At 44.5% G+C, this 243,793-nt stretch overlaps 2 protein-coding genes across 4 annotated transcripts; one reads left to right on the top strand and one right to left on the bottom strand.

The window, feature by feature from the left end:
• Nucleotides 1-285: 285 nt before the first annotated feature.
• Nucleotides 286-204,794, bottom strand: NUBPL (nucleotide binding protein like). Of its 3 annotated transcripts, XM_038756820.1 has the most exons (13): nucleotides 204,716-204,794; nucleotides 201,467-201,617; nucleotides 193,389-193,423; nucleotides 176,099-176,189; nucleotides 156,454-156,493; nucleotides 156,274-156,364; nucleotides 119,703-119,796; nucleotides 105,814-105,899; nucleotides 85,574-85,694; nucleotides 82,142-82,224; nucleotides 78,527-78,655; nucleotides 73,160-75,265; nucleotides 286-338 (listed from the first exon to the last, which is right to left on the bottom strand). In XM_038756820.1, the coding sequence occupies exons 2-11, from the start codon at nucleotides 201,564-201,566 to the stop codon at nucleotides 78,596-78,598; spliced, it is 801 nt and encodes a 266-aa protein (XP_038612748.1). In that variant the 5' UTR covers nucleotides 201,567-201,617; nucleotides 204,716-204,794; the 3' UTR covers nucleotides 286-338; nucleotides 73,160-75,265; nucleotides 78,527-78,595. The 3 variants fall into 3 exon arrangements, with proteins under 3 accessions (XP_038612748.1, XP_038612747.1, XP_038612749.1); XM_038756819.1 differs by lacking the exon at nucleotides 286-338 and having other exon boundaries at nucleotides 72,378-75,265; XM_038756821.1 differs by lacking the exons at nucleotides 286-338; nucleotides 73,160-75,265; nucleotides 156,274-156,364; ... (3 more) ...; nucleotides 201,467-201,617; nucleotides 204,716-204,794 and adding an exon at nucleotides 151,509-151,650 and having other exon boundaries at nucleotides 78,421-78,655.
• Nucleotides 204,795-225,375: 20,581 nt separating this feature from the next.
• Nucleotides 225,376-235,570, top strand: DTD2 (D-aminoacyl-tRNA deacylase 2). The gene is made up of 3 exons (XM_038756681.1): nucleotides 225,376-225,433; nucleotides 227,454-227,523; nucleotides 235,224-235,570. The coding sequence occupies exons 2-3, from the start codon at nucleotides 227,508-227,510 to the stop codon at nucleotides 235,547-235,549; spliced, it is 342 nt and encodes a 113-aa protein (XP_038612609.1). The 5' UTR covers nucleotides 225,376-225,433; nucleotides 227,454-227,507; the 3' UTR covers nucleotides 235,550-235,570.
• The last annotated feature ends 8,223 nt before the right edge of the window (nucleotides 235,571-243,793 follow it).

The raw sequence follows: 243,793 nt of genomic DNA, 5'->3' as shown, positions 1-243,793 counted from the left end.
CGAGTCTCAGCCCAGGGTCCTGGCTAAAACCATTTGGCCTTCTGGGCTCATCGTGCTCTTTCTGAGTAGATTCCCTCTAGACTGTAAGCTTGTTGCGGGCCGGGAACGTGTCTACCAACTCTGCTATACATACTCTTCCAATTGCTTAGTACAGAGCTCTGCACACAGTAAGCATTCGAGAAATCTCAATGATTGATTGATTGACGCAGGATGAGCACAGCAGTACTGCAGGCTCCGGAAGCCTGTAGTGTTCTGCACCCTATTTTCAGATAGGCTTTACCAAATTCCTTTTCCATATGCCCCTTGATGCTGGTGACTCCACACTCTCCTTCAGCAGCCTGGAAAGAGGCAGAGAAGTTCCCATTAGGTACAAATTCCCCCAGATGACATCCTTTGTATTCTCTTCCCCTTTACATCCACACCTTCCTCCTTTCTAGCTGACTCTCAAGATCTCCCTTCTGTACCTCAGACCTACCCCACGCCACTCACCACAGGGATAGCCTTGCTTCCACTCTTTTCCCCTTTCACGTATTCCAACCTCTCCTACTTTGGCTTCTTTTCGCTGGTCTTTAACTTGCTTGTCTCACTCTTTTTGAAAAAAAAAAACTTTTTTCGACCTCACCTCCTCTTCCATTCTCCTTCATGTTTAAGTGTGCTACATGCATCTGTTGTCTCTATTTTCTCTCATCTCCCTCCTTGACACACCTGGATTTTCTCTCTTCATTCTGTTGCAACTGCTTTTTTCTTGGGCCTCCTATGATCCATCTTCTCCTGAAATCCTTGGCTGACTCCTCCTCTTCTCATTGTTAAATTGTGTGTATTCCCCAAAGCCTAGTCCTCCTGCCTCCTCACTCTTTCATTGGTTTTGATTCCCATCTTCGATTTATATTCAACTGAATATTGCTGAGTCTAACTGCCACTTTTGAATCTACTAAAAATCAGATCCTGGAGCTACTTTATGAAATTGCTTTGAAAAGGAACACAGGGTGATGAAATGGTTTTGTTGAATCTGCAAGTCACCAAAATGTAGAGGGTCATATGCTTCCTCCTCTACACCAGCATCATGACGGGACATTGATTTGTTGACCAACATGGAACGCAATCTTTATTAGGTGCCAGGGATTTACTCTGAACCACAGATTCGGTCCCTACACCCAAGGAGTTTAGAGTCTAATAGGGGATCTTAGTCAAAGTTTTTTTCTTAAGTAAAAGCATTGAGGATCAACCAATCCATAGCATTTGTTGAGCACTTACTCTGTGCGGGGCCGTGTTCTAAGAGCTTGGGAGAGAGCAATAGAATTAATAGACACGATTAATAGAGAGTTGGATGAAAACATACTGCTTATGCATCATTCTGCGCTCACATCTGTCATCTGTCCAGCCAGGGTGAACAATTTATTACCACCCACTTGCCCTACACACTTTTTATATCTTCATTAACTAACTGAACGAGCTCAGTAGGGAAATGGGCCCAAATCACAAGCGTCATATTGATGGAGGATCTTCCAGCTTCATCTCATCCCCATAGTGAATCTTGACCGAACAGAGTCAGTCTGAGCCTCTCTTCTACCAATCATGCCCAGAGATAGGAGAGGATATTACCCTCTTAGTGAACAGCAAAGAATTCTGTCTATTCCTGTTATTTTCTCTTCATCATCTACATTTTGCCTTTTTGAACTAACCCAGGGGAGGAGAGGATTTTAAAAAGCCCAACTTCTGTTGGAGGTGCCCAATAAGAGCTGGCAGTTAATCCTAATCGAACCAATCCACCAAATGGAGGTTAAATTACTTATGCAACAACGGTATTTCCCGCTATGCGCTGACTCAAGTTTGAAAAGCTGAAGGACTCTGGAATTATGTGGTGGCTCATTCCTCTCTCTCCTTCTTACTTCTTCAGCCTTAAAGTTACCAGATATTGTTGCAGCTTGAACCCAATTAAATTAGAAGAATGCTACTAGGCAACACCAATAATGCTGAGCCAAAGGAAGTCTGGATTTATCTAACATTTGACAATTATCACCTGAATGTCGGTGAGCATGGCAAAAAAGCAAATAACCCCAAATCAGCGTTCTTGGCCAAGAGCAGTTTTTCAAAGACTTCCCTTCCCCTGTGCTGCTCCTTTGCTATGCAGTGTGTCAGAAAGTTGAGCTGGACTGTCCAAGGAAAGGGGATAAAGGAACGTTTTTCGGGACGAGAAGGACACCAAACCCTTATTTCCCAAATAATGCAAAAGTCCGAATCTACATCAACTCAGCAGTTCGGCAGACCCGTGAACACTCCAGGCTGAGACTTTGCCAAATTCTGAAGTAATAGACACGACTCCTCAGATGGATGTAAGCCAAGTCCAGATTTTTCTGAACATTATACATTCATTGTTTTAACGCAATGCCTTGGCCTCCCTTATAAACACAAGAATTCATTTTGCCTTTCGAAAACAAGCACACCAAATGCCAAAAGAATTTAAGGGGAAGGGTTTTGTTCAGGAGAGGACATTTTAAGGAAGAACTTGATTATATCTGATGTAGCAGATTACTTCTGTGACATCTTGTTTCCTGGGATATGTGGCAAATGGCAGTTCTGCACAAACGGGGTCAGCCTCCTTTGATGTGCAAGTATAACTAATTCATTAAAGTTAATGGGAAAGAGGCATATACATCAGGAAGAGAACAGACCCCAAAGAATACATTAGTAGGCAGGACACTAAAGAAATTCTGACTGGAAATGTTCACTTAGTTCTTTAAAAGGTAACGAAGGTATGTTTAATCTGGGGATCCCTCTGTGCATTTTCCCAAACTCTAACTTTTTACTGACCAATGGCTGAATATTTTATAAGCGTGATTTTCCCTTTTTCTATTACCTGCACATTCACCCACTGAAAGCAGGAAGGCAGGGACGCTTAACTCCATAAAGATTAAATCCCCCCCGTCCCAGCCCAAAAGCACTTCTGTACGTATCTTGTAACTTTACTCACTTGTATTGATGTCTGTCTCCCTCACGCTAGACTGTGAGCTTGCCGTGGGCAAGGAATGTCACTGTTTACTATTGTATTGTACTTTCCCAAGCACTTAGTGCAGTGCTCTGCACACAGTAAGTACTAAATAAATACAATTTAATGAATGAATGAATGAATGAATGAATATTTATCCTGCAGAAGGGATCTCTGGATAAGCTTCTCCTAAGAGCTGAAGGCTATTAGATGAAAGATATTTCCTCCTGTAGGCTGTAAGGCTCTTCTTGCAGACCGTAAGCTCTCTGTGGGCAGGGGTCATGTCTACCAACTCTATTACAGTGTGCTTTCCCAAGCGCTTAGTATATTGCTCTGCACACTGTAAGTGCTCAATAAATACCAATGACTGATCGATTGAAGATGCATTTATATAGCTGTACTAGGTGTTTGAAGAGGACCTTAGAAGACCTTACTGATGTCGAGGTCCTAACCACATACGTGGGTGTGGCTGATAAGGTTGACATTTCCTTTTTCCCTGTATGCTCATAAAGTTAAATCCTCACTGCACTAAGATATTTGACTCACGCAGGGATTGTCTCCTTTTTCAAGTCGGCCTCGTAATAGCCCGATCTTTGCAAAGTCTTGTCTCGAGGAGAACAACCCTTCCTCTGATTGTTGCTTTCCAGGATATTCTGCTTGCTGCAGTGGCCTCCCTTTTTTTTTAAAAAAAAAAATGGCATTTGTTAACTACCTTTTTTTTTAATGGCATTTGTTAAGTGCTTACTATGCGTCAGGCCCTGTATTAAGCGCTGGGGTGGTTTCAAGCTAATCAAGTTGCACACAGTCCCTGTCCAACAAGGGGCTCACAGTCTTGATCCCCATTTTTCAGATGAGGTAATTGAGGCACAGAGAAGTGAAATGACTTGTCCAAGGTCACAAGCAGACAAGTGGAGGAGTTAGGATCAGAACCCAGGTCCTTCTGACTGTCAGGCCCTTGCCACGCTGCTTCCCCTAAGGTCCCCTGCTCTGTCACTGTTTGAGAATGTTTCGCTATGTCTTTAGAGCATTTATTCGGGATTAATATGCCCCCTTTCAGTTCAGCAGATGGAGAATGGGGATCAGGTCTTCTCTATTTCCCCCGGGTTTGAATGAGAAGAAATGGATTTTAATTACAGTAAGATAAATTTAGGCTAGACGCAAGAAATACAGAGGGTTGATAAACACTGGGTGGGTCTCAGAGGGGATCTGTGGAATCACTGTCGCCAGAAATGCTCAGAATAGATTCTCACTGAAAAGATTCTCAGCTGTTTCTGGCTAGGCCAGTTCCAAAGGACAGGAGCCTTTCCAGCTCTGTGATATTTCTGTTTCCATAAACCCTACCAAATGAAACTACCTGTCTTTCTTCACTATTGCATTTTCAGAAACTTGTTTAATGTAACACTGGACGAGCTGGGAACAGAGCCCAAGATGAGCTTTGCAGACCAACCAGCCGACCAACCACTGCTTTATTAGTACTAGGGCACAGCTTTAGTAGCACCTGACTGGGCTGTCAATCTTGGATTCCCTGGCGGATCAAGTTTCGAATGAAAATCTGAGTGGGCTGGCTTATAGTGTTAGGCCATTCTGCATTTTCGTCCATGAGGGGAGAATGTCTAAATGACTACAGTTTAAAGGACTTTCTGTGTGTGTAGTTACATGGGGTTTAGCCTGGTAATATTTCAGAGTTTTTAATGTTTGTTCCCTTTGTGTATTTTTTTTTCTCTCCGAGGAGACTGTGAGCCCACTGTTGGGTAGGGACTGTCTCTATATGTTGCCAACTTGTATTTCCCAAGCGCTTAGTACAGTGCTCTGCACACAGTGAGCGCTCAATAAATACGATTGATTGATTGATTGATTATCTTCAGAGTGAGGGGGTGTTGAGGATGGGAGATGATGTCAGACTGACGGAGCTCGAGGTCCAGCCCATTAGGAAATACAAACCAAAGAGAATTAGAAAACATTGAGCTCTGCCACTCCTCTCTGTCAGCACCCTCCACTTTGAGCCCAGCCCTTTCCAACTCAATTAAGCCCTCCTCCGGCTCCCTCCTTTTCTCAATTCCCCAACACCCTCGGTCTTGTTAGACTCCGTCCCGCCTGGCCACCCATGTCAAACCCAGCCTGCCCGAATTCACAGCAAACTTCCCCGGATCTGCCCTCTGACCCACAGAGGTGGACCCACCCTCTGATCCTCACATCGTCAGCATCTCTACGACTATCTTCCCCGACACCAGAGGTTCTGGAGCTGTCGATAGCCTCCTGCCCTAGAGAGTGCTGGACATGTGGGCTGGAAATCTTTCCCAACCAGTACAGCAACCCACATTGACTCGCTTCATTCGACGTTGCCCAGGGGTCTGTTGTAATCATGGAGGGAATGGGGCGAGACAGGGAGAACCATGGTGGCATCCTTGAGATCTCCAAGAAGGCCTTCCTCATTCTCCTAGCAGGAAGCAGAAAGGCCCCTATACGGAGAAGAGAGATTTGAATCCCTTCCCACCGCCCCGCTCTCCGCAACACACATATATACGTTGGCTGAGGAGTCCAATCAGTTGTGTTTGGTCAGTTGAGAATTTCAATCATAGTTATCTGGCATGGAGGTAGGCTAGACCCTGTCCCCATCCCGGCTTCCCTGTGGGCCACAAATGCCCCTCCAGCCAAGGATTTGACCCCTGGTCATTGATGGGGGTGGTTTGTGTGTGTGTGAAGACTCCCCCAAATTTAATCCTTCATAGGGATGACTAAATCAATGAAATATTTAATCACTGTAGATTACTTTCTTCTCCAGAATTACAACTTTCCTAATTAATGATGAATATTAAGTCAATTGCATTCCAGATTATACTATGTGGAGGTAAGATGAGGGGGATGGAGGGGGATAGCAGAGTTGGTAGAAGCAGCTTGGCCTAGTGGCAAGAGCCAGGGCTTGGGAGTCATAGGTCATGGGTTCTGATCCTGACTCTGCAACCCCCTCGTCCCCCTCTCCATCGCCCCATCTTACCTCCTTCCCTTCCCCACAGCACCTGTATATATGTATATATGTTTGTACATATTTATTACTCTATTTATTTATTTATTTATTTTGCTTGTACATATCTATTCTATTTATTTTATTTTGTTAGTATGTTTGGTTTTGTTCTCTGTCTCCCCCTTTTAGACTGTGAACCCACTGTTGGGTAGGGACTGTCTCTATATGTTGCCAACTTGTACTTCCCAAGCGCTTAGTACAGTGCTCTGCACACAGTGAGAGCTCAATAAGTACGATTGATGATTGATTGATTGAAATAATCACAATATCCCAATATTTCAGGGGTTTTTTTTGCAATTCTGCCATAATTCCAGATATTTTTAATTATACTGCATTGTCCTTTAAATGGCTGTTTTCAGGAGTTCAAGAGTATATAAATCACAAAAGTCCCAAAACATCACCGTTGTAGAGCATTTCAAAAATACCATTATCCAATTTTTCCACTAAAAAGCTTTCATATTTCAAATTTAATGGTTAGAACCTCAATTTGGTCCCTTTTCAGTGCTTTCTTTTTCAAATCTCAGGATTTTTGTTCTTAGAATGCTTTTTCTATACTTATTTGTAGTTTCCTTATTTGCAAGCTACTTTATTATGACTCGTGAAATTTGTCATCATCATATAGCCTGATTATTTCTTTTTCGGGCTGGACTTTTATAATCTTCAAAAAGATATATTCTAGTGGCAGAAAATTAGCTACAAATCAAAATTGTGCCATTAGTTGGTTCAGAGGCAATGTTTTATTAAAGTACAATAGGGCTTCAAGTCATACAGGAAGAAGAGTCACATTATTTTAAATAAACCAATAAATGCTGAATGAGCTTTTATTGGAGCCCAATTTTCCCCAGCTAACCAAAGGCAGGCAATACTGACAAGGGGTAGCCATAAAAGAGTGAGTACCTATGAAGGATTGAATCTTGCATAGTACCCAAGATCAAAAGTCAGTGATTTAACCGGACAGTGGGCTCACAAACTCACAATCACATGAGTTCAACGTCAACCTGGCACAATAATAATAATAATAATAATAATAATGGTATTTGTTAAGCGCTTACTATGCACCAAGCACTGTTCTAAGCACTGGGGTAAATACACGGTAATCAGATTGTCCCATGTGGGGCTCGCAAACTTAATCCCCATTTTACAAATGAGGGAACTGAGGCACAGAGAAGTGAGATGACTTGCCCAAAGTCGCACAACTGATAAGTGACAGAGCCGGGATTACAACCCACAACCTCTGACTCCGAAGCCCGGGCTTTTTCCACTAGCCAGAGAAACCACAGGTGAGTAATTATGGGTCACATCTGTGACCTGCACCTTGGGAATGGATGATGGGTTCTCCCCGAGGCCTGCTTCTCTTCTCCTTTCTCCTCTGGCTCACTACCAGAATGAAATTGTCTGAGGAGACTGTGTTGTAGGGGGCCAGGGTGGAATAATAACAACAATGACAACAACAACAGCCACAACAACAACAATAATAATAACAATAATGACATTTTTGAATGCTTACTATGCTCAATACACTATATTGAGCTCCGAGGCAGATTCAAGATACAGTGAGTGAGCAGATGAGGAAGGGAAGCCATATTAAAAACACATCTCCTCCAAGAGGCCTTCCTTGACTAAGCCCTCATTTCATTTTCTCCCATTCCTTTCTGTGTTGCCCTTGCACTAGGGTTTGCACCCTTTATTCACCCCTCCCTCGGCCCCATAGCACTTATATACATAGCCGTAATTGAATATATTTATTTACGTTAATATCTGTCTCCCCCTCTAGCTGTAAGCTCAATGGGGGAAGGAAACGGCCTACTAACTCAGATTGTACTCTCCCAAGCACTAAGTACAGTGCTCTGAACTGTTCTAAGCGCTGGGGAGGTTACAAGGGGATCAGGTTGTCCCACGGGGGGCTCACAGTCTTCATCCCCATATTACAGATGAGGTAACTGAGGCACAGAGAAGTTAAGTGACTTGCCCAAAGTCACACAGCTGACAGTTGGCGGAGCTGGGATTTTTTTTTTAAATGGTATTTATTAAGCGCTTACTATGTGCAAAGCACTGTTCTAAGCGCTGGGGGGGGGATACAAGGTGATCAGGTTGTCCCACGGGGGGCTCACAGTCTTCATCCCCATTTTACAGTTGAGGTAACTGAGGCACAGAGAAGTTAAGTGACCTCCCCAAATCACACAGCTGACAGTTAGCGGAGCCGGGATTTGAACTCCTGACCTCTGACTCCAAAGCCCGGGCTCTTTCCACTGACCCACGCTGCTTCTACCAAATACACTCTGTGATATGCCTATTATACATAGGGTATATTAATATGATTACAGTACCTAACTGCTTACTCTGTGTCACGCACTGCGCTGGGGTGGATTCTAGATAATCAGGCCGGACACTGCCCCTGTCCCACCTAGGGCTCCCACTCTAAGTAGGAGGGAGAACGGGTATTTCATCTCCATTTTACAGTTGAGGAACCTGAAGCACAGAGAAGTTGAGTGACTTGCCCAAGGTCACCTAGCCAGCATAACAACAATAATAATAATAATAATAATAATAATGATGATGATGATGATATTTGTTAACCGCTTACTATGTGCAAAGCACTGTTCTAAGTGCTGGAATGTGGTGGAGCCGGTATTAGAATGCCAGGCCCACGTTCTTCCTACTAATTATATACCTCCCTTCTCTGCTTGGCTCATTTCCAGTCAGTCCTTGACTCCATCTTCTCTTTCCATGTGAAACAACGTAGACCTCAAACATCCTTTTACAAGGCCTCTTCGAATGAAGTTTCTCAAGAAACTCACCCTGACAACTTATTTGACATCCCTCCACGCATCCGCCAAGCTAACTCTCTTCCTCCCTTCAAAGCCCTGCTGAGAGCTCACCTCCTCCAAGAGACCTTCCCAGATTGAGCCCCCTTTTTCCTCTCCTCCTCCCCATCTCCCCGCCCTACCTCCTTCCCCTCCCCACAGCACCTGTATATATTTATTACTCTATTTTACTTGTACATATTTACTATTCTATTTATTTTGTTAATGATGTGCATTTAGCTTTGTTCTGATGACTTGACACCTGTCCACATGTTTTGTTTTGTCGTCTGTCTCCCCCTTCTAGACTGTGAGCCCATTGTCGGGTAGGGACCGTCTCTATATGTCGCCAGCATGTCCTTCCCAAGCGCTTAGTACAGTGCTCTGCACACAGTAAACGCTCAATATGATTGAATGAATGAAAGTAAGCTCTCAATAAATATGATTGACTGACTGACAGAATGAGTCTGTCTCCTTGAGCCTTCAGCCAGGCTGGGTTATCAAGTGATACAAACAGGATTTTTTGAAGTCTGTGTTCTAGACAACTGAGGAAGAGTTGTGCTGATTCAGAGTCATCCCACCATCTATTCTCCAAGCACGTCTGCATAGAGAGGAGCTCCATCCAGCACTTAGAACAGTGCTTGGCACATAGTAAGCGCTTAACAAAAGCCATCATCATTATCATTATTATTATTATTGGTATCTACTGTGCAGGAGACTGTGAGCCCACTGTTCGGTAGGGACTGTATCTATATGTTGCCAACTTGTACTTCCCAAGTGCTTAGTACAGTGCTCTGCACACAGTAAGCGCTCAATAAATACGATTGATTGATTGATTGAGTGGGGGTGGTAGTTCTAAAACAAATATGAGAGGGTGTATGAGACACCTGGAGAGCAATGGCAACTTCTTATTCAATAGGCTGGACTGAAATGAACATTGAAAATGGGTGGGCGGGGGGTAAGCAACGCACTTTCCTCCTCACAAAGCCTGACTTCCACCGGCTGGCCTGCTGCACACATCCAAAACACCAGGCTAGAGGAGCCGTGCTGCATTCTACAGGATCCAAAATTGAGTTCCGAAATTAATTTCTGCTTCACATAATCACGGTAAGCAATTATGTATAACAAGGCATCCTGTTAACTCAGAAATTAATTTCTATGCTAATCTGGAACCCTAACATTTTACTAATCTGCCTCAATTTTAATCCCTTTTCAAAGAGCACATACCCAAGCACCCCCACCCCCCCCCCCACCATACATACGCATTTATTCCGAATGTCATTTTAACAGATTGGCCCCGTATCATTTGCCTTGACACAGTTCCTCCTAAAAACCAAAACAGCCAGTAACACATTTCACAACTCAAGGAATCCCAAATTCTGGAATGCTTTTGGGGAATCCAAAGTCTTGGAGAGCCCTAAGTATTAAAAAATCACTGGATTTGGCCAGATTTTCTAAGACCACCCCGTAGTTCAAGGGGTCCCCGTTAGTTTCAGATTCTTCAGAATCTCCAGAGCAGACCTCAACTCCGCTAATGTCTGGCGAGACCCTTTCAGACCAGCTGCACCCTCAGAACCAACAAGACATTTCTACCGGGAGACCCGCCAGAAAAGCGAACCAAGGAAGCAGGGGTCTGCAAGGGACCTCAACAGGGCTGAACTGTCCCTAAAGCATCACAGCCTGATGTTTGCTTTTCTCACAATTCTTAAAGGTCTCTGGAGTCGGGGATTTCGTGATCTCCACGATTGCATTATCATGTTTATTCACAGTTCCTCTTTACCTCAACATTTCAAACCACAAAATGCTCAGCTACCACCCAAGACCAAGGAGATAATAGAAGCAATTGGCTTACTTGCTGGAGAAGGGCCAGTGACCTCAACAGCACTTTGGTGAGTTAATCTGACAAGCCCAGGGCATATTCTATGGGTTAAGATAGAACTGGATTTTCATTTTGCTTTTTACTGCAAAGTGCCCCATCAGCATTTCCCTGCAGTAGTATTTGGAAGATACTGAGGAAAATTCCAGGATTTTGGCCTTCCAGTCCTTTTGAATCAGCAGCTTCTTTTCCTTCACACTGACTTAGTGGAGGTTCTAGAGTTACATCCCCACACAAAGTATGTTAGAAGTATCACAATTAAAACATTATTCAAAACCACAAAAGACCCAAAAATCTCTCAGAAATAGATTACACATCGCTGGTGTGAATCAACAAATCATATACAGGATATGGCCTATTGAGAAAATAGCCTACAGCACGGTAATTTACGAGCAGCACAATGCTGGCTACTTGGTGCTAGTCCATTTTGGTAACAGCTTAGTGCCCCTCTAATCATCTCAAAATCAGGTGGTTAGGGTATTTCCAAACACTGAATTGTGTGGTTCAGGAGGAAACTGCATCTGGTTAATATGCAATGCAACAGTCTGCACTGCGGGTTGCATTGTGTTTAAGTATGTGTCATTCATGTCAGTGAGACAGCGAGCAGCGTGTGTTTGCTAACTTTGGGGTCGTGGGGAGGTGGTCAAAAAATGGGCAGCCTGCAAAGTCCTCTGAATGCCAACAATATGTCCAGAACCTCAGGGCTACACCCCCAACCCCGCTTCCCTAATATAAATGATACATTCCACTAAAAACATAACCCATCTTGATCCGTGACGAGTCATTTCCAATTACCTACATTTGCTTGTTATAATGATGGCATTTATTAAGCGCTTACTACGTGCAAAGCACTGTTCTAAGTCACACAGTGGAGTAGAATAGAAGGATAACACCTCAGTTTTCCTCACTTCAGAATTAGGGGATGGTGTTGATGCCAGGTCTAGATACCTAATTATCTCTTTGGAGGGCCCTTTTTTCAGAGGATCTAAGAGCTTCACATATATTTGCTAAACTACATGGTACAGAGGCAATTAATATTTTGGGTTTCTGCAGTTCCTCTTGTCAGAAGATCTCAAAGCACCTAACCGATGGGCAATTAGCAGTCCCATGAAAATGGTCAATTAGACACTGTCCGTTTAATTGGCTTGTCTAATTGGGTCAAAGTCAGGTCCTGAAATAGAATCTATGAAAGCCGCATCTCTCTGCCAGGGACAGAACTCCAGGCCGCTCTTCTGCCAAAACCTTTCCGGGAGCTCAAAATGCTGCCTGCAGCATTCCTTTTGCATCTATTATTCGTATTGATTGTCAAGGATCAGAAAAATACCAATACCAATTAAAAGTTTAATTGGAATTGCCAAGAAGTCCCAGGCGGGCAGCTGATTTCACCATGTCTTTCATACTAAATTGTACTGAACAGTGAGGGAGATTTTCTATTCAATGTCTTTTGTGGCCGCCATGAGTCTTTTTTCTCATCAGTTCCTATTTATCCAGCTTTTCTGAGCTCTCCACCAGCTCCCAGCTAACCCTAGTAAAAGTTGCTTCAGACCACCTTTGGCGGTATTATGATCTTTGCTTTACAGATGGGAAAACTGAGAGAGAGGGGCTTCCCTTAGCTAAAGTAGTTATATGATATGGGTTTAATAATGTTCCTGAATTCCTAGCTGTCAGTGCTCCCGATAGGTCTGTCTCCAGTTCTCCCCACCTCCAACCAAAGCTATATTCATAGATTGTGAGCCCTCAAGGGACATATGTCTAATTCTCACCTGTATACTCTTTCCAAGCTCTTAGTACACAGCTCTGCACACGGCGAGTGCTCAATAAATACTACTACTACTGGAATGGGAATGCCTGTTGGGGCTATGCCATCTGTGGAGAAGGTTTCTATGACAACCTGTGTGGTGGACAGACTCAACAGGAATCCTGAAAACAGCTGCCTGAGGTGGACAGTGAAGCCCGTGGTGGCTATCAAGGCAGCTATCATGATTGCCAACTGTTTGTCTTTGAGATTATGGCACAGCATCAGCGTCATTAGTCTGCCCCTCACCCCCCTTTCCCTTCAAAGCCTTACTGGAGGCACATCTCCAAGAGGCCTTCTCTGTCTAATCCCCCCTTTCCTTTTCTCCCACTCCCTTCTGTGTTGCCCTGTCTTGCTCCCTTTGTTCATCCCCTCTCCCAGCCCCAGGGCACTTATGTACATATCTGCCATTTATGTATTCATATTAATGTCTGTCTCCCCCTCTAGACTGGAAGCTCGTGGTGGGCAAGGATGTGTCTGTTTATTGTTATATTGTACTCTTCCAAGTGCTTAGTACAGTGCTCTGGACACAGTAAGCACTCAATAAATACAACTGAATGAATGAACAAATTATGCTACAGTTATTTTGGCCATAAATGGGTTTTTCACATAGAATCATTCCATGCGCTTCTCAGCACCCCACGAACCAACTTGATCCAGCTGGGGCATGGAGTGCAATGAGCAAGTTGGTTAAAGGAAGAACATGGAAGAACACAGTGTTGATATGTGAATCTACGACACTATAATGAATTCCTTCCTCCAGGTTCCGTTTCTCCTAACCTCTGTGACTGAACAGAGGTTCGTACACCATTTGTGATAGGGGACTTCATCACAGTAATGAAGGCCAGAGTTAACACAGATCATTAGACTTGTCAAACAACCCCAAACCTTCACTTATCTAGTAGACGCAACCGCATCTTTTGCAAGCCTTTGGTAAGAGTTTCCAAGAAGGAAAATGATCTGGCTTGAGTTTCAGATGCTTTGACTCCCCTTGTCTAGTTTAGAGGATGACCAAGGAGCTGGGAAACAGACAGGGGAAGGAGAAAGGAGGGGCTGGATAAAAGCAAACTGGCTTTGACACTCTGGAGCTAGGGAGTTAGCTTTTTCCATTTTACAGAAGAAAATTTAGGGGGTAGAGGGAGATCGCTACTCTGGATGTTTCCTAAGATCTTACACAGCACCTCCAAGATACCATTAGGGGTGGCAATTATTTATTCCATCACTCTCCATCCCCTGGAGGCAGATGGATTAGCTGAAAACCACGATCTGCCAGAAAACAATACCGTGTCTCTGCTCATGCTGCCCTTTCCCTTTCCTGTTTAGTTGTGCCCTTTTCCCCTCCTAGAAATTCAACTCTACTTCTACTTTGTAGAAACGTGCCAAAATACTTGACTTGAGCGTTTTTTAAAGATAAGGATCTGATACAGTCTTGGGAATTTCAGAAGTGAAACTTAATGAGTCGAGTCTGCATTCTTGCTAGCTGCAGGAATGTCAACACTGACACTAAACTTTGGGGGAGAAAGAAAAAACAACCATTTCTGGGGCTAGGTCTCCAGAGATCCTGAGGCTAGATCTCCATGGATCCTAAGGCTGGATCCCCATGGATCCTGGGGCTTGATGGCTGCCAAACCTGAGGCTAAATCTTCACTGCCTGATCCTGGGGCTAGATTTCCAAACAGGGGAGGATTAAGAGCCTCCAATTTCAGGTCATTTCAATATGCAGCATTGAAATTATGGAAATGACACTGTTTCTTCACCTCCTGAGATCTGGGTAATCTCCAGTGGCATCAATAGGAATTACACACTTTTATCAGATAAAGGTTTCTGGATGGTAATTTGAGAAGAAACAAAAGGCAAAGAATTAGACACAGAGCACTGCAACAAGTTAAAAATTATCCCTGAAAAGAGATCCCAATAGGGTAGACATTCAAGGTTACCTTACAATGTTAACTTGAACGAATTACTGTGATTTAGAAAAAAACACTGAAATTGTAAAGTGGACATCCTGATTCTCTGGGAAATTGCATTCTGGTTTCCTGTACTTATAACTCCTAGTACCATCAGCCCTAAAGACACTTATTTGTTTTTCCAAACACCCAACGGTAGGTAAATTGGCTCTAAGGAGAGATGCTAAAAACAAGAAATATTTTAAGGAAAATGTAAAATCCAAGAACCCAAATAAAGATTTATTCAATTATGTATCGAGGTTAACTGGATGATTTGCATTAAAGTTCAGAGACTTTCATTTTATATTTCAGCCAGTTTACAGAGAACCTTCAAATAGCTCTTCAGGTGTGGGGAATTTTTCAAACCATAGTGATGCCAAAAGCATCCATTAAGTCTGAGAAACAAAAAAGTAGGTAGACCTGATGCACTCACAAGCATCCAAAACAGATATACTGTACTGCAGTTATCCGGAGAAGAGCCCAGAGATTAGCTTGCATGTTCCAGAAGCCTGGATATTCCTCTGCTATTTGGCCGCTAGCTATTCCTGTAGCTCCATCTTGGCAAGAACATAAATTGATTTTGACTTCCCCAGTTCATGATTTTGCAGCATCCAAGAAAGATACAAAGTTTAATGTTGCTACAGAGTATAGTCACTTGTATTGTAAACTAAGTGGTATTTACTGGGAAACACCACATTTTTAGAAGACAAGCATTTTTGCTAAAACTTTTTGTGGACATTACAAATTTTTCTTCAACAACTTGAGAGGTTATATCAAACTGATCCCACACCGTGGGGTACTGGTATTTCTGGTTTACGCTTACGGGATAGGTGCTTTTTCACAACTCGCCCTGAGCTCCAAGAAAACAAGAATTATGTTCACGCAAACTAATCAATCCACAGAGACGGAAGATGTCCTCTTGAGGTTTTAAGAGGAAAGGTAAAGGTTTTTACTCCATCCCCAACCCAGGCCCCTCCTCGACACAATATTAATCCCTTCTCCACTCAAAAGACCTGTTCAGTACTGGAGCTGAGATGCATTAGACTAAACACTCCTCAGGAGCAGAGACTGAATTACTTCTTCCAAGCATCTAGTACAAGGTTCTATACCTACAGGGGAGCTTAGTACATTGTTCTGGACAGAGCAGGTGTTCAATTAGTATTTCTGATGGTGATTCTGGGAGATCCTGCTTAGCAATAACCTCAACTTCTCCTCAGAAATAGTTTATCATAATTCTCTTTCCCATTGTAAATCAACTGAAAAAGGTGCAGCTTGCAGCCATCCTGGACTGTCAAGGAATTTGACCACTTTCCCAAATTGTTTACAAAAATGATTGGACCTGCCAGAATACTACATGGATGGTATAAATGGCTTTTGCCCTCATCCACATTGTACTCTGCCCAATCATTGGTATTTATTGAGTGCTTACCGTGCTCAGAGCACTTTACCAAGCCCAGTGATGCCTCTCAGGCTGTACCTTTGGGCTTATTGCCCTGACTGAATAAAACTTGAGTCAAACCGGGAGAGGACAGTGGGTGTAATATATCTCTGGGCTGACCGACTTGGTGCTCTAAGGCTCTGTCCAATCACCTCGAGTCATTTTTTATGGTATTTGTTAAGCGCTTCCTAAGTGCCAGGCACTGTTGAGCGCTGGGGCAGATACAAGATAGTCAGGTTGGACAGAGTCCATGTCCTACATGGGGCTTATAGTCTTAACTCTACTTTGTAGATGAGGTAACTGAACGACAGAGAAGTTAAGTGACTTACCCAAGGTCACACTGCAGAGCAGGATTAGAACCCAGATCCTCTGGCTCTCAAGCCTGTGCTATCTCCACTAGGCCACACCGCTTCACCTCTTCAAAATATAACCTCCCTTCCCCCCACCATTGTGATCCTCAAGCCCTACTTCTCCACAGTCAACCAATCACTTGTTTTGGTTGAGCATCTACTGTACATAGAGCACTGTACCAAGCACCCGGGTGAGTAAACTAAAAGTAGAAAATATGATCCCTGCCCTCAGGACCTTATGATCTAAAGGGGGAAGATAAGCAGGCACAAATAATTTGTGAAAAGTAGAAGCAGGCATAAGCTCTAATGCCGGCTCTTCTACTTGCCTATTATGTGACCTCGGGCAAGTCAGTTAACTTCTCTCTACCTCAGATTCCTCATTTGTGAAATGGGGATTCAATACGTATTCTTCCTCCCTCTTAGGCTGTGAGTACCACGGAGGACCGGGACTGAATCCAACCTGCTTTTCCTGTATCTATCCCAGCACTTATTACATTATTGGCACTGTAACATAACAGGCGTAAACTCTATTCCCAGCTTCGCCACTTGTCTGCTGTGTGACCTTGGGCAAGTCACTTTATTTCTCCGTGCCTCCGTTTCCTCACCTTTAAAATGGGGCTTAAAAATGTTGGTATTTGTTAAGCGTTTACTATGTGCCAAACACTTTTCTAAGCACTGGGGGGGATACAAGGTAATCAAGGTTGTCCCACGTGGGGCTCACCGTCTTAATCCCCATTTTACAGATGAGGAAATGGAGGCACAGAGAAGTGAAGTGACTTGCCCAAAGTTACACAGCTAAGTGGCAGAGCCGGGATTAGAACCCATGACCTCTGACTCGCAAGCCCGAGCTCCTTCCACCGAGCCACGCTGCTGTGAGACCCAGTGGGACAGGTATTGTGTCCAACCTGATTTACTGTGTCTACCCCAGCATTCAGTACAGTGCCTGGCAAATAGTGTTTAACAAATACTATCATTTATTAAATACCACTGGTGGAGTACACACTTAACAAACTACAATTACTATTATCAAGCAGGTGAGAGAACACTATTACAACTGGTGATAGCTGGGGAATGGAAGGACCAATCAAAAAACAAGGTTAAATTAATTTACAGAGGATTAGTGTTTAAACATAATTGTGAACGGTGGTTTGGAAGTTGATAAGGAGAAGAAGAATAATAGGGGAGTGGAGAGTAGTTAAGTGACAGCTGTGGCCCTCACAGACTATAGAACGCTAGAAGAATGGACAATTTCCCAGTCTGTGGAGAAGGACTAGGGAGAGGGTTCCTTCAGCTGCGCTGAGGGCTCTCGCCATAATTGCCTTGTTTAATATGGAGGCTGAATTATTGAAATGAGGTGCCAATATGGTTGATTAGCTCATTGTGACTACACTTATTTCCCCTCCGATTGAGAGTCTTTATGGACAGGGTTTGTTTCTATGGTTAGGCTGAATTTTCACAGACGCTAGATCAAATTCTGAGCAGCGTGGATACTCAGAAAAAAATGATTTCACCAATGACGATGCTGATTGCAAATGTCAGAACTGAGAAGATGCCCCAGCACAGGTCACTGGGACAGAGGATGACTCCAGTAGGAATTTGTGTTACATTTAGCCGAAGGCAGATTTATACAATCATGAACATTGTATTGCATCCCTTCTGAAATAGGTCACGGGCCCCAAAATGTCTCACGGTTTTGGTGAGATCGCATCGGCTGGTCCACTCCTGGCTGGATAAAACTGGCCCGATAGCCACCTTGGCCACTCAGGATGGTGGACATACCACCACCCTCGCCTTCCAGGTATCGGGGAGAGGAATGATCTCTCCCACAGCCCCTTCTCACAGATCAGAGGACAGGCGGTCTCTCCAGTCGGTGGCAATGCAGGCTGATAAGAATGATTAGGAGCTTACTATATGCCGAGCACATTAAGCACTGGGGTAGATACAAGATGATCAGATTAGATACAGTCCCCTGATGCTCCCAGACGTGCCTTGTAGTACCACCAATGCTGCATGCAGGGCTGAGCTTCAAGCGTGAAAACTGAAGAGGAAAATGACAAACCTGCTCCCGATCTCCAAGAATGCTTCGGTTGCCTCGTTCTTCTTTGTTTGCCTAAGGATGGTGGCGGCTCATCAAAAGGCAGTGTTCAGTTTTGTGATCAGAGTCTTATTTATCGGCCCGCAAGTTCTGAAAGAATCATTCTATCGTTTTCTTAAAAATCTGGCACCGGTTACACTCGGACCTCTGGTAGGATTAGAAAGTTTGGCAGCTGGCACTTTATATTTCAGTGGATTTATATGCCAATAAGAGAATTGTTTGCTCTGACTAAGGAGGGTATTGACTGTAAAGTCGTGGAGCTCTAGGATGTTTCCTGTGGGATTGTTTTCCATACCCGTCCAATTAGTCAGTCAATGGGATGTTCCTCTAAACATGATCACTTATTTTTCTCTGGAGGGTTGCCTTCCAGCCCGCTCAAGGAAGATCATCTTGGAAAATGAAGAAAGGTTTTTAATGCATCTACTCCCCAAACACAATACTGACGATTAATGTGAATTCCGGGGCTCTGGATGATAAGGGAATGGGGATTGAGACATTATTCTTCTTGTGTAAAAAGGAATGAAACTTGTGCTGTAGCATGCACCCCAGTCAATTTCCACCATTGTAACATTAATTAGCAAATACTGCCAATTATCAGCTATCAGACCTCAAATGACTGTACTCTTAATTGGGACCAGTGGCCTTGGGGCAGATTTTGATTTTAAATTTCTTAAGTGTGGCATTTTGTCCAATTCTAAATGTAAAGACCCAAGGTTTTGTTAAGCCCACCTCTCATTTGCAGAGGTGAAAGGACTTTATGCTTGGGGCTCGGCATCCCAACTCCAAATTAACTTTAACTAGAATCTAAAAATTAATCAAAGATGCAGGATTCCTTCAACCTCACAGATGATAGTTTCCCTCAGTGAATATTTACAGTAATTCACAAGACGTATTAAGCACTTATTATGTGTCAAAGCACTGGAGTATGTACAAGAGGGTCAGGACACCAGTCCTGTTCCATACGGGGCCTACAACATAAGAGGCAGGGAGAGCAGCCATTTTACAGATGAGGGAAATAAGGCCCAGAAAGGCTGAGCCACTTGCCCCAAATCACACAGCAGGCCAGTGGTAGATCTGGGGCAAGAACCTGGGTCTCCTGTCTCCGCTCCCCAAGCTCTCTCCAATAGACAACGCTGTCTCCCTGGGAATATTTGGAGGTTTCCAACTGGGCCTCAGGAATTTAGCAGCTCAGGAACCTGGAAGCGACTCTTGTTGTGACAAACTTCTTTAAGCTTAGGAGCCTCATTAAGGAGACACCCTGATGGGTCAACCCAACCTATTGTCAAGCCAAACAGACACACTGAGTTGCCTTCCTTTTTGTCACGTTACTCATCTAATTCCCACAGTCCAAAGATCTTAGCGCTAGCGAATGAAAGAGCTGCCCTTCCCCACCAGGCCCCAGATTAACCCTTCACTTTGCTGAGAAGAAGGATAGAGGCCTTCTCCCGCAGAGTGAGGGAGAGCCTCTCCTTCATAAGCAGCCCAGAGAGAGCAATACTTCATTGTTTACTTTTCTTTCTCGCCAGGAGAAAGCTTGGTAATGACTTCTTTTCCTTCTTTTATCCCTGCTTGTTTGCTTGGCTCTTGAAGACAGTATCAGTAGCCACACAGCAACACCTCTGCTCCCGCCGAGAGTGTTTTAAAGCTGAAACGCTTGGCAGCCGGCCCATGCAGAGAGAGTATGAAACACCAGACGGGAAGTGTAGGCTCATCCTGTCTCCTAGAAGGCTTGAGGGACATGTTTACTCCACTCATGCTGGGCCTGTGGACAGAGGCCCCCAAAATCCTTTTCTCAGTCTCCTCTAGAGTCTCTCTTTAGAACTAGGTCACCTCGCTTCATTTCCATTCCCTTGGTCCAGCTATAAAATTGGACAGTAAGACTGTGGCCCAGAGAAGCAGCGTGGCTCAGTGCAAAGAGCCCGGGCTTGGGAGTCATGGGTTCTAATCCCAGCTCCGCCACTTAGGCAAAGTGGCAAAGTCACTGGGCCTCAGTTTCCTCATCTGTAAAATGGGGATTAGGATTGTGAGCCCCGCGTGGGATAACCTGATCACCTTGTATCCCCCCAGCACTTAAAACAGTGCTTTGCACATAGTAAGCGCTTAATACCATCATCATCATATCCATTACCTGACACTTTCCCCTTTCAAGAAAGCTTTCTATGTTTTGAGGGCTGTTAGGAAGTGGTGTGGCCTAGTGAAAAGGGCACGGGCTTGGGAATCAGAAGGACCTAGGTTCTAATCCCAGCTCTGCTATTTGTCTGCTGGGACCTTGGGCAAGTCACTTCACTGGCCTTCGATTACCTCATCTCTAAAATGGGGATTAAGACCGTGAGCCCCATGTGGGACAGAGACTGTCTCCAACCTAACTTGTATCTACCCCAGCAATTAGAACAGTGCTTAGCACATAGGAAATGTTTAACAAGGGCCATAATGATTAATTATTCACTCTTATTAAGCACTTAACATGTATCAAGCACTGTGCTAAATGCTGGGCTAGAAACCAAGATAATCAGGTCATATTGCCCTGCATGGGGCTCACAATCTAACATGAGAGCAGGTATCTTATCCCTGTTTTACAGACGAAGGAAGAGGCCAGAGAAGTTAAGGGATATGGCCACGTTCACAGAGCAGGCCAGTGGTAAAGCTGGTGAGCCCACTGTTGGGTAGGGACTGTCTCTATATGTTGCCAATTTGTACTTCCCAAGCGCTTAGTACAGTGCTCTGCACACAGTAAGCGCTCAATAAATACGATTGATGATCTCCTGCTAGGACTTCTTCCAGGTTCTGAGCAAGCCAGCTGTGAGGCAGAGAGACGGATCCCTGTGGCCGACAGAGACTTGGCTAAAGTGAGCAGAATATCTGTCTCAGTTTAGAAAATGTTTCCACTGAGCATGAAGAAGATTCCTTTAGCCAGCATGGAAAATAGATGCATCTGGGGCCTTTTCTATCTGAACCATTAGTCTCCCCTCTTCCCCTGAAAGTCACATGCCTCTCCTGAGGGTGTAATGAGTGTAAGCCCTTAACTGAGGTTGGTGAGAGTTGTTATTTAAATACTCAAACTTGGTCTGTTCAAATTGAAAGCAAGTAGCAAAGCCTTTTCGAAGATTTTGGGGGCCGCTCAGGGAAGTGTTAGCTGAGGGTTGTTAGGGGTGGGTGGGGAAACATTGGAAGCCGTAATAGGGAAAATGACAGATTACAGAGGGTGTTGGTGGCGATGCTGCGTACTTTCATTCATTCATTCAATCATATTTATTGAGCACTTACTGTGTGCCGACCACTGTACTAAGCACTTGGGAAGTACAAGTTGGCAACATATAGAGACGGTCCCTATCCAACAATGGGCTCACAGTCTAGCAGGGGGAGACAGACAACAAAACAAAACACATGGACAGGTGTCAAGTCGTCAGAACAAATAGAAGTAAAGCTAGATGCACATCATTAACAAAATGAATAGAATAGTAAAATATGTACAAGTACTTGCAGTGTATGTATTTGTGGTGGCCATCTTGTATGTCCTAAGTGGCAGCATATTCGGGGGGTCCTACATATTCCTACAGCATGCTACCCAGCGGGGACCTTCTAAAGTCAGGCCTGGTTGAGGGAAGATATATGTCAACCACCAAAATGGATCAGAAGTTCTGGGGTTTCCCAGAGATGAATGTTCACTCCATAAAGAAAATTCCCAATTGTCAGGCCTGAGAAATTCAACAAGGCAGCCTATTGGAGTGAATCCCTGCACACCTCTTAAGCTATAATTATGGAATAAAGCTGCAGTCAGGCCTTTGCTGGATCCCAGCGACTTTCCTGGCCGACTGCAGCTTTACCCCAGTGCAGAAATGTGTTTGACTGTTGGTCTTTCTGCTGACATTTTGATAAACTAGCACTCATTCATTCATTCAACCATATTTATTGAGCCCTTACTGTGTGCAGAGCACTGCACTAAGCGCTTGGGAAGTACAAGTTGGCAACATCTAGAGACAGTCCCTACCCAAAAGCGGGCTCACACCAGCTCCAATAAGGAACAGCACGATAATAATCTCTGGCAAACCCTCACAAATTATGAGAAGGAGCGGAGACAGCAAGATAATGTATAGCTGGCCCAAATCAGAAAAAAACACTTGGTTAGACTTTTTGGCGACAGCTTCTGTCCACATTGAGACTTTCCCTTCTTCCCCACTGGGAGAGGGGATGGATTTTGGTTTGACTGGAAAATGAGCTCTACCCTCTCACTAGAGAGATTTTGGAATTGGGTTGGGAATTGAGAACATTAATCCATTTGATTGTCCAAAACAGGATTGAGACCAAGCTAGGTGAGGGTGGTGGAAACTGGGCAATGGATAATCCAGTCTTCTTTCTCATAAATTTTCATACATGATCACATTTCCAATCTGCTCTTGGTCACCTCTTCTCTGTATATCCTTCCAAGTTTGGTTTCACCCTTTTTTTTCAGTGGTATTTGTTAAACTCTTACAGTATACCAGAAACTATACTAAATACTGAGGTAGATCAAGCTAATCCATGTCGCACATTGGCGGGGGTGGGGCGGTGTCACAGTCTTAATCCCCATTTTACAGATGAGGTAACTGAGGCAAAGAGAAGTGAATTGACTTGCCCAAAGTCACAAAGCAGATGAGTGGTGGAGGCAGGATTAGAACCCAGGTCCTTTTGACTTGCAGGCCTATGCTCTATCCACTATGCCACACTGCTTCTCTAGAGAGAAGCCTGTATGGGTCTATCCAGCATTTCCTGGCCTGAAGAGACCGACCAAGTTTCAGCCTTTGGGATGATTCCATCAGTGAGACTGCCAGGCTGTCTCATCTTGCCATTTCATTCACTAATAATAATAATAACAATGATATTTGTTAAGTGCTTACTATGTGCCAGGCACTCTACCAAGTTCTGGGGTAGATACAAGGTAATTGAATTGGACACAGTCCCTGTCCCACTTGGGGCTCACAGCCTTAATCCCCATTTCATAGGTGAGGTAACTGAGGCACAGAGAAGTGAAGTGATTTGCCCGGCTAGGTGGGGTAGCCGGAGTCTGAATCTAGGTCCTTCAGACTTTCACGATTCCTCTTGGGCCTGTCCACCTCGTGAAATACTCTAGAAGATTCTTTGGCCAGAAAACCTGACCACTGATGACACAGTCCCAGAAGAGCAGAGCCGGAACTGAGATCCAGGTCTCCTGATTTCCTGGGCATTGCTCCTTCCAGCAGTAGAAATATAGAACCCCAAATGCTCACAGAAACACCGATAGGGCCTCTTGTAACCAGAAAGAGCATATTCTCAATTTGGAGAGCAAAAGAGGCACACTGTCCTGAAGCCTTATGACTTTAAAAAGTGATGTACTTAAAGTCATCATCATCATCATCAATCGTATTTATTGAGCGCTTACTATGTGCAGAGCACTGTACTAAGCGCTTGGGAAGTACAAATTGGCAACATATAGAGACAGTCCCTACCCAACAGTGGGCTCACAGTCTAAGAGGGGGAGACATAGAACAAAACCAAACCAAACATACCAAACAAACCAAACCAAACATACTAACAAAGAACATACTAACAGAGAACAAAACCAAACATACTAACAAAATAAAATAAATAGAATAGATATGTACAAGTAAAATAAATAAATAGAGTAATAAATATGTACAAACATATATACATATATACAGGTATATATATACAGGTATATATATACAAACATATATACATATATACAGGTAAAGTGAGAAGAAGAAAAGGCAGAGGCTTGCAGGAAAATTGACAGGCCCCCAGAGTGGAGGGATTATAATAAAATAATAATAATTGTGGTATTTGTAAAGTGCTTATTATGTGCCAGGCACTGAACTAAGCGCTGGGGTAGATACAAGATAATTGGGTTGGACACAGTTCCTGTCCCACATAGGGCTCACAGTTTTAATCCCCATTTTGCACGAGGGAGCCGAGGCACAGAGTAGTGAAATGACTTGCTAAATTCAAATCAGTCAATTATGCTATTTAGCAGGTTTGGCAAAAAGCTGAATAGGGGGGCGGTTTAAAACTTAACAGCTCACAGGCTGTTTTAGGATTATCCATGGGTTTCAATTACCCGTGCTCTTCCCCTGCCCTCCCATCCACTAACTGAGCTTGCTGTACTGCTAAAGCAGGGCAGGGAGGTTCTAGAGTCGCCACGCCAGGAAAAAGAGAAGATGCCTGTTTAATGATGATTTAATTTGATATTGTATCCAGGAGAGAAACTCTTCGCCAACAAGTGCCATATTGGAGGCCCTTAAACATTAGGAAAAATAGAAATTATTTACTACTGGCATAGAATATTGGCAAACAAGTCACCCTATTAAGGCAAAATTTGCATATGTTCCATAAAGAGATGTGCAAAATGGATGTGTGAGCATAATTATGTATAATTAATAGTTAACTATTCCTGAATGTCTCCCAGCCACCTCTAGGAACATTGTGGTCTCATTCTTGCTGGCAAAATCTCTCCTTCATCCCAGGAGATGTATCCCCCTTCCCTTTTCCAGTACATGACTTTTGTCATCAGCTGGACTGTCCTTAGAAGGGTGTGGGCAGGGAACCTGTCTACCAACTCAGTTATACCATACTTTCTCAAGCATTCAGTACAGTGCTCTGATCACAGGAAGCGCTCAATAAATTATGATTGAGTGAGTGATTGAATTATCCCCTGGATCAGCTTTGTGCCAAGGACTCTGTACCTCCAACCCTTTTCCCCTCTTGCCTCCTCTGCTCCTCCAGAACAACTGCCACCACGCACGTGGGATGGCAGGGTGGGAGGGTCATGGCTTATTCAGCATGGCTCAGTGGAAAGAGCCCGGGCTTTGGAGTCAGGGGTCATGGGTTCAGATCCTGGCTCCACCACTTGTCAGCTGTGTGACTGTGGGCAAGTCACTTAACTTCTCTGTGCCTCAGTTACCTCATCTGTAAAATGGGGATTAAGACTGTGAGCCCCCCGTGGGGCACCCTGATCACCTTGTAACCTCCCCAGCGCTTAGAACAGTGCTTGGCACATAGTAAGCACTTAATAAATGCCATCATTATTATTATGATTACTCCTGCATGCCCTGGAGCAAATATCCACCCTCCCAAACTGCCACAACAAGGGGGTGCCAGTGACTCAGGTGCATAACGCTCACTCCCTCTTCCTGGCATCATCATCATCATCATCACCATCATACTTATTAAGCACCTACAATATGCCGAGAACTGTACTGAATGCCTGCTTTGGGCAGAACACTGTATTGAGCACCTGCTGTTTGTCGAGCATGTAATAATAATAATGATGATGACGCAATGCGCAAAGCACTGTTCTAAGCGCTGGGGAGGATACAAGGTGATCAGGTTGTCCCACGGGGGCCTCACAGTCATAATCCCCATTTTACAGATGAGGTTACTGAGGCACAGAGAAGTTGAGTGCCTTGCCCAAGGTCACACAGCTGACAGCTGGCGGAGCCGGGATTTGAACTCCAAAGCCCGTGCTCTTTCCACTGAGCCACGCTGCTTCTCACTGTACCAGGCTCCTACTGTGGTAGAGTGCTTTATTTGGCTGCTACTGCGTGCAGGGCACTGTACTAAATCCCTCTCCCACTGGCCTGGGTGTGCAGGGCAGGATGGAGACTAAGTTAGATTGCGCCTGGGTTTCCACGGTTCCACTGCCTCCGTGACCACCTGGCCCTTCACTAAGGGACTATTTATTTTACTTGTACACATCTCTTCTATTTATTTTATTTTGTTAGTATGTTTGGTTTTGTTCTCTGTCTCCCCCTTTTAGACTGTGAGCCCACTGTTGTGGGTAGGGACTGTCTTTATATGTTGCCAACTTGGACTTCCCAAGCGCGTAGTGCAGTGCTCTGCACACAGTAAGCGCTCAATAAATACGACTGATGATGATGATGATGACAAGAGGGATAGACTCTGGGCTGCTTCCCTCACTCCTCTCCTGAACCCTTCAATTCCTTGTTATTGAGGGGTAGTAATCTCCATTCTGGGGCAGCAAGTCCAATGTCTGTTTACCAGGTGCCGAATCTCCCCGCAGCCTGCAGCTAAGTGCCAGCGGGTGATGAAAAAAGGCAGGGGAGGGTTATTTATACTTTGCTCAGAAGTTGTGGGCCCTGATGGATGAGGTGCTAGATAAACAAAAACTGTGGCTTTCTCCAGTGTTTCGCGTCTGGGAAGGAATGAGGATCATGTGTTTCCAAATGAACCTCCTGGTTGTAAGGCCTTCTCATTCCGCAGATGTGCACCATAGGATGGGTAAGGGATGTTGGGCCTTGAGGGGGAAATGGCCCCACGGTGGGAGAAGGGTTAAATTGCCGTGGTAGGGGTCAGGCCTGAACCCGGGGAACCCCCATTCTAACAGTTGATCAAAGAGGGAGGTCAGAGAGAAGGAGAGAGATTCTCCGCAGGCTGATGGGAATTATGGTCCCAACGTTCATTCCTTTCCCCCAGAGGCGTTGTTTCTAACAGGAATCCCTGTGGCAGGGGGATTTAGGTGGTATTATGGAAAATAAAGTTTACAGATGGTTATCATCATCATCATCCCAAAGTGACTATGGGCAAGTCACTTAACTTCTCTGTGCCTCAGCTACCTCATCTGTAAAATGGGGATTAAGACTGTGAGCCCCCTGTGGGGCAACCCGATCACCTTGTAACCTCCCCAGCGCTTAGAACAGTGATTTGCACATAGTAAGCACTTAATAAATGCCATCATTATTATTATTATCATCCATCTAGACTGTAAGCTTGTTGTAGGTGGGGAATGTGTCTGTTTATTGCTGCATTGTACTCTCCCAAGTGCTCAGTACAGTGCTCTGCACCCCGTAAGCGCTCAACAAATATGATCGATTGAACTGGGCCCCAGCTATGTGCAGAGCCTTGCATTGGGTCTTTGCTATGTGCAGAGCACCAGCACTTGGTATCTATTGTTTGCAGACATCCATACTGAGCACCTATTGTATGCAGAGCATTGAACTGAGCTCTTAATGTATGCAGAGCATTATAGTAAGCCACACAGCTATCTAAGGTGTTTAGAGCACTGTACTGGGAGCTTGGATAATAGGAGAAGGATGAAAGAGATGGTCAATCAATCAATCAATCAATCGTATTTATTGAGTGCTTACTGCGTGCAGAGCACTGTACTAAGCGCTTGGGAAGTACAAGTTGGCAACATATAGAGACGGTCCCTACCCAACAGCAGGCTCTCAATCTAGAAGGGGGAGACAGAGAACAAAACCAAACATAGTAACAAAATAAATAGAATAGATATGTGCAAGTAAAATAAATTAACAGAGTAATAAATATGTACAAACATATATACATATATTTCGGCGGCCACTCGGAGCCGTTGTCGGGCAGCGTAGGTTAAAGGCAGGACTCGGGACCTGCCCTCAAGGACTTTACAATCTAATGGCATCCTCAAGATGCCAACTTCATAAAATATTAAAATTCCTGCTCAAACAGGAAGTCACAGGATAGGTTACCTTCTCCGAGGGAAGGTGGTTTGATTTTATCTATCCTCAAATAAAGGCCTCTGGACGTGTCATCTTGAGAATGAAGCTACAGGATTTACATAAACCTCGCCCAAAGAGCAATGTTCAGCATGGGCTTGAGTGATAAGGAAAAGGGTTATCATCATCAATCATCAATCGTATTTATTGAGCGCTTACTGTGTGCAGAGCACTGTACTAAGCGCTTGGGAAGTACAGGTTGGCAACATATAGAGACAGTCCCTACCCAACAGGGGGTTATATCCAGCAGTTCCAACTGAGGAGTCAGTCTGGTTGTGTAAATCATGAGTCTCCACTTGGGCTGCTTTTCTTCATTTCCCCGATTCTAGAGTCCACCCGCTGCTTCCCCCGCCTGGCACGCACTCCGACTCCAACGGCTGCATGTTGCGTGTGGCATCATGAACTGAGGACAAGGTTGATTATTGATTATTGATCATCCCCCGGGCCTGGAATGCCCTCCCTCTGCCCATCCGCCAAGCTAGCTCTCTTCCTCCCTTCAAGGCCCTGCTGAGAGCTCACCTCCTCCAGGAGGCCTTCCCAGACTGAGCCCCTTCCTTCCTCTCCCCCTCGTCTCCCTCTCCATCCCCCCATCTTACCTCCTTCCCTTCCCCACAGCACCTATATATATGCATATATGTTTGTACATATTTTTTACTCTATTTATTTATTTTATTTGTACATATCTATTCTATTTATTTTATTTTGTTAGTATGTCTGGTTTTGTTCTCTGTCTCCCCCTTTCAGACTGTGAGCCCACTGTTGGGTAGGGACTGTATGTGTTGCCAATTTGTACTTCCCAAGCGCTTAGTACAGTGCTCTGCACATAGTAAGCGCTCAATAAATACGATTGATGATGATGATGATTAGCCCTCATGCTGCTGCTGTCGATATCTGGGAGCGAGCTGAACAGCAAGGCAGCAAACAGGAGATAAGGCAGCAGTTGGGTCTGTTTTTCTCACCTCCCCCTTTATTAAAATGGGGTGGATGATTCAGTAAAACGCCCAACTAGCCTTTCCTCTTCCCAGATACACAATCCTGCCACTCTATCGGGCTGACAAAGTTATTCCAGGGGAAATGCTTCCCTGCTGTCCCACCCCCGTTCCAACCTTGGAGGTAAAGGTCCTGAATTTATTCATAGTGGCCAGACAGAAAGGCTGTGGTACACTCTGAGGGGATTCCCTCTAGTCATCATCATCATCAATCGTATTTATTGAGCGCTTACTGTGTGCAGAGCACTGTACTAAGCGCTTGGGAAGTACAAGTTGGCAACGTATAGAGACAGTCCCTACCCAACAGTGGGCTCACAGTCTAAAAGGGGGAGACGGAGAACAAAACCAAACATACTAACAAAATAAAATAAATAGAATAGATATGTACAAGTAAAATAAATAAATAAATAAATAAATAAATAAATAAATAAATAGAGTAACAAATATGTACAAACATATATACATATACACAGGTGCTGTGGGGAAGGGAAGGAGGTAAGATGGGGGGATGGAGAGGGGGACAAGGGGGAATGGAAGGAAGGGGCTCAGTCTGGGAAGGCCTCCTGCAGGAGGTGAGCTCTCAGTAGAGCTCAGTAGAGCTCTAGTGACAGGATGCAGGAGGAGAATAATGATAATAATAATGATGGCATTCATTAAGCGCTTACTATGTGCAAAGCACTGTCCCTCCCCTCAGTATCAGTAGCAAAAGCACTGCCTGGGTGCTTGCTGCCGGCAAAGTACTGTACCGGAGCCCCTATTGGGTGAGAAAACTGTTTAAAGTGTGTAGTGAGTGCCCAGGACTGTACTGGGTCCCTACTGTGGAAGAACAATGCACTTGGTGCACCTGTGTGGGGTTGTTGAGTATCTCATGTCATTAGACATGAGAAGCAGTGTGGCTCAGTGGAAAACAGCACGAGCTTTGGAGCCAGAGGTCACGGGTTCAAATCCCAGCTCTGCCAATTGTCAGCTGTGTGACTTTGGGCAAGTCACTTAACTTCCCCGTGCCTCAGTTACCTCACCTGTAAAATGGGGATTAAGACTGTGAGCCCCCCGTGGGACAACCTGATCACCTTGTAACCTCCCCAGTGCTTAGAACAGTGCTTTGCACATAGTAAGTGCTTAATAAATGCCATCATCATTATTATTATTAGAGCTTGAGCTGGCTCCTGAGAATCAATCAATCAATCAATCAATCGTATTTATTGAGCGCTTACTGTGTGCAGAGCACTGTACTAAGCGCTTGGGAAGTACAAGTTGGCAACATATAGAGACGGTCCCTACCCAACAGTGGGCTCACAGTCTAGAGCTCACAGTGGGCTCTTGCCACTATTCATTCATTCAGAATGAACAATTTTCAGAGCCGGAGTGAACCCTTTCTTCACGGCCTACGGCCCCACATGCGTGTCTCACTGGCCTGGGTTGGTCTTCCTTCCTCTACGTCTGGCTTGGAGAGAAGGGACACGGGGCTCACCATCTGGGCTGCCCTGTTTTAGCTGAGCATCTGCTCTCTTACCCCAGGGTCCAGGGGGCCAGCCCTCCGTCCATTCCAATACACGTCATTTGCCATCTTTTCCTGGCATTACAGGTCGGGAGCAGACATTTGGAGGGCTGACACAGATCGAACGGCAATAGCTGCTCTGTTGGCCAGGATTCCTGTTAACCGTGACCGATCTGGGGAGCTGCCCCTCTGAACAAGAGTGGAATGGCTCAGGGCAGGATCTACGGTCCCTGATGGTTCCAGGAGTTCAGTCTGGGAGGAGAGATTTAAAGGAAGGATCACTATATTGGCAAGCCTGCTCCTTTATCACTGCCCCTCACTTCCCCCTTCTACCAACAAAGATTTGCCCTAGTCCCCTCCTCCACACCTTTCTTTAGATGTTTGGTTTTGTTCTCTGTCTCCCCCTTTTAGACTGTGAGCCCACTGTTGGGTAGGGACTGTCTCTATATGTTGCCAATTTGTACTTCCCAAGCGCTTAGTACAGTGCTCTGCACATAGTAAGCGCTCAATAAATACGATTGATGATGATGATGGATGCCGCTGCCTCACCCAGAGAGACAGTCACTCACGCTAAGCATTCTACAGCTCAGAAACCACGGCTCAAAACCTGTCCTCGGCAGACTTTTATGACTTGGGGAGGCCCCTAGTGCTATTGACACTTTCATTCACACAGGTACTCACCTACACATCTACAAAAACCAGACAAGCTAAATTCCCAAAGCACTTCAGTACGTGCTCCTTTCCAAATATATAGATTCAATTTAATTATCTGTCACTATAAAGACAGCACTACATTTTGTGCAGAAGCAGGAGAAATGAACATCAGTGCCTTATCCAATGCCCGTGAACACACAACTACACCTCCATAACCTGGTTTGGCTCTTTGCTATATTCTTAATACCAAGTTGGGTAAATGTATCCCACTTTAATACTGAAACTTGCTGTGCCCGAGGCTGGGTTGCTACACTTCCCACAAGAGGCGGTTGAATGCAGTAGTAACGCTGCTGCTGAATTTTATACACTTATTTGATTAATGGCATCACTAAAATTTCACAAAATATCACTGTATCTGATCCATGTCTTCCCCACCCTGCCACCAAATAAGCAGCCATTTCTGCCTTTCCCAAGGGTCTGGTCACTTTCACAAAGGCTGCAAGACTGAAGAAATCATTGGTTCCGGACCCTCATTGACCAGGTTTCCTTCTCCATTGCTAATATCATCTCAGGGACCCCTTGAATAGGATTCCATCCTATCAGTACAGTCGGATGAGAGTCTACCCTGATTTGAAACCTTTCCCAAGGTAACCAAAGTCACCCACTGTTGGGTAGGGACTGTCTCTATATGTTGCCAGCTTGTACTTCCCAAGTGTTTAGTACATTGCTCTGCACACAGTAAGCACTCAATAAATACGATTGATTGATTGATTGATTGATTAACCTAAATCCCTCATATTGCAGACTAATCCTAAGTCCTCTTGTTCTGTCCTTGGGGGACACTGAGAACCAGCCTTTTTGGCTGGTCACCTGCCTCTGAATTTTAGCCTTTCCTGAGCGTTGTCAGCTTTCTCTTCTGCAGGCAGAATAGCCCCGTGTTGGCATTTATGCTTGTTGTGGGCAGAGAATGTGTCTACCAACTACGTTCTGTTATACTCTCCCAAGTGCTTAGTCAGTGCTCCACACACAGTAACTGCTCAATAATAAAACTGATTGACACGCATTTGTGTCTCTCTTTTCCACCCCCACAATCCTCACCATGAACCCTGGATCACTAAGCATTGCTCCAGGGTGGGTATAGCTCCGAGCAGGGGAGCATAGTATCCCCCCTATTACCCTACCATCGGTGGTGGTAGGAACTCTGGGGCCTGAGCCCACTGTTGGGTAGGGACTGTCTCTATATGTTGCCAACTTGCACTTCCCAAGCGCTTAGTACAGTGCTCTGCACACAGTAAGCGCTCAATAAATACGATTGATTGATTGATTGGAGAGGGGGGAAGAATGTAGGTTGGCCAGGATGGGAAGAAAAGCCCCAAGTTGAAACGAATCTGGGAACTGAGTGAATCCCCGGCAGCTCAGTGGGTTGTATTTGAACAACGTAAGAATTCTTTCCCTTCAGAGAACGAACTCCCAGCTGCACTATCCCACCTCTGCTCTGCGGACTCTTATTCCCGCCTTAATGAAGTGGAGTTGGTTTGAAGTAAAGCCCGTCAGCTTTCGTGGGAAGAATTAGATTTTTGTCTTGAGCTGCCTATTCAACTCGAGAAAGGGACTCGGCCTCATTAGTCAGCAAGTGGGAGTTGTTCTTTCTGAAAAATGAACTGAGCTGATCCATTTTCACCTGATCTGCTGATGGGCTCATTATCGAGAGGAGCAGACCAGGAGGAAGGGATTGATTAGGGCGCTCTGGAAACAGGTCTGCTGGAATGAGGCTGTGAGGGCCTTGCTGTCCGTGGGGCTAAGGGGCCGTGCTTAGAGGAAGGAAACTAATTAAACCATACAGACTCCAGGCCTCCCCAAGGGGAAATAACTTGTGCACAGAGACTTGTGCAGCGGGTTCGTGACGGCTTTGGCTTCAATTACTGGCGAGCTAGCCCGGTGGTGAACATTGCATTGCAGAGCCGAACGACCCGAAGAGGTCATCCCATCCAACCCCCCGTCTTTAAGTGGAGCTACCATCAGACCATCTTGCTCAGGCAAAGATCTGACCTACATTTAAAGACACCCAACATGTAGTATCTCATGGACTGGCTGTCACAAAAATATTAACCAGTCGATCAGTCACTGGAACTGCTATTTTGATCTTCCCTGCCCTCTGGCAATTTTAGGCAAGGCTTTTATGTGTGCTGTCTCTTAGGGCTTCTGCTCAGTTTAATTTTACCTTCCATAGCTTCTGATGCTTTTAGAGGAAAAAGGGGTGATTTGAAATGAGAGAGAGAGGGGTTCGGAGAGAAAGGAGAGAGAGAGAGAAAGAGAGAGAATGCGAGAGGGCTGTCGCCTAGAAAAGCAGTTAGTGGATTAATAGCTGCTTTAAATAGCTCTGAGTGAGCAGAAAACAAGTGACGTGGCTTGGTGTTCTCAAGAACCGGGGAGCAGGAATGGCTCAGGAGAAAGGGTGCAGGCCCCAGGTGGGTTCTCAGACCATGGAGACATAAGACTCAGTTGTGTACACTACAGGACTGTCCCCCTTCCCTCTACTTCCCCATCCCTCGTCCCTAATGAACTGCTACCTACTTTATTGAGACCAGGCGTGATCTCCCTAAAACCTCCCCTGTTCCTCTCCAGTCCCTCCCTCCTCCTGCTCCTTCTTCAACTTTCCCATCCTCCTCAGCAACATCTCAAGTGGAGAGCTCCTGCCTTCTCTCAAAATCCACCCCCTCCACCTGAGCATCTGACCTCATCCCTTGGCTCCTTAACAAAACACCTGTCCCCTCTCTTCTTCACTCCCTGACTGTCATCTTCAACTCTTCACTCTCCAATGGCTTCTCCTCTGCTTTCAAACATGCTCATGTCTCCCCATTCTATAAAAATCCTCTCTTGACCTTCCAGCCAGTTATCACTCCACCTGCCTCCTACCACTCCTCTCCAAACTCCTTGAGTGAGTTGTCTACATGCACTTTCCAGTTCTCTCCTTGACCCCCTCCAGTCTGACTTCCATCCCCTTCACTCCACAGAAACCACCCTTTCAAAGGTCACAAATGATCTCCTTCTTGCCAAATCCAGTGGTCTCAACTCCATCTTAATCCACCTTGTCCCCTCAGCTGCCTTCAATATGGACGATCACCCCCTTCTCTTGGAAACATTATCCAACTTCGGCTTTGTGACACTGTCTTCTCCTGGTTCTCCTCCTATCTCTCTGGCTGTTTTTTCTAGGTCTTTTTTGTGGGCTTCTCCTCTGCCTCCCAATCCCTAACTGTGGGCATCCCTCAAGGTTCATTACTGGGTCCTCTTCTTTTCTCCATCAACATCCAGTCCCTTGGAAAACTCATTCATTCATTCATTCAAGCCACTCTCATGGCTGCAACTACCCTCTATGTGGATGATTCCCAAATCTACATCTCCAGCCCTGATCGCTTTCCCTCTCTTGCAGCTTCACATTTCCTCCTACCTTCAAGTCATCTCTATTTGGATGTCCCACCATCACCTCAAACTTAACAAGTCCAAAAGAGAACTCCTTATCTTCCCACCCAAACCCTGTCCTCTCCCAATTTTTCCATCACCACCACACGATAAGCAGTTTGGCTCAGTGGAAAGAGCACGGGCTTTGGAGTCAGACGTCAGGGGTTCAAATCCAGCCTTCACCAATTGTCAGCTGTGTGACTTTGGGCAAGTCACTTAACTTCTCTGTGCTTCAGTTACCTCATCTGTAAAATGGGGATTTAGACTGTGAGCCCCCCATGGGACAACCTGATCACCTTGTAACCTCCCCAGTGATTAGAACAGTGCTCTGCACATAGTAAGCGCTTAATAAATGCCATTATTATTATTATTATGCTGTCTCACAAGCCTGTAACCTAGGTGTTATCCTTGACTCCTCTCTCTCTCACTCAACCGGTATATTCAATCTATCACTAAATCCTGTCAATTCAACCTCCATAAAATCCATTCTCTCCTCTCCATCCAAACCTAAACGTTAATCCAATCACTTATTCTAACTGGTCTTGATTACTGTTTCAGCCTCCTTGCTGACCTCCCTGCCTCCTGTCTCTTCCCACTCTGGACCATACCTCATCCTGCTGCCCGGATAATTTTTCCACAGAAACGTTCAGGCCATGTTTCCCCATTCCTCGAGAACCTCCAGTGGTTATCCAGCCACCTCTGCATCACACAGAAACTTCTTACCATCAGTTTTAGAGCACTCAATCATCGTGCCCCCAACTACATCACCTCGCTGTTCTACTACTACAATGCAGCCCACAAACTTTGCTCCTCTAATGCCAACCTACTCATTGAACCTCCATCTCCTCTATCTCACCCACATCCTGCCTGGAATGCCCTCCCTTTTTATATCTGACAGACAATTATTCTCCTCACCTTCAAAGCCAAGAGGCTGTCCCTGAATAAGCCCTCATTTCCTCTTTTCCCACTCCCTTTTGCATCGCCCAGGCCCACAGCATTTATGTACATATCTGTAATTCACCTATTTATAATTAATGTCTGTCTCCCCCTCTAGACCTTAAGCTCACTGTGGGCAGGTACTGTGTCTGTTATATTGTTGTGCTGTATTTTCCCAAGCACTTAGTAGAGTGCCCAGCATGAAGTAAGCACTCAAGAAATATTACTGATTGATTGATTGGGACTCCTTGGAGCTGTCAGAGACTACCAGAGTGGAAAAACCTGATCATTAGGTGACTCCATACAGGTGGAAGAGCCCTGAATGACCCAGCTGATCAAGGCTATCGAATTCCAAAAGAGACCACAGTCCCTCACCTCAGAGAAATTTGGGCCCTGTTGATATTCTTTTGTGTGCAGGGGAGGGGCTTCTATACTTGCCCAAGGCAATAAAGATTGGGGTGCTGTTTTCCTTGCCCTTAACCAACCAATCAGTAGTATTTATTGAACATTTACCATGTGCAGAGCACTGTACTAAATGCTGGGGAGAGTACAACCCAAGATTTGCACTTTCCTTTGAGAGCCCACTCCATTGTTTCATCATTCTAGAAATCAGTTGATAGTAGATATGGAGTGCCGACTCTATGCAGAGCACAGTATTAGGGTTTGGGAGAGTCCAGCTGAATAGACATGATCTCATCCCTCGGAGACCTTACAATCTGGCAGAGAAACACTCTTTGGCAGGTCTAGCCTAAATCCCTCACACTGCACTACAGACTCAATTCCTTTGTTGCAAAGCGATGGAAATTGCTGCCTCTGTCCTTCCTAGAATAGTTCCTACCAGGAGTGCCAACATCCAGGTTCAGCTTCCCTTCCACCCCCAACCCTGGCGGGGTGGGGAGGGGGATTGAGATGCGGTTGGGATGGCCAGAGTGGGGTGCCTAGTTGGAGCCCAGCTCTATGAGTTAACGTTGGAGCCAAGAACTAACCCCATTCCCACAAAATCCCTCCCCGCCACTCTTCACCATCTGGGATAAATTCTGCGAAACAAAGATGCTTTTGGCTTTTCGGTAGGATTTTGAAAAAGGGAAGGGACACGATTTGGCAAAACTGAGTGAGGATTCATTCATTCATTCATTCATACATATTTATTACTCTATTTATTTATTTATTTATTTATTTATTTATTTTACTTGTACATATCTATTCTATTTATTTTATTTTGTTGGTATGTTTGGTTTTGTTCTCTGTCTCCCCCTTTTAGACTGTGAGCCCACTGTTGGGTAGGGACTGTCTCTATGTGTTGCCAATTTGTACTTCCCAAGCGCTTAGTACAGTGCTCTGCACATAGTAAGCGCTCAATAAATACGATTGATGATGATGATGATTCATTCAATCGTATTTATTGAGCGCTTACTGTGTGCAGAGCACTGAACTAAGCACTTGGAAAGTACAATTCGGCAATAAGGAGAGGCAATCCCTGCCCACACCGGGCTTAAACTCCAGGCAGAAAAACGGCAGGGGAAAAAGATGTGGCCAATGGTGTTTAAAGGCATAAGAGTCAAGAGTGAAGGATAGAAAGAGGGAAATGTGAGATTGTGGAACAGGTGAAAGGTAGAGATTGGAGGTGCAGTCAATGAAACCATGGGAACTGGTTAGAGAAAGACTACCTCCTACCTCTCCCATCCCCCAACTGACCTACCCCAGAATCTTTTCTCCTTGCAGGAAATACTCCATTCAACGGAGCTGTTTCCAGCGCTGTATTTCTCAAATGTTTCCACGAGGCATCAGCTGCCCTTTACATTCAAGCGAAGAGAAAGGTCATTTTCTTTCTCCCTGCTTAAAACTGGAGCATGACTCAAAAGAATAAACCAGAACAGAGTTGGCACTAAATCCCACATCCTGTTTTAATACCTGATTTGCTATTGAAGGTCTAATTAGCTAGATCCAGGATCAAAGCAAATTCCTTTACCTATGCTCCAAGACCCCGCCAGGGAATCTGAAGATGGGAACATCCCTCTATTCTTTCAGGCAGGACACTACAGTAAGGTGTGGCCTCCTCTGAGTCCAGCCTGCTTGCTGACCTCCCTGCTTCCTCCTTCTCCCCATTCCAGTCCTTATTTCACTCTGCTGCCTGAATCATTTTTCTATATAACCATTCAGTTCATGTGTCCTTACTCCTCAAAAACCTCCAGGGGTTGCCCATTCGCCTCCACTTAAAACAGAAGCTCTTTACCGTAGGCTCTACGGCATTCAATCACCTTGCCCCTCCTACTTTACCTTGCTGATTTCCTACAACTCAGACTGCACACTTTGCTCCTCTTTCATTCATTCAGTCCTATTTATTGAGCGCTTACTGTGTGGAGAGCACCATACTAAGCGCTTGGGAAGTACAAGTTGGCAACATACAGAGACGGTCCCTACCCAACAACGGGCTGACGGTCTAGAAGGGGGAGACAGACAACATGTCAACCTGCTCACTGTAACTCAATTTCATCTATCTCGCCACTGACCCTCGCCCATGTCTTGCCTGTGGCCTGGAACTCTCTCCCTCTTCATATCCAACAGACGTTCACTCTCACTATCTCCAGAGCCTTATTAAAACCACATCTCCACCAAGTCAGTTAGTCTTTATTGAGCACTTGCTGTGTGCAGAGCACTGAACTAAGTGCTTGGAGGAGTACAATATAAAAATAGAACAGACACATCCCCTGCCCACACGAGCTTAAAGTCTAGAGGGGGAGACAGACATTAATGTAAATAAAGGAAATTACAGATATGTACATAAGTGCCGTGGGGCTGGTAGGGGGATGAATAAACACCATCGTTATTATAAAGGGAGCATGTCAGGGCGACACAGAAGGGAGTGGAAGAAAAGTAAAAGAGGCCTTAATCAGGGAAGGCCTCTGGGAGTAGATGTGCCTGCAATAAGGGTTTGAATAGGCCTCAAGTGGCCTTTCCTGACTAAGCCCTCATTTCCTCTTCCACTCTCTTCTGCATCACCCTTGCCCTTGGATTTGCACCCTTTATTGACTCCTCCCTCAGCCCCGTAGCACTTAAGCATTTATGTATAATTTAATCTATTTACGTATATTAATATCTGTCTTCCCCTCTAGACTGTAAGGCTGTTAAGAGCAGGGATCGTGCCTACCAACTCTGTTATACTGGATTTGGCCAGATGTTTCGTTCAAAGCTCTGCATACGGTAAGCGCTGAATAAATATAATTGATTGATAGGCATAGAATAAGCTCTTAAATATTGTTATTATTGTTGCTATTGTCATCTCCCTGGGTGCAGTGAGGCAGACACGGGGCCTGTTCCCTTGCATCCTCCTACCTTGGTCTCTCCCCATGTTCCTCATTGCTCCTCCTCCAAGCTCCCAAGTCTGGCTTACTCTTCCCAAGCCTTCCGCTGATCCAGGGAACAGTAGAGAAGGGGAGGAAGCAGCAGCCTCTCAGAAATTCTTGCCCCCTGTGAGGAACCAACAACATTTTTTTCTGCCTTAGTATACAAATACTGAATCTGTACAGCACTTTTCATTTTTCCAAAGCACTGTCACATTCCTTATCTCATTTTATCCTCATGACATCACTGTGAGGTTGGAAGAAGCAGGTATTATTATCCCCTGAAATTCATTCATTCATTCATTCAGTTGTATTTATTGAGGGCTTACTGTGTGCACAGCACTGTACTAAGCGCTTGGAAAGTCCAATTGGGCAACAAATAGAGACAATCCCTACCCAACAACGGGATCACAGCCTAGAAGGGGGGAGACAGACAACAAAACAAAACAAACAAACAGGCATCAACAGCATCAGGATAAATAAATAGAATTATAGATATAGTCACAGATGAGGAAACTGAGACCCAGAGAAGTTAAGGACTTGTCTGGGATCACATGGAGAATAGCATTTATTAAACGCCCACTGGATGCAATGCGCTGTACTAAGCCTTTGGGAGGTCAGATACAAAGTAGTGGCATATTATATTCTAATAGGGGAGAGGGAAAGCCAGAGAACAGAAGCAGTGCTGGGACTAGAATCCAGCTCCTCTCACTCCCAGACCAATGTCCTCTCCACCGGATCACCGGACCTTTTAGACTGTGAGCCCACTTTTAGACTGTGAGCCCACTGTTGGGTAGGGACTGTCTCTATATGTTGCCAATTTGTACTTCCCAAGCACTTAGTACAGTGCTCTGCACATAGTAAGCGCTCAATAAATACGATTGATGATGATGATCATGCCACCCGAATCCGGTTTTTCCATGTGCTGAGCTAGTTGTAGAAAATATAAATGCCAGTAACAACGGTGAAATCTGAATATTTTTCTCCGCTCTCCCTGCAAGTACCTGCATGGAGCTGAGGGGGCTGAGCTTTGGGCTCCCACTTTCCTAAACTGAGAGGGGAAACTGGCCATCCTCAGAGGTAAATGGGAGGAAGAGTCAGCCTAAACACCACCACCAGTCAGGGACTCAGATGGGAAAAGGCTATAGTTGGGAGTTGACGGGGTGACACGGAGGCTTTGGTAAAACCTAGCTCAGCTTCAATTCCTAGGAATCGCGGTCCTGTGTTTACATTTCTTCATGCCGATGTGCAAAAACAAACATGTGCTTTCAAAGTGTTTCACAGTCAGTTGGATTAATTGGAAATCTGAAGGAGAACTGTAATCAAAGGAAAGTCAGGAACATTATTCCTGTCTTCAGAGGATGACAAATGACATTCAGGCCTGTGAGACATGCTGAATGCCTTGTCCACTGAGGAAGCAGGATTGCAGCATGAAAACCTTCCTGTGATCCAGAACGTTTCCGTCTTTAACTGCTCTGGGTGCTGCTGGTCAGAGAACAGCGGGACGGACAAAATGGCCAAATAACATTCTTCTCCTTGGGCGGCAAAAGGGAGGGCATACCTCCGAAGGACACTCATCCCAGCATTGTTCTTGGCTGCACAATGACGCTTTTACTGTCTGACATCCTCTAAAAATAAACGTCTCTGAGTGAAGGAATTGGGTCACCTTGTGACATTTCTGCTCGTAGCGGGATATTCCAAAAGAAAAAGCATTAGTGCCTGCTGGGGGAATGTATGGAAACCTGGCTTGTGCGGTGTATGGATGGAGTTTGTCAGTAGTGGGTTGCTGCTCTCTGTAACAGGAGGTTGCATGGAAGCAGGGAGGTGGACAGATCAATGGTATTTATTGAGCGCTTACTGTGTGCAGAGCACTGTACTAAGTGCTTATAGTTTGGATGCAGTCCCTGTTCTCGATGGGGCTCACAGTCTTAATCCCCATTTTACAGATGAGCTGAAATGATCAGTCAATCAATGGTATTTATTGAGCACTCCCGTGTGCTGAGTACTGTACTAAGACTTTGGGAAAGTACAATATAATAAAATAGAGTTGGTGGATGCGGTGCCAGTCCTCAAGCAGCCTATTGTCTAGAGAGCTAAATTTGTAAGCTACAGTCTACCTTTAGAAATCCCATTCAGACCAAAGAATTCTGGATTTATGAAGAGGGTAAGGGGCCATAGACTCAGCATCCCATGAGGGACAGGGACTGTGTCGGATCTGATTAGATTTTATCTCTCCCAGTGCTTAGCATGTAGTAAATGCTTAACAAATGCCATTATTGTTATTATTATTATTATTGTTCAGCCCATAGAGGGTTCGCTTCTACGTGGTTCACCGGCCTGCTTCTGCACCAAGTTATCCTGCCTGACCATCGCCCCAGCAACCGTAGCCTGGGCCACAATTCCCAAGTTCTCCTGCCTCTCTGCTTCCCTGCCCAGACTTCCTTGCCTGTTCTGCTTTGGCCCGGACAAAAGGATCCCAGAAGGAGTGATGCCCCGTGAACCCAGAACCATCTTCCTCCCACTTGCCCCATGACCCCTCCAATGGGTACAGTCTGATGTCAACTCCATAATCTCCAGTGTTATTCCATCTGTGCCCTGGGACAGCAGGGAGCTGGGGAAGGATGGCTGTTTAATCCCTCCACGTGGCAAAAAGCCCCCGTCTGCCTTGCCAGCACCAGAGTCAGGCCAGCAAGGACCTCTTTTCCTTGGCGTCCGTTCATCGTAAGTCCCGGATCGATCTGAAGCAACGAGCGGCAAGTGAAGCCAGCTGAGTGCCAGCAAGGATGCCCGGGCTTGTGCCAGTCTTGTCTGTGTGGCTGTGGATCCCTGACTTAGCAGATCCAAATGGAACCCGCAAACAAGAGTTTGAAGCAAAGTGCGTTCTTCCCAGCTAGAAACAGCCACCCAGACAGGGCCGTGGTAAGGTCATCACCATCAATCGTATTTATTGAGTGCTTACTATGTGCAGAGCACTGTACTAAGCGCTTGGGAAGTACAAGTTGGTAACATATAGAGACAGTCCCTACCCAACAGTGGGTTCACAGTCTAAAAGGGGGAGACAGAGAACAAAACCAAACGTACTAACAAAATAAAATAAATAGAATAGATATGTACAAGTAAAATAAATAGAGTAATAAATATGTACAAACATATATACATATATACAGGTGCTGTGGGGAAGGGAAGGAGGTAAGATGGGGGGATGGAGAGGGGGACGAGGGGGAGAGGAAGGAAGGGGCTCAGTCTGGGAAGGCCTCCTGGAGGAGGTGAGCTCTCAGCAGGGCCTTGAAGGGAGGAAGAGAGCTAGCTTGGCGGAGGGGCAGAGGGAGGGCATTCCAGGCCCGGGGGATGACGTGGGCCGGGGGTCGATGGCGGGACAGGCGAGAACGAGGTACGGTGAGGAGATTAGCGGCGGAGGAGCGGAGGGTGCGGGCTGGGCTGGAGAAGGACAGAAGGGTGGTGAGGTAGGAGGGGGCGAGGGGATGGACAGTGCTAGAAAAAGGGATTGGCACATCATCATCATAATAATAATAACAATAATGATGGCATTTATTAAGCGCTTACTCTGTGCAAAGCACTGTTCTAAGCGCTGGAGAGGTTACGAGGTGATGAGGTTGTCCCACGGGGGGGCTCACAGGCTTAATCCCCATTTTACAGATGAGGGAACTGAGGCACAGAGAAGTGAAGTGACTTGCCCAAAGTCACACAGCTGACAATTGGTGGAGCCGGGATTTGAACCCCTGACCTGTGACTCCAAAGCCCGGGCTCTTTCCACCGAGCCACGCTGCTTCTCCATGTTGTGGCCATGTGCTCGGGAACCCAGGTGGGCAGTGGGAATCTTGCCCCCAAGAGAAGTGATCAAATGGCCTTTAGGTCAACACAATGAATACCTCTAGCACTTAATAACAACAATACTAACACTACTAATAATAATAGTTGTGGTATTTGTAAAGCATTTACTATGTGCCAAGCACTGTTCTAAGCACTGGGGTAGATACAAGGCAATCAGGTTGGACACAGTCCACACAGTCTTAATTCCTATTTTACATATTAGGTAACTGAGGCACAGAGAAGTGAAGTGACTTACCCAAGGTCACACAGCAGACACGTGGCAAAGCCGGGATTAGAACCCACATCCTTTGACTCTCACGCCCGTGTTCTTTCCACTAGGCCATGCTGTTTCATACCCATCCACCGTACTTATGTATAGAAGTATATTCGAAGGCGTATTCAATTATTAGTTCAGTTTTCCCACTTTTTAAATATCTTTATGTCTTCCTCCCCCATCAGCAGGAAAGCCCCTTGTAGGTGGTGAATGTGTATTATGCTTCTTTCCCAAGTGCCTAGTATAGAACACTGCACTTGGAAACTTACAACTACTACTACTGTATTAATTCATTCAATCGTATTTATTGAGCGCTTACTGTGTGCAGAGCACTGTACTAAGCGCTTGGGAAGTACAAGTTGGCGACATATAGAGACGGTCCCTACCCAACAGCAGGCTCCCAATCTAGAAATAGTACTGTACTACTAGTAGAGTGGCCTACTGGAAGTTGCACTGACCTGTGTGTCAGAGGACCTGGGTTCTTATCCCGCCTCTGCCACTTGTCTGCTGTGTGACCTTGGGCAAGTCACTTAACTTCCCTGTGCCTCAGTTATCTCATCTGTAAAATGGGGATTATGGCTATGAGCCCCATGTGGGACGGGAACTGTGTCCAACCTGATTAGCTTGTATTTACCCCAGTGCTTAGTACAGTGCCTGGCGCGTAGTAAGCACTTAACAAATGGCATTAAAAAAAAAGTTGCTTTCTTGTCTAGGTTCTCCCAGAGAGCATAATGAGATGTTCCCATTCTATATGGCAATGGGGTTCAGCACAGGTAAAGGAAATCCACAGATAGTATGGTAATACGATAATATTCATATTAATATCAGTCTCCCCCTCTAGATTATAAGCTCATTATGAGCAGAGAATGTCTGCTAATTTTATTGCATTGTACTCTCCCAAGCACTTAGTACAGTGCTCTGCACAAAGTAAGTGCTCAAAAAATACCACTGATTGATTGACTGGTTGATAATCCCCCAAGCCTCATTTTAACCAATCAGCTCAACCTTGTTTCCCATCAGATGTTTTCTTGCGGTGCTAAATAATTAGGAAATCAATGGTTTTGAGGTTTATCTCCTTTGCCCATCCTTGGGTGACGTCAGAAGCAGTATAGTAGCAGCAGTAAAAGTAGTGGTGGTAATAAAAGTGTTTAGGGCTTACTAAATTGTACTAATTGCTGGGAAAGAAATACGTAGATGAGCTATAGACCTGGTCTCTGGCCTCAGTGGGCTCGCAATCTATGAAGGGGAGATTGTCATATATTGTTCTTTGGTCTTGGTTGATTTGGTCTTGGAAAAAAGTGCAAGTATTTCCAGCCCCCTTTTCCCCAATTCCCTTTTTACCAGTCCCACCTCCTTCCCGGACTTTTCTCACACCAGCTAGTGTAAGCAGACAGACACGTAGCGGAGTCAGGATTAGAACCCAGGTCTCTCCGACTCCCAAGCTCATGCTCTATCCACCAGATCACGCCGCTTCTCACTCCCAAGAGGCAGGAGCCATTTTGGGCTCTAGGCAGGTGGCCCTAGCTCATCCTGGGAATTGACAGGCATAAATCTAGCTGTCCTAGTTACTAACCCAGGAAACTGTCCCAACTCAACAATCAATCAATCGTATTTATTGAGCACTTACTGTGTGCAGAGCACTGTACTAAGCACTTGGGAAGTACAAGTTGGCAACATACAGAGACAGTCCCTACCCAACAGTGGGCTCACAGTCTAGAAGGGGGAGACAGAGAACAAAACCAAACGTAGTAACAAAATAAAATAAATAGAATAGATACGTACAAGTAAAATCAATCTATCAATCATATTTATTGAGCGCTTACTGTGTGCAGAGCACTGTACTAAGCGCTTGGGAAGTACAAGTTGGCAACATATAGAGACGGTCCCTACCCAACAGTGGGCTCACAGTCTAGAAGGGGGAGACAGAGAACAAAACCAAACATAGTAATAAAATAAAATAAATAGAATAGATATGTACAAGTAAAATAAATAGAGTAATAAATATGTACAAACATATATACATATATTACGGCGGCCGCTCAGAGCCATTGTCATCATCATCATCACCATCAATCGTATTTATTGAGTGCTTACTATGTGCAGAGCACTGTACTAAGCGCTTGGGAAGTACAAGTTGGCAACATATAGAGACAGTCCCTACCCAACAGTGGGCTCACAGTCTAAAAGGGGGAGACAGAGAACAAAACCAAACATACTAACAAAATAAAATAGAATAGATATGTACAAGTAAAATAAATAAACAGAGTAATAAATATGTACAAATTGTTGGCAGCGTAGGTTAAAGGCAGGACTCGGGACTTTCTCCAGCCTCCAAGCACCCTCCCAACAATGATGGCTCACGGTGACAGCATGTATCAGGGACAAAGTCCGAAACAGAAAGCAGAGAGGCCAGATTAGGGCTCTCCCCTGGCCACACCCCTGCAGCCAAGGCTTGATGGTGCCTGATAGCTCTCTTCCTCCCTTCAAGGCCCTGCTGAGAGCTCACCTCCTCCAGGAGGCCTTCCCAGACTGAGCCCCTTCCTTCCTCTCCCCCTCGCCCCCTCTCCATCCCCCCATCTTACCTCCTTCCCTTCCCCACAGCACCTGTATATATGGATATATGTTTGTACATATTTATTACTCTATTTATTTATTTATTTTACTTGTACATATCTATTCTATTTATTTTATTTTGTTAGTACGTTTGGTTTTGTCCTCTGTCTCCCCCTTCTAGACTGTGAGCCCAATGTTGGGTAGGGACTGTCTCTATAATGTTGCCAATTTGTACTTCCCAAGCGCTTAGTACAGTGCTCTGCACATAGTAAGCGCTCAATAAATATGATTGATTGATTGATTGAGAGATTGCTGTGGTCAGGGCTGTAACAGAGGACAAGCGTGCGTGAATCAGAAAAAAAGGATCAATCCTGCGTGGTACAAATACTGCAGTTTGGGTTTCACGGGGACGAGATTGACAAGGTGCGAAATCCAGGCAGTCGAGTCTCAGCCTGTTCTTCCAGAGCCCTGGGATACACCCAATCGCCACAGCACCAGGAAACTGAGTATTAAGAGGGGAAGCTCCAAACTACAGTCGATGTGAGGGGTTGAGGTCTCTCCCTGTGCGCTCTGGGGCTGTTTTCACACTTACCGCAAGTATTACTTCTCAAATTTAGGGGAGCAAACCAAAGGGAATGCCCCAGTGGCTAGGATAAGACAGCCTGGGGATGGCGGGGGAGGCGGGCTCTCAGGATTCCCTCTATCGAATCTCAGAGTTAATTAAAGATTTGGTCTTGGAAAAAAGTACAAGTATTTCCAGCCCCTTTCGCCCCCGCCCAATTCCCTTTTAGCGGTCCCACCTCCTTCCCGGACTTTTCTCACCCCAACTAGTGTAAAGGAAAATTAAATCAGTACTCTTTCCTGCTGTGTGACCTTGGGTAAGTCACTTGATTTTTCTGTGCCTCAGGTTCCTCATTTGCAAAATCAGGATAAAAAACCTCTTCTCCCTCCCCCTCCGACTGCGAGCCTCTTATTGGTCAGGGACTATGTCTGTTCTGATCATTTTCTTCCCAGTGTTTAGCACAGTGTTTGGCAAATAGTCAGTGCTTAACAAATACCAGAATTATTATTAATTCCCCGTGACCGTCCTGGAGTGCTGCCGGCCCTCATTTGCAAAATCAGGATAAAAACCTCTTCTCCCTCCCCTTCCAACTGTGAACCTCTTATTGGTCAGGGACTATGTCTGTTCTGATCATTTTCTTCCCAGTGTTTAGCACAGTGTTTGGCAAATAGTCAGTGCTTAACAAATACCAGAATTATTATTAATTCCCCGTGACCGTCCTGGAGTGCTGCCGGCCCTGCAGGTGGGCAAACGTCAGAGTCCAAGGCTGCTATCGGGTGACAGGAAAGTGGTGTGAACAAGGAAGTTGGGGTTTGGGTTTCAAAGCCCACGTTGGTGAGTGGTTGGGGAGCGGCATCCGACCAACTTTCCGTCGGGCTTCCAAATAGGCCGGATGGAGTTTCTCTGGCAGCCCAGGGAGGATAAAAGAATTTGTTCCCGGAGTTATGCAGATCTGGTCCGGGGTGCTTGGACGAAAACAGAAACGGGAACAATGAGGCCTTGTGCATTTTTAGCCTAGTCATGCCAGCAGCTAAACTAGGCCACCTAGAGCTGAGGGAGAAAGCCCTGCTTGAAGCAGAAATGTGGCTCGTCCAGCTTTGGAGAGAAAGTCCAAGCGGCTGCGGGTGGAGGTGGCACAGTTGGGACATGACACTGTCCCTTTCTACGCCATAAACGTTTCCCAACAAAATACCCACCTATATGAGAGTACTGAGGCGACATGGCCTAGTGGAGAGAGCACTGAACTGGGATCAGGAGGCTTGGAATCTAATCTGCCCTCTGCCTATTGTGTGATCTTGGAAAGTCACTTTGATTCAATCAATCAATCAATCGTATTTATTGAGCGCTTACTGTGTGCAGAGCACTGTACTAAGCGCTTGGGAAGTACAAGTTGGCAACATATAGAGACAGTCCCTACCCAACAGTGGGCTCACAGTCTAAAAGATTCTTGGGTCTCAGTTTCCTCAACTGAGATAATTGCTCTCCATCGCTCTTAGATTGTGACAGGGACTGTAACTGGCCTGATAGTACTATCTCTACCCCATAATTTAGCACCAGGTTTGATATATACCAGAATTATTATTACTACGACTAATAACCGATGGTCTAAACTTCCATCCCAGGCCTGTCTAGGTGATTCAGTCTCTTTCGGGGGACAAGAAGAAAATCGGACCAGGCTGTGTCGACATAAAACAATACATTTTATTGCAATTGGTGGGAGAATTGGCCCTCTGACTTGCTGCTTTTATCTGTCTGCGGTATACTATTGCCAAAGGACCCTCCCAGGGGTCTCTGCCGCTGTGCTCCAAAAGAAACTGAGTCCTATCAGCCCTGGTGGAGCAACGTCCTGTTCCCACTGGCACCGTCATGCGGACGACTCTTCCAGCCTGACGTGTCCACAGCTTCTGCCTCCTTCCTTCCCTCAACCCCACTCCCCCGCACCTGGGATCTCTTCTGAATGGAGTCATTGCTCATGCTGACATGGGCACTGCCATCCCAGTCAAAAGGGAAAATACAAGTACAGATGACAGCCCTGTCTAAGCTGTGCTGGGAGATGGCCGGGGGGCGGGGGGGAGGCAGCCCTGGCCTCTGAAAGGAATCAAGAAGCCACTCCAAGTGTGAGATCCACAGTGCCAAGAAGTGAGACCCCAAAGTGATCATCAGCTGGATGGCAGTCAAAAACTCTACAGCTACAGATCCTCCCTCCCTCCCTCGTAATTAGTGAGAAAGACAGAGACTTGGTACTCTCTTTAGATTCCAAATCACTTAACTGCCATTATCACCGCAACAGTTGTCATTCAGCTTGAGAATAAATTCCTGTTTTACAATAATGGAATGCTGCACGGCCCTTTTCATCTAGAGGACACAAATAGCTCCTAAGGAGAGCTCATTAATCCCCTCCAAAGTTCTGGAGATGCCAAGGCTTTAGCATAGCCCCCTGGCATGCCCCTTCCTGGAGAGGGGTCCAGAGGGATGTCATCTAGCTGCCCAACAGCCCAACTGGCAGGAGAGTCCAAAGATCCAGTAGCTGAGGGCCACTGGAGCTGTACAATAATAATAATAATAACAATTTTAGTACTTGTTAAGCACTTACTAAGCGCTGGGGTAGATACACGTTAGTCAGGTTGGACACAATCCCTGTCTCACGTGGGACTCAGAGTCTCAATCCCCATTTTTCAGATGAAGTAGCTGAGGCCCAGAGAAGTGAAGTGACTTGCCCAAGGTCACACAGTCGACATGTGGCGGAGCCGGGATTAGAACCCATGACCTCTGACTCTCAGGCCCGGGCTCCGTCCACTAAGCCACACTGCTTCTCCAAGTGTTCACAAGTGTTTCAAACCTGCAAATGGAAGGGGAGGGATGGACAGGCCGGCTGGCAAATGGAGTTTTACACTCAAAAAAAAAATCAACCAATTAGGTTCAGAACGACGAAATGGCACCGCAATAACTTCAGGCACCGCTAACTTTCCCTTCGATCTATGCAATCTCTACCACCCCACACTGACCCTTTTCACAACCTTCGTATCTCCTCCAGAATAATTCAGTGGTCCTGCTTTCTTATAAAACAATGCTTTCTTATGAACTCTGAGGGACAAGCTCGCACTGATGATCATAACTCTTGGTTTTTAACAGCGCCACACAATCTTCCCCTAATTATTAAGGAATCCAGTGTGTCTCAGTGGAAAGAGCACAGGCTTTGGAGTCAGAGGTCATGGGTTCAAATTCCGGCTCCGCCAATTGTCAGCTGTGTGACTTTGGGCAAAGAGCCCTGGCTTTGGAGTCAGAGGTCATGGGTTCGAATCCCGGCTCTGCCACATGTCTGCTGTGTGACCTCGGGCAAGTCACTTAACTTCACTGAGCCTCAGTTACCTCATCTGTAAAATGGGGATTAAGACTGTGTGTCCCACATGGGACAACCTCATCACCTTGTATCCCCCCCAGCACTTAGAACAGTGCTTTGCACATAGTAAGTGCTTAACAAATACCATCATTATTATTCTCTGAGCCTCAATTCCCTCATCTGTAAAATGGGGATTAAGACTGTGAGACCCACGTGGGACAACCTGATCACCTTGTATCCCCCCAGCGCTTAGAACAGTGCTTTGCACATAGTAAGCGCTTAACAAGTACTATTATTATTATTATTATTATTATTATTATTATCCATCTTGGCGTTAAGCAGCTCCTTGGCCCCAGAGCACCCAAAAGTCTTTGACCACTCAGCCAACTGAGAACTCGGGTTCCTGCATTCTTACTTCCTCACAGCCTTTTCTTGGGCGGGACAGGCAACAAACCAAGTCATCATCATCATCATCATCAATCGTATTTATTGAGCGCTTACTGTGTGCAGAGCACAAGTCTTTTCAGTTCTGCCCCAGGCTTCCTCAGATTTGTACCCCAGCCACGCAAGAATCCAGTGGTGGTCCCAGGGTTTCTGTGACTCCAGTGAAGGTGATTCATTCATTCATACATTCATTCAATCATATTTATTGAGCGCTTACTATGTGCATGTGTGGTGCTGAGTGCAGAAAATTCACCCTAGCAAAGGAGAAGGAGAGCAGAAGGGTCAGAGACTCACCATCTCCCATGTCTCTGTAGCCCAGCAAACAAAAATCTCTCTTGCCTGAGGAACTCCTAGCCCACAATTCAGGCAAGGGCCACGTTTTTAGAGCCTGGCTTATACTGAGAACGCTTTGCAGCCTGCCATGCTGTTCGGGGATACTGGTCAGGACTGGCTTCAAGCAAGTAAGCCAATGAAGCAACCACTTCAGGGGGCAACTGGCCCGGGGCTGTGGTAGCTCAAAGTTTAAAAAGCTCCCACTCAAGTCAGGAGCAGAGTGGCACCGGCAGAGTGGAGGGAGGGTGGGAACCCAGAGGTGAAGGTGGGGAACAGTTCTTGACGCTGATGAAGGGTCTGCCCTTCCTTGTACCTCTGGATCCATTCATTCATTCATTCAATTGTATTTATTGAGCGCTTACTGTGTGCAGAGCACTGTACTAAGCGCTTGGGAAGTACAAGTCGGCAACATATAGAGACGGTCCCTACCCAACAACGGGCTCACAGTCTAGAATGTCGTCCTCTGAGGCAAGGGTGGGCTCTGCCGGCAGTGGGGCTCATTCATTCAATCGTATTTATTGAGCGCTGACTGTGTGCACAGCACTGCACTAAGCTCTTGGGAAGTACAAGTTGGCAACATATAGAGATGGTCCCTACCCGACAACAGGCTCACAGTCTTGAAGGGGGACACAGGCAACAAAACGAAATAGGTAGACGGGTGTCAGTACCGTCAGAATAAATAGAATTATAGCTATATACACATCACTAATAAAATAGAGTAGTAACTATGTACAAATAAAATAGAGTAATAAATAATGTACAAATATATACAAGTGTTGTGGGGAGGGGAAGGTGGTAGAGTGGGGGGGACTGATGGGAAGGGGAGGAGGAGAGGAAAAAAGGGGGGTTCAGTCTGGGGCTCGTCTTCAGAGGGATTTAGGGAAGCAGCGTTGCTCAGTGGAAAGAGCCCAGGCTTTGGAGTCAGAGGTCATGGGTTCAAATCCCAGCCCCGCCAATTGTCAGCTGTGTGAGTTTGGGCAAGTCACTTAACTTCTCTGTGCCTCAGTTACCTCATCTGTAAAATGGGGATTAAGACTGTGAGCCCCCCCCCGTGGGACAACCTGATCACCTTGTAACCTCCCCAGCGCTTAGAACAGTGCTTTGCACATAGTAAGCGCTTAATAAATGCTATTATTATTATTATTGTTAATAAACAAAACTGGTGAAATATAAATCCACAAAACCAATTTGGACCTTAAACAAGCATCTCTTTCATTAATATGCAGATAAAAAGGAAGTTCCAGCCTGCCAAGTCATATACACCCATCAGCTATCTCTAGAACTTTAGAACTTTACACCTCTCCTCAGCACTTCTGCATATGCACTTATTTCACTGCCCAATCCACTGTACCAAGCAGAGCCACATCCTGTCATCACCTGCATGGAAGGTCTAAGGTCTGTCAGAGTCCCCAGACAGGGTTGCTCTATCTAATTGCTACCCAAAACCCTCCCTCCACTATGTTGGTGCCTCTCTCCTGCCCTGGGTAGAGTCACAGACCTGAGGACAAAGCTTTGCTGTGCCTTGCTTTGCTTGAAAACCAATCCTCCTTGTGTGCTTGTGTCATGCACTCCACAAGTGCTACATAATGGAGCTAAAACATCATCATCATCATCATCATCAATCGTATTTATTGAGCGCTTACTACGTGCAGAGCACTGTACTAAGCGCTTGGGAAGTACAAATTGGCAACACATAGAGATAGTCCCTACCCAACAGTGGGCTCACAGTCTAAAAGGGGGAGACAGAGAACAAAACCAAACATACCAAGAAAATAAAATAAATAGGATAGATATGTACAAGTAAAATAAATAAATAAATAAATAGAGTAATAAATATGTGCAACCATATATACATATATACAGTAAGTATATATACATATCTATATACATCTATATACATCTATATACACATGTATATATATATATACATATATACATGTGTATATGTGTACATGTGTATATATACATATATACAGTACATATATAAACAGTAAGCAGTAGAAAGAACCTAATAACACTGGCTTGCCGTATCAAGTACAGGGGAGAGATACTTTCCCACATCTGGTTGTCTGCTCTGTGTGCTTAGCGGGAGGGAGGGGGGCGGCAGAAAGGGGTGACGAATCTTGCTTTACATAACACATACACACCCGCAGCACTCACACACAGTCCACAACTTTTTTCACCCCAGCGCCAGGGGTTATTTGAACAAAGGAAATGTGGTTCTATTCAAAGGCAAACAAGCTTGAAGCACTCTCCCGCATTAGCCTGTCTGTCTTGTACTCCTGTGAATATCATCAGGCAGATCTGGAGGCAAAAGAGATTTGGGGATTCAAGCTCTGCCTTTGCTAGTTTCTAGCTATACTAGCTTACTTCTATTTCCCTGAAGCTGTATGTCTAAACGGCAACCATGTATTAGCATGAATAAGCTCTCTTCCTCCCTTCAAGGCCCTACTGAGAGCTCACCTCCTCCAGGAGGCCTTCCCAGACTGAGCCCCCTCCTTCCTCTCCATCCCCCCCAGTCTTACCTCCTTCCCTTCCCCACAGCACCTGTATATATGTATATATGTTTGTACATATTTATTACTCTATTTATTTATCTATTTATCTATTTATCTATCTATCTATTTATTTATTTATTTTACCTGTACATATCTATTCTATTTATTTTATTTTGTTAGTATGCTTGGTTTTGTTCTCTGTCTCCCCCTTTTAGACTGTGAGCCCACTGTTGGGTAGGGACTGTCTCTATATGTTGCCAACTTGTACTTCCCAAGCGCTTAGTACAGTGCTCTGCACACAGTAAGCGCTCAATAAATACGATTGATTGATTGATGTCCGAATCACAAAACTGTTGGGAATTAAAGCAGTCTTGATTATTGAGGGGAGGAGACAAAAATGGTTTATGTTCTCATTTTTTTTCTGCTTTATTGTATAAGGCCTTTGAGGGCAGGCACCGTGTTTCTTTCGCAGCTGTACTAACAGTGCTCTGCAGAAAGCACGTACTCAGATTAGCTCATCTCAGACGGTTCATTGGGGTGGGAGCAGGGCACTGTCAAAGAGTGGGTCTACGAGAAGGATCCCCTGCAATCAGGGCCTCAGTTGGGTGTGCTCTCTTTGAACTCACACCCAGGAAGGGTAGAGGTAACTAGCCAATTCACAGCCAGCCAAAGGACCTGGCCAGAACCCAGCAGCCTCCATTTCTTTCTACTCTCCATTTTTCGGTTGTTCTGGAGACCACATTTCATGAGCTCGCAGTCTCTGGTGACTTCGCATTCTGTTGCCATAGAAACTTTGGAGGAGAAACTGGTTCTTAACCCTTGGACTGGGCTTGCCACCTGGTTTTATAGCTCTAAACCTCGCAGTCAGGCCACTGTGGTGCATTCCCTTAGGGCTGGCTGCTGTTTCCTCCTCCGCCTGGCAGTTCTCAGGGCTCACAACCGAGGGGTTATGGATCTCTTGTCCAGCTGTGGGGGGAAAATGTCAAGGAGGAGCCCAAATGCTCTCTTCCCCCTTCCCCCACTCCTTGCTAGTTTTGGCAGGGATGAATGGTTTGGGGTTGGGGGTGGGGGAGGATTTCTGGGGTTCTCTTTCTGCTCTGGGAGTTTTGCTTTGAAGACAAGGGCCTCTCGCTGAGCATTCAGTGCCCAGACAGCAAACTGGGCTTTGTCCACCTCGCAGACGGCTGGAGGTCGGGAAACCCTCGGCCCCATCTCTATTGAGGGGCTTGGAAACAGGAAGACCCTTGCCGTGACATTCATCCCCGCTCAATGACCAGCATTCTTGGGAGGGCCGACAACGTGAGCTCATTGTTTCTCGCCGGCACTCCGCACGCGGTATGGTGGAGAGAAGGCCGAGAGGGGTTGGGACCGGCTGTACGGAAACTGTTTCCCCATCATCACAGGTCCGGACGGCCTGTATCCTCCTCGGCTTCGGGGGAGAGCTGAGCAAGCATCAGCCCTCCAGCAGAGGAATTTCAAAAGTTCCGTGGGAAAACCGGTAGGAAAAAACAGCAGGAATACAAGGTGCTCACATGGTACTGGAGAAAGGAAGAAAGGAGTCTTTGGAGTTTAGAAATAAAAAGTTGAGAGAAGCAGCTTGAAAGAGACTCAAGACTCAAACCGAACATCCCAATGGTGCTGAAAGACTAAAATAGAGAGAGGGCGATAGACGAAATAAAAAAAATCAGCCCCGACCTCCACTCACGGAAAGCTTCATTCAGCCAAGCACAAATTCAGAACCCAACCCAGAAATAATTCAGAAAGTTGGATCTGCAGTGACAAAGGCAAAGATACCCATGACAATAACCCGGGTCGGATCTGCAAAACTGGAGTGTTTCTTTTCACGGCCAGCACAGCTGTTCAATGATTTCCCCGTGATTGACTGAAAAAGGCCAAAGACAATGTTGAAGGAGATGGAAGAAGAAGCTGATTGTCTTTGAAGCCCTCATTCATTAGTTCATTCTTCACAAGTACACAAAGGGCCTTATCAGGCATGATCTCCGATGGCATGTCAGCAGAGAACAAGCCAGGTTTCAGGCAGGAATAAAAGGCCTGAGGTAGGTCAGACCAGTGGCCTGTCCTGACAGGGATTCTATCTCTGGGATGTTGTAGGTGGTTGCCCTCCAGGGCATCTTTCTTTATGGCAAAAGATGGACCATCCAACACTGTCTTCCCCTCCAGTAACCCATTACGGACCCATCTTCTGTGAAGCCGCTTAAATCCTTCTGGAACTTCTTGATATTTTTGGCTGCACAACAAATTCCTTACGCTTATCACTGGCTGGATGATGAAACACTTCCTTTTGTTTGCCTTGAGCTTAATACCCCAGCTAATACTTGATTACACCCATCTCTCTGCCAGCTAACAGAAAATGCCAAGAACACCAAAACCAAGTTGGCTTTGCATTTGTCGACTACAAGAAGGCATTCAAGTAGGCGGAATTCAATGCTGGTTTCAATGCCCTCAATGAAACCCGAATCAACCTGATGGGTGCTCCCCCCGGCCCCGGAAAAGCTGAGCAGAAATTGCAAAATGGAAATCACAATCTTTCAAATCCCTTTCTGTACAACACTAACATAGAGGAGTCACACAGTGAGACAAAGTCTCACAGAGCTGTTTCCTGGAGTCGCAATTCAACACACTCAACTAAGTGGGAACCAGCTTTGTTGACAGGCAACCACCGCACCTCCTCTGCTTTGACGATGCTCGCAATACATAAGCCAACTGTGCTGCAGGATGGGGAAGGAAAATATAAGAACTTCACAGACAAATACACAACGCTGGTCCGGGGGTGCATCTGTTCAAGACCAAATGGCACACACTAGACTTTGCCCAGAGGGGTTAGTCCACACTGAGAGGGAAGCAACGGGAGAAATGGATAGCCCCATTTACTCTGCAGAGGAATAAACTCGGCCAACGCTTCCAACTGAAAATGAGCAGGAGGAGGGTGGCCTGGTGGATCGGTTTCTAGGAAACCCAAGAGTTCCCATGGGTGAAGAAAAGACAGGGATTTTACAAGCCATCGGTGCTGCTGTCAGTGACCAGCAGATTGGAATGGTTCTGGCTGAAGGAAAGAACAGGCTGAAATCCAAAGAGTAACAGGCGGCAAGGAGGTAAAGCCCTTTGAGATCACGTGCCGTATCAAGAAATCAGGCGGTGCTTCGGGGTCGAAGACGTGCTGTGAGTTATTAAAGAAAGCCGAGTAAAAATGGACAGGTCACATAGCTGAAGGTGGTACAACAGACGGAACTACCTTCCCGCCTAAGAGGCTGGGCCCCATGAAACAGGAAATGTCCACACTGTTGTCAGTTACCACACTGGGCAAATCCAATGACCCAGGATTTGGGAATAAAAATAGGACACAGGGAATATTAGGCAGGTCAGTATGATGGTGGGCTGGTGCCGTATCTGTGGCAGAATGGGTGCAAGGTGGTGAGAAAGGGGTGCCTAACCTCTGAGCTGTGGCCTGGAAAAGGTGAAAGGTCACCGAGCCAGGACCCAAGTGCTGCCAGACTGTGACTGAGGAGACATCTGGAGATATCTTCGCCACAATGCCATCACTTCTTTTTTTTAATGGCATTTATTAAGCGCTTACTATGTGCAAAGCACTGTTCTAAGCGCTGGGGAGTTTACAAGGTGATCAGTTTGTCCCACGTGGGGCTCACAGTCCCCATTTCACAGATGAGGTAACTAAGGCACAGAGAAGTTAAGTGACTTGCCCAAGGTCACACAGCCGATTAGTGGCGGAGCCGGGATTAGAACCCACAACCTCTGACTCTTAAACCCGGGCTCTTTCCACGGAGCCACGCTGCTTCTCTATTTAAAAGCACCGTGCTAGCTGCTTGGATAACATGAAGAAATGAAGGACACTCTTCCCCCTTCAAGAAACTTGGCGCTTAAACGCATGACACCATGTGCTGCATCCTGCCCTCCTTCTTGCTTACGGCACTACGTGCCTCAGCAGGAACATAAATGGCATGAATGAGAAAGGGTGAGTACTGCTGCTGCTGCTACACCAGAAGCAGCGTGGCTCAGTGGAAAGAGCCCGGGCTTTGGAGTCAGAGGTCGTGGGTTCGAATCCCGGCTCCGCTACCTGTCTGCTGTGTGACCTTGGACAAGTCACTTAACTTCTCTGAGCCTCAGTTACCTCACCTGTAAAATGGGGATTAAGACTGTGAGCCCCCCGTGGGACAACCTGATCACCTTGCAACCTCCCCAGCGCCTAGAAGCAATCAATCAATCGTATTTACTGAGCGCTTACTGCGTGCAGAGCACTGTACTAAGCGCTTGGGAAGTACAAGTTGGCAACATATAGAGACGGTCCCTACCCAACAGTGGGCTCACAGTCTAAAAGGGGGAGACAGAGAACGAAACCAAAACTTACTAACAAAATCAAATAAATAGAACAGATACGTACAAGTAAAATAAATAAATAAATAAATAGAATAATAAATATGTACAAACACATATACATCATCATCAATCGCATTTATTGAGCGCTTACTGTGTGCGGAGCACTGTACTAAGCGCTTGGGAGGTACAAGTTGGCAACATATAGAGACAGTCCCTACCCAACAGTGGGATCACAGTCTAAAAGGGGGAGACAGAGAACAAAACCAAAATTTACTAACAAAATAAAATAAATAGAACAGATATGTACAAGTAAAATAAATAAGTAAATAAATAGAATAATAAATATGTACAAACATATATACATATATATACAGGTGCTGTGGGGAAGGGAAGGAGGTAAGATGGGGGAAGGAGAGGGGGACGAGAGGACACATAGAACACATAGTAAGTGCTTAACAAATGCCATCATTATTATTTTATTAATAATAATAATATAATAATAATAATTCCATCATTATTATTATATTACTGCTGCACAAGTCAATAACACCATAATCAATTCCTTTGTGCAGGTTCTTACTCTCAGGGCTGAAGCTCATTTTCATTCCTGACGGAAGACTCCATCCCCGATGGAGATGGGGATAAGAAATGATGGGGTCTCCCATCGGGAAGAACGGATGAGCCTCGGTCCTCAGGAGACCTGAGTTCTAGTCCTACCACTGCCTGAGGCTCTGATGAAGAAACACATGCGAACCTATCAATCAAAAGCCTAAATAAATGAGCGATGAGGTGACTGATGGGTTGGCTCAGCTGGGAAGGGGTTTGTGTTGGGGGGTGGGAGGGGAACTAGGGAATTTAATCAGGGAAGACTTCTTGGAGGGGGGCTCTGAAGGAGGAGAGGGACAGGTTTAGTGGAGGTGAGTGTTCCGGGAAGAAAAAAAGACATGAGCGGTGGAGCGACGGTAGCAGACCCGGAAAGAACACAGACCCGGGAGTCAGAAGATTTGGGTTCTAATTCCCGCTTTTTTTTAGTGAGTGGCATTTGTTAAGTGTTTGCTGAGTGTCAGGCCCTGTACTAAGTGGTGGGATAGATACAAGCTAATCAGGCAGGACACAGTCAATGTACCACATGGGGCTCCCAGTCTTAATCCCCATTTTACAGATGAGGTAATTGAGGCATTCATTCAATCGTATTTATTGAGCGCTTACTGTGTGCAGAACACTGTACCAAGCGCTTGGGAAGTCCAAGTTGGCAACATATAGAGACGGTCCCTACCCAACCGTGGGCTCACAGTCTAGAAGGGGGAGACAGACAACAAAACATATTAACAAAATAAAATAAGTAAATGAATATGTACAAGTAAAATAAATAAATAGGGTAATAAATCCGTACAAACATATATACATATATACAGGTGCTGTGGGGAAGGGAAGGAGGTAAGGTGGGGGGATGGAGAGGGGGAGGAGGGGGAGAGGGAGGAGGGGGCACAGAGAAGCACAGAAGCACAGAGAAGCACGGAGAAGTTAACTGACTTGCCCAAGACCACACAGCAGACAAGTGGAGGAGGCAGGATTAGAACTCAGAACCTCCTGCCTCTGAGGCCTGTGCTCTATCCATTAGGCCATGCTGTTCCCTGCCTGCTGTGTGACATTGGGCAAGTCACAACTTCTCTGTGCCTCACTTTCCTCATCTGTACAATAGGGAGGTCGTGGGTTCGAATCCCAGCCCCGCCACTTGTCAGCTGTGTGACTTTGGACAAGTCACTTAACTTCTCTGTGCCTCAGTTACCTCTGCAAAATAGGGACTGAGGCTGTGAGCCCCACGAGGTACAACCTGATAACCTTGTATCTACTTAGAACAGTGCTTGGCACTTAGTAAGTGCTTAACAAATACCATCATTATTATTGTTATTATTATTACTTAGATTTTGAGCCTTGTTTAGGACAGGGACTGTGTCTGAGCTGATTACCTTGTATCTACCCCAGAATCTGGTACAGTATTTAGCACAGAATAAGTCCTTAACAAATACCACACTCTTATTATCATTATTATCGCGAGTGAAGAATTGGCCTATATGGGATCTCATAAGCCCGCTGTTGGGTAGGGACCGTCTCTATATGTTGCCAACTTGGACTTCCCAAGCGCTTAGCACAGTGCTCTCCACACAGTAAGCACTCAATAAATACGATTGAATGAATGAATGAATGAAGTACATCTGGATTAATGTGGCAGGACTTTCACTGCTCTAGGAGGGGCTAGCCCCTCGCAAAGCCTTTTCAATTCTGCTAGTTTGTGCTTTGAATTTTCATCCCAGCCCCTGGCAGGTCCCAGGCTGAGCAAATATCCAGCAGGAAAAATCCACGACAAAGAATGGCCATAAAATAATCCTTTGAATTTGTGGAGCGCTTTCATTTTCCCAAAGCACTTTCAAACCATCAATGCCCGCTCACTGTGCGCAAAGCGCTGTACTAAGCACTTGGGAGAGTACAACATAACAGAGTTGGTGGACATGGTTTTGAGACCTTTGCCCCACATTATCCCTGAGAGGTAGGGAGAATCAATCAATCAATCAATCGTATTTATTGAGCGCTTACTGTGTGCAGAGCACTGTACTAAGCGCTTGGGAAGTATAAGTTGGCAACATATAGAGACAGTCCCTACCCAACAGTGGGCTCACAGTCTAAAAGGGGGAGACGGAGAACAAAACCAAACATACTAACAAAATAAAATAAATAGAGAAGCAGGGAGTATTCTCCCCATTTGACAGAGCAGGAAACTGAGGCCTAGAGGAGTTAAGGGACTTGCTCATGGTCATCCAGAAGATGAAACAGAGCTAAAACTGGAACTCAAGTCTCCTAGGTCTCCTGCTACCTCCAACCTGCTGGTACATGCCACCCGGGATCGTTCCCTTTTCCCAAACAGTCCTCATTCCAGGAGCAAAGCCCAAAAGATTCCCTGAACCCAAAGACCAGAGTCGAACCCTGGCCTGGAGCTGCAAAGAAGAGTGGTTAGAGGCCTGGGTTGGAAACAGCTTCCTGCTCAATTGGTACCTCTTTGCACAGGGATCTGAGTGGCTCTGATAATATTTATTTATTACATATTTATTACATAGTACATATTTATTACTCTATTTATTTATTTATTTATTTATTTATTTATTTTACTTGTACATTTCTATCCTATTTATCTTATTTTGTTGGTATGTTTGGTTCTGTTCTCTGTCTCCCCCTTTTAGACTGTGAGCCCACTGTTGGGTAGGGACTGTCTCTATGTGTTGCCAATTTGTACTTCCCAAGCGCTTAGTACAGTGCTCTGCACATAGTAAGCGCTCAATAAATACGATTGATTGATTGATTGATTGATAATAATGGCATTTGTTAAATGCTTACCACGTGCCAGGCACTGTTGTAAGTGCTGGGGTAGATACAAAGTAATCAGGTTGGACACAGTCCCTGTCCCGCATGGGGCTCACAGTCTTTATCCCCATTTTACAGATGAGGGAACTCAGGCCCAGACAAGCTAAGTGACTTGTCCAAAGTCACACAGCAGACAAGCAGCGGAGCTGGAATTAGAACCCAGGTCCTTCTGACGTCACAGAGCAGACAAGTGGCAGAGCTGGGATTAATAATAATAATAATAATGGCATTTATTAAGCGCTTACTATGTGCAAAGCACGGTTCTAAGCGCTGGGGAGGTTACTATAATAATGATAGCATTTATTAATCGCTTATTATGTGCAAAGCACTGTTCTAAGCGCTGAGGAGGTTCCAAGGTGATGAGGTTGTCCCACGGGGGGCTCACAGTCTTATTTCCCACTTTACAGATGAGGGAACTGAGGCCCAGAGAAGTGAAGTGACTTACCCAAAGTCACACAGCCGACAGGTGGTGGAGCCGGGATTTGAACCCATGCCCTCTGACTCCAAAGCCCAGGCTCTTTCCACTGAGCCACGCTGCTTCTCTAGCCACGCTGCTTCTCTGGATTAGAACAGAGGTCCTTCTCCCCGCCCGGGCACTATCCACTAGACCACACTGCTTTCTCCGTGGAGTCTCGAGAGAAGTGAAGACGCACGGCAGACCCTTGTTTACTTAAATCGTTCCCTTGTGTTGCACAAACCCAGAGACTGTGAACACTTATCGGTGCAGTTCTGGAACTAAAAGATGAAGGGAGAAAAGGTCCGCCCTACCCTGGCTCACTGGGATGCTAACGGGAAGCCCCTCCTGGGATTCAGGGATCAGAATGGGGTGAGCCAAGCCAGACACAGGGTTCATCCAGCCCGGGCCTCTGTCTCTGACAGCAGCACCTAGAATCAATCAATCAATCGTACTTATTGAGCGCTTACTGTGTGCAGAGCACTGTACTAAGAAGGTTAGTGGAACTTGGTGATGGTTGCCCTTCTGCACACCCGCCTTCAAGGCCACGGCTGCACCATCCAACACCTCTAATTTTCCCCTCTCCATCCCTGATTTACCCTCAAGTGATCCGGCACGGGCTGCTCAGTGACGAAGCCAACCTCACCCCTCTGGAACCTGCTGATATTTTTGGCTGCACTGCTTCCTGTGGGAACAAATTCCACATGCTCACCCCCCTGCTGGGTGAAGAAGTGCTTCCTGCTGTCATTTTTCCTTTGTTCTCCCATTGTCTTGGTGGATGGCGCTTCATACCAAAGTCGAGGGGTGGGGAGAAGTGGGGCTGGAAGGCTGGTGAAACACTTCGGCCCCAAGAACTCCTCCGGGCAACAACCAATATCTGGGGTGGAAAGGTGGAAGGGCTCTAGAGATGCAACCATATAGGTGCTACCCACCACCTATGGGAATACTTTTATCCTCATTATCGCCCCAGTCTACAGGATGCTTCGTTAGCAGGCTACTGTGCTATTTTTAAAGGTAGTTTCTGTAGTTTTGGTAATCTACCCTCCACCCAGGGGAAAGATCTGTTTACATCTGCTCCAGGCAGGGGATGCAAAAATACTCCTAATCCTCTGCACGCGCTAAAACAGCCACTGTCAAAGGACACTGTCAGAGGGCACACCCAGGGAACGGACAGAAAAGCCACTTGCGTTTTGGGTCAAGGATTTATTCATCCTTGTGCCAGATGAGGGATTTCTAGACTGTGAGCCCACTGTTGGGTAGGGACCGTCCCTATATGTTGCCAACTTGTACTTCCCAAGCGCTTAGTACAGTGCTCTGCACACGGTAAGCGCTCAATAAATACGATCGAATGAATGAATGAATGAATGTTCTCAGAGGGTTGTTTGCGTGGGAATTCCAGTGTCTATGCCAGGGCTGAAACTGCCAGAGTGACTGCCTATTGTTCAGAAAGCACAAGCGACGGCCATGTCTATATACACTGGAGGTGACCTTCCTCTTCACTATTGTTCTGATGTTCTACACGGCGGGGGAGGAAATGAGAACAGCTGACGTCTTTGTACGCAGAGATTCCTGGACATCCATCCCTCTGTTGGCTAAAGGGGCAGAAACAAAGGGAGAAATTCTCCTTGCCACCACAATTTCCTCTCGGAGACTTTGAGTGCCTCATAGGGACTCTGTCCGGCTGGGGAAAGATGGAGTCAATATAAAGAAAGCAACCGTGATGGCAGCCCATTGGTACCTTTATTGCTGGACACCCTGGGAAGCCCAAATGACACCTAAGGTTAAGAGGCCTATTTTGTGGCGTTGGTGGTCACACAGCGCGGGACGGTCGCGATAGCAGCCACGATGGAGGCCTCAGCACCGTTGCAGCCGCCTCCTCCTCCTCCTCCTCCTTCGGAGGGCCGCAGCCGCCCAAGATGAGGTAACTGAGGCACAGAGAAGCTGGGTGACTTGCCCAAGGTCACACAGCTGACAAGTGGTGGAGCCAGGAGTGCCAAGCACTGTTCTAAGCGCTGATAATGATGATGGTATTTGTTAAGCGCTTACTAGGTGTTTCTAGCTTACTAGCTTACTACTGGCTTACTAGCCCTGGGGGAGATACTAGAGAGAACATCAGAAATCTCAAGAGCAATGGAAGTTGAACATCAGAGGGTAAATATCCTCCACCTTTTCCTTACCAAGAATCATGCTGATATTAAAATGCACTAGGATTATTCTGCTTTCTTGTGATTGCAAGTGCTGCATTCATATTCATTTTTAGCATTGTTGCCCTTTTGAGTGACAATATGGGGAAGGCTGAACTTCCCACAGGATGTCCCAAGGGAATAGGTGGTATTTTGTTGTCTGTCTCCCCTTTCTAGACTGTGAGCCCGTTGTTGGGTAGGGATCGTCTCTCAATGTTGCCAACTTGTACATACCCAGCGCGTAGTACAGTGCTCTGCACACAGTAAGTGCTCAATAAATACAATTGAATGAATGAATGAATGAATGAGGGACAAGGTATGTCCTACTACCAGCAGGCTATAATAATAATAATGGCATTTGTTAAGCGCTTACTATGTGCAAAGCACTGTTCAAGGCGCTGGGGGGATACAAGGTGATAAGGTTGTCCCGCGTGGGGCTCACAGTCATCATCCCCATTTGTTAAGCGCTTACTATGTGCAAAGCACTGTTCTAAGCGCTGGGGGGATACAAGGTGATCAGGTTGTCCCGCGTGGGGCTCACAGTCATCACCCCCATTTTACAGATGAGGTAACTGAGGCTCTGAGAAGTTAAGTGACTTGCCCAAGGTCACATAGCAGACATGTGGCAGAGCCGGGATTCAAACCCACGACCTCTGACTCCAAAGCCCGCACTCTTTCCACTGAGCCACGCTGCTTCTCCCAGGCTATGCCTGGGAGGAAATGAGGAGAACAGCTGAGGAAGGGAGATGACTTGTGTGTGCTGAGATGTCCATACTCTCTTGCCAGGACCCCTCGGGACCAGTAGCCCGCAAGGCCAGGAGGGAATGCTGGAGCAGTCTGCAGGCATCGGACAAAACAGCTCTGAGACCTCAGTGGCAAGCAAGCACCCCCCGTGCCCTTATCTATGTGCTATCTTGCTCTTGCGTAGTATACTCAGGACGGTCATATAAGGGTTAGGGGAGTCTTTTCCCTTTCCTTGAGAAAACCAGAGGAAAAACAAAAAAAAATTTAAAGGTCAAGACCCAGAACGGCAGCAACAAAAACATAAACAGTTATCCTCTGCACAACCAAACCAGAGCCCGAAAACCACCTAAGGACAACTTTACGACTAGAACGATGAACACTTAATAATGCCGCTCTCTAAACTCTACCCATGGACCTGACTCAAATGACTAAGTAATAGACAGTGTGCACATTTGATCCTGTCTCCCACCTCATTCTTTGAGGGGGTGGGGAAGACTCCTTTGCCACTCACCTGGGTCTGTTCCTCAGCAGGTAGGAGCAATGTCTGAGTGGTGCTTAATGAATGTCATTTGTTGGGGAGAGGAAGCAGGAGGAAGATACATGGACAAGCCGACCCCCACATTAGGCTCTAACTGATTCTGTTTGGTTCAAGGTTTTCTGCTAGTAGGTCAAATGTTGGCTACCTTCCTGGGAAGCTAACTCAGGTGGGAACCGAGCAGAGATCACCCTGACCTACCTCAGATGGTGTGTTCTTAACCAGAGAGTCTAAACAAGCTCTATTTCCTCACTTGCAGGCACTACAAGGACACGGCTGGGTCTTCCCCGTAATAAATTTCTGTCTTACCACAGGCGTAATTACATCTGGCAGAGACTCCAACCATTTATCTTCAGCAAGGCCCGCTGAAACAATCGCACCCCTATTTATTTTTTATCACCCGTATACTTAGAGCTTGTGCAGCTCCTACAGCCTGTAAAAATACATTTTGCGGCTGTCGCTGTGTGTTGGTACAGAACATAATACAGTGAAACCAGTTAGTAAAAACAAATCAACTCGAATCCAACCGGTGCGGCCTCTTTCTGAACCAAACCAGGCCCTCTCATCTCCCCGATCCAGGTCTGTGTGACTCAATTAGGTATCTAATTGGAGACAGCTCAGGTGGCCAAGGGCTATTTACTAACACATCTGACATCTGTCCACTGGAAAAATCAAAGCACTGCATGGTGATTGAGGCTCAGAGTAGAAAGATCTGCAGAGTTCATGCCATATGAGGACATCGCAGTCTAGGTAGACTTAGAGGTTCAGCTCTATGGGGAATTCTTTTTCCCTTGAGGAGCTTGATACATCTTCAACCGGTTTGTTCTTTCCACGAGGGTCACAGTTAGGAATGCAGTGAGGAGACAAATCCCAAAGTCTGCATTTGTTCCCAGTGACCTGGCTAGGAGCCAGAGTGTGGGGCCTTTGACTAGACAGTAGCAGGAATAAGTATTTATTAATCACCTGAGTCCAGTGTGCTGTATTATTCATTCGTTCATTCAATCGGATTTATTGAGTGCTTACTATGTGTAGAGCACTGTACTAAGGGCTTGGGAGAGTACAGTACAACAGAAATAGCAGTCACATTCCCTGCCCACAAGAGAAGTACAAGAAACATTCTCTGCCCACAAGAAGCTCCCAACCTAACAAGGGAAGCAGACATAAAAATATTTATAAATAATGGAAGCAAAAGACACACTAAGGGTAAGATAAGAAATTGAATAAGCCAGGAAGAAATGGCGGAATAAATAATTAAAATTACAATTGAATACACATGTGCTGAAGATGGGACTAAACACATACCTAAGCACTAGAGGTGCCTGTTGGGCTGATGTGACCCGACGAGTTGGGAATTCATAGGTTAGGACTTGCTGCAGGTGGTCGGATTTTAGGGAGGCCGAGGTTTGGTGGTGTGTGATCGTGCGGATGGGGAGGGGAGGATGGATGCCAGGTCAGGGGACCAGTGAGAAAAAGGGGTCAGAAGTGGGTGATGAAGGCATCCTGCCCCTAAAAATCATCTGAAACGCCAGCAGGTATTTTGATCAAGAACTTTCACAACTGACTGCTCACTTGGAAGAATTTCTTTCTTGCTGGAGATTTTCACCCTGTACCATGGGCTGAGATTCCTTCTACCCTGCCCCCCACCCAGAAAAGCAACACCTCTGATTGACCCCGGACCACAGAGGAAGCTTCTCCAGACTTTTTCTGCAAACAGTTTGTGCAAAACGTGGTATGTGATTCCTTCTCCAAACTATGACTCTATCCCATATTTATATTTTCCTCTTCTGCTTCTATGGTGACATGATTTGCATATCTCCAGAGATTAGTCATGAAGAGAGACCATATGCTTCCAACACACTAGCTGAGTTTTTAATTCTGTTAGTTTAAACCATAGACAATTAGATCACCAGAAAACAAATTACTTTCTTATTCCTTGAGACTGCAGGTAATTGACCTAATGGCTGAGAAAATCACAGACACATTGATCATATCCAGGAGGTGAAAGGGTTGGATGGCTCTGGATGGCAGATTTCTAGACTGTAAGCTCCTTGTGGGCAGGGAATGTGTCTACCAACTCTGTTATACTGGACTCTCCCATACGCTTAGCACAGTGCTCTGTACACAGTAAGTGCTCAATAAATATCATTCATTGAGTGAGGGCGGGTCCCAGTTTATTCTATTCTGCCGCCGTCTTAAGTAAAGAGTTAGCTGGTTCACTTCCTCCCAGACTGGGGCGACAGGTATCCGAGAACCCCAGAAGAAAGATGGCCAAATACTGTGGTATTTATTAAGCATTTACTATGTGCCAAACCCTGAACTATGAGCTGGAGTAGATACAGGGTAATTATGTCAACCAGAGTCCCTGTCCTCCATGGGGTTCACAGTCTAAGGAGGCGGGGAGAACAGGTATTGAATCGCCATCGTACAGATGCAGAAACTGAGGCACAGAAGGTAAGTGACTTACCCAAGGTCACATAACAAGTAAATGGCAGAGCTGGGATCAGAAGCCAGGTCCTCTGATTCCCTGGCCCATACTCCTTCTACTAGGCCATGCTGCTTCCCAAAGACCACGCTGTTGCTTCTTAGGGTTTACCTTCTAGCTACACCGGGGTCTCCAACCACCCGTTTGCATTGTTCCCACTGCTAGGAACTCCCTCCCCACTTGCAAACCCACCAATCCTCGGCCCTCTCCACTTTCATACCCTTCTTTACATTCCTTCTCCTCCGTTTTGCCTCCCCCAATTAGTTAACAACACCCCCAGCCTATCAACCCAACCGCTACCCCTAGCGCTCATACATTTATACCCACCCTCAACATTTATGTATCTATGTCTATTCAACTGTCAATAATAATGATGATGATAATGACTGTGGGATTGGTTAAGTACTTACTATGTCCCCAGCACTCTGCTAAGTGTTGAGGTAGATATAAGATAATCCGATCTGATCCAGTCCATTCAATGACTTATTCAGATACTTCCCCCCGGTGCATTTGTTCTCCTTCCCATCTGATGCTTGTTCTTCCTACTGCTCCCATTATTTTAAAATAATGTGTTGGCCCGTCTCCTCCATTAGGCTGTAAGCTCTTTACGGGCAGGGTATGTGTCTTTTGCTTCTCTGGTGATTTCCTAGACAATGTATTACACCCAGTGGGTACTCAATAAAGTCCATCATTCCTACTACTATTACAACGAGGCACTGTACCGATTGCCTATTTTTGGCAGAGCGTTATACTGTCTGCTGTGCGCAAAACACTGAACTGGGACTCAACCATGCGCACAGTACTGGATCAGGGGCTTTGGAAGCAGTGAGGACTACTGGAAAGAGCTCAGGACAGGAATTCAGGAGACCTGGGTTCTAATCCCCGTTCCATCACTTGCCTTCTATGTGACCTTGGGCAAGTCATTTAGCTTCTCTGTGCCTCGGTTTCATCATCTGTAAACTGGGGATTCAAACCTGTTTTCCTTCCCTTTTAAACTTTGAGTAGCAGAACTGGGACTTGAATAGGGATCTCAACTCAACTCCCTCTGTTCTTTCTCCTAGGCCACACTGTCTCTCCATCACCTGTTATAGCCCCCGGCCTGTGGTCAGATGAATGCCCAACATCCATCAGCCTGGAAGCAGATGACCTTTCCAGGTACTCTGCAATTCCTGTTGGCCCAGTTCTGTCATATGTCCCCAGATTATCCTTTCCAAAATGCCATGCCTACTTCCATTATATCACCCAATCCATGTCACTCTGTTGGGACCTCACGGCAGCTGAAGGGAGGGCTGGTTCCCTTTTCCACCCTCTTCCCCACCTTCCTTCCCATCGAGTGTGGCTAATGAATGAAGCTGAACCTTTCCAGGGGAAGGGAAATACATGGTCTAGAGGTCACTGGTGGTGTTCCTCTGCAGGAGGCAGGTCCTGGCACTGTGCAGCAGCGAAACTGAGGCGAGGCGGGCGTGGCCAGGGTGATTAATGATCCATATGCTGTCCTCAGCACTACCAGCAGCGGAAACTCCACACTGGGACTCCACAGGGGAATTCCTTTTGATTTCCTGCCAGGGCCCAGACCCCTGGATCCTGGCCCTACCGGCGCAGAGCGAGGCACCAAGAGATCCACCCCTGGGCTGGGGCGCACACTTTGCCTGCACACTATTGGGGGGACAGACAAGAAACCCCCGGTTTCAGTTTGGGGAAGCAGAGAGTTGGATCAAACCTGGGGTAGAGTTGGGAAGGGTGAGGCTTCATGGGGCACCTGGGACTTCCAGGAATGTGGTCTCCAGCAGGGAAATGTCTCCTTCCCCAGGCTCCCGGGCAAGCCCTTTACTCAGTCCCGTCGTTCAGGGTAATAAAGGGAGAAAAGAAAGAAGGGGAGAAGGGAAACAGGGTTGGGAAGGTGAGGGAAAGGGTGGAAGAAGAAAAAGAGGGAGAACAGAAGGGGAAGAAGGGCTTCACCTCTATCTCCTTTCCGGCTCTACAGACTGGACAGGGAACATTGCTTGTTGTGGAAACATGGTCTACCAACTCTGTTATACTGTAGTCATCCAAGTGCTTAGTACAGTGCTCTGCCCACAATAGGAACTTAGTAAATACCATTGATTGATTGATTGATTGGGTGGGGGTGGGAGGAGGCCTTGCTTGTCCTGCCCCAAAAGCTCTGCTGCGAACCTAATGAACCTGTTCCCACAGGGCTAACCCCATGGGCACTCGGGTTCCCTCGCCCCCATCCACCTGACACCTCCAGGTGCCAGTCTCATGCCAACCTGGCCCCAATCCTGCACTGCCTCAGGGGGCCAGCATTTGGAAGGGGGCAGGTGGCCCAACAGAATGGACTCAGCTAGTGGCAAAGGGCAAAAATTTGATCCCTTCTCGGGGCTCAGAGGAAACGAGTTCTCTCTCCCTGAACAAGTTGGTTCCCCCGAGGACTCTAGTGAGCACAGGCTGACGTGGCCCCTTGATTCCCCCAGGGGGAAGAATGCTAGCCCATGGGCTACGGCAGGTGTGAACGGTTCCTCCTATTCTCCAGAAACTTCCTTCGGCTTGGGCCCAGACCCCTGAGTCACTTCTATTCTCGGCCCAGTGATCAACTCGTTGATTCCCGAAGCAATTATTTCACCAGCTTGTGCCCCAGGCCTGTTAATCTTTAAGGTGGGAACCAGTTTCATTTGACATCCTGCCACCAAGAAACCCTACGGTTGGGACTGGGGCCTGAGAGGGACTGGGGGGACAGCACACCCACCGCCTGGCAGGGGGAAGGGGCAGGCTGGCCTTGGAGAGCCCTCTGAGCCCCGGGCTTCCCAGCTGACACACTTCTGAGTTGACCCCGCTGTCAGAGGAGGTCAAGAAAGGTAGATGGGAGGATACTCTAGAGCCAGGGGACCAGCAGGACTGGGGAAAAGTCAGGGTTCCTGGGAGACTGGAAAAAACTTCAGGCTCCAGAGCTTTGATTCTAGTCAAAAAACAGCAGCAGAGAAGTCGGAGCTCCTATATCCTCTTGTTTCTACCAAAGCTGATCATTTGGGATATGGATTCTGATAAATGGGTGTGTGTGTGACTGTTTGTGATATGGATGTGACATGGATGGATGTTGCATGTGTGTACTCATGATGCTCAGATACATGTGTGTGCCCTTGTACACTGGGGGGATTGACAGGGTGTCGCTGAATATGTTACTGTGTGTCTTAGTTTGCATATAGGTGAGTGAGCACCTTAGAGGGGAGAGGGGGCCGAATGTGTGCATGAGACTGAGAGGTGAGATATGTGTGTCTCTGTTGCTGGAGCCGCACTCAGAATGGAAAAATACCAGGAGAGTAGAAAGGGTGTCAGCTGCAGTGCTACAAAGCTCTCTATATTTACTTAGAGACATGATTTCTGCCTCCATCACGAACCAACAGCCCTCTCCAAACAGGGATCAGTGGATCGGCTTTCCCCTACAAAAAACAATGCCTTTGATCCACGTGAGCAATCGAAGAACATGTGTTTTTGTGCCTGCCTCTCAAACAGCTTATTCAGAGAAGCAGCGTGGCTCAGTGGAAAGAGCACGGGCTTTGGAGTCAGGGGTCATGGGTTCAAATCCCAGCTCTGCCAATTGTCAGCTGTGTGACCGGGCAAGTCACTTAACTTCTCTGTGCCTCAGTTACCTCATCTGTCATTCATTCATTCATTCAATCGTATTAATTGAGCACTTACTGTGTGCAGAGCACTGTACTAAGCGCTTGGGAAGTACAAGTTGGCAACATATAGAGACAGTCCCTATCCAACAGTGGGCTCACAGTCTAGAAGGGGATTAAGACTGTGAGCCCCTCGTGGGACAACCTGATCACCTTGTAACCTCCCCAGTGCTTAGAACAGTGCTTTGCACATAGTAAGCACTTAATAAATGCCATCATTATTATTATTATTCAAGAGCGAATGAGGACAAGAAATGTTGTGCAATGACAGTCAGGCAAAAGGGAAATATCACCTGCAAACCCCCTTCACCAAGTGAACAAAACCTCCGTGCATCCACCTTGATCATTCTTTGGGACATTAGAAGATGTATGGTCATTTTTCATTTGTTTCATTTTTTTAAAAAAAAACCCTTCAGATTTAATCCTGGGTTGTCTTGTAGAACAAGGCCTTATGGAAAATACACCAGGCACCTAAGACCCACTGCTTCATTGGTAAATATATCACTAGACAATAAAGATAGATATCTTCAAGACTCAGGCACTAATCAGATCCTCACAGTAGATCTCCAACGGACAATGAGATCATGGGCTGGACCCTGGAAAGATCGCTACACTCTGGTCTGGCATCCTCTTTCCTAAAACTGGCCAACCCCCTAGCCACCCACCCCCTATATGCTGAAAGAGACTCTGGCCTTCTTGGTTTTTGCAGACACGCAGATAAGTCATTTGACATAGAGTGAAAAGCCCTCCTGATAAGAGGTCTTTCATCAGCAGCATTCAGTTCACACCCTGCAGTTCCCCCCTCAAGAGACCCAACTCACTGAGCCAACCCTGTTGATGATGAGGGTTCTTTATGTGGGAAATGACCACCCCAGTTTCTCAAAGCAATAACTTTCTTAGTGCAGCTCACAATAGCGCAGGGTTTTATTCATCCTCAAGAGATGTGCTGGCAAAACTCAAGTGGCAGCACCTCTTCTCATAAATAAAGGCATTTGCCGAGCGGGCACTTAGCAAATGTGCAAACAAGCCACGTTGACAGGGTTTCTAAACGCTTAGGTTTTTCCAAAGCCCCGTCAATAACGCCAGCTTCAGAAATTAAAGCCGGTCTGTTACTGAGGGTTTAGAAGCCTAGATGCTTCTGAGGCACATTTTCCCAGACTTTAAACACTTGCTTTAAAAAGTAACGTTACAAAACAGCCATTGGGTCCTATTCTTCACTCCCAGGAAGTGATTAGCTCTAAACGTCACTCTAACTAATTCATTCTCAAAGGTAATTAATTGGAAGGCTCAAGATATCAGACACAAAAACCCGTTTATATGGAAATCCCTTCTTTAAATGGGCTACATGGGATCTCCTTCGTTCCAGATAAAATGACACTGTTAACTCAAGCAATTCAAGGCTGCCCTTCCTTCCCCCCTAGGAAAATCACAGAACCTGATGAACCAGTCAAAAGTTCTGTGCTTTCCCAAGCCACCAAGGCTTGGGGAATAGAGGAAAGAATTAGGAAAAAGTAAGCAGCATGTTAATTTGGGATCCAGGCAAGAGAATGAGTGTTCATCACAGAGAAAGACAGCCCGAAAGGTCTTCTTCAACCTTCTTCTACACAATGTATCAGGCCTGAAATTTCTACTGAACCACTTACAGACAGAACAGCAGACTCTCAGTCAAAAAGAGCAACTCTTTCCTCTGCAGCCTCTCTCCCCCGAAAATCTTCGAGAGAGAAAATAGTGGGTTGTGGACGACAAGGGCCACGTATTTTAGTTCTTAAAATACCCCAGTGCAATCACAGGAAACATTTAGAGCTGGGTTTTCCCCCTCACAGGAAAATGAAACAATCTTGGGGCCACAGGAAATAACATAAGTTTTAGAAAACCCCAAGGGTCCGAAAGGAAAACTCCATGTGGCTCTAGGAATCCTGGAAAAGAGGGTAACCCAACAGATGTTCTCCCACACAGCATGTTCAAAGTCACAAGGATTCCAAACAAGAAGTGATTTATTTGTATTGATTACAGTGAAAGCCCAGTTTTAGCTCATGTAAACAGAAATTCTGACCGCTTCTTACACCCACCCTCCCCTCATTTACACATATTCACTTTCTCACAATCTGTTTTTCACACATTCTCTCACATGCAATCTCACACATACATGCGTAAACAATCTCTGTTACACAGGCACTATCTACCCACATTTTATCTCTCTCATTCACACAGCTCTATCACTTTGCTGAAAGATATCAATATTAGGGAGTCCATGGGGACACAAGGGAGTGAGGCACCTTCCCCTCCTGTCCCTCTGCAGGAAAGAAGCCCTTTACGATCTGGGAAGGTTGTCACCATTCATAATCAGGGGCTGTGGCCCGGAGTGGGAAGGAGCCCGAGGGCTGCCCCCTCAAATGCTACTTATACTGGTCTTAATTTTGCAGTGTTGAATTTTTAAATTTGCTTTCATTATTTGTAACTTATTTCTATGCCTATGGGTCTCTTGCGGGCCAGGGACTGGGTCTCAATTGCTTTTCTTGTATCTAGCCCAGTGCTCAGCACATAGATAGCATTTAATAACGTAACTACAACGCCAATAATTAATAATAACAGTAGGGGAGGGGAAGAGAAGAAAAGCAGGCAAGTGGGACAGGCCCATTTTCTAGTGTGTTGGTGGATTCCAAGAGAAAATAAAATGCCTTAAAGGAAACGTGTTCAACCGAAATATTGATCACTTGACAATGCAATCTCAACATTAAGAAAACTGATATGAAGATTAAGCTAAAGACTTACGTTTCTATGTGAGATTTACGGAAGTCATGGACAATCCAGGCAACTTGGAGGAACTCCTACAACAGAATGGGTAATACAATAGAGGTTGTTGCAGGATAACATTTCTTGAAGAACTCTTATTTTGCATTTTAAGGAATTTATGTTTTCCATTTGAACACTAAGTCCTCTCATTCTTTTGAATGGAGGCAGCTCCCTCTCCCACCATGCATGGGGTCTCTCCCAACATTAAGAAAATTGATATGAAGATTATGTAAAGACTCACGTTTCTGTGCAATATTTAGGGAGCTCATGGACTATCCAGCCAACTTGGAGGAACTCCTACAACAGAATGGGTAATACGATAAAGGTGGTTGCAGGATAGCACTTTTTAAAATACTCTTATTTTACATTTTAAGGAATTAGGGTTTACATTTGAACACTAAGTGCTCTCATTCTTTTGAATGGAGGCAGCACTGAGTCTCTCCTACCAGTTTCCATAGGTAACTGGTTGCTGACTCCCCAAGGTGGCCCGGGCCTTGGGAAGAAGCGGGCGATGCCGGGAGGGAAAGGCTGCCACTGGCTCCAAAGACCCTTAGTCAATCAACCGAAGTCAATCAATGGTATTTAGCAAATGCTTATTGCGTACAGAGCCCTATACAAAGCACTTGGGAGAGTACAACAGAGTTGGTAGACATGTTCCCTGACCATAAAGAGCTTATTGTCCAGGGGGGAGATAGACATTAAAATGAATTACAGACAGGGGCTGCAAATGAGTATAAAGATGGCACAGTCATCTCAATCTTCCTCAATTTAGTTTATACTATAAGCAAGTCTATAAGCTTATATTAGGCTATAAGTAAAACATGGCAAAGAGAGTTTCTGGTTTCTTGATAGGGTACAGAAAGTTCTGTCCTGTTTAGAATTGGAGGGCAGTTCCTCACTCCCTTCTGTATTGCAAGGGTGGCTGTACTGACCGCCAGAGACCAGGAACATCAACAGGCCCAAAAAACAAACTTTGCATTTTGTCTGCAGAAACCAGTCCAACCCCACTCTCTTTCACTGGCTTGAGCTTTGGCAGCTGCAATTAAGCACAGTGATTCATCTGAAATGCCAGTCCAGACAGCATATTGGCTTCTCTTCCACTGGAAACAGAATGGTTGGACCCACCACGGGAGTCGTGTTAATGTAATTCCAGAACCCAGGGTCACGAAAACGCTTTTCTTGCAGTCCCTTCTTTCAGTGGGGCAGACCCTCGCCACTGCCACTGAATCCACTTATCTCTGGGAAAAAGCCAAAGTCAAAAGGAACTTGTTTGCAAGGCAGGGGAGGGAGGGGAGGTTTGCAATATGCTTAATTCAAACCCCCTCACCCCCATCAACACAGACAGCTTAATGACATGCTCTTGAGGCAGCTTGCAATGCCTCCGTATAGTTTTCAGCTTGAATAGTCGATAAAGAAACAACTGCAGGATCCATAATTAACTCCATTAGGCCCAGTGGAAGAAATAATGTTTAAACAACAATTCAACAGCTGCAACTCCCATGTTATTCCATAAGACATTTTGAATTGTGAATGGATAAAGAGGGCATTTCTTTCTCCTCCCCATAACTTTTAATTAAAATAAAGTGAAACTAAAGCCATCTTTGTTAACAGATGTCTGATTTCAGAAATGACAACTATGGGCAACAACAGTTCTATGAGTCAAATTAACCTGAAATATGCACTGGATCATCCCAGACGGGCTCTAGGGTATAACAGAGGTAGAATGAAAACGATGAACTCTGGAATTTCAAAAGTATTTTTATGATGTTACTAATCAGAACAGAATGCAGGAAAAACGTGGGGCAGATTCTGAGCATATTTTTCCTTTTCAGGGCCCTGCTGTTGCATTAAACGACACCCCCTTTTACAGACTAGTCTTTCGGAGCTATTTAATTATCTGGTTGATATTCAGCTGACCGACATATTGAGAAGCTGAAGACTTGTTTTGTTCCCTTTCATTGTAAGAGCAGTGTTTAAAAGATGAACAGGGGAGCTTGGCTTGAGTTCTCAAACAGGGGAGCTGGGCCGGTCAGAGGTTTGTGGCTTTGATCAGATGGAGAGGCAGTCCTTTAGTGCCGGGGTAGCCTTATAATGGAAAAAAAAGCATTTTTGAACACATTTTCAATGCCAGAGCCAGTTTCATGCCTCCCGCCACCACAGGCCATGGCCCAGTAAAAAAAGGAAAGGAAGTCATCGAATGCTGATTAACCTTCAAGTTCCGGCTCCAGTTTCAAGAGTCAGCAGAAATTTACTCGCAACAGGCAGAAAATGATCCTCAGCCTGGCACCACTGTTCTTCGAATGTGAAACAATCATAATATAAAAAAAGACCGAAAAACAATGACGTCTGCAAACACCAGCAGTCCACGGGGAATTCACACCGCCCAACTTTCACCGGAGCAAGAGGACAAAATGTGTTTTTGCAACTGTAACCAGGCAACGGGAAGCCGCTCGCTACCGTAGCGCTGTTGTTTTCTGGGCTAGGGACCATTAGCATACAAGTGAGCCTAGTCCTGAATACATGGCCAGCCAAAATGGAGTTCTGGGAAGGAGATGCTGGAGAAGCAGATGCTGCTCTGTTCCCCCTGGCAGCCTCACAGCACTGATGTACATATCTGCAATTAATTTATTGATTGATCGATTTATATTAATGCCTGTCTCCCCCTCTAGACTGTAAGCTCATTGTGCGCAGGGAATGCGTCTGTTATATCGTACTCTCCCAAGCATTTATTTCAGTGTTCTGCATACGTAAGCGCTCAATAACTACGACTGATTGATGGACTGCTCCGCTTAGGAGGGAGAGGGGCAAACGGCAGAAAAGCCAAAACTGCTAAGTAAATGTCACTGCTCCTGTCAGTGTGCTCACCAGAACAAAACTCCAGAGCCTGAAACTCCAGCCAATTATTCAGTCCTATGATTTGGGCTTCATACAGGCCAATCTCTTTGTAGTCCTCAATGTGAAGCAATGCCAATCAATCGATTCATTTACTGAAGGCTTACTGTGTGCAGAGGCCTGAAATAAGCACTTAAATCCCATTAGATGCCACTGTCGTTGTTCCTTCTGGAGAGAGCTGCCCTCCCGCACTTGAACCCACCATAACTCTGAATGAAAGTGCCACCTCTGCCACCAGACTGTTTCTATCTACCGGTTTCTGCCTTTCTGCCTCTCCATCCCAGCCCCATCCCTAACTCTGTCTGCCCACTCCAGCCTCAGCTGTTTCTGGCTGAACCGAGGGGCGGATGGCTGCCCATTGTACCCTTCCGTTGGTAGATGGGTCGTCTGGCCATGGAGACCAGAGGCCAACACAGGCACAGCACATAGCACCCCAAATCACTCTGCACTCTCAAATCAGGTACCCCGAAACCCTAGGCCCCGTAAAAAGTCTCTGTATCAGGTCCGACCTGCGGACACACGTGGGTATTGGCAAGAAATTTGCCATTTGGGCAAGGCCCTGCTGAGAGCTCACCTCCTCCAGGAGGCCTTCCCAGACTGAGCCCCTTCCTTCCTCTCCCCCTCGTCCCCCTCTCCATGCCCCCCATCTTACCTCCTTCCCTTCCCCACAGCACCTGTATATATGTATATATGTTTGTACATATTTTTTACTCTATTTATTTATTTATTTTATTTGTACATATCTATTCTATTTATTTTATTTTGTTAGTATGTTTGGTTTTGTTCTCTGTCTCCCCCTTTTAGACTGTGAGCCCACTGTTGGGTAGGGACTGTCTCTATATGTTACCAATTTGTACTTCCCAAGCGCTTAGCACAGTGCTCTGCACATGGTAAGCGCTCAATAAATACGATTGATGATGATGATTTGGGGGGCGGGTGTGGGTGGGTAATTTGAGATTGTGTTGCGGCTACAGGTACTGAATACTGTACCCAAGCATATTTCTCATTGAGATAGGATATACTTTGGCCCACTTTCGGTTTACCCTTTACTGAAATGGTGTATTCTGAGGTGTTAATTTAAATTGGGAGTTTCACTCTAAGCCGTGCCTATTTCAAAAATCTTGGGCTTTCAGGGAGATCAATGCTCAGCTATATCAGCAGTGAGAAATCCAAACAAAATCCCCTTGGAGTTTAAAGATATTGCATCCTGCACTCCAAGACCCCAAGCAAAGGCATTCTAAGAGGAATAGAGCATGTATACACACACAATCTGAGTTAGGAAATTCATTTGCTGGTTGTAATTCAGTCCCCCAGGAAATTTCAGTTCAGCTGCAGCATCTGGTTCCAATGAGGCCCCACTTCTTACCTAGTTTCCTGGTTGGCTGACGCAAAGAGGTCAAGAGACTTCCCAAGGGTCACAGAGACCACTTTCTAGTAATTGAGGAATTATTTCCCATAGCACTTGTGTATATAAGCATATATTTATTATTCAATTTATTTTATTAATGATGTGTATATATCTATAATTCTATTTATCTATTTTGATGCTATTGATGCCTGTCTACTTGTTTTGTTTTGTTGTCTGTCTCCCCCTTCTAGACTGTGAGCCCGCTGTTGGGTAGGGACCATCTCCATACGTGCCGATTTGTACTTCCCAAGTGCTTAGTACAGTGCTCTGCACACAGCAAGTGCTCAATAAATACGACTGAATGAATGAATGAAATTCACCATTTTGCAATTGGCAAGGAATTCCACCCTGCTGCCACTTCATGCAAGATTCCCATTTACCTGGCATAGCCTATTTTGGGGGGCTGCTGGAGAGATATGGAATTGGCAGACTTTTTAATGATTAACTCCTTGGTGTGTGATGAGAGCAGCTGGCAGTGGGCTAGACCTACAGGATTGAGGCAGAGCTGTCAAAGGTCACTGCATTATTTCCCGAAATGAAATAGGGCTGAGGTCTCAGGTTTCGCCCATTCAGAATGAACAATTTGCCTGAGGGTCTGGAAACGAAGTTTCCCAAACACATCAGCCTGTGGGAAAACCTTTTTTTTATGGTATTTGTTAAGCATATACTATATTTCAAACACTGCTCTAAGCGCTGGGGTAGGTAGAAGTGAATTAGGTTGGACACAGTCCCAGTCTCACATCGAGCTCAAAGGAGGGACAACAGGAGAACTGAGGCACAGAGAAGGTAAGTGACTTGCCCAAGGTCCCTCAGCACACAACTGGGAGAGGTGGTATTAGAACCCAGGTCCCCAGATTCCCAGGTCCATGCTCTTTGCCCTAGGCCATGCGGCTTCTCATGCCATTTTCGCCTGTGGAAGCACCTGAATGCAACAGCCAGGGTGACACAACATTTTATTCGGAAATCAACACTGCAGAATTCAAACCTGAAAACGGTAGCCCCAGTAATTCCTTATAAAATACAGAATCTTGATCGCTAACTTATACCTGCTGATCATCAAAAAGGTCAGTTTATGAGCCATTCCTGACCCATTCTCCTGGCGTATCCTTGGGAGGTCACCCAGAAGGCGGCAATCTCCTCACCACTTCCGAAGCGATCCTCAGATAAGCCTTGGCCTAATGGAAAAAACAAACCAATTTACCATATCCCCACTTTGTCCTCCTCCAAGCAAAAAGTGAATGGCGGATGGAAATTCTAGTTCTCAAAGTTATTCTTTCTACTCACCAATAAACAACTCTCCTGGCAGGATATAAGGACATTCTTTCTGGATGGCTATAGAAGTTCTTTTTGGGACGACAAACTATACAGATGAATTTATGGGACTATTTCATAGCTACGACGGAGAGTTAATTCTTAACTTGGAATCTAAAAGTCAGTGAACCACCAACCTAGTCCTGTGGTAGAAGGGATGCACTATCATTAAATTTTATTTTCTGATCCTGACACTTCAAGAACTTATTTTAAAGGAGTACTAGTTCATTGTCACATCTCCTATCCTGCAGTTATCCTTAGGAAGTATTATCCACTCCCTTGAAACTGAAATGGCCCTCTAACACTGACCACAAGTGCTTAGTACAGTGTTTTGCACACAGAATGCTCAATAAATATAACTGAACAAACTAGCAAGCTCCCAGTTTTGAAAATAGTAGATCTAATAATAATAATACCCCAAATCTGTAGAGGGCTTTTATTTTTTCCATAGATCCTTCATATTATTGACCTTACTTTCCCTAAAGCAACCCTGTGATGTAGAGAGAAGCAGGGATCATTTTGTCTGCTTTACATATAAAGAAAATGAGATGGTGATGAAGAGAGGTGGAACTGACTTGCCTGAAGGTGTCAGAGCCAGGAGCAGAACCCAGATCTCCTGATTTCCAGGTCCCTGCACTCTCCACTAAGTCATGATAATTTCCTTCCAAATTGATTCCAAATTTCCAAATAGTTCCAAATGTATTTGAAAGATTAGCACAATGGAAATGCCTCATATTTCTTCTCCAAACTCCCGTTACCTAGTTCTTACCAAAACCAAACAGTCCAGTGGCAGGAGCTTCTACAATGTTCCAACTGGCAGTCGTCTTTTTTTTAAATGGTATTTAAGTGTATATTATGTGCCGGGTACTGTACTAAGCGCTGGGTAGATGCAAGCTAATCAGGTTAGATTTAATCCTAGTCCCATGTGGGGCTCCTAGTCGTAATCCCCATTTTATAGATGACGTAACTGAGGCACGGAGAAATATATTGATTTACCCAAGGTTACACAGCAGTCAAGTGGTGGAGCTGGGATTAGGACACGGGTCTTATAACTCCCTGGGCAAAGCTTTTTCCACTAGGCCATGTGGCTACTCTTATAATGGAGAAACAATGTGGTTTAGTGGAAAGAGCACGGGCTTGAGAGTCAGAGAATGTGGCTTCTAATCCCAGCTCTGCCACTTGTCCGCTATGTGACCTTGGGCAAGCCTCTCAATTTCTCTGTGCCTCAGTTACCTCATCTGTAAAATGGGGATTAAGACTGTAAGCCCCACGTGGAACAATGTGCTTACCTTGTATTTACCCCAGATCTTAGAACAGTGTTTGGCACATAGTAAGTGCTTAACAAATACCATTATTATCATTATTATTATAAAACCGTGTCCAATGAACTGGTTGGAAAACTGGTTTCAGGGCCTTCTGTTTGACCACTTCTAACAGACAGGCTCCTGAAGTAGTGCTTAAACATGATGCCCACATTCTTCCATATTTTTAAAGATGGGGAATTGGATATCATTATGTAAATAATTGCATAATAATTCCATTTAAAATGGAAGATTCTTGTAAGAGTACATCTTAAAACTTCGACATCTGCTTTTGGTTGAGCAATACATACCATCCAGAGGATTAAAACCCCAATTTTTTCCTCATCGTTAGGGAAATATCTTTTTTTCTCCTATCAATAAGGAAAATTAATCAAGGGATCCAGAGCAGTTATCCAGAGTGGAATTACTTGTGTCCAGTCCCAGTTGACCGGGGTAGAACAGCTCATCAGAGGCTAATTTTTATCTATAAACATATTTTTATCTATAATTCTAAAAAATTGTTTCGTCCCTGTTGTAAAGAACATTTGCCAGGGCATAATTCACAAGTTAACACATTATTCTATGCTTAAATCCAGTGTTTTCTGCATTCTCAAGGTCTTATAGGTAGTATTCTTCTAATGTTTCTCCCAGGTATTAAAATATAAGGATTTTGTTAAAATCGATTTAAATTCACTTGGCCAGAATCAGGATCGATTAAAATCCCAAACATTAAAGTATATATTTTTTATCTACGGTAATTCAAAAAGATGTTTCGGTCCCTGCTGTAAAGAACACTTGCTAGGCCATAATTCATCAGCTAATGCACTGTTCCACGCTTAAATCCAACATATTTTGCATTCTCATGGTCCTATAGACAGTATTCTTCTATTATCTCTTCAAGGAATTAACATCTAAGACTTTTTATGAAAATCAATTTAATTTCGCTTGGGCAGATTAACTAGGGTTTAACTCGATTTAGATTTAACCAGGGTGGATTATACCAGCCTTTTTCAACAAGCAAGAGGTGAAGAAATGCAACAAGCTGTTTTTAGATGCATTTTTAACTGATTGGATTTAACCAGATTTTTCAAAGTTGATGCTGCAGGTAGGATCACCTGTATATATGTATATCACCTGTATATATGCTTGTACATATTTATTACGCTATTTATTTATTTATTTAACTTGTACATATCTATTCTATTTATTTTATTTTGTTAGTATGTTTGGTTTGGTTCTCCGTCTCCCCCTTTTAGACTGTGAGCCCACTGTTGGGTAGGGACTGTCTCTATGTGTTGCCAATTTGTATTTCCCAAGCGCTTAATACAGTGCTCTGCACACAGTGAGCACTCAATAAATACGATTGATGATGATGATGATGATCACTGCCCTGTGGTATAGCCACACCCAGCTTAGAACATGCCCCTGCTCTAGATTGTAAGCAGGGAATGTGTCTAAAAACTCTGTTGTATTGTACTCTCCCAAGTTTTTAGTATAGCGCTCTGCTCTGCTCCCTTCCTATTTAGACTGGGAACCCTATATGGGGAAAGAGACTGTACCCAGCCTGATAACTTTGTGTCTTCGCCAGCACTTAGCATAGTGCTTGTAAATATAAGTGTAAACACCATCATAATAATCATCATAATAATACAATTATCATTCTCTTCCTCTATCTCTGCTGGAGGGACTCTGGAGGGAAGAGGTTGGGAGCAGTTTTGAGCCTGCACCAGGAGAGCCAGTTTCAAGTGTAAATGCCCAGAAGTGTGGCTCCGCGGGGCACCCCTCTTTCACGTACAAGTACCCAGATGTCAGCACAAGAAAAATTTAGCCTCTGATGAGCTGTTTTACCCCAGTCAACTGGGACTGGACAGGCGTAATTCCGCTCTGGATAACTGCTCTGGAGCCATTGATTAATTTTCCTTATTGATAGGAGAAAAAAAGATTTTTCCCTAACGATCCCTTGATTAATTTTCCTTATTGATAGGAGAAAAAAAGATTTTTCCCTAATGATGAGGAAAAAATTGCCTCGTTGACATTTACTAAACTTACCTCTTCGCTCTGAGGCTGAGAAAGCACAATTGGCTGGCCTGAATCTGACGTCTCCCTTATGGAGAGATGCAATGGAATGTCTCCTGCGTAAAACACAACAAATACCCTTAAGAACACTTGGAAAAATTTAATACATGCATTTCACTATTTAAGGTTCTTTAAGAAACACACCCTATATCGACTGCAAACCATCCTGAGTTCTGGATTTCCTCTTAATTGCTTTATCTGTGAAATTGGCTTTGACAATGAAAATTGGCAGGAAAGTGCTCCATCCATGGGAAGATGCAGTAATTGTCAGCTGTGTGACTTCGGGCAAGTCACTTAACTTCTCTGTGCCTCAGTTTTCTCATCTGTAAAATGGGGATGAAGACTGTGAGCCCCCTGTGGGACAACCTGATCACCTTGTAACCTCCCCAGTGCTTAGAACAGTGCTTTGCACATAGTAAGCACTTAATAAACGCCATCATTATTATTATTATTATTATTAATTGTGCAAGAATAAATAGGATGATTTAGGGCAGCCATTCACCACTGGGTTATGGTTTCACTTTCTTAACTGTGCACATTACTGACATACCATCCTTCCCTACAGTGCCCTGGGACCCCACATCGATCAATCAATCAATGGTATTTACTGAGTGCTTACTGTGTGCAGAGCACTCTACTTAATGCTTGGGAAAATACAACAGACTTGGTAGTTGATAGACATCAAATAGAAACTCCTGACATACCATCCTTCCCTACAGTGCCCTGGGAGCCCACATCAATCAATCAATCAATGGTATTTACTGAGTGCTTACTGTGTGCAGAGCACTCTACTTAATGCTTGGGAAAATACAACAGACTTGGTAGTTGGTAGACATCAAACAGAAACTCCTTACTTTAACTCCTGGCTTTTGCACTCAATCAGTTCTCTTCCTCCTACCTAACAGCACTGATCCATTACTACAGCCAAAGCCGCACACTCAGCTCCTGCCCCGCCAACCTACTCTCTGTACCTCCATCTCTTCCATCTCTCCAGTGAACCCTAGCCCACGTTCTCCCTTGGGTCTGGAACTCTCTCCCACTTCATATCTGACAATCCATTTCCTCTCCCCACCTTCAAAACCATCCTAAAGCTGCATTTCCTCCAAGGGCCTTCCCAGACTAAGCCCTTTATTTCCCCTGTCCAGCCTCCTCTCTGCGTCGACTATGACCTTGGCTGTGTTCTTCTTAAGTCCTCTGAGGCTGAGCACAGAGCCACAATATTTTTGTATTTATTCTTGTACTCTACCATTTCCCCTATCCCTACTCTAACGTCTGTCTCTCCCTATAGACTGTAAGCTCCCTGAGGGCCTGGATCACGTCTACCAACTTTGTTATACTGTATATATGTTTGTGCATATGTATATATGTTTGTACATATTTATTACTCTATTTATTTATTTATTTTACTTGTACATATCTATTCTATTTATTTTATTTTGTTAGTATGTTTGGTTTTGTTCTCTGTCTCCCCCTTTTAGACTGTGAGCCCACTGTTGGGTAGGGACTGTCTCTATATGTTGCCAACTTGTACTTCCCAAGCGCTTACTACAGTGCTCTGCACACAGTAAGCACTCAACAAATACGATTGATTGATTGATTACACTGCCCTTTCCCGAACAGTACAGTGCTTTCGGTGCGCAATAAGCACTCAATAAATATCACTGGTGGATGGACTCAATCATGGAAGTTCTAGTAGCCACACGTGCCTAGTCCACCACGTTTACACACCCTTGAAAAGTATTTCTGAGAGCGATGATGATGATGATGGTATTTGTTACGCGCTTACTATGTGCCAAGCACTGTTCTAAACACTGGGGTTGATACAGGGTCATCAGGTTGTCCCATGCGGGGCTCACAGTCTTAATCCCCATTTTACAGATGAGTTAACCGAGGCAAAGAGAAGTTGTCACTTGCCCAAAGTCACCCAGCTGATGAGTGGTGGATCAGGATTAGAACACAAAAAGTCAGTTCACTGTAGTATCTCTGAACCATTTACACCCTAACCCACTGAAGCAATAGTTTTTAGAACATGATTTTACAGGAAGAAAAGGATGGCATTTTAGAAGAGGTAGGTATAATGCCGAGCCAAGCTCTCTTACAAGTAAGAGCACCTCCTCGAAGGGTTTCCAACTTCCCGTATATAGTTCGCTTGGTTGTTTTAGACACCGTCAGGCAAAGGGCTTGATATATCACTGCATGGTCCGACATTTGCTCACAAAAGCAGACGGTATAGACTCTAATTCCAGTACCCATATAAATCCTCCTGAAACAGTACTAGTGCCACCCAATAGTGCCCCTCTAATTATGTATTTACTTCCTCTGGTGAATGTGTCAGTCTTTTGTTGTTATTATGTAGATTTGGGTAATTGAACTTTCCAGCACAGCTACATAGAAAAGAGTTGCAGAATATAATTATTTGATATAATTATAGTAATATATCAAAATACATCATTGGTATTCACCTCAGCATGGCAGGAACTGTTGCCATTATAAATTCATAATAACAAGAATGTATTGAACCTCTTTCTTTAGAAATGTGATTACTGCAGAGGATGCTTTGCAGTTCTCTGCTCTCTAAAGTATTTTAGCTGAGTGATCTTTCACAGTTGCAAAAACAGATAATTCACTAATGCTTTCATTGCTATTGTTCCAGTCCTTTGCATGTCCCATTATCTAGATGAATAGATATTCATCTGGAATTAAATCAAAAGCTCTCTGCAAAAAAGGTACTGTAATTTCTTATGGGTGTTTGAAATAGTATGTTTATTCTTATTCACACTGGGTTTTTTTGTTTTTAAAGATCATTTAGCTCCTCCTAAAACTCATTAATCCTCCAAGAGCCTCATTGTGATATTTAAACCAAATCACTAAGCTCAGCTGACATGAGCAAGATCATAAAAGTCTTCGAATCTACTTCTTGAAAGTAGAACTACACTGATGTGGAACTGTTCAGCAAGAATAGACATTCAAATATTAAGTACCAAGAAACACATTTTTGAGAGTTAAGACTCAAATATTGACATACAGATCTGGCTCTCTTTCTCTCTCTTACAGACATACACATACACAGCCTCTCCCTCCCCGCCCTTCATAGGTACCAAAAGATGTTTCTCTTATACTGTCAGTAAGTTGAATAATAGAACTGCATCCAAAACCCGGTACTCAGCCAAAAAGCCCTTCTATCAGATTAAAACTAGAGAAGTTCTGTAGGATAGAGGTTGTCATTGGCACAAACCTTAAAAACAAATGGGTTTTCAAATATGAATAACAGACACTATTCGCAACTGCATTCAAGCTCAATAGCCTCAGTGGCAATATTAAAGCCAAATATTTAAAGATTGTCTTTGAATACTCTCCCGCACCAGCTTCCTTCTGTTATTCCCCCCCAAAAATCAGTGCTCTTACCAAGAACATCAAGGCCCAAGTTTTTTGCAAGTTTCCTTGCCCCATCAGCTCCAAAAATATGAGTCTTGTGTTCACATTTGGGACACTGGAAAACACTCATGTTTTGGACAAGGCCCAGTACCTGTTAAAATAAAAGAATGTTCAATAGACAAGCTGAAGTAGAAAGAATGGTTTTCCTCCAAGCAGAGCCTTATCAATAATTCATTCTAAACAAAGCATCTTCAATGCATTAATGAAGACCATTTGAGTGATGGCTAAAATCATTTCATGATAATACTAAATTATGATGGCTAGGGCTCACTACTTGGTGGAATAAATCACTGGAATAAATCAAGTTCCTCAATATAACAGAGACTGACTTTCGAGGCAAGATTTTTAGAAAGATGGGTTCGATCCATTTGACATCATACACAAACTACTTAGCCTCCATTAATCATTTTGCCAATGGAAAGAGACGAATACTTCGAATATCTGAAACCATTTTATTCCAGTGAAAGGGAGCTGTTATTTTACTCCAGTACTTGTTTCTTTTAACAAGATAAAATGGAGCTGGAATCCCCTAAAATATTGAGTTCCACTTTAGCCAATTCCCTCTACCTCACTCAGTTCCATCCTCAAGAAATTGATCTCTGATTGCAAACCCAATTTTGTGATCTCTCCGTGTGCTCCCTGGGAGCCCTCTGACACATGAGGATCCAAAACCCAGGTATCTGTAAGATCAGTCACCAGTCTTTACTCTGTGTGCAGAGCACTGTACTGAACGTCTACTGTGCAAAGTTCTGGCCTGAAGCCACTGTGGACAAAGTGCTGTTTGAAGCACTTAAAAGAGTCCACAGAAGTACAAAGTTGTAAAAGACACGGTCCCTGTCCTTAAGGAGCTCATAACCTAATCGGGGAGACAGGCAGACATAAATGATTCACAAATAGTGGGAGCCAGAAGGAGAATACAGGTGCAACAGGAGTCACAGGAGAATGGAAAAATGAGGCAGATTCATAATAAGTGTCTAAATAAGTAGTGTATGTAGATCAACACACATGCAAGTGCTGGATATGGTTGTGTAAACTTGTTGTAAGTGGTAAGGGTGAAGAAGTGACTTGGGGTGGTGGAAATTAGTCAGGGAAGAATTTCTGGAAGGAGAGGAGTCTTTTAGACTGTGAGCCCACTGTTGGGTAGGGACTGTCTCTAGATGTTGCCAACTTGTACTTCCCAAGCGCTTAGTACAGTGCTCTGCACACAGTAAGCGCTCAATAAATATGATTGATTGATTGATTGATTAACAGGAGGGCTTTGAAGATGGGGAAAGCTGTGGTCTGACATACTTGAAGGATTTGAAGAGCTCCAGGCAAGGGGGGTCGGATAAGGTAAAGTAAAGCAAGGTACATTTAGAGGGTGAGCTTGGGAGAAGAAACAGGTGAGTCTGGTCCATATGCTTCGTGGACACAGCTCAACATTACAAAAACAGAAGGGGAATCTCACTTTACACTATTCTTTGGTACTTTAAAGTTTCATTGATATCTATTCTACAATACCACATGTGACCCCCAAGAAGTTGCCCAGATTTGCTGTTTCCTCTAAGATGGGAGAAAACAACAAGATTGCCAACAAAGCATAAAAAATGAAGACCGAGAGTGAGGGATATAAATCTTCAGATGAGAGCTTTCCAAGTACATACTATATGTTCTTTTTGCTGATGCAGAAGTGTCAGAAAAAAATAAATCATATTCAAACTGGGTTGCGGGAGTTCAGTGCCATTACCAAGAAAACATGATTTAATATCACAAAGATCATTTGTTTATTCACCACAACTGTATAATATGGTTTTGATCTACACTTGGGGGCTCCTACAGCCATTTTTGCTACTAATAAAGACTCCCTAGCCAGAGCACTCCTGGCCTAAACACACAAAATCATATGAAGATGGAAAGGAGAAGCAGGTGTGGCAGTTGGGAGAGAGGGAAAGGGGAAAGGTAAGAGAAGGACGGAGGGTTCAGCTTCATAAAGTCCACGAAAATCAATCAATCGTATTTATTGAGCGCTTACTGTGTGCAGAGCACTGTACTAAGCACTTGGGAAGTACAAGTTGGCAACATATAGAGACAGTCCCTACCCAACAGTGGGCTCACAGTCTAAAAGACCTTGCTACTGGGCCAGAGTCAAGAGTGCTAGGGTGAGTCCCGTGGGTGTAGTTCATTTTCTATTATGATATCGTCCTTTATGAAGCAGTGTGCCCTAGTGGAAGGAGAACAGCTCCGGGAATCAGAGAACCTGGGTTCTAATCCTGGCTCCCACGCTCGTCACTTAACTTCTCTGTGCCTCAGTTGCCTATCTGTAAAATTGGGACGAAGACTGTGAGCCCTATGTGGGACAGAGACTGTATCCAACCTCATTAGCTTGAATCTACCCCAGCGCTTAGTACAGTGCCTGGCACATAGTAAGGGCTTAACAAATACCATTAAAAAAAACCACATCGGCATCATGGACAAAAGGTTAAATAACTGAACCCACAATTTAATACAGAATCTATCAAGTGCTTTAATACTGACGGAGTAATTATTAAAAGGAAAACGGAACGGAATTCTTATCTACATGTTCTCTACCAGGAGAGGGTTTGGATTCGATTGATGGTAATGATCCCTTTTAGGCTGTGAGCCCACTGTTGGGTAGGGACTGTCTCTATGTGTTGCCAACTTGTACTTCCCAAGCGCTTAGTACAGTGCTCTGCACACAGTAAGCGCTCAATAAATACAATTGATGATGATGATGATGATCGCAAGAGGGCTCAGACTTGAGTGGCCTGGGGTGCATTATCTATCAGTATCAGCCTGCAGTACCTCCTGATCAGGGACATAAAAGCTGGCGGGAAAGGGAGTGAGGAGGCAGCAGGGGCCGAATTCCGACAATCTGAGCCCTCTGCGGGCAACTACTTTTGGAATACTGTTTTGGCTTGGAAAATGTGTTCGATGAAGAAAAGGTTGGGGGAAAAATGCATCTTCTTACAAATTGAAAAATGTGGATCTACTTCAGCATGTTCTCTAACACACACCAAAAGATGATCTACTGTAAACTGGCAAATCCATCAAAATCATATGGACCAACCCATCATTTTCTGAATTTCCTGGGGGGCTAGATTACAGATTTTATCTACAGAAAATACCACTCGTCATCTAGTTCACAATGCTTTTCTACTCTTTCTGGTTTCTTTTCTCCTTTCCTCTTGTTTCCTCATGTCCTCTCCTCTGCTTCTGTACTCCTTGCTGCTCTGTCTGCCTATGCCCACATTACGCTGATCTCTCCCCATGTCTACCTGGGTTCCCCACTGGGCAGTTCCCGTGGATTTCACCTTAAGATCTGTCCCTCTGTAAGCATATTTCTATGAGTCTTGTCCATCTGTGGATATGACTCGCTCCATTTGGGCTTTCCACGCTAAGCCTTGGGGGTCCCTGGGTGAAGATGGTGGTGACCATCAACTCTGTGATAATCAGGAACTGCTCTAGAAATGCCTAAAGAGAAAGGGGTGCCCCCGCAAAACAGCCTGAGAGGGAGTGCTGTCAAATGGAAACATGGAACTGGGAGTTGGAAGACCTGGATTCTAGTCTACTCTGCCACTGTCCTGATCTGTGACCTTGGACAAGTCACTTAACCTGCCTGGGCCTCTTTCATTCATCATCATGAGAAGCAGCGTGGCTCAGTGGAAAGAGCCCGGGCTTTGGGGTCAGAGGTCACGGGTTCAAATCCCAGCTCCGCCAACCGTCAGCTGTGTGATTTTGGGCAAGTCACTTAACTTCTCTGTGCCTCAGTTACCTCATCTGTAAAATGGGGATTAAAACTGTGAGGCCCCCGTGGGACAACCTGATCACCTTGTAACCTCCCCAGTGCTTAGAACAGTGCTTTGTACGTAGTAAGTGCTTAACAAATACCATTATTATTATTATTATCTATAAAATGGGGAAGCTCCCTAACTTGCAGAGATTCTGTGAAGGTAAAATGAATTCATGTGACAGTGCTTGGGAAAAAATTTTTTAAATGCTATCTACATTCACGATAGCATAAATTCGAGGTCATATATATAAAAGAAACATTCCCTAAGCAATGCTGGCTTCTCTACTGGGATGTCTTGAGAATGTAAGGGAAGGAAGCTTGAGGAACCCAGAGACGAGGTCATCTGGAGCCCTAAGAATTGCCAAAGACACCCCATTCCTGAGAGAGGGAAGGGACATCATTAAGCTTTGAATAAATGGAATGGCCCATTTAGGACCACAACCCCACTTATAGCCACACTGATTAAATGGACTGCTTCTCTTTAAAAAGCCAACTTTCATGCACTACCTTCCAGGCTAGAGTCAAAGGATTCTTAGCGCACACGGTATGCAGTCCTGTCCTAAGATGACAAATTTCTGCTAAGCAGGCAAGAATTCACGTTTCTGGAGGGAAAAAAATGTAGCCTTACATCTTGTGAGTAGGCTGTTTAGCTGCTTGCATTTATTGTAAAACTGTTTTCTTTATCCTTTGATGATAGCAACAACATCAGAAAACAGACACTTTGCCGTAACTTCATTAACATAATGTTGCTGAGCTGCAGCTGTATGCACGCTAAATCATTTTTTAATGTCTCATCAAAGGATACATGGTCCTTTCTCTTTTTACCTCAGCTAGTTTGACTGAAAGCAAATGCCACCCAACTCCTGAATGCCAATCATCACAAATCCTTTACACACTCATCCTTTATTATTCCAGTTTGTCAACTGTTTGGAAGGGAACCTCTTTATTTACTTTTTAAAAATTGGCTCCCTTGAAATACCAATGTCACTTTGGATATTGGATTTGTCTCTAAATGTACTGAATTACACAGACTCCAGAGTTTTAATTTTAATGTGGCATTTTAAGTTCAGCTCTAGGCAACTAACATTCGAGATTTTTCAGGCTACCATATAATCTGACTTTCATAAGGTTATTCCCTCCTGGCAGAAACCTGGCAGAGATTACCGGCCAAAGCGGTACACTTGAGAAAAAACAACCCGGAAAACACCGCTGAACTGTAGAATGAATTACCTTGACAGAAAATGGACTCTTTAACCTGGGGTGTCGTGTTCTGTTCCCCAGCAGCCTCAACCCCCATTCTTCACTGTATGAATGTGTAACGAGCAGGGGCTTGAAGACAGATCTTACAGATTAAAAATGAGCTGCTTTTATTTTCCCGATGGTTACTTCATTACCCAGGGATGGTTTTAGGAGCAGGAGTCTGTGGTTGCCAAATTTCTCCTAACGCTCACTCGGACCCGGTTGTTGGGCTGAGTCCGTTATGCAGTTCTCTCCGAAAACTGAATGAGTGAGTGAGCGGATGCTACACCTAATTGTCTGGTGTTAGAAGAGTGGAAGAGTGGAAAAGCTAGAATTTTCCAGGCCAGGGGGAGAAAGAGGAGAACTTTTGGCCATTCCAGCAGCCGTTTCCTCTTTAATCACCTTCCCGTCTCTCCCTACCTCGGGCTGGGTCTAGGATGGGGTAGGACTCTGGAACCAAATTCTCCTGCGTTTGGGATGGAGAGGAGACGACTACTGGAAGGGCTGGTCACTCTGCTCTTAAAGTTCCCACCTGACAAAAGGGGAGCAAAATGCAGCCTGCCCAGACCCCAAGTGGAATGTAAGCACTAGCCCTGTCCTTAACATGTCACTACTCATTAGCCGGATGAAAATTACACACGCTCTGTTCACGGTAGCCTCGGGGCCAACCGACATAAAGGAGGCTGTGATTGTCTAGCTTCTTAACTGCTGAGACTTTCCATCCATCAGGGAATAACAAAAATATACCGCTGTCCTTGGCATTAAGTAGTGATGCCAATGACGGTGAAGTTTTCCTCTGGGACCAAGTGGGGCTGCCCACATTATAACAAAAAACAATGTTAATCCACTGCATTTCCTCTTTTTTCCAACAGGTTCAAAGTAGTTGAGCCATTTTCTCATCAATTTTCCCAACTATGCTAGGGTGGAATATTATCCACACCGTCCAGAAAGAAAATTAGGCCCGGAGAACATAAGGGGTTTTCCCAAAGGTTACATTCGGAATCCCAGTAGATCTGAGACCAGACCCCCAAACTTCTTGTCTTTGAATCTAATTTTGTCTCTCAACTAAAGGGAGACAGCACACCTGGCTAGACAGCAAATGGGACTCCTGCCACACTTAGAAGGAAAGATCCTGTCAAAAGAAAGGGCCTTTGTGGAAAGCTGGCTGACTCTCACCTCCTGGGTTTCAAATCTAAGAATGAAACAACAGACCCTCGGCTGATTTCAGCTGTCCTGTAGACACCTAGGGAGGGGGAAACTCACTACAAACCACCGTCACCTTTCCTCCATCCATCTCATCTTATTGACATGGTATTTATCAGCAAGGAAATCAGTCCTGGGCAGATATTTCTCAATTCTAATTCTCTAAAAACGAGAGATTGTGGAAGCACAGAACAGATAATGGACGTCAATGTGGTGGTGTCTCCCTCTCCTTTGTTAGCAATGGGCTCAAACTTAGATAACTTGGAGAGGTCGAGGGGTGGGTGCAGTTGGAGGGGAGACCAAGCCTAAGTTAGGGTGTTCATGTCTGGGCTTTGCACTTCACCAAGGAAGAGCAGAAATGCAGGGGAGAGGGAAAAATGACGGAAATAAAGATCCGGAAATGTCCGTAGGCTTCTGAGTATTGGTTTCCTAGAGATTTTCAGTCAGATATATGGGAGCCGGGCAAATCTCGATGGAAGAAGATAGTTTTATTGATTTTTCTTCCTTCTCTTCGTGAGATGCACTCCTAATGGAATAGTAATGTGAAAATGCGCTTAAAAGGAGAGGAAATCTGATTTGAGGGAAATAAATCTAAAGTTAAAATAATATAAGGATTCAATTACCCCTAAGGGCATGGGAAACAAAGGAAGTAATGGTTCAGCCACCCTTTTCAGATTTTAGCTTCCCAGTCACTTGCCCCTCCCTTTCTGCCTCAGTTCTTTTCCAGACGCTCCCTCTTCCCAACATGCTCCCTTGATTCCAGGCTACTCCCATTATATTTGCCGACTTTTCTCTCCTCCACCCCCCGCGACACAAAATAGCGTCTCTCTATCCATAGAAGCCAGGTCTCTTTCTGGCCTTGTTCCAACCCCTCTTGTCACTTTACTGTATATTAACAAGGGTGCAGGCTCCATGAGGGTGAAATGGCTTTTGCTGTAGGAATGGAATAGAAATCTCATCCAGGTGACCTCTCAAACCACCAATTATTATATCAAATGCCATCGAGCCGTTTCCGATTCATAGCGACTCTACGGATGTATTTTCTCCAGAACTCAACCACCAAGCGAGAGAGCTAATCCTAAAGCTAAGAAAAGATCTTTCGAAGGAGGATGCAAATAAAGCAACACATGCTGGTCTCTGCCAAACTATTAAAAAAACCCCAAAAAACCGTAAGACCAGTTCCTGGGACAATAGCAGATTTTATTCTTGGATGTAAGTGTGACTGAGAAGACTGATGTATAACTGACTCTCTGTCACATTGCTTGCATGTGAAGATAGGTATCTGCTGTATTAATGAGTTTGTACTATACAGGGCCCGACTGTTTTCGAGCGTACCTGTTTTTTGTTTTTTTTTTCAAATACTATTTGTTAAATGCTTACTATGTGCTAGGTACTGTACTGTGTCCTAGGCACTGTACTATGTGCTGGGGTAGATACGAAATAAACAGGTTGGACAGAGTCCATGTCCCACACGGGGCTCATAGTCTAAATCCTAATTTTACAGATGAGGTACCTGAGGTACAGAGAAGTTAAGTGACTTGTCCAAGGTCACACAGCAGACAAGTGGCAGAGCCAGAATTGGCACCCAGGTCCTCTGGCTCCCAGTACTGTGCTGTTTCTGAGCAGCATGGTACCCTGATCTTTGGTATCTTCGGGTGTCCCGATCTTGGCCAAGTCCTGATAAAGGAGAGTAAGCACTATCCCAATTTCATTCATTCATTCAATCGTATTTATTGAGCGCTTACTGCGTGCAGAGCACTGTACTAAGAGCTTGGGAAGTCCAAGTTGGCAACATATAGAGACGGTCCCCACCCAACAGTGGGCTCACAGTCTAGAAGTGTGGGCTCACAGTCTACACTCACTGTACCAAGCCCGGGCTCTTTCCACTGAGCCACGCTGCTTCTCTATATCTCAGTGCTTAGTACAGTGTTTGGTACAGAGTAGGTGCTTAACAAATATCTAGCAATAATAATAATAATACCACCACATTATTACATAGTACTTGTTATTATTATTATTATTGAGAAGCAGCTGTGGCTTAGTGGAAAGATCATGGTCTTTGGAGTCAGAGGTCATGGGTTCGAATCCCAGCTCTGCCACTTGTCAGCTGTGTGACTTTGGGCAAGTCACTTCACTTCTCTGGGCCTCAGTTCCTTCATCTGTAAAATGGGGACTAACACTGTGAGCCCCATGTGGGACAACCTGATAACCTTGTATCTTCCCCAGCGCTTAGAACAGTGCTTTGCACATAGTAAGCGCTTAACAAATACCATTATTATTATTATTATTATTATTACACCTCTTCTCTCTATCCTCCCCCACCCCCCGCCCCGCCCCATCTCCTAGCCTGGATCAGACCTAGAAGAGACAGCTCTGGAAAGGGTGAACTGAGGAAAAATACTCATTTTTCCTCTTTAAAGGTAAGAGAGGATGGTCTACAGCTACATGACCTGTCACGGCTCCTTCCAGTAGGTCACCACTGAATTCTGTTTGCTCCACTACTCTAGCCACTGAGGAATACCTTCATGCTAATACAATACTAATTGGAAACAGATGTGTTTGTTATCTACCACTTTGGCCAAGCATTCCTCACACACAAGAATCTCCAAACCCCAGAACTCTGGTTGACTCCCACCCACATTATTCAGTCTCATTTGGCTCCAAGAATTGAAAAGTATTTTCCACTTTCTTTCCCTCTATCGTTAACATCTGTGTCTAAGCACTTAGAGTCTACTTTTACTACAGCTAATGTCATTTTACACTTTTATAGTGCTTTTTCCTCCTAAGGTGGAACTGCTTTACTTACACGGCTGATAGGCGGATACTGAGATAATTCCGATAAGAGTAGCAGTTTCTGAAGAATTCAAGTCAGCCCAAAGGACACTGCCAGTAAAACTTCTTTTGAACAATAATCCTTGAGGGACTCGTGTGTCCATTTCTCGCAAAAACCACTGAAGCCTACAAGAAAATAACACTATTTTGAAACTAAATCCAGAGAATGTTTACCAAAATGGCAAATGGAAGGATTGCACATTTGGTAGGGCAATTTTAAACTTTTTTATAGTTTTTAAAAAAGCTAAATGTATGTGCTTCTTCAAGCTGTATCAGCTACTTTCTACAGAACCACAGTTTCAAGTGCATGAATTTGCACTTCCTCCTGACCCTGCTTATAAACCTCAAGCAAAATCATCTCCTTCAGGCCACACCCTACAACTCATCAGATCGACTATTCAGAAGCTATTATTATAGGGTGAATTCCAAGAGTCAATTTTAAGCTCCGTACACTTTATCTCCAAAACAATATTTGCATAGCACGCTCGTTAACGTTTGTAGCATTAGTCATTTTGTACTGATGCCATCTGAACTTAGTCCCAGGTCACTCTGCGGTGCGTGTGCCAGTTTGGGATTTTAACATTTAAAAACAACATCAGAAAAGATAAAACAGTTCAAGAGAGAAATCCCAACTAATACGGAGAGGCCGCTTAAATCTAACCTAAGCCAAATGTAGGGTTTACTGCATCACCATGCCTTAGTAAATAGCGAGGACGGTTCGGGCCAAGCCAATAAATCACCTAATGTCTCGATGCCTTGTAACACTGGACTGGAGGAATAATGGCATTTGTTAAGCGCTTACTATGTGACAAGCACTGTTCTAAGTGCTGGGCTGGGGGGATACGAGGCAATTCAGGTTGCCCCATATGGGGCTCACAGTCTTGATCTCCATTTTACCGATGAGGTAACTGAGGCACAGAGCAGTTAAGTGACTCACCCAAAGTAACACAGCTGACAAGTGACATCCAATCAATACATCAGCCTTTTTTTGCTGCCCATCCCTCCAGAAAAACTACTGTGGAGGTTTTTCTGAGTACGAAGGCGTTTTCAGATGGGCTATGGTGAGCCCAGATTCTCAAATCTCTTATTAACAAACTTCTTTCTCAGATGACCATTACAGCAAGTTCTTTCATCACAGTCCAACCCTCGGATTATTCAAATAATACTGGGCTATAAAACAATAATAATATATACTAACTATGGTATCATTATTATGGCATTTATTAAGTACTCACTATGTGCTAAGTGCCACGCCAAGCACCGGGGTAGATACAAGAGATGCAGATCAGTCACAGTCCCTTGCTCCACACAAGGCTCACAATCAGAGAAGCAGCGTGGCTTAGTCAGAAGGACCTGGGTTCTAATCCCTGTTCTGCCATCATCATCATCATCAATCGTATTTATTGAGCGCTTACTATGTGCAGAGCACTGTACTAAGCGCTTGGGAAGTACAAATTGGCAACATATAGAGACAGTCCCTACCCAACAGTGGGCTCACAGTCTAAAAGGGGGAGACAGAGAACAAAACCAAACATACTAACAAAATAAAATAAATAGAATAGATATGTACAAGTAAAATAAATAAATAGAGTAATAAATATGTACAAACATATATACATATATACAGGTGCTGTGGGGAAGGGAAGGAGGTAAGATGGGGGGATGGAGAGGGGGACGAGGGGGACGAGGGTAGTACTGCCACTTGTCTGCTGTGTGACCTTGGGCAAATCACTTCACTTCTCGGTGGCTCCGGTACCTCAACTGGAAAATGGGGATTAAAACTGTGAGCCCTGTGTGGGACAGGGGCTCTGCCCAATCCTTGTATCTACAGCAGCACTTAGTACAGCGCCTGGCACACAGTAAGCACTTAATATATACCACAATTATTATTATTATATTATAATGATAATAATAAGTCAGTGGGTTGGTAAGTTGGTACCTTCTCATTTGGCAGTTGAGGAAACTGAGATATGAAGAAGTGATGTGAGCTGCTGAAGGTCACAAAGTGGGTCAGTGGCAGGGGTGGGACTAGAACTCAGGGCCCCCGACTTCCACAACCACTGGCATTCAAGAGGATGAGGGCACAACCTGAGGAGGGAACAAAGATATTCTGCTCCGGAGCCACAAAAGGTACCCTTAGCTTTGGCCAGCCTCTTGTGATGGGAGCTGCATGTCACACGGAGTTAAGGACGACTGGAAAAAAAATAACCCGCTGATGGTAGGGAAAACCTTATGAGACGCTCCTTGCACGTAGGAGGCCCAGGGCTTTGGTCACTCGGTAGGTGAGGAAGGCTGCAGCACCATTCGGAAACACACTGAGTGCAGAACAGCCAGCCCTACGTAACCACGCACTGCTCGCCTTGAATGGACAGGTAGATTAAAAAAAGCAACGCCAAAAACTGCTAGCTTCACCTGAGGATTGTGATTGATATGCCTTAAATGTGGGTTGCGAAAACAAACGAAAACCCATCAGACACAAAGAAAAGAAAAGAACTGCATTGACAGCTCACAAAAAACTGTTCAACATTCCTTTTTCCTGGAAAATTCCCTCTTCTACAATGCAGGTGTACAAGGGGTAAGCTTCCCGATCAGATTATTTCTTGTTTTAAATTTTCCAAATCTGCCTGGGAGGTATAAGTATCGACCTTTAAAAAGAATGTGCAATGCCCCAGTATCCCTGATTGACCCCAATGAGGAGGAAGAAAGATCCAATAAGAAACTGGACAAATTCAATGCAGCAGTAACCAATGTCTGATGAGATGATTCTCACGGGAAATTTTAATACATGTGCAGGCAATGATGCTGAAACACTGGGAAAAAAAACCCTGTGAGTGACGCTGGGATTGGTAAATTAAAGAGCAAGGGCCACCTACTGCTCAGTGAATGTGCCCTATATCAGTCTGTATTCACCAATGTCATTTTTCGCTTACACAACGTGAGAAAAGATACACCCAAAGCTAAAGCAAGGGTATCTTAAGCGCTTAGTACAGTGCTCTGCACACAGTAAGTGCTCAATAAATACGATTGATGATTATATCATTTCTGATGGTGAGATCTGAAGGGATGTCACATTAGTACTACAATGTGAGGCAGTGTTGGACTGTTCACTAACGACTAGAGGCAGCATGGCCTAGTGGATAGAGCACGGGCCTGTGAGACAGAAGGATCTGGGTTCTAAAACCGGTTCTGCCATGTATCTGCTGCGTGACCTTGGGCAAGTCACTTAGCTTCTCTGTACCTCAGTTATCTCAACTGCAAAATGACTGCAAAATGAGCATTAAGATTATGAGCCCCATGTGGGATAGGGACTGTGTCCAACCCAAATCAATCAACCAATCAATCGTATTTATTGAGCACTTACTGTGTGCAGAACACTGTACTAAGCGCTTGGGAAGTACAAGTTGGCAACATATAGAGACAGTCCCTACCCAACAGTGGGCTCACAGTCTAGAAGGGGGGAACTGGGGAAGCAGCGCGGCTCAGTGGAAAGAGCCCGGGCTTGGGAGTCAGTCGTGGGTTCAAATCTCGGCGCTGCCAATTGTCAGCTGGGTGACTTTGGGCAGGTCACTTCACTTCTCTGGGCCTCAGTTACCTCATCTGTAAAATGGGGATTAAGACTGGGAGCCCCCCATGGGACAACAGATCACCTTATAACCTCCCCAGCGCTTAGAACAGTGCTTTGCACATAGCAAGCGCTTAATAAATGCCATCATTATTATTATTATTAAATTGCTTGCATCCACTCCTATGCTTTAGAACAGCGCCTGGACCATTACTACCCTTCAAACTCGCACTAATAAAGCAAATGTAACCCGAAGTGGCATTTAAACCACCAGGTGGCTAAAAGCTTTATAACTACATCAAAGCAGTCTTATTAGGTCAAAAAACAAGCTTCCCCTCTACCACTGTGACCGTTGACTGGGTCTTTCTGGGAGATACTCTCTAACGGCTAAGATATGGATGCTGTCAATAGAAAAATGTGGACTGGTTTGATAAAAATGACTCTGAGATGAGAGCTCCTGGTAAGTAAACATGCAATATATCAACAACCCCTTCTTGTAGATCCTCGCAACCCTGTCAAAAGGAAGCATACTGAAGCCACAAAACACAGGGCACGCTAAGAAGCCTATCTGATAAGTGGTGACGTGTCAAAGGTAAAGAGATACAAAGACAGCTAGTCTGAAACCAACCCCTGGACTGCTCTGCATTGCTGAAGAGTGTCACACCATTGAAGAGTAAAGATGTCTCTTTTCATCATCAATCGTATTTATGGAGCGCTTACTATGTGCAGAGCACTGTACTAAGCGCTTGGGAAGTACAAATTGGCAACATATAGAGACAGTCCCTACCCAACAGTGGGCTCACAGTCTAAAAGGGGGAGACAGAGAACAAAACCAAACATACTAACAAAATAAAATAAATAGAATAGATATGTACAAATAAAATAAATAAATAAATAAATAGAGTAATAAATATGTACAACCATATATACATATATACAGGTGCTGTGGGGAAGGGAAGGAGGTAAGACGGGGGGATGGAGAGGGGGACGAGGGGGAGAGGAAAGAAGGGGATCAGTCTGGGAAGGCCTCCTGGAGGAGGTGAGCTCTCAGCAGGGCCTTGAAGGGATTAAGAGAGCTAGCTTGGCGGATGGGCAGAGGGAGGGCATTCCAGGCCCGGGGGATGACGTGGGCCGGGGGTCGATGGTGGGACAGGCGAGAGCGAGGTACGGTGAGGAGATTAAAAATTTAGCAATAATACTTGAAAGACCTCCTTACTGCCCCTTCCTCCTATTTTCGTCCTTCTCCCTCCCCATCCTGACCTGATTGCCCACCCTGAGCCTCCAGACCACCTCCTAGACTCTGCACCCTCCATCCTAATCCCCTAAAATAGTTCCTTTCCCTACCTGACCCATGGGTATTCGAAGAAAAGGTAGGGGTTGGGTAAGGGAACTTTTTGTGTGAATTCAGGATGTGAAGCAGGTTCTAAATATGGCATCCACATAGGTCTCTAATTTATAAGCAAAGAGGGGTTATTGCTGCCAATATGCCTATACAGGCCCGTCTGCAACATATGGACTATTGAGAAAATGCTACAGGATTGCAAAACTGCCACCATTATTGTTATTTTCAAATAGAAAGGGAAGCGTTGCCTATGAAAACTTGTGTGGGATCTCACTGGTCTCCGCTGCTGGAGACCTTGGGCAAGTCACTTCATTTCGTCTGTGCCTCAGTTACCTCATCTTTAAAAAGGGTATTAAGACCATGGGCCCCATGTGGGGCATGGACTATGTCCAGATTGATTATATACTCCAGGACTTAGAACAGTGCCTGGAACAGAATAAGCACTTAAATACCTTAAAAAAAAATAAAAAAGATTCTACAATCCTACAGCTAGTTGCATCAAAATTGAAGGTGCCTGGTCAGATCCTTCCCCTGTCACCAACAGAATAAAACAAGTCCAATTTTGTTCAATCTATTCTACGCAGCTATACTCAAGGACACAGCGAGGAATCTGGAAACTGGAGTCAGAACACAATTCAGGCCCTCTGGGAAATTCTTTCAACTCAACAGGCTAAGAGCATCCTCAAAAGTCCTTGAATCACTCATATAGCAGCTCCTATTCACTGAGGACTATGCTGTGGAAGCAAACACAGAAGAACACATGAACAGAGATAATCATGAACTACTTCTCAGAATCAGCAAAGTGCTCTGGAGAATGAATGACAGCAGGATAACCAAGCAGCTCCAATCGGGTGAGCTGAAATAGGTCGGTTGGTCAGGAGGCCTTCCCAGACTGAGCCCCTTCCTTCCTCTCCCCCTCGTCCCCCTCTCCATCCCCCCATCTTACCTCCTTCCCTTCCCCACAGCACCTGTATATATGTATATATGGTTGTACATATTTATTACTCTATTTATTTATTTATTTATTTTACTTGTACATTTCTATCCTATTTATTTTATTTTGTTGGTATGTTTGGTTCTGTTCTCTGTCTCCCCCTTTTAGACTGTGAGCCCACTGTTGGGTAGGGACTGTCTCTATGTGTTGCCAATTTGTACTTCCCAAGGGCTTAGTACAGTGCTCTGCACATAGTAAGCGCTCAATAAATACGATTGATTGATTGAGAAACACTTTAGAGACATAGTGGAGGAAAAAAATGTTAAATTGCAGTAGCAGGGATAAGATTAACGGAAAATATTCCAAACCCACCCAGGGAAAGAGCTTGGGCCCAAAAGTTAGAGAATCTAGGTACTGAACATGGTATTTGCATGTGTGACTTTGGGCAAGTCATTTAATTTCTATGTGCCTCAGTTTCCTCATCTGTAAAACGGGGAAGACTGTGAGCCCGATGGAGGACAGGGACTGTGTCCAACTTGACTAGCCCGTATCTACCTCAGTGTTTAGTACAGTGCCTGGCCCGCTGTAAGCACGTAACAAATACCATAAACAACAACAACAACATCTGTAAAATGAGGACTCAGTACCTATTCTCCCTCCTACTGTGGACGGTGAACCCCATTTGGGACAAGGACCGTGTCGAATACCTTGTAGCTACCCTGGCTCTTAGTACAGTGCTAGGCACATAGTAAGTGCTTAACAGTTGCAGTCCCCACCGGCTGAGTCCGCCCATAAGAGATCCCATGCCCAAGCCAAAAACAAAACCCAAAAAACCTCCCAAACCCTCTCTCATCACAATGTCAATCTGGTGCTTCTCAGACTTTCCACGCTGAATCGCAACTAGAAGTTCCAGTAGCAAATCCCTCTCCCATTATTTGAACGATGAGACGACAAGGATTACCCGAAAATTCCAACCAGGCATTAGGTTTGCTTCCGGCAGACATGGCTACTGAGTGAGACCCTCTTGGGGCAAAGCTAAGATCGGGTTTTAAGTCAGGCTCAGTGACCCACATGATTCAGTGTATGGCTAATATCCTGGAAATTCAAAAGGGGGAGTTTGAAAGATTTACTGCTGCTTCCCACCTTAAAACCGGGGAATAGTTTGGCTCAAAAGTGCAAAGATAATCCTCACAGATATCCAGAAGGAGTTATATCCACAGAACCTACGAATGTGCCTGAGTGTGATGGGGGACAAAACACATAACGAATCTACCACACACACACACTGCCTATTGTTGGAAGCTCTGCAAGGTTGAAAATTCCAGGAGGGATGATCTACTCACCATGAATATTGACGCACCAGCTACTGGGGAGTACAGCTGATCAAGGTTTTGGCAGGGTTTAAGCCTTCCAATGTTACTATCACTTCCTCGGAGACCACTTTGGTAAGAACTCCTACGGAAGGGATCTGGGAATTTAATCCTCCCTCATTTCTCTTGTACCCATCTCTCCCCTCCAAATGAAGTCAGTTTTGCTCAGAATTTCAAGCCACCGCTTAATTTAACTTTATACTGAACTTCTAGACATTGCTAAACTCTACCCATACCAATGAACAGGCCTGACATCACTGTTTCCATGGTAACTAATGCACTTCAACCAGGGAAAAACAGAGCCAGACTAAAAAGAGACCAAAACGGAACAAATTAAGTGGCATAAACAAAGCAAATTAGCAATTTTCCTTTGCATTTTGTAGCACTTTCTATTTTCCAAGTGCCTTCCCATAATTAGCTAATCCACACACCACCTCGGAATGAGCTGAAGCATTATTATTTTCATCTTAAAGAGGGGGAAACCCCTTCAGGGAGGCTAAAAGACTCAACCAAGACCACCAAGAAAGTGGCAGTCAAGACCATAGTGAAGAATTCCTGATTCCCAGCTCTGGCTCAGTTCCTGGCTTGCTGTCTCCTGCCATGATGAGGTGAAGAGAGCTTGAAATGTGTTACTTTTCCTTGGCATTTTGCTTACACTTGTTGATTGGTATAATTTCACGCAATGCCCTATAGTCATCCCAGCATTTCACAGGCCTCTCCAACCTTACTTCTGCCTACTATGGTATAAAAGTAAAGAAGTCTGCACATGATCTTTTGTCTTCAGAGTTTTCCAAATGAGGCTGCTATTCTCTGGGCTGAAATGGCTAATTCATGACACAGTAATCCCTCCCACACAGCGTGAACATAAAGTCTGCCCGTCAGCTTGTACCTGCAGTCACTATAAGCAAGACCTTTCACTGTTTCTGGCTCTGCTTCAGCCTAGCTATCAGCTTGAAAGCATTTCACAAAATGAGCCCCGGCAGATCTATGCCATGCTATCAGAAAGTGAGCTACAGTGGAATGTGGACTTGTGTCTTGCGGTAGGAAGACAAATATTACTCTATTTTATTTTGTTAATATGTTTTGTTTCGTTCTCTGTCTTCCCCTTCTAAACTGTGAGCCCACTGTTGAGTGGGGACCGTCTCTATATGTTGCCAACTTGTACTTCCCAAGCGCTTAGTACAGTGCTCTGCACATAGTAAGCGCTCAATAAATACGATGGAATGAATGAATGAAGGCTGGTCATGCTTTGCCAGGGGTCCTGCCCTGCCTTCTCTGACAGAACCCCTAAGGATGCTGTTTCAAGTTGGGGTGGGGGAAAAGGATGTGGCGGCTACAGTGGCAGTAGCAGCAGCCACGTCCTCCTCCTCGTCGTCAGCAGTAATCACTACTGCTGCCATTACAAATGAAGTTGAACTTGCCCTTCTCAGGCTTTTCTTTGGCTACCCAAAGAGGCCAGTATGGTGTGTTTGCAGACAGGCTGGGAGCGAGGGCTGCCAGATGGCAGAGGAAGTGATGGCTGGGAGAGTCTGGGCTGCCTGTCTCCCTCTTCCTCCTTATCATTCCTTCCACTATTTCCCCTTTTTGTCTCTTCTATTCTCTCTTTGCTCCCGCTCCAGCCCTTTTGACCCTACACTATCCCATTCTGAGCATTCCCCTTCCCCGGGCGTTTTGAAAGTGTTCTTAGGCCTTAATAATAATAACGATGATGGCATTGTTAAGCAAAGCACTATTCTAAGTGCTGGGGAGGATACAAGGTGATCAAGCTGTCCCACGTGGGGCTCACACTCTTAATCCCTATTTTACAGATGAGGTACCTGAGGCACAGAGAAGTTAGGTGACTTGCCCCAGGTCACGCAGCTGACAATTGGCGGAGACGGGATTTGAACCCATGATCTCTGACTCCCAAGCCTGTGCTCCTTCCACTGAGCCACGCTGCTTCTCTTTAAGGCATTTGTTGCTCACCAATTAGTAACTGCTTGGGATCTCAGCACAAGACCGGCCCAGGGGTGCTGTAGTATAGCAGGTATCACACATCAGCGCTGGTAGGCTGACTGTAGTCCCCGAAAGCACTGATGTTCCTGTGCTGCTCTTTAATGACTGTTCACTGGGCTCAAAGGTGATGCTTCTGATGCTGCTCAAAGACCCGGACACCATGAACCAGGGCCCCCACAATCGTTTGGACTAGAACGAGATGCTTTGCAGTGCCAGCCTCTGACTGCTAGACCCTCGAAAGGCTGAACAGTCTTCTAAAGCTACAATCCATATCCCTGATGGTCAGGGGGCCCTTGGACAGTCTGCTGCTGAGGGCACCGGAATTTGACTAGAGATTGCAGTCCTGTACTGCTGAATGAAATCTTTAGCCACGTATTATCCCAGCACAGAATTGTGCACGACCTTGGTCTTCTTCAGGCTTCTGGGTTGAGAGTTAACGTCCCTGAAACTGTTCTTGCCAGGTGATGCGAGGTCACCCGTGTGACACGGTGCCACATCATGCCAGGCTGGAACATGCGCAAAGAGGGAAACGCACTGCGGCTCAGTCCTCAAATCTGTTTTACTGTGGTCTATCTGGAGTGCTGAAGGTAACTGAGGGGGTTGCCAGGGTTCCCCAAATAATATAAACCCAATATAAGGAGCATTTATGGAAGTGACAGCTGGAAAACAGCACACCAATCAACTAGGCCACAGAAGCCAGAATAATAGGTTTTAGATCCAGTCAGTGCCTAGTAACCTGGGTGCAGTCACTGTAACAGTACCTAAGAATGGTTTCCATGATTTTTGTTTAAGTTGCCTCTTAGGGATGTTTCGTATGTTTTCCCTGAGCGAGGAAAAGGGGTGAGGGGAAGGGATGGGGCCAAAAGAGAACGGAGGGAACATGTATTCTGGTTCTTTCTGTTGCACTCTCCCAAGATTTTAGTAGAGAGGCTTAGTAATAGATGCTCAATAAATACTGCCGATTGGGGGATATAAATTTGCATGACATGATTGCTACTTAGCTCAGAAGTACAACTGGGGACAGAAAACCACATTATAATTCGAGAAACATTATGTTGTAGGACGTACCATCTGCATCACCTTTAATAATAAAGATTAGCACCATCCTTCCAAGTATTCCTTGGTATGTTCGTTTTATTCTCTGGACCTAGCTCTGAAGGTAGTCATAGCTACAATAAATCAGTTGGCTAGCACTCGTTGATTAATTATCATCTCTAGTCCATCTACCCCAGTGGTTCCCAACAATACATTTAACTAGTGTTTTAACTAAAGAAGCTTCAAGTACTTCATGAGATGATGTCTTAAAATGACTCATCTACTCCAAGAGCTTTCTACAGTGCTTCTTGGCTGATATGAAACCTACTCCTAAACGCACACACTTTTGAGGAGCAGTGTAACCTAGTGGAAAAAAGCACAGGTCTCGGAGTCAGAGGACCTCGGTTCTAAGCCCGGCTCTGCCAGTTGTCTTGTGTGACCTTGGACACGTCATTTACTTTCTTAGCCCTCAGTTTCCTCAACTGTAAAACGAAAATTTAATAACTGTTCTCCCTCCTCCTTAGACTGTGAGCCCCATGTAGGATAAGGGACAGCATGCAGACTGATTAACTTGTATGTACCTCAATGCTAAGAACAGTGTTTGACCCACAGTAAGCACTAACAAATACTATTCTAATGATAACAATAAAAAACAGTAGCACAATATGATACGTATTGTGGCATAATACTGTGTTGTTTGAAATAAAACATAACACCAGTCATCATGAACTTACCCATATTCTCATCTAGACTTCACACGTTTTGTATTTTTTTTTGACATTTAACCCTAAATAACAAACCTAGGCTTCTTGATCACCAAGAATTTCAAAAAAACCACTTGTTTCTTCAGATAGAATGCTTTCACATTTTGGTATCCCTAAAGGAGATTCTTTTTTGTGAATGCTTACGGGCACGTGGACTTTCCGAAACATCTCAGCTCCTTTTTGGGCATCCATTAGAGCTATGTCCTGGGGCGTCGAGACGATCACAGCTCCTACAAAGAAAACCAAACCCATACTGTTTATTCAAGATGTCCTGAAAGCTTTGCTTCCAAAACTACTTTTGAGTTTAATTTCCTACTGAAGTGATTTTAAAGAACTAAAAAATGAAAAACAATCAACCAATAAGCGCTTAGCACAGTGCTCTGCACACAGTAGGCGCTCAATAAATATGACTGAATGAATGATATTTAATGGGTACCTATGAGCAGAGCACTATACTAAGTGCTCAGGAGACTACAAAGAAGCAAAAGACATATTCCCTGTCCTTGAGGAGTTTACAGTTCAATACGGGAGGTAGGCAGACAGACATTATCTATAAAGAGTGGGAGCAGCAGAAAGAATACAAATAAAGTTACCAGCCAGAGAATGAAATAAAATAATAGGTGAATCAATAAGTATGTACAATATATACACGTGATGACTCTGGGTATATATAAATACGTAAGCGTTATGGGCTTATAGGGCTTGAGATGATGGGAAGTAGTCGGGGAAGGTTTCCTGGAGGTAATGAGATTTCAAAAGAAAAACGGAAATCTTTAGGCTTAATTATTAAGCAACCTGGTAGTCCATACCTGAATTCATTCATTCATTCAATCGTATGAGGGCTTATTGTGTGCAGAGCACGGTACTAAGCGCTTGGGAAGTACAAGTTGGCAACATATAGAGACGGTCCCTACCCAACAGCGGGCTCACATTCTAGAAGGGATCCTCTCCGTAAGCCTAGTCCAACTACTACTCCAGGCCTGGGCTATTTAATTTAGTAAATCAGTCAATAAAAACTCACTAAGAGCCCACAGAGCACCTTGCAAATGGTAGCAGGGCCACTGTAACATCTCCTTTTCGATTTACCTGGTTCCTCATAATCTGACAATCAACTGTGCCGCACTGCTATTTTCCTCACCCATCACACAGACTAAATCACACCTTTCCTCAAAATCTTTCTATTGTTCCCACTTCTCCAGCAAACAGATCATACCTCTTACACCCCTATTTTCAACTTGTCTACCAATTAGCTCCCAGTTGCCTAACCCCGTTCATCCTCACTCCCTATCAGCTTCCTCCAAGCTGCCCCACCAACTTCAATCATTTAATCAAGAGTATTTATCGAACGCTTGGGAGAGTAGAATAGACACGATCCCTGCTCTCAAAGAGTTTTATGTTCCCTCTACACCCCACCACTCCTGGAAGAGTCATTTGGTCTCCAACAATCAATCAATCAATCATATTTATTGAGCGCTTACTGTGTGCAGAGCACTGTACTAAGCACTTGGGAAGTACAAGTTGGCAACATATAGAGACGGTCCCTACCCAACAGTGGGCTCACAGTCTAAAAGGGGGACTTTTAGGCCAGCACATCACACTTGACTCTTCTACAGACTATAAAAAGCAGTTTAAAAGCAGTTTAAAGGCCGGATTACTTTTACATTTTAAATAGTGTCTGCTGTGCCAGGTACACTTCCAACTGTTTATTGGATATACACTTTCTCCTCAATCATTACCTTGTAAGGGGTTGTAAGACACTGTCTAATTTTATGTGATTTATTTGGTGCCAAACACATGACAGTGGTTATTGTACTCAGGCAGATGATAATGAGAACATTATTTATTGTGCATTATCATTTGAAAATCTCAAAGCGTCAAACAATCTCAATTGCTATCATAGCCCAGTTGGCAGTTGAAGTAACTGAGGCTCAGAAGGTAAATTTAACAGGAAAAAAAAAATGTGTTTAGTGGTTATGGATCTTAAATATGATCACTACCCCTTTGGTGCTACTTGCCTTTAAGAAGTTCTGCCCTACTGTAGAGAGTGAGCACTAAAATCTAAATGTTTTACAGTCTTATATGGGCTACTCCACAATTCTCCCACTAGGTCCACCATTTCTATGCCCACTATAATTGGGCCCAATTGAGATTTTTATTGTGCTGAGATCCAGCCTCACCATCAGCAATAAAAAGATGCTGGCTAAATCCCAGAGGGCGTGCCCCACAGCAACCTACATTCATTCATTCATTCAATCGTATTTATTGAGCGCTTACTGTGTGCAGAGCACTGTACTAAGCGCTTGGGAAGTACAAGTTGGCAACATATAGAGACAGTCCCTACCCAACAGCAGGCTCACAGTCTAGAAGGGGAAGACAGACAACAAAACCAAACATATTAACAAAATAAAATAAATAGAATAAATATGCACAAGTAAAATAAATGAATAGAGCAATAAATATGTACAAACATATATATATATATATATATGTGTGTGTGTGTGTGTGTGTGTGTGTGTATATATATATATATATATATGTGTGTGTGTGTATACATATGTAGAGGAACATTCCAAATGTGAAAAAGACAGTTACGGCCACTTTCCCTCATGCTCACTGTATACCCCCCCCGTCACCCCTATCCCCAGGAAAGAAAGAAGAGGAAGGGAGGGAGAAAGGGAGGGAGGGAAGGAAAGAGGAAGAGAGGGAGAGGGAGAGAGGGAGGGAGGGAGAGCAAGCACACAAGAATGAGCACAGAGGAAGGGGGAAAATAGGGGAGGGAAAGAATGACAGAATAGAAAGGACAGAGTAGAGTTCTACAGAGAAGGGCACCAAGATGATCAGGGATATGGAGTAGCTCATACGACAATGAAAAAGCTAGGATTTTTCAATCTTAAATGACAAACCAAAAAGAGAAAGGATTAATATTTATTAAATCAGAAAGAGAATGGTCAGACACGGAATTGTTTTTCACAAAATCCCATACCACCAGGAACAGAGGACATCCGCTTAAGATTGGGGCCGGTGGTAAGTGGGTGGTAAGAATAGGGAATTTGTTTGGCAGGCTGAAAGCCTTAGCAAGTTCTAGTGTGGTTTGGATAGATCTGGGGTTGACCTGTTCATAATGAGTTACTACGGGGGATAATTAGGAATGTAAAGGGAAGAGTTAGGAGGGGTTACATGGTATTTAACCATGAGGATGAATATCCAGGAAGTTAATTCTGGGCTGGATTAGACATGAGACATACTTTCAGGGGACTGAGACTGGGGTAGGGAGAGTCGAGTTTGGCGGGGGTTGGGGGAGGGAAAGAGAGAGTGCTCATTCATTCGCTCATTCATTCATATTTATTGAGCACTTACTGTGTGCAGAGCACTGTACTAAACGCTTGGGAAGTACAAGTTGGCAACATATAGAGTCGGTCCCTACCCAAAAGCGGGCTCACAGTCTAGAAGGGGGAGACAGACAGCAAAACGAAACATATTAACAAAATAAAATAAATAGAATAGTAAATATGCACAGGTAAAATAGAGTAATAAATCTGTACAAACATATATACAGGTGCTGTGGGGAGGGGAAGGAGGTAGGGTGGGGGGGGATGGGGAGGGGGAGAGGAAGGAGGGGGCCCAGTCTGGGAAGGCCTCCTGGAGGTGAGCTCTCAGTAGGGCTTTGAAGGGAGGAAGAGAGCTAGCTTGGCGGATGGACAATTTTTAAAAAGCTAAAGGGCAGGGATGAGGACAAAAAAGGAACCAGGAGAATGGCAGACAAAGAGGGAGGGGCCAGGAAAGGGAGGTAGGGCACTGCAAGGTGGTTAACAAAAACATCTGGGACTGAGGAACCTCAAATGGTAGAGGAACAGGGGAGTGAGAATGGGAAACGGAGAGGGGCGCCAAGGGAGACAAGAGTTATAGGGAGAGGAGAGGCAAAGGAGGATAGGGAAAGTGAAAAATGAAGACAGACAGGAACAGACACGATGAAAAGAAGAGTGACAGAAAGGAGATGGGGGAACTGGAGAGAGAGACAGAGAAATTTCCGAGAAAAGCAAAGACTGGACGTTTTAGCGCATAATGCTATAAAGGCAAATATGACAACACCCTGATCCATCTTGGCCTCGCCATTTTTCAGCCACAGCGTTGAACGTTTGGTTTCTGTTGGTGGACCGAGCTTGTTTCAACATTCCCTTAGGAAAGGGCAATTCTCCCTTTCTTCCGATTCTTTCTTGGCAAGGACTGGCTTTTCTCATGGCTTCTGGAACCCAAGCCAACGGGCGCTAACAAAGTTTACCTCTCAGAACCAACATCACCGATCATGTCGCTTCGGCTCGGGTGTTTGTGGGATAACTTGTGCTCCCTCTACTGATCATATAGATACCTAGGCAGCAACAAAAACAACTTTTAAGCACGTGAAACCATTAGCCGCAAAGATTTCCCACTGTGTTCTCCAAGGAAAAAGTATTGGGCCCTATGAGTTTCACAGTATTTCTTTAGGCCTCTGTTTCTCAGTAGTAATGGGAGACATAAAAAGTTAACGTTGAAGGATTCTAAGCAGAAACCAAGAGAACTGCTCATTTTCACATAAACGCCCTATTAAATGGCAATTCTATTCATTTTTGGGTTCCTTAATTTGGCTGAGTGTTTGGAATACTTAAGTGGTTCAAGTTGATTAATCCATCCTGAAATGGGTGACTGTGAAGTTCCAGGGCTGAAAACGGATCTACTCTGGACATTGTGTCCAATGCTTTTCTCCTCACTGAACCTCAATAATCATCAACATTTGAGTACTTACGGCGTGCAGAGCACCGTAATAATAATAATAATAATAATAATAATAATAATGATGGCATTTATTAAGCACTTACTATGTGCAAAGCACTGTTCTAAGCGCTGGGGAGGTTACAAGGTGATCAGGTTGTCCCACGGGGGGCTCAAAGTCTTAATCCCCATTTTACAGATGAGGGAGCTGAGGCTCAGAGAAGTTACGTGACTTGCCCAAAGTCACACAGCTGACAAGTGGCGGAGCCGGGATTTGAACCCCTGACCTCTGACTCCAAAGCCCAGGCTCTCACTTGGGAGAGTACAAAATAACAAACTGGGTTGGTAGACACGTTCCCTGCCCACGTTGAGATCACAGCCTAGAGAACTGCTAAATAATAAAAATAATAATAATAGTAATAATAATAATGGTGTATTTGTTAAGCACTTACTATGTATCAGGAACTGTACTAACCACTGAGGTGAGTACAAGCAAATTGGGTTGGACAGAGTCTCCGTCCCACATGGGGCTCACAGTCTCAATCCCCATTTTCCAGATGAGGTAACTGAGGCACAGAGACGTGTAATGACTTCCCCAAGGTCACACAGCAGACAAGTGGCGGAGCCGGGATTAGAATCCAGGTCCTTCATGACTTGCAGGCTCAGGTTCTATCCACTATGTCATGCTGTTAACCATTCAGAATTACACTGGCCCAAATCATTTCAAAGCCTGGACATTTCTGAAAGTATCAATGTACAGCAAACCAACTTCAATGGATATATATTTCCGTCCACACCCTGACATGTGGACTGGGTGCTCAATTAACATCTGTTCCTCACGATAATGTTCCTGAATCCATTTTTGCTCTTGTTATTGACTAAGGGTCGGCGAAGATAATCATTTGGTTATTGTTGGTTTAATACTGGCCAATCCAAACAAAGGCAAATCCATTGTCGTCATCAACTCTCAAGTATAGGTAATATTTTGCTTATTAAAGAATCACACTGGGGTTATCAAAATCGCATCTACTGCTGAGAAAGGATGTGATATTCTACGGTGGCCAGAAAGGCTGAAGCAGGGCTGGATGGAGCTGGGAACTCTTGGGTCTATTAGAGGCATCCACACCCTTTGCAGGCAGGTGCCTAAGCTTCCCAAGCGCTTCCCAAGCGCTTAGTACAGTGCTCTGCACATAGTAAGCGCTCAATAAATACGATTGATGATGAGGTGTCATGAGAACTAATCCAGACCTTGGGCAAGTCACTTAGCTTCTCTGTACCTCAGTTATCTCAACCGCAAAATGAGGATTAAGATTATGAGCCCCATGTGGGATAGGGACTGTGTCCAATCCAAATCAATCAATCAATCAATCAATCAATCGTATTTATTGAGCGCTTACTGTGTGCAGAGCACTGTACTAAGCGCTTGGGAAGTACAAGTTGGCAACATATAGAGACAGACAACCCAAAATGGGTCCAGAACTCTCCTATCCCTAACAGATGGTCCTTTGCTGGATCAGTCCTCATCTGACCCCTCAAGGTTCACCCAAACGGGACAAGCTTTAAACTCAGAGTGGAATATTTCATTCCAATAAATGTGTCAGTGAGGGGCCCCTTGTCCCTCTCCTAGAGATGCTAACTCCTGGCTGAGGTACCTCAACACCTGACATTCTTGGAAGCTGCATCGGTGTCTTTTGTGACTTCAACTTCAACTTACGAGATCCTCGTGTCCCCACTTCTGTAAACATGAAGATAAGGATGCAATAGGTTTATTTTAAAAAAAACATTGTCTTGAATAAATCTAATAAAATATGAAGGAAGGCCTGTACAACAAATGAACAGCCCCTATTACGTATTCATTTGCCGGCTCTGAAACCTCCAGGATATTTTTAACCTTCAAATCCCCTACAGGATTAGTTAACCCTGACTGGTAAATTTCACATCTGAAAGATAGTCCAAAATGGTTTCGGCTTCAAGCATTCCAAATGCTGAACGTATCTGTAACGTTCCTAAGCATATCTAATGACATTGGCCAAAACACTGCCTAGTTGAGAGTCAAGAGACTTGCTCGGCTGCCTGATCAAAATTATGAACTACTAGGAAGCTTTGGATGAAAATAACTCAGTTCAGATAAGCTGTTTGAATTTCACCTTTAGTCTCAAATGGGAGGGCAAAAACTACTGTGGTTTATGGTCCCTTTTGGCAATTTGCTCACTTTATAGGTCACTAAAGAGAAATGTCTTACCCACCCTCCCCAAAGGATGGATCTCCAAGTCCCAGAAGGCACCCTCTAATATGGGCTGCACACTGGGAATATTTTGGGAGCCTTTATACTCCTTTCCTAGGGGAAAGGGGCAGTTAGAGGCGCCAGCAGAGCAACGGCCATTAGGGAAGTGAGAATCGGGAAAGCCATCAGCAAAATGTGTAAACAGTCATGAACTGCTGCTATCCAGAACACCCGAAGTCACTGAGCAGCTGAGCCAACTCCGTCATGAGCAAGAAAATCATCATCATCATCAATCGTATTTATTGAGTGCTCACTATGTGCAGAGCACTGTACTAAGCGCTTGGGAAGTACAAATTGGCAACACTGAGAGACAGTCCCTACCCAACAGTGGGCTCACAGTCTAAAAGGGGGAGACAGAGAACAAAACCAAACATACTAACGAAATAAAATAAATAGAACAGATATGTACAAATATATTAAATAAATAAATAGAGTAAAAAAAATATGTACAAACATATATACATATATACAGGTGCTGTGGGGAAGGGAGGGAGGTAAGATGGGGGGATGGAGAGGGGGACGAGGGGGAGAGGAAGGAAGGGGCTCAGAAAATGCCCTTTTCACTTTAGCTAAGTTTGATCAGAAGTGTAATATTCTATCTCCTTGACCATACCACCCTTCTCTGTGAGACCCATCACCTTCCAGTAATGACCACAGTCCTCATCATCCAAATTAAGTCCTTTTCATAGCCAGCTCAAATTACCTCACTTCGCTCATCTTTCCAAACTCTTCCTTGCACCATCCCACTTCCGAGCCACGGGTAAACGCCCTACACCTGGCCCTTCCCTCGCTCCCAGGTCACTAGGCTTCCACTCTTCACTGTTCAAACAGTCCATGAAGTCCCACCTCCTTTCTGAAGTCTGCCTTGAGGGACTGAGACCTAAGTGGAGACTTTTCCCCAACGCTGGTGTGTCCACACCAGGCAAATCTCCCAAGTTGTTCATTCCCACCAAGTCTCTCGTACTCTTCCTCGACACAATGTAGGTAACTGTTCCCTGTTTGTACTTCTTTCCTTTTTTCTGCATGGCCTATTAGAAACTGATGTCTAGGGGAGTGGGATTTTTCTAAAAATGCACTCTATTAAAGGGCGAGAATTGTACCTGTGTAATCCATTCTATTCAGCACTCAATCCACCTAAATTTGAAACCCATTTCACGGTGAAGTCACTGGTGCCTCTAACTGCCCCTTTCCCCTAGGAAAGGAGTATAAAGGCTCCAAAATATTCCCAGTGTGCAGCCTATGCTCTTTTTCAAACACCAAGATTAAAACCCAACATAGAGCGGTCTCTGGATAACGTTTGCTTGGCTAATACATTTGAAACAACACAGTACTGTACTCTCTTCCCTCATTTGAAAGCACAAGGAAAAGAACACCTGGTGAGATACCAAGACTAACAACATACACTTTCCAGAAGAGTTATCAGGGAAATGGTAATGCTACACATCAAATGATTAATCCTCTCCTATTAATCCTCTCTTATTATGGAAGAGCAGCTAAGTATTCAAAAATGGAAATTTCTCTAGGTTCATCGGTATGCATTAAAAGTGCCCTGAAGGTATCCTGAAAGAACTATCCCACTCAGTTTAAGGCAACATTAATTTACAAGCCAAACAGGACAAACCCAATAAACTGAATTCCCTGAGAAAGAAGCAGAAAAACAAGAGACAAAGCCAGAATTTCTTCTTCCTTTGGTAAACTGAGAAACACAGGAAGAAATCCAGAAACAATAGGTAACATCACCTTTTACCCTATCTCCTTCTCCTCCAGCAATTATTACTCTTACTAATTCATATTTGGCCTACACACTTAAAAGCTCAAACCAAAATTAGATGCCAATAATAACCACTGTCAACATATTTATATCTGGGGCTGACTTCTAAAGCTGTTAAATAAAATAGCACTGTAAAACTGTATTTACAGGCACCTGTAGCACTTATGTACACATCTATTTAGAAATTCAAATTTCCTTACTTTTGCTAATACTAGTTATAGCTCTGTTTTTTCTCTCCCCCATTTAGCTTGTAAACTCCACGAAGGCAGGCAGGGAGAGGTTTTTTTTCCCCCTCTCCACTGTACTCTCTCAAGAATTTAGCATAGTGCTCTTCTTCCAACAGGTACTCAATACACACTATTGATTGATTAGAAGTACAAAATTGTAGCCATTCTGGTTGATAATCAATCAATCGTATTTATTGAGTGCTTACTGTGTGCAGAGCACTGTACTAAGCACTTGGGAAGTACAAGTTGGCAACATAAGAGGATAAGAGGAGTAACCATCACACCACTAATCCTGATTTCAAGTAAAGCCTGGTTATTGTCAGAGTACAGAAGGCTCAAACCCATGATGCCTGTTTTTCCCTATGTCTTCATCTCATGGCAAAAAAAATGTTACATTTTACCCCAAGGAAGGTGGAGGGTTGTGTTTCCTGAGGGCAAAAATAAATAGTACCTCAAAATATTAGTGAACCTTATGAAGTGTCAGATTTGCTCCTCTTCCCCTTACAACCCCCATGGAGTCATTTCACTGTTCAGAACTTGCCCAAGGTTATGAAAAAGGAAATTTGAAGAATCTTTTCTGTGAGTGGAATTCATATTAAATTGCCCCAAGGTAACTGCGAGGCAGGTGTTCCTTTTGCAAGCCAGGTCTCCATTTTAATGAAAGAGGAAAGCTCACCCACTGCCAAGACTTGCTTTCCACAGAAGATGCTTGAAACCCTTTTTGGTACTTCGAGATCCCATCAGCTAACGCACCTCTTTGCCCTTATAAGTGCCAGTTTACAGCCTCTCATATGGCTTCCCATCACAGTACGTACCCCCACCGCCAACTCTGTACAAGCTAAGGAGTATTGAGTGATGTAATTAGTAGGCTAATTTTCAAGGAATAAGAAAAAATAAATCAAAGGGAGTAGCAAATCTCTCAGCCTCAGGCTTCTTTTGCTATTTTTATTTTACCTAATACATATTTAAGCAAAAACTCTACGGTAATATGAGCCAGCTACAATGGGAGCAAAAATAAATTAACTGCTCTCTGGGAGTAGTCTACTTAGGGAAACACGGCAAATTCACTTTGGATGAATTAACTCTTTCTTGTTGCCAGGGAACAAAAGGTGACTTCTTGATGCAGGTTCTTCCAGGCACAAGCCTCTTCCTGGAAATGTCACCCAACTGGAATTATCCTCTACAAAGCACCTATTTTGCTTTGGCTGGTATTTGTTAAGCACTTGTATGGTATTTGGATGGTATTTGTTAAGTAGATTCAAGGTTGTCAGGTTGGACACAGTCCCTGTCCAACAGAGGGCTCGCAGTCATTCATTCATTCATGCGAGCGTATTTATTGAGCGCTTACTGTGTGCATTCATTCATTCAATCGTATTTATTGAGCGCTTACTGTGTGCAAAGCACTGTACTAAGCGCTTGGGAAGTACAAGTCATCAACATATAGAGACAGTCCCTACCCGACAACGGGCTCACAGTCTAGAAGGGGGAGACAGACAAGAAAACAAAACATATTAACAAAATAAAATAAATAGAATAGTAAATATGAACAAGATCTAACCCGTGATGAGTTGGAGTACTTACGTGTGTACGCGCGATGCTGAGCCTAATCCAAATAAGGTAGGGTGTTTTCAAATTTAGTTTGGCTCTGCCCCCTGGACTCTACTGTCTTTGCTTGGCCAGTCCCGCCCTCAGCCCCGGACGCGGAGCAGCCGAGAGAAGCAGCCTGGGCTTGGGAGTCAGAGGACGTGGGTTCTAATCCCGGCTCCGCCACTCGTCCGCTGTGTGACCTTGGGCAAGTCACTTAACTCCTCTCAGCCTCAGCCACCTCATCTGCAAAATGGGGAGGACGGCTGTGAGCCCCAGTCTTAATCCCCATTTTACCGAGGAGGTGACTGAGGCACAGAAGACTTAAGTGGCGTGCCCAAGGTCACACACCAGACACAGGCAGAGCCGGGATTAGAATTCAGGTCCTTCTGACTGGCAGAGATGATGATTGCTAATTTATCGCCTTTTACCCTATCTCCTTCTCCTCCAGCAATTACTTCAGATTTGGCCTATCCATCTGGTATTTAAACTGTTCGGTAACACTAAATGACGCCAACTAAAATTATAAGCCAATAATACTCACTGTCAACATATTTATGTCTGGGGCTCACTGGGGCCAGAATGAGTGGTTACTTATTCACCTCCACGTCAAACAGAAACTCTTTAGCACCGGCTTAAAAGCGCTCTCTCACCTCATCCCCAGGCCACAACCTACTCACTGTACCTTGATCTCATCTATCTTGCCGCCTACCCCGCGCCCACATCCTGTCTCTGGCTGGGCACACCCTCCCCCTTCATATTGGAACGATAATTACTCTCCCCACCTTCAAAGTCTTACTGAAGGCACATCTCTTCTCCAACTCCCTTCTGAGTCGCCCTTGCACTTGGATTTGCAAGCGCTTTACCCCTCCCTCAGCTCCACGGCCGTAAGATTTATTTATTTATATTAACGTCTGCCTCCCCCTCTAGACTGTAAGCTTCCCGTGGGCACGTAGCCACCTGTTATAATCTCCCAAACGCTTAGTACATTCATTCATTCATTCAATCGTATTTATTGAGTGTTTACTGTGTGCAGAGCACTGTACTAAGCGCTTGGAAAGTACAAGTTGGGAACATATGGAGACGGTCCCTACCCAACAACGGGCCCACAGTCTAGAAGGGGGAGACAGACGACAAAACAAAACATGTGGACAGGTGTCAAGTCAGCAGAATAAATAGAAGTAAAGCTAGATGCACATCATTAATAGAATAGTATATATGTACATATATATAGTATATATATGTACTATATATGCATATATAGTATATATATACATATCTATATATGTATATATAGAATAGAATAGTAAATATGTACAAGTACAGTGCTCTGCACATAGTAAGTGCTCAATAAACACGATTGATTGATTGATTAAATTAGCTCTTTCAGGCCAATTGGGGGACAGAGCTGGGTCTGCTGCTGAGAGGGTACGAAGAGATTTTCTATCCCTTGATCACAGAGCGCATCTCACTTCCTAGTGAAAACCCTAATGATCGGTTCCGTGGCTGTGAGTTTCTCTCACGCTATAAGTGTATACTAACAGGAGAAGCAGCGTGGCTTAGTGGAAAGAGCATGGGCTTGGGAGACAGAGGTTGTGGGTTCTAATCCCGGCTCCGCCACTTGTCAGCTGTGTGACTTTGGGCAAGCAGCTTAACTTCTCTGTGCTTCCGTTACCTCATCTGTAAAATGGGGATTAAGACTGTCCCACGTGGGACAGTCTGATTATCCTGTATCTCCCCCAGCGTTTAGAACAGCTTGGCACGTAGTAAGCGCTTAACAAGTACCATCATTATTAACAGGGAGAAGGCACAGCGGGGCCTGGGGCTGAAAGGGAGCTCAGAGTTAGACAATTTTTTTAATTGTATTTGTTAAGTAAATCAATAAAATCTTCAAAAATAATGGACTCCTATACATACGTTCAAGGCACAATGCAACATTTTGGGGACCGCTTTTTCTGCTAATTAGGGCTTCTGCTTTGACTTTACAGGTCTTTTATTTGGTTCTTTTGGTCTTTTGCTCCTTGGTAGCAGGAACCATGTTCTTTCAGTAATACTCTCCCAAAGGCTTTGCACACAGTAGGCACTGTTGATTGATGACCTTGGGGAAAGTGACTATTCAGGCTCCTTGCTCACTCACCCAACTCACCAGCACTCCTGGTCATTCCTGTTCTGCCCTAAATTGGCACTCGAGTCCTCCCGAACCATATTCAAAAATAAATAAAGCAGGCAGATAAATATGTATGCATGACTGCTAAGGAGGGAGCATATATATTTAATTGCTAGAGCTGGCAGAAGGAAGGAGCCCCTTCCTTCCTCTCCTCCTCGTCCCTCTCTCCATCCCCCGCATCTTACCTTCTTCCCTTCCCAACAGCACCTGTATATATGTATATGCTTGTACATATTTATTACTTTATTTATTTATTTATTTTACTTGTACCTATCTATTCTATTTATTTTATTTTGTTAGTATGTTTGGTTTTGTTCTCTGTCTCCCCCTTCTAGACTGTGAGCCCACTGTTGGGTAGGGACTGTCTCTATATGTTGCCAGCTTGTACTTCCCAAGCGCTTAGTACAGTGCTCTGCACACAGTAAGCGCTCAATAAATACGATTGATTGATTGATTGATTGACTTATATGGCTCAGGGTGCTGGGGAAATTGGGAAAGGGCTGTTGGAGGAAATAGATTTTAAGAGGGATATGAAGGTGGGAGAGCTGTGGTCTGTCTGATGTGGAAAGCTGAGTTCTGAGCTGAGAATGCAGCATGTTCTCCTCTGATCCCTTCATCTTTCATATTTCATTTGAGTTTTCGTCTGTAAGCACATCGGATGATGGGATCTTGATATTGTGGCTCTATACATACAGTTTGAAGAGCCCTCTAGATTTTTTCTAATGCATCCTATACTACCTTGGGTGATAGGTATTGCTTCAGCCAACACAGAAATCCACACCCAAATTCCCAGTTCATGGTACAGTATTTTGTTAAGGGGTTCGACGCAGGCTTTCTCATTAGTAAATTTAGATGGCACATCACAGGGCTAGGTATCTGAGCTGTGGAGAGGAAGTCAGGGCTGGCAAGAAGGGACAGAATGGGGCCACCTGCGAGAGCAGTACAGCCCATGGGACTCTCTGCTGGGTGAGGGCCCAGTTTCCAGTCTAGAACCTGAAGCCATCCCGAGCAAGGAGAGAAGAAGAGGAGTCATCGAAGGGATTAATGGTCTGAAAATTTTGAACGGCTGTCAGCTCTCTAAATGTTCATAAGCATTCTCACACTGATGGCACTTTAATGGCTTCTATTTACTTGCAATCTGCCCTCAATGAACAATTTCACATTAATACAATCCATGGGATTTTAAAAACTGAGGGACATAGAAACCATCTTCGCCTGTTTCTAAAAGGAGGTGAATCAAGAAGTTAAAGGTACCTGAAATTGGGACGTTTTGGGAGATTGACAACTGCACGTCTCCTGTTCCCGGTGGCATGTCAATGACTAGATAGTCCAGGTGACCCCAGTCCACCTGAAAGAAAATTGACATGTTTTCAGCAAGGGTGATGCCATCTGGATAACAAGAAAGCAGGCTACGGACAGAGAGGACATAAAATAGGGAGCCAGTTTCGGTGGGAAAACCACCTAGGATCTGGAGTAACAGTCTTGAGGGCTGCCTGGGAAGCAGGTAGCGGGGAGCAAACACTACGCAGCCCCCTTGCCCTGGACCACTGGAGCCCACCGCATGGGGGATGGACTGTGCCACTCCCACTCTTCCGGGACTCTTCGGCCCCTTCTTCTCCAGCTGGAAGGATGAGGGGCAGCAGCAGAGAAAGCCTACAGCCATCCCATTTCACTGGACTGCCAGGGCCTGATCTGTGGGAGAGAGACCGCTCCTCCCCACCTACTCCTGGCCACACATCACCAGGACTCCCGTCATCCCCCATCTCCAGTCAGGAGGGTCAGGAACCATCAGCAGCAGTGACTAACAGCTTCCCTTTACACCAAACCGGTGGAGCCTGCTTTGTGGGAGAGAGGCTGCCCCTCTCCTGTACCTTCTCCACCTCTCCCATACTTTACTACAACTCCTGTACTCTCTTACATTCCCTCTCTTCTTCAAGATAGTGAGAAATTCAAGGCAGCATGAGACCGTCTCAACTATCACAACACAGAGCAGGCTTCGGTTGCTGCCCTCACTGTGACCGCTGAGTCGCGAGGAGCCTAAAACTGCGCTCGTCTGCATCAATACTATCCCTCTGGTCGAATAGATAGTTGTCCTCGTCTTTTATATTTTCTGCATGCTCTTAATCCTTCATCCCTCCATATGTGTCCAACATCTATTACCCCCTCTCCTCCCTTATTCTAAGACTGTGAGTCCCATGGGGTCCAGGGACCTTGTCCCTTTTTCATCGGGGTTTCCTTGGTAAGCACTAAATACCATTATTTCTATTACTTCTAGCACTACTACATAACGGATGCGGAGATGGTCATGCCCAGTCAGGACTCCGGCCGACGTTTCCACTTTTTTAGATTATCCTCACCACTGCACCTGACTGGGGAGTATATAACAGGGAGGGCACTGTATTTTCTTTTCAATACGAACTCGGAATGGCACATAAGGAACGAACCCAACAAGCCCACTATTATGGCCAACAGCTGAAGCCTTCAAAACTAATCCAAAAGGCGGCTGTAACGATCATTTTCCGTTTCTGTTAACTGAATTTCAGAAGAATTGCCCAAAGATAGGACGTTTTCCAGAGGAACAGGTTTCCAGAAGCCGTTACTTGTTGCGCTGAAACTCCCTGGCACTGGCAGGCCACATGCCTCTATGTTTCAGAGAACATCAAGTGACTGGCGCCAACAAGATATCATTGTCGTTCCTTGGCATTTAATCACATTTATCTCTTTGGCTCCAGTTTCTCTCCATTTAAAAGAGAAATACTGTCAAGGCCTCATGAAACCAAAAATATTCCTTTGTTCCAACAATTATCCCTTGATTTAAAAATATATACAGAGACCTTCTTAGTTCCAGTCAGCTAACCTTCTCCAATAATGAAATAAGACTGGCTGCCAGGAATCTGGGTTCTTATGCAACAAGGCCAGAGAAGCATTACTTTTTAAGGCATCTCTGGGGTCTCCAGATGCTTCTTACATGTTATTTCCACTGGTAAATTATGTTTTGCTGAGAGTTCAGATACAAGAAAAATAAGGGGATTTCATAAAGTAATAGCATAAAATAATGTTCAGAGGAGCAACTATAAAAACTTCCGAATGGGCAAATGTTTGTGAAGGGAGTGGTCAGACACGGATATATAAAAAGAATGCAAAATCGATCTATATCATTTATGGAGCACAGTGCACATCACTTATGAGAGCTAATGAGAGAGCTCTTTCTAGAGAGAGTTTTTCTGGGGTGATGTGATTTATGGCCACACTAACCACTCACGCAGGCTGCCTCACTGCACCTACCTCCACGCGCTTTACCGTATCATCAAGACTATCATTCAGACCGTGAATAATCTCTACAAAAAACAAGAGATAACACACTTCCTTTCCATTTATTGCATTTTCTTTCCGGAAAGATATGTTACAATTGCCTACTGCTGAACGAGCTCGTCTGAAAATCTATTGTGATATACAGAAAGGGTCACAGTTTCTAGGGAAACCTTCATTACGCCTCTCTTAACTTTGTGCTATTAAAGGAATAGTCCCAGTCTCCATATCCTCCCATCACATTCTAATTTCATTCTAAATCATCTGTCACTCCTAGTTTTATATGAATAGAAAATGTCATGTAGTATGGCTTTCTGAATTTCACCGAACATGTACCGGGAAAAAGACAAAGATGACAAAGAAGGAGGTGAGAAAATTACCTGACCCTCTCAGCCCTGCCCAATAAGAGAAGCAGCGTGGCTCAGTGGAAAGAGCCCGGGCTTTGGAGTCAGAGGTCATGGGTTCGAATCCCGGCTCCACCAATTGTCAGCTGTGTGACTTTGGGCAAGTCGCTTCACTTCTCTTTGCCTCAGTGACCTCATCTGTAAAATGGGGATGAAGACTGTGAGCCCCACGTGGGACAACCTGATCATCTTGTAACCTCCCCAGCGTTTAGAACAGTGCTTTGCACATAGTAAGCGCTTAATAAATGCCATTAAAAAAAATAATAATAAGGACTCCACCAGAGCCACTGCTGTCCCAGGGCCATCTTTTCCCCTCTGGGGCCATCTTTTCCCCTCTGGGTACTTCCCAAGCGCTTAGTACAGTGCTCTGCTCACAGTAAGCGCTCAATAAATACGATTGATTGATTGATTGGGTGGTGTCAGTTCAGCCCCCAGCCCCACTCAAGCCCCCGCAGCCAGGGCTCCCACTCAGAAAACTACATGAGCTAGAAATCTGGAGACTGGTCTGGCCCATCCCAATCCCACTCTCTATGTCCAGGTGCTGCAGTGAGTGGCTCCTCTTGACCTGAAATGAGGAAACGGGGGGCAGAAGTGTCCAGAAACTCCCTTTCTGGGGTACAACGGTGGCCCTCAGTTGGCAGCCCCCAGAGTCCCGACTGTTTCCCGCCCTTCAAAGCCTTATTGAAGGCCCATCTCCTCCAAGAGTCTTTCCCTAAGCCCTCTATTCCTCTTCTCCCGCTCCCTTCTGCGCCATCCTGACTGGCTTCCTTTATTCATCATCAATCATCATCATCAATCGTATTTATTGAGCGCTTACTGTGTGCAGAGCACTGGACTAAGCGCTTGGGAAGTACAAGTTGGCAACATATAGAGACAGTCCCTACCCAACAGTGGGCTCACAGTCTAAAAGGGGGAGACAGAGAACAAAACCAAACATACTCACAAAATAAAATAAATAGAATAGATGTGTACAAGTAAAAATAAGTAAATATTTATTTATTCATTTATTCCTTTATTCATTCCCCCTCCCAGCCCCATGGCACTAATGTACACATCTGCTATTTATTTAATATCTGCCTCCCACTGTAGACTGTAAGCTCATTGTGGGCAGGGAATGTGACTGTATACTGTTATTTTGTACTCTCCCAAGCACTTAGTACAGTGCTTTGCATACAGTAAGCGCTCAATAAATATGACTGACTGACAATGACTTCCAGTGCCGGTCCCAGCAGTCCCTGAGGTCAACCTCAAACATGTCACGAGCATGTTTATAAATGTTCATAAGCATTCTCACGCTGATGGCACTTTAATGGCTCCTATTTACTTGCAATCTGCCCTCAATGAACAATTCCACATTAATACAATCCATGGGATTTTAAAAACTGAGGGATACAGAAACCATCTTCGCCGGTTTCTAAAAGGAATACCGGGTGAATCAAGAAGTTAAAGGTACCTGAAATTGGGACGTTTTGGGAGCAGTGGACATGCAGATTCTTCTGGACTGGCTCTGCTGACCATGTTCCCTCCACTCTGAAAGGGGAAGCCGGTAGGGCTGTTTCACTGCAGCTGGATTTGGTTTCGTGCTGATCTCCTCTGGGTTTGTACGGGGAGTGGAAGCCGTATGGGAGAGGAAGCTTAGGTTCGGACCGTGCTGATCTCCGTGCTGATCTCCTCCTCGAGCCCAGCCCCAAGATCTGGGCATCCTCCTCCCAACCCACAGTCACAGAAAGAGACGCCTTGGAGGGAGTTTACACCAGTGCGGACTCATGTTAAACTCCAGCCAGGCTATCGGGTACGGAAACCGCCAAAAGATGCCCACGAGAAATTCACCGAATTAAAGATATTTGCAATGCAAACCGTTAACGTCATCAAACGAGCTAAAAGAGCGAGAACTCTAATCGAAAACAGAAGACTTACCTAGGGGCTTGGTGGGCACATATGATAAATGTGCTTCGCCAAATGGTGTTTTTTTTTTTTTGGAAGGCTAGCTAAGCATCATTTAGGTTGTCAAAGCCCCAGAAATTAGATACGTGTCCTAGGGCGGCCATCCTCTTTCAAGCATTCAAACACTGGCCTTAAATTACACGCCCCTAGATTGTCACGATCTATACCATTATGTGGTTTTTACACATGTCCGGTATTGGAATGCTGGGTCAATAGAACACTTTTTAAAATTGCAGCCTAGCTAAGAAGGAAGCACAGCAGTTAGGAAAGGCTTTTTAAATGGGTACTCATGTCAATAAAATTCAGTTCTTTAAGGCTTAGTATTAAGGCTTTTTGGAGGTGACCAGAATACCTCAAAAATAATGTGTGAGTCAGTGAGGACCATCTTACCACTCCCCAAAACAAAGCTTAGCTTGTGATTTTACCAAATGTTCATAATCTCAAAACCTGGATTTGTAATTGTCAACAGGGCTAAATGCATATTTCTTCATCATCCTAAAGTCTTGGGGCCACATACAAGGTCTGCCCCTGAGCTCACAGACAACAGCAAATCATTTTAACAACTGATTAAAAATGCTTTTTTTTCCATATGCCTGCATGACTCACACCCACAAATGGATTTGCTTCGTATTGAGGGGGAGGGAAACCCTCTAGGGCAAAAGCAAGAAGGAGAATTTCCAGTCAAAATATAATTTTAGAAATTCACAAATGGCTACGAAGGAGAGCTAGAAAGAGTATAGATAGGATGCTGTAGATCTGGTTTGTTAAAGAGCAATCATTAAATCCTTAAATTCTTCTGACCTTCCCATCTTTATACACACTTGGAAACTGTAACTTTTTTAAGATAAAAATTGCTTACATACTATAAATACATTTCTTGCCTTAGCTAAGTTAAGTGGTGTTGCACAAATGACCATTTTTAGACGAGATTTAGATGGAAAGATGTAGGAGTAAATTAATCAGCATAGCTCAGGATCTTTTTATAAATCACTCTTCTTCCCATATGCCATTGTCCTCTACATTTAGCTACTTTCTGTTCCACATGTTTCACTCAGTTCCACACACACACACACAGCATGCAAGAAACTGAGACTTTCAGAGTTGTAATGATGTAAACGAGGCCTGAACATTATGTGTTCCATTAAAATAGCATCCACTTTCCCATTCTCATCTGAGTATTTCCATCTGGCTGTTACTGTTGGCCTAGTGCATAACTATGTGGTGCTCTGAGTACAGAAATTCTTCACCGGTTTAGAAACACACATCACTCAGTCAATAGTTTGTTTTTTCATATCAATACACCTCAAGACAATTTTACACGATGATCTTCTGGTCCGTCTAAAATCAGCATGAAGACTGAACTAAGGACAGAGGTCGATTCCTCCGCAGCACAATCTCGATTGCGACATGAAACCACTGCATTAATCCTCGTAAGACCGGTCTCTTCGGGTCTAAATTCCTCACTTGTAAATTTGGAATATTAACACGGCTCTGATAAGAAAGGAATGTGGGGCTGGGAGGCGCGCGGCTCTCCATGTCGGATTTGTAGACAGGGAGTAACACTGAGACCTCGACATTGGACTTTTAGACCTTTAGACAGCATTTGATACCATCTGCAGGCCGGGCTTATGGCAACTTCTAAAATAATTTGACCACTCTGAGAAGTCCATCAACATCTTTCTGCTATCGGGTAATAATAATAATAATGATGATAATAATGATGGCATTTATTAAGCGCTTACTATGGGCCAAGCACTGTTCTAAGCGCTGGGGTATACACAAAGTAATTAGGTTGTCCCACGTGGGGCTCTCAGTCTTAATCCCCATTTTACAGGGGAGGTAACTGAGGCCCAGAGAAGTGAAGTGACTTGCCCAAAGTCAACCAGCTGACAATTAACTACTCTGGGCCTCAGTTCCCTCATCTGTAAAATGGGGATGGAGACTGTGAGCCCCCCGTGGGACAACCTCATCACCCTGTAACCTCCCCAGCGCTTAGAACGGTGCTTTGCACACAGTAAGCGCTTAATAAATGCCATTATTATTATTATTATTTTACAAATGAGGTCACTGCAGCCCAGAGAAGTTAAGTGACTTGCCCAAAGTCACCCAGCTGACAATTGGTGGAGCCGGGATTTGAACCCATAACCTCTGACTCCAAAGCCCGGGCTCTTTCCACTGAGCCAGGCTGCTTCTCATGGTTGGAGGGAATTTGTCAGGCAGTGAGGCAACACCAAGGCACTGAGCTTCGTCTTTGTATATAAAATAGCAGTGCTCACCATCTAGGGGATCAGGCCAAGGCTCTCTGTCTTGGAAAAGGCTTCCAGGCAGAGATTGCTGGGCGTATAGTCATAGGAGAGGCAGGAACTGGAGTAAAGGCAAGAGGGAAGGGAATAGAGGATAAGTAGGGGAGCTACCAATGCCACCGATCCTATTCCAATTCCGGGCGGGTCAGGAGGGCCGGGAGCAGAGGACAGAGAACCAGGGATCCTGGAAGATGTCAGGGAAAACGAAGGAATAAAAGGGGTACGGTTGGCTCTCAGAAGACCATCTAGATAGAGAAGGGGTGGGGACAAGGACTGCTGCGGGAATGGGAGCATGAAATAGGGACAGGAAAAACAGCCCAAGCAGAGATAGCGATAGGAGCAGGGGAAGAGGCAAGAGGAGGTGCAGATCGGTCAGGGGTTATTCCAAGAGCAGGGGAACAATCAATGGCTGTAGCCAAATTGATCCAGGACAATCAGTAGTATTTTTGAATATTTATGCTAAACTTAGAATGTAGTGGGCGGGGTTGGGTTGGGGGGAGAATGACATTCCTCTTCTTGCTGTCAATCTGCTCCCCTGTTCTTGCTCCTGTTCTGCCACAGTAATTGCTCTCTGGTCTGCTTCTGTGCTCAACCCTTGGCCCGGCTCCGCCACACCTTCCTAGGCACCACCCCCTCAGCAGCTGCGGCTCCTGCTCTGCTTCAGCTTCCCCTGCTAATGAACTTTCTCTCTCCATAGGGGTCATTTGCCCTTCTCTTCCTCGTGGTGGAAGAAGGGATGAAGGTAGGGTTCCTCTTCTTCCTCTTCCCCTTTGCCCCCTTCCTGCCCTGGATCCTGGCCTTCTTCCTGCCAACGCCTTAGTCGAAGCTGTGGTGCTACCATACCTGACCCCGGGAGAGAGGAAGATTGCTCACTTCCCATCCCATTTCTTCCCTTCGCAGCCTTTTCTTGCCCTCGTTAACCACTCCTCTAGGTGTGACCCAAATACTGCCCGGAGTCGTCCTGTCCCCCCAGTGCCGGAAGAGCCCTGAATGCCTGTAGATGTGGATGTGTTCATGACTGAGCCTGTCTGTGTGAGAGAACATCTTTTTTACGTGTGGGTTAAATCAAATGCTGAACAACTGGTTTATACTGAGCTGGGGAAATCGAAAGCAAGAAGAAGCATTTTAAGGACCGTGTGGTGTCGTAACACAAAACTGAGACACAACTGTGACAGACAGTCCAGCGAGGAGTCCTGTGTCCAATGGGCTAATTTATAGGTCTCTGGCTCTCTATGGTGTATCCAGGATGTAGGCAGGGCAGAAGACGGGGAGGAGGGCTGGGCAACCACCCCGGGACCCTCACTAAATTAGGTCCCGTGACGGCTCAGGAGACCGTGGCAGTAAGAAAGTCTTCCCTGGCTCAGGAGCACGACTGTTGTCCCTGCACAATCCCAATGCCTCCCTCCAATGGCTCTGAATCAGACAAGTGATCCTATCACAAGTCAGAGGGGCTCCTGGGCTAGCAGCAGTCAACTCAGCCTTCAAGGCTCGCTACCGGCTGCCCCCTCCTTTCCTGTTGGCTCCTGCCCCGCTCCCGAGCTAACTTGTTAGCTGCGCCTCACTCTCGGCTCTCCCATACGACCCACTGTTCACACCACATTCTCTGCAAATCCTTTCCTCTCCATCCAAAGTAGTAGCACGTTAACCCAAGCACGAATCCTATCCCAGCTCCTTGCTGACCTCCCTGCCTCCTGTCTCTCCCCACTCCAGTCCATACTTCACTCTGCCGCTCAGAACATTTTTCTAGAAAAATGTTTCCCCATTCCTCGAGAACCTCCGGTGGTTGCCCATCCACCGCCACATCAAACAGAAACCCCTTACAACCGGCTTTAGAGCACTCAGTCACCTTGCCCCCTCCTACCTCATCTTGCTACTCTCCAACTACAACTCGGCCCCCACACTTTGCTCCTCTACTGCCAACCTACTCACTGTATCTCATTCTTTATCTCTTCGACAATCTGACAATTACTCCCTTTTCATATCTGACAATTACTCTCCCTGCCTTCAAAACCTTATTGGAGGCACATCTCCTCCAAGAGGCCTTCCATGACTAAACCCTCATTTCCTCTTTTCCCACTCCCCCTGTGTCACCCTGATTCACTCCCTTTATTCAGCCCCTAGCAGTTATGTACATAGTCATAATTTATTTATATTAACGTCTGCCTCCCCTTCTACAGTGTCAGTTCATTTTAGTTATATTGTTGTGCTGTACTCTCCCAAGCACTTAGGACCGTGTTCTGCGCACAGTAAGCCTCAATAAATATAACTGATTGATTGACTGACTGAACAGAACTCCCTTCTCATTCTAATCTCCCAAACCACCATCCTTCCTTTCTTCAAAGTCCACCCAGAAAGCCACCTCCTTCAGGAGACATTCCCCAACTAACCCCCATCCTCTTGATAATTCGTTCATTCAATCGTATTTATTGAGCGCTTACTGTGTGCAGAGCGCTTGGGAAGTACAAGTTGGCAACAAAACGCCATCCCATCAGCCCTTCTTAGCACTTTCGTGTACATCAGTTCATTTATAGCACTTGGTTATCATTTTTTAATTTGTTAAGCGCATACTGTGCGCCAGGCACCGTACTAAGTGTTGGTTTAAATACAAGATAATCAGGTTGGACACGGTCCACGTCCCACATGGGGCTCATAATCGTAAATCCCCATTTTGCCAATAAGGTTACTGAGGCATAGAGAAGTACAGTGACTTGCCCACAGTCACACAGCAGACAAGTGGCCGAGACGGGATTAGAACCCAGATCGTCTGACTCCCAGGCATGTGCTCTTTCCACTAAGCCATGCTGCTTATGGTCATTTATTTCATACCTTTTTTATTACAATTTATGCTGATATTTTTCTCCTGCTACTGTACTTATTACAAGCTGATTCTTTTCCTGCTGCTGTATGTGCTACAAGCTGATTCTGCTTGTCTCCCCGAATAGATTATGAACTACTTGAGGGCAGGAACCAGGTCTTTAACTTTGATTTCACACTCCCAAGCACTTAGTACAGTGCCTTTCCCAGCACAGCACGGAGTAGGTGACCAGAAGAGTATTCTGGAGATAGAAAACACTCACCGAAAACTACTGAATGAATGCAACTACTCCAGCCACACTGGAGATTCCTCCATTCATTCAATCGTATTTATTGAGCACTTACTGTGTGCAAAGCACTGTACTACTACTAATAATGATGGTAATTAAGTGCTTACTATGTGCCAAGCGCTTGGGAGAGTACAATACAATAACAGGCACATTCCCTGCCCAAGAAGAGCTCACAGTCCAGAGCAGGAGACAGACATTAATATACATAAATAAATAAATTACAGATATACACATATAGAGAAGCAGTGTGGCTCAGTGGAAATCAATCAATCAATCAATCATATTTATTGAGTGCTTACTGTGTGCAGAGCACTGTACTAAGCGCTTGGGAAGTACAAGTTGGCAACATATAGAGACAGTCCCTACCCAACAGTGGGCTCACAGTCTAGAAGGGGGAGACAGAGAACAAAACCAAACATACTAACAAAATAAAATAAATAGAATAGATCATCATCATCAATCAATCGTATTTATTGAGCGCTTACTATGTGCAGAGCACTGTACTAAGCGCTTGGGAAGTACAAATTGGCAACATATAGAGACAGTCCCTACCCAACAGTGGGCTCACAGTCTAAAAGGGGGAGACAGAGAACAAAACGAAACATACTAACAAAATAAAATAAATAGAATAGATATGTACAAGTAAAATAAATAGAGTAATAAATATGTACAAACATATATACATATATACAGGTGCTGTGGGGAAGGGAAGGAGGCAAGACGGGGGCGATGGAGCCCGGGCTTTGGAGTCAGAGGTCTTGGGTTCAAATTCCGGCTCCGCCACTTGTCAGCTGTGTGACTTTGGGCAAGTCACTTCACTTTTCTGGGCCTCAGTTCGCTCATCTGTAAAATGGGGATGAAGACTGTGAGCCCCATGTGGGACAACCTGATCACCTTGTATCCCCCCCAGTGCTTAGAACAGTGCTTTCCACATAGTAAGCACTTAACAAATACCATTATTATTATTATTATATGTGCTGTGGGGTTGGGAGGGAGGATGAATGAAGGGAGCAAGTCTGGGCAACAGTGAAGGGAGTGGGAGGAGAGGAGAGGAAGGCTTAATCAGGGAAGGCTTCTTGGAGGGGAAGTGCCTTCAATAAGGCTTTGAAGTGGGGGAGAGCAATTATCTGTCTGAAAGGAGGAGGGAGGGGGTTCCAGCCAGAGGAAGGATATGACTCCGGTTGTCCCACATGGCGCTCACAGTCTTAATCCCCATTTTACAGATGAGGTCACAGGCACAGAGAAGTTAAGTGACTTTCCCAGAGTCACACAGAGAAGCAGCATGGCTCATCATCATCATCAATCGTATTTATTGAGCGCTTACTATGTGCAGAGCACTGTACTAAGTGCTTGGGAAGTACAAATTGGCAACATAGAGAGACAGTCCCTACCCAACAGTGGGCTCACAGTCTAAAAGGGGGAGACAGAGAACAAACCCAAACATACCAACAAAATAAAATAAATAAAATAGATATGTACAAGTAAGAGCACGGGCTTTGGAGTTAGCGATCATGGGTTCAAATCCCGGCTCTGCCAATTACCAGCTGTGTGACTTTGGGCAAGTCACTTCCCTTCTCTGGGCCTCAGTTCCCTCCTCTGTAAAATGGGAATTAAGACTGTGAGCCCCCCGCGGGACAACCTGATCACCATCATCATCATCATCAATCGTATTTATTGAGCGCTTACTGTGTGCAGAGCACAGTACTAAGTGCTTGGGAAGTACAAGTTGGCAACACATAGAGACGGTCCCTACCCAACAGTGGGCTCACAGTCTAAAAGTCACAGTCACATGGAGGTCACCATATAACCTCCCCAGCGCTTAGAGCAGTGCTCTGCACATAGTAAGCGCTTAATAAATGCTATCATTATTATGTGGGCGAGAGGTCAGCAGTGAGACAGATGAAGTCAAGGTACAGTGTGAAGGCTAGCCACTATATAGAAGCCACTATAGACTGTGAGCCCACTGTTGGGTAGGGACTGTCTCTGTATGTTGCCAACTTGTACTTCCCAAGCGCTTCGTACAGTGCTCTGCACACAGTAAGCGCTCAATAAATATGATTGATGATGACGATGACTATATAGTCAACTCCAAATCGGGCCAGTTTTTCTGCCCTTCACCCATCTCCTCCGCAGACCCCAAGCCTCAGTGCCTCCAGTTGGAGGCTTGTCCCTAGTCTGGAGTCGTCTACTGGGAGGTTAGGGGAGGAAGGAGGCTCAAGGCTGGGGGCCCCCCTTGCAGTACTCCGCAGTGCAATCATTCATTCATTCATATTTACTGAGCGCTTACTGTGTGCACAGCACTGTACTAAGCGCTTGGGAAGCACAAGTCAGCAACATATAGAGACGGTCCCTACCCAACAACAGGCTCACAGTCTAGAAGGGGGAGACGGACATCACAGTTACCTCATCTCATTCCACTTTATAATGCTGTAGCGGCTTCCGGGCCCTCAGCCTACTCCAGTTTCCTCAAGTGCCAGTTGGCAATGCCATTAGGGTTTTCCCTTACCCCGTAATTACCCACTGGGACAGTCTGTTCAGCCTTTTCTACTGGGGTCATGCATGTCCCAGGGGCAGAGGACAGATTTACAGACCACCCTCTCCCCTGGGAATCGGGTTTTGGGGTTTTTTCCACCCTTCCAGTTTGGAGACGATACTTCGTTTGGATCATAAACTGTACAGTTTTTAGGGTCAGAACTCTTGAATAGTAGATTTTGAGACTGGTTTGTTCTATTTAATGCCCAGAATGCTTCTTCAAGAGTCACTGGAAGTCAAGATAGACTCGCAACTGGGCTACTGTTCTCTGCCTCCCCCTTTTAGACTGTGAGCCCACTGTTGGGTAGGGACTGTCTCTATGTGATGCCAATTTGTACTTCCCAAGCGCTTAGTACAGTGCTCTGCACATAGTAAGCGCTCAATAAATACGATTGATTGATTGATTGATTACTGAAATGTCGGACTGCAGAATTAAAATCACGCTCCCTCAATCCAACGTGGCATTGTTGAGAATGTTATCTGAGACGGAGAGAGGGGAATTCGGCCAATTTACGGGAAGCCAAATTGGGGTGAGGGTGGATGTGTTGCACAGAGCCTTCACGATAAAACAAAGAAGCCCAACTTGGAACAGTGGAGGACTTCATTTCGGAATTCTGTGCCATTTCTGATCAATTTTATCTGCAATAACACAGTTTATATAGGGTTGTAAACAATTTCTTTTTCACTCAGCGTTACCAGGGCCTTACGAAACATTCAAAAATGATAGCCCACAAGAAGCTGAGTCCCTGCTACATTTACTAGTGTTACAACAGTAGCAACGTGACCTAGTGGAAAGAGCCCTAAATTTAGCATCAAAATAGTACAACAGAAAGAAAAGGCACACTCCCGGCCCTCAAGGACCTTTCAACCTATTGGAGAATTTTCTCCATTAACTCTTGAACAACTCCTCTGATGTAACTAAGCGTTCTGTGCTTTCTCTGGTGGCGGACACTGACATAGTAATAATGGTAATAATAATAATAATGATAGCATTTATTAAGCACTTACTATGTGCAAAGCACTGTTCTAAGCGCTGGGGAGGTTACGAGGTGATCAGGTTGTCCCACGGGGGGCTCACGGTCTTAATCCCCATTTGACGGATGAGGTACCCGAGGCACAGAGAGGTTAAGTGACTTGCCCAAAGTCACACAGCTGACAATTGGCGGAGCTGGGATTTGAACCCATGACCTTTGACTCCAAAGCCCGGGCTCTTTCCACTGAGCCATGCTGCTTCTAATAATAGCATTTATTAAGCACTTACTATGTGCAAAGCACTGTTCTAAGCGCTGGGGAGGTTACGAGGTGATCAGGTTGTCCCACGGGGGGCTCACAGTCTTAATCCCCATTTTACAGATGAGGTACCCGAGGCACAGAGCGGTTAAGTGACTTGTCCAAAGTCACACAGCTGACAATTGGCAGAGCCGGAATTTGAACCCATGACCTGTGACTCCAAAGCCCGGGCTCTTCCCACTGAGCCACGCTGCTTCTCATCCAATCAATCAATTGAAATTTATCGAGCACTTACTGTGTGCCAAGCACTGTACTAAGCTCTTGAGGAAATCTAGTACGAGTTGGTAGCCCACAGGGAGTTTAACATCAAAAGTGCCCTGGAGGTGAAGCCTCTAAAATGCCCAGGAGTTGAAGTACTTCCCAAGCGCTTAGTACAGTGCTCTGCACACAATAAGCGCTCAATAAATATGACTGATGATGAAGTCTGATATTTGTTAAGATTGGGGGAGCAAACACCTGAAGCGAAAGTGAGGAAACACAATTCAGTGTGTCTTTTTGTAAGATTCATTCATTCATTCATTCAATCGTATTTATTGAGCGCTTACTGTGTGCAAAGCACTGTACTAAGCGCTTGGGAAGTATAAGTTGGCAACATATAGAGACGGTCCCTACCCAACAGTGGGCTCACAGTCTAGATGCTGCCAACGCTGCCTGCATCACAAAAACTCAGGTCCCTACAGGAAGCCAGGATCAGCCGTCTTGATCCCTGTCAAATCAGGGGAACATGAGTGGGACCTTTCCAGCCGTAATTTGAAGTTTCAAGCACCTCGGCCCCGACAGCACCTATATATATGTTTGTACATATTTTTTACTCTATTTATTTATTTATTTATTTATTTATTTTATTTGTACATATCTATTCTATTTATTTTATTTTGTTAGTATGTTTGGTTTTGTTCTCTGTCTCCCCCTTTTAGACTGTGAGCCCACTGCTGGGTAGGGACTGTCTCTGTATGTTGCCAATTTGTACTTCCCAAGCACTTAGTACAGTGCTCTGCACATAGTAAGCGCTCAATAAATACGATTGATGATGATGATGATGACTCATTAGGACCCTTTAAGGTGGCCTTATTGGTGAACGACCAGACTGCCAACCTGCCACCATGGGTCAATGGAAGACGGGTACTCAATCACAAAATGGCATTTCTTGAGTGCTTAACGGTGTGCGGAGCAAGGTACTGAGCGCCTGTAAGAGTACAACACAGGAGGCATGATCAATCAATCAATCAATCATATTTATTGAGCGCTTACTGTGTGCAGAGCACTGTACTAAGCGCTTGGGAAGTACAAGTTGGCAACATATAGAGACAGTCCCTACCCAACAGTGGGCTCACAGTCTAAAAGGGGGAGACAGACAACAAAACCAAACATACTAACAAAATAAAATAAATAGAATCGATGTGTACAGGTAAAATAAATAGAGTAATAAATATGTACAAACATATATACATATATACAGGTGCTGTGGGGAAGGGAAGGAGGTAAGATGGGATCCCTGAGCATGACACGCTTACAGTCTAGTACTCAGAGAGTAGGGAGGTGGCTATGCTGAAACTGGAAGGGGAATTCAACTCTGCAGGATCAGACTTGGCGCGAAGAACTCATTAGCCAACCTTGAGTCCTTACAACCCTCTACAATCAACTACCAGATAGCTGCCACATCCCAATCATCAGTCCACATGCCCCATTCTTGAAGTCGCTAACTAAACCTAGGTGGTATTTCATATCGATTGACCAAATGCCATAAATTAGAATAATAATAGTATTCATTGAGCACCTGAGTGCAGTGTACTGCACTAAGCACTTTGGAGTTCATCAGGCTATTTCTAAAGAAGTGGGCCACAAGGACCTTAAAAGGCACAACATCCATGCTGAGTTGCATTCCTAACACCCTTCTACATCATTTATATTAGCTTTGATATACTTTTCTTTTTTTTTTTCTGGTCCTGAGCCCACTGTTGGGTAGGGACTGTCTCTATATGTTGCCAACTTCTACTTCCCAAGCGCTTAGTACAGTGCTCTGCACACAGTAAGCGCTCAATAAATATGATTGATTGATTGATTGCAGTGGTAATGGGTAAAAGATTGAATTGGTCATCCAGTGCATGTTTGTGTGGGGAAGGGCAGGAAGAGAACCGAGCCGGCTCCAAGTCAATCCCTTGCTCCCAAAGTCCTCTGCTTTATCAATCAATCAATCGTATTTATTGAGCACTTACTGTGTGCAGAGCACTGTACTAAGCGCTTGGGAAGTACAAGTTGGCAACATATAGAGAGGGTCCCTACCCAACTGTGGGCTCACAGTCTAAAAGACTTTAGACCGTGAATGGTTAGGAGGAGGAAGGATTGGTGTTGTGGTTCCAAGGACTAGACTAATTTCTACAGAAATGTCTCTACTCTGCCACAGGCTGTGAGCTCCTCAATCAATCAATCAAATCAATCAATCGTATTTATTGAGTGCTTACTGTGTGCAGAGCACTGTACTAAGCGCTTGGGAAGTACAAGTTGGCAACATATAGAGACGGTCCCTACCCAACAGTGGGCTCACAGTCTAAAAGACTTTAGACCTTGAATGGTTAGGAGGAGGAAGGATTGGTGTTGTGGTTCCAAGGACTAGACTAATTTCTACAGAAATGTCTCTACTCTGCCACAGGCTGTGAGCTCCTCAATCAATCAATCAATCAATCAATCGTATTTATTGAGCGCTTACTGTGTGCAGAGCACTGTACTAAGCGCTTGGGAAGTACAAGTTGGCAACATATAGAGACGGTCCCTACCCAACGGTGGGCTCACAGTCTAAAAGACTTTAGACCTTGAATGGTTAGGAGGAGGAAGGATTGGTGTTGTGGTTCCAAGGACTAGACTAATTTCTACAGAAATGTCTCTACTCTGCCACAGGCTGTGAGCTCCTCAATCAATCAATCAATCGTATTTATTGAGCGCTTACTGTGTGCAGAGCACTGTACTAAGCGCTTGGGAAGTACAAGTTGGCAACGTAAAGAGACAGTCCCTACCCAACAGTGGGCTCACAGTCTAAAAGACTTTAGACCTTGAATGGTTAGGAGGAGGAAGGATTGGTGTTGTGGTTCCAAGGACTAGACTAATTTCTACAGAAATGTCTCTACTCTGCCACATGCTGTGAGCTCCTCAATCAATCAATCAATCGATTGTATTTATTGAGCGCTTACTGTGTGCAGAGCACTGTACTAAGCGCTTGGGAAGTACAAGTTGGCAACATATAGAGACGGTCCCTACCCAACGGTGGGCTCACAGTCTAAAAGACTTTAGACCTTGAATGGTTAGGAGGAGGAAGGATTGGTGTTGTGGTTCCAAGGACTAGACTAATTTCTACAGAAATGTCTCTATTCTGCCACAGGCTGTGAGCTCCTCAATCAATCAATCAATCAATCGTATTTATTGAGCGCTTACTGTGTGCAGAGCACTGTACTAAGCGCTTGGGAAGTACAAGTTGGCAACGTAAAGAGACAGTCCCTACCCAACGGTGGGCTCACAGTCTAAAAGACTTTAGACCTTGAATGGTTAGGAGGAGGAAGGATTGGTGTTGTGGTTCCAAGGACTAGACTAATTTCTACAGAAATGTCTCTACTCTGCCACAGGCTGTGAGCTCCTCAATCAATCAATCGTATTTATTGAGCGCTTACTTTGTGCAGAGCACTGTACTAAGCGCTTGGGAAGTACAAGTTGGCAACATATAGAGACAGTCCCTACCCAACTGTGGGCTCACAGTCTAAAAGACTTAAGACCTTGAATGGTTAGGAGGAGGAAGGATTGGTGTTGTGGTTCCAAGGACTGGACTAATTTCTACAGAAATGTCTCTACTCTGCCACAGGCTGTGAGCTCCTCACACCTCCAAGTTGAACTGAGATGGACTCCGGAGAAGAGCCCATTTTGCAGAGGTGAGTACCTCCATCCAGTGGACCACAGGGTGAGGGTGGGCACAAGAAGCACGGTCTTCCTCCTAGAGGTGTTTCGTTGCTGACGGGGCTCTGGCGGATGTGGACTCTGAACGCCTGAGCTCTCTGAAAAAACCCTTTGCTTGGGGAATAACATCACAAATACATTTAGATTAACAAGTACAATCCACTTTTTCCAAATTCCCCTTGGGTATCATCATCAATCATCATCAATCGTATTTATTGAGCGCTTACTATGTGCAGAGCACTGTACTAAGCGCTTGGGAAGTACAAATTAGCAACATATAGAGACAGTCCCTACCCAACAGTGGGCTCACAGTCTAAAAGGGGGAGACAGAGAACAAAACCAAACATACTAACAAAATAAAATAAATAGAATAGATATGTACAAGTAAAATAAATAAATAAATAAATAGAGTAATAAATATGTACAAACATGTATACATATATACAGGTGCTGTGGGGAAGAGAAGGAGGTAAGATGGGGGGATGGAGAGGGGGACGAGGGGGAGAGGAAGGAAGGGGCTCAGTCTGGGAAAGCCTCCTGGAGGAGGTGAGCTCTCAGCAGGGCCTTGAAGGGAGGAAGAGAGCGAGCTTGGCGGATGGGCAGAGGGATTAGGGGCATTCCAGGCCCGGGGGAGGACGTGGGCCGGGGGTCGATGGCGGGACAGGTGAGAACGAGGTACAGTGAGGAGATTAGGCGGCGGAGGAGCGGAGGGTGCGGGCTGGGCTGGGGAAGGAGAGAAGGGAGGTGAGGTAGGAGGGGGCAAGGGGATGGACAGCCTGGAAGTCCAGGGTGAGGAGTTTCTGCCTGATGCGCAGATTGATTGGTAGCCACTGGGTATTTAATTAGAAAAGAAAAGCTACCAGACAAAGTTAGCTGCGCGGAATTCACATTCACACAACTGTGGCACATCTCCGACTCTTCTCAACGCAAGACATGATTATAAATATTTCATTATTACACACTTGCTCTAAGGATGGCTTGCCAAGACTCAGCATTGCAGACACACAATAAAGTCAGTCTTTATCATGACATAAAAAAAACAGCTTTGGCTGAAGAGATTTAAGGTTTAAACAACCTAAAATAAAACAGAAAATGAATCACAGGTGACAAGCAATTTGGCATTTGCTAAAATTTTTAAAATCTCTCAACTTTTGCTATGGAGATACAATATTCACATATTAATAACGGAAGCTCTGACACAACTTTAAATAGCATTGCTAGGCAACACTACTATGTATTGTTAACACATACTGTGATTAAATTATTAACAGGCTTCTTGGATTTTGACAGTTATACAATCTTTCCTTCCAACTTAATCCTTCTCTAACGACAAAGGGAAGGAAATAAAGGGACCGTTTGTTTACCGTTCATCTTTTCCCATTTGCCTTCACTGCGACACCTAAATGAATAGGAACTTTAAGGAAATGTGCTATTATTTCTTTAGTGCCCCACTGTTGGGTAGGGACTGTCTCTATATGTTGCCAACTTGTACTTCCCAAGCGCTTAGTACAGTGCTCTGCACACAGTAAGCGCTCAATATATACGATTGATTGATTGATTGATTATTGAAAAGACCAGCAGTCTGCAAAGCTTCGAGGGACCCAATGCTGCTCCTCATAAAGGAGTCCAGAGTGCAAAGTGGATAGGGGGCTACTCAAGACCAGAAAAATGGTAGCCCCCAAATAGTGAGGCCAATTGCTGAGTGATTTTTACAAGCAGTATAAATAGAAATTACAGACTCCTAAACTTTGTACATGACATAATTTCACATAATGTAAGTCGGTTCCAAATTTTAAAATGGAACGATAATTCTTATTTATATAGATAAAACAGTCATTTCATTTTGCATATTTAATCTTCTTTAGCACTTCTCAAGCAAATCTCCAAACTAAACTCCCCAGGGCCAAGGTTGAGGAAGACTGCAGTGAAGTGGAAGGTATATAAATAATAATGCTACTACCCGAGTCAAAAATGAGATCCTAATTTGCACATCACTCATTTTCATGTCAGTAGAAATCCTCTCAATCTCATCATCATCATCATCATCATCAATCGTATTTATTGAGCGCTTACTATGTGCAGAGCACTGTACTAAGCGCTTGGGAAGTACAAATTGGCAACATACAGAGACAGTCCCTACCCAACAGTGGGCTCACAGTCTAAAAGGGGGAGACAGAGAACAAAACCAAACATACTAACAAAATAAAATAAATAGGAGAGATATGTGCAAGTAAAATAAATAAATAAATGAGTAATAAATATGTACAAACATATATACATATATACAGGTGCTGTGGGGAAGGGAAGGAGGTAATATGGGGGGGAAATCTCCTTTTCACCTTTCCTGTGCAGAGCAGGAGTGGTGGCTTCCTGATCCTTAGTCTTTCAGAAATTTCATGCGAGACTAAAAGTTTCTCTACCATTCATTGTTAGGGTGCCCCTGGCTCCTACTTTACACCATGGGAGCGTGACAGAGTGCAGTCAGAATTAGAACCGGAGACATCAACTTGCCAAATGACCACTGAAATCTGCGTTGTGACTGCAAGCCCTTTAAATACACTTCTTGGGATCCCGCAAATATGAACGGCAATAATAATGGTGCTTGTTAAGTGCCTACTTAATGAACTGCCTAGAGAAGCAGCGTGGCTCAGTGGCAAGAGCCCGGGCTCGGGAATCAGAGGTCATGGGCTCTAATCCTGGCTCTGCCACGTGTCTGATGTGTGACCTTGGGCAAGTCACTTCACTTCTCTGAGCCTCAGTTACCTCATCTGGAAAATGGGGATGAAGACTGTGAGCCCCACGTGGGACAACCTGATCACCTTGTATAATAATAGTCCTTCCCAGCTGAGCCCCGTCCTTCCTCTCCCCCTCGTCCCCCTCTCCATCCCCCCCGCCTTACCTCCTTCCCTTCCCCACAGCACCTGTATATATGTATATATGTTTGTACATATTTATTACTCTATTTATTTATTTGACTTGTACATATCTATTCTATTTATTTTATTTTATTAATATGTTTTGTTTTGTTCTCTGTCCCCCCCTTCTAGACTGTGAGCCCACTGTTGGATAGGGACCGTCTCTATATGTTGCCAACTTGGACTTCCCAAGCGCTTAGTACCGTGCTCTGCACACAGTAAGCGCTCAATAAATACGATTGATTGATAATAATAATAATGGCATTTATTAAGCGCTTACTCCGGGCAAATCACTGTTCCCCCAGAGCTTAGAACAGTGCTTTGCACATAGTAAGCACATAACAAACGCCATCATTATTATTATTGTTATTATTATTAGTAGTGCAGTACTTAGTACATATTATTATTGTTACTATGTGCCAAGTACTGTACTAATCTCTGGGATATGTACAAGATAATCAGGTCACGCACAGTTCCTGTCCCACATGGGGCTCACAGTCTTAAGGCAAAACTCAGGTGAGTGGGTTAGCCACCACCCCCAGAATCTAAGGATAGTTAGCGGCCTTTCTACAAATGAAAATGGAGCTTTGGGGGGCAGATTAGGTTTCTGAGGGCCTGGGGAAGAGGAAGAGGAATCTACTTATTTTATTTTGTTAGTATGTTTGGTTTTGTTCTCTGTCTCCCCCTTTTAGACTGTGAGCGCACTGTTGGGTAGGGACTGTCTCTATATGTTGCCAACTTGGACTTCCCAAGCACTTAGTACAGTGCTCTGCACACGGTAAGTGCTCAATAAATATGATTGATTGATTGATTGAATCCCAGGGTTATTTATTATAAGCCCAGTAGTGTTCATCAAGGTAAGGAATAGGCCTAAGGGGGCAGAAGGGTTGCTGCTGGGATCAGGGGTGGGGGGAGTGTCTTCCTGAGGGTGGTGGGCATTGTCTCCTGCCCCTTTCCCAAGGGCTACAGCATTCTGACTTTTTATATCAATGTTATTTGTTGAGCATTTACTGTGTGCAGAGGACTTAAGCACTTCAAAGAGTAGCTTATAACAGAGTTCCCTGCCCATAAGGAGCTTAAGGTCTAGAAGGAGGAACAAATAGTTAGCAAGACTCCTTAGCCAGTGTTCTGCAAGGAGTAAGTGCTTAAATATTATTAATCAATCAATCAATCAATCGTATTTATTGAGCGCTTACTGCGTGCAGAGCACTGTACTAAGCGCTTGGGAAGTACAAGTTGGCAACATACAGAGACAGTCCCTACCCAACAGTGGGCTCACAGTCTAAAAGGGGGAGGCAGAGAACAAAACCAAACATACTAACAAAATAAAACAAATAGAATAGATATGTACCTCCCAGACCAACAGCACAAGCAGGCCCCTGCCCACTTCATTCATTCAATCGTATTTATTGAGCGCTTACTGGGTGCAGAGCACTGTACTTAGAGAAGCAGCGTGGCTCAGTGGAAACAGCCCGGGCTTCGTTACTACAACTACTGCTTAAACTTCACATTGGCTCAATCCTGTTTGCCCCCAAAGAACACTTTTCTTGAGCTTTTTTAAATTTCTAGGAAGGCCTTACCTTCCTGCTTTGTAAAGTAGAAAAATGTAAATGCTTTACATCCTAGGAACATCTATCAAATCCCTTTTTACAACCAAAAGAGCATTTATGTTGCAATTATTAAAATGAAACATACACTCAAGCAGTGATATGAAAAAGGGGCATTTGTATGTAAATCTTGTTTATAGGCAACATTTTCCCAATCAGGCCTTAGAAATGTGTTTACGGGCTAGCATTACTAGCGTGCGAGTCAATGAATTCTGATTAATAGCGCGGTACAATGAATAGACTTCCTCTGAGAGTAAATGAAAGGTCTGGGGTTATTGTTGGTATCTGTCAGTACGCTGGGGGTGTCAGTGTTCACAGCACCGCTACTATTACATGGATGATATTGCAAAACATTCCAAATCGTGGGATGGTAATTACACTTTACCGAAGTATCGCAGTCACATCTTTTTTTTTAAAGAAAGCTTTTTCTGCATTTGACATTTATTGTTCAGCGAATGTAATTAAGGACCGTGTTCGGTGCATTTTCCAACACTCGGGAGCAGGAATGCTTATCTGCAAATAGGTTACAACAAACGTCATGCCTAGGATACAAATTTTATTTCAACTATGAGGTATTCTGATCATGTATCCAAAACAAGCTTATTTGTTCTGCACCCCATTCTCGCTGGTATTCTGCCTTTCAATGCAATGGGAACCTGCTGTGTGAGGAATACTGTAATGAATCCCCCGAGCTCCATCAAGCTCCAGAGAGCCAAGCTAGCTCTCTTCCTCCCTTCAAGGCCCTACTGAGAGCTCACCTCCTCCAGGAGGCCTTCCCAGACTGAGCCCCTTCCTTCCTCTCCCCCTCGTCCCCCTCTCCATCCCCCCCATCTTACCTCCTTCCCTTCCCCACAGCACCTGTATATATGGATATATGTTTGTACATATTTATTACTCTAGTTATTTATTTATTTTACTTGTACATATCTATTCTATTTATTTTATTTTGTTAGTATGTTTGGTTTTGTCTCCCCCTTTTAGACTGTGAGCCCACTGTTGGGTAGGGACTGTCTCTATATACTTCCCATGCGCTTAGTACAGTGCTCTGCACACAGTAAGCGCTCAATAAATACGATTGATGATGATGATGATGATCAAAGCGGCCTCACCACGACACCCAAACACCAGCGAGACTGAGCTGTTAGCCTGCCTGAAAACATTCCTTCCTAAGCCACCTCAGTCCACTCATTTCTTGCCTTTCCCCACTGCCCCACCATCACCTCCTAGGCAAACGCTGACCCTTTTTACCCAGCGATCTTATTCCCGATTCCAGGCTTCCCTCCTCTCCCTGGGGAGTCATGCGACTCTCCGAGCTAAACTCCTGGAGGTCAGGGGTCTCCGCCTTCTAGGAAACTTCCCAGTAGCCAACGAGGGGCTACACAACCTTACGGGGCTCCAAGTCCATTTAGAAGTAAACTGGAAGCCCAGTCTTGGGAAACTGACCTATTTTATCGCCACTTCTGATGAACTCTGGAGATGACAAGGGTGAGGAGGGTGGCGGCGGTGGCAGTGTCCCGCTCCAGGATTCCTATCGTTCGAGGGGCTCCCGTTCCAGTTCGTATCCGGGACGATAGTGCTATGGTATGACCCCCAGGGACTTGCACCATGAACTCCTGATGCCCCAGGGTCTCTCGCAAAAACAGCCACCCTACCTCCCAACCTCACTCACCACTTCTACTGATGCCCCTGCCATGCCAGGTGGCATCACGCACCCAGGAGACAGCTTGGGGAACCGAGAACGGTGGTGGGCTCCCCCAGAAGCTCCTCAGGGAGCAGATATGGATGGTGTTTGGTATCGCCTGTCCATTAATTATGAATCAATAGGGTGGTATTGCCTGTCCTTAATCATGAATCAATAGGGTTTAAGGTTGAATTTTTTTCCCTTGGCATCTTGGCTACCTGTTGGGAATAATAATAATGAGGGCATTTGCTAAGCGCTTACTATATGCCAAGCACTGTTCTGAGCGCTGGGCGAGACACAAGGTAATCAGGCTGTCCCACGCGTGGCTCACAGTCTTAATCCTCCTTTTTTACAGATGAGGTAGCTGAGGCACAGGGAAGTTAAGCGGCTTGCCCGAAGTCACACAGCTAAGCTATTAAAGAGCCAGGATTAGAACCCACGACCTCTGACTCCCAAGCCCGGGCTCTTTCCACTGAGCCACGCTGACTGCAAATGCACTTAGCAAGAACGAGATCTGACTGACTCTGTATGACAATGGCTCATCCCTTAACACACAGAGAAGCAATACTTACGGAATACTGGCATTATCCTCCCTGGAAAGCCAATTATGCTCGATTCTGACTTCTAGATAGATCTGCGTTGTATCGGTGGGAGGAGGGCAGCCTAGGTAGCAAAATTCAGTGACAGCATTTCATTGCTGATGAAAATCTAGTTTATGATTGACAGCGCTTTACTGGTTCTACAGAGTAGTTCACAATAACTTTGCATGGCTCCACTTATGGGGATTTCCACGGCATTAATCCATATAATAATAATAATAATGGCATTTATTAAGCGCTTACTATGTGCAGAGCACTGTTCTAAGCGCTGGGGAGGTCACAAGTTGATCAGCTTGTCCCACGGGGGGCTCACAATCCTATTCTCCATTTTACAGATGAGGGAACTGAGGCACAGAGAAGTGAAGTGACTTGCCCAAAGTCACGCAGCTGACAACTGGTAGAGCCGGGATTCGAACTCATGAAATCTGACTCCAAAGCCCGGGCTCTTTCCACTGAGCCATATACAGAGAAGCAGCGTGGCTCATTGGAAAGAGCATGGGCTTTGGAGTCAGAGGGCATGGGTTCAAATCCCGCTTCCGCCAACTGTCAGCTGGGTGACTTTGGGCAAGTCACTTAACTTCTCTGGGCCTCAATTACCTCATCTGTCAAATGGGGATGAAGACTGGGAGCCCTCCGTGGGACAACCTAATCACTTTGGAACCTCCCCAGCGCTTAGAACAGTGCTTTGCACATAGTAAACACTTAATAAATGCCGTCATTATTCTTCTTCTTCAAGTGCTTGGCATGTAGTAAGCACTTAATAAATGCCATCATCATCATCATCATTATTATTATTATTATTACACAGGAGGCTTTGCTTGACAAACTACTTTGATGATGCACAAAGAATTGGAAGGTTTCCAGAAGACTGGAAGCACACTCCAATACATCCAGTTCTTCTGGAACACAAAGATTATACTCCTGGAAAACTCTGTGATAAGAAAAGCTTGTTTTGAAGTAAACATTACGTTGTCACTGTGTGTGCACAACCATTTTTTCCCACACCACAGGTTCACACTGTGACACAAACATTCCCAGATTCCTCAACAGCATTCTACTCAAAATGCATACTGAAAAAATGCTTATGGCAGAACTGAAAGTAGGAGATAATTCAATAATATCCTGATTTTATTTAGGACTTTTATTCCCAAAGTGCTTTCCCATTTCTTAAGTCATTCTGTTCTCACAACAAGGTAGAGAAAGGCAGGTATTTTTTATCCCCATTTTGCAGATGAGGAAACAGAGTCATAGTGAGAGTAAGGCAAGTAATGGAGCTGGGATTAGAACCGAGATCTTAATCATCATCAATCGTATTTATTGAGCGCTTACTGTGTGCAGAGCACTGTACTAAGCGCTTGGGAAGTACAAGTTGGCAACATACAGAGACAGTCCCTACCCAACAGTGGGCTCACAGTCTAAAAGGGGGAGACAGAGAACAAAACCAAACATACTAAAAAAATAAAATAAATAGAATAGATATGTACAAGTAAAATAAATGAATAAATAGAGTAACAAATATGTACAAACATATATACATATATACAGGTTATTCATTATTAATAATAATGAATAATAACTGTGGCATCTGTAAAGCATTTAATATGTGCCAAGCACTGTTCTAAACTCTGGGATAGATACAATATAAGCAGATTGGACACAGTTTGTCCTATATGAGTCTGACAGTCTAAATAAGAGGGAGAACAAATAATGAATCTCCATTTTACAGATGAGGAAACTGAGGCACGGATAAGTGACTTGATCAAGGTCACATAGCAGGCAAGTGGCAGAGTCAGAATTCAAGCTCAGGTCCTCTGACTCCTACACCCAAATGCTTTCCACTAGACCACCCTGCCCCTCCAAGCATGGCTTCATAGACTAGGTTACCAGAAAGACCAAGATAGTTGTCACTTTGGGGCATCATCCCTGTTTTCACTGAACAGATAAGGACAAATTTCCAACTTTCAACACCGGCAAGGTTAAACAGTAGCAAAGCAATATATGACACCTACTCCAATGTCATGAACCTTGAGGGCATTCATTAAATAATAAAATAATGGAATAAAAGAGTTGCAACTGAGTCACTGAATCACCAACTGTATTAAGCCCTGCGGTAGTTTGCTACAGTCCTTTCAATAAAAAAAAAAAAACCAAAAAACTTGGGAAATATTTGGCCAGACCCTCCTGGAAGATACAAGTATGACTCAATCACTTGTTTCCAGTTTCTCAAAATGCTAATAAACTTCTGAATGGTAAGTTGCTTTCCATGCTCATTCAACAGCCCGTTAAAAAAGAACTTAAATAATTTTTTCCTGGTGACATAAAAATGTAAACGTTAGACAAGGGCACCCCATTAAACATTGGTGAAACGCAATGCCACTTCATTTATAGCTGAATATGTGATGCTCTAAATGTTGGGGTCAAAAAGGTTTTTGCACGCAGGGCAGGGGAATGCTAGAAGCAATTCTGCTCCTCAAGCAATTTTTAGGCTTCCCAGACTTTACCTTTGAAACCTTGGGCAATTCATATGCTTGACAGAACAGTAGGTTCAGACCATTGATGAAACTAACTCTTTGATAAAGCAGTCCTTCCTGCTCAAAGACTATGCCACCAACTGTGAGACCTTATCCATGAATCTGGGTGTAGATGAAAAGACCGCATTCCACTTCACACTGAGCGCAAGTAGAAACTGTTCCAAACTCTACCAATGGCGTTATTCATTCATTCATTCATTCATTCATTCAACCGTATTTATTGAACGCTTACTGTGTGCAGAGCACTGTACTAAGCGCTTGGGAAGTACAAGTCTCAAGGCCCTGCTGAGAGCTCACCCCCTCCAGGAGGCCTTCCCAGACTGAGCCCCTTCCTTCCTCTCCCCCTCGTCCCCCTCTCCATCCCCCCATCTTACCTCCTTCCCTTCCCCACAGCACCTGTATATATGTTTGTACATATTTATTACTCTATTTATTTATTTTACTTGTACATATCTATTCTATTTATTTTATTTTGTTAGTATGTTTGGTTTTGTTCTCTGTCTCCCCCTTTTAGACTGTGAGCCCACTGTTGGGTAGGGACTGTCTCCATATGTTGCCAATTTGTACTTCCCAAGCGCTTAGTACAGTGCTCTGCACATAGTAAGCGCTCAATAAATACAACTGATGACTGATGATGATACAAGTTGGCAACATATAGAGACGGTCCCTCCCCAACAGTGGGCTCACAATGTGCCAAGACTGCCACTGCTTCCTAATCTGTCTCCTGAGCTGTAGTTACATTTCAATATCTGTAATCGAATAATAGTGATAAGCAGGACATACAACTGCAAACCTTGAAAAAAAATAGTACACACACACAGTTTTATACATTAATCCCTTTTCACTCAATAACCTCAAAATGCTGATTAAATGATCTAAAGGCCCAATGGGACAGGCAACAAGGAGACTGTGAGCCCATTGTTGGGTAGGGACTGTCTCTAGATGTTGCCAACTTGTACTTCCCAAGCGCTTAGTACAGTGCTCTGAACACAGTAAGCGCTCAATAAATATGATTGATTGATTGATTTTTCTCCAGATGACTTTCTGAAAAAGGCCAATGGATATTGGTATGTAAAGTGATACTGTTAGTATTTCCTGGATTGGAAGGAAGTGATTCTCAAACAGGTGAAGCATCTTGAGCAGGAGACCAGAATCCACAGGACCCAGTAGAATATGAACTTTTGTTTCTTGGCCCGATGTTCTCCCAGGAGACGACTCTTTATTGCTCTTGCGGTGTGACTTTTGAATCAATCAATCAATCAATCGTATTTATTGAGTGCTTACTGTGTGCAAAGCACTGTACTAAGCGCTTGGGAAGTACAAGTTGGCAACATATAGAGACAGTCCCTACCCAACAGTGGGCTCACAGTCTAAAAGGGGGAGACGGAGATAATGCTTCCAAATAACTGCCACTCACTCTAACAAGTCTCACTGTTCATGCTGCTCGTAGACCTAATGGCTTAAATTATTTGTTAAGACATCTTGATGTTCTAAGGTGATTCTGACAAACTACTTAATGTATCTACTTGGTGTATCTTTTCAAATAAATCCATCAGCAACTTCAGCAACTTTACAGTACACTGTAGGATATGGAGCAAGTCTGTGTGACAATGTCAAAATAAATGCCAAGGTAAGAGTTCTTAAAACCAATGAAACCATCAATACCAGCTGTTGAAACACAAAGTACCTTTAAACGCTGACTTCACTTTGGGGGTTCTTAGAACAAAAGAAAACTCGCATTTTACCTGACAATTTTTAAACTGGGTTTCAACCCAAAGTAATCTGGAGACAATGTCAAAATAAATGCCAAGGTAAGAGTTCTTAAAACCAATGAAACCATCAATACCAGCTGTTGAAACACAAAGTATCTTTAAACGCTGGCTACACTTTGGGGGTTCTTGGGACAAAAGAAAACTCGCATTTTACCTCACAATTTTTAAACTGGGTTTCAACCCAAAGTAATCTGGAAGCGAACAAGCCACTAGCACCTGAAACATAAATGAAGGGTTATAATGGCAATTCCAAGAGACTCTTCTGCATAAGGATGTCTACTGAAACCAGCAGGCATTAGATTGGAGGAGAGCACAATGTATTTTTAAGTACTGTATATAAAAATGCTTAGTTTGTATTCAGTGGGACCTCAAGTAACACCAGGCAAAAAGAACAAAAAGCTGGTGAAGTGGAAGAAACGCAGTACAGAATTATTAGAGTTTGTCATTAAAAAAGTCAACAGGAAGTAAAGTGTACACTCAAATAGTTGGCAATACTCCAGCACTGAAGTGGCGAAGGGAATTATTCTCATTGAGACTGTCTATTTAATTTTGGAGTATCTATGGTCATTTGAATAAAGTCTCCCTTAGGAAAAAATACAACCATAAAAATATCACAGCGTATATTCCGTCTAAACTTTCCAACAATATCCTACAAGCACCACTAAACGTCTACAAAAGTTTCACTCCCCACACACCCATTCATCGGCCTCCACTCCCACAACTCTTCCCGTCACTCGCATTCAGGTGTGCACCAATTCAGCATAGCATATATCCACTTCAGGATGGTGCCCAATATCCAACAGCCCATGTTCCTTCCCTCTCCCCCATTAATATCAGGATATCCAGCACAGGAGAACATCACTGCTAACGGTAATATCAGAAAAGTGGAAGAGGCAGAAAGACAGACATCCACCCCATTAAATTTCCACGAAGAAAAATCCAATGGAAGACCAAGCAAATGTGCATTACATATGTGTAAAGGTAGACCTGAGGCTTCCTATTTCTTCCGGGAAGAAATACAGTATGTTGAGATTTTGCCTAGAAGAATCAGCACGCATCTAGAAACACAGATTTTAAAGATACAGCTGGTGTCCCTGTTACCGAGATTTTAAGAGTCCAGATCTCTTTCTTCTTAGCCTATAGCAACTGATTCGGAAGGATGGATCTACAGGGCTCCCAAATAGCCACCTATAAGTCTCCAGAGGGATTCATTTTGTCTCACTTTCAGTTGACTGCATGGGTTCCACAGTGCATTGAAACCAGGCCCAGGTCAGCCAAGGTTCATTCATTCATTGATTCATTCAATCGTATTTATTGGGCGCTTACTGTGTGCAGAGCACTGTACTAAGCGCTTGGGAAGTACAAGTCGGCAACATATAGAGACGGTCCCTCCCCAACATCGGGCTCACAGGCTAGAAGGGGGAGACGGACAACAAAACAAAACATGTGGACAGGTGACAAGTCACCAGAATAAATAAAAATAAAGCTAGATACACATCATTAACAAAATAAATATTATCATCATCAATCGTATTTACTGAGCGCTTACTATGTGCAGAGCACTGTACTAAGCGCTTGGGAAGTACAAATTGGCAACATATAGAGACAGTCCCTACCCAACAGAGGGCTCACAGTCTAAATAGAATAATAAATACGTACAAGTAAAATAGAATAATAAATCTGTACAAACATTCAATTCAATTCAATCGTATTTATTGAGCGCTTAACATTGCAGCATTACTGAAGAGCACAGAGGCTATTTCTGCTGTTGTAAAGCAGTGTGGCTTTCAGTGACGTTAGTCTGTGTGTAACCATGAATTTTAAAGGATGGATTTTACTCTTTCAATCTATTCAGTGTTCTTTGTGGATCATTTTGCACCAGGGGAGTTATGGGACACACGGGAGTTGGGCTAATGTGTTTTATTCTACGAAGACATGGGAAAAAATACCTCTCTCCCATCCTATTTTATTTACTCATCAGAGTTTGATATACATGCTTAACATAGTAAGCATAGCACGTGCTTAACAAATACCGTAATTATTATTATGATGATGATTATATGACAGCTCCTGTTGCCTAAAACAGCTGTTCAAATAGTGTTCTTTTCCCAATTCCATACTGCTTTACTCAGGTACCTACCAAATATGCATCCCTGACTTCTGATATTCGATTCACACTGACACCTCACCCTGATTAATATATGGCCGGAGTGGCAGCATACGGAATGACATACATATACATATGTATATATGTATATACGTTTGTACATATTTATTACTCTATTTATTTATTTATTTATTTTACTTGTACATATCTATTCTATTTATTTTATTTTGTTAGTATGTTTGGTTTTGTTCTCTGTCTCCCCCTTTTAGACTGTGAGCCCACTGTTGGGTAGGGACTGTCTCTATATGTTGCCAATTTGTACTTCCCAAGCGCTTAGTACGGTGCTCTGCACATAGTAAGCGCTCAATAAATACGATTGATGATGATGATGATGACCAGCACGTGACCCTGAAAAAGGCCAGCATTGTAAAAGACAAGCACTAACTCCAGGGGTCTTAACCGCGTGAAAAGTAACTTCAAATGTCCTTCTCTCTGGAGGCCGAATCTACTAACATCGTCCAGACCGTACTTACATCCCTCTAGACTGTAAGCTCGTTGTGGGCAGGGAACACATCTAGCAACTGTTATAGTGTACTCTCCCAAGTGCTTAGTACAGCGCACTGTGAACAGTAAGTGCTCAGTAAATAGGGTTGATCGACTGATCATCTTAACATCTCCAGTCATTTGGCAAGCTCCAGTCATTTTAGTGACAGGATACCAGGTACTGGAGAATTTACTTTTCTCTCCTTTACTTATCTCGAGAGTCTAGCAACCTGGTGGGGTAGAAGGAGGGAGAAGGTATGGGTTCCTGGGTGTGATTGGGAGTTTCATTTTTTTGCTGTCCAGTGTTCACTGGGATCTTTATGGTCGAGGCCATTTCTTCTCTTGGATATGTAAAATGGAACCACTGATCCAATAAAATTAGCAAACTCAACCCAGGTCAAAGAATAAGTAGATGGAGAGCAACCCAATCTGCTGGACTCTGGCTTGGCCTTGTAGTGGTTTGATACTTTAAATTTCTACCTCAAAGCGAACACAGCAAACGCTTTGGGAGCCTGCTGAATGCTTCGGCAGTGGGTCCTGCTTACAAATCGTCCTCCATATTTCCATCTCAGACCAACAGGGCTTCACGGGGCCACCAAATGCTAGCCACTGGGGAAGTTCTTGTGAAATCCTCCCTAAAGAAAGAACGGGAATGCAGAATTTCTGGAATAGCCATTAGCCCGCAGGGCTCTGTACTGTTTCCGGTTTTCTGATGTCCATCTCCATGGAAACGGCAAAGGGAGTGAGCATCAACAAGAGAAGAGTTGTCAGAACTTGTCGGGGGCCATGGCTGAGGCAGAAATCCCATTCTAGAGACAGTGACAGCCGTTTTTGGGCACACGCCGACGTCTCGGCTCTGCATCGTTTACATCTCAGGCGGAGGGGAAGCCAGAGCGAAATATTTCTTTCTGGGTTTTTTGGTTTGGTTTTTAAAAACGGTAAAGCTGGCTGTAATTCCAAATTGCCTCCTCAGCCCATATGGGTATCCTGAAATGCTGAAATGTTACAAGATGAACAGAAAGGCTCCTTAGCTGCTAGAAAATATACTCAGTCCCATGATGCTACTGAGCTCTCCTAGCCTTATTCTTCAAATCGAGCTATAGTTCCTGGCTTGGCTTTAGTGATGTCATTATCTGCCGGAAGGAAAACTGACCCTGCTGAGCCTCTACCCAGCTTTTTGCAAGTTAAATGAATCCCTCAGGACTCGAGATCACGTCTGATTTACAATTTATTTCACTAGGTTTTCTTAAAAAAAAACCAAACAAAAAGCACAGCTATTTCATTCATATACACATCCAGAATGGGTTGTCACCATTGTTGCTTGGCTTTAAAGCACTAAATCAGCTCTCTTTTTCCTACCTAACCTCGGTGATCTCTTGCTCCAATGCAACCCTCATACTTCGCTCCTCTAAAAGCAACCTTCTCACGGTACCTCGATCTCATCTATCTCACCACCATCCCCTTGCCCACGCCATTCCTCTGGCTTGGGAGTCCCTCCCCTTTCATATATGACAAGACTACCCTCTCTCTCCCCATCTTCAAAGCCCTCCTAAAATCACATCTCCTCCAAGAGGCCTTCCTGATTAAGCCCTGCCCTGCCTGTAGCCTCGGCAATTGGGTTTGTACACTTTAAGCACTTTGATACTCACCCCTCTTACTGCCCTTCTGTACTGTACTCTCTACATTCAATAAAAACCCTTGATCGATAGAGTTGCTCACTGAAAATACGGTGTCTGGTACAGCACATAATCTCCTACGCCCACTCATTTTCAACCACTCAATGATATTTACTGAGCACTTACTGTTTACAGACCACCACGCCAAGCACTTGGGAAAATACAGTACATTACAGTTGGCAGACACGACATAATCCTGTCAGGGAGACAGACATTAAAATAAATTACATATAGGAGAAGCAGAGAAGAAGGATACGTACATAAGTGTTTAAGCGGCGCAATCCCAAGTGCTTAGGTGACACAGAAGGGAGGAGGGCAAATATGTTGAGGAAATTAGGGGTTAGTCCAGGAAAGCTTCCTGGAGGAGTTACAGTTTTAGTAGGGCTTTGAAAATGGCGAAGTGGTGGTCTGCTGGGCATGAAGAGGCCTTCCCAGACTGAGCCCCTTTTTTCCTCTCCTCCTTCCCCTCCCCACAGCACCTATATATATGTTTATACAGATTTATTACTCTGTTTACTTGTATATATTTACTATTCTATTTATTTTGTTAATGATGTGCATCTAGCTTTATTTCTATTTATTCTGATGACTTGACACCCGTCCACATGTTTTGTTTTGTTGTCTGTCTCCCCCTTCTAGACTGTGAGCCCGTTGTTGGGTACGGACCGTCTCTATATGTTGCCAACTTGTACTTCCCAAGCCCTTAGTACAGTGCTCTGCCCAGAGTAAGTGCTCAATAAATACGATTGAATGAATGAAGGGGGAGGGAGTGCTAAGCCAGAGGAAGGAAGTGAGCAAGGGGTCAGTGGTGAATGAATGAATGAATGAATAATGGCATTTATTAAGTGCTTACTATGTGCAAAGCACTGTTCTAAGCGCTGGGGAGGTTACAAGGTGATCAGGTTGTTCCACAGGGGGCTCACAGTCTTCACCCCCAGAGAGATGAGATCAGAGTACATTGAATAGGTTGAACTTAGGGGAGTATAGTGTGAGGGCTGGGTTGTGGTAAGAGAGGGGGAGCTGACTGAGTACCTTTCAACCCAACGGTAAGGAATTTTTGTTTCATGCAAAGATCAATCAACCAATCAATCAATCAATTGCATTTATTGAGCGCTTACTGTGTGCAGAGCACTGTACTAAGCACTTGGGAAGTACAAGTCGGCAACACATAGAGACAGTCCCTACCCAACAGCGGGCTCAGAGTCTAGAAGGGGGAGACAGAGAACAAAACCAAACATACTAACAAAATAAAATAAATACAATAGATATGTACAAGTAAGATAAATAAATAAATAAATAAATAGAGTAATAAATATGTACAAACATATATACATATATAAAGATGGATGGGTGACCATTGGAGGTTTAGGAGTGAGGAGACATGCGCAGGACTGGTTTTTAGAAAAATGTCCTGAGCAGCAAAATGACGTTTGGAATGGAGTAGGGAGAGACTGGAAGCAAGGGGTTCAGCTGGAGACTGATACAGCAGTAGATGAAGGAAATGATAAGAGCTTGGACTACAGTGGTAGCAGTTTGATTAGCAAGGAAGGGGTGGATTCCAGAGGTGCTGTGAAACCTGAATAAGAATAATAATAATGGTATATGAAAAGCACTTACTGTGTACAAAGCACTGTATACTAAGAGCTGGGGTAGATATAGTATAAGCAGATCAGACACAATCCCTGTCCCACATGGGGCTGACAGTCTAAGAAGAAGGGAAAACAATAATATTAATAGTGACAGTATTTATTGTTTACTGTGTGCAGAGCACCACTGTATTAAGTACTGGGAAAGAATACACAGGTGGGGCTCACAACCTAAAAATAGGTATTTGAAACTGCATTTTATCGATGAGGTAACTGGTGAGACTCAGATGGCACTCTCTAAATTGTATTAACCAATCTGAAGGGAAGGCCACAATCTTGTTAATTAGGCCAAGTTAACCTTGAGATAGCATACATCAAATTGCTGCTCTCTAAACTGTATTAACCAATCTGAAGGGAAGGCTACAATCTTGTTAATTAGACCAAGTTAACCTTGAGATAGCATACATCAAATTGGCCTTCACTGGGTAATTACTGATAATTCACGAACTATGTATTCAACCTTTTTGGCCCTTCCAATGACAGATACTTTTCTTGGGAAGAGGAACTGCAAACCTCATTTTATATGGATTAAGAAGAACCTGGTCCACACTCAAGGAGCAGAATTATTTAGGAAAAAAAGTTGTTTTTTTTTAATGGCATGTATGAAGCGCTTACCATCATCATCAGTCAATCATATTTATTGAGTGCTTACTGTGTGCAGAGCACTGTCCTAAGCGCTTAATAATAATAATGATGCCATTTGTTAAGCTTACTATGTGCAAAGCACTGTTCTAAGCGCTGGTTGAAAACCTTTCACTCAAAAGTGAAATTCCATTTGTCAGGGAAATCACTAAAACCCCAAGTATCAAGGGAGAATGTCTCCCTCCCATTGCAGGATTTGCTGGAGCGAAACTGCTTCTTTAGTTGCTAGGTAACAACAACTCATTATATGCCATTATCAGCACCCTCGAGAAGGAAGCCGGCATCTGCTTCCCATTTGGGGATATCGGAGATTGAAGTAATAGCACTGGAATGGCTGCCAACAACGCCGGGTCTCCTCGGGCGTGCTTTGTGACGGCAGCAGGTGCTGACATCAATCCCGTCTTTAAAGTTTTCATTTCTGCAGCATTTTCCAATTTCTCCCCAGATTTCTCCTTTTCAAATTCAAACACTGCCCCCAACTAGCACCGAATGGTGGCTAAATTTAATATTTACCTGGTGGGGAGAACTTAACAGACGTAACTACTCAAGAGTCTTGTTTAGTAACCAAAAAAAAAAAAATGTCAAGAATATTAGCTCTGTAGCAGGTAAAATTAGGATCACAGTGACAGGTATTTAAGTCCTCTACTATTAAATACAACAGTCAAAGGAAAAGTCAAGGGGATTTATTTTCAAATGGTCTCAACTGTCAGTAAGATGGGGCATTCATGAACCACAAGAGGACATACGCCAGTGTACATACAGACACATATACAAACACACACACACACACAAATGTATTTACAAGGATTCCTAACGAATGTTTGATTCAGAATGCCAGGATATTATCCTGATACAACGGAAAGCAACAGATTGTATGTGCTACTTTAAGTTGTTCATCCTAGAATTTTCTGCATTTACCTTTATAACTCACAATTGGCGAAAACATGATTAGCAGTAACTTAGAGGAAAGCTAGTTACTGCATAAAATGTATTTTCTCTGCTGCTTGGAGACTTAATATTACCACAGCATCAAGTAAAATAAAGCATTAAGACTTTTAGCACACATAGCCTAAGTAAAAAATTAAATTATGGGGCAGTGAAATTTGGTCTCTGGTATTGATGGCGCCATATAATTCAAAAGTATTCACCTCATTCATTCAATTCCCTTCAGGGCATCTTAGGCTTGGGCCACAATTTCAATGGTCAGAGTCTCCAAGACAACCTAAGCTAGCCAAATCACTAAATCACTAACAAAATCATGGTTGTAAGTCAATTCCTTACCTGCCTCATCAATTTCTCTACTGCTGACATCACCATGAGCCCCCTCCAAATGACTGGTGCAGTCTCTTCAACCAAGAAGCCCATCGACATACTGCAAAAGAAAAGCAAAACGGTAACTCACCCACAAGAGTTAGCCACTATAAATTATGGAAAATACAGACCAAAATCAAATATGCTCACCATGCAATGCCATAGTTCAAAAGAGGTCTCATTAAATTGCCTGAAACAGGAAAACAAATCACAGTTTAGAAAGTTCATTTTTTTCTTTTTTACTTACACAAAAGCGCATCCGCTTTGCTTCTCGTTGGTGCTCAACGGGTTCAGAAATGAAAGTTACTTGATTTCTCCATCAGGAAAGTAGGGATAATCCTCCTTCCTCTGAATAATAATGATGGTATTTGTTAAGTTCTTACTATGTGCCAAGCACTGTTTTAAGCAACGGGGTAGATATGATGTCATCATCATCATCATCAATCGCATTTATTGAGCGCTTACTATGTGCAGAGCACTGTACTAAGCGCTTGGGAAGTACAAACTGGCAACATACAGAGACAGTCCCTACCCAACATTGGGCTCACAGTCTAAAAGGGGGAGACAGGCCATCCTACACAGGGTTCACAGTCTTAATCCCCATTTTACAGATGAGGTAACTGAGGCACAGATAAGTTACGTGACTTGCCCAAAGTCACACAGCTGACGAGTGGCAGAGTCAGGATAAGAACCCACGACCTCTGACTTCCAAGACTGTGCTCCTTCAACTAAGCCAGGCTGCTTCTCTGAAACTCACACCGTGCTCTAAGAGAGTTTTTCTTTCAATCAATCAATCAATCAATCGTATTTATTGAGCGCTTACTGTGTGCAGAGCACTGTACTATGTGCTTGGGAAGTACAAGTTGGCAACATATAGAGACGGTCCCTACCCAACAGTGGGCTCACAGTCTAGAAGACCATTTGGTCATTCACTTTCAACTCAATCCACCCTGTTTCTTCCAGCATTGAGCATTGATATCTTCAGTCTAGATCCCAAAAGACGCAACGCTTCAGAATTTTCTTAGACATGGTTGCTCTGAGTAGATTTTTAGACTATAAGAGCCAGGGACCAGCTCTTATTTACCCTGTACTACATTCTTCCCCAGCACTTAATACAAGGCTTTGCACATCATAGGTGCTCAATTAAAAAGATCACAGTGAATGAAAAATCCAACACTTGATACTTCTACATGTATCAGTCACACTGTCCTGATCACAAAGCCTTTTTAAGTGCAGATTAAGGTCCTGACCAATATGCAATAGCTAGTTAAGGTTGTAGAGATGTGTTTTAATTAATGGAAGGGCCTTGAAACAATAGCTCCTAATTACCTGGACCAATCAGGGTGCTTTACTGTAGGATTTTATTTAAAGAAAATGGGTGTTACCATTCCCCCATACCCATTTTCCTAAAAACTCCCCAGTTAGTATATATTAAATGGTGTCCTGAACCTTTGGAGAGGACATCATTAGCAGGAGTTATCAGGACACAGACCATTATCTCCCCACCTCCTCAAGGCTTCCTTCAGTCTCAGACGGGGATACCAGATGTTTTCCCTTGAAAACAACCTTAGCATCTGCAACAGAGCTTTTCCAAGAGTGAATGACATCTTCCAGCAAGTACTCATCACTGGCACTCCTATCAGATGTGAGTTTAATGAACGGGCTATATGTCACCGGGCAACCCTGAACAGATTGAGGAACGGCTTTTAGGTTACAAATTAATTATCAAACAAGAACGAATGGCAATTGTAGCCATGTCAATTTGAAGATCCAGCCATAAGGGAAATAAGTAGAAGAATATAAAAACCTATTTGGAAATCACCCCAGCTAAGTACCTTCAGCAAAGTTGGCCTCAAGTATTTCAAAAAGGATTCAGGCCTACAGCCGGAGCCCCTTTATTATTTTTTTTCCACATATTTCACTTTGCACCACTCTCCTATGAATCAAATAAGCAATAGCCAAGTCTCTTCCTGTCACTGCGCTAGAGGAGAAGAGATTCATGCATCCTTGTAACCTCTTCTGGGTTCCTGCCAACTTCACCAAATCAGGTTAAAAACTCTTAATAACAAAAATCCAAAAACATGCTCTCTCTCTTGTTCAGATTCAGAGACGACACTGGTGATGTGTGCCCTTAACCCCTTGTGCACACCCAACGATCCATTCCACTTTGGGTGCGTGTAAACATGACTTCTTAACACGCCGAGGTGTTTGCCACTTTCGACACTTGTCACGGTTTTCAAATCTGCCTCTTGGTGCCCAGTTTTGCTGAAGCGCCTGTTGAAGACCAAGAACGCCTCTCCGGATTGTGGCACATCTGGCGGGTCTAATGCTGCTCCCGGGGTCTCCCATTTGAGTACCCCTTTAGAGCATTTGTTTGGTCCTCCCTGTTCATCCACCTTTCAACCGTTCTCCTCACCTGCCCCTACCTAGCGATGCTCGGTTGTGCCGGTGAACGGACCGTGTTCCTGGACTCGGCTGTTGGTTACCCTGCCCGGACATCTGACGTTGCGTTTGGCTCCCGGGAGGCACTGATGAGACCGCTCAACAAGCCGTCGAGTCTTCTGTGTTGGAGAGGAGGTCTCGGCCCAAACGGGCACCTGGAAAACGTTAAACAGCTGCTCTATGGTCCCTTGGTTTACTCGGGAATCTGGATACCACGTTTGCACCACCCACTGACTGTCTCCACAAGGAAGGCTGATCTTCCTGAATTGGCTTTTTGCTTCTTTATCTGGGCGCCTGTTATTGGACAGTGCTCTGTCTATGAAGCAGAACTCAGTGGCAGCAATCAGCTCTTTGTCACGAACAGAAGCTACTGCTTGTTGGTAGGATTTCCCTGGTGCAGGCTGTTACGTAATGACGGCCTTCTATGGGCTTATTGTTAGAACACAGCACTGAGCTGACTCTCTAAAGCAGTTCATAATCATCTACATTTCTCCTTGAATACACGCCTTCAGAGCACAGTCGCTGGCATACAGCAGTTCCTGAATGGCCCTCGAAGACTGCCGATGATGATCGCGGCCAGTTGAGTTGGGAGAGCTTCTCAGTTCATCGAAAGCACATTTGTCTACAATTTCAAGTTCCCTCTTTGCATCACCAAGCTCAGCAGGCTTGGAACGGCTGAACGGGCCCGGACCGACCACGCAGGCGGTGAGGAAAAGCTCAATCGGTGCACCTTCAACTCTGACTCAACCAACCAGATTTCCGTGAAGTAAGCCTAGGATGGTGGCAGCCTTTTTCAGGCAGGGAATTTGCTACGGAGTTGCCGGAGCTTAAGTCTGGTGACAGAGTCTGCTGCAGTAGGGATGTGTTTATGCTGATCGACTGATTGATTGATTTTTTTTCCCTCCTCAGGCTGCTGCCTGGTACTCATGGAGTATGCCTTTTCCCTGGCTCTTGGGGAGGTGCCCAGCAACTAAGCATATGTCAGAGAGGTTGATCAGTAGAATGGTCTAGTGGAAAGAGCATGGGCCTGGGGATCAGAGGCCCTGGCCCCTCTCCAGGGTCCGCCATTTCCCGGCTGCGTAACCTTGGGCGAGACATTCTCTGTACCTCAGGTTCCTAATCTGTAAAATGGGGACTCGATACTTGCATTCATTCATTCATTCAATCGCATTTATTGAGCGCTTACTGTGTGCAGAGCACTGGACTAAGCGCTTGGGAAGTACAAGTTGGCACCATATAGAGACGCTCCCTACCCAACAGTGGGCTCACAGTCTAGAAGGGGGAGACAGAGAACAAAACAAAACATATTAACAAAATAAAATAGAGTTAATATGTACAAATAAAATAAATAAATAAATAGAGTAATAAATACATACAAACGTATATACATATATACAGGTGCTGTGGGGAAGGGAAGGAGGTAAGGCGGGGGGGATGGGGAGGGGGAGTGAGCCCCAACTGGGACAGGGACCGTGTCTGAACCGATTATCTTTGGAATAATAATAATTGTGGCATTTGTTAAGCGCTTACTATTGCCAAGCACTGTACTAAGTACTGGGGTAGAGACAAGATAATCAGGTCCCATATGGGGTTCACATTCAAAGTAGGAGGGAGCACAGGTATTCATTCATTCAATCATATTTCTTGAGCGCTTACTGTGTGCAGAGCACTGTACTAAGCGCTTGGGAAGTACAAGTTGGCAGCATATAGAGACGGTCCCTACCCAACAGCAGGCTCACAGTCTAGAAGGGGGAGGCAGACAACAAAACAAAACATATTAACAAAATTAACGTATTAACATTAACATATTAACAAAATAAAATAAATAAATAAAATAAAATAAATGAAAACAATCAAACACAAAAACATTTCCTCACAGACTCTCCCCTGCCCCCACTCCCCAGTATTTTTTTAAAAAAAGCTAAGAGAATTACTTTGCAGTCTCTAAACCTTCGTGCTTTCTGGACTCAAAACCACAACCCCATCCTTTAAGGGGTGCAATGAAAGACGTCCAGAGCACTTTTCATTCATTCAATCGTATTTATTAAGCGCTTACTGTGTGCAGAGCACTTATGTACATATCCATAATTTATTTATTTAGATTAATGTCTGCCCCCCTCCTCTAAACTGTAAACTGTGGGCAGGGAATATGTCTGCTATACTGTACCCTCCCCATCGCTCAGTACAGTGCATTGCACTCAGTAAGCGCTCATTAAATACCACTGATTGAAGTCCAGTTCTCAGAATTAAAAATGGAATGCCCCTTCCTTTTTTCACCTTCCCCACACTCGCTGGCAGTGCCATTACTTCGAAGCTACGGGGATTAACTAGGCTGCTTCTAGCTCCAATTCCGACCGATCGGAAAAATGAATCCTACACTCTCCGCTCTTACTGAATCCCAATTTTGCCACTGAGGGAACTGAGGCACAGACAAGTCAAGTAGGACTGCCAACATTTCCCAAGGTCACACAGCAACCCGACATAAATGGAGGAGCCAGGATGAGAACCCAGATCCCCCGACTCCCAGGACTCTGTTCTTTCCAATCGGCCACGCTGCTTCCAAAGTGCTCGGCACATACTAAGCACTTAAATACCACAATTACTATTATTATTAGAGGACCCAGAGCTCCCCATTCACTGGGCCTACATCCTGGCATCTCAACCAGAGAGGCTGGCAAAGGGAGACACGCAGTGATCTTTGCTCTGCACACAGTAAGCGCTCAATAAATACGATTGATTGATTGATTTCCAGCGGACACCGATGCCTTCCGGTTGGAGTTTCTCGTTGCGGGAGGTGCCCCAATTTCAGCAAACTTACCAATATCCCTAATTGCCTCAGCCAAGAGCAGACATTCCGGGTTTCCCATGAATTGAAGGCGCCTTTGAAAATCTGCTTCCGTTCTCCTGATTCAACGCTTGGCTCCTGAGAACCCAGGAGCAGTCTAATGTCTTTGAAAATGGCTCACTACGTCATTCAAGAGGCGGCTACGGAGAATCGACGTCAATGGGCCAGCGGGCCAAGACTGAGCCTTTGAGAGGCTGCTGGCCTCCAGCAAATCCTGCTGGTCTGGAACCAAAGTGGGAAGATGGTGGCTTGGGGGCCCACTGAGAACAGGGAGAGGAAGCTCTGGATATTTTAGATCATTTAATAATAAAAAAGGGTTGGAGGGGATGAAAGGAAAATACGAAAACTACAACCTAAAGTTCCAGCAGTCCCCTTGAAACAAGGCCAATTAACCGTCCAATTAAGGCGGCAAGAGAGGGCTAGAAACTGACGTACAAAGAAAGGGAGATGCAGTTCGGTTTAATCTTTAAGCCACTATGGATTTGTGGAAAATGGGGTGTCCAATTATTTCTTAAAAAGGGAAAGAAGAGACAACTTTTGTAAAGAAAACTGTTAAGGAGCCATAATATAGCTCTAGTGAGGCAAATTTATTGAGAGCTTACTGTGCCAAGCACTGTGCTAGTGTTAAGCACTGTGACTGATAAGAAATTTGGGCGAGTTAGAGTATTTTAAGTTTCATTTTAACCATCTTCATTACCTGTGCACCCTCCTACTTAGAATGTGAGCCCCATGGGGGACCTAATTATCTTGTATCTACCCTGGCGCATAGTACAGCTCTTGGCACCCAGTAAGCGCTTAACAAATAACACAATTATTATTAGTAGTAGGAGTGAGTAGTTACTATCTCCGCCCTCAAGGAGCACCTGTGAAGTCCTGAGAGGAAAGACTTTTTAAAATCTCCAAATCACCCAAAACAGTGTACTTCTATTTACTCTGAAACACTTTTACTCCGTCGTGAGTTCTCTTTTCAATGTTTGCTCTTTGCAGGGAGGAGAACAGAGAAAATTAAGTTTGAGTTACTGCTAATTCTGCATGTTGTACTGCAAGGGGTGGCAGATAGTGGATGAAGCTCAAAAAGTGACAGATATCACGATCGATACCTGTTTCCAACCACCAAATTTATATTAAAGTGTCTATAAAATATCTATGACACTGTGAATGCCCATTAAGGGGGGCCAAGGCAAGAGGGCCTAACTCCAGCAACCCAGTCTTCAAGGCCCTGCTGAGAGCTCACCTCCTCCAGGAGGCCTTCCCAGACTGAGCCCCCTCCTTCCTCTCCATCCCCCCATCTTACCTCCTTCCCTTCCCCACAGCACCTGTATATATGTATATATGTTTGTACATATTTATCACTCTATTTATTTATTTATTTTACTTGTACACATCTATTCTATTTTATTTTGTTAGTATGTTCGGTTTTGTTCTCTGTCTCCCCCTTTTAGACTGTGAGCCCAATGTTGGGTAGGGACTGTCTCTATATGTTGCCAATTTGTACTTCCCAAGCGCTTAGTACAGTGCTCTGCACATAGTAAGCGCTCAATAAATACGATTGATGATGATTAAAGTGCTGTTAAAAACAAACAAATCGGGTGAATATCGCAGAAAATCACAGCACATGCAAAAAAATATGCAAGGTCTCCCAAAAGCCCATCTACCCCAACATCAGCCTGTGATTCTTTTGTTTCAAGTACAAAGGGCAAAGTGACACTATTTTCTGAATGGATTTCTACAGTTCCTACTGCAATTACGGCCTTCAGCATTGGGTCCCATCTGCACTGAGCCACGACTGAGAAGATATGACTACTGTCCCACCTTAAAATGGGATACTAGAGGAACACACCCAGACCAACCCCCTGGGGAGGGATCAACACAATCTGACACAAAAGACGGGCACAGCAGGGCTACAAGTGGATGTCACGGGTCACCCGGCCAAATCTGTATATATGTTTGTACATATTTATTACTCTATTTATTTATTTATTTTCTTTGTACATATCTATTCTATTTATTTCATTTTGTTAGTATGTTTGGTTTTGTTCTCTGTCTCCCCCTTTTAGACTGTGAGCCCACTGCTGGGTAGGGACTGTCTCTATAAGTTGCCAATTTGTACTTCCCAAGCGCTTAGTACAGTGCTCTGCACATAGTAAGCGCTCAATAAATACGATTGATGATGACGATGATCTCAGGAGGCTCGAAACCAGAGCGTGAGATTCTCCGTCCTAAATCTGAGTCCAGCCTAACCGCAGATGACCTCTTCCACAGCCTGGCCAAAACAGTCCGCGTTTCCAAGGTCCAAAGCCCCATCCAAGCCCGTGCAAGGTTTTACCTCTCCGTGTTGTGCATCTCCTGCTCTGGTGCTGTGGGCCGCTCACCGCTTCTCCACCCTTCCAGGCCCAGAGACCAGGGCCACTAGGCATGGAGGGACTAGAGTGGCAACTCGGTCTGTTCCCCCAGTGCTTAGCAGTTCAGAGGCTAGGACAGGTGATGAGGTCAGCCCCAAACCCAACATGGCTTAAGCCAAAAAATTTTGGAAACATGGATATTATACGGGGTGGCGACTTTTAGACTGTGAGCCCACTGTTGGGTAGGGACTGTCTCTATATGTTGCCAACTTGTACTTCCCAAGCGCTTAGTACAGTGCTCTGCACACAGTAAGCGCTCAATAAATACGATTGATTGATTGATTGATTGATTAAGCGACGAGAGGGCAATGCATAATTGTTGTTCGAAGATGTTACTGGCAATGACTGTGCCAGCAAGACAGCACTAACACCGAGATGTTGCTTTCCATTTAAAAGTATTCATTCATGCGTCATCTTGGATTAAGAGCAGAAACTAGCATGTGGCATTCATTAGAAATGTATAATGTCAAAGGTTATTGGGGCTGCGGGGTTAAAATGAATAAAATCAAATCATATACTGCCCAAGGTGTAGTGCCCAGTTCTGCCCAAATGTGACAATGAATCATACATTTGCGTTTAGTTTCCCCAGTTAAGTGAAGCAGGAGCCCCGACTTCCATCGCATGTCAGTTTTAGAGAAGATAAGTTACTTCCCAATTCCATCAGAATAATCTGATTAATTGCCTCAGCTCCACACTGCAGAGTCAGCAGTCTCAGAAATCAAAGTTCCTTTAGCAGTCTTGCCTCAAGACCTGGGAATCTCTGAGTCTTCAAAACTGACAGCTCTAAATCGGATTCAGAGCTTGAGGAGCAGACTATAACATTGGTGACAATAGCCAGAACACCTATCAGACGATACCTTTTAGACTGTGAGCCCACTGTTGGGTAGGGACTGTCTCTATATGTTGCCAATTTGTACTTCCCAAGCGCTTAGTACAGTGCTCTGCACATAGTAAGCGCTCAATAAATACGATTGATGATGATGATACCTTCAGGTGGCTCAAGTGTATCTGGGAAAAATTTTGGAAACATGGATATTATACGGGGTGGCGAGGGGAACAGTGCTTGGCACATAGTAAGCGCTTAATAAATGCCATCATCATCATCATCATCATGTTGTGTGCCATGATGTGTGCCAATAAACAACTGATTTATAAAGCAGCAACATGTACCTTGCAATCTTGGATGTTTAAGATGATGCTATTCTCGGTGATACCAATCAATAAATCAATCAATCATATTTATTGAGCGCTTACTGTGTGCAGAGCACTGTACTAAGTGCTTGGGAAGTACAAGTTGGCAACATATAGAGACAGGTGAGATCTTACCCAAGTATACAGAAGTGGCTTTTGTACTGTGGGCACAGAGGCAGTTCTTTGTAATAATGTGCTTGTCCCACGCTATTTTCAAGATTATTTTTCTTGGTATCCTGATCCTTGTGTAGCCTCCTCTCAAGAACAACCCTTCTTCTGATTGCTGCCCTTGAAACGGGTCGGTCGGCTGCAGCAGCCTTCACGGCTAATCACTGTTCGAGACTCTGCTTCAGAGGATATGTTAGTAAAAGTGCTCATGATTCTAGATGTAAACAGGCCTCGCAATGAAAGGAAGGTTGGACATCCCTACGGGGTCACAGACCTTGAAATTGGTGTGACGCTAGAAGCTCCATTACTGTCACGCTCTGCTTGTCCATCTTCCAAAAGCCATGATGGCCTTTTTCATTCTATTTTCTATTTCCTTTTTTTATGGTATTTGTGAAACATTTGCTGTGTACTAAGCACAGTACTGGGTTGGGGTAGATTATGAACTAATCAGGTTGGACACAGCCCACGTCCCACATGGGGCTTGCAATCTCAATCCCCATTCTACAGATGAGAAGACTGAGGTCTCAGAGAAGTTAAGTGACTTGCCCAAGGTCACGCGGCAGGCATGTCGCAGAGCCAGGATTAGAACCCAGGACCTTCTGACTCCTAGACCTGTGCTCTATCCACTGGGGCAGATTGCTTCGTATTTCTTTGTCTAGCCATGCATCATAGCATGGTGATCTACTAAGGCAGCATAATTTGGGGAAATGAGTTCTGAATTGACAAAAGTCTTTGGTGGTGTCTACGGTTCCCACACAAAGCATAAAACCTGAGTTTTCTTCACACGTATTAAGACAGAATTCTGCCAACTCTGTAAGGCAATTCAAAAGGACCAGCCTGTCTCCTCAAGTGTCTGCCTCACAAGTGCAGCTATCAGCAAATAGCAATTCCTGAAGGACCGTACCAAAGCCTTTGGATGGTGTTTGCTCATATTGAGCTGGAAGTTTCCAGACCGTTCAGACGTGTATCTAACTCTAGCTTCTTAGTCCCTTGTTGCATCCTAAAGACGGGGAACATAAAATAAGTGGAAAAGAACTGCACCTACTACTCAATTTCGCTTCACTACTAAGGTGAAGGGTGAGAATCAGCAGGGTACCTTCAACTCTGACTCAATTAAACTCTCCCGTGGTAGCCCAAGGATTTAGGTGACGTTTTCAGGGTATTCAAATTCTGCTTAGCACTCCCCCCCCCCAAAAAAAAAGAATATTTTGTGCTATTAAGTGCTTTTGAATGATTGATTGAGTGACTGATTGATTTTGAAAAGCCTATGAGGTCTCATTGTCACACCCTACTTTTCCTGCATCTGTACTATTAATACTACAAACAAAAATAGTAATCATCATCATCATCATCAATCGTATTTATTGAGCGCTTACTATGTGCAGAGCACTGTACTAAGCGCTTGGGAAGTACAAATTGGCAACATATAGAGACAGTCCCTACCCAACAGTGGGCTCACAGTCTAAAAGGGGGAGAAAGAGAACAAAACCAAACATATGAACAAAATAAAATAAATAGAATAGATATGTACAAATAAAATAAATAGAGTAATAAATATGTACAAACATATATACATATATACAGGTAACATAGTATAGTATAGTATAGTATGAATATAGTATATAGTAATATACTATATTCATCTGGCACCTTCCTTCCCATGTGCTTTCACTTCTATTACTCCTTTTTCTTACCATTTTTATCAATAGTACTGCGACACCCTACTTTTCCTGCATCGGTACTATTAATACTACAAACAAAAATAGTACTATACTATATTCATCTGGCACCTTCCTTCCCATGAGCTTTCACTTCTATTACTCCTTTTTCTTATCATTTTTATCAATAGTACTGTGATGAATTCCCTGAATTCTTCTAGCACACTGACTGATGATGATGAGCTGATTGACAAAGAAATGGAAACTGAATCAAGAAGGGCATTATTTACTTTGGAAATTTGACAGAAAGCACGTACAATAAATGTGACATCGAATTTCCAACCAGTGGAAGTGTTGGTGTCTAACCTCCTATCTAGGGGAGCAGTGTTAGCGTTTCTAATTCTCATACATAAATGTTGAACATAACCCTACTACAAACATCCCATCTGGCTATCTGGGCAATTACATCTAGGATAATTAAGAGCCAAACTTGAAGACTTAAAAGCAATACAACATTATGATAATTATAATAATTGTGGTAGTTGTTAAACACTTATACTGTGCCAAGCACTGTACAAAACATGGGGTTGATAATAATAATAATGATGGCATTTATTAAGCACTTACTATGTGCAAAGCACTGTTCTAAGTGCTTGATACAAGTAAAGGGCAACATATATACATGTTTATATATATGCATTTATGTGTGTCTGTGATAAATAAAACATGGGAGTCAAAAGGAAGTTGGGCAACACAGTGACCTTGACAATTCAATCAACTTCAAATAGTGATCACAATCAAGAGCATGAAAGATAATCAGATATATGCCATTTATACTTGAAAGGAAAGGGTGGGTATGATTTTCTTATTTTTCCAGATGAGAGAACTGAGATGAATATATTGACTTCCTCAGGACCAAAGAGAATCTGGATGAAAACCCAAGTTTGCTCGATTCTAGCCCCTTGCTCTTTCCACAAGACCCCTCTTCTGCCTCCACTGTACCATGACTCAAAACACTAATGCTCCAAAAGGCCCGAATTTTCAGCTGTCCTTGGGCGGCTTTCCCCAAAGCTGTCTTTCCCCAAAGAAAGGCAAGTCACAACAAAAAAAAAAGGCTAGCTCATGATCCATGCTGAGAAAGCCTATCTACACCATGAGTAAGCTTATCTATTCAAAGATGGCAAAAATCCATTCAACCTTAATTACCAGATCCGAGAATGTCCACGCTTTGTGCAATTTTCATACGCAGTGGCATTCTTCTTTCTCTCCCTGTCCCTTCCCTTCTCTTAAATGCTCATGGCAACTCTCTCTGCTCTGAGCCCTCAACGCTTAGGCTGCTTTTATCTGCCTGCCTCGCTACCTGGCTCCAGTTAATGTCTGCCCCGTCCCCTCAACTCTCTACCATCCCTTCTTTGTGCCTCCCCTTGTTTTCCAATCTCATTCTTTCCCAACTATGACTCAATTTTCTATTCCTGTTCCTTTCATCTTTTGCCCCTCAGCCTCCCTCTTGTGATCTCGTAGTTACATCCCAACCTCTCCCCTGATTTCTGCATGGTACTCTGCCCCTTTCAATCCTTTTTCAGCCTCTCCCTTATTCTCTCTCTGCTATTGGCCTGCTGTGTCCTCTAAAGACTCGCTTCCCGGTCTTTCTTTGCTGCTTTCCCCTCTTTTCCTCTGCTCTCTGCTCTCACTAATGCTCATTCCCAGTGGCCCCTGACTAGGAAGACCAACTCGCCGGGAGTGTGCTTTCCAATAAGGCTTTGACCGCAGCTATGGGGGCCGAGTCAAGGAGAGAAGGGGCAGGTCCAGCAGCCTGTTTCGGAGTGCATTCCAGCGAAGGCACAGGGGGACGGCCATCCATTCCAATTTTATATAGTTTTTTGTTCAGTGTTTTTTCTTCAGTACACATACCGCTGAGTTCCTCGAAATAAATGGCCCGCACTTTCAAATTATCTTCTTCAACATGTTTGGCTAATTGAAAACCAACTAAGACCATTTACACAAATCGTAAAGGCAAGGAAACAGTGCCTTTTTCTAAAAGCAAGGAACTAATCAAACTACGAGTATCACGATAAAAACTATGTCCACTCAAAGACATATCCATCTCGGGCCAGTGAATGCGGAACAAACATTTATACGAGAAAAGCACCAGATGCTTTCACAGGGATTGTGATGCCTACATCCATACTAAATACAAACATCCTCGCACAGCTGCTCTTGAATACTAAGAGGCTGGGGTCCTTAATATTTAGTTGCAAAGCTTGCCCGGATTCAACAATGAGAGCAGTCTCATTATTTGTTAGTCTTCGGGTCAAACATACAATACTTGTTCTCAAACTGGGCAACAGTTCGCAGGAAATCTGAAAGAGACTTGCCAATGGACGTGCCTTCATTTCAAACGGCATCAACTGGAAGTCCATCACTTGCACCAAAACTCCCAGCCCCTAAAGCCCTGCTGTAATTGGAGTTGGTTGGTTTCCCTTAATCCACATTCATGGATCCCCAATGAAAAAGGTTTTTCAGTACTAAGCTTTGGCCCTAACTTTGCATCAGTTGAACCTAAAAGAGATCATGGTAACCCAGGAGAGTGGGTAGGGGAGAAAAGAGAACACCTACTTTCCTTAAGTAAATAATGTATCAGCACAGGAAAATACTAATTTTTGCATGCACGTGATTTGGCATGAAGTGCTGATTGCCCAGAGGTCTTGTCAGTTACACACACATACACACACACACATGCGCATACACAGCCACTGATTTTTGACCTGGGCTCCAGATTGATCACGACTTCTAGGACGATCCCAAAAAGGGCGTTCTTGACAACCATAGATGTGGTAGAAACGTTTTACGATTTAAGGCACAGATTTTGAACAAGTCTGCCTCTTCTATTCTTCTGCTAAAATCATCTGAAAAATTATTTCCTTCTCACCGTCAATAATCCAGAGTCAGGGATTCTGGCCCGGTTTTCAGTGTTTCATTAGAAAGAGAAGTGGTAGAGTAGCCGTACACCTCAGCCAACTCTGACACGCTACGGACTACTGAGAATTAAGCCCTAACTACCTTCAGTTCCCACTGATGAGGAGATAAGTAAATGACATGGAGATACTAATCTTACAACAGCAGCCAGACAGATGAGAACTGTGCCAGACACTGGGCTCCCTTTCTACTTAGACTGTGAACCTTAAGTTGGACAGGGACTGTGTCTAACCTGATTATCCTGCATCTACCTCAGTGCTTAGTACAGTGCTTGGCACACAGTATGAAAGGTGATAGCTCTTGATTCAGCTGTAAACATGCACCTTTCATTAATTAGCTAGAAACACACAGAACCTGGTGATGTCAGGGAAAAGTGTGGGTCCATGGCTGATATGGAATGGCCAACAAGCCCATAAATGAATCCTCAGCTTAGTTACTTTATTTTCTGCCCCGTATCATTTTTTTTTTCAATAAAAGATCTGTAACTAAAGTCAGTCCCTAACTGGGGTAGGATCATTTCGTTAGTATTTCGTTAAAATCCTCCAGGGTACCTGCAAGGTCTGAGCAGGTCAGGTATGACTGAAGGGGACTCTACCAACAACCAAACCCTCACACACAGGAGTAGATGTATCATCGTGCCATCCTCAGCACTAAACACTAATTTTATTGCTGCCCCTTTTAATCAATCAATCAATCGTATTTATTGAGCGCTTACTGTGTGCAGAGCACTGTACTAAGCACTTGGGAAGTACAAGTTAAAAAGTGCTCTATACAGTATTCCCCACCCCCTTGGTCAGTTGTGACCTCCTTTATTAACTTTTATCATCCCACCTTCCTTCCTTCCCTCACCACAGTCGAGAAAAACCAGTCACAACTCCAAGCCTTTTAACAGAAAGTTCCCCAAGCTTGGTGTCTTCCTCATATCCACTAGACTACTTTCCTCCCAAATGTCTCCAACCCCGCCTCAACCACAAAGTCCTGCATTATATAGAAAACTTTACCCTTCTCCAAGCAAAACCCCCCAAACACACCATACTTGGCTGCGCGTGTGCAGCCTAAAAGGCTCTAGAGGTCAAAGTTCACCAACGTTTCAAAAAGCAGTCATGCTAAAAAAAAAAAATTAAAGTGATACTGAGAAAAAATCAATAAAACCATAAAATGGAAGAACTGAAAACAAATCCTTCCAGCATTTAACTAACACTTTATGGACTGTGTCCAGTTCTGGGCTCCCCAGTGTAAGATAAAAAGAATTGGAAGTTATTTCAAAGGAAGCAATCATGATGATTACAGGGCTGGAAAAGAAAACCCAAAAGAAAAAGGCTACAAAAATGGAGCTTATTTAGTCAGCAAAGGAAAATCTGGGATGAATGAATAACCATCTCCAAGTGCATGAAAGGTTATTACAGAGGGTGGTGGCAAACTTCGTTCCAATTCAATGGTCAGAACAAGAGGAAATACATTGAAACTGCAGAACTTTCTGATAACCTGTTCAATACTCGGGGAAAGGCATTCCCCTAACTCCCTAACTCATCACCACCTCTCAGTCCTGTCATCCCATCAGCCACCCAAAACACTTTATCTAGTTCTTTGTTCATTCAATTTATTCCTTTATGTGTTCTTGCTTTTGGCTGATACCAGCTGAAGCTCTACTTTTTTCCTTTTCCCAACCTACTTCAGGTACAGATGGATATATATGTATACCTATATGTATATATACATACTTTCTATCTGTCCACGTCTCTCATTAGTTAATAGCTCCTAGAGGGTAGGGACAGTATCTGTTTCTCTTATTATGTGCTGCCAGACAAAGTCTGACCCTTACCTCAGCGTGGAGTTGGGGTAAAACGGCTGGAGGTAGAATGCTTGCTGAATTTATGCCATCACTGGTGCAAGTTTCTCACTGAATAACAACTTGAGGGTGGTGAGGGATCTCCCAGGGGCCAGGCCCAGCAGGAATCCTGAAAACGGCTGGCTAATGTGGGTGACAAACACTAATAATAATAGTAACAGCAGCAATAGTATCTGAGAAGGTCATGGGTTCTAATCCCTGCTCTGCCACTTGTCTGCTGTCTGACCACGGGCAAGTCACTTCATTTATCTGCTTGGAACAGTGCTCAGCACTTGGAACAGTGTTGGCACATAGGAAGCGTTTAACAAATACCATTATTAGTCTCTGCTACTTCATCTGTAAAAAGGAGACTGAGGCTGTGAGCCCCACATGTGTCCAACCCAATTTTCTTGTATCCATCCCAGTGCATAGTACAGTGTCTGGTACAAAAGAAGCACTGAAATACCATAACTATTATAAAGTGTATACTACGCATCCAACACTGTATTAAGCACTGGGGGAGATAAAAACCAAATCAAGTTGGACAAACCCCTTGTGAGGGAGAACAGGGGTTGACGGCCCAGCAGTGGCTAATAAAGCAACAGCCCTGGCAACTACCTGTTGGTCTGTGGACCTACAGCACATCATCTGCACTAGGCTGCGGTCATTTGAGCCATAAATGGTTGCGTAAATAAACTCCTGCTTGCACTTTATTCATAATGTGCTGCAGTCTAATCATTTGTTTCACCTGCTGCCTCAGCAGGATCACAACCACTGGCAAATTCCTAACTGAAAAACAGCTTCAGAAATAGCAGGAGCCCACTGCCACTTAGGCTTTCAGCACTTAAGTACATATTTGTAATTTTCTTTATTTGTTATTGATGTCTGTCTCCCCCCCTCTAGACTGTAAGCACATTGTGGGCAGGAAATGTCACTGTTTATTGTTGTATGGTACTTTCCCACGCGCTTAGTACAGTGTGCTGAGGCACACAGTAAGTACTCAATAAATAAGACTGACTGAATGAATGAAATCTCAGTTTGACCCCTCCACCGTCCCCCCCACCTCTGGACACCACATATTATCTGGCTGAAAAGTTTGACCCAGCAGCATCTGACTTGAACAAAATGTGCTAGCAAAATATGGGCTCAGCCCAAAGTGAGTGGCTTATGGTCTTACAAAAGAGATTCAGCTGAGAAAACTGGTTCTCAACATCAGTATTATGGTGTTATCTTCAATATAATTACCTGGCATTTAAATTTTTAACACTTTCTGGCATAGCAGAGATGGATTAAAACACATACTTACGCAACACCAAGTGGCAGGAATGAAAAAAATGGTATTTTAGAGATATCTAGACCTTATAGTACTGTCCAACACTACATGAATGTCCACAAACAAATTCAATTTTATAAAGTTCGATAAAGGTAAGTATGCTGAACACCATTTTCATTAGTCAGCGATGGGGATCAATATAATATCCATGGCTCTGTGCAAGATATTACACTATGTAATCTCAGACCTTCTTGCTTATTGGTTTCATTTAGCAACAATCTAAAATGTGGCCATTCTGATATTTGGAAAATTGAGTCAAAATCTTACCAACATCATTTGAGTAAGAAGCAGTTTACAGGCATAGATAGATAGCTTTCTTCTGTGTATGTAATGTGGATTCTAATCAATCAATCAATCAATCGTATTTATTGAGCGCTTACTGTGTGCAGAGCACTGTACTAAGCGCTTGGGAAGTACAAGTTGGCAACATACAGAGACAGTCCCTACCCAACAGTGGGCTCACAGTCTAAAAGGGGGAGACATATAATTATAATATAATATTCTATTATTATAATTATAATATAATTATATATAATATCTTATATAATATATTGTATATAATATAATATAATGTTATTATAATATAACTCCATTATAATGGAGTTTCTACTTCAAACTCCATTATAATAATAATAATGATGATGGCATTTGTTAAGCCCTTACTATGTGCAAAGCACTGTTCTAAGTGCTGGGGAGGTTACAAGGTGATCAGATTGTCCCACAGGAGGCTCACAGTCTTAATCCCCATTTTACAGATGAGGTAACTGAGGCACAGAGAAGTTAAGTGACTTGCCCAAAGTCACACAGCTGACAATTGGCAGGGACGGGATCTGAACGCATGACCCATGACCCATGAGATTTGTAAAGGGTCTTCAAAGTACCACTGGTCATTTAGAGCCAATAAAAAGTCAACCTGTTGATGCAGTTTTCCATCATATCAGGCCTCAGCATTGGCAGGTTTGCCTCTTACCACCCATCACTCAGCAGAAAAATGACAAAAGTCACTTTTCATTAAGATCACCCCCACTCAATGCAGGGAATCCAAAGGCATTAGAACCCTCTTTTCTCACTGGTGAAATAAAATCAGACTTGACATCTATTTCACGGTTGAGTAGGGGGTACATGTCATTTCACTCATTTCTCCCCCTTTTAGACTGTGAGCCCACTGTTGGGTAAGGACTGTCTCTATATGTTGCCAACTTGCACTTCCCAAGCGCTTAGTACAGTGCTCTGCACACAGTAAGTGCTCAATAAATACGATTGATTGATTGATAAAGATGACTGATGCTTAGAAAATAAGTTAATCACAAAGGAATCACAACTTACAAAGTTAAATTCCCATAATATCAAGGATCTCGTTTCCACAATAAAAAAGAAAGGCAATTCTGAAATCCAGACCGCCCCTCCAACCTTAAAGCTGAGCGAAAGGCAAAATTCATAATGCTGGTTTCCAGCTCCCCTGCTCTACCTTAACAACATATTCAGCATCATATTAACGGGGGAGTTCCACATTTAACAATACAGTGTTTTCTTGGTTACGGGCATGGAAATTTAATGTCAGGGCATTTTGTTTTATAATAAAGGAGAGAAACTGGGTCAAGCAACAGGGGCTAAGGCATTGCATGAACAAAATTGAGGGCAATTAACAGTCACGGTTCTATGATATTTCCAGGACCTTTTCAAATGTTTAACTTCTCCGGCATCATTTTTGCTTTTTAAAATCTGGATCCTCCAAGCAACGTGCACTCTGCATCCAAGTTTCTTCTCTCAGTGGGCTCAATATTAGCTTGTTCAATGGCGAAACACTAAAAGCGCTTTCTTCAGTGCCGCTTTCCAACATTTCTAGCACCTTATCTTTTTTCCCAAGAAAGCCTATTTAGTGGCAGCCAATTTGCAAACATCAGATATAAGATTACAACGCCAGTAAAACAAGGGGAAAGAAATTAAAGTTTGCTTCAAGTATTTAAGTTGGCAGAGGCTGAACAGAACTCCCTGTCGAGGGACTGCCAGCAAGGGCCCCATTCTGCCACCCTCCAGGACTGCAGACACCAGATTGTCACAGCACTTTCTTCGAGGAGCAGACATAATGAGTCTATCATTTAAAGCATGCAAATTCATCATTCCTCCTTTGTGAAAGTCTGACATCTTTGGCTCATGGTACACATTTGCAAACCAAGTGTGCGTTCTACTCAGAGACGGAGAACAAAGACACTAAGGTGACTTGGCCACGTAACTTGCCCCGGCTCTCTCTTCTTGGGGCAAGCAAACAGCCAAAAAATAGGTGTTTGCATTAAAAGGTTTCCCGGGTCAGTTTTAATAATATAAGACCTTCCACTCCTTTTCATAAAGCTGAAGAAAACCCTTACAGCTGTACAATGAATCCCACTGGGCTTCATGTAATGATCAACCCTTACAGCTAAACGCACACACATATTCCCTTTTAATAAATAAACTAAAAAGAGATATCAGATGATCTCACTGGCCAACAATGTTCAATTCGTTCTCTTAATTTTCTGGGACAACAGCAATAATACTGCTACTCCCTACCCAAATGGCTCAAAGGGTCTCGGCACAGCAAACCTAACCACATTCTAGCCCATGAAAATGTAACACTAATTTGACAAATTCATATTCTAATCGCATTTAATTCAAATTATTGTGATTATCCTGAAAATTACATTTCATTAATCAGATTTTCCATGATCAATTTCCTGAAAACTAAATTTATTCAGGAAGATGGCAGCAACTGACAAGAGGAGGTCTTCATTTTTTATTGGAAAACTCCCCCCATCACATTAGATGATTTGCAAACAAATAATCATCCAAACACTATAAAAATAAAGTGTCATCAAGTACAGAATAAAAATCTAAAGGGAGAAAATGATTACTCCCTCAGCTTTCAAAACACATTAACTACCTGCTATTGAAAATACTCTGCAATGTCTTACTTACTCTCTGATAATTCTGGGTTGCCTCTCAAATTCATCATCCTTGGAATGGAAGGACCATAAACATCTGCATCTAGCAAACCAACTGTTTTTGACTGTAGGAAGAGAGACACAAAAATTGATTACAAAAGATCTCATTTTATTAAAAGTTCAAACAGATTAATGCTAAATCTGACTGAATGAATGATAAAATTACTCCCCATTTTTATTCGGTCTTTTCCCAAGAGAATTTTGAAAGTCTTGCTAAATGGCCCATACTGAATTGAAAAATGATTTTCCCTTCTTTTAAATTATTTTTTCTGGGCAAACTTCTACAAAACTAGTGGTTTATTTCAAAGATCCCCATAAATACCAGTCAACACTGTCTTGTTAAAGTGTATTCAGTAACCAGACACTAATATATAATGATATATATACATATATAATGAAAGAAAAGAAATGAAAAAGAGACAGAGAGAAATGAGCGAAAGCGCTGCCAGCAAGTTTTCAGTTATTTTTAAGCACATTTCGTGTTTTATATTTTAAATAACTATTATTACTCCTTTGCCAAAATTAAAAAAAAATCCATTTCGGATATTCTTGGTTGAAAATATTTGGAAATGCTGAGCTAGAATGGGTTTGCTATAAATTGAACCACTGAGCACCTATCTTACAGTGAACTTTTTTTTTAATCTTCCAATATAAACCTGTTTGTCCCAAGTTTCAAGCTGTCCCATATTTTATTATAGCTGCAATTAGGAACCATAGTAAAAATAATAAAAAATTACGGAAGTTTATTTAGGACATTTTCAGGATTGTTTTATTTCAGACTTGAAAAAATCTGTTTAAATTTCAAGGAAGCTATTTTCATGCAGCTGCAGTGATTATACTGCTCAAGTAGAGGCTTAATCGGAAGAGTTTAGGGCTTAATATAGATTTCTCTATTACTGTTATTGAGTACTGACCTTATTTTATTCTAGACAGTGATTAGAATAGACACTGAGTCTTCCCAGTGCTCATATGATCCAAATAAGACAGGTGGGAGAATGACATCCAATCGTCTGTACTACAATGTGATAGTTTGCATTTTTGAACACTTCTGCACTATTAAAAAAAAATCATGCTGAGTCACCCAGTGCTTCAGTGGTAAACTTACGGTTAGTTTAAAATCAACTGGAATACGGAAATTCATTGACTTATGAGCTTCTGCCTCGAAAGCTTAAGTTGTGGTAGGTTTTTGTAAAAGAATCACTGCATTTTATAGGCAAATAATTTGTAGCTGCCTAAAATTAATTGTTTCTGGTAAACACATGGCAACAGTAAACTTGAAAAGGTTACAATTAAAATAATTCAATTAATTCCCTCAACAATGCTAATGAACTAGTACAGCAGTTCTGCGCATAGCTAAATTGTGTTGTGGCTCATTCATGGCCCCATTATAGCACTGTGCTCCTTTATTCTTCCACTGCTTTCTATTCAAATCGAGCACTAAAAAGACGTGTTAGTAATGGTATTTATTAAGCACTTACTATGTGCTTTGGTACTGAGCACTGGAGTACTGATATGTACTTCCCAAGCGCTTAGTACAGTGCTCTGCACACAGTAAGCGCTCAATAAATACAATTGAATGAATGAATGAATGAATGAATGAATGGTAAACAGTGTTCCTTGCTCACATGTGCAAAAATCTCCAAAGGCCGGCTTTGGTACTGAGCACTGGAGTAATGATATGTACTTCCCAAGCGCTTAGTACAGTGCTCTGCACACAGTAAGCGCTCAATAAATACGACTGAATGAATGAATGAATGAATGGTAAACGGTGTTCCTTGCTCACATGTGCAAAAAGCTCCAAAGGCCGGCTTCCATCTCAACTGGGATTCTGGTGGCAGTGGGGCCTAGGGGAAAGAGCACACGGCCTCATTTCCCTCATCTGCAAAATGGGGATTCAATACCTGTTCTCCCTCCTAAAGACTGAGCCCCATGTGGGACCTGATTATGTTGTATTTATCCTAGCACTTAGCTCAGGGCTTGGTAAATAGTAAGCGCTTAACAAATACCACCGTTATCATTATGATTATTATTATTCTACGTCTTCTGGAGATCCAGTAGCAACGATACCCTACAAGGGAAAGAGGCACCAAGGAAAGACATGAGTCTTTAGGGGCAGGGTCTTGAATCCAGTAGTATCGGGAGATGTACGGATGTGAGGGAGCATGACGGGATGTCAGCGGGAGTGTGGACATGTGGAGGGTTTGAGACAAGCAGCAATAGCTTCCTTTCTGCCATAGGCAGCCTGGACAGGCAGCCTTCTTTTAAGCCAAGCAATGTGAAACATGTTTAAGCCACTTCAACATTTCACTTTATCTCAAATTAAAACTCGGTTGCATGATCGATTTTTGCCTTTTTGAACGGTATTTTATAGTAAGAACTTTCAGAGTAACAGATCAGACTATCTTGTGGGGGACCAGTATAACAGAGACCTCCTGGAGCAAAATATGAATAGCATCTCCTTTACCAACGAGCAGTGAACTAATATACACAACTTCTGTTCACTTCTAGTGAAAATGCATGAATAAACATCCTCTGTGTGACTAGAAAAGGGTAAAGAGAAGACAAGTCTCTGCCCTGTTCCAACAAAACAAGAACTCTAAGACTGTAAACCCGGGGGTTTAGAGCTCAAGGTGTTCCACAAGAGAGGTCTCTGTCCCTATTCTAAAAAGAAAAAGGCAGAACAGAATATGGGCAGTCACTTGCCAATCAAGAAAAGTCACAGATGCTAACCCATCAACCCCGATTTTCGTTCCCAAGATCTAAGTGACCTGGACCTGACCAAAAAAGCAGTAACATTTCCAGAGACAGAGACAGTGATGCAGCAGAAGGTGTTGGAAAAAAATCAACCTCAGTTCATGAAGAATTTCTTAAATGAAACTGCAATGCAGAGAAGAGCATTTATAAATCCGTGGGCAGTTCTTTCAGAGCCAAAGCGAGTCGAGCGGCCAAACGATCAGCATGGGGTAGGGGATCCACCTCTTCCCTCTCTCTTCCCATTCTATTGGATTCCAGCAGCCAGGGACTAGTTCTGAGACTCTCCAAATCCCCTGTTCTCCCTGCTAAAGAGGTGGTTATGAGAGGGGCTGCTTCCCTAAGAGAAGGAAGGCTCCCAGCCACCTGGACACTGAACCTGAGGAAAGAGGGAAAAGGGTAAAACTACAGTCCCAGGAATGTGGGAGCCACAGGTGGAATGAAACAGCCGGAGAGTCCACGACAGTTGAGTCACCCCAATGATGCAGACCCCAAAACAAGAGAATTAAAAAGGAGGGTATTCAAAATCTGAATCTGCTGCCTAAGGGTTCCCCCGCTCCTCCAGCATATTCAACAGCTTCAGAGGACACAATGGCAGAATGAAGCTTTGACAAGTGGGTGCGCACACTGAGAAAAGGAATTTGAGAGGAAGCCTGCCCACAAATCCTAGAGCATTCTCTGGGAGAGGCTCCAGGCTTGGCCGGCTGTAGAGGCCTCATCTAGCAGGGGATGTGAAAAATCGGTTCACTCACTTGAGAGATTTTGGTATAGCGAGGAAGAAGAAAGAAGTTCTCCAATCTCCCAACTCTCTCCAATTAATCAATGGTATTTATGGAGCACTTACTGTGTGTGGAGTACGGAACAAAGCACTTGGGAGAGAACACGATATAGAACTGACTCGTTCCCAGGCCACCAGTACGCCACCTCTATGCCTGCTTTTCCTTGCACTACCCTTCCCTATCACCCCGGGTTCCTACTTCTTCCCCTCCTCCTACTGTGGACTTTCAATAGACTACTCTGGGAACACGTATGCACTGCATCACTTATAAAAGTACTTGCGCAGCATGGAAGAGGGATGGAAAGAGACTGGAGGTTTAATTGATATAAAGCACTTTAGTCTCTATATGGTGCCAACTTGTACTTCCCAAGCACTTACTACAGTGCTCTGCACACAGTAAGCGCTCAATAAATACGATTGATGATGATGATGATATATTTCATCTGATAAGGCTCAAATAAAGAGTGAAGCAAGAGACCAGATTCTCCCTGCAGAAAAATAAAGGTCTGTATTAAAGGGGAAAAGCTCAGCTCACTGCAGTCCTCTAGCATCTGCCATCAACCAAGAGTCAACCCCTAGGCTATGGAAAGCTAAGTGGAGGGAGAAAGTTTAAGTTTTCTGAAAAGCTGCTTTGGTCTGCAACCAAGATATAACTGTTGAAAGCCTCTGGTTCCTTTTGATCTTTGGGATCAACTTCTCTGAAGGATCTTTACCCCTCTTCCTTCTCGTGGCCAAGCTCTAAGACTCTAAGACATTAGGACACTAAGAATTAATTAGGTAAATTCCAGAACTGCAGAGGCTCTAGGGGTTTGCAGAAAGACTAAGCCCTCATTTCCCCTCTCTGGCTCTCCCCTCCCCATCAATTCTGCACTTGTCTGGGCACCCCTTAAGTAATAATAATAATGACATTTGTTAAGCGCTTACTATGTGCCAAGCACTGTTCTAAGCGCTGGGGAGGTTACAAGGTGATCAGGTTGTCAATTAAGTATTTTGATTCTCTCTCAGCCCAGTCCCACACCCTTTATGTATGGCATCTTATTTCCCTTATCTTAATGTTTCTTGTGGGCAGGCATCACATCTACCAACTCTAGTGCACTGTACTTTCCCAAGCACTTAGTACAGTGCCCTGCACACACTAAGCACTCAATAAATACCAAGGATTGCCTGATGGATCATCTAGCCCCCCTTCTCCTCTGCTCCTTCTCCCTGCCCCATCACCCCGACTCCCTCCCTCTGCTCAACCCCCTCCCCGCCCTACAGCACTTGTGTATATATGTACATACTTAGTATTCTATTTATTTTACTAATGATGTTTAAAGATCTATAATTCTATTTATACTGATGCTATTGATGCCTGTCTACTTGGTTTTTTTTGTTTTGTTTTGTTGTCTGTCTCCCCCTTCTAGACTGTGAGCCCGTTGTTGGGTAGAGATTGTCTCTTGTCGAATTATACTTTCCAAGTGCTTAGTACAGTGCTGTGCACACAGTAGGTGATCAATAAATCTGACTGACTGAATGAATACAATCAAGTCTCTCAAGGGGTAATGACCTGAACCTAAACCAGCGATTCTCTTAGTAGTAGTATTCTATTTATTAACCGCTTATTATGTGTCAAGGACTAGTCTTATTTAATTCATAACAACAATGGGACTCAATCATTTGCCTCTTAGCCACTAGATTCTTCAGGTTTCCATAACAGATCATTTCACCCCCAGGAGGTAATAACAATAATGATAATAATGATGGCATTTGTTAAGCGCTTACTATGTGCAAAGCACTGGGGGAGATACAAGGTAATCAGGGTGTCCCACGTAGGGCTCACAGGCTTCATCCCTTCTACAAATGAGGGAACTAAGGCCCAGAGAAGTTAAGTGACTTGCCCAAAGTCACCCAGCTGACAAGTGGCAGAAGTGGAATTAGAACCCGCAATCTCTGATTCCCAAGCTTAGAGAAGCAGCGTGGTTCGGTGGAAAGAGCACGGGTTTGGGAGTCAGGGGTCATGGGTTTGAATCCCGCCACTGCCACTTGTCAGCTGTGTGACTTTGGGCAAGTCACTTAACTTCTCTGTGCTTCAGTTACCTCATCTGAAAATGGAGATTAAGACTGTGAGTCCCACGTGGGACAACCTGATTACCTTGTATCGACCTCAGCACTTAGGACAGTGCTTGGCACATTGTAAGCACTCAACAAATGCCATCATTATTATTATTTCCACTAAGCCACGCTGCTTCTCCCTTAGAGGTCCGGAAGAGCGGGCTCTCCCATTCTCTACCTGTAAAACCAGCCCCTTTCCGGGGGTAGGATTCCAGTCGGCCTGCTCCCAGCTCCTTGCCAGGACAAGGGTGATGCACATGCCTGATCACACGATCAGCACTTCATTTTCCAACCTGGACAGAGAGCCAGTAGTTGAGGACCTACCAGCAGCTAAGGACTCCCCAATACAATCGCGTGGGCCAGGAAGAAAGGGACAAGGGAGACTCTCCTAGAAAATATGACCAAAAGCTCATTATCTCTGAAACCAACTGGAAGAAATCATGCTGGTAATCAAAATATTTGACCACTTGGAAGCAATCGTTCTGTGGCATATCTGGTTCTCCTAAAACGTGGGGCTCGTGTCCAATGCCACACACATGCAAGCAACGGCTTCTTCCAACTCCGTGTCACCCCGAATCCAGGCACGTTCACATCATCAGAACATTCCCTAAATCTGTCATATCCTAGTGAAAAACAATGTCCTGGCAGAACTGAATGCATTAAGAAGAAAATTATTCTTCCAAATTTTCTTCTGGATTATCAGATGATACTAACCTTGGTAAATAACAATAATATTATTGTTATTGGTACATAATACTAATAATGATAATAATACCAAAGGTGGTATTTGTAGGCAATTACTTTGTGCCAAGCACTGTTCTAAACCTTGGGGTAGATATGAGGTAATCAGGTCAAACACAACTTCAGTCCCACATAGGGCTCACGGTCTAATCAGGAGGGAAAAGGGGTTTTGAATCCCCATTTTACAGATGAGGAAATGAGGGCACAAAGAAGTTAAGTGACTTGCCCAAGATCATTCAGATCAAGCGCTTAGTACAGTGCTCTGCACATAGTAAGCGCTCAATAAATACGATTGATGATGATTCAGAAATCAAGTGACAAGAGCCGGGATTAGAACCCCGGTCCTCCAACTCTCAGACCAGTGTTCTTTCCACAAGGCCATGTTAATTCATTCTCAAAACAAGTTTCCCTGATTCCTGAAATAGTTTTTCTGTCCACCGGCTTGCCAAAAGGCCAGGTAGCAAAATAATGAAAATCCCAGTTCCTCAAACTGTTCACCATGGCCAAGTGGCTATTTTCAAGACTTCACTAAACCAGCGTTAAATAGCAGCCTAATTATTGGTGAAATGACCAAAACATAGAATGGAGACTATAATATCACAAAGAGGTCATCACTATTCTCCTAGGTGCTCATCCCACCTGCCTGCATTAATGCGGCTTACGTGATATCATCAGTTCCTAGCGGGTACGGACCGTGCCTGTTTTATGTTCTTCTACAGCACCCAGAACAGGACTCCTGACATTTAGGAGCTTAAAAGCTAAGGGATGAGCTGAAAGACTTGAGGCAGGGCAAACAGGAGGTGCCTATACCCTACACTCAGACCCAGACACCCAGTCCCACAGACCCAGCCAAGCTAAAACTCGGTCTCAAAAAAGCAGAGGCAGATACGCTTTGACTTTCTTGGCAAGAGGACTGAGACAGCAGCCGTGACAGAAGGTAAATGGTTATGGTATTTATGAAGTGCTTACTATGTGCCAAAGCACGGGGCTGAGAGCTAGGGTAGATTCAAGATAAACATATTGGACATAGTTCCTGTCACACATGAGGCTCATCATATAAAACGTGGCGTGAAGCCAACAAGGAGGAACAGGGACTGCTTCCTTCTACCTTTTCCAACCCAGTCAGTAAGATTATCATCCTTCCTGGCCCACTTTCTCCTTTCTCCTTCACCACCCACATCTGGTCCCAGATCTCCACTATCTCTCCATCCTTTTGGTACCTCCCCGGACCGACTCTTTTCATACCTTGGCTAGATCTCTATATGGATCTCCCTGTCTTCAGCCTCTTCCCATTTTAACTTTTCCTACAATCTGTTGCCCAGATCTTCTTCCTAAAATGTTTCAGAATGCACCACTCCCCTCCTCAAAAACCTCCAGTGGTTCCTCACTGGCCCACCAACCTGTAAGCTCCTTGAGGGCACACACGATGTTTTCTACTTTTATTTTTTGCTTTTAAGTACTTTGTTAACAAATACTGGAGAGGATGATGACTTGCTTCAGGGCTCTTCTTAAGCTGGCTCCCTCTTGCCTATCCACTCGCTCCTTTCCCTAGCTCTCAGTTCATGCTCTTTGCTCTTCCCGAGGAAAACTCTTAATTGACCCTCGCTCTCAAGTCTCCCTTCTCTGACCGACTGCTCATAACTAACTGCTAATACCTTTCTCCTCAAACCGAACCCTCTCCCCTCTTACCCTCACAAAACCACACTCTCGCCCCTCCTCTTTCAAAACTCTCCTAAAACTCACTACGCTACCTCCCACAGTTCTCCCATCGTCACCTTACGAGAACCTATACCTGAGACAAGACCTCCTCTAGTGTGTAATGGCTGTCACAGGATGCCAAAGAAATTCCAATGAGAATGGTGAGTTGCTTAAAGACTTTTTGGTCATTTAGAAACTTTTATTATCACATAAGAATAATTGTGGCATCTGTTATGCACTTACTATGTGCCAGGCACTGTACTAAGCACTGGAGGGGAATACAAGCAAATGGGGTTGGACGCAGTCCCTGTCCCATATCGGACTCACAGTCTTCAACCCCATTTTACAGATGAGGCCCACAGAAGTGAAGTGACTTGCCCAAGGTCACCCGGCAGACAAGTGGTGGAGCTGGGATTAGAACCCATGACCTCCTGGCTCCCAAGCCCAGGCTCTATCTACTAAGCTATGATGCTTCTTGACTTTGCCGCTTATCAAAGTGGTCTCTGGATTCCATTTATGCCCGTGATTTGCTCTGTTTCCTTCTGATGTCATTCTGGCCACGAAGAAAATGGTCTTAAAGCTTCATTCCATTTTGCTGAGTAGAAAGCACTAGCTTAGACCATGTAGAAGATGGCCAGAAAACCTGCCTGGACTCCTGTGCGTGGTCAAGGAATGATTCAATTACCAGTAACCCCAGACTCTAGGAAAGACTGACCACTAGAACCATCCCTTCCAGCTCAGAGAACTAAACAGCAAGGGGCTAAGGAGAATGCCCAAGGTACATCAGGGTCACTCCTTCCTTTCACTCCTTTCATACTGTGAGAGGGCAAGAGAGGGAAATCGGCTGCACCTAAAGTCAAAAACATGGGAACACTGGAAAACTTTCTCCCTGGTCCTTTCTCCTGCTTTCCTCTGGGCTACTCTGGACCAAAGATTATGCCCTGGGGTATGACAATTAATGGCAGAGGATTCCAGCTGCCAAGTCTTAAAAAGTATTTGCATGAAAGTTCCAACTTGCAATGCAATGTTGAACATTTTCATTCAAAATACCAAAACCCAAACCTTAAAAGGAACTGGATTTGTTCCGGCCCAATTCTGTTCTCTGACGTTCTTTTTAAAGGAGAATTCCAATGTATGTCTCATGGCCTCTCCAATTTTGTTGCATTTCTTACAATCCCCTAAGGAAACGTGAAAATAAAGCTTCTCTTCCAAGGCCCTACCCTTTTCCTAGTGGATTATAAGCCCGGTGGGTTTATGCTGGTAACTTCCCTCATCAGAAAAGTTTGGCAAATAAGATTCGCTGCTTAATTAGTTGGAGCTTCTCCCACTGGTTGGCTGACTGCCTCTACAACAAATGCAGTTCAAAACTACTATGGCCTTTTCATTAACACTGGCTTTGGTGAGGGGACGGGAAGGGAGGGGCTGTTCTTTTCTTTCCAGCAGCAAAGCACTGAGTGCTGAAAATGAGTTTGAAAAGTTGGCCAAACTAATGATCCCCAGTAACAGAAAAGGTTAAGTATTGTGCTGCACCGCATCTGCTGTCTGTCCTGAGTGCCTCTCTGCTTAGATCTGCCTGGCAATTCTGCATTTCCACAACTTTGCTTCGTGCTCTGAATGTCTCCCTCCCAGCCAGAATGGTCTGATCATTTACATTTCATTTTTGAGGAGGGGGAGAAAGGGAAGACAGAGTCTCACCAAAGAAGCCTCTCTTGTAGTGAAAGAATAAGCTCACAATTTCCCCCTTAGCCCCCTGGATTTGCGCCATCCTTAGTCATGCACAGCTGGTGTTTGCTCACTAAAATACTCTGTTCATAAACAAGCAATCTCTCTTCTATTATTGCTGGCGTCTATTAATTCAAGTTGTCCCAACCATGATAAAATTTATCTGGCCATGTAGCTTTCACAAATAATCATTCTAGTCAGAACCCAAATCATCCTGGCTCAAGAATAAAAAATTCTTCGGAGCCCTCCTAAGGGAGCAGGACTTATTGCTGCAACATCAAAGGGAGAAAAAGAATTAGCCAGTGAAAACAGCAAGCAATTAAGCGAAGGACACTGGGGCTAAAACCTATATGCCTTCCTAGTAAGTTGAAACTACATTCTGTACTTCTATTCACGCTCTGTGCGGATAAAGGACCTTGAACAATTCCAAGAATAAGTCCATCTAGCTCTCTCGAGTTAACCCCCCGATGCATACCCCAATTCTTCTATTTCTTGAAGGCAGCGGTCATGTCCACCAACTCTATTGTATTGTGTCCTCCCAAGTGCTTAGTACAGTGCTCTGTGCACAGCAAGTGCTCAATAAAAACCATTCACTGGTTGATTCTACTTTTCACAGTTACTAGGTGCTGCACAATGTATAGCGCCCGGGTGGGGGATAGTGTGCCAAGAAAACCGCGGCGAGACTTGGGTATCTAAGATACCACGCCTGCTGATAGCCCTAGCTTAGCTTTGAGAGTGATGTACAGCCTGGTCGTGCTGTGAGGGAGACTCGCCAGGGATGGGTGGAAGGGTCTCTTCCACTTATTTCCTTGAACTTCTCCAGCTGGTCTCTACTTTTTGTTATGGTATTTGTTAAGCACTAACTAGGCATCAGGCACTGTACCAAGTCAACTTAATCAGGTTGGACCCAGTCCTTGCCCCAAATGGGGCTCACAGATGAGGTAACTGAGGCCCGGAGAAGTGACTTACCCAAGGTCACACGGCAGACAGGTGGTGGAGCCAAGATTAGAACCTCTCAAGCCCGAGCTCTTTCCCTTAGGCCATGCTGCTTCTCTCCTGCTTTCCTGCTTCCCACCACCCCATCCATTCTACCCTCCTAGAATTAGGAGGGAACTGGACAGATGGAAGTATCTAAACTCTTCTACAAATGCAGAAAATCCTTAGACTCAGTTCTCCCCCATCTGCATCCCAGCTGAGGTCAGCTAAGAAATAGCCCATGCTCTTACGCTTTTATCTTTCTCAGAACTTAATTCCCCAAGTTATCAGCTTTGGATTGTATAAGTTCAAGTCACTTGAAAGACAAACTAATGAAACGACATCCACTAATCATCACCTAATGAAATACAAGCTTATCAATTAAATGAAACTCTCTGCATTTTCTGTGCTGATATGTGCATGGGTTCAGATGCTGGCCAAATAATAATAATAATGATGACGATGGCATTTATCATCATCATCATCATCAATCGTATTTATTGAGCGCCTAATATGTGCAGAGCACTGTACTAAGCGCTTGGGAAGTACAAATTGGCAACACATAGAGACAGTTCCTACCCAACAGTGGGCTCACAGTCTAAAAGGGAGATTAAGTGCTTACTATGTGCAAAGCACTGTTCTAAGCGCTGGGGAGGTTACAAGGTGATCAGGTTGTCCCACATGGGGCTCACAGTCTTAATCCCCATTTTACAGATGAGGTAACTGAGGCAAAGAGAAGTTAAGTGACTTGCCCAAAGTCACACAGCTGACAAGTGGCGGAGCTGGGATTTGAACCCGTGACCTCTGACTCCAAAGCCCGGGCTCTTTCCACTGAGCCACGCTGCTTCAAATGCTACAGCTTGGTCAGTGAATTAACAGAACCTCTCCATTTGCATCTACTCTGTTAGAAAAATGGCGTATCAGAGCCCCTGGGATCCCAAAATAACATTTCTGTCCTCCTCAAACCTGGAGAGAATTACTCTGCACACAGTAAGGGCTCAATAAATACCCTTGATTGACTGATGGGCCATTCATATATCTTTTCACTTGGTTTGAAGATATCTTCCCAAGAAACATACAATAAATGTCATATTTTCCTCATACGTTATATTTTGGGTCATTGGGAAACAGCGTTATGGAGGACGGCCACCGTCCGCCTGGGCTCTCTAGACTGCAGCAAACAGGGCATACCTGGAGTACTCTCCTTTGCGGCAATTCCTAGAGAAACTTCTCGTGTGCCTGGGGTCGGGGAGCTAAGCTCTTCGAGTGAGAAAGTTTTAGGGTTTGTAGAAACCCAAAAACATGGAAGCCTTATCTCTATTCTTGGGCAAGGCTTCCGAGAGGACACCCCACTGAATTCTAGTTCAAAGACTGGCTATGGAACATTGAGGCCCCCCAAAATGCCAGATATTATTAAACTTGTACTCTCCCAACCACTTAGTACGATACTCTGCACACAGTAAGTGCTCAAAAAACACCAAATGACTGATATTGCCTCTAGGAAGCCCCAGATCAATGTGGCAGTTCCAATTTCCCATAGCAATTAAATCACTTCTTAAATAGTGGAACCCTGGATCTTTCCAGTCTTCATCTGCCTGAAGAATAGGCAACTGTGCTACACAACACCCTCAGTCATTTAAGGTGAAAGACACAAAAGGGACTTGTGTAATCTGGGAAGGGGTGAGGGAGAAAAAGGAAAAGGGAAACTAGTGTGAGGTGGCACCTGAGGAACAAAGCCTAAAGGAGAAGCTCTTGGCCTCTATCAGTTCAGTTCTGTGAAAGTATTAATGTAGCCAGCTTGGCAGAGCATTTGAGAGATGTAGGAGGAAGAGAGAGCAGGACCCGCAAATCTGGTCTGTGCTTGCTTTATTTTGCCTCATTAGACTACTAATAAATAAGAACTCTGAAAGTGTTTGTTTTTTTGTTTCATCTGAGTCCCCTCTGACCCAACCCAGCTCGGCAACACTGGCACCGGACGTTCCCCACAGTTCAACTGCCAACAGCTTTCACAAATTCTCCCTCAGAACAAGTCAAAATCAAAGCTGCGCTGTCAAGGATTTTAGGACAAAAATGTGACCTTGAAAATGGCACTCGCTTTGAGAAGCAGCACGGCCTAACGGATACAGCGCGGGCCTGGGAATCAAAAGGAACTAGGTTCTTCACCGCTTGTCTGCTGGGTGCCCTTGGGCAAGTCACTTCACTCTTCTGTGCCTCGGTTACCTTATCTGTCAAATGGGGATTTAGACTGTGAGCCCCATGTGGGACAAGGCCTGTGACCAATCCGATTTGCTTGTATCGAGTCCAGCCTGGCACACAGTAGGAGCTTAAGAAATACCACTAATAAAATCAATCAATCAATCAATCAATCGTGTTTACTGAGCGCTTACCGTGTGCAGAGCAGTGTACTAAGCGCTTGGGAAGTACAAGCTGGCAACATATAGAGACGGTCCCTACCAACAGTGGGCTCACAGTCTAGAAGGGGGAGATAGAGAACAAAACAGAACATATTAACAAAATAAAATAAATAGAATAAATATGTACAGCTATGCTTTCATTTCACCTTCATTCTTCTTGGGCTTTTCATCCATCTTTTCCATGAATGCTTTAAATCTGATTTACAAATGCTAGAAACATTCTTTATCTCATTCAATTTGAGATGAGTCATTTTAAATTCTTACGGTCTACAACGAATGCTGTGGTGTTCATTTTTTAACACAAGAAACTCAGAGCCTGGACCACAAGAAGAACAAACAGTTTACTAAATATTGGGCCCGATTTTACCAGTGTCTAAGCTACTTCCTCCTAGTACGGTAAAACCTATGGAAGATGCCTACGTTTTTCTGCCCACTAAAGCAGTAAATGGTTCTCAAGTGACTTGACAGAATTCAGATGCCAGGAAGTAGCTAAACTTTAGTTGCCAAAAAATCTGATCCAACAAATTTTGATTCCTGACCAATGACCAGTGTACTTTAACTATTCTTTCTTCAATCTGGAAGCATTTCATCCAGCCATAATCCCCATTTTATGAAATATATATGTATCTATATATACAGTTTGATAGCATATATCCAATGTTACCAAGAACAATATTCCTTTCATCAGAATAATTTCCTCATTATACAGGTACAGCGCATAGCCCAGAATTTCTTTCAGTTCCTGTACCTAAAATGTGACTAGGTCTTTGTCAAAGTTGGGTAAGAAACGAACAAGAGAAAACTAGAAAATTATATCTTTTGAAAACAGTGATTTCAAAATTACATCTGCACATTATATATACGGGACTAACAAAAATGCTGTGTGTAAAAAATTAAACAACATAAGAAGCAGGAGAGCATTTTTGGTATTGATAAAAATTGGAAGAGATTGGAATAGAGGTTGCAAATGCCCCAAATCATCACCTTGAGAAAGAAACTTCTACAATCATGGAGATAAATTCCTAGCTTTATCTGTTGGATAGGCATCCAGGGCTTCAAGGCCCCAAAACATTATTATTTACATAATCCCCCCTTGACTATTTGTGCAGTTAGTGGCAAATTTAAAAAAAGAAGCTGAATCTTCATTCTGTGAGTATAACCAAAAAAAGAAAAAAAACTGGACGAGAAATGCAGCCCTAATACAAGCCTTGGGAATTTCTACAACTTCTTGCAAACCTTATGAAATAATGCAGTTCCCTTTTTATACAGTGTAGAACAAATGAAATCTGTCTGATAGATTCTTGCAGCACAGAAAGCAGAGGGGATAGTGAAAATCTTGGCTCTACTAGCAAATCAACAAAGATAACATGGAAAATAAGCCACGTCATCATCCATTATATTTGACTCTAAATGACCTAAATTCAGCTTTCAAGAACTACCGTCACAAAACCAGTCGCTGTATTAGTTCAGGGTTGATATCCAACTTCCTGACAGTGTCTCTTTTTTTTTCCATTGCTCATTGTTTAATGTACAATAAAACAATACTTTTCACTTTGCGGCTACCAGACCAAATCTTCAAAACCCTGTTGTTCAGAGAGGTTTCTCTACATAAAAGGTTGGGCTTCCCTTCCTTCCCTCAAACCTCACTTCAAAATGGAAGGAGTAAATTCTCCCAGCTATTTTTATTATCCTGCCTTCTATTACTTCCTCTTTGCCGTCATTCAAAGAACAATTCTGGGTCTACTTTCTCCTGGCAGTTTATCTGCTCTAAGAACGTATTCCTTCTCTTTGTCTAAGTGTATGAATTTCAACCTTTAACCATTTATACACTGAATCATTTCTTCTGTTTGAAATCTACCAGGCCTAAACTAGATTGTAAATGCCTTTAAGGCAGGGACTTTGCATTCACTATATAATGCACTGCTACCCTACAGCTCCCAGAATTGTGGGTGCACTGGCTTGAAGAGAAAACTGTCCCACCCACAACGCACCCAAGAAAAAGAATGGGTTTGGGGAACTCTTTATCTGTTTTTATGTTTAGCCGGTGCTCATGAAACTGTGACCAGAATGCCATTAGAAAGAAAATTCTTTCTGACTCCATTTGTCAGAAAAATTACATCTTTCTGACTCGATCCGTCTGGTGGTTGAAGCTCTGTTCGGCTGGAGAGGAGGAAAAATCAAGAAATAACGATCTTACAGGTAGCCTGAGAAGAACTTCCAGCTGGGTGAATGTAGGCCAGGCACGGGAAAACCACAGGCAGAGCTACTTATGGCCTGTATCAGCTGTCGGATAAAATGGGTTGGATGAGATCCTTGGGAAATCATATATACTCTGCGCAACTAGAGCTACCGTCCTATGGCTCCTTAAAACACCTACTATTCTGCCTGTTACTGCCATGAACGGGAACACTAATGTGGTGGGACAAGCGATGGAGAGGATCATCCCCACCCCAATTCCGAGCTGGGGATAAGAAGCCCTCCCGGGCCCCACAACTCCTGTTCAGAAGCCGCACTGTTCCAACCCTGAGGGACAGGGGAGAGGAAGTAAGCTCCAGGAGGGAGGGGGGGGACAGAGGACCCCTGCCTCAGTCTCCCCACCTGGAGATAGCCATGCACGGCCCTGTTCTGCACAGCCTGAGTCCCAGAAAACGGAAGGGAGCAACCTCCTCTAAAGAGAGGGAGAACCAAGTCGGGAGCCCACCCCTCACCCCCTCCCTGAAAGGAGGTGGCTCACTGAAGCCGCACGGCTCCTAGTCCCACCCCCAGGTAACTGCATTCACTCATTCATTCATTCAAATCGTATTTATTGAGCGCTTACTGTGTGCAGAGCACCGTACTAAGCGCTTGGGAAGTCCAAGTTGGCAATGTATAGAGACGGTCCCTACCCAACAGTGGGCTCACAGTCTAGAAGGGGGAGACAGAGAACAAAACAAAACATATTAACAAAATAAAACAAGCAGAATAAATACGTACAAATAAAACAGAGTAATAAATGTGTACAAACATATATACATCTATTCATTCATTCATTCAATCGTATTTATTGAGCAATTACTGTGTGCAGAGCACCATACTAAGCGCTTGGGAAGTCCAAGTTGGCAACTTATAGAGACAGTCCCTACCCAACAGTGGGCTCACAGTCTAGAAGGGGGAGACAGAGAACAAAACAAAACATATTAACAAAATAAAACAAGCAGAATAAATATGTACAAATAAAATAAATAAATGAATAGAGTAATATATCCGTACAAACATATGTACATCTATACAGGTGCTGTGGGGAGGGGAAGGAGGTAAGGAGGGGGAGAGGAAGGAGGGTGCTCAGTGTGGGAAGGCTTCCTGGAGGAGGTGAGCTCTCAGTAGGGCTTGGACGGGAGGAAGAGAGCTAGCTTACTATGTACCCAGCCCCGTTATAAGCACTGGGGGAGATGTAAGGTGATCAGGTTGTCCCCCGTGGGGCTCCCAGTCTTCATCCCCATTTTACAGATGAGGGAACTGAGGCACAGAGACGGGAAGTGACTCGCCCAGGTGGAGCTGGGAGGAGAACCCAGGTGGCCCCCCACCTCCCAAGCCCGGGCTCTCTCCTCTAGGCCCCGCGTCTCCCCTGTGGGACGCCGTTCCGTCCGGCCTCTCCTGGGCCCCTGAGGGGGCCCTGACTCCAAGGAGGAGCAACGCCTTCCTCCCTACCAAGCACAGTTCACCACCATTCATTCATTCAATCATATTTATTGAGCGCTTACTGTGTGCAGAGCACTGTACTAAGTGGGCCCCACACACCATGACTCCCACCTGGGGGTAAAAGGGCTCATGACTAACACACCCCAGAAGAGCGTGACAGGGACTCATTTGGGCTATTTCTACTTCATTTCTGTTGCTACTATAAAATGAAAGTCACTGGGGGCTGTGCATACTGTCTGGGTCCCGCTGCAATAATGTGAGTCTCCTGAAAAGCTTTTTAAAGCATGTTCACTGCATAATTACTGACGCAGTAAATAAACAATACATAATTATATTCCTCGTCACTGCCTTTCAATTTCCGAATGAGTTCATGGTGGTTCCGCGAACAGAGATAAGCATACGTATTCACCTACCGAATCATTTGCAGTTAACGCCAGGGCAAGATTCACTGAAGGAAAAACAAAACACAAAAAACAAAAAGTTACTTGCACAGATTTCTTCTGCTTTGGGAATTTTTATTTCGAATGCAATAAATAAGATGGGATTCCAAAAATAAGCCTAGAACACTTGAATATAATAATTACCATGTCATTAGAATTTGGGGAGGAATGGAAAATAAATAGAAAAGAAATCGGGAAAAAAAGGTCTGCTTCCAGTTTGACACTCTCCATGTCTTCAGTCAAGGGAACAGGGAGGAACACTTCGATAAGACGTTTCTGAATTTTTACAGAAAATTTAATTCCTATGATTTTCAGAGAGGCATGCTGAGTATTTTTCTGGGAAAACTGCCCACATTACACTTTCCATTATTAGCCATGGGCACAAATACCCAACAAAACTGATACAAAGGATGGGGATAAAGGAAACCAAACCCCATATATCCATCCAAACTCCTTGTCCTTCCACATCCAAAGCATCTAGTGTCCTTGTCAGAGAACCAGTACATTATGAGAAGGGACGAATGGACAAGAGGAACTATTTTACACTAAAAATACTCCACTGATTTTCTAATATTCAACTTTAGGGGTTACATGTCAAGTATTTTTAACCCAGCATCCAACTACAATGAATCCCCAAGCGCTTAGTCCAGTGCTCTGCACACAGTAAGCGCTAAATAAATACGACTGAATGAATGAATGAACTGAATACCTAAGTGAAATAGTGGACTTTCCCGAACATACCCCACACCCACACAGGTCCCCCTAAATCATTTACTGTGTAAAGACAAAAGAAGTGGCAGCTCCCGTAACGACCTCCTCGGAGGATTGAAACTTCACATCTAAATCAATCAATCAATCAATCGCATTTATTGAGCGCTTACTGTGTGCAACTTGGAGGTCAATTCAGAATTTTGAGTGCACTCAAGTTCTCAGTTTATTTTTCACACCATCCACTAAAAGTAGCAGCTTCCCAGGTTGCCATTTTAGCCTGGAAAACTTGTTATTTTAACCCCCAGCTGCGTTCACGCAGGGGCTTGAGAGCAGGTGACTCCCTTTCTGCTTTCCTCTCCCTTCAAGGCAGACTTAGCTCTACGAGGTTCACTCCACCATCCTCTCGCCTGCTTGTTCTCTGGGAGGCAATAGACGCCTCAGCCTCCGGGGAAGAGGCAAGCCCACAAAACCATGATTTCTTTGATCCCCTGCACGCTGAGCGGGAGGCTCTGAAGTACCTAATGGAAAACGAGGTGAGAGATGAACTGCCCCAAAGGAGGGGATCCTGAACTTTGCAAGAACAGTGCCTTCTTACAAAGTAAAGATCTGGAATGAGGAAGCAAAAAAGAAAAAAAAAATCAGAACTAGAAAGAAGATGTTACAGGGAAAGATAAAAGGAGATGTGCGGTCAGCACGGGAAAATGAGAAGAATTGCATAGAAGATAGAAGAGAGAAATCGCAAGTCATCAAGGAGGGAGGAGAAGGTTCCGGGCAAAAGTGCTGGGCACCAAGCCAGTGTCTTTCACAGCAATTACTCCTTTCTAAAAGCTAGTTTTGTTGCCTGAAAGAATCAAGTCAAATGCTTCTTCTACAGAGAGAGGAAAAAAAATCAAATGAGACTTTTGTCAATTTCAAGAATTTGAACTGAAGCTCCGCATTGTTACGAGGAAGATCGGCTGATCAATAGCATTTACTGAGTGCCTGCAGAATGGAGAGCACTATTCGGTGCACTTGGAAACGGGCAACAGAAGACACAGTCCGTCTTCATTACAAAGAGTTGGGAACTCATTTCTGGACAAGGTTTTCCAAAGGCGAGGAAGCTTTCCAGGCGTGACCCTCTCTCGCAAGTCCAGTGCCTAAAGACTATTTTTTAAAAAACGAGCTTTAACCACATCATACTAAATCTACTTGTTCCTTACAAGGGACACATGAGAGAACAAATGGAGTCTCCTATCGGAAACCATCCCTCTAACGTCCAGCTCCTGCTGGGGCTGAATGCGACAGGTGATTAGGCAGGGGTGTAGTACATTGACAAAGTATATCTGGCCTTCATCAGTCTTAGCCAGCTACAAGCAGAAAAACGATACTAAAACCCAGACCTCCTCCTTCCCATAACAGTGCTCATTCCACTGCCCCAACTGATGGGCTTCCATGAGAAATTTGAGCCTGATGTTGGGACAGAGACTGTGCCTGATCATCTTCTACTGACCCCAACGTTTACCATGCTGGAAGAGCTAAACCCCACGATCAACTTCCCAATAGGAAATTAGGGGAAGCAGTCGGAAGGAATATCGTACTTTGAGCCCGGAGGCAGAGGGCCACCCAAAACATACAAAGAACCGTGGCCCTGGGCTAGAAATGTGGATTATCCGCCATTCCTCCTTCCTCCCACTTCGCATTTTTATCAGAAACGCCTGCAGTCAATGAGAGTACATCTACGCACAAGTTAATAACTTCCTCTCGGCCTAAGAGCACATGCAAGGACATTTAGCTTCCAAGTCCAAATTTATCCTGTGTTGAAAGACTCATGATCTGTGGGAACGTCACACATGCTAGGGAGCTGGACTTAGTTTTTACGTGGGCTTTGGGGGAGGGCGGAAGAAAGCCATCGGGTATTTAACATATTTCCTTCGATGCCAGATGTAACTTTTCTTGAGCCACTTTCAAACAGTCCTGCTGCCAAGAGAAAAGGTCATGCCCTCATTTTTTGTTTTTCATTTAAATTGCCATTTCCCTCTTATGCTATTCTGGGCCAATCAATGATGCACTGCAGTGGTTTCATTCAAACCAAATGTCTAGGTTCTGGGTACTCATTTGAGCGTTTCCTCCCGTTTGGCAAACAAACATGACTGGAGTCGACCTAAATGGCTCCGTCACACTCCTCAACTGCCGGCTCGAGAGGTGGAGGAGCACAGGGAGCTCCGGAGGCTCCACGTGCGGAAGTCACAAGGAGGGAATTGACGAGAAGGGATTGGGGGAGGTCAGGTGGAACCCACAGAGGAGAGCCAGCCACCACCTGACCCGGGAATTGAAAAACGTAGCAAAGCCATTTTTCAACTAAAATCTGGGGTAAATCCGAGAGGTTGGCAGAGAACGAGACTCAGATTGGCAGCCTCGGGGAGGGCGGTGGTTTGAACGCTTCCCTGAGTGTTTCAAGGCTACCTTCAAGAGTCGAGGGTCCAAGTCAGAATCCAGAGGGGCATTAGGGTAAATGATGAGGGAAGAGAAGACTGCCCAAACTGGGTCACTGGCAGATGTGGAAGTCGGCAGAAAGGCAACACCAAAATATACAAATATCTTCACGCTATCGCCAGGAGCCGGATAATGGAGTGAATTGAAATGCTTGGCAGCTGGAGTTTGATGTAACTGACATCTTTGAGACTTGTGCAGGGAAGGAAACCAAAGCCCCAAGGTGAGCGCAGCCACGATTTTTTTTTAACACCAGTGCCAACTCTACCAGGTTGTTGAGAGTGATTCCCCCCAAAAACGCTTGATGAGCTAGTCCCCCAGTTTGGCTCATCCCAAGTCTCTAGCAAACCCGAATGGTTTCCGGTCAGGGTTGGGGAAGCAGCATGGAGTAGTGAGCAGCAGCATGGTGAAGCAGATAGAGCACGGGCCTCAGAGTCAGAAGGTCATGGGTTCTACCACAAGTCTGCTGTGTGACCTTGGGCAAGTCACTTTACTTCTCTGGGCCTCAGTTACCGCATCTGTAAAATGGGGATTGAGACTGTGAGCCCCAAGTGGGACAGGGACTGTGTCCAACCCAATTTGCTTGTAACACCCCCCTCAGTGCTTAGAACAGTGCTTGGCACATAGTAAGCACTTAACAAATACCACAATTATTATTATTATCTTTATTAGCGGATAAAGCACAGGCCTGGGACTCAGAGGACCCGGGTTCTAATGCTAATTCTGCCACTTGTCTGCAGGGTGACCTTGGGCAAGACACTTAATTTCTCTGTGTCTCAGTTACCTCATCTGTAAAATGGGGATCGAGACTGTGAGCCCCATGTGGGACAGGGAATGTGTCCAACCCAATTTGCTTGTAAACCCCCCCCCCCAGTGCTTAGTACAGTGCTTGACACATAGTAAGCGCTTAACAAATACCACAATTATTATTATTATCTTTATTAGTGGATAAAGCACAGGCCTGGGACTCAGAGGACCTGGGTTCTAATGCTAATTCTGCCACTTGTCTGCAGGGTGACCTTGGGCAAGACACTTAATTTCTCTGTGTCTCAGTTACCTCATCTGTAAAATGGGGATCGAGACTGTGAGCCCCACGTGGGACAGGGACTGTGTCCAACCCAATTTGCTTGTAAACCCCCCCCCCCCAGTGCTTAGTACAGTGCTTGGCACATAGTAAGCGCTTAACAAATACCACAATTATTACTATTATCATTATTAGTGGATAAAGCACAGGCCTGGGACTCAGAGGACCTGGGTTCTAATGCTAATTCTGCCACTTGTCTGCTGGGTGACCTTGGGCAAGAAGCTTAATTTCTCTGTGTCTCAGTGACCTCATCTGTAAAATGGGGATTAAGACTGTGAGCCCCAGATAGGACCCAACCTAATTAGCTTGAAGATACTGCAGTGCTCAGTACGGTGTCTGACATACAGTAAGCGCTTAAACAGTACCATAAAAAAAGGGAGGTTTGAAAAGACCGGACCCAAAATGCTGGCTTCCTAGCCTTTTCGCTCTTTGAAGCCTGTCACCTCCCAGTCCTCATCACCCTAAAATCCCGACGAAGCCCTTTATACCCCCACACTCAAGAAGAAAAGTTGCTCCCTAAGCTTCATAGGAAAAACAGGGATGGCGAGACAGGTGTGGGGTTGACACTATAGATGAGGAAAGACATCCAACAGGAACAAAAGAAGCACATGCAATTCATTCATTCATTCATTCAATCGTATTTATTGAGCGCTTACTGTGTGCAGAGCACTGTACTAAGCGCTTGGGAAGTACAAGTTGGCAACATATAGAGACGATTCCTACCCAACAACGGGCTCACAGTCTAGAAGGGGGAGACAGACAACAAAACAATTCCTTTGGAGAGGGGAAATACTGGGTTCCCACAGTGACAGATGCGAGGACAAGTTTTAATAATGATATTATTTATTAAGCACTTACAACGTGCCAGGCACCTTACTAGGCACTGGGATGGATACAAGCAAATCAGGATGGACACAGTCCCTATCCCACATGGGGCTCACAACCTTAATCCCCATTGTTCAGATGAGGTCACTGAAGCAAAGAGAAGTGACTTGCCCAAAGTCACACAGGAGAAAAGTGGTGGATTTGGGATTAGAGTCCAGGTCCATCTGATTACTAGGCCCACGCGCTATCCATTAGGCCACGCTGCCTCTCTGTTTTGATTAGTGTATCATCATCATCAATCATATTTATTGAGCGCTTACTGTGTGCAGAGCACTGTACTATGCACTTGGGAAGTACAAGTTGGCAACATACAGAGACAGTCCCTACCCAACAGTGGGCTCACAGTCTAAAAGCGTATTCATTATTCACCTGAAAGAGGGCATGCAAAATAAAATTTCCCAGTGGCCGGTGGCACTAAACTCCTTCAGATGTGAAATGCTGATGAGGTTACACTTGAGGAAGATCTGAAAGTTGAGTGAAGGGGCCAAAGTGGGTATTTAAAGCTTTACTGGGCGGAGATTCTCCCTCCTATTTAAGTCTGTGAGCTTCATGTACAACAGGGACTTTTGCGTCCGACCTGATGGACCTGTAGCTACGCCAGGTCAATTTATTGAGTGCTTACTGTGAGCAAAGCACCGTATTAAGTGCTTGGGAGAGCACTATAGAACAAAGTTGGTAGACGTATTCCTATGTCCTTATTCCATAAGGAGCTTACAGTTTCTCACAATCTAGAAGTCCAAGGAAGGACAAAAAAAATTAACTTATGGCAGATCAATCGATGGTATTTACTGAGTGCTTACTATTTGCACAGCACTGTACTAAGAGCTTGGGAGAGTACAATATAACAGAGCTGGTGGACACTATCCCTGACGACACTGGCAATCCGCAGCTCTGTGGGAATGAACATAAGTTCGTTGTGGGCAGGGAACATGTCTGCCCACACTTTGTGTATTTCTTTTCTCTCCGAGGTTATATTTTGCATTGCCCTGGGGAAGTCCACGGTCCGTTCTTTGTGAGGAAATTTGGAAAAATATGAAATTAATTTTAATTGAAATAAACCAGGCTGCCCTCTTTTATTTTCGTCCCATTTTGAACATTTTAACAAAATTTAAGTTTAAGGATTTACTTTATTTGTCAATACAACACTCTGTTGTATTGTACTCTTCCAAACACTCAGTCCAATTTATCTGTTATTTATGCATTTAATTGATTTATACTAATGACCGTCTCCCCCTCTAGACAGTAAGCTGGTTGTGGGAAGGGAATGCGTCTGTTTATCGTTACACTGAACTCCCCCCATCGTTTAGTACGCTGCTTTACAAACTGCAAGCACTCAAATAGGACTGAATGAATGAGTTAATACAATGCTCTGCACACAGTAAATGCTCAATAAATACCACTGATGATGATAGCAGGCTAGCTCTTGTTAATTCACTAGATGTACTGTCACAAGAAAGAAAATAAACAGCATGAAATATCTGCTTCGGAGGGCACAGTAATCTAGTTTTTCAGATCAGAAGCGTGGCATTACTCTTTTCTAGTTTTAAATCAAGGACAAGGCTTGGGGGATTCTCTAAGTGCTGCTTAGAAACTAGGTGAGTTTGGAGTCTTGAGATAAGGGCTCTTCCGACAGAGGGGTATAATCATGTTTTGGGAGCAGCAAGGTACAGAAAAGAGAAGGGAAAGTCTCTTGGTGGGGTTGAAGAGGGTTGAGGGGAGGCCAGTGTTGGGAGAATGAGAATGGAAGATTGGGCACAACCAGTGAAGGGGTAAAAAAGAGAGGAAGAAAAGAAAAAACAAAGAAAAAAAAGTGCAGATCACGGCAAAGACTACTCCAGTAAATCTTAAAAGCAGGGAAAGTGACTTGACTGTGACTCTTCTCCCAATATTTACTTCAGGCTGGCACTCATTCCTGAAACTGAGAATCCCTTCGCTAAGTGGCTATGAACTGGAGTAATTCAAAGGGAAGTGGAGAAAAATGAAAGAGGGGTAAACTAGGTAGAGAGTTGTCACAAATTAAAACAGCATGCATCATCACTCATCTTTCTTAATGCCTCCCCCGATTAAACCCGTGGTAAAAATGCCAGGTATATTCAAAAGTCCTAAATGGAAAGCTTTTTATCATCATCATCAATCGTATTTGAGCGCTTACTGTGTGCAGAGCACTGTACTAAGCGCTTGGGAAGTACAAATTGGCAACATATAGAGACAGTCCCTACCCAACAGTGGGCTCACAGTCTAAAAGAGCCCACTTTTTATGGCAGTCAACGCATCACAGGAAATTTAAAACAACCATAAATGTACCGTGGGGTAAGCCTGAAGACAAACTGGAGCAAAGAAAATTTCAAATACACATCATGTATCAGAGGGGCAATTACAAAGGGAAAAAATGCTGGCACGGTCAGTTTGGAAACCTTAAAGAAAAGTAAATCCTTAAACTTAAATTTTGTTAAAACGCTAGAAATGGGACTAAAATAAAAGCGTGCAGCCTGGTTTATTTCAATTAAAATTAATTTCATATTTTTCCACATTTTCTTACAAAGAACAGACCATGGACTTCCCCAGGGCAATGCAAAATATAATCAGTCAATCAATCGTATTTATTGAGCGCTTACTGTGTGCAGAGCACTGTACCAAGCGCTTGGGAAGTACAAGTTGGCAACAGTCCCTACCCAACAGTGGGCTCACAGTCTCCTCGGAGAGAAAAAAAAAATACACAAAGGGACCAAACATTAAAAACTCTGAGATATTACCAGGCTAAACCCCATGTAACTACACACACAGAAAGTCCTTTAAACTGCAGTCACTTAGACATTCTCCCCTTATGGATGAAAATGCACAATTGTCTAACACAGTGCCTTTAAATTAAAAAATTGGGAAAAGGTTTACAATTCAAAATTACCTGCCGTGGTCGACTTTCCAACACCCCCTTTTCCAGAAGCCACCAGTATGACTTGCTTAACACCTTTTATTGGCTTCGGTTTGGGAAGTCCTCGAGCCATGATTTGGGCTCTCCTTTCCTTCAGTGGATCACCGTCGGAAAGGGATGATGACTTAAAAAGAAATACAAAAGAAAATGAACTACTTAAATACGTCTGTGAGAGGAAACAATTTTCGGCTCCTTCGACGATCCTGTTGAAATTTGTTTTTAAAACTGAAGATGACAGAGAGAGAAAGACGGGACAGGAAAAAAAGGACTTACCCAATGTCGCACAGCAGAGAAGTGGAGGAGCTGGAATAAGAGCTGTATATCTCTATATTTTATTTATTTCTATTAATGTCTGTCTCCCTTTCTAGATCGTGAGCTCACTGCGGGCAGGGATGTGTCCGTCTGTTGTTATATGGTTCTCTCCCATATTAGAAGCAGTGCGGCTCAATGGAAAGAGCCCGGGATTTGGAGCCAGAGGTCATGGGTTCAAATCCTGGCGCCGCCAGTTGTCAGCTGGGTGACTTTGGGCAAGTCACTTCAATCAATCAATCAATCAATCAATCAATCGTATTTATTGTGAGCTCACTGTGGGCAGGGATGTGTCCGTCTGTTGTTATATGGTTCCCTCCCACATTAGAAGCAGTGCGGCTCAATGGAAAGAGCCCAGGCTTTGGAGCCAGAGGTCAGGGGTTCAAATCCCGGCGCCGCCAGTTGTCAGCTGGGTGACTTTGGGCAAGTCACTTCAATCAATCAATCAATCAATCAATCAATCGTATTTATTGTGAGCTCACTGTGGGCAGGGATGTGTCCGTCTGTTGTTATATGGTTCTCTCCCACATTAGAAGCAGTGCGGCTCAATGGAAAGAGCCCAGGCTTTGGAGCCAGAGGTCAGGGGTTCAAATCCCGGCGCCGCCAGTTGTCAGCTGGGTGACTTTGGGCAAGTCACTTCAATCAATCAATCAATCATATTTATTGTGAGCTCACTGTGGGCAGGGATGTGTCCGTCTGTTGTTATATGGTTTTCTCCCAAATTAGAAGCAGTGCGGCTCAATGGAAAGAGCCCGGGCTTTGGAGCCAGAGGTCAGGGGTTCAAATCCCGGCGCCGCCAGTTGTCAGCTGGGTGACTTTGGGCAAGTCACTTCAATCAATCAATCAATCATATTTATTGTGAGCTCACTGTGGGCAGGGATGTGTCCGTCTGTTGTTATATGGTTCTCTCCCACATTAGAAGCAGTGCGGCTCAATGGAAAGAGCCCAGGCTTTGGAGCCAGAGGTCCGGGGTTCAAATCCCGGCGCCGCCAGTTGTCAGCTGGGTGACTTTGGGCAAGTCACTTCAATCAATCAATCAATCAATCAATCAATCGTATTTATTGTGAGCTCACTGTGGGCAGGGATGTGTCCGTCTGTTGTTATATGGTTTTCTCCCAAATTAGAAGCAGTGCGGCTCAATGGAAAGAGCCCGGGCTTTGGAGCCAGAGGTCAGGGGTTCAAATCCCGGCACCGCCAGTTGTCAGCTGGGTGACTTTGGGCAAGTCACTTCAATCAATCAATCAATCATATTTATTGTGAGCTCACTGTGGGCAGGGATGTGTCCGTCTGTCGTTATATGGTTTTCTCCCAAATTAGAAGCAGTGCGGCTCAATGGAAAGAGCCCGGGCTTTGGAGCCAGAGGTCAGGGGTTCAAATCCCGGCACCGCCAGTTGTCAGCTGGGTGACTTTGGGCAAGTCACTTCAATCAATCAATCAATCATATTTATTGTGAGCTCACTGTGGGCAGGGATGTGTCTGTCTGTTGTTATATGGTTTTCTCCCAAATTAGAAGCAGTGCGGCTCAATGGAAAGAGCCCGGGCTTTGGAGCCAGAGGTCAGGGATTCAAATCCCGGCACCGCCAGTTGTCAGCTGGGTGACTTTGGGCAAGTCACTTCAATCAATCAATCGTATTTATTGAGTGCTTACTGTGTGCAGAGCACTGTACCAAGCGCTTGGGAGGTACAAGTTGGCAACAGAACTTCACTTCTCTGGGCCTCAGTTACCTCTACTGTAAAATGGGGATGAAGACTGTGAGCCCCCTGAGGGACAACCTGATCACCATGTAACTCCCCAGCGCTTGGACTTCCCAAGCGCTTAGTGCAGTGCTTACTACAGCTAATGTCACAAAAACACACAAAAAACTGGAGTGGTTTGAGATAGCGCTTAGTACAGTGCTCTGCACACAGTAAGCACTCAATAAATACGATTGAATGAATGAATGAACAGTGCTTTGCACATAGTAAGCGCTTAATAAATGCCATTATTATTATTAGAGAAGCAGCATGGCTCAGTGGAAAGAGCCTGGGCTTTGGAGTCAGAGGTCATGGGTTCAAATCCCGGCTCCACCAACTGTCAGCTGTGTGACTTTGGGCAAGTCATTTCACTTCTCTGGGCCTCAGTTACCTCATCTGTCAAATGGGGATGAAGACTGTGAGCCCCATGTGGGGCAACGTGATCACCTGGAAACCTCTCCAGAGCTTAGAACAGTGCTTTGCGCATAGTAAGCGCTTAATAAATGCCGTTATTATTATTATTATTATTAGAGAAGCATCGTGGCTCAGTGGAAAGAGCCCGGGCTTTGGAGTCAGAGGTCATGGGTTCGAATCCCAACTGCGCCACGTCTGCTCTGTGACCTTGGGCAAGTCACTTCACTTCTCTAAGCCTCAGTTTCCTCATCTGGAAAATGGGGACGAAGACTGTAATAATAATAATATAATAATAATGGCATTTGTTAAGTGCTTACTATGTAGCATTTCTCCCCCTTCTAGACTGGGCCAGTCACTTCACTTCTCTGGGCCTCAGTTCCCTCAGCTGGAAAATGGGGATGAAGCCTGTGAGCCCCCCGTGGGGCAACCTGATCACCTGGAAACCTCTCCAGCGCTTAGAACAGTGCTTGGCGCCTAGTGAGCGCTTAATAAATGCCATTATTATTACTCAAAGAAAGTTAGGAAGGATGAGGCCATGGACAGGCCCCTACAGGACCGGGCACTTCCGGTCGGGGAGGGAGCACTTCCGGTCGGGGAGGGAGCACTTCCGGTCGGGGAAAAAGCACTTCCGGCCGGGAGGTGGGGAAAGTGCGAACCTGCCCACGTGAGGGGAAAGTGGAGAGGGTGTCGGGATCGGGACCCAGGACACCGAGGGTCGGGTCGGGTCGGTTCGGTTCGGTTCGGTTCGGATCCATTCTCACTGACCTTTGTCCGGCAGCCCCAGGCCGGGCCGGCCCCGAGCCGGGCGGCCCCGCGGAGGACCAGCGGCACCAGCAGCACCAGCCGCCGCCGCCCCCACAGCCCCACCATGCCTTGCGCGCCTGCGCGCCGGCCCTCTCCGCGCCCGCTGATGACGTCACCTAGCAACCCAACGCGGCCCTGGACACGGGAGGTGCCGCCCCCACAGCCTCGTGCCTCGCGCGCGTCGATCAGCTCCGCGCCCGCTGATGACGTCCCCTAGCAACCCATCGCGGCCCTGGACACGGGAGGCACCGCCCCCTCGGGCCCCTGTCTTGCGCGCGCGCGCGCCGTCCCGCGCCCGCTGATGACGTCACCCAGCAACCCAACGCGCCCCCGGCCTTGGATACGGCGCGTCCCCATTCACTCATTCATTCATTCAATCAATCAATCAGTCGTATTTATTGAGCGCTTACTACGTACAGAGCACTGTACTAAGCGCTTGGGAAGTACAGGTTGGCAACAGATAGAGACGGTCCCTACCCAACAGTGGGCTCACAGTCTAGAAGGGGGAGACAGAGAACAAAACCAAACATACTCACAAAATAAAATAAATAGATTAGATATGCACAAGTAAAATAAATAAATAAATAGAGTAATAAATATCATCATCATCAATCGTATTTATTGAGCGCTTACTATGTGCAGAGCACTGTACTAAGCGCTTGGGAAGTACAAGTTGGCAACGTATAGAGACAGTCCCTACCCAACTTTGGGCTCACAGTCTAAAAGGGGGAGACAGAGAACAAAACCAAACATACTAACAAAATAAAATAAATAGATTAGATATGTACAAGTAAAATAAATAAATAAATAGAGTAATAAATATGTACAAACATATCTACATATATACAGGTGCTGTGGGGAAGGGAAGGAGGTAAGATGAGGGGGATGGAGAGGGGGACGAGGGGGAGAGGAAGGAAGGGGCTCAGTCTGGGAAGGCCTCCTGGAGGAGGTGATTCATTCATTCATTCAATCGTATTTATTGAGCCCTTACTGTGTGCAGAGCACTGTACTAAGCGCTTGGGAAGTCCAAGTTGGCAACGTATAGAGACAGTCCCTACCCAACAGTGGGCTCACAGTCTTAAATGGGGAGGCAGAGAACAAAACCAAACATACTAACAATAAAATAAATAGAATAGCTATGTACAAGTAAAATAAATAAATAAATAGAGTAATAAATATGTATAAACATATATACATGTCCCTACCCAACAGTGGGCTTACAGTCTAGAAGGGGGAGACAGACAACAAAATAAAACATTAACAAAATAAAATAAATAGAATAAATATGTACAAATAAAATAAATAAATGGAGTAATAAATACGTACAAACATATATACACATATACAGGTGCTGTGGGGAGGGGAAGGAGGTAAGGTGAGGGGGATGGGGAGGGGGAGGAGGGGGATCAAATCCCAGCTCCGCCAATTGTCAGCTGTGTGACTTTGGGCAAGTCACTTAACTTCTCTGGGCCTCAGTTCCCTCATCTGTAAAACTGGGATGAAGACTGTGAGCCCCCCGTGGGACAACCTGATCACCTTGTAACCTCCCCAGCGCTTAGAACAGTGCTTTGCACATAGTAAACACTTAATAAATGCCATCATTGTTATTATTATTATTATTATTAGAGCTTGAGCTGGCTCCTGAGAACAATTCTCAGAGCCGCAGTGAGCCCTTTCTTCACGGCCTATGGCCCCACATGCGTGTCTCACTGGCCTGGGTTGGTCTTCCTTCATTATTATTATTATTATTATTATTATTATTATTATTTTACAAATGAGGTTACTGAGGCCCAGAGAAGTGAAGTGACTTGCCCAAAGTCACACAGGTGACAGTTGGCGGAGCTGGAATTTGAACCCATGACCTCTGACTCCCAAGCCCGGGCTCTTTCCACTGAGCCACGCTGTGCTTTCCAAGCCCTTAGTCCAGTGCTCTGTACAGTCAGCGCTCAGTAAAAAGGAAGGAAGGGAGGGAGGGAAGGAGGAAGGAAGGAAGGAGGGAAGGCAGGAAGGGGGGAAGGAAGGAAGAGGGAAGGAAGGAGGGACGGGGGAAGAGAAGAGGGAAGGAAGGTAGGAGGGAAGGAAGAAAGGAGGGAAGGAAGGAGGGAGGGAGGGAAGGAAGGAGGGAGGGAGGGAGGGAAGGAAGGAAGGAAGGAGGGAGGGAAGGAAGGAAGGAAGGAGGGAGGGAGGGAAGGAGGGAGGGAAGGAAGGAATCTCGGACGGGATGGCCGAGGCCTGTGGCATTGCCGCTAATCTCACCATTAGGCCTCGTTCTCGCCTGTCCCGCCATCGACCCCCGGCCCAAGTCATCCCTCGGGCCTGGAATGCCCCCAATCCCTCTGCCCATCCGCCAAACTAGCTCTCTTCCTCCCTTCAAGGCCCTACTGAGGGCTCACCTCCTCCAGGAGGCCTTCCCAGGCTGAGCCCCTTCCTTCCTCTCCCCCTCGTCCCCCTCTCCATCCCCCCCATCTTACCTCCTTCCCTTCCCCACAGCACCTGTATATATGTATATATGTCTGTACATATTTATTACTCTATTTGTTTATTTATTTATTTTACTTGTACATATCTATTCTATTTTATTTTGTTACTATGTTTGGTTTTGTTCTCTGTCTCCCCCTTTTAGACTGCGAGCCCACTGTTGGGTAGGGACCGTCTCTATATGTTGCCACCTTGTACTTCCCAAGCGCTTAGTCCAGTGCTCTGCACACAGTAAGCGCTCAATACATGCGATTGATTGATTGATTGAAACCCGTTCTCCCACAGCGAAGTTGTGTCACCCGGTTCGGCGGCACTGCGGCTGCGCGGCGTGAGATTGTGCCACCTGGTGGACAGTTGCCGCCCTTGCAGCGTTGAGCCCACCGGGCCGCGTTGGCACGGTGAGCCGGAGCACGCGCCCCCTCGTGGCCACACCCTCCATCTGCAAGCCTCTGAGCCCCGCCCCGCCAGGTGGCTTCTAAAGGCCAATAAATCATCCAAATTTCACGTCTCCCAGCACCCAGTGTTTACGGTGCCCAGTGGTCCAGTTCATTATTATTATTATTATTATTGTATTTGTATTATTATTATTATTTTATTAGTGTTGTTGTTATGGTATTTTTAATAATAATAATATTCTTATTGTTATGGTATTTGTTAAGCACTTACTATCTGCCAGGCACCATTCCAAGCACTGGGGGAGGAGATACAAGGTGATCAGGTTGTCCCACGTGGGGTTCCCAGTCTTAATCCCCATTTTCCAGATGAGGTAACTGAGGCCCAGAGAAGTAAAGTGACTCGCCCAAGTTCACCCAGCAGACATGTGGCGGAGACGGGATTAGAACCCATGACCTCTGACTCCCAAGCCCGTGCTCTGTCCACTGAGCCACGAATTGCTATTATTATTATTATTATTATTGTGGTATTTGTTAAGCGCTATGTGCCAAGCACTGTTCTAAGCACTACTCTATTTATTTATTTATTTATTTTTCTTGTACATATCTATTCTATTTATTTTATTTGGTTAGTATGTTTGGTTTTGTTCTCTGTCTCCCCCTTTTAGACTGTGAGCCCACTGTTGGGTAGGGACTGTCTCTATACGTTGCCAATTTGTACTTCCCAAGCACTTAGCACAGTGCTCTGCACATAGGAAGCGCTCAATAAATACGATTGATGATGATGATACAAGGTTATCAGGTTGTCCCACAAGGGGCTCGCATTTTTAATCCCCATTTTCCAGATGAGGTAACTGAGGCCCAGAGAAGTAAAGTAACTTGCCCAAGCTCACACAGCAGACGTGTGGCGGAGCCGGGATTAGAACCCATGACCTCTGACTCCCAAGCTCGTGCTCTTTCCGCTGAGCCATGGATTATTATTATTATTATGGCATTTATTAAGCACTTACTGTGTGCCAAGCACTGTTCTAAGCACTGGGGTGGATACAAGGCAATCAGGTTGTCCCACGTGGGGCTCCCAGTCTTAATCCCCATTTTCTAGATGAGGTAACTGAGGCCCAGAGAAGGAAAGTGACTTGCCCAAGTTCACACAGCAGACAAGCGGCGGAGTCGGGATTAGAACCCACATCCTCTGACTTCCAAGTCCGTGCTCTTTCCACTAAGCCCCGCTGCTTCTCCAGTTTAATCTCGGAGAGTCCAGTTTCCAGTGGCCCGTCTCCTGTATCATTATTATTATTTTTCATGAAGCGCTTCAGACTCGTTCAAGTATCTTTGCTCTGTATCTAGACAAATTATGGGGAGAAAACCTAGCAGGTAAACCTGGTGAGATAAATCAGGTCTTATGATGGAAACTCATTTTCTTTCTGTCCTTTGGTAGTTTGCTTGTCCTGTGTTAAGGTGTCTTGATTAAACGCTCACAGACTATATCCTATAATGGCCACTCTCAAGGAAAGGCAGGAGCAAAAAAGGAATTTTCTACTGGTTTCACACATGTCTATCCCACGTGAAAGTTTTTCTAGAAATGTAATGGGGCGGGAATTCTATTTCGGGTAGTAAGTGGAGGGTGCATTTTCTCTGGGATCCTTCTTGGGCCACGCTCTCTGGTTCTCCTCCACATTCCCTTTGCAGCGATGTTAGACAAGTGCACAAATAAGTGCTTAGTACAGTGCTCTGCACACAGTAAGCGCTCAATAAATACGATTGATGATAACAGCATCTGAAGCAAGGCCTCAAAGGAAAACAAAGAAGTATCCAAGGATAACTGTTTAAACGTTGCCCAGTGTTTCTCAAGGGATCATCTCTAGTCCTTGTAAATTCAAAGTTTTCTGGCCTTCTCCCTTGGCACTGTTCATGAATACTTTCCTAAACTGCTTTAAACAAGACTGTCCTGCTGCCCTTACCAAATGAGGGAAGGAAGAGAATGACCTCACGTGGAAAACCTAGACAAAGCGTTCTGTTTCCAGAGCAGCTGAAAACAGTGTCCAGGATTCCCCCAGAGAACACAGAAAGATCCTCTCCCTTGGACGCGTAGGAAAGTGTGTTGGGTTTTTCTTTAATGGTAATTGTTAATAATAATAATAATAATAAATAATAATGATGGCGTTTATTAAGCGCTTACTATGTGCAAAGCACTGTTCTGAGCGCTGGGGAGTTCACAAGGTGATCAGACTAAGCCCCCTCCTTCCTTTCCCGCTCCTCCCCCCTCCATCCCCCCCGCCTTACCTCCTTCCCTTCCCCCGTATATATGTTTGTACATATTTATTACTTTATTTATTTATTTTACTTGTACATATCTATTCTACTTATTTTATTTTGTTAATATGTTTGGTTTTGTTCTCTGTCTCCCCCTTCTAGCCTGTGAGCCCTCTGTTGGGTAGCGACCGTCTCTAGACGTTGCCAACTTGGACTTCCCAAGCGCTCTGCACACAGTAAGCGCTCAATAAATATGATTGATTGATTGATCAGGTTGTCCCACGTGGGGCTCACAGTCTTAATCCCCATTTTACAGATGAGGTAACTGAGGCCCAGAGAAGCGCAGTGACTTGCCCAAAGTCACAGAGCTGACAAGCGGCGGAACCGGGATTTGAACCAATGACCTCTGACTCCTCTTTCCACTGAGCCACGCTGCTTCCCATAAGTGCCAGGCACTGTACTAAGCGCTGGGGTTAATGAGTTAACGAGTACTAAGTTATTAATTAATTAATTAATAATTAATGAGTAATAAGTTAATGAGTTTGGACACAGTCCTAACCCCCATTTTACAGATGAGGTAACTGAGGCCCAGAGAAGCGCAGTGACTTGCCCAAAGTCACAGAGCTGACAAGTGGCGGAACCGGGATTTGAACCAATGACCTCTGACTCCTCTTTCCACTGAGCCACGCTGCTTCCCATAAGTGCCAGGCACTGTACTGAGCGCTGGGGTTAATGAGTTAATGAGTACTAAGTTATTAATTAATTAATTAATAATTAATGAGTAATAAGTTAATGAGTTTGGACACAGTCCTAACCCCCATTTTACAGATGAGGTAACTGAGGCCCAGAGAAGTGAAGTGACTTGCCCAAAGTCACAGAGCTGACAAGTGGCGGAACCGGGATTTGAACCGATGACCTCTGACTCCTCTTTCCACTGAGCCACGCTGCTTCCCATAAGTGCCAGGCACTGTACTGAGCGCTGGGGTTAATGAGTTAATGAGTACTAAGTTATTAATTAATTAATTAATAATTAATGAGTAATAAGTTAATGAGTTTGGACACAGTCCTAACCCCCATTTTACAGATGAGGTAACTGAGGCCCAGAGAAGCGAAGTGACTTGCCCAAAGTCACAGAGCTGACAAGTGGCGGAACCGGGATTTGAACCGATGACCTCTGACTCCTCTTTCCACTGAGCCACGCTGCTTCCCGTAAGTGCCAGGCACTGTACTAAGCGCTGGGGTTAATGAGTTAACGAGTACTAAGTTATTAATTAATTAATTAATAATTAATGAGTAATAAGTTAATGAGTTTGGACACAGTCCTAACCCCCATTTTACAGATGAGGTAACTGAGGCCCAGAGAAGCGAAGTGACTTGCCCAAAGTCACAGAGCTGACAAGTGGCGGAACCGGGATTTGAACCGATGACCTCTGACTCCTCTTTCCACTGAGCCACGCTGCTTCCCGTAAGTGCCAGGCACTGTACTGAGCGCTGGGGTTAATGAGTTAACGAGTAATAAGGTATGAATTGATTAATTAATAATTAATGAGTAATAAGTTAATGAGTTTGGACACAGTCCTAACCCCCATTTTACAGATGAAGTAAATGAGGCACAAAGAAGTGGCTGGCCGGAGTTCACCCAGCACACAAATGACAGAGCCAAGATTAGAACCCAGGTCCTCTGATTCCCAGGCCTGAGTTTTTTCCGTTTATTCATTCATTCAATCGTATTTATGGAGCGCTTACCATGTGCAGAGCACTGTACTAAGCGCTGGGGAAGTACAAATAGGCAACATATAGAGACGGTCCCTACCCAACAACAGGCTCGCAGTCTACTAGGCCATGCTGCCTTTCCCCCCGAGCCGTGGTAGTTGTTCTCACCCTCTGCCCCGGGAGAATAATTTTAGGTTCTCAAAATCCTCAAATATCCATCGGTTGAGCTGTAGCATGGGGCGATGCCTTCACAGTGTGACTCATCCGTCCGTTTCGCAAACTTCAACTCCGAGGGGGTTGGTCCCCGTGGTAGGATTTGCGGATATCAAAATATCCCTCACCAGACTCGGAGGTAGAGACTTTCAAAGAGGGAAACAAAGAGATCTTTTGTATGAGCAGCGGCCTTGTTAATCTTTTCGGGTCATGCAATATCCCGGGGTCCCAGGAAAGTCAGACTGCTACTGGACCCTTCGGTTCTTTCAGGCCGAGAATTAAAAAGACGCTTTTCTCGCTGAAATCTTGTCCAGACTTGTGGTTCATGGGAAAGCACTGAACTCGTTCCTTGTGTGAGAATTAAGTGAAATACAGGCAGAAGATGAATAAGCGATCTTCCACTGTAGATTGATGAGAACAGAATAAGCCGGTTCAGAAAAACAGGAGTGGAGTTTTGGGGGGTAAGCACTTAGTACAGTGCTGATCACCAGAACAGTGCTTTGCACATAGTAAGCGCTTAAGAAATGCCATCATTATTATTATGATTATTATTAACCCTCAGATCGGCCCAAACTCTGATGCAAATGGCAAACCCGTATCACCATCATCAATCGTATTTATTGAGCGCTTACTATGTGCAGAGCACTGTACTAAGCGCTTGGGAAGTACAAATTGGCAACATATAGAGACAGTCCCTACCCAACAGTGGGCTCACAGTCTCACAGTCCGTATCACCGTAATGTTTATTTGTATAAGGCAATTTACACGTTGCCGTACATACAGGGTGTTTCCCTTAATGTTGTTGTTGAGGTGATTTGTTTTCTCCTCTGAAGGTCTCAAACTGTCAAATTCGAGGGCTGCGCCTGCCTGCGAAATGGAGAAGAGCTAATTAGGTTGACAGTTTCAGCAGATTCAAGAGAGGTTTGGATAAATAAGAGGACCAACCGACTGGGATGGAAACTTGGGAATCAATCAGTCGATCAGCGCTTAGGAGAGTACAGTACAGTAGAATTAGGAGCCATGATCCCTGCCCTTAAAGAGCTTGCAATCTAGTTGGGGAGACAGACGTTAGAATACATTTTTATAGATAGGGGAAGCAGCAGAGGATAAGCGTAGGTACACGAGGGATGTAGAAGGTAATTTTTTAGATTTTAGTTGGTATACATCCTTAAACATCAGGCTGGATGTATGGGAGGACAAACCATAACATGACTCCTCTAAGTGTACTGATGCCATTAATAATAATATTTGTCAATCAATCAATCATATCTATTGAGCACTTGCTGTGTGCAGAGCACCATACTAAGCATTTGGGAGTGTACAGTAAAACAGAGCTGGTAGACATGTTCCCTGTTCACATTGAGCTTACAGTCTATTTATTACTATTACTATTTATTTATCTTACTTGTACATATCATCATCATCATCAATCGTATTTATTGAGCACTTACTATGTGCAGAGCACTGTACTAAGCGCTTGGGAAGTACAAATTGGCAACATATAGAGACAGTCCCTACCCAACAGTGGGCTCACAGTCTAAAAATCTATTCTATTTATTTTATTTTGTTAGTATGTTTGGTTTTGTTCTCTGTCTCCCCCTTCTAGCCTGTGAGCCCGCTGTTGGGTAGGGACTGTCTCTATGTGTTGCTGACTTGTACTTCCCAAGCGCTTAGTACAGTGCTCTGCACACAGTAAGCGCTCAATAAATACGATTGATTGATTGATAGAGACGACCTTACAGTTTAATAATAATTGCGGTAATTGTTATGCACTTATTATCTAGTTAAGTGAAGCACCCTATATATTTAATTATATAGTTATGCACTATACCCAGCACTGCGATAGACCCAAGATAATCAGGCCAGATGCAGTTCCTCTCCCATATAGGGCTCACAGTCTAACTAGGAGGGAGAACAGATTTTTAATTCCCAATTTACAGATGAAGAAACTAAGGCGCAGAGAAGTTAAGTTACTTGCTGATGGTGATACGTGGAATCGTGAGTTAGATTAGGCTCTCACGGGGATTATTGACGCCTGTCTTGTTTTGTTCTGTTGTCTGTCTCCCCCTTCTAGACTGTGAGCCCGTTGTTGGGTAGGGAACGTCTCTATTGTACTTCCCTCCTCTCCCCCTCGTCCCCCTCTCCATCCCCCCAGCTTACCTCCTTCCCTTCCCCACAGCACCTGTATATATGTATATATGGTTGTACATATTTATTACTCTGTTTATTTATTTATTTATTTATTTCACTTGTACATTTCTATCCTACTTATTTTATTTTGTTGGTATGTTTGGTTCTGTTCTCTGTCTCCCCCTTTTAGACTGTGAGCCCACTGTTGGGTAGGGACTGTCTCTGTGTGATGCCAATTTGTACTTCCCAAGCGCTTAGTACAGTGCTCTGCACATAGTAAGCGCTCAATAAATACGATTGATTGATTGATTGATTAGTACAGTGCTCTACACACAGTAAGCGCTCAATAAATATGATGGAACGTATGAATGAATGAATGATACAGCAGGCAAGTGGCAGAGCCAGGATCGGAATACAGGTTTTCTGATTCCCGGGCCCATCCTCTTTCCTCTAAGCTATGCCACTTCTCGGAGATGGAATACTGGGCTTAATACCAAGCGCTTAGTACAGTGCTCTGCACACAGTAAGCGCTCAATAAATATGATGGAATGAATGAATGAATGAATGATACAGCAGGCAAGTGGCAGAGCCAGGATCAGAATACAGGTTTTCTGATTCCCAGGCCCATCCTCTTTCCTCTAAGCTATGCCACTTCTCGGAGATAGAATACTGGGCTTAATACCAAGCGCTTCGTACAGTGCTCTGCACACAGTAAGCGCTCAATAAATATGATGGAACGTATGAATGAATGAATGATACAGCAGGCAAGTGGCAGAGCCAGGATCGGAATACAGGTTTTCTGATTCCCGGGCCCATCCTCTTTCCTCTAAGCTATGCCACTTCTCGGAGATGGAATACTGGGCTTAATACCAAGCGCTTAGTACAGTGCTCTGCACACAGTAAGCGCTCAATAAATATGATGGAATGAATGAATGAATGAATGATACAGCAGGCAAGTGGCAGAGCCAGGATCAGAATACAGGTTTTCTGATTCCCAGGCCCATCCTCTTTCCTCTAAGCTATGCCACTTCTCGGAGATAGAATACTGGGCTTAATACCAAGCGCTTAGTACAGTGCTCTGCACACAGTAAGCGCTCAATAAATATGATGGAATGAATGAATGAATGAATGATACAGCAGGCAAGTGGCAGAGCCAGGATCGGAATACAGGTTTTCTGATTCCCAAGCCCATCCTCTTTCCTCTAAGCTATGCCACTTCTCGGAGATGGAATACTGGGCTTAATACCAAGCGCTTAGTACAGTGCTCTGCACACAGTAAGCGCTCAATAAATATGATGGAATGAATGAATGAATGAATGATACAGCAGGCAAGTGGCAGAGCCAGGATCAGAATACAGGTTTTCTGATTCCCAGGCCCATCCTCTTTCCTCTAAGCTATGCCACTTCTCGGAGATGGAATACTGGGCTTAATACCAAGCGCTTAGTACAGTGCTCTGCACACAGTAAGCGCTCAATAAATATGATGGAATGAATGAATGAATGAATGATACAGCAGGCAAGTGGCAGAGCCAGGATCAGAATACAGGTTTTCTGATTCCCAGGCCCATCCTCTTTCCTCTAAGCTATGCCACTTCTCGGAGATGGAATACTGGGCTTAATACCAAGCGCTTAGTACAGTGCTCTGCACGCAGTAAGCGCCCAATAAATACGATTGGATGAATGAATGAATGGGCTGGATGGTGTGACCCAGTTATATTTTTTAATTCTGAAATTTCAATTTAACGAATTGACAGTAAGATTCCCTTGCCAATTCGTGACCTGAATTAGCGGGGACAGGACACAGTGAAGCACGGTGTCACAAAATGCAGCAGGACAGCTGAATGCAATATTGGGAGACAGTTGCGACAGACTGGTCAGCCTTGACGTGCCGCAGTCGGGAAGCAGCGTGGCTGTTTTCGAGCAGAAGCTTCAAGAAAACCAAGAGACAAAGAGGCAAAGCCAAAGTTAGCATCAGGAGCTGCAAACAGCAAACACTTTACCGCAGCAGGGGATCGTAACCATGGGTGAAAGATTGTGGTCCTGGGTCTGCCTTCTCCCCGATGGGTTGGATTCAGTCAGCGGTGTCGGCTTTGTAGCTGAAGGCAGGTTATACAGCCCGTGGATGTTGTTTTACGAGACAAATATTATTTTCCCAATGGAAGAAAGAAAAAAAAAAGGAGGGAGGAGGAAAAAGTCTAGAATCATTCAATGCTCCTTCTTCGGTATCACTCCGAGCAACTGCAGAATTTTTGAATAGTCATCAAAATTCTTCAAAACAAAAAAATTTCCGGTGACTAAGAGAACATGGACTGTTACATCATTTCTAGAGAAGTACTATCCAGCTCTAAGACCCAGTGATTGATCCAGTGTTCATAAAATGGTATTCTCACCTAAAATGGTACAAAGGTCAGTTCTTAGTAAAGATCCTTGTTGCAGCTAAAAGGATGAATTCCTTAGAACTAAGTCGTGGCCATTAATCTTCCAACGACGGACCCCAAAATAAGGCAAGTTCACTGCGCGTTAGCCACATTAGCTAGTAAACTCTTTTATACCGTTTGGAGATACTGCAGAGATCGTTTCCAAAAATAATTCTCGGAATCCTGACAGGAAGAATTTTGAAACCAGACACACTGTAGGAGGAGCAGACATTTTCTTTTCTCTTACACTACTATTCTGATTGAAGTGGGAGGAGGTAAACCAATTCTTGTTTCTCCCACTCCCTTCTGCACCGCCCTGACTTGCTCCCTTTATTCGCCACCAGCCCCACAGCACGTGTATATATCTGTAATTTATTTATATTAATGCCCGTCTCTCCCTCTGGGCTGTAAACTCATTTTGGGAGGGGAATGTGACTGTTATATTGTCATATTGTACTCTCCCAAGTCCTTAGTACAGTGTTCTGCAAACAGTAAGTGCTCGATAAATACGATTGATTGATTGTAGGGGAATGTGACTGTTATATTGTTATATTGTACGGTCCCAAGGGCTTAATACAGTGCTCTGCAAACAGTGAGTGCTCAATAAATACGATTGATTGATCGATCGATCTCTTGTTTGATCTTGTTAGTGAGGGAATGGGGCAATTGGCACTGGAGCAAGTGGCTTATCTGCTGATGTTTGGGAGTCTGGAAGTGGGGAAGTGGGGGCGGTGGAAGAATATGACAGTGAAAGGAAGAGTGGGTTTTCTTCTCACGAGGAAGCCAAATCAGGATGTTTTATTTTCTTCTGGGCCATGGTCTGGATCTGAAGAATCTATATTTTCCCGTTCTAAAGATTCCTTGCCAAAATAGCCCTTAGTGAGGGGCCTCACCGTGCTCATTCCTTGACACTCAGGCTCTTGTTGAACGTCGCCCACGGTGGACTCCAGAATGTAATTCCAGCCTGATAACGGGTCTGTTTGTGTGAAGGTGACTGCAGGAGAATGTGCAGATTTTTTTTTTAAGAGAAAAACTAATTTAGAAACAGAGAAACAAGTGGAGATTAGGATCACCCAGCTGAAGAATGTGCCATTCCACTAGCACTATAATGAAAACATTTCTACAGGGATCTGTATGAAAGCATCATAAAGAATTGTGCACATCTCTACAGCTTCTTGAAAGAGGTCTTTCTCTGACTCAATCTACCATCCCTTGGTGTGAATCCCCATTAATTCCTCCCTCAATTTTCCCAGTCCCTGTTTATCTGAAAGCCTTGCACTCCTCGCAGAACAATAGGCCTACGTGTTCCCAGTAAGGTATTTCTGCTCCCAGTCCAGAATACAGAGCTGGGTTAGAAGAAAGGGAAATACATTCGTGGCTGCCAGATCACCATTTTTATTACATGAATATTTATTGATCATTACCAGCCTCTTCGGGCAGTGATTCTGGAATTGTTTTTTTAGAAGAAGCCCTGTGACTGGATCAGCTTTCTCTCCTCAAGCAAATCAATCCGACATCGAGTGTCCATTGAGTGCAAAGTGCTGAATTAAACATAGGGGAAGCAGCGTGGCTCAATGGAAAGAGCACGGGCTTGGGAGTCAGAGGTCACGAGTTCAAATCCCAGCTCCTCCGATTGTCAGCTGTGTGACTTTGGGCAAGTCACTTAACTTCTCTGTGCCTCAGTTACCTCATCTGTAAAATGGGGATTATTACTGTGAGCCCCACGTGGGACAACCTGATCAACTTGTATCCTCCCCAGCGCTTAGAACAGTGCTTTGCACATAGTAAGCGCTTAATAAACACCATTATTATTATTATTATTATATGGGAGAGTACAACAAAAGCAAAGCATATATTTCCTCTACTCAAGGAGCTTCCAGCCTAATAATAATACTTGTTAAGTGCTTATTCTGTGCCAGGCACTGTACTAAGAGAAATTCATTCATTCATTCATTCACCCAATCATGTTTATTGAGCGCTTCCTGTGTGCAGAGCGCTGGACTAAGCGCTTGGAAAGGACAATTCATGTTCAGATGACGTCACTGAGCCCCAGAAAATAATAATAATGATAATAATAATATTAATATTTGTTAAGTGCTTACTCTGTGCAAGGCACTGAACTGAGAGAAGTCCATTCATTTATTCATTCATTCACCCGATCGTGTTTATTGAGCGCTTCCTGTGTGCAGAGCGCTGGACTAAGCGCTTGGAAAGGACCACTCATGCTCAGATGACGTCACTGAGCCCCAGAAAATAATAATAATGATAATAATAATATTAATATTTGTTAAGTGCTTACTCTGTGCAAGGCACTGAACTGAGAGAAGTCCATTCATTCATTCATTCATTCATTCATCCGATCGTGTTTATTGAGCGCTTCCTGTGTGCAGAGCACTGGACTAAGCGCTTGGAAAGGACAATTCATGCTCAGATGATGTCACTGAGCCCCAGAAAATAATAATAATGATAATAATAATATTAATATTTGTTAAGTGCTTACTCTGTGCAAGGCACTGAACTGAGAGAAGTCCATTCATTTATTCATTCATTCACCCAATGGTGTTTATTGAGCGCTTCCTGTGCGCAGAGCGCTGGACTAAGCCCTTGGAGAGGCACAATTCATTGTTCAGATCATCACTAAGGCCCCCAAAATAACAATAATAATAATAATAATATTTGTTAAGTGCTTACTCTGCGCCAGGTACTGTACTAAGAGAAGTTCATTCACTCATTCACCCAATCGTATTTATTGGGTGAAGCGGCGTGGCTTAGTAGAAAGAGCCCAGGCTTGGGAATCAGAGGTCGTGGGTTCTAATCCAGCTCCGCCACTTATCAGCTGTGTGGCTTTGGGCAAGAAAGAGCCCGGGCTTTGGAGTCAGAGGTCATGGGTTCGAATCCCGACTCTGCCACATCTGCTGTGTGATCTTGGGCAAGTCACTTCACTTCTCAGCCTCAGTTCCCTCATCTGTAAAATGGGGATTAAGATTGTGAGCCCCATGTGGGGCAACCTTATCACCTTGTAACCCCCCCAGCGCTTAGAACAGTGCTTTGCACATTCCTTCATTCCTTCATTCACTCAATCGTATTTATTGAGCGCTTCCTGTGTGCAGAGCACTGTACTAAGCGCTTGGGAAGTACAAATCGGCAACATATAGAGACGGTCCCTACCCAACAACGGGCTCACAGTCTAGAAGGGGGAGACAGACAACAAAACAAAACATGTGGACAGGTGTCAAGTCACCAGAATAAATAAAAATAGAATAAATAAAAATAAAGCTAGATACACATCATTAACAAAATAAATAGAAAAGTAAACATGTACAAGTAAAATAGAGTAATCAATCAATCATATTTATTGAGTGCTTACTGTGTGCAGAGCACTGTACTAAGCGCCTGGGAAGTACAAGTTGTCAACATCTAGAGACAGTCCCTACCCAACAATGGGCTCACAGTCTAGAAGGGGGAGACAAAGAACAAAACCAAACTTATTAACAAAATAAAATAAATAGAATAGATATGTACAAGTAAAACAAATAAATAAATAAATAGAGTAATAAATATGTACAAACATATACACAGGTGCTGTGGGGAGGGGAAGGGGGATGGGGAGGAGGAGAGGAAAAGGGGGCTCAGTCTGGGGATCCTGCTCTAATGAAAATGCTATTCATTCATTCATTCATATTTATTGAGCACTTACTGTGTGCAGAGCACTGTACTAAGCGCTTGGGAAGTACAAGTTGGCTTCTAGACTGTAAGCCCACTGTTGGGTAGGGACCGTCTCTAGATGTTGCCAATTTGGACTTCCCAAGTGCTTAGTCCAGTGCTCTGCACACAGTAAGCGCTCAATACGTACGATTGAATGAATGAATGAACATATAGAGACGGTCCCTACCCAACAGCGGGCTCACAGTCTAGAAGAGGGAGAAATGCTACATAGTAAGCGCTTAACAAATGCCATTATTATATAATTATTATTATTACAGTCTTAATCCCCATTTTCCAGATGAGGTAACTGAGGCCCAGAGAAATGAAGTGACTTGCCCAGTCTAGAAGGGGGAGAGATGCTACATAGTAAGCGCTTAACAAATGCCATTATATTATTATTATTATTATTATTGTCCTCATTTTCCAGATGAGGTAACTGAGGCCCAGAGAAATGAAGTGACTTGCCCAGTCTAGAAGGGGGAGAGATGCTACATAGTAAGCGCTTAACAAATGCCATTATATTATTATTATTATTATTATTATTATTATTATTGGCCTCATTTTCCAGATGAGGTAACTGAGGCCCAGAGAAGTGAAGTGACTTGCCCAGTCTAGAAGGGGGAGAGATGCTACATAGTAAGCGCTTAACAAATGCCATTATATTATTATTATTATTATTATTATTATTGTTATTATTATTGTCCTCATTTTCCAGATGAGGTAACTGAGGCCCAGAGAAGTGAAGTGACTTGCCCAGTCTAGAAGGGGGAGAGATGCTACATAGTAAGCGCTTAACAAATGCCATTATATTATTATTATTATTATTATTATTATTATTATTATTACAGTCTTTATTTTCCAGATGAGGTAACTGAGGCCCAGAGAAGTGAGGTGACTTGCCCAGTCTAGAAGGGGGAGAGATGCTACATAGTAAGCGCTTAACAAATGCCATTATTATATTATTATTATTATTATTATTATTATTATTACAGTCCTCATTTTCCAGATGAGGTAACTGAGGCCCAGAGAAGTGAAGTGACTTGCCCAGTCTAGAAGGGGGAGAGATGCTACATAGTAAGCGCTTAACAAATGCCATTATTATATTATTATTATTATTATTATTATTATTATTATTATTATTACAGTCCTCATTTTCCAGATGAGGTAACTGAGGCCCAGAGAAGTGAAGTGACTTGCCCAGTCTAGAAGGGGGAGAGACGCTACATAGTAAGTGCTTAACAAATGCCATTATTATATTATCATTATTATTGTTAGTCTTAATCCCCATTTTCCAGATGAGGTAACTGAGGCCCAGAGAAGTGAAGTGACTTGCCCAGTCTAGAAGGGGGAGAGACGCTACATAGTAAGCGCTTAACAAATGCCATTATTATATTATCATTATTATTGTTAGTCTTAATCCCCATTTTCCAGATGAGGTAACTGAGGCCCAGAGAAGTGAAGTGACTTGCCCAGTCTAGAAGGGGGAGAGACGCTCCATAGTAAGCGCTTAACAAATGCCATTATATTATTATTAGTAGTAGTCTTAATCCCCATTTTCCAGATGAGGTAACTGAGGCCCAGTGAAGTGACTTGCCCCCAGTCACCCAGCTGACCATTGGCGGGGCCGGGATTCGAACCCACGACCTCTGACTCCAAAGTGCCTAGTAAGTGCTTAACCAATACCATGATTCTTAGGGTTCTTATTGAGCGCTTCCTGGGCGCAGAGCGCTGGGCTAAGCGCTGGGAGAAGAAGTAGAAGGCGAAGACGATGCCGACTGATGATGGCGATGACGAAAGAGAGGCCGTGGCTGCCCGCCGGGGGCTCCCAGTACAGTGATGGGGCGGAGGAGGCTCAGTCGCCCAATAAATACGATTGAATGAATGAATGAATGAAGGAGGTGGCACGTGCGCGGGGCTGCGGAGGCTCAATCGTTCAATAAATACGATTGAATGAATGAATGAAGGAGGCGGGCACGCGCGGGGCTGAGGAGGCTCCATCGTTCAATAAATACGAATGAATGAATGAATGAAGGAGGCGGCGCGTGCTGGGGCGGCTGTGGAGGCTCAATCGCTCAATAAATACGACTGAATGAATGAATGAAGGAGGCGGAGGCTCAATCGCTCAATAAATACGAATGAATGAATGAACGGAGGCGGCGCGCACTTGGGGCTGAGGAGGCTCAATCGCTCAATAAATACGATTGAATGAATGAAGGAGGCGGCACGCACGGGGCTGAGGAGGCTCAGTCGCTCAAGAAATATGAATGAATGAATGAATGAAGGAGGCGGAGGCTCAATCGCTCAAGAAATACGAATGAATGAATGAACGGAGGCGGCGCGCACTTGGGGCTGAGGAGGCTCAATCGCTCAATAAATACGATTGAATGAATGAAGGAGGCGGCGCACGCGCGGGGCTGAGGAGGCTCAATCGCTCAATAAATCCAATTGAATGAATGAATGGAGGCGGTGCGCGCGCGGGGCTGAGGAGGCTCAATCGCTCAATACATACGAATGAATGAATGAATGGAGGCGCGCGAGGCGGAGGCTCAATCGCTCAATAAATACGATTGAACGAATGAATGAAGGGGGCGGCGCGCTTGGGACTGGGGAGGCTTAATCGCTCAATAAATACGATTGAATGAATGAACGGAGGCGGCGCTCGCGCGAGGCTGAGGAGGCTCAATCGCTCAATAAATCCGATTGAATGAATGAATGGAGGTGGCACGCGCGCGGGGCTGAGGCTCAATCGCTCAATAAATATGATTGAATGAATGAACGAAGGAGGCGGCGCGCGGGCGGGGCTGCGGGGGCTCAATCGCTCAATAAATACGATTGAACGAATGAATGAAGGAGGAGGTGCGCGGGGCTGAGGAGGCCGAGGAGCAGGCGCGGGGGGCTGAAGAGGCTCAGTCGCTCAATAAATACGATTGATTGAATGAATGAAGGAGGCGACGCGCATGGGGGGGGTCTGTGGAGGCTCAATCGTTCAATAAATACGATTGAATGAATGAATGAAGGAGGCGGCGCGCGGGGGGTCTGTGGAGGCTCAAGCGCTCAATAAATACGATTGAATGAATGAACGAAGGAGGCGGCGGGCGGGGCTGAGGAGGCTCAATCGCTCAATAAATACGATTGAATGAATGAATGAAGGAGGCGCGCGCGCGCGGGGTTGCGGAGGCTCAATCGTTCAATAAATACGATTGATTGAATGAAGGAGGCGGCGCACGCGCGGGGCTGAGGAGGCTCAATCGCTCAACAAATACGACTGAATGAATGAATGAAGGAAGGAGGCGGAGGCTCAATCGCTCAATAAATACGAATGAATGAATGAACGGAGGCAGCGCGCACTTGGGGCTGAGGAGGCTCAATCGCTCAATAAATACGATTGAATGAACGAAGGAGGCGGCGCGTGCGCGGGGCTGAGGAGGCCCAATCGCTCAATAAATACGAATGAATGAATGAAGGAGGTGGCACGCGCGGGGCTGAGGAGGCTCAATCGCTCAAGAAATACGATTGAATGAATGAAGGAGGCGGAGCACGCGCGGGGCTGAGGAGGCTCAATCGCTCAAGAAATACGATTGAATGAATGAAGGAGGCGGCACGCGCGGGGCTGAGGAGGCTCAATCGCTCAAGAAATACGATTGAATGAATGAAGGAGGCGGAGCACGCGCGGGGCTGAGGAGGCTCAATCGCTCAATAAAAACGATTGATTGAATGAACGAAGGAGGCGGCGCGCGCGCGCGGGGCTGCGGAAGCTCAATCGCTCAATAAATACGATTGATTGAACGAAGGAAGCGGCGCGCGCGCGGGGCTGCGGAGGCTCAATCGCTCAATCAATCAATCAATCAATCGTATTTATTGAGCGCTTACTATGTGCAGAGCACTGTACTAAGCGCTTGGGAAGTACAAATTGGCAACACATAGAGACAGTCCCTACCCAACAGTGGGCTCACAGTCTAAAAGGGGGAGACAGAGAACAGAACCAAACATACCAACAAAATAAAATAAGTAGGATAGAAATGTACAAGTAAAATAAATCGAGTAATAAATATGTACAAACATATATCCATATATACAGGTGCTGTGGGGAAGGGAAGGAGGTAAGATGGGGGGGGATGGAGAGGGGGAGAGGAAGGAAGGGGCTCAGTGTGGGAAGGTCTCCTGGAGGAGGTGAGCTCGCAGTAGGGCCTTGAAGGGAGGAAGAGAGCGAGCTGGGCGGATGGGCAGAGGGATTGAGGGAGGACGTGGGCCGGGGGTCGATGGCGGGACAGGGGAGAATGAGGCCTAACGGTGAGGAGATTAGCAGCGGAGGAGCGGAGGACGCGGGCTGGGCTGGAGAAGGAGAGAAGGGAGGTGAAGTAGGAGGGGGCGAGGGGATGGATGGACAGCCTGGAAGCCCAGGGTGAGGAGTTTCTGCCTGATGCGCAGATTGATCGGGAGCCACTGGAGATTTTTGAGGAGGGGAGTGACGTGCCCAGAGCGTTTCTGGACAAAGGCAATCCGGGCAGCAGCATGAAGTATGGATTGAAGTGAGGCGGTTGAATAAATACGGTTGAATGAATGAATGAAGGAGGCGGCCTGCGCGCGGGGCTGAGGAGGCTCAATCGCTCAAGAAATACGATTGATTGAACGAAGGAGGCGGTGCGTGCGCGGGGCTGCGGAGGCTCAATCGCTCAATAAATACGATTGATTGAACGAAGGAGGCGGTGCGTGCGCGGGGCTGCGGAGGCTCAATCGCTCAATAAATACGATTGAATGAAGGAAGGAAGGAGGCGGTGCGCGGGCGGGGCTGAGGAGGAGGCGCGCGCGCGGAGCTGCGGAGGCTCAATCGCTCAAATACGGTTGAATGAATGAAGGAGGCGGCGCGCGCGCGGGGCTGGGGAGGCTCAATCGATCAATAAATGCGAATGAAGGAAGGAGAGAAGGAGGCGGCGCGCGCGCGCGCGGGGGGGGGGCTGCGGAGGCTCAATCGTTCAATAAATACGATTGAATGAATGAAGGAGGCGGCGCGCGCGCGGGGCTGAGGAGGCTCAATCGCTCAAGAAATACGAATGAATGAATGAACGAACGAACGAAGGAGGCGGCGCGGCCCGTGGTCTCGTGGCGCAGGCGCGCTGCGTGGCCCTCCCCTTTCCCCTCCCCCGCCGCGGTGCCCCGGTGTTGCGATGGCGACGGACGCGGGCCCCGGGGGTCCTGGCGCGGGCCCCGGGGGTCCTGGCGCGGGCGCCGGGGGTCCGGGCGGGGCCCCGCGTGCCCGCGCGCTGCTGCAGCAGTGCCTGCGCGCCCGGCTGCGGGGCCCGGGGGAGGGGCGGGCCCGGCCCGGGCCCGGGCCCGGGCCCCGCACCCCCCGCGGGGACCCCCAAACGCCGTGGGTGGAGGTAACGCGGACACCGGCGGCACGACCCCCCGGATCCCCCCGACATCCCTAAGGAACTCCCGAGACCCCCCCCGGACAGCCCCCCGAGATCCCCCCGAGGCCCCCCGACATCCCCCCAGGACCCCCTGGGACCCGCCGACATCCCTCGGGAACCCCTGAGGCCCCCCGACATCCCCAAGGAACTCCCGAGACCCCCCCCCAGACCCCCAGACATAGCCCCCAAGATCCCCCTGAGGACCCCCCGGCATCCCCCCAGGACCCCCTGACATCCCTCGGGAACCCCTGGGACCCCTGAGATCCCCGAGGCCCCCCCCCCCCGACATTCCCCGAGATCCCCCAAGAGACCCCCCGACATCCCCAGGGAACTCCCGGGATCCTCCCGGACCCCCCGAGACCCCCGGACATCTCCCCAAGATCCCCCGGACCCTCCGAGAGTCCCCCGAGATTCCCCCCGACATCCCCCGAGACCCCTGACATCCCTGGGGACCCCCTGATGCCCCCCAGACATCCCCGTGACCTCCGAGACCTCCGGACATCCCCCCAAGACCTCCCGGACCCTCCGAGATCCTCCAAGATCCCCCCGACATCCCCCGAGACCCCTGACATCCCTGGGGACCCCCTGATGCCCCCCAGACATCCCCGTGACCCCCGAGACCTCCGGACATCCCCCCAAGACCTCCCGGACCCTCCGAGATCCTCCAAGATCCCCCCGACATCCCCCGGGACCCCCGGACCCCCTGAGATCCCCCCGACATCCCCCGAGATCCCTGACATCCCCCCAGGACCCCCCGACATCCCTCGGGACCCCCTGATGCCCCCCAGACATCCCCGTGACCTCCGAGACCCCTGGACATCCCCCCCAAGACCCCCCGGACCCTCTGAGATCCTCCAAGATCCCCCTGAGATCCCCCCCGACATCCCCCGAGACCCTCGGGATTCCCCGGGACCCCCCAACATCCCCCCAAGATCCCCCGAGATCCCCCAGGACCGACCCCGGGGTTGGGCGACGCCTCCCGGGCCCAAGCTAGCCCCCCTCCCCATGGTGGGGTGGTTGGACGATCCGGGCATAATAATAATAATAAACAATGGTATTTCGTACGCACTTACTATGTGCCAAGCACTGTTCTAATCGCTGGGGTAGATACAAGTCATCAGGTTGTCCCACGCGGGGCTCACAGTCTTAATCCGTCGTGGGTTCTAATCCCGGCTCTGCCACTTGTCTGCTGTGTGACCTGGGGCAAGTCACTTCACTTCTCTGGGCCTCAGTTACCTCATCTGGAAAGTGGGGGTGAAGACTGTGGGCCCCAACGTGGGACAACCTGATGACCTTGTAACTACCCCAGCGCTTAGAGCAGTGCTTGGCACATAATAAGCACTCAACAAATATCAACATTTATTATGGTTACTATTAATCTCACAGTCTTCATCCCCGTTTTACAGATGAGGTAACTGAGGCCTAGAGAAGTAAAGTGACTTGCCCAAAGTCACACGGTTGACGAGTGGCAGAGTCAGGATTAGAACCCACAACCTCTGACTCCCAAGCCCAGGCTCTTTCCACTGAGCCACGCTGCCTTTCGGTACAAGCTGATCGGGGTGGACTCAGTCCCCGTCCCACATGGGGCTCCCATTTGTTAATCCCCATTTTACAGAAGAAGTAACTGAGGCCCAGAGAAGTGAAGTGACTTGCCCCGGGTCACACAGCAGACGGCAGAGCCAGGATTAGAACCCATGACTCTCCCAAGGCCTGTGCTCTAGCCACTATCTCCCCCGCAGCCAGACTGTGAGCCTGCTGTGGGCAGGGATTGTCTCTATTTGTTGCTAAATTTTACTTTCCAAGCGTTTAGTACAGTGCTCTGCACACAGCAAGTGCTCAACAAATACAATTAAATGAATGTCAATGCCGGGGAGTTTGCTCAACTTGGGCTTTGTGGCAGATCACTTTTGGGGAGTTTTTAATTGTGTTAGGCCTCTATTTAAGAGCTTATTTTATAAACTGAATGCCCTTTGGTAATTTTTCCTAGATTAAGAAGGGAGTGGTGATCTACGTGTGCTTCCTCAAAGGAGCTAATGAAGAAATGCTTCCCAAAATGGGTATGAGTTTCTTTTTATTACGTTTTATTCCTTAAAATTGAAAATGAGCGCAGTGAAGTGAACAACTTGGGACTGGGATGGAATAGGCTTAATTAAGAATCTGCTTGAATTGTGCTTTATAGGCAATCAAGGCTTCTGGGTTGAAATCATGCCACTCACAGTTAGTTCTCAACTATATCCACAGTAGAGAGAACTAGATTAACTAATAACTTTTCTCACTGGTTTCAGAGAAACACCTTCCTTGAGGCTTTGAGTCTATGTAGGATAGATGATTTCATTAGCAAGCTTGGTTGTATTTGGGGCTATGGTAAATACAAAAAGTACATTAGACCTGTTCCTTAGTCTCGGATCTAACCCTGACCCTTGTACATTCAGCAGTAATAAAAGTACATTAGACCTGTTCCTTAGTCTCGGATCTAACCCTGACCCTTGTACATTCAACAGTAATAAAAGTACATTAGACCTGTTCCTTGGTCTCGGATCTAACCCTGACCCTTGTACATTCAGCAGTAATAAAAGTACATTAGACCTGTTCCTTAGTCTCGGATCTAACCCTGACCCTTGTACATTCAACAGTAATAAAAGTACATTAGACCTGTTCCTTGGTCTCGGATCTAACCCTGACCCTTGTACATTCAGCAGTAATAAAAGTACATTAGACCTGTTCCTTAGTCTCGGATCTAACCCTGACCCTTGTACATTCAACAGTAATAAAAGTACATTAGACCTGTTCCTTGGTCTCGGATCTAACCCTGACCCTTGTACATTCAACAGTAAGAAAAGTACATTAGACCCGTTCCTTAGTCTCGGATCTAACCCTGACCCTTGTACATTCAACAGTAATAAAAGTACATTAGACCAATTCCTTAGTCTCAGATCTAACCCTGACCCTTGTACATTCAACAGTAATAAAAGTACATTAGACCAATTCCTTAGTCTCAGATCTAACCCTGACCATTGTACATTCAACAGTAATAAAAGTACATTAGACCTGTTCCTTAGTCTCAGATCTAACCCTGACCCTTGTACATTCAACAGTAATAAAAGTACATTAGACCAATTCCTTAGTCTCAGATCTAACCCTGACCATTGTACATTCAACAGTAATAAAAGTACATTAGACCTGTTCCTTAGTCTCAGATCTAACCCTGACCCTTGTACATTCAACAGAAATAAAAGTACATTAGACCTGTTCCTTAGTCTGGGATCTAACCCTGACCCTTGTACATTCAACAGTAATAAAAGTACATTAGACCTGTCCCTTGCCCTGGGAACTAAACCTGATCCTTGTACATTCAACAGTAATAAAAGTACATTAGACCTGTTCCTTAGTCTCGGATCTAACCCTGACCCTTGTACATTCAACAGTAATAAAAGTACATTAGACCTGTCCCTTGCTCTGGGAACTAAACCTGATCCTTGTACATTCAACAGTAATAAAATATGGTATGTGGGTATTGTAACTGGAAAAGAAATAAAAAATATATTGTGTAAATGACTTGAGTAGGATGGGAATATTCCCCAGGAGAGTGGGAGTAGGAAAGCCAAATCAATCAATCAATCAATCGTATTTATTGAGCGCTTACTATGTGCAGAGCACTGTACTAAGCGCTTGGGAAGCACAAATTGGCAACATATAGAGACAGTCCCTACCCAACAGTGGGCTGACAGTCTAAAAGGGGGAGACAGAGAACAAAACCAAACATACTAACAAAATAAAATAAATAGAATAGATATGTACAAATAAAATAAATAAATGTGAGGTGAGGTGAGAGGCTGTGTTTGGTTTTTTTTTGGCGGGGGCGGGGGGCGGGTATTTGTTAAGCACTTACTATGTGCAAATCACAGTTCTAAGCCCTGGGAAGGATCCAAGGTGATCAGGTTGTCCCATGTGGGGCTCACAATCGTAATCCCCATTCTACAGATGAGGGAACTGAGGCATAGAGAAGTACCCAGCATGGCTCAGTGCCTAGGGCACGGGCTTGGGAGTCAGAGGTGATGAGTTCAAATCCCGGCTCTGCTGCTTGTCAATGTGTGACCTTGGGCAAGTCACTTAACTTCTCTGTGCTTCAGTTACCTCATCTGTAAAACGGGGATTAAGATTGTGAGCCCCACATGGGACAACCTGATCGCCTTGTATCCTCCCCAGCGCTTAGAACAGGGCTTTGCACATAGTAAGTGCTTAACCAATACCAAAATTATTATTATTATCAAGCGGCTTGCCCAAAGACACACAGCTGACAAGCGGCGGAGCCGGGATTTGAACCCGTGACCTCCGACTCCCGAGCCCGGGCTCTTTCCACTGAGCCACGCTGCTTGTCAGTGTGCTTCTCAGCTGCTTCTGTGGTGTTCTTGAGGGATCACTGGGATTGAAAGCAGAAGTCCAGAGGAGGTCCTGAATTCCCTGGCTGGAGTCAGACCGGATTGGAGGGAGAAGGAGCCAAGTTTCCGAGCTGTGAGGTGGCCAGGCTAGGAGGAAAACCCAAAGGTAACTTGGCGGGAGTTTGATACTTGGGCATAGCCCATCAGAACATTTATTCAGGCAAACAGTAGAAAACAGCAATACCATTAAGGCATCGCTTAGTCATTAACCCTCACTGAATCCTCACTTCCCTGTCTAAGCCTTCCCTTCTGCAGTGCCTACACATATATGTATATATGTTTGTACATCATCATCAATCGTATTTATTGAGCGCTTACTATGTGCAGAGCACTGTACTAAGCGCTTGATATTTATTACTTATAAATATGTACTTATATTATATAAATATAAATATTACTTATAAATACTTATAAATAAATATAAAAATTACACATTTATTACTCTATTTTACTTGTACATATCTATTCTATTTATTTTATTTTGTTAGTATGTTTGGTTTTGTTCTCTGTCTCCCCCTTCTATCATCATCATCAATCGTATTTATTGAGCGCTTACTATGTGCAGAGGATTGGCAACATGTAGAGACAGTCCCTACCCAAAATTGGGCTCACAGTCTAAAAGGGAGACAGAGAACAAATCCAAACATACTAACAAAATAAAATAAATAGAATAGATAGGTACAAGTAAAATAAATAAATAAATAGAGTGATAAATCTGTGCAAACATATATACATACATACAGGTGCTGTGGGAAAGGGAAGGAGGTAAGATGGGGGGGATGGAGAGGGGGACGAAGGGGAGAGGAAGGAAGGGGCTCAGTCTGGGAAGGCCGCCTGGAGGAGGTGAGCTCTCAGCAGGGCCTTGAAGGGAGGAAGAGAGCTAGCTAGCTAGCTAGCTTCTAGACTGTGAGCCCACTGTTGGGTAGGGACTGTCTCTATATGTTGCCAACTTGTACTTCCCAAGCACTTAGTACAGTGCTCTGCACACAGTAAGCGCTCAATGAATACGATTGATTGATTGATTGATTGATTGGGATCCGTACTCCTTAAGCATTTTGATATTCTCCACCCCCATCTTGCCTCCTTCCCTTCCCCAAAGCACCTGTATATATGTATATATGTTTGTACATATTTGTTACTCTATTTATTTATTTATTTTACTTGTACATGTCTATTTTATTTTGTTAGTATGTTTGGTTTTGTTCTCTGTCTACCCCTCTTAGACTGTGAGCCCACTGTTGGGTAGGGACTGTGTCTATATAATAATAATAATAATAATAATGATGGCATTTATTAAGCGCTTACTATGTGCAAAGCACTGTTCTAAGCGCTGGGGAGGTTACAAGGTGATCAGGTTGTCCCACGTGGGGCTCACAGTCTCAATCCCCATTTTCCAGATGAGGTAACTGAGGCCCAGAGAAGTTAAGTGACTTGCCCAAAGTTACACAGCTGACAATTGGCGGAGCAGAGGTTTGAACCCATGACCTCTGACTCCAAAGCCCAGGCTCTTCTCCACTGAGCCACGCTGCTTCTCTTGTACATGAGCCCTAATAAAAGGATTTTGCGGCTTGTTGATGCAGGCACATTGTAAATAGTAATCTACTGCCTGGGATTCCATAGGCAGACTCAATCTGCAAGTCTTAATCCCCAATAATGACCTCATAAATAATAGTATGAAGTTGTGCAATTAACTATAGTGAATTTAACGAGGAGAAGAACTCACCTTTAGTGTTGGAGAATAATTACCCCAGTTCTCCTTCAGGAAGCTCCCAGGGATCCTTAGAGCTGTGGGAAAGAGCATTCCCCTCCTCATTTCTCCCCTTCCCCCCAAATCTCCCTGCACGGTCCCCAAAATTCCCACCTGGGAGCAGGAAGACATGTGAATCTCAAATTGTCAAGGAACTTGGAAGCAATGGCTTGGTTTTTTTTTCATTTAATCATATTTATTGAGCGCTTACTGTGTGCAGAGCACTGTACTAAGCGCTTGGGAAGGACAAGTTGGCTTATCATTTCTTGGGAATTTCAGGGGAATTTGTAGATTTAGCCAAGACTTAGGCAGTAGCCGCTGTGTTAATGAGGTTGGTTGTGAGACAGTGAAATCCCCCTCGGTTGCTGTAACAGCCCTTTCAACGTTTTGGGACGTTAAGTATGATAAATGGTCTTCTGCTCCATGTAAATAGTTGAGGTTAATGTGAGTTGAGCAAACCCAACAAGCGCATAGGGTGGAAAGTAATCCTTACAGTGTAACTTGTGCTATACAAGCTGTTCCAATGTGATATGCCTTCGACTACTTTATTACATTCACTGCTGGTGATGAATCTTGAAAACTGGGATTTTGAAAAGCTGTTTCAATTGTCACATCTCACCACAATGGCATAAACTGCGTCTCACCTTCCAGTTTACTCCCCTGTTTTTCATTTGTTCCCTGCAAGAAAATGTATTTAAAACCCAGAAACTATATGATTATAGTCATAAGGGATGCATATTAGGATGCAGACTACTTAAATTTGGAACATTTGCAACAGAGGAGAAAATGACCCTGTAGTTAATGGAGATGCCTGTCCTTGCGAACTTTCCCTGTGCAGCATTATAATCATTTTGGAGGATGTACGTTGATTTACAGTGTTAGGGTCGTGACATTGGGCGGCTTTAAAAATCGTTTTTCTAAGCCTCTCGTGCTGCTTTAGTACCTCTTTTGGATTTAAGGTGTACTTCCTGGAGATTTCACCAGCTCCCATGTCAGAACAGAATGTACCTTGGAGTTTCCACTGTTTCATTCACCCCCATCTTCCACAGACTCCCATGAGGGAATTGTTTAAGATGTCCTGCCAGACTGTTTTTCAGTGTGAAGTAGGCTTATATTTCAGTGTGAAGTAGGCTTATAAAAATCCTCATTTGTCAAATAGCAGTGATCTGCTGTGAAGCTAGACAGGTTGTATTAAGTTCTTCCTGTAAGCAAGCAGAGAGGGAGATGTGCGGATGGGTAAACTGCTTCCTCTCAGTCCTATTGTCGTCCCAAAATTGAGCTTCTACCAGCATAAGCCCAGAGAGCCATTTAGCCGTAGATCCAAATTAGAGTTCCAAGAGCTACAGGTTTTTCCAGGGCAGGACGAGTCGCCGAGGGCCGTGGTGTGTAGTTATCGTCATCATCATCAATCGTATTTACTGAGCGCTTACTGTGTGCAGAGCACTGTACTAAGCGCTTGGGAAGTACAAATTGGCAACATATAGAGACAGTCCCTACCCAACAGTGGGCTCACAGTCTAAAAGGGGGAGTTCTCCTCTTTTAAATAGGGAAAATGGACGGGTCTGACTGATGGAATGGCTAATCAGTTCAGAGTGTCAATCAATCAATCAATCAATCGTATTTATTGAGCGCTTACTATGTGCAGAGCACTGTACTAAGCGCTTGGGAAGTACAGATTGGCAACACATAGAGACAGTCCCTACCCAACAGTGGGCTCACAGTCTAAAAGGGGGAGACAGAGAACAGAACCAAACATACCAACAAAATAAAATAAATAGGATAGAAATGTACAAGTAAAATAAATAAATAAATAAATAAATAGAGTAATAAATATGTACAACCATATATACATATATACAGTGTCAGTGACTAGTTCTCTGAGCCTCATGTGAGACAGGAATTGTGTCCGACCTGATTATTATTAATCTAGCCCAGTGCTCAGTCCAGTGCTTGGCACCTAACAAATGTCGTCGTTGTTATTATTCCCGGAGTGTTCCCCCAGATCTTGATTTCAAGGTAGAATGGGCCCTGGAATTTTCAGAGTTTCCTGGACTCTCCTCTTCCACAGACTCCAGATCAGGGAAGTCAAAGCATCCTGCTAGCCTAGTCTACTCTTCTAAGGGAACAAGGCTCATAAAGCCTCTCAGTGATTTACTTGGGTTAGTGTGGACCCCGGTGGCAGATTTCAAAGGGAGAAAGGCTAGCATTGGGTGTCTCTGGATGAAGGCTGTGGACCAAGGAAATCATGTTTTGTGATTTTGGATGCCTGGGCCAGATTTAGATTGCAAGCTTCTCCATTATATTGTAAACTCCTTGAGGGCAGGGACAGAGTCTTCTCCTTGTAGAGAGCTCTGCACAGAATAATAACTACCCTTAGAGAATTAAGTCCTTCCGTTATGCTGCATGCTGGTCTAATGGTCTGGCATCTAGATCATTCACTCATTCATTCAATCGTATTTATTGAGCACTTACTGTGTGCAGAGCACTGTACTAAGCGCTTGGGAAGTACAAGTTGGCAACATATAGAGACGGTCCCTACCCAACAGTGGGCTCGCAGTCTAGAAGGGGGAGACAGAGAACAAAACAAAACATATTAACAAAATAAATTAAAAAGAAGAAACATGTACAAATAAAATAGAGTAATAAATCCGTACAAACATATATACATATATACAGGTGCTGTGGCGAGGAGAAGGAGGTAAGGCCGGGGGGATGGGGAGGGAGAGGAAGGAGGGGGCTCAGTCTGGGAACAATTTATTGTTGTATTGTACTCTCCCAAGCGCTGAGTACAGTACTCTGTACAAAGTAAGTGCTTAATAAATACGATTGAATGAATGAATGACACGGTCCCTACCCCGTATGGAGCTCACAGTCTGAGAGGAAGGGAGGGCAGGTGTATCCCCATTTCACAGATGAGGACACCGAGACCCAGGGCGGTAAAGTGACTTTCCCAAGTCACTTAGCTAGTCAGTCCGCTCAACTGTAAAATGGGGATTAACAATGTGAGCCCCATCTGGGACATGGGCTGTGTCCAACTTGATTAACTTGTCTCTATCCCAGCACGTAGTAGTGCCTGGCACCTAGTAAATACTTAACAAATCCCATTTAAAAAAAACAAACCCCCCAAATCTTCTGAAACTGTATACCTATAAGGTATTATGTCCTATCAGAGTTGGGAGGCGACCCTGATGTGACCAGATTTTTCCAATCTGCCATCCTGGTCAGAGGCCAAACCAAATATCATCATCAATCATCAATCGTATTTATTGAGCGCTTACTGTGTGCAGAGCACTGTACTAAGCGCTTGGGATGTACAAATTGGCAACATATAGAGACAGTCCCTACCCAACAGTGGGCTCACAGTCTGCAAGGTGCACTGTGGTCTCACTTAAGAAACCTGAGGGGGGGGACATTTTTGGAAATGTGCATAGCACCTGTTGTGCTCTGAAAGATAATACACCAGAATAGCATCTGGTAAATACGATGAATAATTGAAAACTTCAAGTCGTTGGGTTTGTCCTTTTCAGTTTTGAAGCATTAAAAAGAAGTTGTTCGTGTTTTGTTTTTCCAGTTAGCACGCTCTTAAATGTGAAATTAAGTGAGTCTGAAAATGGCCAGCACGTGTCTGTACTGGATCTGCCCGGCGACATTCTCATCGTCCCGCAAGCCACACTGGGTGGGAAAGTAAAGGGAAGAGGCGTACAGTACCACTGCAATTTGGGCAAAGAGGAAGGGCTGGGGCTGTATTCTCAGTTCGTGGATCTCTGTGAGAAAGAGGTGACCTCAAACAGCAAGTGTGCCGAGGCCGGGGTCACGGTCCAACACGGCATCTATGGGAACAGGCAGGTGCTGAAACTGGACACCAACGGACCGTACACGCACTTGATTGAGTTTTAAGAAATAAAAGCGAGTTTGCCTATCCTTGTTTCCCAATGATTAGATCACTTGAAAAATGACTTTCCCCTATCTTGTAGGGTGTTCACAGAAACCGTTTTCATCTCAGTTTTGCCACCGACTAAATACTCCCATGTCTGAGTTTCTCCACTGTAGAAATTAAACAGTGGTGCTGATATTTGCTATTGACTTCATCGGTACTTTTTGGTAAAGTTCCTTGAGATTCTTGTAACAAAGGCTCTGTACATTTCAGTTGTTAGAATAATAGAAATGTGCTGAGTGGAACACAGCTATAAAATCTGTAAATGCCCAAGCCCTCTCCCAAGTATTTTTATGCCTCCGTATACACATTCCAAGTTTTGTGAATAAGAAAAACTACAGTAAGATCTCATTACCCACTGTTGGGTAGGGACTGTCTCTATGTGTTGCCAATCTGTACTTCCCAAGCGCTTAGTACAGTGCTCTGCACATAGTAAGCGCTCAATAAATACGATTGATTGATTGACTGATTATAATGAAGTACTGATCTGAATGAAGATTCCCCTTCTTCCAAAACAGAGGAATAGACCAAACATAGAGGGGTCCAAACAATCCAGTTTGGGTGGGTGAGTGGGGGAACAGTAATTGGGAGAGGAATTACTCTCCTTAAGCAAATTTTGCCTTTTCGATTGAGATAGTGAGAGGCAGACCTGAAAACACTATGAAGGTCCTGCGTTCGTGCAGTAAGGAACGATCTGTGCATTCAGGTAATGCAGAAGAGAGTATCGTCCATCTTCAAAGCCACGTGCGTGCAAGTCAGATGATCTCACCATCAGTAGCGCCATCCTTGAAAAATAAGGAAGGATTTGGGGACCATCAGAGCATTTTGGGGACTGAATCTTTCAAATTTTCATGTACTATAAGTACAAATTCAGCAGCAAATGTATTTATTAAACAGTGTAATCATCTGATTTCTGTGCTCCATAAAACAATGTAGCTCTGAAAAGCCCCTGGTCTTCAACCCATTTCACTATAATGACGTTTTACTATATTGACAGGAACATCAGAAAGTCAACATAGCTAAAAATGTGGTCATTCATTCATTCATTCATTCAATCATATTTATTGAGCACTTACTGTGTGCAGAGTGCTTGGAAAATACAATTCGTCAACAGAGTCGTTTATTGACATGCTTTGTTCTTTTAATTTCTGATCAAAAGATGTTTCTTGTGGTGAGAGAACATAGATTTTTGGATATTTGAATTAGACTTTGAAGTGTCCCAAGTTATATAACGGAACAAACTCTATGTAACTAGAATTCATGTACTGTAAAACATATAGATGATTTTTCCAGCTAATTTTTTTCCATTTAACAAAATAACCAAGTGGTAAAGCGTCTGGAGCACAACTTCAGTCAATCAGTCAATCAATCAATGGTATTTATTGAGCACTTACTATGTGCAGAGCACTGTACTAAGCGCTTGAGAGAGTTCGATACAGCAGAATTAGCAGACATGTCCTCTGCCTATAACAAGCTTACAGTCTAGATGGGGAGACAGACGTTAATGTGAATAAATGATTTATAATATGTGATTTAAAGATATATACATATATTCAAGAAAGTATAAGTAGTGCACCCCTAATTCCAGTCTTCAGTTTTGGATAGCAACCCTCTTCGTGAACATAGTGGTAATTGTAAGAATATTTCAACAAGTGTGTCATTCCTGCCGTACAGAAGAAGAAAGGGAAGGATTTCTATCCAAATTATTTGGAAACCAATCCATATTGTTTGTTAATTCCTTTTTTATGTGAGTTAAGCTCCCAGCAGATGTTGCTTTTTCTAATATATAGTAGTGCTTAAATAAAAACTTCAAGGTAATGGGCCATAGCTGTTCAGTTCTCTTGAAGTTAATAGCTTTAAGAAACCCAAACCTAATTTTAGGAAACATTTCTTAGGTGACAGAGGTGGGGTAAGTTGTTTTTCACTGTTAAAAAAGGGAAGATGTAAAAAAAAAATTTGAATAAAGACAATTCATGACTTTTGGTCTGTAAGTTTTTAATAGCTAAAGGAATTCTGTTTCCTCCACACCCTAGCTGCACTACTCTATTTTAGTCCCTAAAGGATCAATAATTGGCTTGGAAATGAGCTCGTTACTTTAGCTTTCACTTCACTGATTCCTGGTGCATTCTGTGAAATGTAATAAACAATTCATAAATGGGCGGCCCAAATTTTCACAAAGTCCCTGCCGGGGGCGGATATACATCTCAAACGAGCCTCTGCATCATCTCACTCTCAATAATTTTGATTTTCTGTCTGGGAAGAAGTGCCGACTCACAGCTCTAACCTGCCATTACGTAGATCCGACAACGGTCTCTTTTAAAAAAGTGCGTGAGGGACGTGTTGCGGGGGGAAAAGGTCTAGAGTGAAAAGAGTTATAAAAAAGTTAGTTACGCAGAGAATCGGGGAAATGAGCCACGTGATCTGAGGGTCCTGTCGGTTTTCTTGACAGTCTCTGAATGTCAGAGCTGAGGCCTGTATTCCGTTTTGGGCTGCTTCCCGAGAACGGTGTCTGCTCCAACTTGCCACCTGAGCCGGACCAGTTTGATCCTTCTGTGCTTTGAATGGATAGAGTTGGATCTACTTTGGTGTGGAAGCGCTTAGTACAAGCGCTTAGTACAGTGCTCTGCACATAGTAAGCGCTCAATAAATACGATTGATTGATTGATTGATTGATTGGAATCCATTGGTGATAACATCCACACCATTATCAGCATAGTATCGATTGATCAATTCCCGTGATCCAAGCACCACACTGGAACCTTTTTGGAAATATGTACAAATCTAAGACATAGTTTCTGTCATCCGCACACATTTAGCCCAACAATAAGTTGAGTAGCAACCAGAATAAAACCCATCTCCTCCAAACCGTAAGCTCGCTGTGGGCAGGGAAGGGGACTGTTGTACTCTCAAGCGCTCTGCATGTAGTAAGCGCTCAACAGATACCATTGATTGATCCCAAATCATCTTCCCATTAAGTGTCAAAGCACTGCTAAATACTGGAATAGATACGAGATAATCACATTCAACACAGTATTCAAAATCACTTGCACTCAGAATTGGGACGCTATATCAAGTCTTTACACAGGATGCAAAGGTGTCTCTAGTGAGGATAAACTTTACCCACTGAGAATCGGTTGGCCAAGCCAACGCAGATTAAACCTTCCTTCACCCTGTGCGTAGGTTTTGCTCAGTCTGGCCTTTCCTGAACTCACAGGCTTGCATTTTGGGACTCTTGGTCTCACAAAACTTACTGAAGCCTCTCTTTGAAGTCAAGGCTGCTCTATAGTCAGAACTAGATCATCATCAATCGTATTTATTGAGCGCTTACTATGTGCAGAGCACTGTACTAAGCGCTTGGGAAGTACAAATTGGCAACATATAGAGATAGTCCCTACCCAATATTGGGCTCACAGTCTAAATGCATTCCATCTCTGTTTTTACCATATTGGTGATGGGGACTGACCAGCGGTCTGACTCCAGGTGGCTGGCGTCACAGGCTCCAGTTGCTTCTCGGTTGAATTGGACCAGTTTGCCAGTTCTCATATGTGAGCTCTCTTTTTTCTCTCGCATTTTCTGTCAGCACAAAAGTTTTCCCAAATCTTGGCCAATCTCCCAAACTTCCCCAATTCAAGCTTGGGACCCGTCCCTCCGCCGTGAGCCCGCTGTTGGGTAGGGACCGTCTCTATATGTTGCCAACTTGTACTTCACAGTGCTCTGCACACAGTAAGCACTCAATAAATACGCTAGAATGAATGAATTCCAGGCTTGATTCCCTTGCCTCCACCATCCCAAAGACATCTCTTTGCAAACTGAGAAAGAGATGTGTTTTCCCTTGCCTCCAGCTTGGCAGACGCAACCCAGGGTTCTTAAAACAGAATACACCAACCGAACAGAAATGTTCCTGTTTGGCTCCACACAAGGGTGAAATTCTGTGCCCTCAGTCACCTTGCTGCTCGCCAGCTGTTTCTTCCATTTAAAATCCAGACCCAATTTTAGTCTCAAGGTTATTTCTAAATAACATTTCAAACATTACCGAGTGACCCTGCTATCAACCCATAAATAATGCCAGTGCGTGTGCATTTCCTGCCAAACTTTCAAAACAACTGACTCCCACATGGGAGATTGACTGCCCAATTTGATTATATTATATCTACCCCAGTGCTTAGTACAGTGCTTGACTTATGTTAAATTAGCTGTGTCTGGACTCCTCTGACAAAGTAATTGGCAGAATCTACCTATTCCAGCTAAGCTTGTTGTGGGCAGACAATCTGTTTAATAATAATGATAATAATGATGGCATTTGTCACTATGTACAAAGCACTGTTCTAAGTGCTGGGGGGGGATACAATGTGATCAAGTTGTCCCACGTGGGGCTCACAGTCTTAATCCCCATTTTTACAGATGAGGTAACTTAGGCTCAGAGAAGTTAAGTGACTTGCCCAAGGTCACACAGCAGACTTGTGGTGGAGCTGGGATTCGAACCCATGACCTCTGACTCCAAAGCCCGGGCTCTTTCCACTGAGCCACGCTGCTTCTCTATTTATTGTTTTTATTTATTTAGTTATTAATTTACTTTATTATTTACTATCATTTAGTTTAGTTTATTTATTATTTAGTTTATTTATTTAGTTATTTATGTATAACTTTCATAATTATACAAAGTTTTATAAACTGTTTATTGTTTATTCTCTGTTTATTGTTATATTGTACTCTCCCAAGCTCTACATGCATACATGTAAGCACTTAATACAGTGCTCTGCACATAGTAAGCGCTCAATAAATACGATTGATGACATGTACAGTGCTCTCCATGCAGTAAGCGCTTAAAAAATATGATTGAATAAATGAATAAACTCCTGTCCAGTACTAAGGTTTGGCCCCAGTAACAGTGGGCTGGAGAGGGAATCCAAGAGCATACCCTACCCCTGGGCCCAACCTTAAGCATTTACTTTGTGTTGCAGAGCACTTACTTTGTACAGGACACTGTACTAAGCACTCGGGAGGGTACAATATAACAGAGTTGGCAGACTCATTCCCAGCCCACAACAAAAGCTTCTCCTGCCCATCCAGCTCCTAACACTCTTCAGACTGTTTATCGTGGATATTTGTGGGTACAGTGGGTATTTAGGGGTTTGGCTGAGAGAGTGGGAGAGTATGTGCGTGAGTCTGCGTGTGCGTGCATTTGGAGGAGGGGGAAGGATTCAGCTGAGTGAGTGTGGGTGTATTTGTGTTTGATCAGGGGAGAAGCCAATGCGAGTGAGTACCAGTATCCGTGTGTTGTTTGTGGGTCAGTGTGTCGTATGACTGTGTGTGAATGAAGAATAGATGTGGGAACCTGTGGCTGTGTGTGACTGTCTTTTGTCTGTGGTTCATTCATTCAATCGTATTTATATACACCTGTATATATGTATATATGTTTGTACATATTTATTACTCTATTTATTTATTTTACTTGTACATATCTATCCTATTTATTTTATTTTGTTAGTAGGTTTGGTTTTGTTCTCTGTCTCCCCCTTTTAGACTGTGAGCCCACTGTTGGGTAGGGACTGTCTCTACACGTTGCCAGTTTGTACTTCCCAAGCGCTTAGTACAGTGCTCTGCACATAGTAAGCGCTCAATACGATTGATGATGATGATGATTTATTGAAAACTGTCTGTGGTTGTGGGTACAACTGCCCCAGTTCCCATCTCCCTGGCCCCACAGTTCTGCTGCACAATTCTGCTGGATTAGAAACCAGCTAGCGGTAGCTAACACTTTACATTCATTACCACATTTGCTGTGTGGAAGCAAATTTTAGCTTCTAATGAGCCAAGCTGGATTTAAACCAAGAAGCCTTAGCCATCCAACCACCCCTTTATCTTCTCTGAATCCACTGCTCAAGTGAAGAAACAATCCATTCTGTTATGTAGGGAAATGGAGGTTGTGAACACCCTGGAAAGAAAACCCAGATATAGTTATTCATTCTAACTGAGTTTCAGTCTCCTTCCACATTAATCCTTTCACCAGAGGTAGCTAAAAAAGCTGATGTTTCACTCGCTCCACTCCAAGCTCTTTAAAGTATCTCATATCCAGGTTTCATGCACAAGACTACACAGTTACAATCCACATGGGATTCTTTAAACAGTGGTTTACTAGGGATGATGATGGAGGAATGATGGAGAAATTCATGAGTGCCCCAGGCATTATCAAACTACCACAAGCATTTGAGAAACGAAATTTAATGGTAATACAAGGAAAGGAAATAAATGGAAAGCCAGACCAGATCCAAATGTTTAAACTGACCGAATTAGGCAAACTTCCATAAATAAATATAGTTCTATAAACATGTAAAATAATTTGAGCCTGGGCATATATACAAGCTTCAATAAGTACACAAACTTTCATAATTATACAAGGTTTTATACTCATGCGAAGTGCACTGGGGATTGAAATGACGCCAGGAAGGAGGAAGGGAGAGAGGGGAATGAAGAGAGAGAGAGAGAAGCTCCATTTCCCCCCCATGTATCCTTTTCCAGTGCTTAATACAAGGCTCTAAATGGAGTACATGTTTAATAAGTACCATTACAACTACTTCTGAATTTAAGAGTTCTGCTAAGCTTTCTAATTGGATTTCATCGTCCTCCAGAAAGTTCCCATCTTCCAGAGAAGTCTGGGACATAAGGCTTCAGGAAGAGGAAAGCCTGCATGAATAACTCTACACAATTTTCAGTTTTCTTGGGCTTTAGGTTGCATCTACAATCACCCGTTGGCCACCACACCCTCTCTTCCTGCCTGAATCTGTCCATGCCCATCCTCTGCTAGAAATGACAATAAGAAATGAAACGCACAGCAGAAAAAGGAAGATTAGGAAAGGGTCAGGCTAGACAATCCTAAGTAAACTGAGCTGTAGTATATAAGACACAAAAACCAAAAATTATCTTGTTCAATCGTATTTATTGAGCGCTTACTGTGTGCAGAGCACTGTACTAAGCGCTTGGGAAGTACAAGTCAGCAACGTATAGAGACGGTCCCTACCCAACAACGGGCTCACAGTCTAGTAAGTGGAGACAGACAACAAAAAATATATTGCAGGTGTGAAAACTGTTGGAAGAAATAGAATTACAGCTATATGCACATCATTAACAAAAGGAATAGAGTAGTAAATATGTACAAGTAAAATAAATAGAGTAATGCATCTGTACGAATATATACAAGTGCTGTGGGGAGGGGAAGGGCAGAAGGGAGGGGATGGGGAGGAGGAGAGGAAGTCCTCCTGGAGGAGGTGAGCTTTCAGTAGGGCTTCGAAGGGCGGAAGAGTTGTTATGACAGTAAAATGCTCTTTGAGAATTTATGTGATTCCAAGGCCGCCAGATTCTCTTCCGAAGCACTTTCATTTCACTCAGTTACCTCAGAAAAGTGCCGTAAAAATAAAAAGAACTGGAATAATATTAGCACTAGGAGGGGAAGTTGACTATATAGACGAGTGAAGAGGTTCAGTTTTCTTGTCTGAGTAAAATACCTAAATTTACCGGACTGGAGATGAAAACTCAATAACATGTAAACATTTTGGATTTAGGAAAAACTTTCCATTTAAGCTCAGCGAGGCAAACAAGGCTGGAGTTTACAGGAAGGCACAGCGTCTCAGGGATAAGCCATGTCCGCAGGGACACCATCTTCGAGAAGAAAGGTGAAAGATCAAACTGTAAGCGCTCAATAAATACGATTGATGATGATGATGATGATGATGATACTGTTGTAAGCTAATGTGTCCTTGGGATTAACATGGGAAGCAGATCAGCCTAGTGGAAAGAGCACGGACCTGGGAATCAATGGACTTGAGTTATAATCCCGGCTCAACCGGCAGGCAACGGGAAAGCTGGTTCTAATCCCGACTCCACCACTTGTTTGCTGTGTGACCTGTGGCGAATCACCTAACTTGTCTCTGCCTCAGTTTCCTCAACTCTAAAATAGGGATTTAAAGCCTGTTCTCCCTCCTGTTTAGACTTGAGCCCCACGTGGGACAGGAACTGTGTCCGACCTGATTAATTTTTATCTACCCCAGTGCCTGACACTTAGTGAGTGCTCAACAAATACCATTTAAAAATAATACAGGCAGATGATTAAGTATATTGTCGTCCTTCCTGCTTGAAGAAGTTGAGAGCAAGGATCATGCCTACCTACTTTATTGCACTCTCCCAAGCGCTTTCAGTACAGTGCTGTACAC

The sequence above is a fragment of the Tachyglossus aculeatus genome, chromosome 14, assembly GCF_015852505.1.
Source record: "Tachyglossus aculeatus isolate mTacAcu1 chromosome 14, mTacAcu1.pri, whole genome shotgun sequence".
NCBI classification, from domain to species: Eukaryota; Metazoa; Chordata; class Mammalia; order Monotremata; family Tachyglossidae; genus Tachyglossus; species Tachyglossus aculeatus.
The sequence above is the reverse complement of the archived record's forward strand: the minus strand, read 5'-3'. Positions and strand labels throughout refer to the sequence as shown.

Excerpts from the sequence above, each read along its gene's own strand:
- NUBPL (XM_038756820.1), bottom strand. The coding sequence starts at position 201,566 with ATGGCTCGAGGACTTCCCAAACCGAAGCCAATAAAAGGTGTTAAGCAA. Across the intron at positions 85,695-105,813 it reads TTCGGAAAGTCCACGTGCCC|GTACTGGGCCTTGTCCAAAA; the intron begins GTAAGCATTCAC and ends TTATTTTAACAG. Across the intron at positions 78,656-82,141 it reads CTCAGCCTCAGAGCGAAGAG|GCCAAGGCTTATCTGAGGAT; the intron begins GTAAGTTTAGTA and ends TTTTTCCATTAG.